Source organism: Bos taurus, chromosome 17, assembly GCF_002263795.3.
Source record: "Bos taurus isolate L1 Dominette 01449 registration number 42190680 breed Hereford chromosome 17, ARS-UCD2.0, whole genome shotgun sequence".
Classification (NCBI taxonomy): domain Eukaryota; kingdom Metazoa; phylum Chordata; class Mammalia; order Artiodactyla; family Bovidae; genus Bos; species Bos taurus.
In genome coordinates, this window is record NC_037344.1 from 55,837,959 (window position 1) to 56,126,316 (window position 288,358).

Below are 288,358 nucleotides of genomic sequence, written 5' to 3' on the forward strand. Positions count from 1 at the left end.
TCTTTACCAACTGAGCTACGAGGGAAGCCCACAATATATCCTTGTAGCATATTTATTTTATGGATAGTGCTTTGTACCTCTTCATTCCCTACCTCCATTTTGCCGCTCTTCCCATTGGTAACCACTAGCTTCTCTATGGAGAAGGCAATGGCACCCCACTCCAGTACTCTTGCCTGGAAAATCCCAGGGATGGAGGAGCCTGGTAGGCTGCAGTCCATGGGGTCGCTAAGAGTCGGACACGACTGAGCAACTTCACTTTCACTTTTCACTTCCATGCACTGGAGAAGGAAATGGCAACCCACTCCAGTGTTCTTGCCTGGAGAATCCCAGGGATGGGGGAGTCTGGTGGGCTGCCGTCTATGGGGTCGTACAGAGTTGGACACGACTGAAGCGACTTAGCAGCAGCAGCTTTTCTGTATCTCTGAGGGGAGTGGGGTACTTTATACTTTCGATGGGGTGGCTGGAGAAGAGATGCTGGATGCATTCTGTTAAACCCTAGAGACCCTCCTCACATTCTCCCACCCTATTTTCTGACCTGGTAGATTATCTGGAGTGTTTTATATCCAGCCCGAGGACATATGGTTCACTGTTTATTTTGTTAATAAAGTTTTATTGAAACACAACCACACCCATTCATTTATTTACAGGCCATGACTTTTCTCATGCTACCATGTCAGAATTGAGTAGTTGTGACAGACTGTATGGCCCCTAAAGCTGAAAATATTACCATCTAGCTCCCTACAGGGAAAGTCTGCCAATTTCTATTTCCTTTCAATAGGTTTCCTTGTCCTCTGGTTTCTGATGGGTCTGGACAACAAGGAATCCTGGCAGGAGAAAAGAAGGAGGGAGGAGAGTGATTTTAGGATGCTCTCCTCCAGGGATCCCTACCTGCTTGAGCTTTGGTTGCCTTGAGCTGATGAATCATTGGATTTAAAGTCTCAAGTCCTCTGGGGGCAGCCCTCTCGATGGAACTCTCCTTCTGGATTTCAGGTAGCCCCTGACTTCTTCCCTTCAGACTTAAGAGAGGTACCAAGCCCTCTTTTGCTCCTGGGGTACTGTACTATGGTTCCCCACATCTTTGTAAACAGTCCTTCCTCTAATGTTCTAATGTGAATGTGTCAACTGAAGAGTGCTAGGGCCACAACAAGAGATGGCAAGAGTGAATGTCAACATTCTAGGAATCAGTGAACTAAAATGGACTGGAATGAGTGAATTTAACTCAGATGACCATTATATCTACTACTGCAGGCAGGAATCCCTCAGAAGAAATGGAGTAGCCATCAGGGTCAACAAGAGAGTCCGAAATGCAGTACTTGGAAGCAATCTTAAAAATGACAGAATGATCTCTGTTCGTTTCCAAGGCAAACCATTCAATACCACAGTAATCCAAGTTTATGCCCCAACCAGTACGCTGAAGAAGCTGAAGTTGAATGGTTCTAAAAAGACCTACAAGACCTTTTAGAACTAACACCCAAAAAAGATGTCCTTTTCATTATAGGGGATTGGAATGCAAAAGTAGGAAATCAAGAAACACCTGGAGTAACAGGCAAATTTGGCCTTGGAATATGGAATGAAGCAGGGCAAAGACTAATAGAGTTTTGCCAAGAAAATGCACTGATCATAGCAAACACCCTCTTCCAACAACACAAGAGAAGACTCTACACATGGACATCACCAGATGGTCAACACCGAAATCAGATTGATTATATTCTTTGCAGCCAAAGATGGAGAAGCTCTATACAGTCAACAAAAATAAGACCAGGAGCTGACTGTGGCTCAAATCATGAACTCCTTATTGCCAAATTCAGACTTAAATTGAAGAAAGTAGGGAAAACCACTAGACCATTCAGGTATGACCTAAATCAAATCCCTTACGATTATACAGTGGAAGTGAGAAATAGATTTAAGGGACTAGATCTGACAGACAGAGTGCCTGATGAACTATGGACTGAGGTTTGTGACATTATACAGGAGACAGGGATCAAGACCATCCCCATGGAAAAGAAATGCAAAAAAGCAAAATGGCTGTCTGGGGAGGCCTTACAAAGAGCTGTGGAAAGAAGAGAAGCGAAAAGCAAAGGAGAAAAGGAAAGATATAAGCATCTGAATGCTGAGTTCCAAAGAATAGCAAGAAGAGATAAGAAAGCCTTCCTCAGCGATCAATGCAAAGAAATAGAGGAAAACAACAGAATGGGAAAGACTAGAGATCTCTTTAGGAAAATGAGAGATACCAAGGGAACATTTCATGCAAAGATGGGCTTGATAAAGGACAGAAATGGTATGGACCTAACAGAAGCAGAAGATATTAAGACGAGGTGGCAAGAATACACAGAAGAACTGTACAAAAAAGATCTTCATGTTCCAGATAATCACGATGGTGTGATCACTGACCTAGAGCCAGACATCCTGGAATGTGAAGTCAAGTGGGCCTTAGAAAGCATCACTACAAACAAAGCTAGTGGAGGTGATGGAATTCCAGTTGAGCTCTTTCAAATCCTGAAAGATGATGCTGTGAAAGTCCTGCACTCAATATGCCAGCACATTTGGAAAACTCAGCAGTGGCCACAGGACTGGAAAAGGTCAGTTTTCGTTCCAATCCCAAAGAAAGGCAATGCCAAAGAATGCTCAAACTACCGCACAATTGTACTCATCTCACACGCTAGTAAAGTAATGCTCAAAATTCTCCAAGCCAGGCTTCAGCAATACGTGAACCGTGAACTTCCAGATGTTCAAGCTGGTTTTAGAAAAGGCAGAGGAACCAGAAATCAAATTGCCAACATCCGCTGGATCATGGAAAAAGCAAGAGAGTTCCAGAAAAACATCTATTGCTGCTTTATTGACTATGCCAAAGCCTTTGACTGTGTGGATCACAATAAACAGTGAGAAATTCTGAAAGAGATGGGAATACCAGACCACCTGACCTGCCTCTTGAGAAATCTGTATGCAGGTCAGGAAGCAACAGTTAGAAATGGACATAGAACAACAGACTGGTTCCAGATAGGAAAAGGAGTACGTCAAGGCTGTATATTGTCACCCTGCTTATTTAACTTCTATGCAGAGTACATCATGAGAAACACTAGACTGGAAGAAGCACAAGCTGGAATCAAGATTGCCGGGAGAAATATCAATAACCTCAGGTATGCAGATGACACCACCCTTATGGCAGAAAGTGAAGAGGAACTAAAAAGCCTCTTGATGAAAGTGAAAGAGGAGAGTGAAAAAGTTGGCTTAAAGCTCAACATTCAGAAAACGAAGATCATGGCATCCGGTCCCACCACTTCATGGGAAATAGATGGGGAAACAGTGGAAACAGTGTCAGACTTTATTTTTTGGGGCTCCAAAATCACTGCAGATGGTGACTGCAGCCATGAAATTAAAAGACGCTTACTCCTTGGAAGGAAAGTTACGAGCAACCTAGATCGCATATTCAAAAGCAGACACATTACTTTGCCAACAAAGGTTCATCTAGTCAAGGCTATGGTTTTTCCAGTGGTCATGTATGGATGTGAGAGTTGGACTGTGAAGAAGGCTGAGCACCGAAGAATTGATGCTTTTGAACTGTGGTGTTGGAGAAGACTCTTGAGAGTCCCTTGGACTGCAAGGAGATCCAACCAGTCCATTCTGAAGGAGATCGGTCCTGGGTGTTCTTTGGAAGGAATGATGCTGAAGCTGAAACTCCAGTGCTTTGGCCACCTCATGCGAAGAGTTGACTCATTGCAAAAGACTCTGATGCTGGGAGGGATTGGGTGCAAGAGGAGAAGGGGATGACAGAGGATGAGATGGCTGGATTGCATTACTGACTCGATGGACGTGAGTCTGAGTGAACTCCGGGAGTTGGTGATGGACAGGGAGGCCTGGCGTGCTGCGGTTCATGGGGTCACAAAGAGTCAGACACGACTGAGCGACTGAACTGAATTGAGGGCCACAACTGACTTAGAAGGTCTCCTTGGGGAGGTGACATTTGAAGGAAGAGCTGAAAGCTAAGGAGAAGACAGACATTTGAAGAGCTGAGGGAACAACAATCTAGGCAACGGGAATAGCACCTGCAAAGGCCCTGAGGTGGAAAAGAACTCTGGGCACTCAGTAAACTGAAAGAAGGCCAGTGAGGTTAGGAGAGGTAAGCAGGGCCAGACCATGGAGGACTTTTCCAGCACTGGTAAGGAGAATATATTTTATTCTAAGAACAACAGGAAGCTACTGAAGGCAGATTTTGATGTGAGCTGATTAATTTGTGTATGTGTGTGCTATCAGTTACATTAATGAGTTGCTAGATAAAGAGAGTGATTAAAATTGACTTTGGGAAATATAAATATAAAATCGACTTTGGGAAGAGGAAGATGCAGTTCATGAGCTGAGTTAGACAATTGACTTTGGGAAATACAAATATAAAATCGACTTTGGGAAAAGGAAGATGCGGTTCATGAGCTGAGTTAGACAACCAGGTTTTGAGACAGGCAGAAACTAGGGCAGATCTGGGGACCTCACCATTGGAGTTAGTTTTTTCTCATCTGGCTCCCAACAACTAGTCTGTGTCTATGTATCAAACTCCAAACTCTTGGGAGAGATGATATGGTTTACCTCAGGTCTAGGATTCCCAATTGGTGGCCAATATAGTGAAGTGAAGAAGTTATCTATTTCTTGATTCATTCACAAATATTGTGCCAAATGGATGTCTTGTACTGTCATCTGTGCTGGGTGTGCATAAAATGATGAGCTAAACAAAACTGTCTATGCCCTCATGGAAATTTTATTCTAAGGGGCAGAGAGTCCCCTCTCTTAAAAAAGTGAACAAGCTATTTCAAAATGCTCCTTGATGGCAGGGCCTTTATTTGGTCACAGTTATATGTCCAGCAAATAAACAGAGCCAACACAAAAAAGGTATTTTATATATGAGTGGACTGACAGAGAATAGCAAAGGACTTACTTAGTAGAATGTCAAGGAGGCCTCACTCAGAAGTTAACATTTAAATGGAGATCTGTAGCGTGAGAAGCAGCAGCCGTGCAAGGAGCAGAGTATGATCCCACTATACAGGAGGAATACCAGAAGCATAGGTCTGAAACGAGAAAGTGCTTGGGGACACATACATATACACCTTAGACAGAGGAGGAATTGAACTGGACACTCTATCTCCAAAGGGATGCAATTCAACAAGTATCTTGGGAAATGACTGTGACGACCTCTACTTCAGGGCTTCCAGTGGACTGACTGCAAAGTATTTCACTTGCCTTGTGAATGACCAAATCTCAGTAATCCTAAAAATGAGCTATTCCCAACTGATTTTAAGAGCTTCAAATTTGAAGATGGAAGCAACTTTTTTCTTCTCAGACTCATTCTGGTGGTTTCTGAAATACTTTGAAGCAAAAGCACCCAAACTTGGGGTCATACGAGTTCCAGCAACTCTTGTGGGCTGGATCCCTGCTACCCTGCAACTACAGTGGAGAGCATGCGTTTTCATCTTTTTCAGATGTTTTTGTTCTTTGGTTCTCTGAAGTACCTCTTACTTGCCTCTTGTCTTTTTGCCTCTGAGCTTCTGTACCACGATGCCAGACGCTGGTTGAAATGAAGCCAGTTACCCTAAAGCACCAACTTCCCCATCAGAGGGTATATATCTGCCCTCTGCCCTTCTAAAGAGCAAGGTCCAAAACAACCCGTCAAAAAATGGAAGACGATCTAAATGGACATTTCGCCAAAGAAGACATCCCGAGAGCCAAAAAACACATTAGTCAACATCACTAATTAACAGAGAAATGCAAATCAAAACTGCAGTGAAAGGAAGTTCCTTGGTGGTCCAGTGGTTGGACTCCTCCGGCCCAGGTTCAATCCCTGAACAAAAAGAACAAAAAGCACACTACAGTGAGGCACTACCTCACACCAACCAGCACAGCCATTATCAAAAAGTCTACAAACAATAAATGCTGGAGCGGGCATGGAGAAAAGGAAACCCTCCTACACTGTTGGTGGAAATGTAAATTGGTACAACCACTAGGAAACAGTATGGAGGTTCCTTAAAAAATGAAAAATAGAACTACTATATGATTCAGCAATCCCACTCCTGGGTACATATCCAGAGAAAACTGTAATTCCAAAAGATACATGCAATGTATCCAATGCTCATCACAGCACTATTTACAACAGCCAAGACATGGAAGCAACCTAGATGTCTGCCTGAAACAGACATCTGAGCTGTGGTACTTATATACAATGGAATATACTCAGCCATAAAAAGAATGAAATAATGCCATTTGCAGCAACATGGATGAATCTAGAGATTATCATACTAAGTAGAGTAAATCGGACAGAGAAAGACAATTATATATCACTTGTATGTGGAATCTAAAAAAACTGATACAAATGAACTTATTTACAGAACAGAAACAGACTCACAGACTTTGAAAACAAACTTATGGTTACCAGAGGAGAAATGTAGGAGGGGGATAAATTAGCAATACGGGATTAACACATACACACTATCATATATAAAATAGATAATCAGCAAGGACCTTCTGTGAAGCACAGGGAATTCTACTCAATATTCTGTAATAACCTATGGAGAAGAAGCTGAGAAAGAACAGATATATGTATATGTATAATTGAATTACTTAGTTGTACACCTGAAACAATGTTGCAAATTAATACTTTGCTCCAATATAAAAGTTAAATTTTAAAAATGTATTATAAAAGAAATAAGGGCTCAAATACCTCCTAATTGCTCTCTGCCAATACGTGTACGTTATCAACGCGTATAACATCCACATTTTGTTCTTTATCATAAAGAGAAATTAATTATTTGAGGCTTTGTCTGAAAGTTAAGTTGAAATCATCAGCTGATAGTTTCCAAAGTGTTATGTAAATACCAGTCACTGCAGAATCAAGTTGTGTGACTGGATTTGTAGAGGACTTAATCCCATATTACCATCTACCTGTTAACAATGTGATTTTTTTTTTTAAACAGAAGCCCTTAATTTTTATATTCTCAGAACTAAGAGTTTCCCACTTTTGGCAGGAAATTCTGGATTTTACTAAATAATTTCATCTCCATTTGGAAGTTACAAATATATTCTCTGACAATTTCTTATACTAGATTTCTGGCTCCACATCTGACATTTGGGTCCTCAAAGAATTTGGAGCTTATCTTTGTAAAAGTGTGAGTAGGGATCCTCCTTCATTTTGGTCCAAATAATGAGCTGCTGCTGCTGCTAAGTCGATTCAGTCGTGTCCGACTCTGTGCGACCCCGTAGACGGCAGCCCACCAGGCTCCCCCGTCCCTGGGATTCTCCAGGCAAGAACACTGGAGTGGGTTGCCATTTTCTTCTCCAATGCATGAAAGTGAAAAGTGAAAGTGAAGTTGCTCAGTCATATCTGACTCTTAGTGACCCCATGGACTGCAGCCTACCAGGCTCCTCCGTCCATAGTATTTTACAGGCAAGAACACAGGAGTGGGGTGCCATTGCCCTCTCCAATGCATGAAAGTGAAAAGTGGAAGTGAAGTCGCTCAGTCGTGTCCGACTCTAGCGACCCCATGGACTGCAGCCCACCAGGCTCCTCCGTCCATGGGATTCTCCAGGCAAGAGTACCTAGTTTCCCCAAATCATTTATGATTGAGGGTTTGTTTGATAGCCAGTTTCTATACTAGCACTTCAGGTTTTTAATGCTATGAGTTTGTATGATGTGATAAAATATGGTAAACCCTCCTAATTTTTATTTGCGAAATTGTCTTGGAAAATTCATAATCACTTTTAATAAGCCTCCTGAAACACATACATATATATTATATGGACAGGAACAAAAAATGATAACATTTCCAAGTCTTCCCTAATTTATCTAGGATCTTTTTGGGTATCTTTGTAATATTTTATAATTTTTTTAATAAAGGTCTTCTATTTCTAGGCACAGTACATTTTTTGTTGCTATCTGAATAGGATATATTTTTTTCTACTGCATTTTCTCACTGGTAGCTCTTGGGATGTTGAAATTTTACTGCTATTTGTATGTTGTTATTTTACACAATAATCTTGCTAAACTTTCTTACTGGCTCTAATACTTTATCTATCTTGTATTTTCTCTATAGTTCATCACATTGCTTGTAGACTTTTCCTCTCTTTTTCTTAAACATCAATTATTCTTCTGCCAGGGCTGGTTTCAAGCCTCTAAGTCTAGCTAGACTTTAACAACATTGCTTTAATTTTTTTTAAAACAGGTTAATACCTTTAACATATAACAAGCTCATACAAATTCATCAGACCCCAATACATAAGAGCAGCAGACATGACAACCCACAAAAGAAATACAATTGCTTAACGTGAAAAGATGTTCTAGTTTGCCAGAAATTGTTTTCTTTTAATGGTGTCTACTTCCAGTTAAGACAAGCAGGAGTGGCTATAAATGAATGACAGTGACATAGCACTGCCTTTAAAAATATATCTTAAAAATAGAAAAATACGTTAAAGTAAAAATTTAAAGAAATTTAAAGTGCAAAGATGACAGAGACAGCAAACACAGTGAGGCAATCTTTGGATAACTTAAGCCGAGAAAAACTGCCTAAATTAGAATGCATCTATTCTGAAAAGAGTCTTAGGGATAAGAATCCCATTCTTTTGGTTCAATCTTTCCCCTCATTTATAAAATGTGTAAAATGAAACTGAGAGAGGGTAAATGACTTCCCTAAGGGCATGCAGTCCCCATGATCACAGCCCAAGTTCCATGACTCTCTTGTCAATATTTTTATCTTTTACTTCTATTGTTTATCATCTTGAAACACTTTTTACTCTCAATCCCACCCCACTATTTCCAATTTCCTATCCTAATTAAGAGTTTCTCAAGGGCAGCACTATTGACATTTTGAGTCAGATAATTCTTTAGTTGTGGGGACTGTCCTGTGCCATAGAGAATGTTGAGAAGCATTCCTGGCTTCTACCCACTAGAATCCAATAGCATCCTCACTTCCAATGGCAACAACCAGAAATATCTTCAGTGCTTCCTGGAGGCAAAAATTCCTCCAACTGGGTTATCACTGCTCTGAAGCAGTGCTTTTTTATTTCTATAAAATATTAGGTCCATCTGGTGCTTCTGGTTTGTAGATCACACACTGAATAACACTGCTCTGAACTAAACAGTCTAACCATTGTTTCCTTCCATTTTTGGAGAATTGTGCTTATCAGAGATGAAATGCAAATTGACACTCCATTCAGGACATTTGCTATGAATGAAATTAGATGTCCTATGTGGAAGATGCAGACTCTAGTATTAAAATTTCAGAAGCAAATTTTTCCTCAGGTGGGTAGAGACCACACATAACTTTACCTCCTACACTTGGCAAATTAGAAATCAACTGGAGAAACTAAGAGGAAATTATTATCAAAAATAATCATTTCACTATTTATCTTGGGAAAAAAAAATGTACTGTGCCTCACCTACATGTTCAGCAAGCATTGTTTGACAAAAGTTTGTAGAATGAGTACAAGTGAAGTGAATAATTCCTTAATGTGTTGTTGCAATTGCAAAGGCTGGGATGAGCTCAGACTCTTTCTAGGCAGTGGAATAACCATTTTTAATTGCTTAAGAGAGCTTCCTGGGAAAGCTGCACTTTAGCAAGGGTTTGGAGGCTGTGTATAAGCAGGAAGGGTTGTAATGCTGCCCTAAATGTCTTCAATTATACATAAAGGAGTGGGTTTTCTATCACAATCCAGCAAAAAAGCTTTTCTTGGGCTCTTGGGGAATTTTTGTGCATTAAGGATTAAAACTTCCCTGGATCTTTTGGGCCAATGAAGGTACAAACTGCTCTTGGTAAGGGAAAATTTTCTCTACGGTTCTTTTGAGTAAGAGTCAGAGTGGGTTTTAAAAATTCAGAACCACAGTCAGTAGAGCCCATATTTGACCTCATCTTTCTTCTTTCTGTCTCTATCAGATGCTTCCTCCCCTGTTCCTCTTTCCATTTTTCTCTTTCTGTGCCTTTGATCTTTCTGCAAAGTGCATATGAAGCACACAGAGTTTTGAATATAACAAGGCACACACACACACAAAACAGTTTTATGATTTGTACTCTTAGGTGCTCTGCTTGTGCTTTTTCTTTTTTTTTTTTTCCCTTACAAAAACCAGACAAAGCAGCACGGTTCCAGGAAATGGATGCAAAATTATCAGCTATAAGAATTTTCAACCATACAGTATTGGTTGACATCGGATGACTTTCTTCAGGTGACCAAAGTTTGGGAAGAGCAGAGTTCAGGCAAAGAAGAAAGAAGGTTCCCCAATACTAGGACTAGCAAAATAATGTGTGATGAATTCTCCACTTTCTGAAAGTAACCTGGCACAGACTGCTTACATCAGGAAAGTCAGGCTGGATAAACCTAACCTCTTCCTGGCTGCTCACCAGAATTACCTGAGGGAGATTTCCCAAAGAGGCAAATGATTTTTCAGCCTTGGGGTTCAAATCTTAGCACCTCTATTAAAAAAAAAAATCCTCCCTTGAGATGCAGATGAAGTCAACCTGGCTCTGGTCCCAAAAGGCATTTGGAACCAATAAATTGGCAGAACTGAAAGGTTCCTTAGAAGAGCCTGAGGACTCCCTGAGAGCCTCCCTGAATTTAGGTACCTTTTAGGCCAAGGGTCATGCACATCAGATGGTGGATAATGGTTGTAGCCAATAGAGTGTAGCCAAAAGTGGCATGGCACATGCCTGGATGAGTCAAATCCCTGTTTCCCACTTCCTTCTTGAGTGATCTTGGATGAGTCATCTAGTCTTTCTGAACCTGTTTTCTTGCCTGTAAAATGGTACCATCCCTAACAAGGTTGCTGTAGGGATTAAAGGAGGAAATGCATGTAAAGTGCCTAGCAGAGTACCTGACACATGATAAGTGTTAAGTACTGGAATTCAAAAAAGACAAAGTTATTTTTATTGAGAGGACTTGAGGTGGCACAAGATAACCTAAAACCATTGGGATGCTTCAAGTTAGAGGATGCAGCTTAAGAGTAGCCATGATCTAAGTCTAAACTCATGAAAGGGATAATGGAGAAGTTACTTGTTTACAAGAACAAATATCCTTTCACTCTTGTTCTTACCTCAGGGCTTTTGCATATTCTGTTCTCTTCAGCTGGATCGTATTTCTGATCCTCACATGGTTTTCGAGTACATTTTTTCAATTATTTTTGCTATTATTTACTTAGCATCTATCTTCCCCACTAATACATAAGCTTCATGGTAGCAGAAACCTTTCACTGCTGTACATGAGGTCTAGAACAGTGCCTAGCACATAGTAAACAGTCAGTACATACTCATCAGATGAAAGAATACTGAATGAATAAACCATGGTCAAAATAACAAATGAATAAAATATGAAGTGATAAATGGGTATAAAAGCCACGATTTTTTTTTATATAAAGGAACAAGGGTATCTAGAGACAAGCAATCTTAAGACTTGAAGGGACCAGTGAGATGATTAACTTCAAAGCATGCATATTTACAGGTGGTGAGTAGGAGCAGGTTTAGTATTTTACTATCCAAGTTCTTTACCATAGTTTTCTCAGTTACCAAAACTTGGGCATGTGGTCCCATGATTGCAAGGATATATGTGAAGACAACTGAATTGTGTATTTGAAATTAGGATACTGGCCATAATGGTTGTATTGACATGGAAATTATCCTTCAATAAAAAATAAATAAAGTAAAAAAAAAATAAATGGCTATGGGTCAGCTTATTCTACCATATATCTTGATAATGAAAGTCTTTATTAGGGTGGTTTTTCTGTGCATCTAAATGTCTTCTACAGCATTTGGGGAATACTGTAAGTCACTTCAGTTGTGTCCGACTCTGTGCGACCCCACAGATGGCAGCCCACTAGGCTCCCCCATCCCTGGGATTCTCAAGGCAAGAACACTGGAGTCGGTTGCTGTTTCCTTCTCCAATGCATGAAAGTGAAAAGTGAAAGTGAAGTTGCTCAGTCGTGTCCGACTCTTAGCGACCCCATGGACTGCAGCCTACCAGGTGCCTCCGTCCATGGGATTTTCCAGGCAAGAGTACTGGAGTGGGGTGCCATTGCCTTCTCCGATTTGGGGAATAGTAAGGGTTAATTTTCAAAAGGTGACTTACCTTGACCCCTGGAAGCCTCCTTGGCATTTAAAATTAGCCTCAATGTTTAGTGCTGCAAAGTTGAAGACATCAAGGCAGTAGCCCTAATGAGTAGATTGTATCAACAGTTAGCTTGGCTCTCTGGTGTCCCACTGGGGACGGCTGCACCCTCTACTTTGTCTCACTGGTTGAACAGGAGAGGTCCAGGACAGTCATAAATGCCCACATGCTCTCAGTTCAGACATCTCGGCTTGAAACCTTCTCTCACAGAAGAGACAGAGGCGTCTATCATTCACTCACTCATTCATTTACTTAGCAGAGTCTCAAATGGCTACTGTTATGGGCTGCTTTGTGCTCTGCCCCCAACAAATTCATATGTCGAAGTCCTAACCCCCAGGACTACAGAATGGGATGGTATTTAGAGACAGGGTCTTCAAAGAGATGATTAAGGTCATTAGGGTGGGCCCTAACCCAGAATGACTGGTGTCCTAATGAAAGAAGGAAATCTGGACACAGACACACAGAGAGAAGATCAGGTAGAAACACAAGGAGAAGATGGTCATCTACATGTCAATGAGAGAAACCTCAGAAGAAACCAACCCCACCAACAAAGGAATTTCAGCCTCCGGAATTATGAGAAGACAGATTCCTGTGTTTAAACCTCTCAGTCTATGGTACTTTATTACAGCAGCCTGAGTCAATACATTTACCCTATGCCAGGCACTGGGGACATGGAGGTAGTAATAGATAAAACCTAATCCAGACCAATGGAGAGCTCATCGGTTTGTGTTCCTGTGAGTTCAACTGGAGTCACTGAAACAGGAAGAGCCAACTGGCCCTTGCCTCTACCCACGTACCCAGAACTTCCAGATTATGGCAAGGGATCCTCCATTTCTGTGTGGTAGACTCTGGTGGTGTGTCACATAAGCTTGCAGGCAGGTCTGCCAGCTTCAGTCACTATGTCAAGTCTCCTGTGCTTGAACCCATCAGCTCTGGTACTCTGCTGTGCAGCCATCTGGGTGTACCCCATTGCTGCTGGTCCTATCCTGAAACCCTGATTTCCATGCCAAAGGTACAAGTTCCTAATCCTGCCCACAGCTTGAAGTGCTACCATGGTAACCTCTGATCAGTGAAGAAGTGGGGAGGATGCCTTCTATCTCCTGACTGTGAATCTAAATCTCATAGCATCCTTTGTGAAAATGGGATATGCAGTGAATGGGGTGAGAAGGGGTCAATATTCTTTCTCCATGTAAATATCTGATTAACATAGCACCGTTAATAATTTGTCATGAGTCAAATATCTAAATACATGTGGGTCTGTTCCACTGGTTGGCCTACTAATTTCTCCTTGCAGAAGTACCGGATTGTTGAAATTTCTTTAACTACATGAGTCTTGTCTGAAGAATCTACTTTGTGTTTCTTTTAGTGAATGTATTCCTCCAGCTTTTGCTAATATGTATATATTTAACTTTCATTGTTTCAACATAATTTATGTTGTTCAGTTCAGTCGCTCAGTCGTGTCCGACTCTTTGAGACCCCAAAATAATCTCAAAGTTATGGGAAAGTTGGAAGAACAGCAAAAACGTCTGTTCTCTCCTTTACTCAAGATTCTCAACATTTTAACATTTCACTCCATTACTTCATTATTCTCTTTTTCTTTCTATAATGTCTCTGTGTGTGTGCAAACTCATTATCATTAGTTTTTATGAATCACCTGAACATAAGCCACAGATGTGTTGCTTTATCCCCTCTAAACTCTCCTGTATTTCTCCAAACAAGAACAGTCTCCTATGTAATCACCATACAACCCTTCAAGTAAGGACATCAACCCTGGTGCAACACTGCCATCTCACCTACAGATCCTGTCCCAATAGGTGGTCCTGACTGCATCTAGAACAGGCACTGAATTTTGTTATCAAGTCTCCTTCAATCTGGAATAGTTCTTCAGCTGTCTCTTATATCCTTGACCATTTTCTGATTTAAAATTTTTTGCTGAGTTTGTCTTATGGACCGGAATATAATCTACCTTGGTCAATATTCCATGAGCACTAGGAAAAAAAATGTGTTTATTTTACTGTTGCTGGAATCTTTTATATATGTCAATTAAATACTGTTGCATGAGTGGTCCAGATTTTCTGTATCCTTGCTGATTTTCTTTTAGTAATTCTATTGCTGAGAAGAGGATGTTGAAGTCCTAACATCAACGGTGGTTTTTTTTTATTTCTCCTCTCATCTATCGTGAGGTTCTACTGTTTGATGTGCACATAATTAAAACTGTTAGGTCTTCCTGATGAATTCTTTTCTCATTATGTAATGTCTTTGTTTCTAGTAATTTTCTTTGCTCTGAGGCCTTTTTCTGATATTACAGTCATTTCTCCCTTTAAAAAATTAATGTTTGTATAGTATATATTTTTTATCCTTTTAATTTAACCTATGACACTGCACTTGAAGTGAGTTTCTTGAAGGCAGGATATAGTTGATCTTGCTTTGTTGGTTGCTTTGCCAAGCTGCCAGTTTCTGCCTTTTAATTGGTATATTCAGATCATTTAACATTTAAGACAATAAGTCTTCCATTGACTATGTGGTTTCTGTTTGCTTCCCTGTTGCTCATTTCTTGCTTTCCTATATGTTATTTGAATACTTTTAAAGATTCCACTTAGTGCTTTTAGAAGTATCTCTTCATACAGCTTTTGTAGTGACTGCTCCGGAAAACTCCATTTATCTATCTACACACATATAAGTTATATGTGTTTATAATAAATTTTAGTATATAAAGGATGTGTAACATTCAGTTTACAAATAATTAAAAACACAATATTCTTTATTGTAAACTCCAAATACCCAATTAATTCTCACAGAATCCTTTTGTTGATTTTCATCAAACTCTTGTACTCTTAGTCTATGATTTCACTGATGAAGGAGTGTAGCTTTGACAATAATGTTAGCTGACATTTTTGCTTAGGTTAATGAGAGAGGCAAAAACGAAAGGATCAAGACTTGTGCAAATTTCACTTTTTGTCAATGATATGAGCAACTTTTTGAATTGGAGAACAGTTTCAAATATGGGAAGAATATTTCCTCTTTTTGTTATTCATAATGTGATGACTACTTTTAATTTGTATTATTGCTTTTTTCCCAGCTCTGTTGAGATATTGTTGACATGCTATGTTGTATCAGTTTAAGGTGTACAATGTGAGGATTTAATATAAATATATATTGAGAAGTGGTTGTCACGATAAGGTTATTAACACATCCTTCATCTCATAGAATAGCATTTTTTTGTTGTTATGGTGAGAACATTTAAGATCTATTTTCTCAGCAACTTTCAGGTGTTCAACACTGCTAACTACTGTCACCATGCTGTACATTAGATCCCCAGAACTTATACCTGGAAGTCTGTATTCTTTGACCGATATCTCATTTCCCCCAGGCCCAGATCCTGCAATTATCAATATACTCTCTACTTCTGTGAATTCGGTTCTTTGAGATTCCAAATATAAGTGAGATTATACACAACTTGTCTTGCTTATTTCACATAGGATAATGTACTCTAGCTTCATTCATACTGTCAAAAAATTCAAGTGGCAGGACTGCCATTTTTATGGCTGAATTATATTCATACACACATTTATCTATACACACATACACACACATATATATGAAAAATGTGGGGGCTAGAGGCAGTCAAAGTTTGCATATAATTTTAGAGTAGGTCTTCCGTATCTGCAGTTCATCTGTGGATTCAACAAGCAGCAGATTGTGCTGTACTGTAGTATGTATTGAAAAAAAATCTGTCTGTAAATGAACCCATACAGTTCAAAACCATGCTGTTCAAGGGTCAATGGAATATACATATATATATATATATATATATATACACTCATTTGTAAAGCCTTGGAAAGTGCTCACATTTCCATGACAATATTTTAAGCCTATTTTTATATCCCACAAATCAAGTATTACTATTATGTTCATTTTTATAGATAATATTTGTTTATATTTACCTATTTACCAATGTCTTTGGTATTATACCTTCCTATATTTCAGATTTTCCTTATGGGATTACTTTTCTTCTTTATGAAATATATCTTTCAGGATCTTTATTAGTGGGATCTATTGGGAATAATGGCGTAGGAAATGGCAACTTACTCCAGTACTCTTGCCTGGAGAACTCCATGGAAAGAGCTCGGTGGGCTGTAGTCCATAGGGTCACAAAGGGCTGGACACGACTGAGCACTGGGAATAAACTATTCCAGTTTTCGATTTTTGGAAAATGTCTGTATGTAGTCCACATTCTTGGAAGACAGCTTTTTCAGAGAGCACAATACTAGTTTGACAGTTATTTCTGCTTTGTATTTTAAGGCTGTTATTTCACTCACAGCTGGCTTTCATTGTTACTGGTAAGATGCGTGCTGTCTGTTTACTTGCCTTTTCTTTACAAATGACCTTCTTTCCTTCTGGCTGCTTTTAAGGTTTTTGTTTTGCTATTTGTAATTGTACCATGATGCATAACATATAGTAAGTAAGACCTTTATCTGCTCTGGTTGGGATTTGCTGGGCTTCTTAATCTCCAGATCCACATTTTTTATTCATTTTGAAAAACCACAACCATCCTATCTTCAAATGTCATGTTTTCTATTCTATTCTTTACATAAATTTTGATTAGATATTTGTTCAGCCCTCTTATCTATCTTCTGTGTCACTTGATATTTATTTCGTAAATTTTATCTGTCTCCATGTGGCTTTCTGGGTAATTTCTTCAGAATTTTTTAGTTAGATCAATTTTCTACTTAGCTATGTTTAAATTGCCTTTTAGCCCATCCTCTGGGTTTTAAATTACCAGATTAAATAAAAAATTTCTAATAGTTCCATTTCCTTACTGTTCAGAATTTCCTGATTATATAAGCAGGTTAGTATTTTTTTGTCCACTTTTTCCCCCCTTACATTTTGTTAATAAATTTTATTTTTTTTTTAATTAACACACAGAAAAACTGGCTCTGGGGACTGTTCAGCTCTAGGAATTTTAACATATGCATAGATCTGTGTAATGACCATGACCACGAGTCTTATCACTCTGAAAAAATCCCTTGTGCTATCCATTTGTAGTCACATTCTTCCCCACTCTTTCCACTTACTCCCACACTCCCTGGAGTCCAAGATGAGCCTGAGAGGATTTCTTGGCTCATGTGACCGAAAACATCCCCAAACAGGTGCTATTTCTTTTGACAGTGTCATCCTAATGGGTGTGAGGTGGTAACTCATTGTGTGGTCAATGTTTTTATCATGTGTCTGGCACTTTGCCTGGAGAATGAAATGGCAACCCACTCCAGTATTCTTGCTTGGAGAATCCCATGGACTGGAGGCTGTCAGGCTCCTCTGTCCATGGGGTCGCAAGAGTTGGACACAACTTAGCAACTAAACCACCACCGGGCACTTTGCTAGTATAGCACAGGGAACAGGTTTGGGGCTTGTGGGTATAAAACACATACAAGTGACTAACTACAGTTGTGCAAATTGCTCCAAAGAAGTTGAAGGGCCAGGCTGGAGTGCCTGACTAATTCCTGGAAAAGGAACATCTCTTAAAGACATGGTAGCTACCTCCCATGCATTCTCTTTGGAAGTGGAACCTGTCATGCTGCTCCATTAACAGGCTTCTGGGGAGGTAGCCTTTTGGCTGCTCAGTTTTTAGAGGCCCACAGATTTTTTTTCTGAGCACACATCAGCTTTTGGGACTGGGTTTTGCCAAACATCTTCAAAGGCCCCCAGAGAGCTCTTAATCTGGCAAACAGTTTTCCAGCAATAAACAGGGCAGTGTTTCCTGCCTAGATACCTATTATACTTGTATCTCCCCACCCAGAAAGAGTCACTTTTAGCCAGATGTTCCCTGGTTGGGGCAAGATGCTCTGCTGACCCAAGGCCACCTGGTTTTCTGTGATTCCCACTTGTCAACTTGTGACCAAAACCTGGACGACCATTGAGGGGAAGGCAGTAGTAACTAGGGCCAGGAGACATGGAGGATGACTGCTGTGTTTAGGTGCCTTTTAAAGATATTCTTTAATAAAGTGCAAGGATTGAACTTTATGATCCCTTATTTGGCATTTGGTGAGTTTTGAGAGGAGGTGATTAGGTCAGCTGTTTCAACACTTTCTCTAAAAAGAGATAGATAAAATGGATGATGTTCATAGGCTGACATCACCCATAGCCACGCTCAATTCTTGGAAAAGTAGCTGCAATACCACTCTCTCCTTTACCACTCAGAAAGTCCACTGGAAAGTTTAATTACTGGGTTTGCCAAAAAGTTTGTTCTGGTTTTCCTGTAATAGCTTACAGGGGAAAAAAAAAAAACCCAAATGAACTTTTAGGCCAACCCAATATAAGTGTAATACTATTATAGTGAAACAGATTTAACATAGCACCTGATACTTAGCAAATTCTCAAAACTAATTCTCTCTAAAATAACTTAAAGTAATATTTTAAATTATTATTATTTATATTTAAGATTAACTGACAATTTACAATAGCCAAGGGCTTCCCTGGTGACTCATATGGTAAAGAGTCCAGCTGCAATGCAGAAGACCCAAGTTTGATCCCTGGGTCAGGAAGATCCCCCTGGAGAAGAAAATGGTTACCCACTCCAGTATTCTTGCCTGGTGAATCCCATGGACAGAGGAACCCTGGAATCCATGGGGTCACAAAGTGTCAGACATGAATGAGCAACTAACACACACAGGATAGTCACACTACATTCCAGAAGCCAAATCCAGTCTGGCACTTGCTTTTAGATAACCTGTGAGCTAAGAATAATTTCTGAAATTAGTTAAAAAAAAATTCTGTGATACATGAAAACTGTATGCAATTCAAATTTCGGTGTCCGTAAATAAAGCTTTACTGGGATTCAACAATGCCTAGTTTTGCTTATGCACTGGCTGTGGCTGCTTTCACACTACAGCGGCAGAGTACTTGTGACATACCATAGGACCCAAAACCTAAAATATGTACCATCTGGTCATTTATAGAAAAAGTTTGTTGACACTTTCTCAGATTCTTATCTCTATTGGAATCAACTTCATATTTGTATCCAGTTGTTGTATCTGCACTTTGCACCATTTAGCCAATAAAGGATGGAAAGTATCCAAGAAAAAGGCTCAAATACCACAAACTAGAGTGAGCTACCTAGGGTTCCTTCTCGCATCGGGTACATGACTACTGGAAAAATCACAGCTTTAACTATCTGGACCTTTGTTGGCAAAGTGATGTCTCTCCTTTTTAATACACTGTCTAGGTTTGTCATACTTTGCTTCCAAGGAGCAAGTGTCTTAATTTCATGGCTGCATTCACTGTCCGCAGTGATCTTGGAGCCCAAGAAAATAAAATCTGTCACTGTTTCCATTTTTTCCCTTTCTATTTGCCAGGAAATAATGGGACCGGATGCCCCTGCTTAATTCTCTAAACAATTAGATCAAATCTGTAAGAGGTGGCCTGCCTCTGGGCAGTGGTAGCTGCTACAACCCTTCAAAAGGAGGCTGAACAGTTAACCGATTGCTGTTTGACTTGACACCAGGTTCAGACTCTGGCAAGTTCTAAGGGAAGAGAACGGGTTTCCTACAGAAGGTCGATTTGAGCTCAGGTTATACTTTCAGACAACGCAGCGGTTACCATAAAAATCTAAATACGCTAAATCCTGCCCCCCACCACAGAAATGGGGCCCCTGGAGCATGATTATATAGAAACCACAGATATGATCTATTCCTGTCGCTGCGACACAGGCAAGGGAATGTCAAGGGGGAATGGTTCACAGACAGAAGTGGTTTTATGGGAAAAGGAAAAAGGCTGCTGGAATACACAGTGACCTCCTAAACCCAAGTCATGGAGGCATAAACCTATCTCCAGGGACTTCTGCCCCAGAAGCCAGGCTGAGAGCCTGAACCCAAGACTTAGGGCTCGGAACAGGGAAGATATTAAAAGTTTTCACACATTCCTGGTATGCATATACCATTCTACATGCGCACAGGGCTTTGGGGAAGAAAGAGATACACTTACTGCAGAGAATAAACAGGCAATTGTGGCTTCAGCATACGGAAACTCTTAGAAGCTACGCAGATTCCAAAAGAAGTGGCAATGATTCACCATCGGGGTCACCAAGAGCGGGTGCAGAGGTGATAAAGGGAAACAAGATGGTTGCAACTGCCAAAACAGCAGGCCTAGAACCGGTAACTTGGCAACTAACTCTCATACCTTAAAGTCCAGATCCATCCAATTATTCTCCAATCTATACAAAGGAAGAATGAGAAAAAGTCCTAGAATGCGGCTTCAACAGAGGTCTGGGAGGCCTTGGGTGGCTAGTTAATGAAAATGAGCAGTACTTCTTTCCCCCAACTGCAGCTTGTCAAGCCATCAGGGAGGCTCATCTTGGAACTCAGTAGGGAAGCAAAGCCCTTTAAAACTGGTTATTTGAGATCAGGGTAACTTCTGGAATGAAACATACAATCAGTCTGGAGAGCTGAGACCAGCTCCATCTGCACACAAACAACCCAACACCAGACCCCATATAAGGAGGCCCCCAGATAAGGCCCATTCAGACCAGAGAAACATGTTCTGGGAAAGACTGGCGGATTTCACTGTCATGCCCAGAATACCTGGCAATTTCAGGCACCTCTTGGTGCTGGCAGACACATTATCTGGGTGGGACAGGAAAGTGTATCCTGCTAGAAGTGAAACAGCAGCTCAAGTAGCTACAGGCACTACTAAAAGAAATAATCCCACCCCTGCCACCCTGGTCTGGGTTCCAGGATCCTTGGAAAGTGATAGTGGTCCAGCATTTGTGTCTCAAGTGACTAAGTGAATGAGTACCCTGGTCATAAAGTGGACCTTGCACTCAGCTTGGAGACTCCAATCTTTCGTGAAAGTTGAGGGAGCCAATCAGACCTGAAAATGAACCTCAGGTGGGCTGTGCCAGGAGACTCGGAAAAATTAGATGCAGCTGCTTCCAACTGCCCGGCTCGCAAGCAGCTAGCCCCAAACAGTCAGGTAAAGTTCAGTGTGTTAGAGCTCACAGATAGAAAACCCATTCCTCAAGCTTGAGACAAGGGACACCTGAGCCCCCCGAAATGGAACAACTCAAACGTGCCCTCCAGGCCAGACAAACTCCAAAAGCTCTCATGGAATGTGGTGACCAGGTGCTTACCTGTATTGGGACCTGGGTGTACCTAAAACCCTGGAAACCCAGCTCACCCCCAAGTGGACTGACCCCACTTTACATCCCACCCATTTGCACTGAAGTTGCAGGGGTCACTCTGGGGGTGCAACACATTCAAGGGAAAAGGCCCCGAAGCCCCAACCTCTAGCCAGGCAACCTGGGATCACAGCCCCCTCAACTACTTATGCAAACCTCTGACTTTAAGCTTCTTCTCCAAGAAAACAAAACACAACCAAAGCTTGACCAGGAAGAGTCCACCGCGGCAGCAAGCCTCCACACCACAGCAGGCTTGCCTGCAGGCTGAAGACCGAGAGAGCTTCACTTTTAGGAAAAACCTGCGACCATGTGCTGCTGCTAATCTCTGGGCCACGCACTCTCAATTGTCAGGCTTCCTTTGTCTCTCAGTAGACAAACTGAGGCCGCTCCGGGGATAAACAGTCAGGGCCGAGGCCTACTGACCACCCTACAGGCCTGAAGGCAGCTAGGGCAATTCTAGGGGCATTCAAGGGGAGCTCTGCACCTCCACAGAAGATGCCCTAAGCCCCGAGGGCCTCCTGACAGTGAGGAGCAGGACAACGAAAGACAAGCGGAGCCCTTTGTCACCCGCAAAGCCCGTGAACAATTCCAAGGAAATAAGTCTAACCTTTTTTCCTTAGGATTTGGTCTGGTTTCACTTCCTCCACGGAGGGAGCTGCAGGCGCCTGACAGACGCCTTACTCCAGGCACTTCAGGCCAGACCTCCTACTGCAAAATGGTGGGGCGACTTGCAGAGATGTTGCCCACAAGGCACTGCGGGGGGGGGGGGAAGGGCGGGGGGAGCTGTGAACAGCGCATGTGCCTGACCTGTGAGAGCCCCGCCCCTTCTGTTGACCTGGGCCCTATAAAGTGGCTCCCAACCACAACCTGTCCTGAGTGCCTATCCTCTGGAGCTGGGGTTTACATGTCTCCATTCTGTGGACTAAAAAAGATGAACAACGTTAAAGTTGTGAGTTAAATCTATTTGGGGCAAAATGAGGATTGCAGCCAAGGAGACAGCACTTCAGATAGCTTTGAGAAACTGCTCCCAACAGTGGGAGAAGGTCAATATGTATGGTTTTGGCGAAAGGGGAGCTTGGTGCAATCAAGCACTTGTCTTACAAAAGGTTTTCTACTAATCACGAGGAGCTGATGTCACCATGAGATTGATTGCTTTTCTAGATATGAGGAGATGCAAGGATTGGGATCAATTCCTAAAAATATCTAACTATCTAAAGACATGTTCCACTAGTTTCCTGGAGCATTAAGTATCTCATTCTCCACCCTGAACTCCCTCAGGGTGTATTGCAGGTCAACAGCTGCAGCAGCACAGGATTCAACTCCTACAGAGTCAAATGGCAAATGAATTGGTAGTTGACAATTCTTTGATCAAACAATTAAAGCTTTCGTTTGTTTCTGAACCAAACTGGGCCTGCTTCTGTTGGCTGGAACAATACCGGGCAATCAATACCTGACTTGAAAAGGACAGAACGAGCCATCTACTTGCCTTCATTCTTCCTTTTCCGTGCCCACAGCCTGGGTTCCTTCCCCGACTCCAGCTCGCTCTGCTGTATAATAATGATCTCCATTGCCCTCAGGATTGGGGGCAAAGGAGGTGAGGGAATGAGGACAGGACAGACATGGGTACAGTTTGGTGACTTCCTCTTCCTGGAAATATTCTGAGTGCCTGCCTTAGTGATGGCAGGTTATTCTGAGCTCCTGAGTCTATGGGGGGGTGTAATGATGTTATTAATATCCTCTGTGCTAAGTGGGCACAGATGGACAAAGCAGGTACCTAGGAAGCTGGAGGAAGGCAAGGGAGGCACTGGTGGATTCACAGGCTGAGCAAAGCACTCTGATGTTGTGCTACTGGTGTCTGGAGTTAGCCTCTGACTGTGAGGTCCTTCTGGGGACCATGGCCATGATCAAAGAACCAGTGGAGTTGGCAGTGGGTGGTGGTGATGGGTATTGCTGGTGGCGAGAATGGTACCTTTTAATGTCTCACTTTGCCATTTTTTCTTATGGTGAAAGTCATAAAACCACTGCATATTTAAAAAAAATAAGGAAAAAAAAGGTTGGATCTCATCATCAAGCAATTTCACTGAACAGTATCTATAGAGATTCACCTATGATTTTTTCTAGATTCTAGGAATAAAGGGAAAGAAAGAAGGACTCTTTCTTTCCTGGAATTTAAAAACAGATGAACAAGTGGATAAGGCATTTTCAGAAAGTATTAAGCGCAATGAAGAAAATTAAATAGAGCACAGAGAGTAACTTCTTGGGAGTTTAGAAGAATGACCATTAATCACATTTTCATGTGCGTGCTTTTTCAGGGTCTCTTTCCCCTCAGTATCTGCCCTCCTGAGCTATGCTTTTTCAGGGTCTCTTTCCCCTCAGTATCTGCCCTCCTGAGCTAACTATATATCATCTATCTGAGAATGGGATCATGATGTACATTCTGTATTGTAACCTTATTTTTTTTCACTTGATATATTGTGAATATCTTTTGGTTTCATTACTTATTCATTTGCATCTTTTTTTATGGATGTGGAGCAATTATTCAGACAGGCTGTACCACACTTACATGACCCTTATGACTGTACTCGGGTTGCTTCCAGTGTGCTGAAGGGATGATATCTCTGGGGTCTGTCCTTTACCTTCCATCATCACTGTTGCCTCCCTGGCTCAGGCTCACACTGACCCTCACTTGGACCATTGAAATAGCCTTCTAACTGGTGCTCTGTCTCCATTGTACACTCTTCTGAGCAGACTTTATATATCTGATAATGACACTTTTCTGCCTCCAAACTATCATTGGCTCCCTTTGTGTACACAATAAAGCCTCAACACCATAACTTTATCGCTCTTGGGTTGTGCACCAATAAAACCGGATGGCTTGAATAAAACACGTGAAAAGATGCATATGCATAACATTCTTAGGTATTAGGGAAATGCAAACCAAACCACAATGAGGTACTACTTCATACTTACTAGGATGGATATAAATACATATTCCAATATATGGGGTGATGTATTGAAACATTACAAGTATTGATAAGGATGCAGAGAAACTTGAACCCTTGTAACATTGTTGGTGGAAATATAAAGTCTTTGTGGGACACATTTTTGCCATTCCTCAGACAGCTAAATATAGAATTGCTGTGGTTCCTAGGAATTCCTCTTTTAGGTACATACCCAAAGGAACTTAAAACAGAGACTAGAACAGATACTTGTATGTTGGTGTTCACTGTAACACTATTCACACTAGATAAAAGGTGGAAACCCCTTCACGGATCACAGCCTTGTCATGGCAAACAGGCTTGTGTAACTCAATGAAGTTATGAGCCATGCCCTACAGGGCCACCCAGGATGAATGGGTCATAGTGGAGAGTTCTGACAAAACATGGACCACTGGAGGAAGGAATGGCAAACTACTCCAGTATTCTTGCTGTGAGAATCCAATGAATAGTATGAAAAGGCAAAAAGATATGACACTGGAAGATGAGCCCCCCAGGTTAGAAGGTATACAATATGCTAATAGGGAAGAGCAGAGGGCAATTACTAATAGCTCCAGAAAGAATAAAGTGGTTGGGTCAAAGCGGAAACGACACTCAGTTATGGATGTGTCTGGTGGTGAAAGTAAAGTCTGATGCTGTAAAAACAATATTACATAAGAACTTGGAATGTTAGGTCCATGAATCAAAGTAAAGTGGACATGGTCAAACAGGAGATGGAAATAGTGAACATCTTAGGAATCAATGAACTAAAATGGATAGGAATGGATGAATTTAATTCAGATGACCATTATATCAACTACTGTGGGCAATATTCCCTTAGAAGAAATGGAGTAGCCCTCAAAGTCAACAAAAGAATCTGAAATGCAGTACCTGGGTACAATCTCAAAAATGACAGAATGATCTCAGTTGGTTTCCAAGGCAAACCATTCAACAACAGAGTAATCCAGATCTATGCCCCAACCACTGATGTCAAAGAAGCTGAAATTGAATGGTTCTATGAAGACCTACAAGAACTAGAACTAGAAATAACACACACACGCACAAAAGATGTCCTTTTCATCATAGGGGATTGGAATGCAAAACTAGGAAATCAAGAGATACCTGGAGTAACAGGCAAGTTTGGCCTTGGAGTACAGAATGAAGTAGAGCAAAGGCTAACAGAATTTTGTCAAGAGAACATGCTAGTTATAGTAAACACAACTTTTCAACAACCCAAGAGACGACTCTACACATGGACATCACCAGATGGTCAATATCAAAATCAGATTGATTATATTCTTTGCAGCCAAAGATGGAGAAGCTCTATATAGTCAGCAAAAACAAGACCTGGAGGTGACTACGGCTCAGATCATCAGCTCCTTACTGCACAATTCAGGCTCAAATTGAAGAAAGTAGGGAAAAACACTAGGCCATTAAGGTATGACCTAAATCAAATCCCTTATGATTATACAATGGAAGTGATGAATAGATTCAAGAGGTTAGATCTGGTAAACAGAATGCTTTAAGAACTACGGATAGAAATTTGTTAACACTGCACGGGAAGCAGTGACCAAAATCATCCCCAAGAAAAGAAATGCAAGAATGCAAAGTGATTGTCTGAGGAGGCTTTACAAATAGCTGAGGAAAGAAGAGAAGCAAAAAGCAAGAAAGAAAGGGAAAGATATGCCCAACTGAATGCAGAGTTCCAGAGAATAGCAGAGAGATAAGAAGACCTTCTTAAGTGAACAATGCAAAGAAGTTGAGGAAAAAACAGAATGGGAAAGACAATGAGAAAGAATAGAGACCTCTTCAAGAAAACTGGACATATCAACGGAACATTTCATGCAAGGATGGGCAGGATAAAGGACAGCAATAGTAAGGACCTAAGAGAAGCAGAAGATATTAAGGAGAGGTAGCAAGAATACACAGAAGAACTATGCAAAAGAGTAGCCTTGGATAACCACAATGGTGTGGTCACTCACCTAGAGTCAGACATCCTGGAGTGTGAAGTCAAATGGGCCTTAGGAAGCATTACAACAAACAAAACTAGTAGAGATGATGGAATTCCAGTTGAGCTATTTCAAATCCTAAAAGTTGATGCTGTTAAAGTACTGCACTCAATATGCCAGCAAATTTGGAAAACTCAAAAGTGTCCTCAGAATGAAAAAGTCACTTTTCATTCCAAACCCAAAGAAGGACAATGCCAAAGAATGTTCAAACTACCACACAATTGTACTCATCTCACATGCTAGCAAAGTAATGCTCAAAATTCTCCAAGCGAGGCTTCAACCGTACGTGAGCTGAGAGCTTCCAGATGTACAAACTGGGTTTAGAAAAGGCGGAGGAATAAGATATCAAATTGCCAAAATTCATTGGATCATAGAAAAAACAGAATTCTAGAAAAACATCTGCTTCATTGACTACGCTAAAGTCTTTGACTGTGTGGATCACAACAAATGTGGAATTCTTAAAGAGATGGGAATACCAGACCACCTTGCCTGTCTCCTGAGAAACTTGTATTCTCAATCAAGTCAGGAAGTAACAGAACATTACACAGAACAAGGGACTGGTTCAAAATTGGGAAAGGAGTATGAGAAGGGTGTATATTGTCACCCTGCTTATTTAACTTATATGCACAGTACATCATGTGAGATGCTGGGCTGGATGAATTACAAGCTGGAATCAAGATTCCCAGGAGAAATATCAACAAGCTCAGATATGCAGATGACACCACTCTAATGGCAGAAAGTGAAGAGGAACTAAAGAGCCTCTTGATGAGGGTGAAAGAGGAGAGTGAAAAAACTGGCTTAAAATTTAACATTCAAAAAACAAAGATCATGGTATGTGGTCCCATCACTTCATGGCAAATAGATGGGAAAAAAGTGGAAGCACTGACAGATTTTATTTTCTTGGGCTCCAAACTCACTGGGGATGGTGACTGCAGCCATGAAATTAAAAGATGCTTGCTCCTTGGAAGGAAAGCTACGACAAACCTAGATAGCATATTAAAAAGCAGAGACATCACTTTGCCAACAAAGGTCTGTATAGTCAAAGCTATGGTTTTTCCAGTAGTCATGTATGGATGTGAGAGCTGGACCATAAAGAAGGCTGAACACCAAAGAACTGATGCCTTCAAGTTGTGGTGCTGGAGAATACTCTTGAGAGTCTCTTGAACTGCAAGGAGATCATACCAGTCAATTCTAAAGGAAATCAACCCTGAACATTCTTCAGAAGGACTGATACTGAAGCTGGAGCTCCAATACTTCGGCCACCTGATGAGCCAATTCACTGGAAAAGACCCTGATGCTCGGAAAGATTGACGGCAAAAGGAAAAGAGGGCAACAGAGGATGATATGGTTAGATAGTATCACCGACTCAATGGACATGAATTTGAGCAAACTCCAGGAGACAGTGAAGGACAGGGAAGCCTGGTGTACTGCAGTGCACGGATCACAAAGAGCTGGACATGACTTAGTAACTGAACAACAACAAAAAAGGTGGGGAAAAACCCAAGTGTCCCTAACAGATAAACAAAAAGTGATATATACACACAATGCAATATTATTCAGCCATACTTAAGAATATAGTTCAGGTTCATGCTACCACATGGATTAACCAAAAAAAAATTGAGTATATAAATCAGACACAAAAGGATAGATGTTATATCATTTCACTTATGTGAAATATATAAAATAAGCAATCCATAGAAACGGAAGGTAGACTAGAAGTGACCATGTTCCAGAGATTGGAGAGTTGTTGTTTAATGGGTACAGAGTTTTCGTTGGGAGGATGAGAAGGTTTTCATAGTGGTTATGGCTGCACAGCAGTGTGAATGCGATTAATGTGAATGAATTATGTGCCTAATAAGGGGAAGGTGGCCAATTTCATGCCATGTATACTTGGCCACACAGACAAGCACACAGCACTGGGTGGCTTGTCCACCCCCGCCTCCGTGCTTTTAGTCACAAAGTTGGTTCTTCTTGGTGCACATTTTGTTTTTCCTAACATTTCTGCCTGTTGAAATCCCATTTCATTTTCAAGTCCTACCTTAAATGCTACCTCCTTCCTTGATGACGTTCCTAACTTATTGCCCCTCCAATCAAATCAATGTGATGTTTAATTTGTTTGGGCTTTGGGAATTCTCTATACATTTCTTTTGGGCTGTTTTCTTAGGTCCCTGTTAGACTATAATATGGGGCTTCTACCGATTGCTTATTTTATATATTTCATATAAGTGAAATGATATAACATTTATCCTTTTGTGTCTGATCTATAATGTTTTTGTGGTTAATCCATGTGGTAGCATGAGCTAGAACTATATTTGTATGTATGGCTAAATAATATTCCATTGTATGTATATATCACATTTTGTTGATTTATCTATTAGCGACACTTGGATTTTTCCCATCTTTTCTGTTGGTCACAGGGACCCCCTGTTCATCTTTGCGTAATTCACTGAACAAATATGTATTGAGCCCATGCTGTGTACCAGCTTGGCACATAATGCCAATATATGGTAAAAGTTAAAATAATGTTAGACTGAGTTGAAATGTCGTAAGTGGGCTGAACCCCAAATCCTCAGAGGAATTTCATAGTGGTGTAACTTTAAGGAGGAGCCACTTTCCTCCATACTTAAAAGACTTGTGGCTTTCATTTCTGGAGGTAGTCAGCTATAGGCTTCCCTGGGGACTCAGATGGTAAAGAATCCACCTGCAATGTGGGAGACTTGGGTTTGATCCCTGGGTCAGGAAGATCCCCTGGAGAAGGGCATGGCAACCCACTCCAGTATTATTGCCTGGAGAATCCCATGGACCAGGGAGTCTGGCAGGCTATAGTCCATGGGGTCGCTAAGAGTCAGACATGACTGAGCACGCACACATGTGGAAAACCCATTATGCCTTGCTGTTACCTCCATCATTCATCAGTCAGCTGTGACAGGCTGTTTTTCCTTTCTTCCGGGAAAATATATTACCCATCTTTGGGGAAATTGTTTTCCTTTTCCCTTCCTCCAACTCCAACCCATGTACTTGAGTGAGCTGCCATGTTCTTACGTGATTTCACTCTCTTGGTCACTATTAATTGGTCCAAGGTGGACACTTAACCCAAGCTGGGCCAATTAGAGCTTTTCCCTGGAATTAAAAAAACCAGAACAGAGGAGGAGAGCCTGGGGGAGACCAGAAGCCATACTGCCATCTGTGTAAGAGGAAGGCTTGTAGCAGGACAGTGTATGGCTGGTGCACAGACAGAAAGGGCCCTGGTACCAGCTGCATTCAAAGATCCAGGCGTGTTTTTGTCCATCCTCTAGCTCGCTGTTTCAATCCTTCATTGTATTCCAACAAATTTCTAAATTAGTCTAAACTGGAATTCTGTCCCTTGGAACCTATTTGCTGCAAACTCTCTGAGCCTTGGTTTTCTCATTAAAAGGGATGATAATCCCTTTTTCATAGAATTGTTATGAATATTTTAAAAAGATATTGCATATAAAGTGTTCAAGACAGCACCTGGCATATAATAAGTGACCAATAATTGTTAACAATGATTATCATTTAAATCAGTACCCATGGTGCCTGTAGACAATGTGAGTGCTCCCTCTGAGCCTATTGAATCAGAAAAGAGTTTCGATTCTTCTTTCAGCTCTGTCCATGAGAGAAGGGTCATTCTTTGTGACTTAAGTGCCTTCGGTCCTCATTTGGCCCAGCCACGCCCCCTTCTCTGATGACAATCTGAGTTCTGAAGGGCTCTCACCATTTTCAGCCAGTTCTGGCGGAAGTGTCTCCCACCATGGGGGCCTGAGACAGATGGGTTTATCCCACACTCCAAACGGAGCCTCACCTCATTCCATTTCCATTTGGCTCCAGCTGGTAGACACCTACTGCACCGCTCCAAGGCTTAATTGCATTCTGCTTGTATGTTGCCAGACACTAAAACCTTGTTGTTGGAAGTTAAGTGTTTTGGGAAATGGGCTGTATTATTTTGCCAACCGAGGCTCTGGAAAGTTGGAACTGCTGAATGAGCCGCCAGACCTGACCTTGGTCTCCGACTGGTGCACCTGTACTCGCCACGGAGGACATGTTGAATCGCTTGCTGTGAGCTCTGTGAATCGACCTGGAAGATGCCCTGCTCCTGCAGGGACATTTAGTGGCACATAGTAGGCTCTCAATTGTTCTCATAATATAAATATATTGTGAATTACTCGGGCCGTTAAAAGTAAAACAATGGCAAGCAACTAAATCATGGTTGGTGCCAGACAGGGTTTTAAGCCCTCTATGTGTACTAACTCGGTGGTTCACAAACTCTGCTGCACACTAGAATCACCTGGGTAATTTCTAAAGGTCCTAATGCTCAGACCACACCCTGTACCAATGACATCAGAATTGGTGGGCAGCAAGAGTTTTAAGAACTCCCTGGGTGATTCGAATGTGAAGTCAAAGACAAGATTCAGTGAAGGTCCTCATATAATCCTCCCAGCCAGTCTATGACGTGGGTACTGTTACCCACACTGTACTATTGAGGCAACTGGCGCACAACAGACGGGTTAAGTGACTTTCCCAAGGTCACACAGCTGGTAAGTGTCAGAGTCAGGTTTGGGAGCAGGTTACCAGGTCCCAGAGCCCAGGCTTTTAATTCTAGAGTAAAGCACTGCAACTCCATCACTACGCTTCATCCTGCAACAGAAGCCTGAGTTTCTCCTTTCACACTCTCTCCCCACCCCACAGCTTGGGGATGCCTCATCCTCTCCCGGTTTCTCCTCATTGGTCTTCTCACCTTCAGTCTCATGGAGAAGGCAATGGCATCCCACTCCAGTACTCTTGCCTGGAAAATACCATGGGCAGAAGAGCCTGGTAGGCTGCAGTCCATGGGGTCGCTAAGAGTCAGACACGATTGAGCGACTTCACTTTCACTTTTCACTTTCATGCATTGGAGAAGGAAATGGCAACCCACTCCAGTGTTCTTGCCTGGAGAATCCCAGGGACGGGGGAGCCTGGTGGGCTGCCGTCTATGGGGTCGCACAGAGTCAGACACGACTGAAGTGACTTAGCAGCAACTTAGCAGCAGCATGGGTCACATTAAAAAGGTAAGACAAGTGAAATTAATACAACATTTTATTTAACCCAATATACCCCAGATATTATCATTCTGACATACAATCAATGTTAAAAAAATGTTAATGAGATATCCCACATTTTTCATACTAAGTGTTCAAAGTCCCGTGTATATTTTCAGTTATATCACAGCTCAGTTTGCACCTGTCACATATCATGTGCTCAGTAGCTACAAGCAAGTAATGGCTACCATATTGGACAAAGTGGCTAAGAGTGTAGACCTTAGAAATTCTCATCACAAGAAAAAAAAATAATTGTGTGAGTTGATGATGGATAATATCTAGCCTTGGCAATCCTTTCACAATTTGCATATATATGTCATTATGCTGTATACCTAAAACCAATACAATGTTATATGTTAACTGTAATTAAAAAAAACAATTAAAAATAGAAAAAAAAGAACTATCATAGTTTATTGGAAGACTGAGGGTGAGAAGACAATGATGCCATGATTAACCATTTTATATTGTGGAATTCTCTCCTCTCCTCTTGGGTTTCCTGGCTTAACTGATACCAGATGCATGGGACCATTCTCAGTATAGTGTGAGTGAAGGTTCCGGAGTCCAGCCACATCTAAATTACTAGTTTAGTTAAGATAACTGTAAATTCCAATATCATCTTTTCCCTAATGGATCCTTGTTGACAGGGCCATCCCTTCTACCTCCTCACCTCCCACTTTGGAGACCATGGAGCTGGGATGTCACCTATCCAGCACATTCTATCACATACAGGAAGGTTGGCTCTGATAATGACCCCCACCTTAGATGTATTTTATACTCTTTTAAAGCAAAATGGACATTTTCAAAGCTGCTGCAAAGCTGAGTGATAAAACATCTGTGTTCCTAGCCTTTCCTCTGTCTCTTGATTGATGCTGTGGCTTTAACTCCGATTTTTCTCTTTGCTTTACCTGCACAATGTATCTGAAGACAGTCTCTCCCACTACTGTGCCACTAGCCCTGTGAAAGGAAGGACCCTTCCTACGGGCTGTCTGGAATTTAGCCACACTTACACATGGATCCCTCTTCTCTAATTAGGAATCCTTTTGTTGCAAGTGAAGGAGACCAACCCAAATCTGGCTTATTAAGCAGGCTTTGTCCACATAACTAAACAGTTCAAAGGTCCGACTTGATCCAGGTACCCTCACGGTGTAACCGAGATTTGAGACCTCTCTTACTCCATTTCTCAACTTCATTTTCCTCTCCTGGTTGGCAGTGTCTGTGTGGTGGCTCTTGGAAGCTGTAGACTTATTTTATCCTTATTGTCATTAATTCCAGCAGAAAGCTCTTTGCTCTCACCAGTTCCAACACAAGATCAGAGGTTGACTTTTATTGGATTACCTTACATGTCCATCCCTCTGTTCTACTCTGGTCCATGCTCCAAATATGACCTGTGGTCTATTTTTATATGACCTGCAATCTCAGGTTTCTACATTTTTAAATGGCCATGTATATAAAAAGAATATGCAGCACATATTTGCTATATCTGCTCCTGTTCCTTTACAGAAAAAGCCTTTCCAGGGCACATGAGGTTTTAAATACTCTCAAGATAACCATGCAGGTGGCTCAGTCAGAGCTGTGGGACAGGGCACTGCTTGACATGGGCTTGGCATATAGTAGGTACTCAATTATGGTTCTGATGAAATGCTTATGGCAAAAATACTTCTCCCCAAGGTTCTTCTTTGAGCTTGGGAGCTGGGGGGTGATGTATTGCCTCCTTCTAGTCCCTAGTCTACTTTAGTTGTAAAAGATCTTCCTTTGAGTAAATACTCCTTGCCTAAGCTGCTAATTTCCCACAGTTTATTGTGATCCACACAGTCAAAGGCTTTGGCATAGTCAATAAAGCAGAAATAGATGTTTTTCTGGAACTCTCTTGCTTTTTCCATGATCCAGCGGATGTTGGCAATTTGATCTCTGGTTCCTCTGCCTTTTCTAAAACCAGCTTGAACATCAGGAAGTTCATGGTTCACATATTGCTGAAGCCTGGCTTGGAGAATTTTGAGCATTACTTTACTAGCGTGTGAGATGAGTGCAATTGTGCGGTAGTTTGAGCATTCTTTGGCATTGCCTTTCTTTGGGACTGGAATGAAAACTGACCTTTTCCAGTCTTGTGGCCACTGCTGAGTTTTCCAAATTTGCTGGCATATTGAGTGCAGGACTTTCACAGCATCATCTTTCAGGATTTGAAGGAGCTCAACTGGAATTCCATCACCTCCACTAGCTTTATTCATAGTGATGCTTTCTAAGGCCCACTTGACTTCACATTCCAGGATGTCTGGCTCTAGGTGAGTGATCACACCATTGTGATGATCTTGGTCGTGAAGATCTTTTTTGTACAGTTCTTCTGTGTATTCTTGCCACCTCTGCTTAATATCTTCTGCTTCTGTTAGGTCCATACCATTTCTGTCCTTTATCGAGCCCATCTTTGCATGAAATGTTCCCTTGTTATCTCTAATTTTCTTGAAGAGAAACCTATATGCAGGTCAGGAACCAACAGTTAGAACTGGACATGGAACAACAGACTGGTTCCAAATAGGAAAAGGAGTACGTCAAGGCTGTATATTGTCACCCTGCTTATTTAACTTATATGCAGAATACATCATGAGAAATGCTGGGCTGGAAGAAGCACAAGCTGGAATCAAGATTGCCGGGAGGAATATCAATAACCTCAGATATGCAGATGACACCACCCTTATGGCAGAAGGTGAAGAAGAACTAAAGAGCCTCTTGATGAAAGTGAAAGAGGAGAGTGAAAAAGTTGGCTTACAGCTCAACATTCAGAAAACGAAGATCATGGCATCTGGTCCCATCACTTCATGGGAAATAGATGGGGAAACAATGGAAACAGTGTCAGACTTTATTTTTTTGGGCTCCAAAATCACTGCAGATGGTGACTGCAGCCACGAAATTAAAAGACGCTTTCTCCTTGGAGGGAAAGTTATGACCAACCTAGATAGCATTTTGAAAAGCAGAGACATTACTTTGCCAACAAAAGTCCGTCTAGTCAAGGCTATGGTTTTTCCAGTGGTCATGTATGGATGTGAGAGTTGTACTGTGAAGAAAGCTGAGCACCAAAGAATTGATGCTTTTGAACTGTGGTGATGGAGAAGACTCTTGAGAGTCCCTTGGACTGCAAGGAGATCCAATCAGTCCATTCTAAAGGAGATCGGTCCTGGGTGTTCTTCAGAAGGAATGATGCTAAAGCTGAAACTCCAGTACTTTGGCCACCTCATGCGAAGAATTGACTCATTGGAAAAGACCCTGATGCTGGGAGGGACTGGGGGCAGGAGGAGAAGGGGACGACAGGATGAGATGGCTGGATGGCATCACCGACTTGATGGACGTGAGTTTAAGTGAACTCTGGGAGTTGGTGATGGACAGGGAGGCCTGGCGTTCTGCAATTCATGGGGTCGCAAAGAGTTGTGCATAACTGAGCGACTGAACTGAAGTGAAGCTGTTAATGCCTGCCCAGTTCCTTTTTGGCAGGTTTTAAATACTTTCCTGGAGAGCAAAATGGAAGGATAATACTAATACACAACACTAGATGGAGCTACAGCTCTGAGAAATAGGCTGGGGAAGTGATGAGTAGAAGGGTGGAGTGTGGTGGAGTAAGTCTCAACTGTGTCTCCCCTGCCTAAGATAGACAGACAGACACGTTCTAGACTTGGCTCTGCCACTTACCGGCTATGTGACTGTTGGCAAATGACCTCAAGTGCCAGCATCCTTACTTGTGAAATGGGGATTATAACAATGATCACATTGGTATGGTATGCTGTGACCGTCAAGTAGGATGCAAACTGTGGAACACAGAGTAAAAGTAAGTTAACGGGATGCTAGGAAGTTCCATCACTAGAGCTACTCCTGGGGGCATGGTTCCAAAAGCAAAGTAACTTTAGTGACCTTCTGGTCTCATATGATCAGGGCTGGGCGGCAGGGTCAGAGGGCAGCAGCAAAAGGGAGGGAATGCAGAGTTAGCGGAACATGGGCACAAAACACCTTTTGGAGACTCCGTTTCACCATCTGGAAGGCAGGGTAGCCCTGCCTTGCAGGATGATGATGAAGAAATGAGATAACACACAGCAAGCATTTTGCACAGTGTCTGGAAGGAAGCGGTCCCTCTGTCAGTGCTAGGTTGTGAATGGCTGCTTGAAGCTTTTTGCAAACCCAGTCCTCAAGACCCTCTCTCCACTCTCCTCTTCTGCCCTCTCCTCCCACTTCCTGCTTTAACTGTCATGACCCATAGGATGCTGAGGTCCTATGTCTGTCTCCACTGCCACCCACTCTCCTGAGTTTTAAATCCCCCCCACTTGACTGCCCCACAAGCACCTCCCGCTCAGTATGCACAAAATAGAACTCCTTACCTTCTCATTCTGAATGTTCTTTTCTTCCTTTCCTTCTGCTACATTAAAGGTACCAATTTCCACCCAGTGGTCTGAGCTGGAAAATCGGACATGATTCCCGATGTTTGTGTCTTCTGTCCACTTGTAATACACCAAACCGACTTCTGCTGATTCCACCTTTAAATATCCTTTTAATGGATCTCCCTGGCCCCAGTGTCATGTGCTCCCTATAATCACTGCTACGGCAGCCGTATCTTAGCACCCTGTTCCCTGCCTTGCACTCACACAGTGGTTATTTTTTTTTTTTTCCTGAATGGAAGTATGATTATTCCCCTGCTGAAAATCCTTCCCTGGCTCCCCATGGCCAGTAAGTTGGCCTAAACTTCTTAACATGGCCTGAAAGAAAGAAAACAGTCACTCAGCTGTGTCTGACTCTTTGAGACTCTGTGGCTTGTAGCCTGTTTCTGTTCTTGAGATTCTCCAGGCAAGAATACTGGAGTGGGTTGCCATTCCCTTTCCCAGGGGATCTTCCTGACCTGGGGATCGAACCTGGATCTCCTGTGCTGCAGGTAGATTCTTGATTGTCTGAGCCACCAGGGAAAATTAACATGGTCTGCTGCTGCTGCTAAGTCGCTTCAGTCGTGTCCAACTCTGTGCGACCTCAGAGACGGCAGCCCACCAGGCTCCCCCGTCCCTGGGATTCAAAACTCTGGTTTCTACCTCCCTCCCTGGCCTCTGTCTCCTCTCCTTCCCTGTGCTCACTACCAACCTGACCTTACAGTCCAGCCAGACATATGTTATTTCAGATGACATTGAGTTTCTTTTTGCCTCTTGGCCTTTGCCCTCCTTCTTTCTTCTCCACTCTCCCTCACCCCAATCCTGATTTAATACAGAAAAGTTTAGGGGCTTTCCTGGTGGCTCAGATGGTAAAGAATCTGCCTGCAATGCAGGAGACCCAGGTTCAGTCCCTGGGTCAGGAAGATCCCCTAGAGAAGGGAATGGCTACCTACTCCAGTACTTCTTGCCTGGAGAATCCTAAGGACAGAGGAGCCTGGCGGGCTACATTCTACAGGGCCACAAAGAGTTGGACACGACTGAGTGACTGAACACACAGAGTTTAGAATCTCCTAACTGAACAGCCTCCTTATAGAGTGCATCTCACCTCTACACCCCAGTGGCTTGTCACGACATCACACTAAACAAAGAGTACCACCGTGGATATCATGTAGTCCCTCTGCCCTCTCCATCGCCCTTTGCTGACCTGTGTCTCTAGGTAAATTATCTGAGATCAGGGACTTTGTCTGCTTTGGTCATTGCTCTACCCTTAGAACCTAGAACTTGGTTGGTTGATGCATATTCAGTTCTTGATAAATATTCATTGACTAAAAAGAGTAAATAATGGAATAGGTGAGATGCTGCGTAGACAGAAAAATAGTTCAACTCTCTTCTTTCCACCCCTTCTGGATCATGGGGAGACGCTGGGGTCCAGCCTATATGAGCATTCCAATAATCAAGTCCAGTTGTTTAATTGTTCATTCAGTTTGGCTGTCAGTGAGACAGTTAAAATGACTACAGGTCCTGTAACTTAGTAAGATGTAGGGGGAAAGAAGACCGAGATGGGAAAAGAAGACGAAGATGAGAAAAGAGGTTAAATGGCAATAAACCCACACAATTTTGAGATGACTGGAAATTAAGCTTCCTTGTACAACCAAACCCAACACAAGATATTACAAGGACTCTTAAGGATGAGATTTTCTGGCACATCACTTGCCTTGTTGGGAAGTGCTCCATCCATTCACCCACCAACCCACGCACTCATCTCTATCTAGGACAGTATACATAAAGTTGAAAACTACACTCTAGCTCTAATGGTATGAAATGGGCATAACATCAGCACCTACTTAACTGTAGTTGTGAGATTATTAGGCAAGAACATCACCCAGCACTGGGCCTGGTGCATATTCATAAATGGTAACTGTATGTTACTATTAGGATTTCAATACCACGCCCAGATTCCACACCTCCAACTTTTCCCCAGCCGGACAGCAAACATTCAACTCAATTTTATTATCCAGAATTTGAGGAGAAGGCTAAGAGGGAAGGATCCTGGAGAGGGTGTAGGTAGTCAGGCTGGACCAATGAGCACCAGAGCCTGGGAGCCTGAGGCTGGTGTGTGCGGGAGAAGGGGGCTTCCACCTGGGAGCAGCTCCCCCTAGAATGTTTTCAGAATCTGGTCTCCAGATGATCCTACCAGATGATAATGAGTCTCCATGAGAGCAGGCACACGGTGTAGACAGCCCTCCTCCACTGGGGTCACTGGTCGACCCAGGCCCACTATGTCTGGGCACTCTGGGACCGGATGGGGATGTTGATCCGGCTCTGCAGCCAGCTGATGTAATCCTCTTGAGGCATATGGATGATGTGTTCTCGCACAAACTAAGGGGGCAGACATATGACAGCCTCAGATTTGGTCTGAAAGCTAGACTCCGTGCCCCCTCCCCTCCCCAAGAAGATCCCAGAAGATTTATGATTGAGGCTGGTGGGCCCAGGATACCTCCAACCCCTCAGGCATTCATAATCAAGAAAAGGGCCTCTTTCCAGTTTCCTAGTTCAGCAGGCTAATTTTAAGTCCCTTTTTGTCAGTACTGGCCCAAAGAAATCTAGGAAGAGCAGAAAAATCCAGCTGTCTGCATCTTTTTCTCTTTTCTACTGCAGAATATCTTTTAAAAAAGTCATTTGTCCATAAACATTTTTGGGTTCACAGACTCCCTTGAGAATTGAAGACAGCCACAGGCTTGCTTCCAGGAAAGGGTTAAGACACAAAGCACAGAGTTTCACATAAATTTTAGGTTAAAAGACTCCCCACATACAGGTTAACAGAAGTTCTGTGATGTTCTACTGGGAGAAGAGCATGCTAACTTTTATGAGCTAGGGCTAATAAAACTCAGCCCAGAGAAGGGAGCATCCACATCCATAGTCCCCTCCTTTCACCCACTCAGAAACGGCCTTTTCCATAAGCTGTCACTGAGTCGTGTCCCACTCTTTGCAACCCCATGGACTGCAGCAGGTCAGGCTTCCCTGTCCTTCACCATCTCCTGGAGTTTGCTCAAACTCATGTCCATTGAGTCGGTGATGCCATCCAACAATCTCGTCCTCTGTTGTCGCCTTCTCCTGCCTTCAATCTTTCTCTAAGTGGCAGGTGGAATGCACACCCCACAACTGGAAAGATGCCCTAGAGACTTAGTTTCAGGCTAGCCTGCCAGATTCTCCCATGAAAGAGCTTCACAAGATGTGGGAAGCGGACTCTGGACATTTGAGCTTGTCCACAGGGTATTTCTCCCTCCCCCAACTCCTGACCATGTGCCCACATACACAAGCCAGGTCAGCCTGTGGAAGGGCCAGACCATCATGGAAACACTGAGAGGCCCAAGAAAGCCACCATTCGAGTCACTTCTTTGTCTTGAGACACTGAAAACCCTATTAAAATGTACATTTGCCATCACATAAAATTAAGGAAGTGACTCCACAGACATCTGTTAATACCTTAGTTGGGGGGCCCTTCCTCCGCCCCCCATCTACTTACACTTTTTCCCTAAGGGAATAGGGCACCAGGAATTTCTAGGGGAGGCGGGGAAGGTAGGCTGCTACTGCAGACCCTTGTGAGGCTCCTCAGCACCCTTCAGATAAAGACCCAAATCCTTAACTTGACCTTCGGAGATCTGCACATGCTGACCTTTCTGGTCCCCTGGGAACCGTGCACCTTCCTGCTCTCTTCCTTCCAGAGACATTGACTGCCACTGAATCCCTCTAGCAGCTCAAGTTCTGTCCTCCGGGGCCTGGGCACCTGCTCATTCCCTTTCTCTTCAGCTTGCTGCCTTTTCAGATCTCAGCTTAAAAGTCATCGCCCTCAGGGGGCTCTCATTCAGAGAAGCCTCTTCTACATTTACATTAAGTCAGGGCTCCTCAAACTTTATTGTGTGTATCAGTCACCTGGCATCTCACTGAAACACAGACGCTGAGCTGGTCAGATACAGTTCAGAGCCTGGGATGCTGCGTTTCTAACACGCACCCATGTGAGGTCCACAGGCCACGATTTTAGTTGCAAGATTCAGGGTGCTGCTCACTATGACTGTCAGTTATTGCACTCACATGTCCATTCATTTATGTTTCTCCAAAGACTCCAAGTTTCCCGGGGGGCATCATCTACATACAATATAATGTCCCCTGGAACTGAACAATCAAGGTCACAGGACAATGCCTCTTCTATTGGATGATGAGTTCCATGAAGGCTTTTATGCCTTTTAAGAAACTTCAGCAGTGGCCACAGGACTGGAAAAGGTCAGTTTTCATTCCAATCCCAAAGAAAGGCAATGCCTACCGCACAACTGCACCCATCTCACATGCTAGTAAAGTAATGCTCAAAATTCTCCAAGCCAGGCTTCAGCAATACATGAACTGTGAACTTCCAGATGTTCAAGCTGGTTTTAGAAAAGGCAGAAGAACCAGAGATCAAATTGCCAACATCTGCTGGATCATCGAAAAAGCCAGAGAGTTCCAGAAAAACATCTATTTCCGCTTTACTGACTATGCCAAAGCCTTTGACTGTGTGGATTACGATAAACTGTGGAAAATTCTGAAAGAGATGGGAATACCAGACCACCTGACCTGCCTCTTGAGAAACCTATATGCAGGTCAGGAACCAACAGTTAGAACTGGACATGGAACAACAGACTGGTTCCAAATAGGAAAAGGAGTACGTCAAGGCTGTATATTGTCACCCTGCTTATTTAACTTATATGCAGAGTACATCATGAGAAATGCTGGGCTGGAAGAAGCACAAGCTGGAATCAAGATTGCCAGGAGAAATATCAATAACCTCAGGTATGCAGATGACACCACCCTTATGGAAGAAAGTGAAGAGGAACTCAAAAGCCTCTTGATGAAAGTGAAACAGGAGAGTGAAAAAGTTGGCTTACAGCTCAACATTCAGAAAACGAAGATCATGGCATCTGGTCCCATCACTTCATGGGAAATAGATGGGGAAACAGTGGAAACAGTGTCAGACTTTATTTTTGGGGGCTCCAAAATCACTGCAGGTGGTGACTGCAGCCACGAAATTAAAAGACGCTTACTCCTTGGAGGGAAAGTTATGACCAACCTAGATAGCATATTGAAAAGCAGAGACATTACTTTACCAACAAAGGTCCGTCTAGTCAAGGCTATGGTTTTTCCAGTGGTCATGTATGGATGTGAGAGTTGTACTGTGAAGAAAGCTGAGCACCGAAGAATTGATGCTTTTGAACTGTGTGTTGGAGAAGGCTCTTGAGAGTCCCTTGGACTGCAAGGAGATCCAACCATTCTAAAGGAGATCAGTCCTGGGTGTTCTTTGGAAGGACTGATGCTAAAGCTGAAACTCTAATACTTTGGCCACCTCATGCGAAGAGTTGACTCATTGGAAAAGACCCTGATGCTGGGAGGGATTGGGGGCAGGAGGAGAAGGGGACGACGGAGGATGAGATGGCTGGATGGCATCACCGACTCGATGGACATGAATTTGAGTAAACTCCGGGAGTTGGTGGTGGTAGGGAGGCCTGGCGTGCTGTGATTCATGGGGTCATGAAGAGTTGGACATGACTGAGCGACTGAACTGAACTGAAAAACTTCAACAGTGCCTGGATGTTGAGAGGCCAGAATGAGTGTGTCTGGGGTGTTATGAGGGAAAGGAAGTGCTCGTCACCTCAATGGCCACTGCAATGTCTGGGGAGCACAGTTCCCAGGCTCTCAGCTCCTGGAGCACCTTTAGGAGGACATGGGGTCGGATCCTCAGGTCCAGGTTTTCCCCAAACTTCTGCAGTTTTGCCAGGATCTTCCTTGCAGGGCGGAAATTCTTCAGATCCTCAGGGAGTTTGGACAGCAGGTCAAAGTACCTTCAATTCCAAGGGGAGAGGATCAGTTAGGAAACTGCTGGCAGATGGTCTGGGCACCCAAAGGACCTCATCTCCACTCTCTCTCTCCACCACTCCTGGGATGTCTCCAGGGTAGCAACAGTCTTCATCTGGGGAACTTTCCTCCCTACTCAATGTAAAGTGTCCACAGATCAGGCAAGTCTTTGTTTTTAGGGATAGTAAAAACCAGAGTCATGATTTGTACAGTGGCTCAGCAGTAAGAATCCACCTGTAATGCAGGAGACACAGATTCAGTCCCTGGGATGGGAAGATCCCCTGGAGAAGGGAATGCAACCCACTCCAGTATTCTTGCCTGGGAAATCCCATGGACAGAGGAGCCCAGTAGGTTACAGTCCATGGGGTCAAAAAGAGTCAGATATGTCTTAGAAACTAAACAACAACGGCAACGAAAATTAAGGGCATGTTTTAAAGACAGGCATTGATGATTCTTCTGCCAAGCGGACAATGTTTAAAGTTATAAGGAAGGAAAAATACTGGGGTTCTGAAGCTACTCTTCGAGAGTTAATTGAGCCAAGGAGGACATGGACACACTTGTGGGATACCTTCTAGGATGCAAGAGGTTCTCACACACCAGCTGCTGAGGACATGTGTCTGTGTATGTGTATTTTCCATGTTCCTGAAAATGAACAATCAGGGGCCATGATTTTGGTGTTTCAGTGGGTTTTAAGAACCTACTTTGGCCACTGGATGCAAAGAGCCTTCTCACTGGAAAAGACCCTGATGCTGGGAAAGATTGAGGGCAGGAGGAGAAGGGAGGGACAGAGGATGAGATGGTTGGATGGCATCATTGACTCAACGGACATGAGTTTGAGCAAACTCTGGGAGAAGGTGAAGGACAGGGAAGCCTGGCGTGCCTCAGTCCATGGGGTTGCAAAGGGTTGGACATGACTGACTGAACAAAAAAAATTAATATTATGACAGCATGTGAAGGTAGTTTGGGAATGTGTCCTTGAGACAGTGGGAAAAAGGTAGGTTCTAACCTAGGGGTTCAGGTGTGGGTGAAGGTAGGGGTGTTATCTCGTGGAAAATGGGTTTTTCCCCTGATTATAGAAAAAGTTGAATAAAAACTTGATCATCCATCATATATTGTGGCTGCTCATACTGCTTTATATTTGTGATGTATGTTTATATATTTATTCTGATCTCTTTGTAAGCTCCCATTCTGCATTATTAAAACTGTTGAAGGGATTCTTGGTACATTTTTAGGCTTTCCTATCTTACTCTAAGATCTTGATTTACTCACCCTGACAGGATGGAGGTGTGGGAAATCAGACTCCAATTTTATATTGCAGATAAGTGTAGAGACAGGTCAGACAGGGGTTTAAATCCTAAAGTTTCCTGATTTGTAAAGTGGGGAGTAATATGTACCCTTCAGGATTTTTGTGGGGAATAAAATAGATAATTCATGAAAAGTGCTTAGGAGGGGTGTCTACCATCCAGGAATCACTCAATTTGCAATATTTTGTGTTGTATTTATTATCACCCCTGTGCTGGGGGCACAGTGTTCTTGAGGTATGCCTGTCTGGCTTTGTATCATTAAGAGTTAAGTTATTTGGGGAATATAGTTCTCCCCCTACAGACCTCAGGATCTGTTGGTATTTTCAGATTGATTTGCCTCTTCTGCTTCTCTTATAAGGGCTGGCAAGTGAGTCTATATTTGCAAGCTGAAGCAAACAGAAGGTAAATATGGAGAGTGCAGCTAGGTAGATTATCTGTGGCTCAGGAACTGTGGGGTTTCTTGCCTGATTATACTCTGGATATAGCCTGTTTTGGGAGGGGGGCCCTCCTGGGGCCCCAGGACAGTTTTGGAGTGATGCCTCTCTGCCTTGAGGATAATGGGATTGAATGTAACTTTGTAACACCAGTACGCCTTTACCCTTCCCAGGGACTGCCTTATCTGGCTCTCAGGATCTTTACCAGTGGTCTGCAATTTCTTCTGCATCGGCTTTTACCGTGGAGACTTGGTGTCTCATTTTGGCTATATCCTTTTGGAAATTTGAGACAAGGTTGAAAGAGAGGAACTTCTGGATACCTCTTTCTTCTTGGCGCCTGCATCACAGATGGTATGAGAAAGAGGAAGATGAATCAGATACTTTTTTTCTTTTACCTTCCTAGCTGCCCTCAGAGATCTGAGTTAAACACCTTTTCCTTCTTGAGGTCCTTCTTAACCCTCTCAGCTACCCTGTAAGATACCAGCGGGCTTTGGGCATAAGAAGCCTCAGCTCTCTCCAAGGTCCTGAAATGCTCATTGTCTTACCAAACCCAGTCCACTTTTTAATCAGTCCTCATTCTCTCTCTACTTTTGATTGTCTTTCCCGTTTTCTCATCGATAAGATGGAGGAAAATAATTATTCCTAGATCCCAGGGGTGAGGAGTAAATGATAATGCGTGTATAGTGCTGAGCTTAGTGCTGACTCACAGCAGGTGTTTAACTCATGTTGGTTCCTCTCCTCCTCAGGCCCTTCATCATCTTGTGCATATATCTTCTCTCTCCAAAGAGACTATATTACAAATATAACCATGCCGTCAACCATATACACATTTCGATGGCTTTCCATTTACTCAGAATAAAGTCCTTTGAGTGACTTACCCCCTAAGGCTCTGGATTGTTCAGCCCCTATGACAACTTCCAGCCTTATCTCTACCTTTTCCACCCCTTTTCTCCCAGCATTTTAGGGTTTGGTTCATGAGCTGGGTCAGAAAGATCCCCTGCAGAAGGAAATGGCACTCCACTCCAGTATTCTTGCCTGGAGAATTCCACGGGCAGAGGAAGCAGAAGCTGGTGGGCTATAGTCCAAGGGGCCGCAGAGTCGAACATGACTAAGTGACTGAGCACAAGTGAACAAAGTCTCTGAGATAAATTTCAGCTTGTCAGGGTTCAGCCTTAATGCCACCTCCTTAGAGAGGTCTTGCTGGATTACCAGTCTGCATTAGGTCCTCATGGTTTCACTCCTTCTCCTAGAGCCCTTTTCCCTTACTGTGGAGCAGTGACTATAAATTGTACCTATAAATCTATCAGTTCAGCTGTTTTGTCTCTGCCCATATTTTCCAGGAGACTATAAGCTCCCCGAGGGCAGGGAACATGTCCTTCTCATTCCCTGTTATCGTCCCAACACCAAGCATCTGGTGGTTATATACTAAGTGCCAGATGAATGTCCTTTGAGTGAATGGATACACGTGTGCTCTTACTTCATGAGGATTTCCATCTTATCCTGTAGACAGAAGCCAGCCTCCTGGGCCACGCTGTAAAACTTGGCCCTCATGGTGTTACACACCCCACTCTTGTACTGGATGATGTCACGGTTGGCACGGCTGTGGACACAGATAAGATGGGCTTAGGGGACCAAGCCCAAGGGACAGATGCATCCCTGGGGGCCCAAGGTGCTTTGCAATAATACACAGCCAGGTTCTCCAGCCTCACCTGGGACCTCCCTCAGCATTCCCCTGGATGTAGGCAATAACAGACCTTCCCAACAATGTTGGACTGGTGACTCAGGCATTATTACATGAGCCCATGATGAGACATCTGGTCACTTTAGCTCAGCAAGTGCTAAGGACAGTGAGATGAAAATAGAACCTTGAGCTGGGAGGTGGGAGATTCAGGTTCAAACTGCCTACCACCACATTTTAGCTATGTGGCCTCTGGTGAGACGTTTCATCTGGCCAGGTTTCAGACTGTTTCCTTGTAGAATGGGACAGTACCCCTGCCTCACAGAACTAGTTTTGAGGAATAACCACTAATGAATATAGCACTTTTGAACTGTAGTGCTGGAGAAGACTCTTGAGAGTCCCTTGAACAGCAAGGGGATCAAACAAGTCAATCCTAAGGGAAATCAACCCTGAATATTCTTTGCAAGGACTGATGCTGAAGCTGAAGCTCAAACACTTTGGCCACCTGATGCGAAGAGCTGACTCATTTGAAAAGACCCTGATGCTGGGAAAGATTGAGGGCAGAGGGAGAAGGGGGGCAACAGAGGATGAAATGGTTGGATGGTATCATCGACTCAATGGACATGAGTTTGAGCAAACTCCGGGAGACAGTGAAGGACAGGGAGCCTGGCGTGCTGCAGTTCATGGGGTTGAAAAGAGTCAGACAGGACTGAGTGAACAACAACAAGAGCCAGCATGGAGGAAGGATCTGTTGCCACTGTCTGCATGGGTTGCTCCACATCTTGGCTATAAGCCCCTTGCCCTGGGAGTCCTTTGTCCTTCAGTTGTATCTATGGCTTCAGGGAGTTTGGTTGGCACTGGATTATTTCTACATCCCTGGGAAGATGGGGGCTGCAGTTGCCACAGTCCCTCTTGCCTGGCACCTTCTGTTGCCCACCTGGCATACCTTTTAAGCTTCTTCTGGAGCACCTGGGAGTGGCTGTCTCCACTTGTACTGCTGGATCTGTCACTGAGACACAGAAAAATGGTTTCATGTTGCCTGGAGTCTGATTTCCCCCCAAAGGGTGACTCAGGGTCCCCATGACATCTGCCAGCCTCAGGTGAGTGTGGTGGTTCTAATCAAGGCATTTGATAGAACTGCGTATTTTCCCCACACTTTGGTCTTTGCTCCCACTGGACACTCTGCTTGGAGAGTCTTCCTTGTTTCTTCCCCAGCTGCCCAAATCCTGCCCAATCTCATGGCCGAGAGCAAGTGCTGCTCTGACTCTCGTAGTCCAGTGGCGGCCTACTGCCTCGGCATTTTGTGGGGATGACAAGTTTTCAGGAACCCAGCTTCTTCTTTATAAAATCAGTCTCTCCACCTGGAGGACAGGTTCACTGTGGACACTCCCATCCTCCTCTCTGTTTGAGCTTCTTCTGGGGTTGAGTGCAGATCTGGGGAGGGGCAAGTCCTCCTGGTCATGCTGTCTGGGGTGGTCCCAGCCCCAGGCTGCCTCTTCATCCAAGGATTCTCTTATCTGAACTGGACCCTGGTGCTGAACACCCATTTCACTCAATTTGGGAGACAGGCAGAGCTGGGTTCAGAGCCCAGCCCTGGCACTGTCTACTCCTGGGCTGTGGAGAAGCGCCTCTGCTCTGGAGCGTCAGTTTCCTCATCTGTGATCAGGCAACTCCTGGTGCCGTTTGACCCTTTCTAGGTTGGGAGGTGACTGAATTCCTTAAGTGGCTGCTCCCTCCTGTGACTGCCTGGCTGGGGTCCCTAGATGGGGTAAAGCTCTTTGCTCATCCCCGTCCCCCCATACCTTCTGCAAGGTCCTCCTCCAGTGACCTGGGCCTTCAGCACCCATGTCCAGCATCTTCTCTCATACATCTGCCCCACTTTGTGTCTTCCCAACATTTGAGACACTGACTTGACTGCTTTATCTGTGTGATTCTAGAGAGTGAAACTATTTTCCTTATGCCTGTGATGTGTGGCAAATCCTCCCCTTCCTGCTCTGTGACATGTTGGACTTCTTCAGGGAGGCCAGTCATTTCTCAGACCCCTCCCCACAGGAAAGGGCCCGGCCTTTGCTGCTTTTCCCAGAGGCTCATGGGACTGGACCCAGAGGTCTCAGGTCTGGCAGGTGATGGAGCAAACCCTTATCCCATCTAGCTAGAGACCAGAGCCCTGGTAATAATACCCAGAAGGCACTGCATTTGGATTCCAACCAGCTGCCCCTACCTCTGCTGGTGAATTCTTTGGGGGAGCAAGTGGGCTTTGACCTTCCTCCTATAGATGGCTCTCTTCTAGAGCTGATAGTGTGACTCAGGGGGAGGCAGGAAGTGAAGGAAGTAGTGTTATTAGCTGTGATTAAAACAACAACAACAACAACAAAGGCCCCTTCTGCCTGTCTCAATCAATCCTTTCCTTGACCCTCCTTGAATTTCAGCCCTACTGGTCTTTGCTTAGCGCCTCTAAGCTTCCTCCTGCCGCAGACCCTTTGCACATCTGTTCCCTCTGTTTGGAATGCTATTCCTTCTATTCCCTCCACAGCACGGATCCTAGGTTCTATGGGAAGGCACAGGAATCACCTGGAGAAACTGCTCAGAATGAATGCAGATTTCAGATCCTACTGTTCCCAGCCACAGACTAGCTAATTCTTCTTTTTCCCTCAGGTCCTAGCTTAAATGTCAGACTCAGCCTTGGTTAGAGTCCTGGTGCTCAACATTCACCTAATCCTCCATAATTCTCCTTCAGAATGCTATTTATGGTCATGATTACACAACTATCTCTGTGGGATTATTTGATAAATGCATGACTCTCCCATTAGAACAGTAGCTCTTAACCACTGGCAGGATTCAAGGAGTCCAAGAATGCAGATGGAAAAAAAAAAAAAAAAAACAACAGGTTGCATCTTTAGCCTTTCACAGAAATGGAAATCACAGGTTTTTATACATCACATTAAAATTATGGGAGATACTTTGAAAAATCATTTACACTTGACACTAATCCAAAATTATAGTAGTTATCAGAGCTGCTGCTATGTCTTATTGTATAAGGCATTGCTGATGAAGCTCACAGATGACTATATATCTCATATTTGGTTACAATATTGTAATCAATATTACTATAGATTTCTTTGTAAACTTCTATAGTTTATAGTCTGCATTTGGAAGCATTTTGCTGAAAGGAATCCATAAGCTTTCTTGGATGGTCAAAGAGTCTATTTCACAGAAGAAGTTATGATACCAGACCAGATAGTGGGCTCTACCCACAGGGCAGACTGCATCTGTCTTGTTTGCTGCTGAATCTCAAAAGAGCCGAGCATAGCTCCTGGGACATAGTGGGGACTGAGAAGTATTCTCTAGATGAACAAGTAAATTGGGGGCAGACCTGCCCTGCCCCATTACAAGTCACCTGAGTAAAGAGGGAAGGGGTAGTTCCAAGACACACCCTCCCCCCTTCATCTCTCCACTACCAGAGAAGACTAACTTTATGGCACACGATTGTTGGGAAGTAACGGCTGAATACTCACCACCAAGCCCTGGGAGTCAAGTAACTTATTTCCAGTGAAGAAGGAAGAAGATCCCTTCCTTGCCCCCCTTCCCACAGTCTGGTGAGGGTGTCTCTGCAATGCCCCCTGGAACTGTGTGTTGCCTCCTGACTTACCTGCTAGGGCCCCACGCCTTCCTACCTTGATTTGCGGGTGGTCTGCATGTCCTTATAGGCAGAATCGCTCTTGTTTTGTCTGAGCACTGACAAGATGCTGCAAAGCAAGATGAGTCACTTAATAAGGCTCTGAACATATGATGCTCTGAGGAAGTAAACATCCATGGGAGAACGGAGGGTGCTCATCTACAGCGGGGATCCTAGGTTCTATAGGAGGGCATATGAGTCACCTGGAGGAACGGCTCAGAATGCAAGTGTAAACTCCTGAGCCACATTCCTAGAGATCTGGAAACATTAGGTCTGGAGTGGGACCCCAAAGCTGCACACACACACACATGCATACAGTCTTCTGACTTGGGTTCGCAGAGAACATACTTTGAAAACCTTAGAATTTCCTGACACACCACGAAACAATGCCTGCTCAAAGTGCTTGTTAAAAAATATGGTTTCCTCTAGGGATTTTGGTTCAGCGTGTCTGGGATGAAGACCATAAATCTGTGGTTTTCACAAGTGCCCCAGCTGATTCTGATCTTTGGGATGTTTGGGAAAGACTGTTAGAGGATTTTTAGAAAAGGTCATCTTCCTAAACAATGTTATGATCTGAATGTTTATGGTACTACTATTGCCCCTCTACCCGCCCGCCATATTCATATGTTGAATCCTAACCTTTCAGAGGATGCTGTTAGGAGGTGGTGGCCTTTGGGAGGTGATTAGATCATGATGGGGGAGCCCTAATGATTGAAACTGATGCTCTTGTAAAACAGACCCTGGAGAACTAGCTTGTTCTTTCTACCACGTGAGGAGGCAGCCGTCTATGAAGAAGAGAGTCCTTGCTGGACACTGAATCTACTGGCATCTGGATCCAGGACCTTCCAGCCTCCAGAACTGTGCAAAATAAATGTTGTTCACAAGCTCCTCAGTTTACGGTATTTTTTGTTATATCAGTCTGAACACACGAAGACATGGGACCAAAGGGCAGTCTGGCCCTTGAGGCTCGGGGCTGGAAAGGCAGGCTTTCAGGGGTTTCTAATAAGCCCAGAACTCTATGTCTGTCTTGATGGGAGCAGATTTGGTGTCTAAAGTGAAACAGGAATCCACATTTTTAAAGTGAATCAGGCAAAAGAAAACCTGCAGCTTTCCCTAACTGTCTCTGTGCAGCTCTGCAGAGAAGCCTCCAATATTTGCTCTTTGTGACAGATTAAGGAGACTTTTCTCCTAGAGGAATGGAAGCAGATGGGAAATTTCAACAGGTTCTTGCACTGTAACCATGGTTATTTTATCATTAAAGTGAATGCAGGGGCCAGGTGAAGAGTTTTGTGAGAACCAGGTTCTCGTGTGGTTTAGTCTTTGAGTGCCTGAAGCGAGTCATCCTTCTCCATCTATGAGATGGGACAAAGGAATTGGGCACTGGTTAATCTATCTGTCTCAGCAAAGTGCTGCAAAGGTTCCCCAGGACACTGCACATGAAATCAAAGCAGCCACCACCTCCACTGTCACCAATCTTTACATGCTTACAATATGCCAGGCACAGGCTAATATGTTAAATGCATCACCTCACTAAATGCTTAATGTGACTTGGTGGCGTAGACATTATTTCCATAATAATGAAAACACTTTACCAGGAAATTATCATTTAATTCTCATTGCAGCCCTTTGGGATAGGTTATTAAGGAGCCTCATTTAACAGAATTGGAATCAGGCTCAGAGAGGTGAAGCAACTTGCTCAACAGCACACAGCCATTAACTCATGGAAATAGAGCTCAACCCTCCTCTGCTTGGTCCCACTGCCAATGCCTGGATGATACACAAGCTCATTCTACAGATGAGAAAACTAAGGTTTAGAGAAAGGCTGAGGGACTTGTTCAAAGGCACTACGTCTTGAGCCCACGTCAGTCTGATTCCAAAGCCAGTGTTCATGACGTGAGTGCTCACACAGGGAAGGAGCTTCTTGAGCTGATGCTTCATCACTGTCGTCTGTCTTTGATGCTGATAAGTCAGGCAAAGAGGCTGGGGCCGTAAGGGCCAACACTGTCGCCGCGTGCCTTCAGAGCCACCCTTCAGGGCCCCGAAGCAAGCTGAAGCAGCAGCAGCCGCCAATTCATCATGAACAAGCAGAGGCGGGTGAGACGCATGTGAGCGTGCTTGGTGAACTGTAATTATGGTAATAACAATAACCAATAAGTCATAGCCGGCATCCTAGTAGGCTGAAGGTGATGATGAACCTCTCTCGTGCCTCATTTATTCTCGGGAAGTAATTTGCTTACTCAGAGGGATCCACGCTTGGGAAGGGAGCTTCAGCTCTAGCCTGCATGGTCTCCAAGGCTTTTAGAGGGTCAGACATCCAGTGCCTGGGGCTTTCCACCGGAAGGAGGACACCTCGGGTTCAAGTCCTGACGCTCTGAGCCAATTACATTGGCTGTCTGTCAGCTCGAAACTTCAAAGGGATTCTTTTTGCTCCATGGTTAGAAATCAGAATCCTAGAGGTGGCTTCCAAGGTCTCAGCAGACGTATACCTCTCCTCACCCCATTCTGGCAGCATTTCGGTCCGTTCTGAGCATGTCTGCACATGCATGCCTGCAATATTCACTCCCCTTGCCCGCTCTCCCTGCTCCTCTAGTAACTTGGGCTAGCTAGCTCTTCTTCATGCTTCATCCAAAATCTCAGCTCAAAGTTTCCTCCTTGGAGGGAGCTTCTCTGATCCCCATCCCAGACGAGATCAGATGCTCCTATTACTTCCTCTTACAGGTCTGAGATTTCTTTCATAACACTTCCTGCAATAATAAGTACAGTTGGTCCATCCATATTCATAAATACTCACTAAAAGAATGAATGAATAACCTTTGGGTTCCTGGGAAGAAGGGCAGCGTAGTAGTTAAAGGAAAAGTTTTTGGAATAAGAAAGTTGAAGATTTGAGTTGTTGCCTTACCATTTGTTATCTGGGTGACTTGAAACAAGTTCCTTACCCTCTCTGAACCTCATTTCCTTATTTGTAAAATACAGACAACAGTACCTACCTTGTGGGGTTGTTGGAAGGACTCAGGGAGGTGATATATGTGAACAAAGTATACGGTTCAGCACTTGTCACAGAGAAAATGTTCAACCACGGGGCACTGCTGGCCTGAACGATATCACTCTGATGCTGACATCCTTTATTTGACCAGGGAGCAAGAGAATATACCTGGGTGCCTGTCTTTGCATCTCATTTTCCATGGTGATTGTTCTCCGGGCATCTTCCCGAACCATCTCTAGGAGCTTCTGCAGATCTGATGGGAACACAAGAAGTCACTGTCTGCAGGGTGCCTGTGAGACAGGACTGTGCAGGTCAGGACCCAGCTCCCAGCCTGATATCACCTTGGCTTTGGAGCACTGGCACCTGATAGCTCAGTTGGTAAAGAATCCACCTGCAATGCAGGAGACTCTGGTTTGATTCCTGGGTTGAGAAGATCCACTGGAGAAGGGATAGGCTACCCACTCCAGTATTCTTGGGCTTCCCTTGTGGCTCAGCTGGTAAAGAATCTGCCTGCAATGGGGGGACTTGGGTTCGATCCTTGGGTTGGGAAGATCCCCTGGAGAATGGAAAGGCTACCCACTCCAGTATTCTGGCCTGGAGAATTCCATGGACTTTATAGTCCATGGGGTCACAAACAGTTGGACACAAATGAGCAACTTTCACTTCACTTCACTTCGGAGCACTGGGGAGCTGGAGAAGGATAAGACCAGGGTCTAGACGTCTGACAGGCTGTAAACATGATTCCTCTGCCTCCTACCAGTGACCAGCCATCTCCTTTAGAATGCCATCTAGATTCCTCCCTGTGGCCTGTGAGGCCTTGTGGGTCTTAGCTGCTCTTTGTTCCTCCTGTCTCATGCCATTCTCCACAACCTCTGCCCCCTGGAACTCTATTGCAGCCTGAGAGCACTGCTTCTACTTCCAAGAAGAAATCAAGAAATCACCTTATGGGGGAAAACCTTCTCTTACTGTATAGGCCTGAGGTTCCAAAATGGTGACCCATAGGCTGATTGGATCAGATTGGACTGGGATGCCCAAACTTGTTAAAACTGGTGGTTTTCCCATAAAAACACCCAGGCCTCCAGCTTCCCTGTAAAGATTCCGAGGTGGGGCTCATCACTGTTGTGTGCTAATAGGGCCTTCAGACTTTCAGGGCTTTCTCCAGCTCACCATCGCTCTCCCTACTCGTCATCACACTGCTGCTGCTGCTGCTAAGTCGCTTCAGTTGTATCCAACTCTGTGTGACCCCAAAGACGGCAGCCCAACGGGCTCCCCGGTTCCTGGGATTCTCCAGGCAAGAACACTGGAGTGGGTTGCCATTTCCTTCTCCAATGCATGAAAGTGAAAAGTGAAAGTGAAGTCGCTCAGTCGTGTCCGACTCTTAGCGACCCCATGGACTACAGCCTACCAGGCTCCTCCATCCATGGGATTTTCCAGGCAAGAGTACTGGAGTGGGGTGCCATTGCCTTCTCCGTGTCATCACACTAGTTGACTTGTATTTCCGTACTTTGTATTGTTGCTTTTTATACAATGTAGAAATATTTCTCTGTGTCTGACTACTGTGTGTTGACTTGAGTTCTCTCAAAAGATAATGTTCAAGTCCTAATCCTCAGTACCTCAGAATATAAATTATTCATGTTTTTATTTGGAAATATGGTGGCTGCAGGTGTAGTAACGATGAGGATACACTGGAATGGCATGTGTGCATGCTAAGTCTCTTCAGTCATGTCCGATTCTTTGCAACCCCATGGGCTGTAGCTAGCCAGGTTCCTGTGTCCATGGGATTCTTCAGGCAAGAATACTGGAGTGGGTTGCCATGCTCTCCTCCAGGGGATCTTCCTGACCCAGAGATCAAACCTGTGTCTCTTACGTCTCCTGCATGGGCAGGAGGGTTCGTCACCACTAGAACCAAATGGGAAGCTCCACGTTGAAGTAGAGTGGGCCCTTAATCCAACAGATTGGTGTCTTTGTAATAAGTGAAGAAGATGGCCATGTGAGGATGGAGGCAGACTGGACTGTGGCTGCATCTACAAGCCAAACTGTCAAGGATGCCAACAACCGCTAAAAGCTAAAAAAGGCAGGGAAGGGTTCTTCCACACAGATTTCAGAAGAAACAAAGCCCTGCTGACACCTTGGAGTCTAACCTCCAGAATTGTGAAACAATAAACTAATGCTGTTTTCACCCAGGACGTGGTCTTTTGTTAAGGCGGCTCCAGGAATCTAGTACATGGACACTCTTAACAGCTGGAAAATAACATATATCTGGAGTAAGCTACATGCTTCAGGGTGAGTAGGAGAGTAGAAGCTCTAAGTGCTTTATACGGATACAGATGGGTAAGGTAAGTAGTTGGCACTGTGCTTGTCATCCAGGCATTGTCAATATTTGCAGAATAAATAAGTAAATGACTAAGGAGAGAAAAAACAGAAAGGGTTTGGAAAGCTCTGAGCTAGATCTGGAATATTGATGAAGGAACACAACGCCAATGGAGACACTTTCCTTCAGTCTGTGTCTGTAGTCGCCTCGGGGCTAAGTCTCAAAAGCCATACCTGGACGGGTGAAGCCAGCGCTTCCCAGGACCGTTCACGTCCAGCCTGGTTTGTGAGCGTTATCACTGGGTGCTGGGAAGAGGGTGTTCTCCTCAGCGACCTCCCCTCAGCCATCTGGGCTGTGATAATCATCAACATTTAGCCATTTTCTACTCCACCTTCCTCATTCTCAAGCAGTTCACCTTCCTAGTATCCTGTGGGCAGGGTTCCATTTGACCTGACTCTGACCTTCCTTTTTGTCTTGTCATGCCCACCTCCCCTCCTGCTATGCATCCCAGCATCCTTGTGGTGTGTCCAGAAGCCTGTTATTGAGGGAGCTCTGGCTTTCTTCCCTTCTCTGCTCCCCCATTTCTGCCCCTACTCGTAAGCAAATCAGTCTAGTGGGTGGATCCCAGAGAATGCCCAAAGCGACCCAGCACACTGGGCAGCTCTCCCAGAGAATCCCCTCTAAGGCTCCATATGCCACTTAAGGCACTGAAGTTTGTTTGTTTTTTTCCTGCTAGCCAGTAATGTCTCTGGGCAGGAATGGTGCCCACCAACATTGAGGTCCATCCATCCCATAGCTGAGGCTGGATGTGTATGAACTGGCACAAAGCCTTGGGGCTGTGAGGCCCGCATTTACCCACAGAGGCTAACTGAAAGGAGAGACTTGTTCACAAAAGGTACAGACGCCATGAGATAGTTTCCCTGAGGAAGACAGCCCTGTGATGGATGCCCACACTTGGAGGAACCTGCCTAGTTCTTAGTCCCCAGGGCTATGGATATACCATTACCCAATGCTCAGAGACGACAGCATCCTCTGGTTCTGGATGACAAGCCACACCCCTAAAGAAAAAATTCTAATTCCCTCCTCCATTGCCCATCCCCAGCCAGTCTAAGAACCTTACTTGAGAGCAACTATACCCTCTCTTTGGGGGAAAAGAGTGGGAGTCCTTTTGTTGTATGGGGTTGGTTCAAGGGGTTGGGGGGACAGTAGAAGCCACAGGACCCTTCTTTTTGAGTTAATAAAGTGAGTTTTTCCTCTAACAATTTCAAGACCAGCAGCTTCAAGACTGCCAAGAGAAACGGCCTGGGTTTTCGTTTCTCTGGAATCCCCTGATCACTGACTTGAGAGGAGACCAGTCCACACAGAGGCCACGGCCCGCTGTCCACAGTGATTTGTGTCTACAAAGACTTCATTATGCAGCCAGCCCTGGAAATTAAACCTTGGTCAGATGGTGTATCTCTCAGAATAGGATTCATGAATTCAGAATCAATTTGAGGAGGTTTTAGAAGGCAATGAAAGTCTGGGAAATTAATCTACTTTTGTGAAGGCTCTGACAAACACAGCAGAGTTTAAGGGATGAATAGAGGAGAAGGGTGAGGAGCTGGAGGGTGAAGAACTCTCTCTCTGGATGTTGGTCTCTGGTAGGAATGCATCTCCCAGCCATTTCTGTGCACCTGCCGTGCGCCAGGCTGAAAGTAAGACATTGTTCCATGCCTGAAGGGAGCTCACACTCCTTTCCCCTCTCTTCCTTAGTAACAGAAATATATGTATGCATATGTACTCTGTGTGTGTTGGGGGGAGGGGGCTGGGCATGGGAGGAAGCATTTATTACCCCAATTTCCCAACATCCTTTGCAACTAAAGGACTAAATGCTGTGACAAAGTCCTGTGGCTAAATTCTGGGCCATGAGATTTTAGGAGAAATGTTGTATGAAGCTTCTGAGAAGACTGCTTAAACTCGGTTGGAAGTGAGCACTTTTCTACTTCACCTACTTCCTTCTGCTTCCGTCCAAGGATGTGACTCTGATGACTGGCATTCCAGCAGCCATTCTGGACCATGAAGTGATCCATGGTGAAGAAGAAAGACAGGAGGAAGTAGGATCCCTTCATGATCTTTTGGAACCACCCTATCTCTAATCTGGCCTTCCCTGGTGGCTCAGCTAGTAAAGAATCTGCCTGCAGTACAGGAGTGAAGGTGAAGTCGCTCAGTCGTATCCGACTCTTTGCGACCCCATAGACTGTAGCCTACCAGGCTCCTCTGTCCATGGGATTTTCCAGGCAAGAGTACTGGAGTGGATTGCCATTTCCTTCTCCCCTTCCCAACCCAGGGCTTGAACCTGGGTCTCCCTGCATTGTAGACAGACGCTTTACCGTCTGAGCCACCAGGGAAGTCCTGGGTTTAATCCTTGGGCTGAGAAGATCCCCTGGAGAGGGAATGGCTACCCTCTCAGTATTCTGGCCTGGAGAATTCCATGGACTGTACAGTCCATGGGTTGCAGAGAGTTGCACACAACTGAGCAACTTTCACTACCTCTAACCTGCAAAAAAAAAAAAGTTAATAAATTTTTATCTTTTTTAAACTAGTATTTTTCAGGTCTCCATACCTAGCCAAAAGAAGTTCCTACCTGAAATAAGGAGATGTTGTTGTATTAAATGAAAATTAAGTACCTAATGGGACTTCCCAGGTGGCTCCATGGTAAAGAATCCACCTGCCAATGCAGAAGACACAGGAGTTGGGGCTTCAATCCCCGGGTTGGGAAGATGCCTTGAAGAAGAGAATGGCTACCCACTCCAGTATTCTTGCCTGGAGAATCCCGTGGGCAGAGGAGCCTGGTGGGCTACAGTCCATGGGGTTGTATAGAGTCAGACACCACTGAGCATGCATGCACTTAATGACTTATACAAGCAAGTAAAAATATGAAGAATTAAGAGGAAAGTCAGGGAAAACTTTGCAGTGAAGAGCATACGCCCCACTTAGGAAGGGCAGCTCCCGTTGAATATTTTCATACAGGTTGCTGGCCAACTGTTGCCACAAACAGTAACGTTTTTTAAAGCCAGGATTTCGATGTCCAAACTCTCAAGCTTAAAAAGTCACTCCTACTTTTTTTTTTTTAAAAAAACAAAGACTTCTGTGCTAAATAACACATGGATGGCAGGAACTAGCCTATGTGCCCTAGCTTTCTATCTCTAAACTAAGACAAAAGATAGGAGTAAAGAGGGCAGGGTTCAAAAGAGTTTGGGGACGTGCCACTGGCTGCAGTAGGCAACTGGTTAGACTCGGAGGAGGGAGGCCACTGGGAAAGGGTCAGAGAAGGCTTAGAAAAGGGGTCACAGTGTAATACAACTTCCTTTATCAAATATCCAGAAAAGGCACATTTCCAGAGACAGGAAGTAAGTTTGTGGTGGGAAAGGAGGGCTGTCAATGGACATGAGCTTTCCTTTGGGGTTGATTGACATGTTCTACAATCAGATGGTGGTGATGGTTATACAACTCTATAAATTTACAAAGAATCATTGAACTGTATACTTAAAACAAGTGAATTTTATGGTATGCCAAGTTATATCTCAATAAAGCTGTTTAAAAAAGCAGGTACCGAATTTCAAAAATATAGTATGAAAACATAAAATACTGTATCAATATTTTTTTTTATAGGATTACATGTTAAAATGACAATATTTTATAAATTGGGCTAAGTAAAATACAGTATTAAAAGTTTTAAAAAGAGCAATTGATGACCATGGGCTGTCTCCCAAGTAGAAATGGTCCAGAGTAACCCAGGTTAGAGTTTATTTCTGATTTCCACTGCGGGAAAGCAAAGGGGTCCTTGGAAATTTACCAGGGCTAGAGGACCTGTGTGTCTTCTTTAACTGAGTGGGGTAAAGGTGAAGCATATGGGGCTCTTGCTGCCTGGCTTCAAGGCAGAGTCAGCGCAGACTGGTCAGATCAAAGGCAGGACTTACTGACGTGGAGAGGCTCTTCTTCAGGCTTGGTCGAAGACGATTCATTGTCCTCGATGTCCTTGCTGCCTGTCGCCTGGGTGATCACACTTGGAGGTTCATCTGAGCCCGGGTTCACGGAGACCATGCTGCTCTGGGGGGATGACCCTCCACTCGTCCGAGACAGACTGAGGGTGGAGCCTCGCCGGCTTGGTTTGCGGGTGGTGGGGCGTGCTACAGGGATTTTGAATTTCTTGGTCTGAAGAAAAGAAATAAGAAAGGGGGATTTTAGAAAGAATGAAGGAAGGAGGGGAGCGGGGAGGGAAGGAAGAAAAATAGCAAAACCTTGGCTCTGAATGTAAATTCTTTTTGACTCTTTCCAAATACCATGAGATATATTTTGGGTCTGGGGAAACCTGCCACACGCTGACGTCATTTATACGTGTGTATTACCAGAAGCAAGTTTGATGCCGCTTCCTCTATTCAGTGAGCGCCATGATTCCCAGTAGTCACCACAGGAAGCTGAACATGTAATCCATTGACGCTGCCATGAACCAGAATACGTTTCGACTTTCCTTGTGTAACCATCAGAGTTGATTTTTAAACTAGGGGAGGGTGGGTCTAATTTCTTTAAGCTGCATCTTGTTTTTCACCGCCCCAATTCTAGGTATCAACTTTGTGTTCACCAGATGACACCTGGGCCTCAGAATACAGATTTATATTCGCTGGGGTTTTCTGAAGAATACGAAATGGAGAAAGCTCTAGCCTTTACACTCAGGAGGTGGAGTTGGGGGAGGCAGATTTGACTGATGAGGAGAAGGGGAGGAGCCATGATGGAGGTGGGCGGGAAGACCGAGATGACAAGTCTTAGGAGGTAAAAGGCGGAAGGTAGAGACAGTCCAGTGAGAGGAATGTGAATTTTTGAAAGGAGTCAGTGTAGGCAGGTTACAGGTATGTGTGCGCGCGCGCACCCTCTTGCATGACTGGCTGTCACTTTAGAATGTACTTTGTGTGGTTATGTCCTCATTAATTCATGATTCAAGTCTTAGGTTTCCTAACCTGTCCCAATTTACTCAGCTACTCCGGGTAAGAGCTCAATGCAGGTCTGGGCTACAGTTTACACTCCATTAAAATAGAAACAATTTCATTTGAGAACATTTGAAATGAAAGCCCTTAGAGGGCAGTCTGAGATCTTTGGCTGAAACTCATAGTGTGAGATGCCCTAGGGAAGAAGATAAGGAGAGGCACACCTGAAGACACACAACCCTCTCCACCCTGTCTGATCAACAGGGTGGAGAGGGTGGCTTTCAGCAGGCCTCATCTCAGGGAGTCCACAGTGTGTTATCAGAAGTTATTTTTTGACTGGCTACTAAGAGAGTCAATTTCTAGGGAGGTTGATAAGAAGTCTGGGGTCCCCAAGGAGGAGACTGGGGTCGGGGACTCTCAAAGCAGAGATAGGGGTCTGGAATTCTCAAGGAGGAGGAAAGGACAAACATCTTTTTTTTTTTTCCTCTACATTCCTTAGTCTTAGTTACATAAAATGTTTTTTTCTTTAAGCCCAGAACTGATGATTACATAACAAACAGCTCAGTTTAAACTCTGTACTAAGGATTATATAACAACAATGTATCCTGCTTGAGGACAGTTTCTCCTTCCTGAAAACCTTCTGGCTAATCCTGTTATCTTAAAATGTAAACTATGGGAGTGGATCTAGTAAGATCTTTACAACCTTGAGACATTCTTTTGATTTATTGTAATAACTAATTAAAAAAAGTATATAACTCCCTTGCTCAGACTAGCAACGTGGGCACTCTCTGTTCCCCTTCTGATGTCTATGTCAGAAGCTTTCTCTGTCCCTTTTTATACTTTAATAAAACTCTGCTATACAAAATCTCTTGAGTGATCAAGCCCGGTCCCTGGTCCCGAAGCTAAATCTTCTTCTTCACTGTTCACAGTAAGCTATCACTACTTCAGGGGCCCTGAGTGTAGGTGGAACCTCCCTGCTCCGGAAGAGGGAAGGGATTTCTCCATTACACAAGGCAAAGAGAAGGTCAAGGAAGAGAGATGGGAGAAGGCTGTGGGTTTTAAGATGTGATGTCTCCCTGTGACCACCACCTCCGCCAACAAATCTTCAGTGAAATGCCACACAAGTGATGGAATGTTTCAGAATTTGATAGCCTGGGGACCTGGAGTTCGAACTGGCTTTAACCAGATCTCCAAGGGAGTATATGAAGTTAGAGAATGACTGAGATAAAGAAAAAACAAATGCCCAAAGCTGACATGCTCTCCCCTTTGATAAATTAGCAGCCTGATGCAGTGTCCCCTTTGTTACGGCACTGCAACTGGACGAGAGCTTGCCAGACCGTCAGAGGGCCCTTCTGCTCCCTGCCCCCACTAGGGAGACAGAATATCAGAGCTCTGGGATAATACCTGTGGAAGTCAGCTCTTCCTGTCTCACCTGGCACAACATGAATTCTTGATTCTGGAAACCAGACCTTTTTACATCAATGTCATTTTTGAAGACTGGACAGATTGTGTCACCAGGGCAGCCTGGAGTCTTGCAATGAGCATTGGACCCAGAGCCCAGGGACTTGCCTGGAGCAGGTTACTCCCCTACCTCCACTCCCTCATCTGTACAACAGAGAGGATGGGCTGGGATGATCACAGAAGAGCTTTCCACACACAGAGTTCTGTGCACATCTTCCTTGCATTAGGATTTCATTCTGTGCTCCTAAAGTTGCCATTAATTAAAATTCAATTAACAGCCACAGCCAGGAAATCCAAAGTGAAGGGCTGACACTTCTGATTAATTGAGAGTGGCAGAAGAATAAAATGTGTGTGGGGGGAGGTGTGATAGGCAGATTCGGCATCCTGCTTGCCCTTTATTGAACTGACTCTCCCTGAATTGACTTAAATCCCCAAATGCTTCTTCTCTGTGTCTGGTATTTCACTCAAGGAGTGGTGTTAATTGGCTGCTGTGTTTCCAACCAGGAGGGACTGCTTTTCGGCAAAACAAGGAAAAGGTTTCCTTATACTTTCTTAGAAGCAGGGGTTTCTAACTGGTGGCCCATGGGGAGACATGTTTAACTGGTCAGAATTCTACAAACTGGGGATATCCTCATATGAAGTACTGAGGTTACTGGTCTCTCTTGAAAATGATAAGCTCTGGATCCCATTTTCACATGGTGAAATGAGTAGAGCTAGGCAGAGGTTGTTTCCTTTAGCTGTGCAGGAGAATTCTTGTTTGCCATAGACCTCCCCACTCCCTACTATACTACCCAGCCTAATCTTTTCATTTATGCAATTTCCCCAGCTTTTGAGGATCACTGCCCTGGCACTGATGAGCTCTACACATAAAGAAGAATATTGATTGCTGTGGAAGTTGACTGGAGCCTCTCTTTCAAAGTCCCTATTCTGCAGGTGGAGAAACTGAGGTCGAGAGAGAGGAAAGGACTTCTTCAACGCCATGCAGGGAACTGGGTCACAGTGGCTAAACTAGGTCTCCTGACTCCTGATTCAGTGCTTCCCCACCCTCAGGACAGACCACACTGCAGCCTAGAGTGTGACCCACAACTTACTCAGGAGGGATTTCAACTCGGAGTTCAAGTACAGTGGTTCACTCACCCCTCCTCCAACTATAGTTGCCAATATTCCTGAAGGACATTTTTTTTTTTAAAGGTTCGTGGCTTCTACCGTCTTTTTCTGTGCATCTCTGGAGACAGATGCCCATGGTATCTCCATAGCAACTTTCAGTGATAAAAACAAAGGCTCTACTTCTCAGATCTAGGAGTGCTCGGATGAAAAAGCAAGAAAATGGTGAAACTTCCTGAGGGGCGATGATAATCACGATGCCAGAGAAAACATGCTTTTGAAGAGCTTGGTGTTTAATAAACAGGGTTTAATAAATAGACCCAGGATTAGTTAACTCTTGGCTCTGCATGGCTTCATGCAAATTACTTAACCTCTCTGAGCCCCAACTTTATGATCTCCTACCTGGAAATAAGAGTAGTGTCTTATGGAGTAATCAGAGGACAGGACGGGCTAATATACCCAAAGAGCTTCTTTAGCACAGAACCTGGCCCACTGTAATTCTGTTTACAGAGTGGCTTCTAAAAACTATATAACCACAATAATGCACAGCATTTTAACATTTTCAAAGTGAGACTGTGTATTGTTTCCTGGGGTACTTTGCTAATGTTGAGAAATGGGCAGAAACCAACATTATTTCCATTCTGTGGGTTGAGGCACAGGTTCAACAACAAAATCTCATTGTGTGTTCTCTCAACTGCCTTAAGCGCTTTACTCCTGCCATTATTATTATTAATGGGCTTGCTTGCTAAGTGGATGAGTTTGGGAGTTAGGAATACTCTTCAGTGAAAAGAACAGAACTCTGGATTTTCTCTTAATAATAGACCCACATTCTAGTTTGTAGAAAGCCCTGTCTGTTCAATCACTCATTTCTTGTTTTCTGAGTTAAAAGAGAGAGAGAAAGACAAATGACTGTTATTGATTAAAAATATAGAGCTAAAGAACAAGGTGACTCCATTTCCTCCTGGTGACATCTTATTAGGCAGCTCCTCCGCTACTCCTCCCCTCCTCTATGAAGTGGTATCTAGCCAAATGGCATTTCTTCTACAATCCCCAGATAACCATTTTAATTAAATTCACAAAAGCCATCCAACAGCATGAGGTTCTGATTTCCCTTCACTCAGAGAACTAACTAGAAAAAAAAAATCCCATCAGAGAAAAGACTGGCAAAAAATGCCTCCCCCACCAAGTTGGAGTTGGTAACCAGACGGGAGAGTGGTGAGCAGACAGTTACCTTCGGCGCTGTGACGAAGTGGTCCCATCTCTGTCCCATGGACTTGTCCTTATTGATTTTTTTTATCGTGCTTTTGCTTCCACCTGGGTCCCTGAGTGAGAAACAGCTTAATGAGTTTTCCGTTTCTAGAGCCTCAGTTTATTACAAGTACTTTTAAGAAAAGCAATAAATTGGTGATGGATGGTGGCACTTCTCTGCTGTGATTTTTCCCCTTCCTGTACTCAGGAACAATGGGAGGGGAGGTTCTCCACGGCCGGGGTCTTGTGAGTGGGAATCGAGGTTAGGAGAGACCACAGCCCGCTGGGTAGGGCCTGAGGGAGGTGCAGCGTATTTGTCCACATTCTGCATCTATCTGCATCTTGAACTCAGGTCCTCTGGCAGACTCCAGAGCAGGTCTGCGGTTCCTCTTGGGGGTGAATCAAAAAGCATGTTTGTTTCTGAATCTCTACCTACTCTACTGCCTAAGGGTCTCACATCAGGGACAATTCTGAGTGACACAGAGAGAATTTCTGGGTGTGCTTGCTGTGGGGAGGGATGCAGGGGGAAGCTTGTGGGATGAGTTGCACAATGAAAATCACAGGTTTGGAGTTTACTAAGTGAAAGTTCTATACAATCCTACATGCAAGACACTTCTGTGCATTCTCACTGAATCACCTCAACACCACCTTGTTATGCAGATATTTATCATCTCATTTTATAGATGAGAAAACAAACTTGGGGTCTTCAGTCACTTGCCCAGATGCGTATTTACAATGGATCTAATGACCATCCCTTGCGTGGGTCCCTCCATGGCCCTGTACCTAATTTTTGTATTTTAACTTTGTATTCTTTTTCTTAAAGTGCCCCTCTCCCCAACTGAATAAATTTCAGGTCCCACGAAACCTGGGTCTTCCTTCGTGGGTTGTAACTTTCTGAGTAGGAGACTGAAGCCCCAGTAGGTCTGGAAAGTGACCTACCTAGAACCCTTTATCTGAAACCCATGGGACCAGATGTGCTGCCAAATTCAGAATTTGGGCATTTTGCAACGGAAATACGCTGTATGTGTACTACACATTGGGGGCAGGAGGAGAAGGGGACGACAGAGGATGAGATAGCTAGATGGCATCACCGACTCGATGGACATGAGTTTGAGTAAACTCTGGGAGTTGGTGATGATAGGGAGGCCTGGCGTGCTGCGATTCATGGGGTCGCAAAGAGTCGGACACGACTGAGCGACTGAACTGAACTGAATACTACATATTAACATAATCTTGCCAGTGGCTTTGAGACACCATCTTTTAATTAAATATGTTAACATTTCTGCAGCAGTATATATGAATATTTACTTTAGGTGGGATAACGACTACAAATAGCTTCAAGTTTTGCCACCAGATCAGTTTGGTTCATGTCAGATTTTGCTGCCAAACTGAGTTATGGAAAAAACTGAGTTTTCAGAGCCTTTTGGATTTTGGACTTGTGGCTACAGGGTGGTGGAGCCCTGCTGACAAGCAAGCTGGAAGACTCAGTAACGACCTCTACCTTTGTAACAACTGATTGACTGATCTCTTGATCTCTCCGTTCATCCATCCATCTGTTTATCTCCTTTTTCCCTGCAGAAAGGATTTTTAGATGTCTGGGAGCCTTTAAATCGTTTGGCTGGCTGTCACTCAGCATAGAGGAGGGGCTAGAAGGAATGAGACAGCCAGGCCAGTTTGATTGTGGGGAGGCACCAACAGGAATCTAGACTCCTCAGGGGCTACTGGTCAGGGGAGAAGCTCAGATAGGAGGCAAAGGTGAACCTCACTTACTGACTGCTTTTTGTGGCGTGGGGGTCTGAGTAGCAGAATCAAAGGCTTTTACCAGCCCCAGTGGAGAGGGGGATGTGTGCTCTCTTTGTTGGCAGAGCCTTGCTGGGCATCTCCCAGCTCACAGCCTCGATGCCCGAGGAATGCTTACAGGGTCAAAGTCGGGCTGCGGAGGGTGGGGTGAGAATGTGCCTTCAAGCTTTTTGTAAGACTTTATGTTTGATTACACAATAAAAAGCCCTCTGAATAATAAACAGAGAAGCTCATTTATCGTTGATTCTGCCTGCCTCTCCCCCGAGTAATCAAATTAAGGAATATTCAAAATCCAGCCAGAGAAAGGAGCGATACTTCAGTCCTATAAACAATATTTAAACTAGCGGCGCTTTTGAAGTCTGATTTAAGGCTCACCAACTGGAAGCTTTAGCGTTTCTGCTTTGGAGCGTTTTCTTTCAAGACCACAGGGCTTTTCTCGCCTTTTCCCTTTGCTAACTCAGCCCCTGCTGTGCCTCCAGCCTTCTTCTTGAAGTTCAAAAGCAGCCCCTCTTTCCCCTTTAAAATTAAATCTGGTACAGGCCAAGCTTTCAAAATCTTAAATATTCAGACCCAATTGGGAAGATGGAGGTTTTTCGTTCACACAGACTTCCAAGACGACCTGAAATCTATTGCAACTTCAGGCAGCAGGTTAAATGAGCTAAAAATGCAGCAGGCTTCCCAGGGATCTTAAAAAGCCCTGAGCATCGCTCTTGCAAAGCCATTGATAAAGAAAGGGCCTGGTTAGACAGGATTGGTCTCTCTGATGTTTCATTTTCAGTAGCAAATAAACTAAACAGGAGGATCAATAGGGAGAGAAAAGGAAATAACCTGAGCATTGTTGTCCACAGTGGGCTGACTGCACACACCTTAAGCAAGGAGGGCAGGCAGGCTGGTGTTCCTTCCCAAGGCCTGGAGGCACAGAGCCCTTCACCTACTGGGGTCCCAGGTTTTCCTGGCTCTCTGAAGTTGGGTATAGCTCTGTGACTTGCTTTGTTTAAAAAAAACAAACAAAAAACCATGAGTGCAAGTGACCTGTAGCTTGTAGGGAGGATGCTTTAAGGGCCAGTGCTCAAGTCAGACTCCCTTTTCTGCTGTGCTGATGGGGAAGCTTCTGCTGAGATGGAATTCCTATCAGCCTGGGCCCCCAGGTGACTGAGGTTAGCAGAGTCCCATGTGGATTACATGTACAGGGTGAGCGAGATGTGAGCTTGGGCTGTACTAAGTGGCTGAAATTGGGGGGTTGATCGTCCCGGCAGCTTAATTTACCTGACCTAATTGATAGCTCTGATTTATTGTCTGTGTGATCTCAGGCCAGTCTCTCTGAGCATCAGAACCAGGAAAAGGGGTATACCCGGGTAGTTAACTGTGAGTTTAAGAATCTGGTGGACCAGCTGTCTGAGTCCTCTGCCTGCCCTGCTGCTTCTGAGATGTGCAATTTTTTTTTATAATATTGACCCTCTCTGAGCCTCAGTGTCCTCAATTGTCAAATGGAGAAATAGTAGCTGAGTCAGAGGATGATTAGAGTGAAGATGCAAAGCAATGGGCTTGTTAGGAGCTTGGCAGGATGCCTTGTATGGAGAACTGAATACAGCAGAACTATGAACTACATGGGCTTTTTTTGACACACATCTCAGTGTGGCATGGAGGAGGTGCTGGTGGTGGGTAGGAGGCACTCAGGCACATCCGTGGGGGAGAAGCCACTGTGATCTTCAGACCACAGTCTCTCCCTGCTAAAGCTTTCCGGGGGATTCTATCAGCTAGAAACCAAGGGAAGAGGTCGTTGAGCACTGTTGCATCTCTTCTAACTCTGGCTGCCACTTAAAGACATCTAACCACAGTGCAATCTGGGTAATTTTCTCAAATGCTTCACTCGCACTTTCTGAATCCGCATTTGCTTCTGAGGGTAGAGGGTCTGCTGGCAGGTTTGGGACATGTTCACGAGTCCACGACTGAGATGGAGGACGGAGGTACCTGCTGACTTTGTAGCAGGGAGAGGCCGGAGGTCAAAGCTCCCGTGTTTTCCCTGGCCAGGGTGCCTGCCCCAGCTCCGGAGTAATAGGCTCTCTGGCCACCCAGCCACATTCTCCCACTCTCGTAGAGATGTCTGCTTGAGTAAAGGAGTGGGAGGATCAGTGCAGGGGAAATCAGAGACTTCACTCAGACATCACCTTCTGTGTGAGTCCTCCCCTGACGACTCAACTTAAGTCACCCCACTCCCCTGTCACTATCACCTCACCCTGTCAATTTCTTCATGACGCCCACTGCTATCTCAAAGCATCTTGATTATTATGTGTTTATTATCTGCTGCTCCGTACCACCTCCCTTGGAATAGAAGCTCCAGAGGGCAGGGACAGTGTTGGTTTTTCCCACGGGTATATCCCCAGAAGTGCCTAAAAAAAGTAGGTTTGAGGAAAATGAGGCTTTCCGGGGTGGGGGTGGTGGGGATGCATGATAAGGGGAAAACAACTTAGTTTAATAATTACTATTATGTGTGTTGTTCAGAACAATGCTGCATTTTTTTTTTAAGTGACAATCTGGCAAACATTCAAGATCTTGAGAGAATTGGTTAAGTATGTTGATAAACCCCAAAGTTATTAAAAGAAGATTTGACATGGAGAGATAATCCCCGTGTATTAAGGTAAACAACAAAAATTTAGTTGCAGAACAATAAATGTAGACTAGCTTTTTTTTTAAAAGGAAATTATATATTTACATGTCATATGATCTTAATAAGTTATGGTCCCTTTTTATATCCTGGCAAATAATACTTTGTAATGAGTTATCCTTTTTTATTTTTTTGATATCAGATTATTTCCTAAATTGAATATTTTGGGGCTTTAGCTAGAAACAGAGGAAATAATCATTTAGTGGTTAAGTGCAGATGCTTTGCATCTGGGCTTTGTTGTTGTTCTTTAGTCACTCAGTCATGTCCAACTCTTTGCGACCCCACAGACAGCAGCACACCAGGCTTCCCTGTCCTTCACCACCTCCTGGAGCTTGCTCAAACTTATGTCCATTGAGTTGGTGATGCCATCTAACCATCTTGTCCTCTGTTGTCCCCTTCTCCTCCTGCCTTCAATCTTTCCAAGCATCAGGGTCTTTCCTAATGAGTCAGCTCTTCACATCAGGTGGCCTAAGTATTGGAGCTTCAGCATCAGTCCTCCTAATGTATATTCAGGATTGATTTCCTTTAGGATGGACTGGTTGGATCTCTTTGCAGTCCAAGGGACTCTTAAGAGTCTTCTCCAACACCACAGTTCAAAAGCATCAGTTCTTTGGCACTCAGCTTTCTTTATTGTCCAACTCTCACATCCATACATGATGACTGGAAAAACTATAGCTTTGACTAGAGGGACCTTTGCAGTAGGCAAAGTAAAGTCTCTGCTTTTTAATATGCTGTCTAGGTTTGTTATAGCTTTTCTTCCAAGGAGCAAGTGTCTTTTAATTTCATGGCTGCACTCACCATCTGCAGTGATTTTGGAACTGAAGAAAACAAAGTCTGTCACGGTTTTCATTGTTTCCCCATCTATTTGCCATGAAGTGACGGGACCAGATACCATGATCTTAATTTTTTGAATGTTGAGTTTTAAGCCAGCTTTTTCACTCTCTTCTTTCACCTTTATCAAGAGACTCTTTATTTCCTCTTCACTTTCTGGGCTACCTGGGTTCAAATCCTGACTTTTACTAGCTGTGTAACTTATAGCAAGTTACTTAAATTCTCTTTGCTTCCGTTTCCTTATTTTTAAGTCAGAATGAGGCTCAAATGAGGTCACATCTCCTGACCAGTTCCTGACATAGAAAGCACTCACATGACAGGTAGTTTCCTTATAACACAGTGGCTAGATTTAGGTACCTGTGTCATATTTGAAATGTCTTATATGTAGAAAGGCATCTATCTTTTTCTAAAGGAGGCAGTGGGTTCTTTGGGCCTAGAAGCCCAGCCCTTGAGTGTCTGGACTCTCTTAATGAAAGTCAAAATTATTTGGAGTTTCCAATTAAGAGTGGGTCCAGGGCTTCCCTGGTGGTCCAGTGGTGAAGAATCCGCCTTGCAAGGCAAGGAACATGGGTTCGATCCCTGGTCTGGGAAGATCCCACATGCCATGGAGCAGCTAAGCCGATGAGCCACAACTACTGAGCCCATGCTCTAGAGCCCTTGAGCGGCAACTACTGTAGCCTGTGTACCTAGAGCCTATATTTTACAAGAGAAGCCACTGCAGTGAGAGGCCCATGCACTGCAATGAAGAGTAGCCTCTGCTCACCACAACTGGAGAAAGCCTGCATGCAGCAACGAAGAGCCACTAAAGCCAAAAATGAAATGAGTAAATAAATCTTAAAAAAAAAAAAAAAAAAGAGTGGATCCAGGAATTCCTTGGTGGTATACTGGTCAGGATTCCAGGTTTTCACTGCTATAGCTGCACAATGCAGTCAAAAAAGGAAAAAGAAAAAAAAAAAGAGTGGGTCCAGTGGTGTCTCCGGGACAGCTGAGGCAATAAGACATACTTGACTGCGCTGCCCACGTAGCTCCAGGGCAGAGCACCGATTACCTGACTCTGGAGGCTCAGGGCGATTGGAGCAGCTCCTTCCCTCTGCCTGAAAGGTAAATCGGTAACTTCTCGCTCCCCTCTTTGACCTGGGGTCTGCCCTGTTCTTTCCCACTGAGTGGGACTAAGAAGAGGTGTCACTAAGGCTTGAAGTGCTTGCTTACACCGGGTCTTGTCTGCTTCTCTGTAAAGGTCCACTCGTTTCTAGTCAGTCCTCGAAAGTGAGCCTCTAATAAGAATAAAACCAATATGAGTTCACAACCCTTTATTCAGTTCCAAAATCCAAAGGGTCTTGAAAACAAACAAAACAAAAACTCATAATTTACTTGGCAGCAAAACATGATCTGAACTGATGGAAGACTATTGATGACCTTTGTTTACCTCGAGTATCCATTTAGTGTAAACATTCATTTTTTTTCTGCAGAAATATGTTTGACAATAGGGTGCTGTCCTAGTTCCCTCTGGGAGTAAAATGCTCTATATGGTATATTGTCTCATATTTCCATTCTAAAATGCCAAAAAAGAAAACAAAAAAACAAAAAAACACAATTTTGAAATGCAGCTGGCCCCAAAGGTTTGAATAAAAATCTGTGGGCCTTCATGTATAAAACAAGTCTTACTTTCCCTAAACAGAAGCTTCCATCTCTCAGAGGAGGGTAATTAGCGCATTCATTATTGAAGGCTTTGTTTCTGCTCTGTTTGGACCTGATCATCTTGTCAATTGAAATAAACTCTTGCTAGAAGTAGAATTAATGAGGATACTAGAAAATGATAATGTGTTTCTATTGCCACATGATGAAATCGGGAAGATCTTTTTTTTTTTTCCTTTCTAAATAAAGTGGAGACTCAGACACAACTCAGAAGGACATCCTAAAATCTGTCATCTCTCCACTTTCCCGACCATCCACCCATCTACCCAAATATGGGATCTTCCTGCGATGAACAAAGATCATGTTTGCAGCACTCCTGCTGCCAGTTAGTAAAATTTTGCTGCCTGTAGAAAGCCCACTTTGAGGTACTGAATCACCCCACTTTCTATAAAATCAGGGGGGCAGGGACTAGACCTATAGCCATCATTACTTCTAATAGAAATGAAACCTCTGGGAACTACAGGTCCCAGAGGATGGATGTTTCCTTCTGGAAAATGCATGGTGGTGTCAGGACTCAGGGTTTATGTTTCAAGCACTTCAGTAACAGGAGATGCTTGCTGCTTGATAGTGGAAACTCAGAAAATCTCAGGCAGGAGAATTGAAGACTTGGTATTTTCCTCGTGGGGTCATTCCCTGGATTGCCCATCTTTGCAACCAGATTTGGGTTGAACTCATGTACCTTCTCCACCCCTCCCTCTCCATCTCTTTCTATGTTTTTCCATTTCCCCAGTGAACATAGCTCTCAGCCATTGGTAAAATTCTGCTCAGAGGTGTATTTCTTCCCTTGCCCTAAGTCTCAATGGTATTGACAGTCACATTCCTTACTGCTCTTTAAAATCAGGATTTTGATCTTGAATAGCTATCATTTAATGAGCACTCACTGTGTCCTCAGACATCATGCTGAATGTTCTACATACTTTATCTTGCTTAATCCTTACAAGAACTCTTCTGGTTCTGTTCTTGCAGACAACTTGACTCTCCTAAAGAAACAACACCTTACACGCCTGCTTGTTCCTTGCTCTGCCTTGTATGTGCCACGCAATTCCTGCGACAGTGGCCTCAAGGCTGCTGAGGAGCCCTGCTCTCTGGTGAAGCATCTAACACTTCTCATGGCTTAGATAACAGGTGCTGGAGCATCTGCCTGAGCAAAGCAGCTGCTCCTGGGACCTGAACACAGAATATTCCCTGGGTCCAAGTGGAGAAACAGTTTTCAATATATACTAAAAAAAAGAGAGAGAGAGAAGACAAAACCTTCAGAGAAAGGGGAAAAACATGGAGAATGGGAAGAGTAGATGGGAAGGGGACAGGAGGAAAATAGGAAGAGGATCAGATGCTGAACAGTGCGGGGAGACAGGATCCAGGAAGAGGGCCGGAGAGAACCTAGCTGTGCTGGGTTGGGCTGGGATGGCTGGCCAGCCAGTTTTTGTGGTGTGAATACTCTCGCCCTGGCTGACTGATTTTGAGCTTCCCACATGTCACTGCACGTGGAACTGGGGAGAGATGCTGGGAGGGTGTCCACATGAGGGTTCTCACTGCTGCAGTTTGGACCCAACAGGATAGAACTCCTAAAGCAACCTACTACTGCTGCTGCTGCTAAGTCGCTTCAGTCGTGTCCGACTCTGTGCAACCCCATAGACGGCAGCCCACCAGGCTCTGCCGTCCCTGGGATTTCCAGGCAAGAACAGTAGAGTGGGTTGCCATTTCCTTCTCCAATGCATGAAAGTGAAAAGTGAAAGTGAAGTTGCTCAGTCATGTCCAACTCTTCGCAACCCCATGGACTGCAGCCTACCAGGCTCCTCTGCCCATGGGATTTTCCAGGCAAGAGTACTGGAGTGGGGTACCACCCCCCCAAAAAAACAGGAGAAGGACAGGGGGAACCCACAGGAGCTTCTGCCCTGCCAATCACCCAGGTAGAAGGGTTGAGACCTACTTGGGATTCCAGCAGGTGATCACAGGCTTCATGGTATAGTGGCTGTGGTCAATAGTCAGGGCCTCCAGGAGCCAGTGGAGGACGCAGAGCTGGCGGAAGATGGGCTCGCTGCAAAGACAGAGGGCAGGAGCCCAGGGGCATCCTGTTACAGCAACATTCTTCACAACGGTGGCGACAGAGACAGGACTTGTGCTGGCTCCTGGCTGGAGAGCTGTCGCCAGGCTCTGGGTGTGTGGCACTATCTCCTGTGCACAGCAGTAAAGTTTTGCAATGGGCTCCTGAGTTATGTTTTGTGCCCATTTTTACAGGTGAGGGATCTGAGGCTCAGAGGTGGGGGGCTTGTGCAGGTCACTGGGCCAGGTGGCAGAACCATGATCAGACATGAGATGACCAGTTGCTGGGAGTCGGCATGCACAGCAGGGAGGGACAAAGGAGGGGCCCTAAAGGCAGAGGTCTTGACTCAGGCAAACAAGAGGACTGAAGGAAATGGACATCCAACTATTCATCCGATAAAAATACAATAAATATCCTAGCAGTGTCTGAAACGTCTGGCAACACAGGGAAACTAGTGTATTTATCGTACTTCTTCCCTTTCCCCTACTCCAATTAACAACTGGACTCACTGCTTTAAATTTATAAATCCTTTGCCCCCAGATGTAGCTGGATGTTGAGGAAAACCACACTGAATACATTATTTGGAAGTGTAACCAAGACACTGTTTAAGAATAGGTCTACCCCATATTTTGTGACTGGGGGCAATTTGTATCACGATGAGCTGGACACTGAGAAGGACACTTGACATACAGGGTTTGTTGTTGCTGTTCAGCTGCTCAGTCGTGTCCGACTCTGCGACCCCATGGACTGCAGCACGCCAGGCTTCCCCGTCCTTCACTATCTCCCAGAGTTTGCTCAAATTCATGACCATTGGGTCGGTGATGCTACCTAACCATCTAACATGGTATTTAATTCTCCCTAAACCCTGCTGGGTATAAATCATATACGAATATTAGAGAAGAGGAAACGGAGGCTTAGTGAGGGGCAGTCAGTGTGCTCTGGGTCACACAGCTTGCTGCTGACAGAGATGGGATGAATATCCTATTTAACGCCACCAACAGCCCTATAAAAGGGCGCCTCTACACCATCCTTTCTGAAGACAAGGGACTTGGAGAAGCAAAGTGAGCCACCCGAGGTCACACTAGGATTGGTGAGGGTTTGAACCTACATCTGTTTAATCCCAGAGACTGTTCTTTTGTGGACCTGAGCTTGGTTTAAGGTGCTGGTTTGGGCCCAGTGCAGTGGCCACCCTGAGCAAGGTTGGCACAGGGTTAATTCACTGCCTGCATTCTTCCTGGAAACGAGGGGGAATCCTAACTAGCCGCCCCTCCTTGCCTGGTTCCTCCTCTTACACTAATGCGCCAGATGCCTCCATTAGAACCTGTGTAAGTGCTCTTCTCTGAAACTGCTCCTGGCTTGATCGATGCTCCCCAGGGTTCCTGCCTCGTGCTCAGAGGGGCATGCAAGCATCCACCCTCCAGCTTCCAGGAAGGCCTGGCTCCCGAGGTGGAACCTCAGCCCTGGGGCTCAAGTGTGAGCTGGCCCAGGGGTATCCCAGAAAGTCACTCAGCTTGCAGGGGAGCTGCTTCCAGGCACCCCACTCACAGCCCCCATGTTCTGGGGTGGACGTGTCCACAGGTATTAGGAAAACTAGAGTCAGCAGCGCTCTCTCTCTCTCTTTTTCTGCTAAGCCCCTTCCTTCCTTTGTTTCCCTTCTGCTTTAAAGAAACTGCAAGTCCACAGTCCTCCTCCCCTTTCTCTTCCTCCCTATACCATCTTGATCCCCAGGGTAAGTGCATGTTGGCAGCTCTGGGTGCCAACAGTAGCAGTGGCTGTGCCATGTGCCTGACCCTGTGCAGACACCCCCTTTTTGTTGCAGCACAGGGGGATAAGGAGCAGGTGAGCCTCCGATTCATTTCTGCGAAGGACAGGAACAGGCACAAAGCTGGCCCTTTCCTTCCCTTGCTTAAAATCTTCAAACTCCCTAAACCATCTAAATGCATGATGTCCCCCTCCATTCACAAGCTGAAGTCCTAATCTCTAGCATCTTAGACTGTGACTGTACCTTTAAAGAGGTGATGAAGTTAAAATGAGGCTATTAAGGTGGGTCCTAATCCAATCTGACTGGTGTCCTTATGAGAAGAGGAGCTGTGACACACAAATACTAGAGCGCATGCTCACAGAGGAAAGACTATGTGAGGCCAAGGAGAAAGGACTCAGGAGAAACCAATATGTGGGCACCTTGGTCTTGAGCTTCCAGCCTCCAGAACTGTGAAAGAATACATTTCTGTTTGGGAATGTTTGGGCCACCTGGTCTGTGGTGTTTTGTTATGATGGCCCTGGCAAACCAACACCCCTTCACATGGGAGAGACTGTCCCCCTGCTCAGCCTCGAGTCTCCCTGCCCACACTGTGCTGCCATCTGCAGCCTGGTGCAGTTCTGCTCAGTAGCACAAGCTTGCCGTACTCTCTCTGCACTGTGTTGAAACCCTAGCTGTGCCATCTACTAGCTTGGCCAAAGTACTTAATTTTCCTGAGTCTCAGTTTTCTCATCTGTATGATGGTGGTAATCATTCCAGTGAAGGTGAGGTGAGGCGTTCAGCACTGTTCTGTGCTCCTGATACACACTCCCTTTCCTCCTCCTCTGCCTCTCAGTGACTGGGTCTCAGCTCAGATGTCACCTCCAGCAGGAAGCCTTCCTTGATTTCTCTAGCCTCCTCTCTCTGAGGAGGTTCTGAAGCCTCCCTACCCTTCCAATGTGTCCCTTTGTCCGTACACATTGTGTCCCTGCTGCCTCATAACTGCCTGTTACTTGTCTCCCCAGCCCACAACCAGTGAGCTTCAGAGTACTGTCTACCACAGGCACAGAGTAGGCTCAATACTTTTCTGTTACTAAATGGGATACGGTGGGAATAAACTGGTTTGGATCTGACATTTTCTGGAGCTGAAAATCTGGGCACAATTCTTATGTGTACAACCACAGAGGTAGCAAAGGAGAGTGGCAACAACCGAAAAATGACAGTAATAGTAAACATGTCCCAAAGAGCACTTACTCTGTGCCAGACACTGTTTTAACTGCTCTACATCCACTAATTAAAGTCATTCTTGTAACAACACTTTGAGGAAGGTACTATCAGTATCCCCATTTTTCAGAAGAAGAAACTGAGGTCATGGAAATTACCCAAGGTCAAAAAGGCAGCAAATGGCAAAGCTGGAACCTGAGCCCCGATAGCTTAGTTACTGAATCTGTGTTCTAACCATCAACACAAATTTGATGTCTCTTGTTACAGGACAGAGCCCTCCCTCCCTTTTCAGCAGAACAGGATTTCACCCAAAGGGTCTGGACCTTTTTTTCCATTTATAAAAAGTGCCTTAAAAAATGCGTGCACAAATGTTTACAGCAGTTTTGTTCATAACTGCTCAAAATTGGAAGTAACCTTTAGAGACATATGGATAAATAAACTGTGGTACAACCAGACAATGGACTGTTATTCAGTGTTAAAAAGAAATGGGCTATTAAGCCATGAAAAGCCAAGGAGAAATCTCAAAAGCATATCACTAAGTGAAAGAAGCCAATCTGAAAAGGCTACACACTGCATGCTTCCAACAACATGACGTTCTGGAGAGCACAAAACTACGGGCAAAGTAAGAGGTCAGTGGTTGCCAGGGGCTGGGGGTGGGAGAGGGAAGGACAGGCAGAGTAAACAGAGGATTTTTAGGGCAGCGAAAATACTCTGAATAATACATGAATGGATGGATACATGTCGTTATACATTTGTCTAAAGCCACAGAATATATACCACCAAGAGCAAACCCTAATGTAAACCAGGGGCTGTGGGTGATTGTGAGGCGTCACTGTCGGTTCATCAGTTCTATCAAACAGCCCACTCTGGCGGGAGATGGACACACTGGGGAGGCCGGGCAGAGGGAGCAGGTAAGTGGGAAATCTCTACTTTCCACTCAATTTTACTCTAAACTGGAAACTGCTCTAAAAAAAATCAGGTCTTACTGAAAAAATGTAGTGTCTCAAACCCAATGATCTCTCATCTCACATGCAGCAAAACAAAGAGACAGAAAGAAAGAGTCCCCAGAAACATGCTCGATAGAAACTGTTCCTTTTTTATAGTGATTGCCTGTCAGGTCAAAGCACAATATCTTGAATGTTATCAAATTTAAAAAGAAAGCATTTATTTTCTTAAACGTGGGGCATAATAGATGGAAACGCTAACCAGGGTGCACAAAGCCTGCTTCTAAAATCCTAGTGGTCAGAACTCTGGGAGAGCTCCCAGGGGTCCGTGTACCTGAATAAGCAGCCCACTCTATTGAAACGGCCACACCAACCAGAATACAGTGGGCATCTACGTCCCTGAGAAGAAAGCTATGTTTTGTCCTTTTACTAAGAGAAATCAGAAAATGCATATAAGGCACCCCATGCTGACTGTCAAGGGCAAACCAGGAGAGTGGCTGCAGGCACAGTTGCTTAGGAAGGGTTGTAAGGACAGTCCAGTCAGCTCTGAGAGGAAAGGACGGGCTCTCCTCTTTCCTGCAGACAGCATCTCATCTCTCTCTCCCTCTCTCTTTTTTTTTTTTTTTAAGATAAAGTATCCAGTCTTCCTTGGCATCATTGAACTGATCCCCATATAGTCATTTTAGAATTTTCAGCCGGTTCTGGGATCACTCCTATTGGGATTGAAATCCACCTCGGCTGCTGTGAAGACTTGGAATTTGAGAACTGACCCAGCAGGCTCTGCCCAATGCTTTGTGGTACAATGATGATAAAATTGCCTGGATTCTCCACCCCTCTCTGCATCCATGTACTTTACAGTGTGATCTGGTATCTCTCACATCAGGAGGTAGAATCTTCATTTTCCTCGATCCCTTGTATCTGGGTGTGCCTGATGTCTTGTTTGGCCAGTCGGACACAGTGGAAAGGTCCTTGGGTCCATTCTGAGCCTAAGCCTTAACAGGCTTTGAGTGCTCAGGCTCTCGTCCTTGGAGCCCTTCCTGAGAGCCATGGAACAAGTCCAGCTAGCATGCTGCATGATGACAGTGATGGTCCCTCCTGTCACCCTAGCCACCAATCAACCGACAGACCTGGGTGTGAGGCTGCCCTGGATGGGCCTGCTGCCAGTTTCCCACACACATGCAAGCCCAGCCTGGACCAGCGGAACTGATCCGGACAAGCAGACCCACTCAGCTGACCTGCAGACTTTGAACAATAAACAGTTGCTCTTTCAAGCTACTCTACTTTGAGATGCTCTGTCATACAGCAACATATTACTGTTATAGTCTTCAAATGCAGCCAGAGCCTTTTAATAGCCAAGGAAGAGAAGGCCTGCAGCCTTCAGTCTACTGCAGGAGTGTGTGCCTATGTTTGCAAATAAAACTTTATTGGAACACAGCCACATCATTCCTTCACTGTAACTTTCACGCTGCAACGACAAAGTACAGCCGACCCTCTGCATCTGTGGATACAGAGGGTTGACTATACTACTCCCATTTATATTCATAAAAGACATGAGCATCACAGATTTTGGTATCTGCAGAAGGTCCTGGAACCAATCCCCCACAGATACCTGTCTGCAGGTGCCAGAGAAATCATCTGGTCTGCAAAGCCTGAAATATTTACTGCCTGTCCCTTTTCCCTCTAGGAAAGAGGTTGCTGATCCCTGTTCTAGGCCATAACAAATAACAGCCACCACTGTGATCACCACCACTACCATCCTCATCGTCCCACAAACTTGACACAAAGGTCTGATTTTAAAGTCAGGAGAATTTTGTGAGAATGTTGTGAGAATTTTGGCAGGTTCTGCCTTCTCTCTGGGCTTCAGTTTCCCCATCTAACACTGAAGGAAGATGAGCAAAAAAGTCCAGTCACTTCTGCAACTGATGTAAACCTCTATTTGCTCAGATCAAAGGAAATGGATTTTGGGACCCAGGAATATGTGTTTTTCCAGGCATTTCCTTACCTTGCCATTCCCCTCACCCAAGTCCTGATCCCCAAATGATTCAGATCCAAGTAAAAGCCTAAGAACCATTGATTTACACCATTTGGGTTCAGAAGCCTTGTCCATGGAGAGACATATGGAAGTATAAGTGTTTCCAAGGGTCATTATGAGAAACTGCAAAACTTACTTTTGTAAAGAGATGTTTTAAGAACATCCAATTGAGGCAGCCAGTTGGAATGTCCCTAAATGAATAAGTCTGTGATGAAACCAGTCATAATATCCATCAGAGGGAGATAGGAGAAAAGTGGGGAGTGGGGCTCATGAAAAGTGGAAATACTAGTAAGGGAGAGGAATGTGTCCAAATACATGGTGTTGATGGTGATAACGATGGTGATGAAGAGGATGGTGATACGGTCAATGGTGCTGGTGATGATGATGGTGATGATGTTGTCAGCAGTGTTGGTAATGGTGGCATTATCCACCCACAAATACGTGCTCTTGTTAATGACTTGCCACATTGTCTAGGATTTCAGTCCATTACTTTACTCTATAAGTACATGACACCTGGTAGTCCAAATACATCATGAGCTCCTCAGAGGTAAAACCTTGGGATATACCCTCTGTGTAGTGTGTGGTGGTGAGAGATGGTGGTGAGAGATCAGGCTCTGAAGTTAGACACACTTGGCTTAACACCCCAGTGCAGTGACATGCTGAACTCTGTGACCTTGAGCAGGCTACTATACCTCTCTGAGCTTCTGTTCTCTCATCTGCAGAGACAGGCTAATAAGATACCTGTACAAAAGCGCTGCTGAGAGGCCTGAGTGGAACAGGGCCCACCAGAGCGGTCGGCAGAGTCATTTTTACTGTGCATGCCTTTGGGACCTAACAAGTATTTGACAAATGAGCAGAAAGAGAAGTCTAGAATCCACTGCCCCATGCCCATTGCCCTAAAGCTGTGGTTCTTACAGGAGGGGCTGGGGGTGCCTGTGTGTGATTGTGCCCCCAGGGGGATTTGGCAATGCCTGGGGACATTCTGGTTGTCAGAGCTGGGGAGGGGGTTGGCTACTAGCATCTGGTGGGTGGGGGCCATGGACGCTGCCCAGTATCCTACATCCTACAGCGCACAGGACAGTCTTTCTCAACAAAGAATTATTTGTCCTTGAATGTCAATAGTGCTGAGCTTGAGCAGTCTTGCCTTAAACTCTGTCCCTGAAATCTCCCAGTTGAAAAGGGCTAACTAGTGAGAAAGGAAAAGCTGGGCTGAGAATTCTCTGGAATAAATAGGAGGGAGTGCGATGTCAAGGTTTTGGAAAGCCTGAGTATTCCCTGGAGGGTTGCTGAGCCCCTGTTACACTATGCAATGATGAGTTTGTACTTGGGGTTGGCTCAGATGGCAGTGGGGACTTTTCTGGGAAATAACTACCTGAGTCTTGGGGAAAACGTGTCCCTAGAGGCTCAGGTGAGACATCCGCCAGGCGTGTGTTGCAGATAGATTTTATCAGGCTTTGCAAACTATTTGACATTAGAGCGTCTGGCTTGGTAAGGAAGGAATGACTCGGTCCCAGCTGGATTGCCATTTAGCTCTGAGACACCATGTCTGCTTTCTGTTATTTTTATACGCCACATAGTGTTGCTGGCCCCAGGCTCCCTGTCCCTTTCAAGAGGACAAAGGAATAGCTCCCAATGACCGTTAGCTGGTTGAGTCATTTGACCTTGGCTGCGAATGATAAAACAGTGAAGCAAACAAGCCCGAAGTGGGACTACTTACATGTGGGCCTCGGGCAGCGAGGGCGAAATGATGCAGCTGTGCATGGGGGTGAATGGTCGCAGGATGACTTCAGCCACTGCCTTCTTCGTCTTCTCATCCCCGTATGTGCTGAAGCAGAAGCAGAAGCAGAGCGAACGACAAGGAGCAGTTTTAATTGCCCACATCTTTCGCGAGGGGTTATTTGGCAAATATCACTAGGCACCGACTATGGACCAGCCAGTAATTTCAGCTGGAAAGGTGAAGGTCCCAGATGCAGCCAGTAATCAGAGCATGTAAGACCCCCTTCTCTCATGGAGCATCTATTCTTGTGAACGAGCAGAGAGAACACATAAGATTAGTCAGGCAGCTGTGTGGTACACTGATATACTAGATGAGGGGTTGGATATGTTTTCCTATCCCACTAGACAAACAGTTATGCTATTGTAGGGCATTCAGTCCACATGTTGACTACTTACTAGCATGAAAGCCATTGATGATGTAAACAGTAAGTTAATGGCAGGGTTTAAATAAAACTTTATTTACCAAACCAGCTTGAGGGCTCAGGGGCTGGAGTTTGCTGACCTGTTCCCCACCCCCTCACTCCCACTAGTAAGTGATACGTGCTATGGGGAGAATAAAAGAGCAGGGAGTTCAGTAGGGCTGGGAGAGCTAGGGGCTGCAATCTTAAACCGAATGATTGGGGCAGGCATGACTGAGAAGGTGACATTTGATAAGAATTTGCAGTGGAAGAGAGTGAGCCATTCATCCATCTGGGGGCAGAGCCTTCTGGACAGAGGCAGTGACAGGTGCAAATGTCTTGAGGCAGGAGTATGTTTTAGACACAGCAAGGAGGCACGTGTGGCTGGAGTGGAGTGAGCAACAGAAAGAGGAGAGAGGCAGGGATGCAGAGAAAACAGGGGCTTTGCAGACCAGTGTGAGGACCCTGACCTTTTCTGTGAATGACAGTAAAGGATTCTGAACTGAAACAAGACATGATGTGACCTCTTACAAAGGAGCCCTCTGGCTGCTGTTTTGAGAATGGCCGATGGCAGGGGAAGAGGGCCAGGAGACAGATGAGAAGTGCTGCGATACTTTCAGCTGGAGACAGCATGGTGGCTTGTGCCGGGGTCTGAGCAATGGGGATGGTGAGAAGTGGAAACGACAGGATGGACACAGGGAAGGAGCTGCCTGCAGTCAGTGGTTCTTGGTTGCGGTCCTCTCCTTAAAGGGACTTCTCCCAACCCTCCAGACTGCTGACTCACCAGCTGGATGAATCCGCCGTGAGATGCGGGGATCTCGAACTTCAGAAGTGGGCACAAGTATGCCCCCAAAGATCAGCCATGACCAGGCACACCTCTTTCAAAGCCCATTCCCTGCCCTACAGGGAACACAGGGGCTTCCTCTGAAGCCAAAACCATCACAGGAAAGGAGGGAACATGATGCTTACAGAGACGTGAATCAGCCCAGACACTTGTCTGAAAAAGACTGCTTCAAAAAGTGAAAAATATCAAGCTACATTTAATAACATAGGTAAGTTTTTTGTTTTTTCAGCACCATATGGAGCAAGTCATTTCAGTCAGAGAAAACAGTCTTTTTTTACCCTTAATTTTGGCATGCCTGAGTCATAGGGCAAATATTTTTTGCCCATGACCAAACCAAGCCCACAGACACACCTTAATAAGCCTACTGTGTACATAATGGAATCAGTTATCTATATTGTAAAACTGGGAGATGTCACACAAAGATGGAGACTGTAAAGTTCTTGCCACTCTGGGTAAGAGGTGGGTGGGGTCCAAGATCAAGACCATTGCCCATCTGCGCAGGAGGTGGGTGCCCCTTGGGTTGCTCGAGACTTAAGAGCCCCTGGCATCTCACTCCCAGCCTGCCCTGCATATTCAGGCTACTTGCGTGTTCGTTTAAAGCCTTGTAGTTTCTCAGCCTGAGCACTTAAACATTGACTGAATCATTGACAGGTTCCCTGATTCATTCATGTCTATCCACAGTGATCAACATCTCTGTGCTGGGGGCTGTGGGTGCAGTGATGCAGGAGACAGAAGCAGCCCTGCCCTCTGGAGCTTAGAGCCTCGTGGGGGAGATGGGCTTCACACAAACACGGTTGAGACAAGACTCAGTGGGAGCGTGAATGGTGCTCGGACAGCCCCAAACAGAATTTGGCTGGGATTGAGTCTGGGAATACTATCCGGAGGGAGCTGTATCAATTTAGAAATATATGCCCCAAGTCTCTTTCAGTGGGAGGGTGGCTTTATAATATACAGTCCCATTTCTCTGAAATCTTGCCTCTGTGAATGGCTGGGCCGATAGGACATGTCAGAAGCAGCATGATGCCCATTTCTGGGCCCGGGCTCCAGGAACTGGCAGCTTTTCTGTTCTATGTCTTGGGAGGCTCACTCTTAATTCCTAGCCACCAGCATGCTGGCGGGGTGCCGGGGGTTGAGGGGAGGCGGGAAGGCTGTGAAGAGCCTCCTGGTAGCAGAGAACCAAGGCTGCTGGGCTCAGTCCTGGCCAAGCTCAGAGTGACAGGAGCCCCAAGGTGCCACTCATATGGATGAGCCCTCTTGGAAACAGACACTCACTCTGAGCCACCCCAGCTGGTTCTGTAGATGATCCTTCGCCCTGAACCCCACTCAAATGGCAGATGTGTGAGTGAAATAGATGTTTGCTGTCTGGAGTTAATGGGTTTTGGAGTGGTTGCTCACAGCAACAGTAACTGGAACAAAAGTAAATATTGAGCTGAGATCTGCAGGTTGAATGGGAATTAAGTAGGCAGAGGGCGGGGCGAGAGGCCCTGTGGAAGAGGGAAGGTGGGGAAAAGTGTGGCTGGAGGGGAAGCCAAGGGCCAGGCTGTCCAGAGCCTCGCAACCCCAGCTCAGACTTTTCCAGTCCTCATCTTATAAAGAGTGGTGGCCGTTGAGGATTTTAAACTGGCAGCAGTTTACGTTTGGAAAGAAAACTCTGGCTTAGCATGGGGAAAGGAGACGGAGGGAGGCAGAAGAGGTGAAGTGGGGGCACCCACTAGGAATTTACCTTCCTCCTGGGACTTTGAGGACAATCCTGGGGTCATAGAGTTAACTAAAGAGTCGGACCAGAATAAGGGGACTTTCCCAGTATGCAGGGGGCAGGAGTTCAGTCCCTTAGCAGGGAACTAAGATCTCGCAAGCCGCAAGGCACACCAAAAAAATAAATAGGAACAGAATCTAGGTCCTCACATTTCCGTTTCCATAGGCTCTTAATTCAGCCCTAGAGATGAGGAAACCACAAGCCAATACATTGGTGCTTGCAGTCTTACTGGCTCCACGGAGTCCCCTAGTAGTTTGGAATATGTGGAAATTAACCTAGCTTTTACACTCCTTAATTTCTTGTTTTATGTTTCCTCTCAACTGCAATAATAAGACAAATTCTACTCGTTGTTTTTTTCACCTTTTTCAGCTGAATTTGCAGCTGTGAAATGAGGTCACTGAACACAGTGACAAAGACTGCGTGCAGGCAGGAATCTTTGGGGACACGCTTGATTTTCTTTCTTCCCTACACAGTTTGTCAGACTTAAAACTTTGGTCTGAAAGAACTTACCCTATGGTCTTAGATCTGGGTGGGGGGTGATGGGGAGAGGGGGGGATAATTCCTTTTAATCCCTTTTACTTTTATAATACACAGGATCAAATACTGTGTTAAAAAAGCAGTTCTAAATGAACACTTGTATTTTTGATAATTCTGTGATTGGAAGTATATTTACAGAACATAGCTCTTAGATGTGAGATACTTTCTAGCCTGCCTGGAAATTGAGATTTTTAGCCATAGATCTGAGGGTTGTAGGTAATTGAGGCCCAGAGAGATCAAATTCATTTCACTGTGTAATAACAGCTAGCAATTACTAGGCATGGCTCATATGCCAGGCTCTATGTTAAGCATTATTTTATTTAATCCTCACAACAAATTTGAGAGCTTGGTGAGGTTAATAAGGGTATAGAGAGAGGAGGCTCAGAGTGGCACAGTGACTTGCCCAAAGTTAAACAGCTGTTATGTGCAAAGTTGGGACTTGAACCTCAGTCCTGTGCTCTTACCCACTACTTCATGCTGGTATGGATCATCTCCCAGTGCTATTTTATAACACCTGCCTCCCCACCTGCATCTGATGGCTATGTGCAATAATAGCCTCCAGTTTTACTTTAATAACCAGTACTGCACAGCTTATAGAATCCACTGGGTAAGACACAACCAGACCAATGTCTATGAGAAGCATGATCTCATGCATATTTAAACTTATTAAACTTTAAATAAACCACGTCATGCACACTGAAACATGGATTGGAGAGGGAAGGATTGTGTTCTGCAACCATGGATTAATGACCATGTGCAAACGTTATAACTGAACTATTGAAATGGTCATAGAAGGGTCCTTAACAGAGGCCACCTTCCCCAGCGCCTGTCCGCGTGCCTGTTAATCTGAGAAAAAACCTCTCCCAAAAAAGAGCCACGAGTTCATGCCTTCTCTTTATTCTAGAGAAAGGCTGCCAGCTGGCTAGTGTCACTGGAAATACCAGGCTCAAAGAGTGTCACTGGGCTCTTAGGTGACACTATGGGCAAGATTTGCTCCGAGCTCTTGGGACCTTTACAGAAAGGGTGAGACTCCCTCAGTTCATTGAGTGGCTTTGTCTATCCTGTGTCCCTTCAAGGTCCTATGAGGACACTTCATTAGGGTCCACTGAGTGGCTGGATGGTGGTGGCTCAGGCCATGGATTTCTTGCTTTTCTTTTTTCACTCTGAAAATCACATTTCTGATTTTTGGCAAAAGATAAACACCATCACAGCTTCCTCCTCCAGCCCTGGCCTTTCTAAGCAGGCATGTTGGCTGCAGGATTTCTGGTGGACTGAAACAGCAGGGTATAACCACACTTCTTTTGTGTAAGCCAACAAACTCCCACTGAGTACTGAAGGTCCTGCTCAAAAGCCACATTTTGGGGAATTCTTTCCAGATTTCCTTTCTACCTCCAAAACTGAAGGGGCTGGACACTGTGAAATAATAGAAATATCTGTATGTATATCTATATATCAGTCTCTGCCCCCAGTTCCTGGCACAGAGCTCCTAAAACTCTTGGAATTTCCTAAGTGATACAAGAGCACCGGGAACAGCTCTTGTTCTAATATTTGGTGTTATACCCTGGATCGTGACACAGAGTTCCCAAATCTCTTGGGATTTCCTGGGTGACCAGGGTGTCTTTTTATTCAAATGTGGCAACTCGGAGTGGGCTCCTGGATAGCTTCAGGATAGGGACTGGTTACCAGAAAGACTGAGCCATTAGAAGCTGGGAATTCTCTGGGAAGGGGAGAGGGGCTAGACGTTGAATTAACGACAGTTCATGCCTATGTGATGAAGCCTCCATAAAAATCCCAGAAGTAAGGGGTTTGGAGAGCTTCTGGGTTGGTAACCACATCCAACCAACAGGAGGATGGCAAACCCTCCAACTCCATGGGGACAGAAGCTCCTGTGCTTGGGACCCTCCCAGATCTTACCCGATGTACTTTATCTGGGTGCTCATCTGTACTCTTTATTATATAATAAATGGGCCTGGCATGCTGCAGTTCATGGGGTTGCATAGAGTCGGACAAGACTGAGCGACTGAACTGAACTGAACTGAAATAGGAAAATGTAAGTCGGTGTATCCCTGAGTTCTGTGAGCCACTCTAGAAAATGATCAGACTCAAAGAGGAGGTCATGAGAACCCTGATTTATAGCTGGCTGGTCAGGTGATAACCTGGGGCTAGTGACTGGTATCTGATGTGGGGGGTCACCTTGTGGGAGTGAACCCTTAACCTGTGGGCTCTGATGTGGGAAGCATCAGAACTGAACAGGATGGTGGGATACCCCACTGGTGTCACAGACATTTGCTTGGTGTGGGGGAAAAGCCCACACATCTGTGTCAGAAGTGTGAGTGTGATCACGGCATGAGAGCCAAGGAGAAGCACATGGGAGGAGTGTTCTCCTCTCCCCCAGGCATACTTCAGGGAGCCTTGGGTGCACCCTGTGGTGCTGTGCTGCAGCATCATGTGTGGTGGGGGCTGTTCCTCCACCCTTTTCACATCTTTGTGCCATCAGAAGTCCTGCATACAGTAGGTCTTCAATACCTAAACGGTTGGCTGTACAATGAGACTGGGACAGGGTCGAGACTGTCCCCCTTTCTCACCCCTACACTTACTGGGGAGCCAAGATAAAGGTCTAAGACTACAATGCACTAAGGGGCCATGAATATTTTACTGAAGATCTTGTGGGGAAACCAAGAAATAGATTTACATTTCTCATGCATGCGTGCTTAAGTCATTTCAGTCGTGTCCAGCTCTTTGTGATCCTATGGGCTGTGGCCCACTGGGCTCCTCTATCTATGGGATTCTCCAGGCAAGAATATTGGAGTGAGTTGTCATGCTCTCCTCCAGGGTATCTTCCTGACCCAGGGATTGAACCCATATCTCCTCAATCTCCTGCATTGCAGGTGGATTCTTTACCACTGAGCCACCAGGGAAGGCCTTACATGTCATACTCTGAGGCAAAACCTTATAAAAACCCTCATTAGATATCTCTGTTCTCACCCAGTGATGGCTGCCCTTTCACTCTTCTCTCTTCCGAAGGGTCCCTTCTCCTCACACCCTTGGCCTGTCTGCTGAATGTCCCCATTCTATCTATCCGGGAAGCCTTTGTGCTCTTCCTCAGTATCTGTGTGTTCACCTGAATACCCTTTGCTCGCCAAAGGCAGCTTCTCCTTGGGATGCTCACTCCCTGGAAGGTATGGGGGCGGGGGCTGTAAGTCACAGATATTTTCTCTCCTCTTAAATAAATGCACAAATGGTGGGCTAGTTTATTTAGACCAACCCTTTGCTTATGAATAACCAAAACTGTGTGACAAAATATTCTTTTTAATACAGTGTCAAAGAGCTGACAGCAAAGTGGGAATCTCTTAGCCAAAACTGGAGTGAGACTGGAGACCACTAGAAAGGTGAGGCAGCCTGAGTGCTGCTTTGGTCCTAAGGATGTTTGTCAAGCTATGAAAGGTTAACTTTCCTTCTGACAGTTTCACAAGGCAAGGGGGATGGAAAACAAAAGTCTGTACAAATGAGGAATCAAAGAGGAGAGAGACCTTCCTTACAATAAGTGTGGTTCCCAAGGGCCACACTTTCAGGGGGAAGATGACTGGAACTATACCAGCCCCTCGTGGTCCACACTCAGGGTTCCCAACAGTCACAGGGAACCTCGAGCTTTAAGAGGATTGGCAACCACTAGTGTCCGGCCTGACCCCCACCCCGGCTCCAGGGCCTCCCAGACGAGAACTCCCTTTATTCCCCCTTCAGTTGAAATTTACATAACATAAAATGGACTGTTTCAAAGGTTGCAATTCAATGGCATTTGAGCCAGTGGTTGTACAACCATCACCTGAATCTAGTGCAAAAATACTTTCATCAGCCCCAAAGGAGACACTGCACCCAGTAAGCAGCCACTCTCTATCTGCCCCACTTCCTCAACCCTTGGTAACCACCAGTCTGCTTTCTGTTTGGGATGAACCTCAAAACTTTATGGTAAGTGAAAGAAGCCAGACACAGAAAGGTCCCGTACTGTGCGATTCCACTGACAGGACTATTGCTTTTAAGACGCACACATTCATATTTCTTTATGTTAATAAGAGGGCTCTCCAGTGGAGTGGTAAAGAATCCACGTGCCAATGCAGGAGACACAAGAGATGAGGGTTCGATCTTTGGGTCGGAAAGATTGTGAAGAACAGAATTTGGGAAGTGGTACAGAAGAAAGGGACTCTCTGCTGGGGATCCCATTTCCTTCTTAGGCACCAGCATGGCAACTTGGGTTCCTAAAGCCAACTCTGGCACAGTAACTCTCAACCTTGGCTCCACATGGGAATTCTTGAGCGAAGCTTTGAAAAAGGCTATGTCCACACCCCCAGAAAGTCTGATGGAATGGGTCTGAGAAGCACCCAGGTGACTGATGTGGAGCCAGGGCTGAGCCCATTGCTTTAACAGGACAGTGGGTACAGTGGCAGGCCATTTCTATCACATATATTGGGTTGATCAAAAGTTCATTCAGGTTTTTCCCATAACACCTTATGGAAAACTGGGGCCAACCCAACACTTCTTCTCTTCCTGCTGTAGCATTTCCTTCCCATCCCTGATTTATGCCTTGCTCGCTCTGCCCAAGCGAAGTATCCCTGGAGCTTGTTTCTGCAGAATGGCAAAATCCATGAATGTTGGTGTTACTCAGTTTGGGACTTAGGGGATGCTTTCCATAATTCAATAATGGGAATTATGAGAGCATCTCTAAGCCTCATTCCTAATCTCTAAAAGTGAAAAGAAAGTGAAGTTGCTCAGTTGTGTCTGACATTTTGAGATCCCATGGACTGTAACCTACCAGGCTCCTCTGTCCATGGGATTTCCCAGGCAAGAGTAATGGAGTAGGTTGCCATTTCCTAATCTCTAAAATGGGAGATCTATCTCATAGGAACATTTTGAAAATTTGACAGAAAGATGTGCACAAAGCACATGGTAGACAGACACCCATTATAAATTGTGATTATTAGCATGATTGTTATTGTTACATGATTGGGTATTTCATAATGTTCCAGTCTGTTGATGGTCCTCTCCAAACCAGAGCAGAGATGTTTACAAAAAGAGGGAGGCTACTGTATTCAACAAACCACAACAAACTTTTTTTTTTTTTGGTTCACTTGCTTTGGGTGGACACTAGGATCTCAGGTTTCAGGAGAAGGTCTAGAACAGGGATATTGATCTGTAATGAAACAAAGTAGCATACAAACACAGTATGGGAACTCAAGAGAGTCCAGAATGGATTTTGGAGGTGGTGGGGCTGAAATCTGGGAAGCTGCAGGAGAGGGTGGCATTTAAGCTGAGCTTGTAAGGATAAGGGATAAGTAGGACTTTAGTTGGGAGAGGATGTAGTAGGGAACAGCATTTAAGGCCCAGGGAACAGCACAAGAAAACACCTAGAGGTAGGGATAAACCTTGGAAGAAAAGGGAAAGAAGCACATCTGGGGACCTGCAAGATTTCTTGGTTAGCTCTTGGCTCTGGATACTAGAACGGACATGTGTAGTAGAAGATCACTGAATATCTGAAGGTGAGGCTGGCGAAGTAGGTTGAGTCAGATTGAAAGAAGTCATCAGACACCAGCCTAAGAAGGGGCTTCCCATGCGAGACAGCTGCCACCCCTCAACCCAACCAGCCAGTGTTCCTTCTCAATGGTCCTTTCCAAGTCCACGGGGCTGCAGCGACAGAGGTCTACTTACGGCAGAACCAAATCCCCATACTGGATATCTGACAGCCTTTTGGCTGGTTGGAATTTATTTCTTTCTTCCTCTTTTAGTTTCTCCAGTTGTTGCTGCCTCTTTTTCAAGGCACTCTCCTCCTTCAGGATGGTGAAGTATCCACGGCCAATCTTCACCCACTGAATTAAGGTGCTGAAGAAAAGAAAGAGGGAGGAAGATGGGCTGGCTATCAAGGCAATGTCTTACTATCTTGGGACTGACAGTTAACTGAAGGACACTCTCAGGCCCAGTAGCAGGAGACTTCCTGTCTTTAGAATTCCAAAGTCACAGAGTTACTTACCCTAAGCTTGAATTCTACCAAAGACCACCTCCTACCAAAGACCTTGAACAAATTATCTAACCTCTCCAGGTTTTGGTTCCACCACTCAACAAATACTTATTGAGTGCCTGCTATGTGCTAGGCACTCTGCTAGGTACTATGAAATGAGAATAACAATTCACCCCCTTGAGGACCGATTTAATTGGCAGTATTTTTATTTGTTTTGTTTGTCATGGTTTGTCTTAGATTCCTCGACATGTGGTATTTGAGTTCCATACACGTATGTCACTGGAAGGTCACTGGCAATCTTTTCCTAAGTGTAGACCCTGCTTCTCAACTCGTACACTTTTCTGAATTTCTACGCTACATGCCACATTCTTAATCTCTAAAATGGGGTTAATCATAGCATCTATCTCATAGGAACAATTTGAAATTTTCACAAAAATTTGGCAGGCGAGGATCAGGTGTCATCTGTCCAGCCACGTTCTTGTCACAGCAAAATAATCTCTCAGGTTCCTCATGCATAAAACTGCGCAAAACCAAATGACTGTGAAGCCAGATTATACATAACTGGCCCTGAATTGTCCATTTGGGCTTTTAAGTTTAGGGATGCAAGCAGTTGATGTGAGGTGGAATTCACATTTGAAACAAAAATGCTCCTCTGTTTCACTTTCAAGCTTCTGAACCCACTCATCAAAGAGCACCCTGAGATTGCCAGATAAGTTGATAGGAAAACCCTATCAACCCTTCAATTCCACAAAAGAGGATTTTCTTGATGTGGCACAAACAAAGCAAATGCAGAGCTAATCTGGGAGCTGGGGCTGGCATGACAGCAAACGCTGTTTCATGATTATGTTACTTCATGGAGCCTCTTTGCTCAGAATTTGGTTCAGAGGTCAAGACTGTCACCATACACCCAGCACAAAGGTATGAAATGACACAACTCACATTGTGAGGCTTTCTGGGCAGAGCAGGGGTGGCTTAGGGTTTTGTGGGAGTAGGGCTGGGGTGACGTGTCCTTTGTGTGGGGACTGAACGTCTCTCCAGCAACAAACAAGGAGCACCTTGGGTTTCTTATTATAATGCTTACCCTCGATGTGGGGCAGAGAGAAGGGGGGTTGGGCAGCTCAAAAGCATCAACGGTCACACAATGAAGTCAGAAGAATGGAAAAGATGGTGGAGAGTAAGATGAGGAGATCACCTGCCTCCCCACAAACTCATCAGAATATGGAACAACTCCTACAGAACCACTTCTAAATGACAGCTGAAGACCCCAGACCTCCAAAAAGGCAAGCCAATCTCCTTAGAACGAGAAAGCAAAGCAATATTGTAAAGCGATTATCCTTCAACTGGAAATAAATTTTAAAACAGTGAAGTCAGACCCATCATAGCACTAATTCACACCCAGTTTCAAATGTGTGTGTTTGCCTAAACAGTTGCATCATTATTAACTATTCAACAAAGATGTACTGAATACCCACTGTGCACCAGGAGCTACTCTAGATGCTGAGATTCAGCAGCAAACAAAACGGCTCACAGCATCCTGGTCCTCACAAAGCTCCTATTCCAGGGGGTGGAGACAGACACGAAACAAAGCAGTGAACTGCAGGTGACACGCTAAGTACTGGGAGGCCTGAAGCAGGGACAAGGGAGAGTGAGAGACAGGGCTGGTGGAAGGGTTAGTGCCATTTCCACCGCATGGTCAGTGAAGGCCTGGACGCTTCTGCAGGCCAAGGAATGCCAAAGATGGCCAGCAAGCCACCAGAAGCTAGGAGAGCGGCATGGAACAGAGTTTCTCTCTCAGGAGTCAGAAGACACCCACCCTGCTGATCCCTTGATCTTGCATTTCTAGCCTCCAGAACTGAGACGACACATTTCTGTTGTTTAAGCCACCAAGTTTATAGTCCTTTCTTACGGTAGCCCTAGCAAACGAAGTACAGTATGATCACATATTTAAACCTACACGTGGAACAGCCTAACTCTTTGTTTTCTTTGACTGCGAAGGTTTAACAAAATTCTTATAAATTTTATAAGTGACAGGCTGATGGTCCACACCACAGCAAACAAAAGGGGCTTGAGTATCATGTGCCAAGCCCTGAGCCGACACTGTTTTGCCTCAGAGTCTGTGCTAGGCGGTTACAACGTGTCAAGTTCTGTTCAAGCACTGGCATTACAGTGAAGGACGCATCTTCAAAGAATTCACAGACTCCACCTCTACATCTAAGTTACCTAATTTCTACTAAAGTAGAGATTAAGAGTTTGGCAAGAAATTTATTTGACTTGTTTATGCCCTTATTCCAAAAAGGATTAGGGGCAGACAATTTAAAAAGTGAGAAGGGCAGGAGACGTGATGAATAAGAAAACAAGATCAGGTAAGACAAGTATCAAATCTCATGACACACGAGCTAGCACACAGATTTGGCCCTGAGCATCCTAGAAGCCAATGCAAAGAGGGAAACACAATCCCTCATGTGATTCCCAATGACCATGAGACATTGAAAAGCTGTTTGGGTAATGGCTAGCCATTCCAGGTGGAAGAGGAAGAGATTTCTTTCAAGGATCTGAATAAGGAGGACACTGTGAAAAGCCAAGTCTGCAATACACCTCTGGATGTGGGTATTGAAGAATGCCTGTCTTACTGGTGAACTCCCAGAAGAGACTAGGGGAGTTGGTGGTGGCCAGTTTGATGAATCTAGCAAGTTTTCTGGTAGAATTGCAGCTTCTGTCAAGCAAGGCAGCCAGACTCCCAGCTGTTAGATCCTCTGGAAAGAACTGGTTGAGAGATGAATAGAGGTGGCCGGGGGTAGTGTGTGTGTGTGTGTGTGTGTGTGTGTGTGTGTGTCTGTGGTGATGGTGGGGGGGAAGTATCTGGGCCCTCAGGTCAGACCCACCAGCCTATTCTGGGAACTTCAGGACTGTGGGCTGTTCATTCCACGTGCTGTGAAGTGCACCCCTGCTGCTGTGGAAGCCCATTTAAAACTGCTTAATATTTTATCAAATTCTTGTTTAATTCCCTTGCATGTTCCCTCTATTTTCTTCATCATTATTGCTGATTACTAGGCTATTTGCGGGAAGGGAGGTATTTGCAGGGAAGAGCAGTTTCCGCCTTTAAGTCCGCTCACCCAGTGCCTCCTGCTCACTGCTTCCCACAATGTAAAACTCCCCCGGCTAACATTGCAAGAGGAGTGATGGGGAGGCAAATAATTAACTGCATCAGGCAGGCAGAGGAAGAAGCAGATTATAGAATGGAAAGTTTCCTCCATCCAAAGCCACTTCCTCTTCACTGATGCAGTGGAGAAGGTTTTTACATTTAAGGGACATACGTTCTCTGTACGGGAGTCTGTGTGAGCTGATGAATGAAAAACATGCAGTGTGACAATAGGAATAGTCTCCTGGGGCTCAGTTGAGTCAGACTGAAGGGGCGGGTTTCCCTCCAAACACCTTCTGACCTGAGAGCCAGTGGATGTGGTGCTGAGGCTTGGAGGGGCAGCCTCTGGATGGGGTGGGTCTCTGCTACCTGCTTAGGCAGATTTTAAAGTTCTCTGAACCACAGTCTCTCCACCTCCAAATGAGGAAAAAAGTCATTCCTGCCTCCAAGGGCTGCTGGGAGGGTTAAATGAGACAGCGGATGTAAAGAGCTTAGTGTAGTGTCTCGTACCTAGGACTCAATGATGGGGTACTATGATTACTACTGTCAGCTCATTGAGCAGTCCTGAGAGGGTGATGTGATCTGCTGTTAAGAAAATAGAAGGAAGAGTTAAGTGAACAATGAGGGTCATAGTGGCTGGAAAGTAGCAAGCAATGGTTGGGAACCCCCAGGGCTGATTCTGGGATTTCTCTCTCCACCTGCATATGCTGCAAACACCAGACTATTCAGTAGAGAGCTTTAAAGCTTCAAGTTTATGTATCTCTGGGCTGTTCTTACTGCACAGGGTTCACCTGTAGGCCCTCAGAAGAGAAACTGGTGGCGTACATGTTCCTTCTTTAGGCCATGTTTAATCCAATCCAAGTCACCACCTGCAGCAGATGAGGTCATTGTTCACCAGATACTCCCTCCGTACCCCCTTCCCCGCTTCCCTACATTCAAGGGTGGAATGTACACCCAGCATCCTGATTTTGAGCTTCACCATGTGACTTCTGTGGCCAATGGGATGTTACAGGTATGACTTGAACAGAAGCTTGAAATAAGCTTGCTCAGTTGGGTCCATGACAAGAACAAAACCCACTATTTCGTTGACCCCAGAAGAATAAAAAAGTTATGGAACAGATCTGAACCAGCTGATCTCAGCCTAAGTCAACCAAATTAGTTATCCCACAGATGAATAAGCAAGGAAGAAATACTTACTGAAAATCACTGAGTTTCAGGGTAGCTTGTTACACAGCATTGTGGTGAAAATAGCTGACAGATACATCATTTGTTATAAGACATGACGTCATTTTATGAACCAAAAGAAGGAAAAACCCATGAAAAGTCAATTAGGACATGACTGTATGTTGTATGTCCAGTACAGAGATGTTAAAATGTGAAAAATGTGCCTATTAGATATGACAAAATATGGCACTGAGAAAGTAATGTCTCAGACCTGAGAAGAGATGATGTGGCACAGAACTTAGGGCATAAGGTAATCAACAGCCCCCTCAGAGAAGTATCTATTGATAGCATATCTGATAAGCTGTGCAATTTTCTGGTATTTTCTATGAGATCAACAGTCCTTTCTGGTTGTTAGATTTACCCACACACCTGGCCCGTCAGCCTTGTAACATGACTGGTAATCTTTACCAAGCCATTCCACCCTTGAGTGATGCTATCTAGCTTCTTGCTACTCAAAGTATGGTCCCTGGACCAGCAGCATCAGCAACACCCAGGAGCTTGTTAGAAAGGTAGAATCTTGGGTGTCCCCTCAGACCTCTTGAATGAGGGTCTGCATTTTCACAAGACCCCTAGATGACTCATATACATATAGAAGTCTGAGGCACACTGGTTTAGCTGTCCTATTCCTTTTATTAAAAAAACAACAAAACTCTTGCAGAAAGAAATCTTCAAACTGGCTTTATTAGAAGCCTGATTCCCTTGGTACAAGTTTGAAATAAAACTTTGACCCACACTAGCAGTCGATTCATCTCAGCAAGTTCTTCGAGCATAGCTGTGGCAGCCATTTCTCACTCTCTGAGGGCACTCTGCTCTTCTGAGTCTCCCATTACCTGAATCAGCCTCCATCCCCAGAGCCTTGAAGAAACTGATGGTCATTTAAAACAGACAGCCTCTGTTCTTTTCACACGGGCCTGGCAGGAAGCTGTGGAGTACTGGAGTTAGGAGACAGGGAGAGAAACTCACGTTCAACCTTTCTATTATGGGGGGCATGGGATTAACCACTGCAAATTGCTTTGTTAAAAATTAACAGTCCAGATGTACTTAAAAAAAACAACAACAACACAACTTTTAATGGTATTATGGCTCTGCATCCAGCTGGTTTTCACTCACATTTTCTGTCTCTGCCTGCAAGAAATATGGGACTATAAAGCCAGGAGAGCTTCGACGGGGAAGGCGGAATGACATTAAGATGAACAAACACTCTTGGCAATCTGATTTCAGGAATGTCCTGCTCTCCCAGAAGGGAATTGCCTACGTGGGAAATTTTCACTTAACAAATTTTACTGTTTTCAAATAATAGCAAATAAATCAGTTTCTTCCCAGCTTGTGGAGTCTGAACGCTTAGAGAGCCCACTTTATCTGGCTGGCTCACGTCTTGCTTTGTCAGCCCACCCAGACAGATCGATTTCAGAGGAGGACAGGGCAAACATGATGGAATGGAGGTATCTGAAACACGGTCCTTAAATTCTTGAATTTTGAGGCAACCCCTGCAGACGAATTAATAACGCAGCCCCAGTTCAAATGTGGCCGAGCAAATATTTTGCATTTAAATTCCCGCATTAGAATGCCCTGTTTATACAATAACTTAATAAATCTAGCCTGGCTGCCAAATTGACAAGAAGGTGAGAATCATTCATTAAAATGCAAATGCAACTGAGATGAAATTTGGAATACATTTATTACAGTAATTGAACTTCAGTCAACTGTAGTCACAACACAGATTTTGAACTACCTTTCAGACAAAAGGACATGTTGTATTATCAACACCCACCCCCCTCAAGTTAATATCTTTGTCAGCATGCAAATTAGAGCCAATTCCTGAGCGCCTGTGATTTGCAATGGAGGATTTCACTCTTCTTTACAGGACAAGATTGCCAGAAAAAAGGTCAACTGCATACACAAAAGATTGCTCTGGTAGCATATTGTGTATACGGCAAATTGATTGCAAACATATTCTGAGTGCTTACTGCAACCACGCTCTTACTAAATCACATCTGAACATCTCTTTACCGGCCCTGGGTCATTTGCTAATTGCAATGCCTAACAATGGGAGATTTGCCAAGTTAGGATTTCATCTCTGAGATCAGAAGTTTCAGATGGATTTCTCTCCTTTCTGAATGACTCAGCCCAAAAAGGACAGCTGGTTCAAGGGTTCCTTTTAATCAGATGGCAGAAAGATGCTACTGAGGCTGTGATAAAGACACAGAATAACTGACTCACAATTAGAGAAGTGGCTTTATCTGCTTCAGGTTTTGTTCTCTCTGGCTCCTTTGTGAAATTTACGTGGCATTTCTGAAGTTGGGGCGAATAGCGCAAATGCACCTAGCAGATGTTTGAGCTGGAAGAAGACACAGCCTAGAGTTTTTCTTTGGACACAGATAAGTATGCTATTCAGGAGTCCTCACAGTGGCAAAATACAATTCATTTCACCTGTGAAATGGAGTGACTGCTTTTGTCTGCTTCACCCCCTTCATCATTAACTGATCGCAAAGTGATATCAAGTACTTTCTAAATGTCACTAGACTGACTTCCTGTTGCTACCACCCTAGCCAGAAACCATCATTCATTGCCTCTATTCCTCTGAGTAGCTTCCTATCTCATCTTTCTCCTCCTCAATCCATTGTCCACCTTGCTGTCACAGGGCTCTTCTGAAAGGCAGATTCATTCCCATCAGAGTGTTCCAAACCCTTCAATGGCTTCCCACTGCTCTCAGGATGAAGCCCAGACTCTTCCCCATGGCAATCAGGTCCTCTAAGATCTGGGTTTTATCTCTGACCACTCACCCAGTCATTCATTTGTATCTCTCCATCCCTCAGAATTCTATGATTTTGCCCCTTCCTGCAGCATGTCCTCCCTTTCTTCACTTGCTGATTCTAAGGTCTGGGAGAAACTGTCAGCTGTTGACCATTCAATACTGCTGCTTCCTCCCTGCTCCAAGTCCAGGCCAGGTCAAGTGCCTCCTCTGCGCCCCCACAGCTCCCCATGCCTATGTGCTCCCCACTGTTGCACTTGCCATGCTATATGTTCGATTACCTATTCCTTGTCTGCTTTTCCTATTAGACTACAGACTCCTTGAGGACAGTGCCTGACAAAGAGTAGGTGTCAGCGTTTGCTGGTTTTCTTTGCCTACCTCTTGTCCTTTCTCCCAAAGGCCCGAAGTGCCAATATCCATTTCCTGAGCTTCCTTGGAAACAGACCAAGTTATCCTGAACATCAAATACCTAGACAAAAAGTCATCAAAACAACAACAAACAAAACTACCTCTTCCAGCTCTCCTGGAGATAGGACAAGCCAATGACGTACAAGAGGAGATCACTGGGAGGAACTTCTAGGAAAACCTGACAAAGGAAGTAAACACAGCAGGGTGGCATTTGTCCTTTGGTCCCTTTTCCCTCTCTTCCTTCCTGCTGCCTGGAACTTAGCTACAATGGTTGCAGTGCCAGTAGCCATTGTGTGAGCATGAGGAAACCCTGCAGACAGAAGCAAACACTAAGGATAGGGGATTAAAAGACAGAAGGAATCTGGGTACTGGACGACCAGTACATCTTCCACAAAGTAAACCTCTCGGGACTTCCCTGGGGGTCCAGTGGCTAAGATTCTGCCCTCCCAATGCAAGGGGCCCAGGTTCTATTCCTGATCAGGGAATTAGCTCCCACATTAGCACGTGAACTAAGAGTTCACGTGCCACAAGTATAGGTGCCAGGACTGAAAGATCCTGCGTGCTGTAACAAAGACCGAAGATCCCTCACGCCACAATTAAGACCCGGCACAGACAAATAAATAAAACAAAATAAAACCAAACCAAAACAAAAAACCTCTTTTATGTGAGGGAGGTAAGATTTTGTCTTACTTAAGTCATGGTAATTTCAGGGCTCTGTTTGCTCTGCAGTTGAATACAGTCTGAAAATGACTATCTGTCTCTGTTTCTCTTTTTCTTTGACTAAACTGTCATGACTATCACATTTAAAATGCTGTCATCTTGGCTAAGTCACCGGCAATAGACTAGAGAGCAATATTAGGACGGATTAGTCTGGATCATGGGAAAGAGGCAAAGAAACTTAGAAGCATGAAACCGCCAAGAGAGGTAGGTCTGAGATTGTCTCCACGGAGTGTGTCTGAACAGCTGGGAAATATGCAACAGCATATTTCCTGGAAGGAAAGAGGGCTGGGGGCCACAGTGAGTGGCTGCAGTTGGAGAGAAGCAGGTACTGCCTGGGGCGCTGGGAGGCAGTGCACAAGGATGGCTTGAGGGGCACTGAGCTGAGCTCTCATGGGCAATTCTCTCCTTGCACCCACACAGCATCCCTAGGAAGGAAGTACTCTTGTCTCCATCTTGCTCATGAGGAAACCGTGGCTCAGAGAGGTTAAGTAGTAGTCTGACCAGAGATTAGTTACTGGTAGAGGTGGAATTTAAACCCAGGTAGCCTGATTTCAAAGTGTTGCAAGAGGAAAATGCACTGGTTTTTAGAAAAAGTCTCTCTGGATTTAATTGGTCATCGCTTCCTTTTCACTCAATGTCTGTGACTCTGGGTGAGTCAGTTTTTCCTCTGTCTGATTCACTCTGCTCACCTCTAACATGGGGATAAATGGATACCCTCTTAGGACATTGCTGAAATGAGAGGCACTTAGCATATTGCCTGGCACACAGAAGACCTTCAATGAATGTACATGTGTGCTAAGTCACTTCAATCGTGTCCAACTCTTTGCAACCCTTTGGACTGTAGCTGCCAGACTCCTCTGTCCGTGGGATTCTCCAGGCAAGAACACGGGAGTCGGCTTCCATGCCTTCCTCCAGGGGATCTTCCCCACTCAGGGATCAAACCTTCATCTCTTGTGGCTCCTGCATTGCAGGCAGATTCTTTACCGCTGTGCCACGGAGGAAGCCCCTCAATAAACGGTAACAACCATCATTTTCATCATCATCATTATCATTATCTCCATGAAGCTATAAATAACTGCTGTTATAACTCTTTTGCTTTTGCACACAGCCAGGTTGGCGGTTTGGCTCCAAGTTCCCATGGGCTTCTGGCAAGTGGCACTTGCTTCAAGTGTCAAGCTTAGGGGTTTCTCTTCTCCAAGAGTGGAAGTGAGAACAGTCTAATTAGACCGCAATTATTAATATTTTGAGATTTGGTCAACTGCATCATGCAGTAACTTATAAAGGTCTGTGAATCTCCCTTAGGTGGTAGTGGTAGGATCAATGCTCGGTTATCATGTTAAGTGATGAAATTTATTAAGTTAAAGGGCCAGAAAGTTAACCTCTGCTCTACTGAATAAGAAATGACATGCAAAGACCTAATTGCTTCAAGTATTTTTTTTTTTTTTCTGGGTTCTTTCTTTATGTAATCTCCGTCTCAGACTTTCACTAAAGAAAATGAAGAAAGCAGGAAAGGAGGACAAGGAGGTAAACAAGGAGGAGCAAGAGACGGAAAGAAGAATATAAGGAACCCACATCCAGCCTCGTGGATGCTTTAGAGGGAAATGATGCTGAAGGCAGTGGATTATAATCAGGCTGAAATGCTTCTCTAGTGGCTCAGATGGTAAAGAATCTGCCTACAATGCTGGAGACCTGGGTTCAATCCTTGGGTCAGGAAGATCCCCTGGAGAAGGGAATGGCAACATACTCCTGTATTCTTGCCTGGAGAATCCCATGGACAGAGGAGCCTGGTGGGTTACAGTCCATGGGGTCGCAAAGAGTTGGACAAGACTGAGTGACTAACACTTTTGACACTTTCAGGAAGCCAGGTTCTAATTCTGCTGACAACTGGCTGTGTGATTTAGGCAGAATAATTAACCACTCTGTCCAATTACTATAATTTAGGGATAACCATCACCACCATTGCCTCTATCACCACCACCATCACCACTAGAACATGAATAATTACCACATGCCAATAATTACGAAAAATGCTTTACAATTACTAATCTAGCTATTATCAACCCCACTTCACAGTTAGGAACTGAAGTACAGAGAGGTTCCCTGACTTATGCAAGGTCACCCAGGTGGGGTGCAGTGCAGTCTGTACTAGTATCCAGGCCTGAGCCTGTCTTCCTCATCTGTTTTTAAAGATAATAGTATTTTTATCTGACCTGTGAAAGATGAAAAGTGAGGAAGTAGATGTGAAAGCATTAAAAAAAAGTCAGAGTACAATTTGTACAACAAAGTACAGTTGTAAATTAGATACTCAAAACTGCCTTATAAAGAGGAGGATTGGTCCTCACCATCCCATCACATTATGGCTAATTGCCAAGGCCACAGTCAAAAAAATCAAGTCTTCTCATGGATACAGGGTACACACACAGGTGAGCTGGTGATGAGTAAATTAAGATGCAAAAAAAAAGCTGTATCTCTGTGAATCTTCCTCTTCTCAAACCTCTGCACCTTTCTCAGGAACTTAAAAAAGCACCTTAGACACCAGTCAAGGAACTGAAAAAGGCATGACATGTTTAGCTGGCGGTTTGGAGTCCAAAGTCTTGGCCATGTAACGACCACAGCATTTCTGCCTCTTAGCCCTGCACCCCTGATGTTCTGGTCCTCCACCAGGTGCCAGACTCAGGTTCCTCAATGCAAAGATGCATGTCCTGAGAAGAGAGCACCCCCTCCGCTGTCCTCACAGCTCCCCTCCATCTGGGCTGGCTCCACCCTGCTTGTTTCAGGGCTGGACCCCCTCCTTGGGGCTAAGTAACAAAAGGTTTCCACTCTGACTGCCATGCCCTCAAATCATTATCTTTTCCTGCCATTCCCTCTTCACTGGCCTCCTTACCTTGGACCACTTTCCCCCCCACCCCCACCACCACCCAATGCTTTCCAGTGTTGCACATTGTCTCTGGGCTTCCCAGTCCAGCATCCAGGGCTCTGCGTGAGCTGGATTTGTCTCACCCTCTGAGCCTCTTTCCCTGATAGCTCAGCTGGTAAATAATCCACCTACAATGCAGGAGATCCCGGTTTGATTGCTGCCTCGGGAAGATCCACTGGAGATGGGATAGGCTACCCACTCCTGTGTTCTTGGGCTTCCCTTGTGGCTCAGCTGGTAAAGAATCCACCCAAAATACAGGAGACCAGGCTTTGATTCCTGGGTTGGGAAGATCCCCTAGAAAAAGGAATGGCTATCCACTCTAGTATTCTGGCCTGGAGAATTCCGTGGACTGTATAGTTCACGGGGTCACCAATAGTCAGACATGACTAAGCGGCTTTCACTGAGCCCCTTCCTTGCCGCCTGATGCTCTAGCAACGTCATCATGCAACCTTTGTCCCTCTGCTTGCAATGCCCTTTCTTCTTCCTCACCTGGCTAACTTCTACTCAACCTTTAGAACTTACTCAGGTATAAACCCCACCCTGTGCCTAAGTTGCTTCCACTTTTCCCAGGCATCTCTGGTGGGTGCAGCCCTCAACAGCCTGTTGACTTGTTTCTGGTTGTATACACCCTCCTCCCACCCCCACCACCAGATGGAGTGCCCGTAAGGTAGGGACAATTTCCAAGTCTTTTCTATGTCCCTAGAACCAGCACATGGGGAGTCCTCAGAAAAATGCTTGTTGCCTAAATAGCTAAGAGCTTGAAATTGTTGCATCTCAAATCTGAATTAAACACATACCTCCTTTTGGGTAAAATGGCGCCACCCTATCAGATGTGGGGCGTTCGCATTTCTCTCTGGATGGAGCAGGTGTGCAGAGCTGTCTGTGCAGAAGCTGATTCATCCAAATAGGATAGAGATAAATGGATGCCTTTGAGTTTTTTTTTTTTTTCCAACTGGGAACTATAATATAGCAAGTGGTGTTCTGGAAGAAGTGATCAAATGAAATATCCATCTGTGTGCCTCTCAGGAAAGTTACTTCTTTAACTTGCAAAGTGGTCCCTGACCTACCTTGTGCCCAATGACTACAAGAGGTGCTGAATCCCCCCCAAGGGAACACAGATCCAGCCCTTAATACCAGGTTACACAGTAGGCACGCATTGTGCCTTGGTCAATGGCACAAGTTATGGACTTTGAAAGCTTTTGTGAGCTCACAGTTCACACACATGCACGCATGCACACACACCCTAGTTCACCCACCATCCTCTCCCCAAATCCATTTCAGACCTTATAAACACCTTGAAATGCAAACACAGTGACAGCAACCTAATGGCCATTTTGTCCGAGGATGCTGAACAGGGCTGCCGTCCCTCTGACTCCTTTATGGTTAAAAGCTGCCTTGCCCCAGGGCTACTCTTCAGTGAATGTGAGTCAGTATTTGTATGAGAGATGTATGCAGCGCTTCTGGAAGAAGAATAAAAACCTGCCAAGGGTCGTCAAACTGTTCCACATGCATCCCAATTCAGGGCGATTTCTGGAAGGGAGCAGCAGCCCCCACGGGTCCGGTCTCCAGTCAGCTGCCATCAGGAGTCCTGAACCTCACAGGGAAGGGAAGACGGGCAAGCAGGCCCCGTGAAGGGCGCAGTGTGCTCTTCATGATGCCTCACTTCCCTGACCCCCATTTTGTCTATTTACCCCAACATATTTAGAAGCAGATTAGAGCTTGGAGGGGGTGTGGAAGAAGCTAACTATCCTTGAGTCCAGAAACTCTGGGGAGGACTTAGGCTGGGAAAATTATCCTCACGATAGCCATTACCTACAGAGCACTTTCTGAGTGTCAGGCAGGGCCCCAAGGCCTCACATGTTTTATCTCATTTAATCCCTACAAGAGCCCCTGCAAGGCAGGTACTATAGTTTCAAAGTTGGAGAAACTGAGGTTTACAGAACTGAAGCTGCCTGCCTAAAGTCACACACAATGAGAAGGTAACAAGCCAGGCTTTTCACTCTGGTCTGTCTGAATCCAGGAGCCACTGTCTTTTTTTTTTTTGTATAGTTAATCTACAATTTTATATCAGTCTCAGGTGTCAACACAGTGACTCAAAAGTTTTATAGCTTATACCCCATTTAAAATTATTATATGGAGAAGGAAAGGGCAACCCACCCCAGTATTCTTGCCTGGGAAATCCCATGGACAGAGGAGCCTGGCAGGCTACGGACACGACTCAGTGAATAAACAGTAACAAAATCTAAAATATGTTGACAAGTTATGAAAATGGCTAAATATAGGTCTAGATTATTGGAATAACATCTAATGTTCTTTTCCAGTATATTATGATGGCTAAATCTCTACTTTGTTACCATCTCCATTAAGTTGCTGCTCACCAATGTCTGAATGTAGTGAAATCCCTGAACTCCCTGAGCGTAAGTTTTCTTCCTATAGAATAAATATAGTAGTAGTTTCTACCTTCAAGATTTCTGCAGAATGAAGATGTTACTGAGCTTCTTAGCAGTGATTCTTACATCATAAAGGTTTGTCCAAGTTACATATTCAACTCTTACGCACATGCATGCTAAGTTGCTTCGGTCATGTGTGACTCTTTGCGACCCTGTGGACTGTAGCCTTTCAGGCTCCTCTGTCCATGGGATTCTCCAGGCAAGAATACTGGACTGGGTTGCCATGCCCTCCTTCAGCGATCTTCCAGACCTAGGGATTGAACCTGTGTCTCTTCTGTCTCCCCCATCGGCAAGCAGGTTTTTTACCACTAGCACCAGCTGGGAAACTCATCCAATTTTTAGAAGGCTCTTAATAAAAGTAAAACTTTTAAGTAAATATCTCTCAGAGGGAACTGACGATAAGTGGACAATACTGAATTTCAGGTGAAATGGCAAATGCAACCAGTGCTTCAGGTTCTCATGCAGCCTCCCCCAAGGAAAAAATGTGAGTCATTGGAAACTAACGCATTCTAACTAACAGAAATCAGAGATTATGATTAGACGCATTCTCCATGTTTTGGGCAACAGAAATCAGAGATTATGATTAGAAGCCTGGAGAGTTTCTCTCTTCATCACCATTACATCTTGCTTTCCTTTTCTTGGTGAAGGTTAAGGTCCATGGTTTAGATGCTCAAGCACTTGGTTGTAGCCAACTCCTTAGTCTTCATCTTTACAGGTATCTCCAGGGCAGCGACAGCTTTTGGGTAGAAACATTTTCTCAGCAGTTTTGGTTGCCTATTTGCTTACTGTGGCCACAGAGTGACACTGTACTGTATTCACATAAGACGCAACTGCTGGAGGAAACTAGGCGAGCCTCCGAATGCCTCTACTGTCTTTATACCTTCCTGTGCCTCCATGATTAGTTAAAAGTGAAAAGTTACAGGGAAAAATGAAATTACAAAATATTGGCTATATATTTCCCTATGCTGTACAATATATCTTTGCAGCTTATTTATTTTATATATAGTAGTTTTCCTAACCACTGCCCTCTTGTGCCATCTGTCAGCACGCAGAAATTTATCCCACCTGAGGGAAAAAAGCATAGCATTTGGAGGTGGTTCAGCAGTCAGTTTTTGGTTCTGAGTTAAGTATTTTTTGTTGTTGTTGCTTTTTAAAGAATGCAAGCCCCACCCTGCAGCATCCATTATTACCTATTGTGCTTAATGACTAAATGGGACGGAAGAATTATTCTTCATGGACCAGCCAGTGTGGACAGAAAATATGCATCAGCAGGAAGGCAGGTTTTTTTTAGAGTGCACTGACTATCTCCAAAGAACCCCTGGCTTATAATTTAGAAACAGACAATGAAATAAGGCACAAGACCACTGGCCTGTGAGCTTCTGATCCATGTTCTTCTGTTTGATTGATGGTGGGGATTACTTGCTAAAGACCAAGAACCACTCAGGAATTCACAATGGCTTTTTCCACTGACTTCAGTACAAGAGGAAATTGCAGGGGTCTGAGGTGCGGGGGTGGGCCTCCCTGGTGGCTCAGATAGTAAAGAATCTCCCTGCAGTGCAGGAGCAGGAGACTCAGGTTCGATCCGTGGGTCAGGAAGATACCCTGGAGAAGGGAATGGCTACCTGCTCCAGTATTCTTGCCTGGAGAATTCCATGGTCAGAGGACCTTGGCAGGCTACAGACCATGGGGTTGCAAAGAGTTGGACATGACTGAGAGACTAACACACACACACACACACACACACATGAGGTGCGGAGCAGTTGGTGGCAGGGAATGTGTGGTGAAATATTCTCTTCTGAATTCACAACTTGGGTCTTCCCTGTCACCATCAGAAGCAGCTTCTGATGGCTTCCTAGACAGGAGGTGTTTGGCCATCACAGCTTGTCCTTTTCATGGGACATTCAGAAGGATCCCAGGAGATGCAAAATTTCTGCTCAGGACCATGGCCAGCTCCCCCACCCAAATTCAGCCAGGGTCTGGTGAGCTGCACAGGTTTGAAAGCTGTTCTGTTGACTATCTGATTGAGTCCCAGGATTAAGCTCTCATCTTCCTCTCACGTTTGAGGTGACCTTACATCAGTCCCTAGCCCAGTGCCTGAGACAGAGCAGAAACTTAGCAAACAGTGTCTACAGTCACCCAACTTTCCAGCTCCTGTCCTGACTGCAATCCTGTGTACATTTTCTCTGCCAGGGAACCCTCCCTCAACTCTGCATCCTTTTTACCTGGTCATCTCTTATTCATTTTTCTAGATCAAACACTTCCAAAGGGTGTAAACTCAAAGAACCACAGAGGTATTGCAGGGAAAAGGCAAATGAGTCCAAACACACTTTTAAAGGCTCGTATCTAGTCTATAAATCACCGCAGGCACTCATACCAAGAATTTGGCCTGTGATCCCTTCACGAACACCACCCTGCTCCCAGTCCCCAGGCCCTGAGAGCTCTTTTAGCTCTTATTTTTATCTTTGTGTAACCACCCTAAAAGGCTGCTTAATTGTACAACCTCGGGCCATTATTAACATTGTAGCCTACAAACTGAGTTGGGGTGTTGGGGTGCCATTCACGGTGAAACACACATTGTGGATGGTAGTCCCTTGTAAGTGTGCAAAGGGGCAGCCCTGTTCTGAACACATACCGCTCCCTCCCCACCCCAGTCCTCGCGTGGGTAATAGACCTTCAGAGAAAGTTCACTGGATCTAAAGGTTGCTTTTCAGCCAATGTGTATTTGGGGCTGTTTCAGGGCAGGGATGGAGATTCAGATTCCTGCCTTAACTAGTCATTTGGATCTGGTTTTATTTAACGGATTACTAAGAGATTCAAACCAGTCAATCCTAAAGGAAATCAGTCCTGAATATTCACTGGAAGGACTGATGCTGAAGCTGAAGCTGCGATACTTTGGCCACCTGACACGAAGAGCCGGCTCATTGGAAAAGACCCTGATGCTGGGACGGATGAAGGGAAAGAGGAGAAGAGGGCAAGAGAGGATGAGATAGTTGGATGGCATCACTGACTCAATGGACATGAGTTTGAGAAAACTCTGGGAGACAGTGAAGGACAGGGAAGTTTATGGGGTCACAAAGAGTTGGACATGACCTAGCGACTGAACAACAACAGGTTACTCTATAAGCTCTTCTGATTTAAAGACTATCTTGCAAAGAGATATTTTAATTTCTTTAACTCTGCACCCACATTCTGCCAAGAAACTCTTGTCTGGTGTTAATCTGACTTAGAACGACTCCTAAAGCTAAACACACACATATGCTGAAGGGCCAGGCTGTGTGTTTTCTGTAAATGGTGCCTATGAGCCTGCCAGAGCAGCATCAAAACACATGCAATTTCCTGACCCCCCAAACTCATCTGCCTCAGATGTAACCTTTGCTGAAACATCATTCTCAGGCTGTTTGACTGCCCTGCTTTTTGTTTTTTCTGAAGCTCAGAGAAGAAAAGTGCTTCTGCAAGCATTCTTGCTGACTTTGTTCTCATTTTCATGGAAAATTTGGGGAAGATAAAGTCCAGGCAAGTAAGTTTATAAGGAAGCCTTCTAACCCCAGGGGGGATGGCAAGGTTTGGCTCTGGGGGGTTTGATTTCGGAAAAATGTCTCACTCCGTACCACCATCCGTTTCTCAGAATGACTTAAGTAACATACCTGGGTTCCTCAATAGAAAAAAACAACAACGCAAAACTGTGCTCTCTCTACAAGTTTTTTGACAAGAAAAAGCCCAGAAAAGCTCTATGGTTAGACACTAGGGCAGGGCAGCTTCCCTCGGACTGAGTGGGGAAAGGGCATCCTGGAACCCCTAAAGATAAACTCTCATAGGCAAGTAGCCTGATTGTCTGGAGAAGGCTTCTAATCAGACCCGATGGGATTTGAGAGCTATGATGGTGTGCATCAGTGAGATGTCAGGAAGAACGGCCAGTATGGTCTGTAAGATCATGGAGGACCTGTTCTCGATAGCGACACCTTGTGGCTGTGAGCAGCAATGGTTGTGGAAGACAGCATCAACTTTCACCCTCCACCTCGGGTTTGGAAGGTAAGCAAGAAAGTTATTTATTAGACAATTCAAGGTGCGGGTGGCCGGAGGCGGGGGGGTGGGTGGGGGGGTGGTGTGGGGTTCGGGTAGGGGGGTGAAGCTCCCAGAGGCAGACACTAGAAAAATTCATGTGATGGCTCATATGGCTAACTGGAAAAATAAAGGAAGTGTGACTTAAATTTGTAACCTGTTTAAGTTATAAAAGAGATGGTCCTTATGAAATATCTGCTCATATTCTAAATGCTTTCTTTGTACTAATTTTATCTTAAAAACAATGTCTGGAAAGTATCTAGCTCTTTGTCTCTCAAGGCACAGAACAAACTATGGCGCTCTAAGCTTCTTCATTGTATGCTCTCCAGCATCTGACTTTCCTTACAGTCAGAGAGGAAAGAGAAAATGCTGGGTCCCCACACAGATGATAAGAAAATATCTGCTGAAGAGTGGACAGAATCCCAGTGGCATGGTCAAGCAGTCAGCGTGATGTATAAACACCAGCCATCAGGAGTACTGACTGACTGTGTTAGTTATATGTTTAACACATGCAATCCAAGTGCCACATACATGCATCTTAACACATTTAACTATCACAACCAGGTTTTATTATTATTCTCATTTTACAGATGAGGGCAATGAGATTCGGAAAGATTAGGTAGCTTATCCATATTCAAACAGTTTGTTAGTGGTGGAGCCAGGATTCAAGCTGGGTCCAAAAGCCATGATATATTCTGCACTTCCCTGGTGGCTCAGACAGTAAAGAGTGCGCCTGAAATGCAGGCAACCCAGGTTCGATCCGTGGGTGGGGAAGATCCCCTGGAGAAGGAAATGGCAACCCACTCCAGTATTCTACTGCCTGTCAATACATTACATCAAAGGTGGGGTATGTGGCTGGGAAACTGGTTTCAAAAAATTCTTTTCTGAAATGCACTTTTGGAACAGAGCCCTGAGGAAATTAATACCTGTTGAAATATATTTACAAGCACTAATTTTGGAATAACAGGGTTTGAACTGCCTATTTTATTATAATTATTGCTTCATACTCCTGTGGGTCATGGTTTGGACAAATGAGTGTCACTTTTCTCACAGTGGGCTGCAAGATGCTCAGAGACAAGGTCGGTGAACTTGTGAGGTTTCTGACTTTTTAATATAATTTTATTTTACTTTCAAGTGAAATCATGACTACAAAATGTCAATTGATATTACAGAGAAGATCCAGACAAAGATGTGGTCAAAAGCTATAGGTAGTGTGTTCAGGACAAATCGAAGTTTTCCTTTGCACTGAAAAAGGTGAATGGATTACAGTCTTGGGCAACGGGCTCATGTGAGTGAAAACCATCAGAATGACCACTTATGAAGGGGCTTATTGAAGGGAGTGCTGAGTAGGGCAAGAATTTTATGTGAAGAACTCTGAGGAAGAGAAATGGTCTCACAGATGCATGTTGGGTTTGCCTAGTGCTCAGCTGGACAGTAAATTTAGTGGGCAGTTATTTCATGACTACTTTATGTTTTAATTTTCTTTTCCATAAACTGCTCATTTGCTTGCAATGACTATGCTAAGGTGAAAAGGGCAAAAATCAAGTCTGCTTTATCGTCAATCTCTCACACCCCATTTTCCTTTTTTCTGGATGTTTTGCTCTCAATTCTTATGAGAAAAGCGCAATTCTTCCAAGCATTTATGAACTAGCTACTTTCCAGCAACTAAAACCCAGTGTGAATCTAGAGGACTTTAGTTAGGGGTCAAGAATCTAAAAGCTGCATGTCCTAGGAATTCATCTTAAGGAACTCAAGTATATAGTGATGTAACTCTGAAGATGTCCATCTAAGCATTGTTTATATAAGAGGAAAATAAATCAAAGGAGAACCACCAACAAGTCCAATGACAGGAATGGTTAGCCACATTCTTAGAGTATAGATAAATTATTAGCTACATTCTTAGAGTGGAATATTATACAACCATCCAGATGGTTGTACTTGAGTGAATATCTGATAGGAAAGAGATTGTTATTTGTTTTAGATGTGGAATATTATACAACCATCCAGATGGTTGTACTTGAGTGAATATTTGATAGGAAAGAGATTGTTATTTTAGATGTGATAATACTACTGTGGCTACGGTTTTAAAGAGAGTCCTTCCCTAGATAGCTGTTTAAATTTTTATAGATAAAATTATAAATGCTTCAAAGTAACAGGGGAGGATGATGTGTAAATGAAATAAGACTGACTGCAAGTTGACAATCATTGATCTGAGTAATGCATGCACAGAAGTTCATTATAATATTTTTTGTTCAAATCTGTATGGTTCAAATACAGATATTTTAATATTTTCATACTAAAAAGTTTAAAAAATGAAATTGTGGATGTGCAATTATTGACATGGAGGATGTTCACAATCTATTGCTAAATAAAAAAATCAGTTTACCAAGTGGAATATGCTGAATGGTTCTATTATTCTTGGTAAAAAAAAAAAAATACACATGTACATATAAAAATATTGATAAAAGTTGACATACCAAAATACAAATAGAGATGATTTCTAGGTGATGTAATTGAGTGTGGTTCTGTGAGTCATTTATACTATTAATACTTCTCCATATTTTCCAGTTTTTCTAAATCATCTTGTTTGTGTATTTTTAAAAGTTTTTAAAATATAGGGCTCAGGAAACTGTTTAGCAGTATCAACCACAGCTGAGCCTGTGTAAGCTCTGGGAACCAAGTCCACCCTTAGGTACGTTCCCAGCAGAAACGCATACAGATGTTCAGCAAAAAACATGCATAAGAACGTCCGTAGCAGCTCTCTTCATAACAGCCCCAGAGTGGAAACAACCCAAATGCTCATCAGTGTCAGAACGGTACGCTGTGCTCCCTTCACACGATGGAAACTGCCCAGAAACTGCTGCTGCTGCTAAGTCGGTTCAGTCGTGTCCAACTCTGTGCGATCCCATAGACGGCAGTCCACCAGGCTCCCCTGTCCCTGGGATTCTCCAAGCAAGAACACTGGAGTGGGTTGCCATACAAACCCCGACTCTGTAAGGCAATGTGAATAAGTCTCAGAAATAATGTTGAGTGGAAAAAAATATGGTAATAGTGCCAACTGTACAATTTCACTTACACAGTGTTCAAGACAGGAGACACTAATGTAAGTCTAAGCAGTCAGGAGAGTGATTTTCTTTGGGGTAGGGCAGTGACTGCAAGGGGGATGAGAAGGTTTTCTTGTGGGGGTGGGGGGTGGGGGTGGGGACCGGTAATGCTCTTTTTCTTGATGTGGGTGTGGGTCCCATGGATGTGTTCATTTTGTGAAATTATATTGAGCTGAAGCCTTAATGATTTGTGTGCTTTCCTGTATTATGTTATATTTCAATAAAAAGTTCAAAAAAATTACAGGGCTTAATGGAGGCAGCATTTACGCTAAGTGGTGGATTAGAGCTTTATTGTACAGCCTGTGGTTACATCCATTAGAATAATGGCTTGTTGAACAATCCCAATAGGAAGAGATTTCAAATTAATATGGAAATCCAGCACTAACAGCTGCATTTGCACAGCCTCCACTTACAAACTATCTGTCCTGATGTCTCCCTCCTCTCCGCATCAGGTTTGCTCCTATGGTCCCTTAAACATGGACCTTTGAGCTTCAGTACCTGGGATCGGGTATGACAGGCTGGATCTTATGTTAGAGCTCTGCCTGTAGCCACGTGCCTGGGAGCAGGGAGAAATCCATGAGACCACGGTCATACTGACAACAGCTACAGTCACACAGGGAGCATGAAGGATGGAACACAGGCAGCCACCGTTTATCAAGCACTTACTATGTGTCAGGGACTGCTCTAAGTGCTTTACCTGTATTAACTCATTTAGTCCTCACAAGATCCCTGAGAGAGGAAGAAAGTACTTTTGCAATCTCTGCTCTGGGGAATAGAGACACTAGGAAGACTGCTGATCACTGCGTGGCTTGTAAGCCACAGAACTGGGATTTGAACCCAAGCAGTCTGGCTCAGAGCCTGCACGGCCTCACACGACAGCCCCTCTGTGCCTGCTACTCTGAGCTGGGTTCCCTCGTGGCTCAGCCTGGCCACCTGATCTTTTCAGGGGTGTATCTTAGTCACCTTCCATCTCCCCACCTTCCCTCAGCCTGATGCCTTAAAAGAAAAAAAAGAAAAAAAAAGGAGGAATTCTGAAACATGCATTCAACAAAAATACTTCTAATCACCAAGTACATTTCAGACACTGTGCTGGACACTGACAATAAATTAGTGAGCAGAAAGAGATACGGCCCCTGTTGTCAGGGGAAATGGCCATTATTTCTAGTGGGAAATGGCCATTATTCAAATAACTAAACAAAACTGTGAAATTACACACATTAAGCAAAAGTGGGATGTGGAACAAAGTCCCCAGAGTGGATGTGAGTGCCAGCCCTGAGACTAACACACCCTGTGACCTAGGACAAGGCAGTTCTCTCTGGCCTGTGGGTTCCTCATCTGGCACAAGAAGGCCTTAGACTAGATGATCAATTCCCAAACTGACTTCCAGTGACCACCCCTTCTGTGTGATGTTAATTTAGGATGGTTGTGCCTGAGGATAAAACATTCCATTGTCAGTTTGGTTGTTTTTTCAGAACCTCTCTCTCCTTGTTATTCAAGCTTTTATTTCTGGACACATATGCTAGGAGTTACCGGGGTGTGCCACCCAGAATCCTCCTTCTAGATGGAGGCCCCCATTTCTCTAGGTGCTGGGGCTCATAGCTGAGTTCTTTCCCAGGAATTGCCCTCAAATAAGAGGAGCTGCTTCCATAAATGGTATACCCCTCCTTGGAGGAAACCTGCATTCAGTGACTGGTTCCTGTAAGAGTACAAAGGTCTGGTCCTCTTGCCTCAAAAGTTGGGATATCTCAGAACGACCCTCCCAAAAGTTGGGATATCTCAGAACGACCCTCCCAAAAGTTGGGATATCTCAGAACGACCCTCCCAGCTTCAGAGCTCCTTGTGGGCTGATCTGAAGCTGGTGCTGTGACTGCTTCTTGGCTCAGCTTCTTCTCTGCCCATCCTGCTGCCCTTACTTGCTTCAGGTGTTGCTCCCAAGAGCACCTCTCAATGGAGAACCTGCATGCAAATCTCCATCTCAGAGTCTGTCCCTGGGAAACCGACCTACAGAAGTTAGGTGCAGGAGTGGCCCTCAGAAGCAGACTCTAAAATGAGATTTTGGGTCAGTCTCCCAAGGCAAAAGAAATACAAGCAAAAACAAACAAATGGGATCCAATCAAACTTATAAGCTTCTGCACATCCAAGAAAACCATCAACAAAAGGACAATTTAAAAAATGGGAGAAAATACCTGCAGACAGTGCCACTGACAAGAGGTTTATCTCCAAAATATACCAACAGCTTATACAACTCAACATCTAAATGGCAAATAACCCAATCAAAGATGGGAAGAAGCCCCAAATAGACATGTCTCCAAAAAGACGTCCAGATGGTTAACAGGCACACAAGAAAACACTCAACATCATTAATTATTAATATTCAGTTCAGTCGCTCAGTCATGTCCGACTCTGCGACCCCATGAATCGCAGCCTGCCAGGCCTCCCTGTCTATCACCAACTCCCAGAGTTCACTGAGACTCATGTCCATTGAGTTGGTGCTGCCATCCAGCCATCTCATCCTCTGTTGTCCCCTTCTCCTCCTGCCCCCAATCCCTCCCAGCATCAGAGTCTTTTCCAATGAGTCAACTCTTCGCATGAGGTGGCCAAAGTACTGGAGTTTCAGCTTTGGCATCATTTCTTCCGAAGAAATCCCAGGGCTGATCTCCTTCAGAATGGACTGGCTGGATCTCCTTGCAGTCCGAGGGACTCTCAAGAGTCTTCTCCAACACCACAGTTCAAAAAATTATTAATATTAAAGAAATGCAAATCAAAACCAGAATGAGGTATTGCCTCACACTGGCCAGAATGGCCATCATCAAAAGTCTATAAATAATAAATGCTGGAGATGGTGTGTTGAAAAGGAAACTCTCCTCCACTGTGGTGGGAATGTAAATTGGTGCAGCCACTATGGAGAACAGTATTGTTTAGTTGCTAAGTTGTGTCCAACTCTTATGCGACTCCATGGACTGTGGCCCGCCAGGCTCCTCTACTGGAGTGGATTGCCATTTCCTTCTCCAGGGGATCTTCCTGACCCAGGGATCAAACCCAGGTCTCCTGCATTGCAGGCGAATTCTTTATCACTGAGCCACCTGGGAAGCCCAGAGAACTGAGAACTTTCAGATGTTCAAGCTGGATTTAGAAAAAGCAGAGGAACCGGAGATCAAATTGCCAACATCTGTTGGATCATCGAAAAAGCAAGAGAATTCCAGAAAAACATCTTCCTCTGCCTCATTGACTACACTAAAGCCTTTGACAGTGTGGATCACAACCAACTGTGGAAAATTCTTAAAGAGATGGGAATACCAGACCACCTTACCTGCCTCCTGAGAGACCTGTATGCAGGTCAAGAAGCAACAGTTAGAACTGGACATGGAACAATGGACTGATTCCAAATTGGGAAAGGATTATGTCAAGGCTGTATATTGTTACCATGCTTGGCCCCAGGTAGCCACTGAGACCCCTTCATGGATCACAGCCTTGTCATGGCAAAGGGGATTGCATCACCCAATGAAGCTATGACCCATGGCACACAGGGCCATCCAAGATGGATGGGTCATAGTGAAGAATTCTGACAAAATGTGGTCCACTGGAGAAGGAAATGGCAAACCACTCTAATATTCTTGCCTGGAGAACCCCATGGAGAGTATGAAAAGGCAAAAAGATAAAAGACACTGGAAGATGAGCCCCTCAGGTCAGAAGGTGTCCAATATGCTACTGGGTAAGAGCATCCGGTCCCATCACTTCATGGGAAATAGATGGGGAAACAGTGGAAACAGTATCAGACTTTATCTTTTTGGGCTCCAGAATCACTGCAGATGGTGACTGCAGCCATGGAATTAAAAGATGCTTACTCCTTGGAAGGAAAGTTATGACCAACCTAGATAGCATATTCAAAAGCAGAGACATTACTTTGCCAACAAAGGTCTGTCTAGTCAAGGCTATGGTTTTTCCTGTGGTCATGTATGGATGTGAGAGTTGGACTGTGAAGAAAGCTGAGTGCCAAAGAATTGATGCTTTTGAACTGTGGTGTTGGAGAAGACTCTTGAGAGTCCCTTGGACTGCAAGGAGATCCAACCAGACCATTCTGAAGGAGATCAGCCCTGGTATTTCTTTGGAAGGAATGATGCTAAAGCTGAAACTCCAGTACTTTGGCCACCTCATGCAAAGAGTTGACTCACTGGAAAAGACTCTGATACTGGGAGGGATTGGGGGCAGGAGGAGAAGGGGACGACAGAGGATGAGATGGCTGGATGGCATCACTGACTCGATGGACGTGAGTCTCAGTTGAACTCTGGGAGTTGGTGATGGACAGGGAGGCCTGGCGTGCTGCGATTCATGGGGTGGCAAAGTGTCAGACACGACTGAGTGACTGAACTGAACTGAAGAGCAGAGGGCAATTACAAATAGCTCCAGAAAGAATGAATTGGCTGGACCAAAGTGGAAACTGTATGGAAGGCTGAGCTCAGAAGAATGACGCTTTCAAATTGTCGTGCTGGAGAAGACTCTTGAGAGTCCCTTGGACTGCAAAGAGATCAAACCAGTCAATCTTAAAGGAAATCAACCTTGAGTATTCACTGGAAGGACAGATACTGAAGCTGAAGCTCCAGGCCACCTGATGCCAAGAGCCAACTAATTGGAAAAGACCCTGATGCTGGGAAAGATTGAGGGTAGGAGGAGAAGGGGTCAACAGCAGATGAGATGGTTGGATGGCATCACTGACTCAATGGACATGAATTTGAGCAAACTCTGGGATATAGTGGAGGACAGAGGAGCCTGATGTGCTAAAATCCACGGGGTCACAAAGCTTCGGACATGACTGAGTGGCTAAACAACAACAAAGCCACTGGGGCACTCGTGCATTCCCCTGACTGATTCTGGCCACTCATGAACAAGAGCAGCAGCCATGGTTTGAGAAGGGCACAATGAGCAGGGCAATTGCCCAGACCAGCCAAAGTGCTGGGCAAAGGTGAGGAGGCTCTAGATAAGGTGATGAGAGAGGTGATGAGTATCACTGGTGGCCCAAAGACCCAGTCGTAGTGGTGAAGGACATAGTGTCACCCACTAACCTTTGACTTCAAGTCTGGGGGAGCTAAATATAGTGTGAGATCTTTATTTTAGATCACAGACCATCTCTTTTTCTTTCTTTTGAACACAAAGCCACACATACACATTTAATCAACGGGATAAATTCACCTTTTAGGTCCTATTTACTTAAAAGTTTTATAGGGTAGCACAAGGCTGAGTTAAATCTTTTTTTTTTTTTGCCCCCAAGAGAGAAGCACATATTGAAGCCTACAATGGCGGGGAGCATGTGTTTGCATGGTCTAGGACCACTGAGGTCTAGAAAATGGGAGAAGCCTGAGGTCTTCTAGCTCATGACAGGTGGGAGGAACTGGGAGCCCCTGGGCCTCACCAAAATGTCCCTGAAAGAAGGCACTGATTCCACACTACAGATGAAACACTGAGGTTTGGAGAAGTAAAATGACCAGGCTGAAGCCACTCGGCTGATGAGGGGCAGGGCAGGATTTCTTTGTCTCCAAAGTGTTGCTGTTCTTGAATAACTCTGCTGCTGCTGCTGCTAAGTCACTTCAGTCGTGTCTGACTCTGTGCGACCCCATAGATGGCAGCCCACCAGGCTCCCCCGTCCCTGGGATAACTCTAGAGCATTTATAACCCTAGAATAACATCAGAGCAGATGCTCTAACGACAGCCAGCTCAAAGATGACGACTGCCTTTCCTCGAGCTGTTCCTACGTTCCTCACCTGTATCTGCCTCTACAAATCTCAACAACCGTGTGCAGCAGACGTCTTACCCCTGCATCCCATCCCACAGATAAGAAACCAGTTCCACAGAACTGAACTGATTCGTGCATGGCCACCCAGGTAATAACTGGTGGAATCAGGATTTGAATCCACAGCTGACTCCAAAGCCAGCGCACTTTCAACTGTACTGTCTGAACCACCCGGCTTCCCTGACCCTGACCCTCAAGCCTGGCTATCAGCCTGAGAACACTGCCTGTCATCTGGGAAAGGATTTCACAAAACAGAGATTTTTGTAACAAAGGTTCAAGGGTTCAAGATATTTTGATGCTTAAATTTGAAAACATGTAAGTTCTTTTTTAAGGCGGGATCCTCTGAGGCAGCCTTAGCCATAAGGAAAGAAATTAAACAAAGATATCCACCCTCAGTGGAGAGTGGTGCAAGAAAAGCAGAGAAGAAAACTTGCCCTGGAACTGTAGTTAACTAGAGATGTCAAAGACACACCAAGACGCCAGTGGAAATGGGCAGGGCCTCTGGGTCACATTCAAGATGATAAAAATGCAATTAACTTGAGCCTGGTTCCTCCAGCCCGCAGCAGTGACCTACCCTTTGGGTATGCGGCTGTGTTGATCAGTTCTGGGTGTGCGGCTATGTTGATCAGTTCTGGGCTAAGGACACAGGGCCAAGTACTTTCCTTTATGGAACATGCTGGGGACTCATTAATGCCCGCCCGCTGGCTGCAGGGTATGTGTGTGTGTGTGTGTGTATGATGTAATGTAGGGGGGACTGAGGTCTTCTCTGAATGATTCATAAGGTACAATTCAGAAGCCTTAACTTTGTCTGCATTCCAAGGTATCGACCAGCATATAAATCCATGATCTTGAACAATTCTAGGGCTTTGAGGCAAGTCTCAAGTCTGAGGAGAAGGCAGTGGGAAGAATCAGGCTTGAATTTCTAAGTGAAGATGTTCTGGGCTACAGGCTGTATATTTGGAGATCCTGGGTTTTGACTGATGGGATGCAAAAGCTATTGAGAACCGTCAGTGAATGTCAGAGGTCAACTACAATTTTTCAACATATTTAAATTCACGGATTAAATCAGCCTCATTTATGAAGGGATTTGAGTAAGGTTTGCTCTCCTGCTGGTCTCTTACTCTCCATCCCTCAATTTGGATTAATTGTCGTTACAGATACCAACGTTTCTTTCTGAGTCTTCTAATTTAGAGATGATGAATAAATTACAATCTGTGTAAGAACTCTAATCAACGGCGGTGGCTATCTGCAGTTCTGGTCTGAGAGGACTTTCGAGACCAAGTCTGGGCTCAGGTGGAAAGAGTACTGGGATCCATTAATGATGTCTATCTTGGGCACAAGGGAAAGAAGTGGTGGTGGGGGAGTATCTGTGCCGCCCATCTAGATTTAACTTTTAGTTAAATTATTAGTTTCATCTCTTTTTGTTTCAGAAAGAAAAAGTTTAGATACAAACCATAACTCAAAGTGAATGTCCCTTATTAAACACCATTAACTCATAAGGCAGCCCAGAAACAGGGTGGGATGATAAAAGCGTCACATTCCCTCTGGGTTTATCTGTCTTTATAGACTACAGGGTCCTTGGTTGCCAAGCTGTTCCACTCAAGAGGGGTTTATGTGAGAGTATACATGGGGTGATAATGGGTTTGAAAAATCTTGTGGGAATCCAAGATTGGGAACTCATAGACAGGCACTGGAGATTTTCTCCAGAAAGAGAGTTTCAGGGTCTTTGGAGCAGGATCTGAAAGTCTTCAGGTTGAGCCTGGACGTGACCCTCTTCTCCTCCGCTGCTGTCTTCTCCTCTCACTTCCTGCTCGGATCCTCCACTCTTCCACTCTTCGCAGCAAGTCTTTGCCCGCCACGGCCTGGCTCCCCATAGCTCTCCATGGCCTCTGTGGCCTCCCTTCCTTCTAACCTTGTAGCGTCTTCCCCGACTGTCACCTGCTTGACTCTTGATGTGGTTTCCACTTTACACTCCCAAGAGGGAGACTCTGATTTGTACAAATTAATTTGGGGAAACTAGCTCATGAGTCAAAGGCCAGCTCAGAATTGGCTACCTGACTGTGGTTGACTGAAAAAATGACCTGGAATCTCTGCCCTTGTGCAAGGAAACTTGACAGTTCTTCCCATCAAGAAGTAGAATCTATTCCTGCACCTTTAATCTGAGCTGGATATGTGACCTGCTTTGGCCACAAAGTGATGTTTTGCCTAGCTTAAAGCTTCAGAGGCCTCACACACTTTCATTCTCCATCAGAATCCTATTCTCACGCAGCTGACCCGCTTGAGAATGGGACACTGTGCTATTAGGGCCAAGGTCATCCTAGACCCACCTACGGTGGTTGTCCTCCAAGCCTAGGAGCGAGCCCAGCCAAGATCAGCAAAGTCATCTACACAACCCTCAGCTGATGATAGATGCTCAAGAGAGCCCAGCAGAGACCAGAGAATCTCCCAATTGAATTACAGACTCACAGTCATTAATAAATGTGATTATTTTAAAGTCATTGGTTTTTTGAGGTGATTTGTTATGTGGTGATAGCTAACTGTCACAATGACTGCAAGGAAATCTCTGAGCTTCTCTGAGTCTTAGTTTTCTCATCTGAGAAATGGAGCAAAAGGAACTTTCCTGCTTGCCTCAGGGAAGATTTTTAAGACATGATGCAAACATAAACTTTAGCAAATATTTATTGAAGGACTTCTCTATGCTAAGAACTGAGCTAGACCCTCGGGATTTGCAGGACAGACTGATTATGTTGCAGGACAACATTAATAGCTTCTCTTCCCAATCACAGGCCATTCCCTAAAAAGGCAAAGTGAACACTCCAGTTTGAAGGCACTGGAAGAGAGAGACTGGCCCGATGGAAACAGCAATTGACTTGCCATCTCATCAACTGATTTATCCCACAGATTTGTAGATAAGCTGTCTCCTTCACTCACTTCCCCTAAATTAACATACGGGTCTTCCCCTTTATTTTTAACTGCTAAGTTCCAGGGATGGACAACAGAATTAATATCCCATCAGCAAACACTCAGGGACCATGACTGTGGACATGATATATTCTAGCTTAGGACACATCTTACATCCCAGTGAGGGAGGAAGAGATTGCACCTCCTTCATTTCCCACATCTGATCCAGTCCTGTGCCTCTAAAATAGAAAAAATAAAATCCCAGATCTACCCACTTCCCTCCAAGGCACTGCTATTTGCCTGATCCAAGCCATCGACATCTCTTACCATAGCCTTCCCACTGACCTCTACGCAGCTGATGAAGTGTTCTTTTTAAAAATCAGATGATATCCTTCTCTTGTTTAGAAGCCTCCAGAGCGTTCTCATTGGACTTAGACTAAAACCCAAGCTTTTCCCCATGGCCTGTGTGGCGGAAGGCCCTGTAGGCTCCAGCTTGTGCCTGTGTCCCTCACCTGCTCCAGTCACGCTGGTTTTCTTTCTGCTTCTCCAGTACTGTTGGTTTCTTCTGGCTTTGGCACCCATCCACCTATTGACCCATAAAATACTCCATTCAGGTGGCACCGTTCAGATGTCAGCCCATGGCCCCCTTTACAAAACTGTTTCCTCTGCCCCCTCTCACTAAAGCTGCACTGTTCCCCATCAGCACCGCTGCTGTATACAGGCAGACACCGGGGATACTGTGAATTGGGTTGCAGGCCATTGTAATAGAGTGAATACTGCAATAAAGCAAGTCACAGATTTTTTTTTTTTTTTTGGTTTCCCAGTGCATATAAAAGCTACGTTTATACTGTATTGGTAAAGAATCTGCCTGCTAATGCAGGAAACGTAAGAGATGTGGGTTGGGAAGATCCCCCGGAGGAGGAAATGGCTACCCACTCCAGTATTCTTGCCTGGAGAATCCCCATGGACAGAGGAGCCTCGCGGGCTACAGTCCCTAGGATCGCAGAGTTGGACACGACTGAAGCAACTTGGCATGTACACTGTACTGTAGTCTAAGCATGCAATAGCATTATATCTTAAAAAATGTACATAGCTTAATTAAAGAGTACTTCAGTGCTGGAGAAGACTATCATCTGAAACTTCAGTGAATTCTAATGTTTTTTCAACAGTCACATCATAGATCACTGATCACAGATCACCATCACACATATAGTAAGAATGGGAAAGTCTGAAATATTGGGAGTACTGCCAAAATGTGACACAGAGACACAGAGTGAGCAAATACTACTGGAAAAATGGTGCCTATAACAGACTTGTGGGGTTGCCACGAACTTTGAATTTGTAAAAAATGCAGTAGCTGTGAAGCGTGGTACAATGAGTTATGCCTGTACATCACCTTCTTTTACACTCTTCACAGGATATGGTCAATGTCCCCACCTCAGTCCTGTACATTTACTTGCTAACTTGTTTGTCTTTTTGCTCAACACACATCATTGTTTGTTATTCATTGAGGACAGGAATTTTGTCTATTTCACCGCCCTGTCTCCAGTATATACAATGATGCCTGGTGTATATCTGGTGATTCCTGTCACTCAATACATATTTGCTGAAGAAAATGAATGAAAACTAAGGAGGGACCAAGAGAAATGTTTAACTTCATACAAAAGAAAAAGCTTCTTCCTGTGCCCAAATCCCACCTCTCATTTCTCACTACCCTGCTTCGGCTGTCTCCCAAAATGCAGCTGGAAAGCAAAGCCTCAGACCTTGGAAACACCTGCATAGTTTGTACTCTGCTGGGATCTGCTCGGGGAGAGGGCTAACTCATCTCTGCTTATTTGCAATTGCTGGTACCTAACTAAACTTTGTGTGGGTAAATCATAGCTTCAGTTTTGACACGTCTGTTGTTTTAGTTGCAGAGATGTCTGTTTCCCTTAAAACATGTGCAATAAAAAGCATCAGCAGCTTTGGAGGAAGACATGCCATTGCCTTCAAGAGTCGACCTAGAACTGGGCACACACAGAAGCCCTGGGTGTCAGCTTCCGCTAAAATTCAGCAAGTGAGCGTACGGTGGCTGCTTAGTGCCACCGAACATCTGGTGGAACAGGCGAGGAGGAAAGCAGTTAGATTTTTATTCTTTTTAGTATCATGTTAAATTGGCCATGAAACCAGGGATGGTGCATTTGAATTATAAGACGGCTGAAGTATTAAATAAAAATCGAGGAGACAGTGAAGGTGTTTGGCACAAGGTGGGTTGGATTCTAACAGGAGGTGAAACAGATATTAAAAACAGTAAGTAGAAAGACAATATCTTCTCTGCTAATAATTCACCTCATTTAATACTGTGTGATGAGGCCAAGGGGTATGCATCTCTTAGAGGGGTGATTTCCCCTGGAAAATAAGGTGTTTGCTTCTGAAGGGGGATCTCTGGCTCCTTAAATGTCAGTGGGATCCAGGAGCATGGCCAGGTGGAAGGTTTTACTGTCGTTTCTTGTTTTCTTGCTTTGTGGCTTTTCTGTCTGGCTCTTTTCACACTGTCCTTCACATACAGCACTTGGCTAAGGATGTTAAAGCCTGTCTGATGAGGTTGTTAAATTCTAGCCATGGTAGATGTGTCTGGCAGAAAGGACAGACTCAGCCTGCCAAACCAAGGACGGCAGAAAAGCCACTGTCTTTATCACCCTTCCTTCACCCCTCTGCTCTACAGGCTTAGAGGAAAGCTCTACCTTGGTTATCTAGAGGCATGTCCACAGAGGGTGCTGGTGTGTGTGTAACAACCACCTCTCTGGAGGGACAATGAGCCTGACTTGCAGTTTTTGATGATTTCTGTACACAAGTATTCCCACTGTGGCTGATGCTGAGCTACTGATATGAAGTCAGTGAATGCGGAGCTCCCATTACACAGTAATGTTTACCACACAGATACTATAAACAGAAGTAATCTCAAGAGCACAGCCAGCAGTAAAAATATATGAAATCATTAAGGAGTGGTGAGTTATGAGTAGTTATCACATTTGTTTTAATATCATATACTGGGTTGGCCAACAAAGTTCATTTGGGGTTTTCCTGTTATATCTTGTGGACCAACCCAGATGAACTTATTGGCCAACCCAATATTTAAGTTTATATGATTTATAAACTTACAACCCAACATGTAAGTTTATATAATTTAATTCTTAACAGTAGCTGTGCTTAAGAACTGGCTTGCAGATTTCCTGGAAATTTAGCAAATCAGTTCTGGTTACAGGCTGACTCACTACTGCTTGTTGCCCTCCTTGGACGGGTCGAGTCCTGGTATCTGGAACTTTCGTGGATCAAGGCACAGTTATCAGCCTTTAGTCTACAGTACACATTACTGTGGAACTTTCATTTCCAGGCTCCAGAGACTCTGGTGTGTCTTTGCATGTTGAGTTAGAATCATCTACCTCAAGGCTGCTAACATTCAGCTGGTGAGAACTGACATGGTCATAATGCTTTTGTATGGCCAGTGTCTATTCTGACCAATTACTGCCATGACATACATGATGGTCCTGTATTTTGAACCTCACCTCTGATCCAATTTCCCCGCTGTACCATTTCCTCTGAAGCCTGGAACATTTCCTCTGAAACCTGGAACATCCTCCAGGCATGACTGCAATTCAGTTCAGTTCAGTTCAGTCGCTCAGTCGTGTCCAACTCTTTGCGACCCCATGAATCGCAGCACGCCAGGCCTCCCTGTCCATCACCAACTCCCGGAGTTCACCCAGACTCACATCCATCGAGTCAGTGATGTCATCAAGCCATCTCATCCTCTGTTGTCCCCTTCTCCTCCTGCCCCCAATCCCTCCCAGCATCAGGGTCTTTTCCGATGAGTCAGCTCTTTGCATGAGGTGGCCAAAGTACTGGACTTTCAGCTTCAGCATCACTCCCTCCAAAGAAATCCCAGGGCTGATCTCCCTCAGAATGGACTGGTTGGATCTCCTTGCAGTCCAAGGGACTCTCAAGAGTCTTCTCCAACATCACAGTTCAAAAGCATCAATTCTTCGACACTCAGCCTTCTTCACAGTCCAACTCTCACATCCATACATGACCACAGGAAAAACCATAGCCTCGACTAGATGAACCTTCATTGGCAAAGTAATGTCTCTGCTTTTGAATACGCTATCTAGGTTGGCCATAATTTTCCTTCCAAGGAGTAAGCGTCTTTTAATTTCATGGCTGCAGTCAGCATCTGCAGTGATTTTGGAGCCCAGAAAAATAAAGTCTGACACTGTTTCCACTGTTTCCCCATCTATTTCCCATTAAGTGATGGAACCGGATGCCACGATCTTCGTTTTCTGAATGTTGAGCTGTAAGCCAACTTTTTCACTCTCCACTTTCACTTTCATCAAGAGGCTTTTGAGTTCCTCTTCACTTTCTGCCATTAGGATGGTGTCATCTGCATATCTGAGGTTATTGATATTTCTCCCGGCAATCTTGATTCCAGCTTGTGTTTCTTCCAGTCCAGCGTTTCTCATGATATACTCTGCATATAAGTTAAATGACCAGGGTGACAATATACAACCTTGACGTACTCCTTTTCCTATTTGGAACCAATCTGTTGTTCCATGTCCAGTTCTAACTGTTGCTTCCTGACCTGCATATAGATTTCTCAAGAGGCAGGTCAGGTGGTCTGGTATTCCCATCTCTTTCAGAATTGTCCAAAGTTTATTGTGATTCACACAGTCAAAGGCTTTGGCATAGTCAATAAAGCAGAAATAGATGTTTTTCTGGAACTCTTTTGCTTTTTCCATGATCCAGCGGATGTTGGCAATTTGATCTCTGGTTCCTCTGCCTTTTCTAAAACCAGCTTGAACATCAGGAAGTTCACGGTTCGTGTATTGCTAAAGCCTGGCTTGGAGAATTTTGAACATTACTTTACTAGCATGTGAGATGAGTGCAATGTGTGGTAGTTTGAGCACTCTTTGGCATTGCCTTTCTTTGGGATTGGAATGAAAACTGACCTTTTCCAGTCCTGTGGCCACTGCTGAGTTTTCCAAATGTGCTGGCATATTGAGTGCAGCACTTTCACAGCATCATCTTTCAGGATTTGAAAGAGCTCAACTGGAATTCCATCACCTCCACTAGCTTTGTTTGTAGTGATGCTTTCTAAGGCCCACCTGACTTCACATTCCAGTATGTCTGGCTCTAGGTGAGTGATCACACCATCGTGATTATCTGGGACATGAAGATCTTTTTTGTACAGTTCTTCTGTGTATTCTTGTCACCTCTTCTTAATATCTTCTGCTTCTGTTAGGTCCATACCATTTCTGTCCTTTATCGAGCCCATCTTTGCATGAAATATTCCCTTGGTATCTCTCATTTTCTTAAAGAGATCTCTAGTCTTTCCCATTCTGTTGTTTTCCTCTATTTCTTTGCATTGATTGCTGAGGAAGGCTTTCTTATCTCTTCTTGCTATTCTTTGGAACTCTGCATTCAGATGCTTGTATCTTTCCTTTTCTCCTTTGCTTTTCGCTTCTCTTCTTTTCACAGCTACTTGTAAGACCTCCCCAGACAGCCATTTTGCTTTTTTGCATTTCTTTTCCATGGGGATGGCCTTGATCCCTGTCTCCTGTACAATGTCATGAACCTCCATCCATAGTTCATCAGGCACTCTATCTATCATATCTAGGCCCTTAAATCTATTTCTCACTTCCATTGTATAATCATAAGGGATTTGATTTAGGTCATACCTGAATGGTCTAGTGGTTTTCCCTACTTTCTTCAATTTCAGTCTGAATTTGGCAATAAGGAGTTCATGATCTGAGCCACAGTCAGCTCCTGGTCTTGTTTTTGCTGACTGTATAGAGCTTCTCCATCTTTGGCTGCAAAGAATATAATCAATCTGATTTCGGTGTTGACCATCTGGTGATGTCCATGTGTAGAGTCTTCTCTTGTGTTGTTGGAAGAGGGTGTTTGCTATGACCAGTGCATTTTCTTGGCAAAACTCTATTAGTCTTTGCCCTGCTTCATTCCGTATTCCAAGGCCAAATTTGCCTGTTACTCCAGGTGTTTCTTGACTTCCTACTTTTGCATTCCAGTCCCCTATAATGAAAAGGACATCATTTTTGGGTGTTAGTTCTAAAAGGTCTTGTAGGTCTTCATAGAACCGTTCAACTTCAGCTTCTTCAGCGTTACTGGTTGGGGCATAGACTTGGATTACTGTGATATTGTGATATTGAATGGTTTGCCTTGGAAATGAAGAGAGATCATTCTGTCGTTTTTGAGACTGCATCCAAGTACTGCATTTCGGACTCTTTTGTTGACCATGATGGCTACTCCATTTCTTCTGAGGGATTCCTGCCTGCAGTAGTAGATATAATGGTCATCTGAGTTAAATTCACCCATTCCAGTCCAGAGCAGAGGACAAATCCCCGCTGGGAGGCGTGCCCTCAATTGTGCACAACCCTCTTTCTTTGCCACCTGCCTGGATGTCCCCACACAGGTAACTCCTGGCCTCTTATCTCTACCTCTCATGGGTTCCCAAAGCATTAACCTCTAAAGCCTTCTATGCTCACTCACTCAGATGTGTCCGACTCTCTGTGACCCTCTGGATGGCAGCCTGTGGGATATGTCCCAGAAAGAATACTGGAATGGGTTGCCATTTCCTCCTCCAGGGGATCTTCCTGACCCAGGGATTAAACCCTCATCTCCCACGTCTCCTGCAGGGCAGGCAGATTTTTTCTCGCTGAGCCATGGGGGAAGTCAAAGCCATATAACCTGGATCCACACACTGTACAGGGCCATGCGTCTACAACTAACAGAGGGGTCCCTGTGGATCTCACCCCTTGATTCTGAGGGCCAAGTACACAGGCCATCTCTGAGCTTGGCTCTGCCATCATCCCCCTTGCGCTGGGACATTCTCTCAAGGGTAATTACAACAGTGACAATTACATGAGTCTGATGGGGCTGTCAGAACAGAACACATGGTCTAAACAACAGATGTTTATTTCCTCTTAGTTCTGGAGGCCACAAGTCCATGATCAAGGTGCATCTCCTACAGTTCAGAAGACGTCTACTAGCTAAGCCCTTGCCTGGCCTTTTCTCTATGAGTGCATTTTCCTGGCATCCTCTCCTCCTCTTATGAGTATACCAATCCGACCGGACTAGGGCCCCACCTTTCTGACCTCATTTAACTTTAATTACATTTTCAATATAATGGGAAAGACTAGAGATCTCTTCAAGAAAATTAGAGATACCAAGGGAATATTTCATGCTAAGATGGGTACAATAAAAGACAGAAATAGTATGGACCTAACAGAAGCAGAAGATATTAAGAAGAGGTGACAAGAATACACAGAAGAACCATACAAAAAAGAGCTTCATGACCCAGATAACCATGATGGTGTGATCACTCACCTAAAGCCAGACATCCTGGGATGCAAAGTCAAGTGAGCCTTAGGAAGCATCACTACGAACAAAGCTAGTGGAGGTGATGGAATTCCAGTTGAGCTATTTCAAATCATAAAAGACGATGCTGTTAAAGTGCTGCACTCAATATGCCAGCAACTTTGGAAAACTCAGCAGTGGCCACAGGACCGGAAAAGGTCAGTTTTCATTCTATTTCCAAAGAAAGGCAATGCCAAAGAATGCTCAAACTACCACACAATTGCACTCATCTCACATGCTAGTAAAGTAATGCTCAAAATTCTCCAAGCCAGGCTTCAGCAATACATGAACTGTGAACTTCCTGATGTTCAAGCTGTATTTAGAAAAGGCAAAGGAACTGGTCTGAGCAAGAATGGGGGGCAGGTCACTCTGATGCAGGTACTCCCTGCAAAGTCCAGCCAAGAAATGGGCCTGTCCCCAGTCCTCCCAGGGCTGCCCTCCTGCCAATCTCCAGCTTATGGTTAAGGCTGAGGGGCACTGAGACTGGGCAAAGACCCCAAAGCCTATCAGCTCATCCTTATCAGCTTGTCTGCGGGTCGTTTGGTGTAGGTCTCGCTCACTGGCTTCATTTAAGACCAAATTGCCAACATCCACTGGATCATCAAAAAAGCAAGAGAGTTCCAGAAAAATTTCTACTTCTGCTTTATTGACTACGCCAAAGCCTTTGACTGTGTGGATCACAATAAACTGTGGAAAATTCTTTAAGACATGGGAATATCAGACCACTTTACCTGTCTCCTGAGAAACCTGTATGTAGGTCAGGAAGCAACAGTTAGAACTGGACATGGAACAACAGACTGGTTCCAAATCGGGAAAGGAGTATGTCAAGGCTGTATATTGTCACCCTGCTTATTTAACTTATATGCAGAGTACATCATGTGAAATGCTTGGCTGGATGAAGCACAAGCTGAAATCAAGATTGCCAGAAGAAATATCAATAACCTCAGATATGCAGATGACATCACCCTTACGGCAGAAAGTGAAGAACTAAAGAGCCTCTTGATGAAAGTGAAAGAGGAGAGTGAAAAAGTTGGTTTAAAACTCAACATTCAGAAACTAAGATCATGGCATTCGGTCCCATCACTTCACGGCAAATAGATGGGGAAACAGTGACAGACTATTTTGGGGGGCTCCAAAATCACTGTAGTTGGTGACTGAAGCCACGAAATTAAAAGATGCTTGGTCCTTGGAAGAAAAGCTATGACCAATCTAGACAGCATATTAAAAAAGAGAGACATTACTTTGCCAACAAATGTCCATCTAGTCAAAGCTATGGTTTTTCCAGTAGTCATGTATGTGAGAAGATGTGAGAGCTGGACTATAAAGAAAGCTGAGCACCAAAGAATTGATGCTTTTGAACTGTGGTGTTGGAGAAGACTCTTGAGAGTCCCTTGAACTGCAAGGAGATCCAGCCAGTCCATCCTAAAGGAAATCAGTACTGAATATTCATTGGAAGGATTGTTGCTAAAGCTGAACGCCAATACTTTGGCCACCTGATGAGAGGAACTGACTCACTGGAAAAGACCTTGATGCTGGGAAAGACTGAAGGCAGGAAGAGAAGGGGACGACAGAGGATCAGAGGGTTGGATGGCATCACTGACTTGATGGACACAAGTTTGAGCAAGCTTCGGGAGTTGGTGATGGACAGGGAAGCCTGGTGTGCTGCAGTCCATGGGGTCAAAGAGTCAGACATGACTGAGAGACTGAACTGACCTTTTCAATGGCCCTCTCTCCAAATGCAATTATGTAGAGGGTTGGGGTTTCAACACACAGATTCTGAGCGGACACAATTCAGTCCATAATTAACTAATGATCACTTGAAATGTGGTGGGTCTAAATTAATATATGTTCTAAGTGTAACTGTACATTGTGGATTTCATCATTCACCCATTTTCATCACATGTTTAAAGGAGAATATAAATTTGTCATTAATACCTTTTAAAAAATACCTTTTTATATTGATTACATGTTGAATGATAATATTTTGGATATATTTAGCTAAATATATTAGAATGACTTTCACCTGTTTTTTCCCCCACTTTTTAATTTTTTTTCAATGTGGACTACTGACAATTTTTAATTTACGTGAACAGATCACATTATATTTCTGCTGGACAGTGGGTGTCCAGAGACCCTCTCAGAGCCGATACAGCCATACCTCTGGTGGCTGGTGGGGAATTGTTCTCTGGGGCCCTGTCTTGATGCCTCCCTTCATCCCCCTTCATCCCTTCCTTCTCCCCAGTTGCTAAAGTCCATAGCTTCCTGCCTCTTCTTGGGTTGAGTCGTCCCATTCAGTCAAAGCTGTGCTGTTACACAGGGTAAAGACTTGGGTGGGCAGCGAAGGAAGGACTTTCTGACCACAGCAGTGAGGAAGGAAACGTCTCCCTGTGATTCTTACTGGGGTCTGGCTCAGAGTGGGAGACATGTAAGAAAAGCCGACCGCCAGCTGCCCACGCTGCCTGTAGCACCCCCTGCTTAGCATGTCTCTTGTGTTTTCTGTTAAAAGAATCTCCATTTCTCACCCTGCCTTGAGTTGCTCTGCCAAAAGCCCCATGTACAACCCCACCTTGGAATGCTACAGGTCCCAGGAAGGAGTTAAGGGGTGAGGAGAGGGCAATTCCACCTCACCCCACAGCAATGAATAAAATATGGTCCCAGATGTCAGTTTGCTCTTGCTACCGTGCAGGAAGGAATTGGTACGGTGGAAAAGCTACGAGTGACACTGTGACAAGGCTCTGGCATTTCAATATATTTCACCGTGTCTTTCTAACAACCCCAGATTATTATATTCACTCTACAGTTAAGGAAACAGAGACTCAGGGAGGTGAAGTAGCTCCTCCAGTGTCACCAGCTGGCAGGTAGCTGGGCCCATATTTGAGACCAAGTCCATCTGACTCTTGGCTACCATGCTGTGGGGTGTGCCATAAAAAGGGAAGAATTTTCTGGAGCACATGAAGACTCTCTTGGCTTGGATTCAGTCCCAGGAAGGAAAGCAGAGGGAATTCTAGGCACAGGACTGGCCTGAGCAAGAATGGGGAGGTCACTCTGGTGCAGGTCACACTGGTACTCCCTGCAAAGTCCAGCCAAGAAATGGGTCTGTCCCCGGTCCTCCCAGGGCCGCCCTCCTGCCAATCTCTGGCTTATGGCCGAGGGGCACTGAGACTGGGCAAAGTCCCACACGCGTCACCCCGTAGCCTATCGGCTCATCCCTATCAGCTTGTCTGCGGGTCGTTCAGTGCGGGGCTCACTCACCGGCTTCGTTTAAGGTCTTTCTTGAGGTTTATTATTTCCTTCTCCATATACCTGATGCTTCTCATTGGCTTTTCTGGGACCTGAGGAAAGTCAAGAAGTGAGAGGAAAAGCATTAGTACAACTGTTAGCAGCGGAGCTGGGCTGCAGGAAGCCCGTGTGCTCACGTGAGACGTCTGATGGGGTTGGAGGGGCCCTTGGGGGTCACAGCATCCTTGTCTCCACCAGAGAGAGGCCCCAGGGCGTGCTGGAAACAGCAAGAGCTTTGGATATGGACACATCTGAGCTCTGATCCTCATTCTGTCTGGTGACTGCCTGTGTGACCTTGGAAAAATTACTCATCCTCTCTGGGTCCTAGTTCCTCCAGCAGAAGAATGGGGGACTATTTCCTACCTTGTTGTGATGATCAAATTAGTTGCTAAATTTCTGACTCACAGCAAGCTTTGGAAAAACAGAAGCTTCTATTATGAGCATTATACTCAGACAAAAAGTTGAATATTGATAATCATTGTTGAAGGTGGCAGAGGTAGTGGATTTAGACAGCTGAATTTTGTCAATATAAAGATGCAAATGTACCCTTCCCACTGCTCCCCTAGCAGGATTTTATGAGTGACTTATCCAAGTGATTGTTTATGGGTTTTTCTTTCCCTTTTTGCTATTCATTTGCCTTTCTTAGCCACTGGGGAAACCTCACAAGATAAATTTATTACTCAAAGGTGGATACTGGGTCAATATAAAGAAGAGAGTTCAATTAACTATATTTTAATATAAAAGTCACTTTTCTCAGTCACCAATTTGGTGAACAATAACAAGACTATTAACTTGATTATCTTGTCTTAAAATTAATTCCTGTAATATTAGGTTTTTTTAATTAAAGGAAATGCCAAGAAATTATGAGAAAATGGATGCTTTCAGAAGAAACTGGGGGGGGGCGAATACATTGTAATGTCTTTTCTGAAGGGCAATTCATCAGTGCATACTAAATGCTGTAAAAGCGGGCATGCCCTTGGGTCTAACGATTCTTCTGCTGTCAGGCATCCTGTGGGACTATCTTTGCACGGGCACAGAGTTTCGTCCACAAAACTGCTAGGATGCTGCCTGTGACAGCAAACTCGTGGAAATCACTTCACAACAGAAGACAGGTTCAGCAATCATGGTGCCTTGTAAGGACAGATTGCTATGCAGCAGTTAAATGTAATGGCAGTATAACAATGTAAAGTGTAGAGATGCTCTGAGGAGTTCTCTGAGAAAGACTCATTACACAGTAATAGGTATTGCATGATTCTTTGTTTTTGGAAAAATGATCTGTTTGAATGTACACATATCAAAAGATATTAAAAAAAAAAAACCTCCCTTGTCATGTGGTAATTCTCTCTGGGGTGGGATTATGGCAGATTTTATTACTTTCTCTTAGCTTATGTGATTTTCCCATTGCTCTTCAGTAAATGTTAATCAGTTATATAATAAACAAAGAGAAAAGATTTAAAGAAAAAATAAATGGCAAGTGAAATTTGACCATGGCGGATGGCTGGAACTGTACTGAGAGTGGCTTCTGAAGGCACAGCGAGGACGGGTCAGCTCCTCACTAACAGAAATCACAGTAATGTGGACACGTGGGAGGAGGCATGGTGCCTTCTCAGCAGCCACCATCACCCACTTGCTCCAAAAATAAAATTGGGCTGTGGTGCCTGCTGCTCTGGGCCTTTTGAGTGGAATGAAGAAGGCAGGGAATGGAGCCATATCAAAACTGAATGAATCTGGATGGACCCAGAGATTGTCATACTGAGAGGAGTAAGTCAGAGAAAGACAGATATTGTACGCTATTGATTACATGTGGAATCTAAAAAAATGATACAAATGAAGTTATTCACAAAACAGACACAGCATCACAGATTTAGCAAACGAATTTATGTTTATCCTAGGATAGAGGAGGTTAGGATTGGAGGTTAGATTTGGAGGTTAGGATTGACATATACACACAGCTATGTATAAAATAGATAACTAATAAGGACCTACTGTGAAGCACAGGAAACTCTACTCAATACCCTGTTATGACCTATATGGAAAAGAATCTAGAAAAGAGTAGATACAGGTATATTGTGTGACTGATTCACTTTGCTGTACAGCAGAAACTAATACAACACGGTAAAACAATTATACTCCAAAAAATATTTTTTAAAAATTGCATGACATTTCTGGTGGGGTGGAGGAGATGGAGAGTGGGGTCTGGAGTAGAGAGAAGGGACTGTCACTGGCCTGCCTGATTCTGAACCACTTTTTTCCTGGGTCACCCAGTATGTGTCCTGCGCCAGGCAGCTCAGATTAGAGGTGGAGAATCTACTGCAAGTCCCCAGGTACTCCTTGTTCACTAAATACAGCATGTGTGCGTGCATGCATGCGTGCTCAGTAGTGTCTGACTCCTTGCGACCCCATGGACTGTAGCCTGCCAGACTCCTCTGTTCATCCAATTTTCCAGGCAAGAATACTGGAGTGGGTTGCCATTTCCTTCTCCAGGGAATCTTCTGACCCAGGGATGGAACCTGGGTCTCTTGCATTGGCAGAACGACTCTTCACCATCTGAGCCACCAGGGAAGCCCATGAAGTAAATATAACATATTGCTAAAAGAGACTGAACCCATGTCTCTTGTGTCTCCTGCACTGGCAGGAAGATTCTTTACCACTGGCACCACCTGGGAAGCCCAAATTAAGCACAGAGGATACAAAAATGTATCTGAGACAGCCTTGAATAAGTTCTAGACATGAAACCGGAGAAGGCAATGGCAACCCACTCCAGTACTCTTTTCTGGAAAATCCCATGGACGGAGGAGCCTGGTGGACTGCAGTCCAGGGGGTCGCTAAGAGTCGGACACGACTGAGCGACTTCCCTTTCACTTGTCACTTTCATGCACTGGAGAAGGAAACAGCAACCCACTCCAGTGTTCTTGCCTGGAGAATCCCAGGGATGAGGGAGCCTGGTGGGCTGCCGTCTATGGGGTCGCACAGTCGGACACGACTGAAGCGACTTAGCAGCAGCAGCAGCAGACATGAAACAATGAAGTCATTTATAAACTTTCTCTCTCTAGCTATCATTACCAATAACTTATAGGTAATATATCAAGCTTACCCCAATACACAACGATGTTTCTATCCCTTGGCTGAAAATTGATGGCAAATCTATCAGTTTACATCTTGAGGGATGGTGAAGTAGACTTGAGGGTGGAAAGGTAGACTTCCAAGGAGGCCTGTAAGAATTTCCAGGAGTTCTTCTTAAAACTTCTAAATAATGGACAATGGCTTTTCTCACACTCCTGGTATCCCTTCTCTCCTCTTGATATGGGTTTGCCTGCTAAGACTTCCTGCCCCTCTCCCATGGAGCACTTGTGCCTCGGAAAAAACTCATGGTATCAGCAACAGGGGTGGTCCTAACTGGAGCCAGACAGCACAGAGCCCACCTCACATCGCAGTGACTGGCTGAGGGATGGTCATGTGACCCAGTTTGGACTAATGAGTTACAAGTTTCAAAGAAACATGATTCTTAAGTCTATTTCCTCAGAGACTGTGGACAGAGAAGCAGATACCTGTGGGGGTTGTTGGCAGCCATTTTGTGCCCATGAGGGAGCTACCCTCCAGCTGAAGAAGATGTGGGGAAGAGCAGACAGGAGAGTCAAAGAAAAACCCGTTCTATGGTACCTTGTTGAATTGATCAACCTTCACCAGAACCTGACCTTTTCATGAACATTTCCTTTACTATTTCAGCCAGTTGACTTGGCTTTTTTTTCCCTCACAACCACAGTATTTCTGAAACAGCTTCCTCCCTTAAATGTGTCAGGGCAGCAACAGATCAATAATTATTTCAACCACTTCTCTTTCTCCTCTAGAAAATTAAGATCAGATGATTCCTATCCTGGTGCATTTTTTTCAGTGAAAGCAATGACATTGGCCCTATTTTGAGATCAAACATTTGAAATCAGGGTTGCCTTTTTCTAATCCCCCTCCCCTTTTTTAAGCACCCAATTCCTTCTTTCAGAACCAAAGCAATGTTCATCACAGATGTTATGATTAGAACACATTTATGAACAAAGACAAAATGAACACATTGAGATTTCCTTGCCATAATTTGAAAACCTATGACTGAAATGCTTCCTGGCATCAGCTGTGTACCCTTTAGTCTCCTAAACATCCCAGGTTTCACCCACTTCATGAAGGAACTATGATAACTGTCCAAATTTCAAGTATTTTCCCTGAAATCTCACCTAATGACAGTTGCCTGGGCACCAGGAATTCACACTACTGTAAAAGACTGAGTTTATATAGATTGGGATTGGTGCTGAACAATTTACAGACGCAAAACCAAACTATGTCCTTGGCTTGACACAAGGCTTTAGCGGGAGAAGATTCGCTCCACAAGTGCTGAAATTATTGCAGTATTTCAGTGGATTCTTAGAGACCATTATTATTGTGGTAACTGTTTAATTACAAGTGAAATAAGCCACTGACAATAACGGGCATTGAGTGAGGGAGTGTTGGCTGTCAGGATATTTATAAACACACTTCGATGTGAGCACAATGAGAAGTTCACAAAGCGTCCAAGAACTGCCATCTCTACAACCTTTCTAGAGGGCAATTTCACCATATGTAATGACAAGTCTTAAAAATACATGTTCTTTTGCTAAAGCAAATCTGCTTCTAGCCAAGAAAATTATGCAGCAAGGATAAAAAAAAGATTTATCCATGAGGATGTCTACCACAGCAGTGTCAGTAATAGTGAAAAACATCTACATGTCCAGCAACAGGCACTGGGCGAATAAACTGTGGTCAAGCCAGACAATGGTGTATGATGATCTGAATTTGGTGCTACTGTTTAATGTTGCTGAGATGCATACTCAACTGATGTGGAAGGGAGTATAATTTCAAGGGAAAAATGAATGTTACAGATACAAAGCGTTTAAGAGCTTAGATCATAGAGAGTTTTAAGGTTTACATTCATAAAAATCTATAGAAATTCCTAAAAATATATATAAACTGATATAAACTATGATTTAAAACATTGATACATGGCAAAGTATAAGCAGGTAGTAAGTGTTAGTCGCTCAGTCGTGTCCGACTCTTTGTGACCCCGTGGGCTGTAGCCTGCCAGGCTCCTCCGTCCATAGGAATTCTCCAGGTAAGAATACTAGAGTGGGTTGCCATTCCTTTCTCCAGGGGATCTTCCAACCCAGGGATGGAACCTGGGTCTCTTGCATTAGCAGAATGACTCTTCACCATCTGAGCCACCAGTGAAGTCCATGGAAGTAAATACAACCTATTGTTAAAAGGGATGTTATCTTTGACTGCTTGAACTGTAGATAAATAATAATTTTTATTTTGGCTACATTTTTTCCCTGATTCTAAAATAGTTTACTTATATCAACTATCTAATAATAAAATAATAGCATTGTTCTTATTTGTAAAGCAATTCTGACTATCAGAATAAGCAAAATGTAAGTTTTTAATGTTGTTTTAAATGAGTAATCTAAGAGCCTGGAATGATGTAATTTAAAAGTCTATTTTGGGCACAAATGAACTTATCTACAAAACAGAAATCGAGTTACAGCTGTATTAACAGAAAACAAACTTACGGTTACTGGTGGGGGGAACAAACTAGAAGATTGAGATTGACACATACACACTGCTATATATAAAACAGACAATTAATAAGGGCCTATTGTACAGCACAGGGAACTCTACTCAATGCTCTGTAATGACCACTATGGAAAGGAAGCTAAAAAAATAGTGTGTGTCTATGTATGTATGTGTGTATGTATGTGTGTGTGTGTGTGTGTATATATGTGTGTATATATATGTGTATATATATATATATATATAAATACATATAACTGATTCACTTTGCTGTAGAGCAGAAACTAACACGACACTGTAAATGAACTGTGTTCAGTGTGTTCATTTACTCAGTCGTGTCTGACTCTGTGAGACCCCAGGGACTGTAGCCCGCCAGGCTCCTCTGGCCATGGGATTTTCCTGGCAAGAATACTGGAGTGGGTTGCCATTCTTTCCTCCATGGGATCTTCCTGACCCAGGGATCAAATCTGTGTCTCCTGTATCTCCCACAGTGCAGGCAGGTTGTTCACTGCTGAGCCACCAGGGAAGCCCCTATGTAAATAAACTGTACTCTAGTAAATAAATAAATAAAGTATGTTTTAACACACAGTATCAGGCAGGGGTACAGGCAGGAAATCATGCTAGACAGTTCATGCTAGATAGTTCAAGACTGTAATTTAGGGGAGCAGTTACAAAGGTGTCAGAAGAGCTGAAAACCCAAATTAGGGAAGATAAGTCATGCTGCTGCTGCTGCTGCTAAGTCACTTCAGTCGTGTCCGACTCTGTGCGACCCCATAGACGGAAGCCCACCAGGCTCCCCCGTCCCTGGGATTCTCCAGGCAAGAACACTGGAGTGGGTTGCCATTTCCTTCTCCAATGCATGAAAGTGAAAAGTGAAAGTGAAGTCGCTCAGTCATGTCCGACTCCTAGCGACCCCATGGACTACAGCCTACCAGGCTCCTCCATCCATGGGATTTTCCAGGCAAGAGTACTGGAGTGGGGTGCCATTGCCTTCTCCGAAGTCATGCTAGAGATTAGCAAAATGAAACTTCTACCACTTCCGGTGCTAGAAGGACTAAGGGAAAAGGTAGCCTTCAGAAGCTCTAGAATTGGGCCACTTGGCAGAAGCTGGACTTGTGGAAGAGAAGTATTTTCAGCTGAAGGTGCCACCGGAAGCTGAGTGAGAGATGGGGAGAAACACAGTAGCTTGCCTCCTTCTCTCTCTCCCTCTTTTTCTCCCTCCCTCCAATTTCCTGCTCCACCTCCTACTGGCTAAACCTACAGGGAAGCCAGTTGGCAAGCGTGCCTGGGAAATGTAGTTTGCAAGGATCAGTCTTCCACGGGGAGTAGGAAATGAAAATGACTCCTTCCACCCCCTCACCAATGGTTATGCTACAGCTTATACAAATGCCTTGGCTCCAGGTGCTGATCAATTATTTTGAGACTACAAAGCTGGTTTTCCCTTTAATCGAGGACCCATTTGCAGATGATAACTTTGTACATCCCTTATCTTTTGATTCTAAGCCTGACACACCCAGAATTTCCTGTGGCTAAGATGCATATCCAGAATTAGGATCATTCTAGCCCTCTCAAGATCATTATCAAAACCCACCTTTCAAGAAAATGCAGAACTCTCCAACTTTTCCCAGTTTCTTTCTCCAGGAAGTACTGTATATTCCAGATCTCGGAGACCAGCTCTGTTTGCATCAAAACTCCTGTGTTCTGTGTACCACACCCTTTAGATCCTTCCTGCTGAAAAACAAGCTTATGCTAAGTATTTCCTCCCTACAGACATTGACTGAGGTGTCTCCTTACTGAGGTAACACATTTGCAATACAACTCTACGTTTTAGATCATCATCTGGTTAAGAAATGAACTAACAGATACCAGGAAAAGATTTTAAAAAAGGAGAAAATAAAAGCCAAGTACAATCCGATCACCTTTGTTTAATTTCTGTGACTATCCCTAGCTGACTTTCATAAAAGCTATCCTGGGAGACTTGATTTTGTCTTTGCTTCCCTCGGGTGTGCCCCTGGTCTTAAGATCCTTCAGTTCTTCCATTGCTCTGCAGAGTGTGGGTGGCGCCTCCATTCTCTGCTGCCTGGAAAACCGAGGCGAATCTCTGCCCTGTCCCCTTCTGTATCACGTGTCCTGCCTCTCATCTACATATGGGTCTCTGAGGGCAGGGCTGTGAGAAACGCAATGTGACGTCCTATAATGCATCAGGTTGAAAGATGATGCATTTGCATAGACCCATAGTGGAGCCTGAGGTAGGGATGGTTTTGGGGCAGGTACATTCACATTCAGGGGCTTATTACCCTGTGGCTCAGTGGTAATGAATCTGTCTGCAATGCAGGAGATGCAGGAGACATGGGTTTGATCCCTGGGTTAGAAAGATACCCTGGAGGAGGAAATGGCAACCCACTCTAGTATTCTTGCCTGGAGAATCCCATGGACAGAGAAACCTAGTGGGCTATGGTCCATAGGGTTGCAGAGTTTGGACATGGCTAAAGTGACTTAGGGCATGCACACACACTTACTTACATTTAATACTCATGTGCTGGGACTGTTTTAAACAGTAGCATTTGGAAACGATTTCGCTTAACCTGATAGCTGACAGGTGGAGGTGGAAGGAATGCATGGAAAGATCTTTGTTGTCCAAAAGGCCCAGGTTGGGGTCCTAATTCTGTCACTTCACTGTCGGGTAACCGGGCAAGTCACACACCTGCCCTGAGTCTATTCCTCATCTGTGAAGAGGACCTAATGCTGTTTACCAATGACATTATCATTCACCTATGTGCCATACACAAGCCTAAGTGTGTTCTTCTTTGAAATACATGATTCCACTTAGTCCTCGCCTCATTATTATTCTTCCCGTTTTACAGACGAGCAAATTGAGGCTTCGAAAGCAGAAATCAACATGCTATTAAATGGCAAAGTCAGGCACTGAGATCAGTTCAAGTGACATCAAAGCACGTGCCTTGTTTTAGGTTTCTGTTCTTGTCTCTCTCTGTTACTGTATAAGTCTCAGCATTATAATTCAACATCTGTACATACTATGAAGTGATACTACAAGTCTAAAACCATCCATCACCAAATAGGTGGCCTCCACCTGCTGTGTCACTCACCTCCCCAACCACCTTTCCTTCTGGTAACCACTAATCTGTTCTCTTAATCTATATACTTGTTTTTGTTTCATTTATGGATTTTTGATTCCACATATGAGTGAAATCATACAGTATTTGTCTTTCTCTGTCTTATTTATTTCACTTAGCATAGTACCTTTAAGGCTCATCCATGTTGTGACAAATGGCTGGATTTCATTCTTTTTATGGCTGAGAAGTATTACACATGCACACACACACACACACACACACACACACACACACACTCCACATCTTTTTTATTTATTCATCCATTGATGGCCACTTGGATTGTTTTCATATCTTGGCTATTGAAGTGGAACATTTAGGTCTCATATGGCAGTTCTGTTCTTAATTTTTTGAGGAATCTCCATACTGTTTTCCTGAGTGGCTGCACCAATTTGCAGTCCCATCAACAGTGTACGAGGTCTCCCTTCCCTCCACATTCTCCCATTCTTGTCTTTTAGATAGTGACCAGTCTAACAGGTGTGAAGTGATATCTCACTGTGGCTTTGATTTGCATTTCCCTGACCAGACGGTCAACACCGAAATCAGACTGATTATATTCTTTGCAGCCAAAGATGCAGAAGCTCTATACAGTCAGCAAAAACAAGACCAGGAGCTGACTGGGGCTCAGATCATGAACTCCTTATTGCCAAATTCAGACTTAAATTGAAGAAAGTAGGGAAAAACCACTAGATCACTCAGGTATGACCTAAATCAAATACCTTATGATTATACAATGGAAGTGAGAAATAGATTTAAGGGCCTAGATCTGATAGATAGAGTGCCTGATGAACTACGGAATGAGGTTCTGACACTGTACAGCAGACAGGGATCAAGACCATCCCATGGAAAAGAAATGCAAAAAAGCAAAATGGCTGTCTGGGGAGGCCTTACAAATAGCTGTGAAAAGAAGAGAAGTGAAAAGCAAAGGAGAAAAGGAACAATATAAGCATCTGAATGCAGAGTTCCACAATAAGAGATAAGAAAGCCTTCTTCAGCGATCATTGCAAAGAAATAGAGGAAAATAACAGAATGGGAAAGACTAGAGATCTCTTCAAGAAAATTAGAGATACCAAGGGAACGTTTCATGCAAAGATGGGCTCGATAAAGGACAGAAATGGTATGGACCTAACAGAAGCAGAAGATATTAAGAAGAGATGGCAAGAATACACAGAACCATACAAAAAAGATCTTCACGACCCAGATAATCACGATGGTGTGATCACTCACCTAGAGCCAGACATCCTGGAATGTGAAGTCAGGTGGGCCTTAGAAAGCATCACTACAAACAAAGCTAGTGGAGGTGATGGAATTCCAGTTGAGCTCTTTCAAATCCTGAAAGATGATGCTGTGAAAGTGCTGCACTCAACATGCCAGCAAATTTGGAAAACTCAGCAGTGGCCACAGGACTGGAAAAGGTCAGTTTTCATTCCAATCCCAAAGAAAGGCCATGCCAAAGAATGCTCAAACTATTGCACAATTGCACTCATCTCACATGCTAGTAAAGTAATGCTCAAAATTCTCCAAGCCAGGCTTCAGCAATATGTGAACCGTGAACTTCCTGATGTTCAAGCTGGTTTTAGAAAAGGCAGAGGAATCAGAGATCAAATTGCCAACATCCGCTGGATCATTGAAAAAGCAAGAGAGTTCCAGAAAAAACATCTGTTTCTGCTTTATTGACTATGCCAATGCCTTTGACTGTGTGGATCACAATAAACTGTGAGAAATTCTGAAAGAGATGGGAATACCAGACCACCTGATCTGCCTCTTGAGAAATCTGTATGCAGGTCAGGAAGCAATAGTTAGAACTGGACATGGAACAACAGACTGGTTCCAAATAGGAAAAGGATTACGTCAAGGCTGTATATTGTCACCCTGCTTATTTAACTTATATGCAGAGTACATCATGAGAAACGCTGGGCTGGAAGAAGCACAAGCTGGAATCAAGATTGCCGGGAGAAATATCAATAACCTCAGATATGCAGATGACACCACCCTTATGGCAGAAAGTGAAGAGGAACTAAAAAGCCTCTTGATGAAAGTGAAAGTGAAGAGTGAAAAAGTTGGCTTAAAGCTCAACATTCAGAAAACGAAGATCATGGCATCCGGTCCCATCACTTCATGGGAAATAGATGGGGAAACAGTGTCAGACTTTATTTCTTTGGGCTCCAGAATCACTGCAGATGGTGACTGCAGCCATGAAATTAAAAGACGCTTACTCCTTGGAAGGAAACTTATGACCAACCTAGATAGCATATTCAAAAGCAGAGACATTACTTTGCCAACAAAGGTTCATCTAGTCAAGGCTATGGTTTTTCCTGTGGTCATGTATGGACGTGAGAGTTGGACTGTGAAGAAGGCTGAGCGCCGAAGAATTGATGCTTTTGAACTGTGGTGTTGGAGAAGACTCTTGAGAGTCCCTTGGACTGCAAGGAGATCCAACCAGTTCATTCTGAAGGAGATCAGCCCTGGGATTTCTTTGGAAGGAATGATGCTAAAGCTGAAACTCCAGTACTTTGGCTACCTCATGCAAAGAGTTGATCATTGGAAAAGACTGATGCTGGGAGGGATTGGGGGCAGAAGGATAAGGGGACGACAGAGGATGAGATGGCTGGATGGCATCACTGACTCGATGGATGTGAGTCTGGGTGAACTCCGGGAGTTGGTGATGGACAGGGAGGCCTGGCGTACTGCGATTCATGGGGTTGCAAAGAGTCAGACACGACTGAGCGACCAAACTGAACTGAACTGATGATTATAGAGATGCCGAATGTCTTTTCATGTATCTGTTGACCATCGGGATACATCTTCCTTAAAAAATGTCTGTTCAGATCCTCTGTCTAGTTTTTAATCGGGTTTTGTTGTTGCTGTTTGTTGTTGAAAAGCATGTGTTCTTAACCACTACTTTACCCTGCTCCCAATTTTGCATGGCAGGGGCTAGACAAGGGATAGCAATGACAGCTATTAATTTATGGATGCTGCCTCCAAAGCTGGCCCATTGAGCTTTGTTAGATTTTGTTGTAAGAATTTTTATATGGCAGAAGATCAGAATGATTGGTTGAAGGTCAAGGCCAGAGAGGCAATCTTTGAAATGTCTGTTGTTCTCTTGTCTTTTATGAAAGAATGTTCTAAACCCATCTTCGTTAGTTCTTAAAATATGATCCACTTCCTTGAATCAGATTAAGATGGAAATGAATTCCTGCTAAATGTACTTGGGTTGATACAGACGTCAGGGGAACAGCTGGGGATGCTCTGTCAAGTGTGAGGGGGGCGGGGGAAAGGGAGACGGTTGGAAAAGAGAACACTGAGGAACAGGCAAGATGTTTAGCAAACTGCAGACTCATTACGGACAAGGTATAAACAACAAAGCAAGCAGAGAGTGGGCAGGGTCCATGGGAAGAGTGTACACGTGAGCCCAGAGAACTCAGCTTGCAGACTGATATTTAAGCCTTTGGTGGTTTTATCATGGTGATCAATGCTTTCCTTTGGGGAGAGTAAACTTCTTTGTAATAAGGCATAAGGCAGGTACCCACTTACAATGTATGGATAACCCTGAACTAGTGACCTCATCCAGATGCAGACCTTGCAACTGAAATATGAAATGAGCTCCTGAATTCTTTAGAGACTCTCTTCACTAAAGGCAGGGTGCCTCCTTTAGACAGCATTTGTTATTTTTGAGGTATCACTGACATATAACATTGTTTCAGGTGTACAACATAATGATTTGCTATTTGTATAGTACACCACAAAAAATCTACCACAAGATAAATCCACCACAATAAATCGAGTTGACATCTGTCACCTTACATGGTTACAGAAAATTTTTTTTTGTGATGAGGACTTTTAAGATGGACTCCCTTCACAACCTTCAAATATGTTGCTGCTGCTGCTAAGTCGCTTCAGTCGTGTCCAACTCTGTGTGACCCCATAGACGGCAGCCCATCAGGGCCCGCTGTCCCTGGGATTCTCCAGGAAATAACACTGGAGTGGGTTGCCATTTCCTCCTCCAATGCATGAAAGTGAAAAGTGAAAGTGAAGTCGCTCAGTCATGTCCGACTCCTAGCGACCCCACGGACTGCAGCCTACTAGGCTCCTCCGTCCATGGGATTTCCCAGGCAAGAGTACTGGAGTGGGGTGCCATTGCCTTCTCCCTTCAAATATGTAATACAGTATTATTAACTATAGTCACCTTGCTGTATAGTCATTCTGCAGAGTAAATGACCTGAACTCCTTAAGAATATTAACATCTACATCAGCTGGGCCCTCTGGGAAGTGGGCACTGAGACAGGAGCACAAGAGTCTTACTGAGGGTGAGAAAGAGAAAAGGAGTGAGCAGGATTGAGAGTCTCAGACCACAATGGGGACCCACTGGAGTCTCAGCCGGTCCAGCGTGAGCTCCAGGGCAAAACTGGCCCGTGGCAGGAGTCCAAGTGTAGGGCAGAAACGACTCACTGACTGGGGACTGCTGGATTGACCTGGTCTTGGTGTGAAAGCTGTGGTGGATCCTGAAAATGCCACCCATTGTAGAGAAAGAGAAACAGAAGCAGAGAGGCAATCAGGCACACTCACATAGCTTGCCAGCTGGCAGAGCCACGATCAGACGCCTGGTGCTATGGTTCATTGTGTGTGTCAACTTGACAGGGCCATGGACTGCTCAGACATTTGGACAAATGTTATTCTGGGTTTTTCTGTGAGGATGCTGTTGGATGAGTTTAAGATTTAACCTGACAGACAGAGTAGAGCAGACTGCCTTCCCTAATGAGGGTGAGCCTCATCTAATCATTTGAAGGACTGCACAGAATAAAAGATAGACCATCCCCAATAAGAGGAAATTCCTTTAGCCTAACTGCCTTCCAGCTGGGACATCAGTTTTTTTCTGCCTTTGGACTCAAACTGAAATGTCAGCCCTCCCTGGGTCTTAAGTCTGGAAGCTTTTGAACTAGAACTTAACACCATCAGCTCTCTTGGTTCTTAGGCCTTTGGCGCTCTGCCAACAGCTCTCCTGGGTCTCAAGTTTGCCAAATGCAGGTCTTGGGACTTATCAGCCCCCACAAGTCCATGAACTAATTCCTTATAATAAATCTCTGTAGAAAGACAGAAGGCAGAAGGAGAAGAGGACAACAAAGGATGAGATGGCTAGACAGCATCACCATTTCAGTGGACATGAACTTTAGCAAACAGCGGGAGATGGTGAGGGACAGGGAAGCCTGGCGTGCTGCAGTCCATGTGGTCTCAAAGAGTCAGTCATGACTTGGCAACTGAACACCAACAACAAATCCTTATGTATACCTAAACGTATCCCGTTAGTTCTCTTTCTCTGAAGAACTCTAATACATCCAGTCTCCTTGAGAAGGAAGACGAGTGTGAAGATGGATTCTGGAGAAGCACACAGAGGGGATGAATGTTCCAGTTAATGAAGGCAGAGTCATGTGTTACAGAGGGTGAGGAGGGAGCCTTGGGGTGGGGTTGGGCACAACTGACATTCAGAAAAAAGCACGAAAGTATAAAGAACTGTTTCACTGGCTTTTCTTCCATGGGGTGCAATACAGCCTTCCCCTTCCTCTCTTTTGTCAATCAGCCAGCAGGATCCACATTATGCACGAGCCCTCTGGGAATGCAAACTGTGCCTTGAGGGACCTGGCAGGGTGCTGAGCTAGGTGGTCCCAAGACAGCTCTGGGGGGAGCAGAGAGGTGGAGGGGTGACAGACACAGAGGGAGAATAACAGCATGTGAATTAGGAGCCCCAGGTCCTGGCCCCTCAGCTGTGTGACTCCAGGCAAGTCACTCCCTCCAGTTACCAGGGCTCTCAGCTGGCAGGCACCTGCCGGGTCTTTATTCAAAAGACAGGAGAGGTCTAAAGGACACACTTGGTACGTAGGTCTTTGGAACTAAACATGCCAAGGAAATACTACTATCATCGCCACGACATCATGAGGATCTGGCATTTTTACAAAATTAAGTTATAAATGAAAAAAATGTAATTTGAGTGAGATTATGAAAATATTCCCATTTACTCATTAAGGGCAGAGTAAGGCTATCAACTTCAATGCAGTTGGCAATGGTAGCAATGCAGGGATATAACAGTAGGTGGCGCTAGATGCCATAGCTTGCAATCAAGTCCTGGTTCCTTCTAATCTGTCTTTGCCTCCCTGCTCTTGCTTGATAGAAATGGAAATTGGAGGGCACCGTCAGTGAGCCCCCATCAGCCCTGGGATTGAGCTGGCCTGCTAGCAGCAAATGTGCTATCCACCCAGTAAAAAAAAAAAAAAAAAAAAAATTCTTTAAAAAGTAAATACATTAATCTCATAAGCTCTTTTGAAAGACTAAATAGGAGGGGCCAGCAGGCTAGCTGCTGAGCATTAGTAGCCAATGGGAATGTATATGACACTCTGCCACTCAACCTCCTGAAGGAGATTCAGGGAAGGGGCCCCAGGATGTAACAGCCACCTTGCCAAAGGTGCTTCTGTTTAATAATGATAACAGTGCCTAAATTTCAGCACCTCCCAAATGTCTGGAAAGATACTAGGCTAGAGATGGCAAATGGGCTCCAAGCTGAATGCTAGCTTCAATCTACCCATTAGAAGCAGTGGCTCCCTGTAGCTGGATCTCTTCAGAAAGGAGTTCTGTGGTTGATCAGCAATGTCCGCCATGGTCCCAGGAAGGAAAATCAGCGTCATGACGCGTGACTACCATTCCTTTACCAGGCGCTTTACATATGTTTTCGCATTAAATCTTCACAACCACTCCAAAAGTTAAGGGCTGTAACTATTATTATTCCCATGTTATGGGTGAGGAAACTGAAACCAGATTAATTAAATAACCTGTATGAGGTCACCCAGCTGGTAGGAGTGAAACCAAGCAAGAGCCTGTGGGGCTCCTGGGCACAAAATCTTTTTGTGTCCCTGGTTTCTTGATTACGGGAAATAGGTTTCATTTGCCTCCAGACCTTCCTGAGTGACAGTGGCCAGTTCAAACAGTGGCTAATGGGGAGGAGAGAGAGAAACAATCAGGAAACAACAGTGTGGCCTTGGGGCAGGGTCCTGGTCCCCCCTCAAGGCATACATGTAACAAGAGCTTTGAACTGTTTTGTAGATACGGAAACCCCACCAGGTGGAAGAAGTTAACTGCATACTGCCCACAAGTATGCAGACCCCAGACCTGTTGGAACCAAAAGGTTGATGATGCTGACTCCTAGAAACCTCATTACCAACCAATCAGAAGAATGTCCACAGATGGATCACACTGTCCTCTTTGAACCATTACCATAAAACTACTCACTACGCTCTCTGGGTTGGGACACAGAGTTTTGAGGGCATTAGCCTGCTGTGGCCCCCTCTGCCTGGCAAAGCAATAAAGCTACTCTTTTCTACTTCACCCTAAACTGTTTCTGAGACTCAACTCAGTACAGGGGTACAAAGACTGGATTTTGGCTATAGGAGTGAGAATCTGCCAATCTAGTTGATCACGGGGCTCTCTGTATTGCTGATCATACCACAACTTACTCCCTTTCTAGAAAACGAAACAAATTCCTTGGGAATTCATTTTGGAGAAAAGAAACAAGTAGTGACCCAAGAAAATCTCCCTTATGTTGTCAATAGCCAGGTGGGCATATGGGTTGGGTGAGGGGAGGGGATTAAGACCCCATGTAGCTTCAGTTCTTTTTCTTAACTTGGAAGATGACATCAACATTTTTTGCAAAATCTGGGCAAACTCCCTGAAGGTCCAAGGAAACTCAGCCTTCCATTGGTTAATATCTGCTCACCTTCCATTTAAGAAGCAGAAGCAGAGTATCTAAGCCAGCGTTGAAAGAGAAAACAGCCAAGATGCAGAGCTTGGTTGGGGCCTCTCCCCTTGGGATGAGGCTTTGTGTGACTCCAGGGCTGCTATGGTATGAATCCTGTAGTGCTGTCCACAGGGTGCCATTCAATTCCAAGGTACATGAACCACATTAAGGAGGCTGGGTGAGGGGCAAGAGTAGCCTAGCTATTTCTTAAATACCTACTGGGAGTTAGAAACCAGCTGGGGACATGACTCAGAATGAGACACCATCTCTGCCCTCAAGGAGTTCATGGTCTAGTGGGGAGACTTGTATTAAACAGGCAATTCAACTACAATGTGACAAATGAAGGTGCCAAACACAGCTTGGGGCTGGTGAGGGAGATTGCTACCCCAGTTTCAGACTGAACTGAACACAGAAAGTGGAAGAAACAGCTTCTCAAACAGAAGGAACCATGAGAAACTGAAATGAAGAGTGTGATGCTGATGCAGGCTCTCTTGACATCCCTAAGCTGGAGGAAAGATGCCTAAAGCTTTAATGCTGCTGAGGAACCATGAGAAGCTACTTCAGCAAGATAAGCTCAGAGATGAGGGTCCTCACTAAGAGCTGAAAATGAAGCCTTGAGTTTTACTTCATTTCACTTCTTTTTTTTCGTTTTTTTTTGAATATGTAATATTTTACAATGATTTTAAAACATACAAGAGGGTATGTAGTTAAAAAGTATTATTTCCACCTTGTCCTCCAGACATTCATTTCCCTCTCTGGAGATGGCTAGTGTTATCACGTTCTTCTGTATCCTTCCAGACAGATTTTATATTTCAGTAAGCAAACACACACACGCACACACCTGGATGGGACCCTCATGTCAAGGGCAGTCAGAATATTCCCCTCCATGGCCCCCAAAAGCCCCCCAGGTATGCTGGGCTGGGCCACAGGCATCGTCAAGACGGGTCTGGCACCTCTCACGATGAGCAGATGTTTGTCCCCAGCTGTCCCCTGAGTGCCATTTCGCAGCAGTGTGTCCTGGACAAGTGCATCCGATGCTGCACAGGTTCCCTGGTGGGGGCTTTACAACCGTGAAACAGAACTGCAGCTGCGACGCCTCTCACCACCTCTCAGTCCTCGGCGTGCAGAATGCTCTAGAGCTGTGGCTTCAGCCTGAGGATCAGTGGAGGGGGCAGACGGGCTGAGATTCTGTCTCTGCTCACAAAGACAGCCAAGCGGCTCCTAGTTAAGATATTAGCTATATATTCAGCTTACCTCTGTGTTAGGTTTCATATTGGTATTTTGACCATAAAGTTAAAAACCACTGATTTAAGCGGTTATTATGCTTACACTGTAAATTGTATGTTTCCTCTCTCCTCCTTTAAATTCCAGCCTTGCAGTTTGTGCAGGGAGTGTGTGTGACCTTGTCATGTGGCATCTTTGGTCTCTGGCACCATGACAAGGACAGAGAGGTTTCTTGGTTGAGTGAGCGGGTGAATGGGTGAACACGCAACTGTAACGTTTGTTGAGTTTCAACTTTTAGACTCAGCTCACAGACAAAGCCTGGAAAACGGAATTACCAGTCCTGAAGAGAATGTAGGTATTATCAATATCGACAATGGAAGAGCAGTAGTAAGACAGGAGAAGTCCCAGCGAGGAGTTCGTCTTTTCTTCTTCCATTCTTCAGGGTGAATAGAGCTATGTTACGAGTGTAACAGTTGCTTTTAAAGGTAATGTTTTAAAGAACAGTTTTAAGTTCACAGCAAAACTGAGCAAAAGGTGTAGAGAGCTCCCTTACCAACCCCCACCTCTCACCACCACCTCCCCACACCAGGCCCACACGTCCACATTCTCCACCATTAACAACATCCCCGCCAGAGCGGCGCACACCTTACAAGAGAGGAATCTACAGTGATACGTCATCACCCACAGCCCATCTTCACACTGGGATTCGCTCCTGCTGTGTAGTCCATGGGCTTGCACAGATGTCTAGTCATGTGTCTATCGTGATAGCGTCATATGGAATAGATTCATTGACCTGATAACATACTTTTAAAAGATATAAAATTAACCAGTACCAGAACTATTAAAATAGCACTGTCCTCCAGGGGATGGGATTCGGAAGTGGGCAGTGGGTGCACAGGGCTACCAAGAATCTAGATCCTCATCTTTCATAGAAAATCATCACAGCCTTAAACGTATTAACCAAGATATAGAGATAAAACTTAAATACCTTGGAGGCGTGGATCACTAGAAGTAAGTGTTAGACGAGGCTGCTTGGGGAATGGCATCAAGAGTGAGATGTGGGCCAGGAAGATGGGTTCCTCTTCGGTAAAAGCCTTTCCGTGCTATTTTTTCTTTTTAACTTGTGTATATTAGCTTAAAAAAGTTACATAAGGGGACTTCCCTGGTGGTCCAGTGCGCTCCCAATGCAAGGGACTCAGGTTCAATCCCTGGTCAGGGAACTAAGATCCCACATGCCATGCAGCACGGCCTAAAAAAAAAATCAAGAATTTCAAAAAATCTAACTTAAAAGAATGTGGGAGCCCTAGTTGGAATTAAAATACAGAGCCCCGCTTTGTTCTCATGAAAATCAACACAACAAGCCCGTCATATCCGTTCTCGTTTCGGAGTCAAGACAAAATTAATTTGGAAAAGAAAATACAGACAGGGAGCAGAGCTAGCAACCTCAGGAAATTCAGGGAAATGTAATTGAGTAAGAATTATCTCCTTAATTACTTCTGACCAAATCAATAACAACGCTAGATGAGAAACCACGGTGGCCACCAATGAGTATCAAGTTACTGAGAGACTAATTGGGGTTCAGGCTTGTTTAAAAAAGCAAAACATCCTCCTTCTCAGAGTTAGCAAACATGGGCCGGGGGTGGGGATGAGCAGAGAAGGGCGAAGGCCGTGGCTGGCAGCCTGGGGTGGAGAAAATCAGAAGCTGAACCTGCGTGTGCTCTTCAAATGTGAAAGCCTGAACAAAGAGCGCTTCTCCAAAAAGGCGACAGCATGGGTGCCCTTGATGGTGTCAAATGTTCCTTTTCACACTTTCCTGGGCCTAAACAGAGGACAGGCGGGTTGCAGGGCAAATGAGAGGGAAGCGAACAAAACACCACAGAGATGGGTGAGAGATTATTTTTGTTTTCACAAGATCCTATGCAGGACCTACAAATAAAACCACCTCAGATGTGCCTTTCGGGGAGAAGGAGTGAGGAGCCCAAGGCTCCTGCCAGGTTTTTCTGGGACGTAGTGTGTGGGCTGGGGTAAGAACCTAGCCAGAGCCGAGATTCAGGGGTGCCCATTTGCCTAACCTTGTGCAGACTTACACTGTTCCCACCAGCGCTGGGGTCTCCTGACAGTTGTCTAGGGCTCCCTAATTCCCTTGCACACTCTGGCACTCCAGTCTTTGGAATTATCAATGAATTGTCCCCATTGTGTAGGACATATTGGATATTCTTTCATTCAAAAAAGGCTTACTGAGCTCTTCTGAGGGTGCAAGCCCAGGACTAGGATAGACGTACCCTTTCGGAGTCCCAAAGGGGCAGGTAGGCAACTAAGCGAACTGTAACGCTGTGCTATGCAGGCTGTGGCCAGAGTGGGCCTGGGGCTTCAGGCATGTCTGACTCATCAAGGACAGAGGGGTAGCCAGGGCATGGAGGTGACCTCTTAGTCTAAGCAGGTCTTGAAGACTGCTGCTGCAGCTGCTAAGTCACTTCAGTCGCGTCCAACTCTGTGCGACCCCATAGACGGCAGCCCACCAGGCTCCCCTGTCCCTGGGGTTCTCCAGGCAAGAACACTGGAGTGGGTTGCCGTTTCCTTCTCCAATGCATGAAAGTGAAAAGTGAAAGGGAAGTCGCTCAGTTGTGTCTGACTCTTCGCGACCCCACGGACTGCAGCCTACCAGGCTCCTCCGTCCATGGGATTTTCCAGGCAAGAGTACTGGAGTGGGGTGCCATTGCCTTCTCCAAGGTCTTGAAGACTAGGAGGCTGTAAAAGAGGAAGGAGGAGGATGGAGTTCCAGGCAGATGTAGCAGCACATGAAAAAACCTAGAGGTGACTGAGAACTTGATACAGAAGATGGTTCAGTCCAAGTGGAGCGCGGAAGTGGGGTAGGGGGTGCAGAGTAGTGAGGAAGGAAAGGCAGGTGTAACAAGCAGAATTTACCTGCAGACTCTTGCTTACCTGAGGCAATTTTCTCTTTTGCTTAGGACACTTTGAATTGGGTTTTCCTCTCATTTGCAATGAAAAGGGTCTTGACCATGATTTTTGTTAGCACATGGTAAGTATTTTGTCTAGATGACCCCAAATAACGCCCAAGGAGAGCTGTATATACTATTTCCCTGTGGCTAAATCACATCCCACGGGAGGTCATTAATTTCAGGATCATCAGAGAGTATCAGAGCTGAGACCACCCAGCACAATCTTTTCACCACATGACAGATAAACTTAGAGTGGCTGACAGGGACAAACTGAGAGAGAAGCGTCGAAACATATACATTACCACGTGTAAAACAGACAGCTAGGGGGAAGCTGCCATATAACACAGGGAGCTCAGCTTGGTGCTCTGTGACGGCCTAGAGGGGTGGGATTGGGGGTGGAGTGCAAGGGAGGTTCAAGAGGGAGGGGATATATGTATCCTTATGTCTGATTACGTTGTTGAACGGGAGAAACACAGCACTGTAAAGCAATTATCCTCCAATTAAAAATACATTTTTAAAGAAATGGCTGACATTTATCGAGTGCTTACTAAGTACCAGGTACTGTTGCAAACATTTTTGTGCATTAATTCATTTCACCCTTGAGACACAATTTGTGGGATAGGGCTGTCCATCACCTCCCTTATACAGATGTGGACAATGGAGTTACAGAGAGGTCAAGGGCGCTTCCAGAGTTGCCTGACAAGCAGGGGGCAGAGGTGGGGTTCAGATCCAACATGTAGTTTAGTTCCAAAGTCTGTACTCTCCCTGCTCCACTAACAGATGAGCAACCCAAGATTTAGAAAGGCTGAGCATTTTCTGTAGGTCACACAGCAAAGTAGAAGACGACTCAGGACAAGTGTACACAAGTTCTCACTTCTCAACGTGACAGACAAGAGTCTTGGGCAAATACGATACGTCTGAGCTTTGGGTTCCTCATGCACAGAGCCTACCTCATAGGGTGGAGGCAGAGGTTCAGTGCTAATGTGTGTCACGTCCTCAGGACGGGGCCGGGTTTATGGGGTCTTCTCAGTAAATGCTAGTTGTTCATGTAACTGTTATAATTAATAAGCTGTGCTGTTAATGAAGGTGCAAAATGCAGGTGATCTGCCACAGGACCACAGGCAAGTTGCTGAATTACAGTGGCCGCTGGTCCCCTCAGTAAAATAAGGTTATTATCCGCCCTTTGCTCATGACACCAGAGCATTACAAGCATTAATTAGAAGTTTAATAATGTGCTGTGCTCTTTGATGCTCTATAAACATAGACATGTGACGGCTGGATATGTATATAATCCCCATTACTGCAGATCTTGAATTGCTTTACTGATGTTAAACAAACGAACAAAAAAAATCCAAGTTTCCAAAGGCGTACAAATCTGAGTTAAATAAAAGAAGACTGGGTTTTTATGATATGCTGACAGGTTACAAACCCAACAGGACTGGGCATCTGGCCTCAGTGGACTGGCTGCTATGCCAAAGTCTTGGGGATGTAGCATAGATGCGGATATTGCGGGGCTCTCTCTTCCTCTGGATTTGAGTTCCTTCAGGGCTAAGATGGAAACTTGTCATCCAGGATTACAAGCATTGAGCACAGAGTTTGATGTGCACCAAGCACACGATAATCACTAGGTGAAGGGAAGGCTGACTTGATGGCTGGGTGGAAGCTGGATGGACAGATGGGTGAATGGAATCCTGAACCTCTTGGTGATGGGAGATTCAGTGGGTCTGGCCCCAGATAGTTGGGCCAGATGGGGAGTCACATCAGGTACTGGAGAGAAAGTATAAGAAAGTGTACACCAGAAAGTATAACAAATTGGCATCACACAGACCTGGGTCCCTGGCTGAGTGACCTTGGGCTTGGACCGAGCCCACCTCTCTTCATCTGAGAGTGACAATAATATGACCTAATATCTGTTAGGATGCTCTGAGCTCAAAGCAACAGGAAACTCCATCCTCCCTTGCATAAGTAATAAGGAAATTTCCTATTTCACGTAAGAGGGACTCCAGAGTAGGATCCAGGGCTGGCCTTGAAGTTCTGTTGTTTCACTGAGCTTCCCATAGAGTCAACTGTCCATAGAATCAGCTTCATCCTTAGACATCCTCCTCATGTGCCTGTAAAATGACTGCTGGTAGCCAGCAGGGTCTTCTTTCCCAGAAGCCCCTGGCAAATCTACTTTCATGTCTCACTGGCCCAAATGGGCTCAGGCTGGCCCATCATTCGGACCCATCATTGGCTAGGTAAAATTGCCGTGACTAGACCTGTGCTGCTCAAGCGGTGGCCCATGGACCAACACCATTAGCATCACTTGGGAGTGTATCACACTTGCAAATTCATGGGCCGCATACAAGTGAATCAGGACCTGGGGGTGGGGTGGGGCCCAGGAATCCCCATCAGGCACTCCTGGGGATTCTTACACCTAAGTTAGAGAACCACTGGGTTAGACCACTCAGCCGGGATGGTCACTGGTGAGTCAACTACAAAATGTAGATGATAATGAACAACCTTAGGGTTGTCATGAAAATATAAATGATACATATGGAAAGGACCAGTATACAGTAGGCACATAATAACTTTGGGTTTCCTTTTCTTTCTCTACTGATGTATAAATGCTACTTTTCCCTTTAATTCTTCCTTTCCCTCCACCTCAAGGTACCAAACATTCTTGTGCTGCTCTGACCTATGGAAACCAACTCATAGACTATTTCATACCAAAGTGGGAATGGTATAACATATAAGTGTACCTAGCAGTATTTTCCCCTGAAAATTGAGGCCAGGGAGCAGGCAAATCCACTGGGATGCTTGGTCAGTGGTATAATTTGAGGTATGTACCAGATTTAGAGTGTTGGGGAATGTTTTAGGGTGAGACCAAGCTGCTCCATCCTCAGATTCCACCCTCAACCCAGGTAACCTCCTCCTCTGGCCACAACACAAGGGTGACCAGTTGGTGAGTCAGGATGCCCAGAGGCAGCCAGCCTGGGTGAAGGCAGATGAGCTCAGGAAGCTGTGGGGAAAAAAGGGAGGGCTGAGGTAGGTCAGGCTGACGGCATCAACCTCCACCCTGTCTTTGGTCCTGTGTCTTTAGAGTCTTGTTTATGTCTTTAGGGAGGAACACGGCCTCTCTTAAGGCTTTGATCTCTGGGTCTGCCAGTTCCAGATTCCCTTGGAAGAATAATAATAATTAAGTGGAAAAAACCCTACAAGAATTTTTTTTAAAAGATAGGGAGGAGCAAAAATCCACCCAAGAAGATACCAGATGAGATCTGGGCATGGCAGGCTCTCTTGGCAGAGTTTCCTGATTCAACAGCTGGCTCTGTGTGTCAGGCTCAAAGGAAAAAAAGAAATTGGGCACTTCTTCCAAGGAACTTTATTCTGAATAAGCTGGAACCAAAAAGGTCCCTTAATCCCGAGAGAGGAAAAGGCTTCCTTTGAACAGATGGGAGGGCAAAAGAAATGTTGGCAGGGAGAAGGGCATTAATTAAGTTGGAGCCCCGGCCCGTCACTTGACAGACGGATGCACTTCTGGGTCTTGTGTGCATCTCGTCTAAGTCCCCTGCAGGCTGGAGGGATGACCCCAGTTTGTCATCCAGGCCAGAGCTGGTTCTTTATCCCATGCTAGGGACATGGAGACTTTCTCTGGGAGTGGGATAAATCAGGCCTACTTGAATTGATGAAATTTCCATACCCCATTCCAGCAATCCCATATATATAGGATATATATATATAATCCTAAATACTTTTTAATGGAGGAATTTTAAAATGATCATTTTTAAGACTTTTTTTTTTAATGTGGACCATTTTTAAAGTCTTTATTGAATTTGCTACAATATTCCTTCTGTGTTATGTTTTGGCTTTTTGGCCACGATGCATGATCTTGGGTCCCTGACCAGGGACTGAACCTACACCTCCTGCATTGCAAGGCGAAGTCTTCACCACCAGACCACCAGGCAAGTCTCTAAAATTCTTACTATTATTTGCTTAGAAACTGCCTTTGGCATCACATGGCCCTGGATTCCAATTCATTGCTGTGTGGCCCTGGGCAAGTTATAACCTCTTGGAGAATCAGTGTCGTCACGTGTCAAAGGAGGACATCCATAATACGGCTTTTCTTTTTAGGGATGTTGTGAGAATCACAGCTAACTAATTCAAGGCATTTCACATAGCACCTGGCATTTAACACGTGCTCCGTAAATGCTGGCTATTAAGACGATTATGAGCTCTGCCAATAAGCTTCTCAGCTCAAAGCCCTGTCTAAATGCGACCTTACTAGGAAGAGGGAGTGTGCATTAAAACAATCTTAAGAATAGAGATGGATCCTTGAGACAAACTGTCTGGCTTTAAGATGCTGGTTTCACCAGGTAACGGCATCTGTGACCACGCCTCTCAGTAAACAGAGGAAAAGCGGATGATTTGGCCTTTAAGGTCCCTTCCACGGGGCTTGCTGTGTCATTACATGTCCCTTCCCCTTGGTCACAGACCCACGTGAGCAAGTCCCCTGGGTGGCGGTGGGTCCTTCTGCTGCTGCCACATCCAGGTCCCATGCTCTCTTTGCAGGACTGGCTTCCCAGCTAGTCCTGCAGGCTCCCACTGACATTCCTGCCTCTTTATGGTCTACATACAGTGGGTTTAACAGCATCATCCCCCAAATTTACACCCATCTGAAACTTCACAACGAGACCTTATTCAGAAAGAGGGTCTTTGTAGATGCAATTAGTGAAGATAAAGTCTTACTGGATGAGGGCTTCCCAGGTGGCACTAGTGGTAAAGACCCTGCCTGCCAATGCAGGTTAGATATAAGAGATGCAGGTTCGATCCCTGGGTAGGGAAGATCCCCTGGAGGAGGGCAAAGCAACCTACTCCAGTATTCTTGCCTGGAGAATCCCATGGACAGAGGAGCCTGGCAGGCTACAGTTCACTGGGTTGCAAAGAGTTGGACACGACTAAAGTTACTTAGTGTGTGTGCACATATACACACATGCATGCATACTAGATGTGTGTGGGCCCTATATCCAATGACTGGTGTCCTTCTAAGAAGAGGAGAGGACAGCAGAGGAGGCCATATGGAGACGGAGGTGGGGGTGGAGGGAACCATCTACAAGCCGGGGGACACAGGACTGCCAGAGGTCAGCAGGAGCTGGTAGTGAGGAGCCAGGAGTGAGCCTCCACAAGGAACCAAGCCTGCCCAATGGGCCTAGATTTTGAGCTTCTGAATTCCTGAACTGTGAGAGAATCAACTTCTATCATTTGAAGTCACCCGGTTTGCGATAATTTGTTACAGTGGCTCTGGGAAAGTGACCCACCATCTTTCCATAAAACAAACGTCTCTACCACTCTCCTCAGTGGCCTCGAAGCAGAGTCCCAATTCTTTGGGGTTACTCCATCGAGTCTCTCATGGCTGCATCTGCTGGTACACACACCCCGTACTCCCGTCTAAACACCTCAGAAACGTGCATACTCCTGGGACATGTCATGTTTCCTGCAGGAGAGGCCCTTCCTCTCCTCTCCCACTTGGAACACTCCTGCTCATCCTTCCAGGCCCAATTTAAATATCACCACCACCGTGAAGCCTTCCCCAGCACACCCTCTTCTTCTATTCTCCTTCCACTGGCCAAGCTAGTTGTATTTCTCTTTGTTCCCACAGCATAAAGCCTCCCACCCTTGCACACTGAGTTCACACACTAATGCCCTTAGTTTGATGCAGCCACGCTTATACTAGTTGTGAACTCAGACATCAGATGGTCTTATTTTTGTAAGGGATTGATACATGTTTGTTGATTGACTAAATGACTCTTTGGAATGGATAATGAAAGATGGAGGGAACTGATACCATTGAATAGGAGATGCGACAGCGAGAGGTAGCAGAATATATGCAAAGATGACCAGGACATGAAGGGTCAAGATGATAACTTTTTCTAATCAGCCTTGGGGAGGCCAGTTGCCCACGTTGCCACATGTGCCATGACGTGGTCACCCACGAGAAGTACTGTTTTCTGTAGAGCAGAAGCCTTCCCATTCTGGGTGCCTTTGGCAAGTGCCTTTGTCAGGGGCGGGGACTGTCTGGAGGCAAGCAGCAAGGAGTGTGGACCTCACGTGGACTACAACACGGTGGGTGGATGCTAAGTGCATGGCCCTCTCATCATGAGTCATCCCTGCTTCACGACAGACAGGCTGAACCAGAGGAGATGCACCTATGAAGCCAAAGGGGACACTTAAGAAGCGGAGGGACAAGCGGCAGGAGTGTGGACATCAGCAAGAGGCTGACACAGGCTTCAAATCCTCAGTCTTCTACTGCTGGGTGGAGTGAGCCTGGACAAGTCTTTTACCCTCTCTGTTCTCACCTCTGACGCAGTGAAGAAGCTCACAGTGAGGCCTGCCTTGCAGTCTGGCTGTGGCCATGAGACACTGCACATGAAGCGCTTGGCCTGTGGCACTGTTGCTGAATGCTCTCTTTTTTTTTGGTCTGGAAGGAGTATTATTAATTTAACAAATATTTTCTGAGGCCCTATAAAGGGTCTGTCATCCTTCTAGGATCTTGGTGGCTAAAAAATGTTTCAACTCAAGATATTCAGGGCTGTTAAACATTGGTTTTTGAGACCAAAGAAGGTGTGCGAACACTCTCTTCCTGAAGGTACTTGTTGATGTCTGATGGCTTCATTGTAGCCTGACTGGACCAGAAAGGCCATCTGCCCCTCTGCCATCCTGTCTGCACCTCTGAGGGGAGTTCTGTGAAATGAGCCCTTATTTCCTTGCTGGGTCCCTTTGCTGAAGATGCCACACAGGAGCAGGGAGCTACTGGACTCAGGTTTCTCTCCCCACTGAAATCTGCCCAGGTGGGAACCCAGGCACCACTTTGAAGGCTCTTTTCTAAACCACTGGGAGAATATTCCATTTGCAAAACTTTCCTTATGACTTGCCTCTCTGAAGGCGAGTTGATTTACCATGTTTGCGTTTGTTCAAGGTACATTTCCAAAGTTGCTTACTGCAGCTACGTTTTAAAAATATAAACATTCTTGCGATTTCAATGCATGTACAAATCTCCAGGATGTACATTTTTGAGACCGTGGTGTAGGTGGAGACTCAGACAAAATAAATACTATTTGGGAGTAGGGGAAGCAGAGCAAGGAATCATTTGGCGGAGACAGAGAATGACTGCAGGAACTATAAAATGAGAAATGTGCTGTGGAATCTTCGACACTATTGTGGAATGCATTTCTCCCTCCTCTGTGTCAAGGGAAAACATAAACCATATTTCCTGCACTATGAGCCTAATCTTTGAAATGGCCCAAATCTCATTTCAGCGAATACACGTGATTGAGTTTGCCTAACTAGAGGTTTAATGACCCGTAAAATGTATCATTGGCACCTGGCAACCCTCAAAACTCTTTAACACGCACCTGCATCTCACACCATGAGGTCTGGGGTTGTGGGGTGTTCGGCTTGGTTTTCTTTAGGAGACAAAGTCAAGTATCTGGGAGAGAGAAATTCTGCACAAACATGCAGTCTATGTGTTGTAACTGAGCATCATCAAAGAGCACGGGTGGCTGTGGCTGTGGCATTCTCTTGTTGACTGACTGACTGATTCACCCATTCATCCAAAAAATATTTACTGAGCACCATTATGTCCCAGGCCGTGTGCTACAGAGCTTGGTTTTAGGCATGACGAGGATAATATCAGTCGTACTTTACTGAGTGCTTGCTATGTGCCCTGTGTTGAGCTGAACTTGGCCTGGATTTCCCTATTCAGTTCTACCACCATCCCATAAGGTAAGTAGAACCACTATGATCACCATTCTGCCAAGACCAATCAGCCTCGATTCCCAAATTCCCTGATTGGCCCAGCTGGGGTCATGTGTCCACCCCTGCTCACAGCTGGACAAAGAGGGTGGAGCTGTGTCACGGCAAGCTGGATGCAGTCCAGCAGAAGGTAGTTGTCAGAGAAGTGAGGTCTCTGGGAGCAGCTACCTTCCTCCATGTATACTCGTCTGCAGACACTGGATGTGGCGAGAAGCCTTCAAAGGGCTGGGAGGAGACTTAGGTCCTGGGACCACTCTTAAGAGGCCCCACTGTACCTTCTGCCACTGAACTACAGGACATCTCTATTCTAGGATAAATTCCCCGTTTTGATTAAGTTTCTCTGGAAGCGTTTGTGTCATGGATGACCAAGAGGGCTTGGGTTAGCTGTCCCTGAAGTCACAGATTTCTCAGTATTTCCAGGGCGCTGTCCTGAGCTTTGGCCTCTGCCTTTTGCAATGCTGTGCCCTGCAGGGGGAAGAAGTAGGAGACCACACAGGTTTTGAGCCACCCACTGGCACACTGTTGTGCGACCCCACTGTCAAAGGCTTCCAGGGGTGGCAACCCCAGGCTGAGCAATTTCCCAGGGTTCAGGAGGAAGAAAAAGACACCAGACCTTCACTTATCCTACTTCAGAGAAGCCCCTTAAACCTACCTGTCAACATTCTCTTAGCTTTCTCCAGGGGTATCAACCACAGCAATGACAGAAACAAAGATGATGGCTCTCGCGTGCTGACTTGTGCTGCGCGCGGAGCCCGCACCACGTGCTTTACACTCACTCTCCAACAGGACATTCACAACAGCCTTTTGGGTCAGGATTATTATTGCTGTCATTGTACAGAGGCAGGAACCAGGGCTCCGAAGGCTTAAGTAACTTGCCCAAAGTCACACAGCTATGAAGTCTGGGGATTTGATATTCCAATCTCAGATCAGTCTGAGACTAGATTCCAAGCTCCAGCACTTTCATCCAAGCCTGAAACACTGATCTGTTGTCTGGCATTCCAACAATTTGATGGTTACTATCCAAGAACTCAGGTTTATAGCTCAGGGTATCTATAAATCCTGAAAGTACCTCGACAGAACACACATTGGAACAGCTGCTGTGGAAAACATACGATGGCTCCCGAAAAAAAATTAAATCCAGAATTACCACATGATCCTGCAATTCCGCTTCTGGGTAGAGACTCAAAAGAAGCTTATATACCCATGAAGTTATAGTCTTGTTAGGAGACAAAGATATTACACAAACATTGATTTAGTTACTATGGTAAGTAAGTACCACAATGGAAAAGCCTAGTAAGCACAGCAAACAGTGTTACTGAGGGGCATTTGGAGGGAGAATTAGGGAAGGTTCCTTGGGGGACGTGGTGTTTAAACTGAGATCCAAGCAGTGATAAAAGTGTCTTTAGTGAGGGAGTGTTCTGGTAGCAGAAGCAGCTTGTGCAGGTGTTTGGAGGAGGATGTTGGGCGTGTTTAAGACACTATAGCCTTGTCCCTTGAATAGAGACTGGCGTTATTGTAGCAGTGTGTGTAACAGTGAGACATCAAGAGCCCCCTTCCCTTAGAGCAGAGATGTTTGATGACCCGTTTATCTTACACTTATGAAAATAAGTATAGTCACAGACTAAACAGGCATTTCTCTATGGAGAGTCTAATTCAGGCAAGTGGCCACTTACCAGGCGGGGATTGGGATGTTCTCCTTGGTACAGAGGAGAGAAAAGCATCTTCACGTGGGAGCAACACCACTGTCCCAAACAAGTGGTAAGCTCACTGTATGTGTGTGCCTGCGTGTGTGTGTGTGTGTGTGTGTGTGAGAGAGAGAGAGAGAGAGAGAGAGAGCGAGAGAGAGAGAGCGAGAGAGAGAGCGAGAGAGAGAACGAGAGAGAGAACGAGAGAGAGCGAGCGAGCGAGCGAGCGAGAGGTTTATGGAAATGATGAGAGGTGGAAGACTCCACTCCCCCAAGATGCACTGGCCCTGGATCTCAGACCCACTCTTGTCTGTAATGCCCTTCCTTTTTCCATTCTAATCTACCTGTTTTCCAAGTCTGGCTAGGTCACTGCCACTTTATGAGCACAAGTCACATATTTGGGAGGAGACCCCAGAAAGCACAGTGAGGGATGAGCCCAGGAGAAGACAGCCTGTAATGAGAAAGCAGGTTACCACTGTGGCCACCCAGGGCTCATCCCGCTGGGACCAGTGGGGGACAGGACAGAGTAGGGCTCAGCAAACTTGTCTGGAAAGGACCACACAGTAGCTACTTTAGGTTTTGCAGGGTATGCCGGAGAAGGCAATGGCACCCCACTCCAGTACTCTTGCCTGGAAAAATCCCATGGACGGAGGAGCCTGGTGGGCTGCAGTCCATGGGGTCGCAAAGAGTCGGACATGACTGAGCGACTTCACTTTCACTTTTCACTTTCATGCATTGGAGAAGGAAATGGCAACCCACTCCAGTGTTCTTGCCTGGAGAATCCCAGGGACCAGGGAGCCTGGTAGGCTGCCCTCTATGGGGTCGCAGAGAGTCAGACACGATTGAAGCGACTTAGTAGCAGCAGCAGCAGCAGCAGCAGCAGCAACGTGATGTAGGAGAGCAGTCACAGGCAATATGCATCCTATGTCAACTAGTGGGTGTCACTGTTTTCCAATGAAACTATGTTCATAACAGCAGGCGATGGGCTGGATTCAGCTGCAGAGATGTTGTCTGTCAATTCCTGACACAGAATGGGCCTCAGAGTTGTATCTGAGGGCAGTGCAACCGGGGACATATCCACAGACATTGGTCTGCCACTAGAGGGGCTGCTCTGAAGGGCTTTACCTTCCTGCCCCTTCTGGACTGCCCCAGACCCAAGACAGAGAGCCAGAGATGCTGCTGTAGGAAGTCGTGGATGTGTGTGAGCCTGGGAAGAGTCAAGGGGAGATGGAGAACACTAATGCGTCTGCTACCCTCCACACCAGCCATCTGAGGCCTTCTGACCATAAGTAAAACAAGGGTCAGAGAGGTAAAGTGACGGGCCTCAGATCACATAGCTCAGAAGCAGTCATGGTCAAAACAGAGCTGGTCCCTATGCTATCTGTGAACTGTGAGACTCTGAAGGTGGATTTTTTTTTTTTAATGTGGTGTTTAAAAATCACATTTTAACATCTGTCAAGGCACTTCTGTTCTGAAGCACAGAGTTTGGAAAGCATGTCATCATAACCTTTTCCTTGAAATGGGATTTCTTCCTTTGTTTTGTGAACTGTTATAGAAACCCTTGAGAATCCAAGGAAGAACAGAGATAGATGATCTAAGTGTTCTTCATCCTCAACAACCTTTTAAAATTGCTTGATTGTGTGTGTTCAGAATGTATATGTCGTACTGCTGCAAATCAAGAAAAACATAGCACACTATCCAGTAGAAAATAAGTGATTCAAAAAGGTAATCCTCAGAAAAGAAAATACAAATGGATCACAAGTATACAGACATCTGACCAGCAATTCGGAATACGGTAAATGCAGGAAGACCATGATGAGATACTCTCTTTGACCATCATACTGGCAAAAGTTTAAACATCTTATTTAGAGTAGGTAAATATGTGGGGAAATTGTACTCAGTACCACTGGCAGGCTGCTAGCTGGAACATGTTTTCTGGAGAGTGAAAGTGAAAGTGAAAGCTGCTCAGTTGTGTCCAACTCTTTGCGACCCCATGGACTGTAGTCCATGGAATTCTCCAGGCCAGAATACTGGAGTGGGTAGCCTTTCCCTTCTCCAGGGGATATTCCCAACCCAGGAATTGAACCCAGGTCTCCCACATTGCAGGTGGATTCTTTACCAGCTAAGCCACAAGGGAAGTAAGTGGGTAGCCTATCCCTTCACCAATGGATCTTCCTGACCAAGGAATTGAACCGGGATCTCCTGCATTGCAGGTGGATTCTTTACCAACTGAGCTATCAAGCAATTGATTAATAAAATCCATTTTCTCTCCCTTCTTCTTCCAAGCCCCTGAGGAAAAGTCATAATGGTCCAGGCCAGTCATGGTGGCTCCATTTCACTCACCAGTAACTGGTGTATGTGGGACCAGAGGGAGCTGAAGATATGGCTGCATGTGTTACTGAGGCCATCTCCAGCCATCCTGTGACTATGAGGGAGGCATTCCCAACTCACTAAGGGTGGCAGAGAAAGTACTTGGGTCCACGATGATGGCTTCATACCCCTGAATTTACCATCTTTGGAACTGACTCTCATCTGACTTCTCATTAACATGAGAAAATAAAGCCCTTGTTGTTTGGCCATTTGAGTCTTCTTTTCCTTGAAGCCCAAAGTATCTTAATTGATATAACTGCCTCTTCCATATAGAAATAGTGGCTCATATGTCCAGGTAGTCAATGCACCAGCATTTTATTGTTAGCACCACGTACCATGATGACATATTAGGAGTAACCAGAGTGTGTATCGGCAGGGACCTAGGGAAATAAATTATGGGTCGGTAACACTACCAAATTCCAGGCAGCCAATAAAAACAATAAGGTTAGTCTTTATGCTCTGGATCCACCATGCAAAGATCTCCAAGATACATTCTTAAGTTTTAAAAAGTTCTGAAACTATACATATGGGAGAACCCCATTTATGACACGCAAAATAATCCTCAAAACAAAATCTGTGTAAAGATTCATAAATATTTACAGTCATATCTATAGAGAAAGTGGATGGAGGTAGCCACACCACATACATAAAAATATTGATCTCCAGCTGGAGACAGACAGAAGGTGATACTTAAAGGAGACTTTTACTTTTTTAATGCTTTTCTGGCAATACTAGTGAATTTTATTTATGATCTCTGCCATTAAAAATAACGTGCAGAAAACATCCCACATGCTCATTATAGAAAAATGTGGCAGAATATGTTTTGTTCAGACCATGCAAGCCAGAAGTCTTTTTTTTTTTTTCTTCTTAAACCATGATTTCAGGCTTCCTGGGAACAAAGAGGAGCTTCTCCTTGGGCCCTCAAATGCTTTCCTTGTATGCAGCACAATTACTTGGGCAGAGTTCAGTGTTTTTAATCAAAAGCTGCTTGTCCAGTGAGTAATGCCAGTATAAACAAAGCTCTGTGGGACTGGGTTTGGGAGGTGGAAGGACTGCATCATTTGTACGTAGGCTTTTTTTTTTTTTTGGTCTTGCTGTGTGGTATGTGAGATCTTAGTTCCCTGACCAGGGATGGAACGCGGGGTCCCTGGAGTGGAAGCATGGAGTCTTAACCACTGGACAACCAGGGACGCCCCCAGGGCTGCGTCATTTGTGTTGGGGTGTGTGTGTGTGTGTGTGTGTGTAAGAGACACAGAAAGAGACAGAGGAGGAGGAGAGGGAGAGAAAGGGCAGTGGGTGGGCTGCTGTCCACACGATTCTGGAGAATTCTTTACACAAAGATCCAGCCTGTGTCACCCTGCAGCAGCCCTTCTCCTGCAGCCACTTAGCACCATGTGAATCTGACTTTCCACAGGGGAGAGGATTCCTGGGATGCTCAGATGGTCATGACAGTGTTGTGGGCCTGGGCTGTGTCATGACTGCCTTTCGTTGTGGCCTATGTGGGTTGGGCCCCATTTTCTGGGTTGGATACCATTTGTCTCAAGGTTGCTGTCGTCCTGCTATGAAGGTATTGTCTCCTCTGACAGTGTCATTCCCACAAAATGCTGCAGGGAGAATCCTGCATGGTCTCCAGGGCTGGAATGCCGCCACCCGGTCATCACGCCCAACAGCCCTCGAATGGCTGTTCCGGAGGATGCGTGCCTCTGCTGCCACTGCACCAAGTCTCCCTAGACTGACCCGCCCTGTTGTTCCTGTGACTGCCTCACGCTTTCCAGGCTAAGTAGCACCCCTAGTGCTAACTTAGGAGATGAGGTCTGGCCGACAGGTGTAAAAGGAAAGAATGGTGGAGGAAACATTTGATTTTCTGGAAATCAAAAAGGATGCTTCGCTAAGTGTTTCACTTATTTCCTACCCCACCCCATTCCCAGTGAGAGAGAACAGCAAAACTTTTCAGACAGAGTTTTAACTGTTGTCTCTGAAATAAAGGGTTGGCAGTGGGGGTGATGTGGGGTTCTGCTCAGCAGGAAAGGATGAGGAGGGACAGTCCTGCTGGCCAGTTTCCAACAACTGTGCTATAACTGAATAAAGAAGATACCAGTGAGCCTTTGACAAAGCACCAGGAAAAACCAAGAGCCGGTCCCCACTTTGGGGCTCCAGAATTCATACATTCATGTTCACCTCAAACTATCACAACACTGTTAATCAGCTATACTCCAAAAAAAAATAAAAAGTTAAAACAAATTCCCATAAAAAAGAAATAAAACTCACATATACTACCAAAAAAAAAAAGCATTCATTCATTCAGTATTAATAGTTGCTCCGCACAAGGCCACCTGGCAACAAACAAGCAAATCCTAGCGGGGCTCCCAGGAGGATAAAGATGGGGCACTCATATTGGAATTTGAAGAATGGTGAATAAAGGGACTGTTTACAAAGGTGCGGGCAGGAGGCAAAGACACCTACCAGGGCAGGAGCAGCAGGGAGCCTCTCCGAGATGTGAGAAGGGGCAGAGCAAGGGAACAGTGACCAGAACCCAAGAGGGAGGCTGTACAATGATTCATGAGCCACCACGTCAGCAGGACAGGAAGGAGACCAAGAATAGTTCTCTGGCCAGTCCCTTCCCCTGCCCTTTGAGCTCCTAATGGTGCCTCCTGTTGGTTGAATCCAACCAGGGCCAACGGTGCATCACCCACCCTGGGGCACATAGTAGGTAGGGAGGAGGTGGGTGGCCAGTGAACCTGGAGGTGGGTGGCCAGTGAACCTGGAGAGGCAAGCGGAGTCTTTCCCACACAGTCCCTCCTCTCATGGAGCTTATTATATTCTACCTGGGGAGACAAGTCAATAGGTCTCAAATATAATGTCTCCAGGACCTTCATATGTTCAAGCAGCAGCATCTTTGTGCGAATTAGAGACACCCTCTCTCTGAACAGATGCAGCCCCTTGCCAGGGGATGTGGTAAGTATGTGCAGCGCTGTCTGGGCATCAGCTTTCCTTTTGGGTCCGGGGTTGTGTGGGACTCAGTGAAGAAAACACGGTACCCCTGAATGTCAAGCAGATACGGCTTCATAAATTAATAAAATCAGAGAGAGTGAAAGAGCATGCGAAGTGAGGGCAGACGGTGGGGACTGTGTTTATGTTTGATGTCTCTTTGTTCCCAGGTCCCTCTGCCTTCCTGTTGGCTTTGCTGCCAGCCAGGGCCACCGCGATGGCCCAGGACAGGCAGCTTTTCTAGAGCGCTGGCTTGTGTCACGCTGGTGACATGATACAAACAGAGCTGATGAGGGGCCCCCAAGGAAGTCCTAACAGGCTGCTTGCCCAGAGTCAGTCCCCTGCACCCCCTGCACAAACTTCAGAAGGCAGGCAGAAGCCAGGGGGAGTCCCCGGCTGGAGTCAGTCACCAGCGGGAGCCGCCTGGAGCTGGCAGGGGATGGCTCGGCTGTCTCCTCCCAGCTCCGGTTCCCTGAACTGTAATGAGCAATTTGTCTTTCAGCCTTGATCTGCTGTCGGCAGGGCTGACACCGACTCTGAGTATTAATTTCTTCTCGAACTGTCTTACACTGCAGCCAACAGAGGGGTGAAAAACAGAGTGGGATTTGCCAGATGTAGAAACTCATCACCAGCTGCTTTTATTAGTGGTAAAGCAGGAGTTGGAGAGGAGGCCTGGGCTGCGGTCCTTTATGTAAGAATCAGATGCTGGACCCCTAGGGAAGCATTGTTCATCCTGCAGCCATGTGTTTGACACGTCTCTCCCATTTCTCTCGCTTGTCTGCACACTGTCTTTGCTTTGCCTCTTTAAAGAGGCCAGACAAAGATATGATGCAAAAACCCATGGACACCCACCCCTCTTCTCATCTGACCATTAACATACTCATGCATCTCACAAACATGCCCTCTTGATAGCGCTTGTCATTTTAGATTGCATTGGGGGAATCTGTGGTTGGAAGAAGCAGAAACACATTCATCCAACGCCAGTAGGGGGGAAAATGGAATCCAATGAGCGAGAAGGCTCAGCTACTCGCTCTGTCTCTTGAGCTCGTCAAAAAAGACTGGGCCCTCATACATGCTATTTCTCTGCACGTCTGCTGCTTTATTCTTTCTCTCTGCATCCTGGCTCCCTCTGCTCTTTTTACAGAGCCCATAATAGCAGTGCCAAACTGGTGCTTCCAGCCCCAGAGTTTCTCATCTCCTCACTCTGTGGCCACCTGGATCAGTATCCAAAGTCCAAATTCCCACCAAACCTGATTGGTGCAGCTTGTATCAGATGCTGTCCTTTGGTCCAATCATCTGTGCTGTGGAGGGAGGGGCTACATGGTATGTGGAAACAGAGAATGTGGCTGGAGCCAGAATGACTTCTCTAGAACTGCCATAAAGAGATGCTGTGCTGGCAAAAGCAGATTTGGATTTAAACTGTTATTCGTGAAACCACCTCCAGACCTGTGGCCTTCAGCAAGTTACATAATTACATAATTTCTCTAAGCCTCATGTCTTCATCTGGCAAATGAGAGTCATAAGATTTCCCTCGTGGTATTTTTGGGTGGGCTGAATGAGTCAAGGGATGTCTGAAAGTGCTTAACATAGGTCGCACGTGGGAAATGCCTGGTTAAGTGTTGCTTGGTGGGACACACTCCGTCCCCTGGGCCCTCCTCCACTTCAGCCGCTACGGTGGGGACAGGTCCCCCGCACAGTGACACTGCCCCACCTCCAGCACCTGCCTGTCCTCATTTCTGCTTTAGGTCCTCTCTCCACAGCCCCAGGAGCCAGCTGAGCCCACCATGCAGATTCACACCAAATTCAGACCAGATTCAACACATTCAGAGTTAACACCTGTGGGACAACCCCCAACCCACGGAGGATGAGGCAAGTGGATGAAGGCTGTGGCCATTCCTCTGCACTGGTTTCCCTGAGGGTTCCCCAATGTGGGCCCCTGCATGGGTCTGTCATCATCTTCTCACCCCCCGACTCCTCAATTCCTTCCTCGAGGAGTCACCTTCCAAATAATCTCCCTGCCCCCAAGTCCTTGTCTTAGGCTCTGCTTTTGCAGAAAACAAAATCAAAGCACATACACAGTGTGCTAGCTGGCTCACCAACCTAGGAGTAGGGTCTAGTGCCATCCCCACCCGGAGCCATGCCCGCAAGAAGAGTTTCGACAACACGGCTAACAGGCTGGCCTGGAGCAGTTCCTCCACGCGCAGACCTCAACTGTCAGAGGAATGGCCCATGGGAGAGGAGAGACAGTTCCTATGGGGCTGGAGCATTTTCACCTGCCTCATGGCCCAGGGGAGAAAGAAAGTTTCCTATTGGAATTGGAGGGGGAGAGGCGAGCCAGTCACAGCTCGGTGGCCCAGCATTTCTGGAGAAGCACAAATATGATCATATTGTTGTTGTTCAGAATGCTTCTAAGGCCTCCCCTTGCTGTCAAGGTCAAGGCCAAAATTTTTGTAACAGAGACCTCGTAGCTTGCCTGAGTGCATCTCTCCATTCCCAGCTCCCACTGCTCCCCCTCACCCTCTCTGCTCATGCATTCATTCACTTGTTCACACTTTACTGAATACACAGGATGGGCCAGTCCTCCCATGCAGGCCCTCCTGGGCCTCTTGGAGTCCCTCCTCCTTTCTCAGGCCTCAGAGCCTTCATAGACTCTATTCGCCCTGCAGAGAACACTTTTCCCTCTACCCCCTCAGTGGTTAGGTGTTTCCGCAGCACTCTGCACCCTCTGTCGCCCTCCTCTGTCACACCCTCCATAGTGGTGAGCACTCGATGGGAGGCACACAGAGGGCAGAGATGGCCCCGTCCTACTTCCCGCTGACCCACGATGACCACTGTGCTGTCTGGCGTGCAGTAGGGCAGTGGGCCATGTCTACTCCATGGGTAGATGCTGAAAAGGTGGCTGGAAGATACACAGCTCTGCCTCGTGGTCAACACAACATTTCTTAATGACTGAATATTGGCAAGAGAAAAATAATTGGGCTAAAGTACCAGAAAACTGGCTGTATGTTTGCTGAGGAGGACGAAGGGTGTGAGTTTGTCTAGATGAGGGTTAAGCAGGGTCTCTGTCTTTCTCTCTCTCACACACACACTCTTGGTCACTAACAAAAGGATGGAAGATCATCCTGCCTGTTCTGTGTCCACTGGCACATTCTTCCGACTGTTTCTCAGACCTTTTCTCAGTGGACATCCCTCCTTGTCACCTGCTTCACTCTCCTACTGCACGTCTGTGGGTTTGAGAGGGGCACTCCTGGTCATGGACTAAGAGTGCGGCTCACAGATCTGCTCAGAGGTCTGGGCTCTGGTGCTCACTGGCTGGGTGACCCTGAGAGAGTGACTTAACCTCTCTGAGCTGTAGCTAACTGTGTGGAGAACGGGGTGGGAACAGCCGATGCCTGCAGGGCTGCTGTGAGGTGCAGGTGAGAGGATGCAAGCAGAGCTCTCAGCCTGGTGCCTGGTTCCTGGTACCGAGCAGGGCCACGGCTGACAGCGGCTCATGTCAGCTACCACCGAGTCTGAATGTCAGGACATCATACCGAGAAGCTGGTTTCTGAAGGGCATAGAGCGGGAGCTGCAGGAGGTAACTCCGGGCACCATATGCATAGAAACCCATCATCCTGTCACTTTCACTGGGTACCTGCAACCTCAGTTCCTCCTGTATAAGCGGAATAGCTTTAACAGGAGAAATGTTGACACATCGAGGGCAGAATTAAACCTTCAGGGACATTACAGCTCACCAAGGCTCAAAAGTCCATGACAATTATTGAAAGTCGAGCCAAAGATAGGGCAAGAGTAGAAACAGGAAATCTTGAGGACAGGGAGAGAGTAGATGGGGTTTGGTCCAATGGGAAAGCAGTATAGAAAATATACTTAATTTTAAAATGGTGCTGGTAGGGAGGAAGACAAAACAAGCCCGTTTTATTTGAATAGGGCATCTCACTGAAGACAGTTAACAGAAGTGATGCCTTGTGAAGTGGTGACCCCCCTGACAGCATGTATTCAAGTAAAGCCTGCCTGATCTAGGGTACATCTGGGTTCCTCATACTTTGGTCATTCGCAAACCACCTTCAGGGTATTTGTCATCTCTCTGCACCACCTGCATTCTTAATTACTGAATAATTAAATGAGCTCATTTAAAAACACAGTAAAAAGAAAACTTGATACCAGCCCTGTAAGTGGGAAGTCGCTACCGCCTGTCACAAACAGAAGGTAACCATAAAAGTAAATATGATGAAACAAGATAACGTTATTCAATCAGAGCTTGCACGGTTGCCTGAGCAAGGCTCTGAGTTTGGGGGGCCTGCCCTCTTCTGGTTAAAAGGGAGAGTTACAAGGGTTAGAGAGGTGTTATAGACTCAACGAGCACTAAACTGAGACTTTCTCTTCTGCATAATACAAAAGGACAGAGGAGAGTTGAAAAAAGACGACCTTTTCCACTATGTCATTTCACGTTGTAGTCTGTGCAACACGGAAAATTCATCTCACTGTTAGTGGCACCTGTCTTACCCTCAGGGAAACCTCCAGGAGAAGCATTCCAGCACCAGATTTGAGGCTGGGTAAGAGAAGATCTAAAATCCATTCCAACTGAGATTTTATGAGCTCATCATATCATTATCCTTCCTTGATATGAGTTTCCCGCCCAGTAATGCTGATAAATATTAAACAATCTGTTCTCCAGGGAGAAACAAAACAAAACCTTGATTTGAAGCCTTTGCCCATTCCTATGGTGTAAATACTTCCCCCATGACTGATTTCAAGCTACTTTTAAGATGTCACTGAATGCAGATTTCTGGGAGAAAACGAGGACAACAGGCTCTGGGAGCCTGCATGAGCTGGAGCCAGCACACGACCGTTTACACCCACTGTGGTTGTCCCCTTAAGGATATAAAATAAATGGCATCCAAAATATTCAGTTCCAACAGAGGACACCTCAGAGATATTGCAGGTTCCGCTCCAGACCACTGCAGTAAAACAAGTCACATGATTTCTTGGTTTTCCAGTGCATGTGAAAGTCGTGTTTACACTGTAAGTGTGCAACAGCAATGTCTTAAAAAAACAATGTACATACCTTAACTAAAAATTACTTTACTGCTAAGAAAAAAATGCTAACCATCATCTAAACCTTCAGTGAGTTGCAGTCTTTTTGCAACAGTAACACCAGAGGTCACTGATCACAGATCACCATAACCAATACAGTAAGGATGAAAGAGTCTGACATACTGCCAAAATGTGACAGAGACACAAAGTGAGCAAATGCTGTTGGAAAATGGTGCCAACAGACTTGTCTTGAAGCAGGGCTGGCTAGAAACATTCAATTTGTAAAAAAACTACAATGCTTGTGAAGTACAATAAAGCAAAGAGCAATAAAATGAGGTGTGCCTGTACTTAGAAATCTAAGTGCTTCTAGACACCTGGCCCTCTCCTAGGACCTGTGTGTATGGGAGGGATGGACTAGACTTCCTGCAGTTCCACTCCACGATCGGATTCCATTTACGACCACTTTAGAAGTACCCTCCTGCCTGCATCCCCAGACATCTCAGTGACCACCAGGGTTGGGCTTGACTTTCAATTTGTCTGCTTTCAGCACATCTATATTTAATTCACATCTGCATTCTACCTGCTGTATATTCTCAACTGTAGCTTTGCTTCATATCCAAGCCAAGTGTTCAGACTTCTGCCTGCTTAACTTTTAAGTCACGGCACGAGGATCATTGCCCCCTTCAGTAGCCTCCCGGGGTCAGTTCACACCTGCCATCACCCTTCAAGGTCTAGCATCTCCCACATGTCAATTACCATCTGCATCTATATGCAGGTGAATTCCTGTGCATTGCTGTGGTGATTAAATCTTCACCTGATCTGTTTGCACATTTCGCCGTAGATACTTTCAAGGAAGAACTGGGTATAAATAACATTTCACTGAGGGTTCACTATGCACCAGGCGTTATATGATTATTTGCTGTTGTTCAGTTGTGTCCAACTCTTGCGACCCTGCAGACTACAGCATGCCAGACTTCCCTGTCCTTCACTATTTCCTGGAGTCTGCTCAAACTCACGTCCATGGAGTCAGTGTCTGTTTCACAGAATTGTAACAAGATGTTAACCCAGCTTTGGCATGCTATGCCATGCTTTCTCTTTATTCCTGTGCCCCCATGAAGCCCAGAACTGCTGTGGGTCCTGGGGGTCTCCAGGCAACACTCAACAAAGGTGGTGGGACCGCCAACAGCTCCAGATGCTAGCCCTGGCTCTTTGTCAGTTCAGCCTGGCCTTTCCAACACTTTCTGAGTACTCAGGCCACAAAGCATTTGAGTGTTCTCCACCTGAAAAACGACGTCCTATATATCACCACTTAAGCTTAATTGTGAGTGGCTTGGAGGAAGCCACACATGGGGTGATTTTACAAAAGGCTATTATGTTGGCATATGGGTTTCACGATCTGTGGCCATCACAGCAATGGCTATTTTTAGCTTCCCAGAAAAGGTTGGCAGGAGCTATTTTTCTTTTTTTCTTTCCCCCTTCAATGCTGGAATTGGCCACTGTCTGGTATAACCTGGCCAGGCTGAGCTGGGGATTTCCAGAATGAATACAGAACTGTTAAACAAAACTGGTCATTTAATGACCATGCGCACTGGTCCCAGACCCACCCAGAATGTTCTGGCTGTGAGCTGAGCATCAGTTGGTACTGACATTAATGTACCAACTAATTAGTGGCTCACCACCACATACTTGGAAAGAGGATTCCATCAGTGGGCCTGGATCTCCACACACATCCAGCAGGGCCACTGTCTGCTGTCTTGAGAAGCCTGTGTCAAGCTTGACTTGTGCACAGGGCTCTGCCTGTGTTGTTTTCTAGGCTTGTGCCTTGAGAAGTTTGGCAAAAGAAATCAATTTCAGCAATGTACTTGCCACTTGCTGGAGGGAGGTCAAATTTCAGCCATGTCCTGGGAAGGTGAAGTGAAAGTCATTCAGTTGTGTCCAACTCTTTGCGACCCCATGGACTTTACAGTCCATGGAATTCTCCAGGCCAGAATGCTGGAGTGGGTAGCCTTTCCTTTCTCCAGGGGATCTTCCCAACCCAGGGATCAAACTCAGGTCTCCTGTATTGCAGGCAGATTCTTTACCAGCTTAGCCATAAAGGAAGCCCAAGAATACTGGAGTGGGTAGCCTATCCCTTCTCCAGCAGATCTTCCCAACCCAGGAATCGAAGTGGGGTCTCCTGCACTGCAGGTGGATTCTTAACTATCAGGGAAGCCCTCCTGGGAGGAAGGTGTCATATTTGTCAAGAGCACAGACAGACCTAGGTTCAAATCCCATCTCTGACGCTCATTAGGTCTATGGCCACTTAATCTTTTGGAGCTTCAGTCTGTGTCTGTCCAATGGGACCAACAGCACTGCCCCCTTTCAGGGCTGTTGCAAAGGTTAATTGAGGTACTTAGCACAGAGCCTGGTATGCAGTAAGTACTTCTTTATGTTCCTTGGCAAAGCAGTTAAGAGCCTGGGTTCACAGAGCAGTGACATGTGGTGGAGGAGAAAATGTACAGAGGTAAAACGGAAAGACTTCGAAACCAAACTGCCCTGGGTTTGATTCCAAGTCTCCCCATTGCTAGGTGTGCATAAAAGAGTTGGGGGTAGGGGGCAGGGCTGTGGCAGGAGTCACACTAAATAGCTGACAACGGTTACTTCTACAGTAGGAACTGTTTTGGGATGATGATCAAAGACGACATCAACCTTACTTACAGTACCATAACTGTTTACAAGGTCAATGTGCTTATGTTATTACTCATGTATATAAACACTGAGAATAAAGGGAAACAGAACTGGTTATTGGAGTTGCCCAGATTTTTGTGGGCCATAGAGATGAGGCTTTATGACAATTGGAAACTGTCAAATTGGAAATTGGGAAATCCTTCTTAGTCTACTTCTCCACCTCCTATGACTTGGGTTGGAATATCGAGGGTTGCCAGCCCAGGGCATGGCAAAGTCTCTCTCTAGCCCTAAGTCCTTGCAGCTACAGACCACCCCCCGACCCCTTACTCCGAAATGGGGAAGTAAACCCCACTCCTAGCTACTGGTGCTCCATTGCCTATAACGCGGCCCGCTGTTGGGAATACAGGGTAAACTGCTTAAAGGAATGGAGGTGAGGACTGAGGCTGGACCGAAAAAAGCCAGCATCCTGAGGTGACTTCAGCCTTGCACTTGGGGCAAGCCCCTGAGAGATTTAAGAGCAAAGCACTGGAGCTGTGGACACTCACTGCTGGGACAGCCCCGGGCTGGCCGTTTCTGCCCAACTCCTCCCACAGGCAGGCTGCACTGAAGCTCTGCGTTGGGCTGGCCAAGATGCTCAGAGCTGCGTGGAAGCCTCACGTGTTCCCTCCTTAATCCATCTTCTTCCCTTTCTCCCCAGTGTCAGACCTCATCACAGTCTGAGGCTCGCCCTGCTCAATCCTGCTTCCTCTCCTTTTGAATGATGACAGGCATGACCAGCAACAATCCCCTCACCCTTCTAACTCTGTCTTGGTACCTGCTTCCCAAAGGACCCCAGTGGAAATGATCACTTATGTTCTTCCTGCCAGAATGAGCCAATGTCTTCACTGTGGTTAACTGGATCCCTGCACATGCTCGTGGGAGGGCAGGGCGGGAGGCAGCAAGGTGGTAGAGCAAGAGCCTCTGCTGTGTAAGGCAGTTGGGAAAATCCCACCCTTCAGCTAGGAGAGGGGTCCCTCCACTAAGCTTCCCTGTGGCAGCAGCAAGTGGGTTTCTCTGAAGGCGACTTTGCTTTCTTGGTTATTGAGATGCAGACAGGAAACACATTCAAGACATGCATCCGGGCAGCGGGGTGGGGGGTGCGGGCCCTCGTCCAACACAGTCCCATTTCTTCGTATAATGTGACCTTTCCGTCTGATTACCACTCTGCTCTTTTTGCCAAAGGAAAGCCAGGAGAAGAGGTATTTTTAGGAGACAATAGGCAAGTTAATTAGGTGACTCCTGCATTTGTCAGACTTTACATTAAGAGCTCCGAGGGAGGGGGTGGCTGTGGCAGGAAGGAGCCGTGGACTTGACTCATTTTGAAAACTGGCCCGGGGGCTGGTGGGTCTCTCCCCCCACCCCACTGCATTTTGCGTGCAGCGGGAGTACATGAAATTTTAATGACATCCGAGCCACTTCTCTCCACGGCTCCACTGCTGTCCATTTGGCTGAAAACTGTCTTTGCTGTGTGCAGGGACCACTGAGCTCAAGGAAGGACATTGCTCCCTGACCCCACACCCCATCACTTTGACTGGTCTGATCACAATCAAAAGCTTGCCTCTGGGGAGGTAAGGCGGGGCCCCACGGATACACATCATTTGCACCAGCACATTCTGTGAGGGTTCAGTAGCACAGGTGGAGGGACGTGGCCCAGAAGAGGCAGCTGAAGGGTGGTTTCAAGGGAGATGATCAGAAGTCAGGTGGGGACAAAAGAGAGGAGACAGCGATGGTGTGGGGGCTGACCGCGTAGATTTCCTTCCTCGCTCTGTGCTCGGCGAAGTCGCTTGAAACTGGTAGCTTGAAACTGGCCACGGTGGGAGCAGTGTTTACACCACAGAAACTGGTGAACACTACAAACTTGGATGGTTGGTTTGGTTTTGTTTTCCCCGCAGAGCTGTTAGACATTTATCAGCATGTCACCGGGACAAAAACTTTTGTCGGAATGGACCCATTCCTAAGAGGTATTGCCCCCAAACCCCAGATCCCTTCGTGGCATTTCTTCTCACACCCTTTCCTTTGCAATTGTAATGATCCGCATGTTTATTGTTCAGTGTTTCCTTTCCTAGTTCTACCACTTACTACCTCTGCAGTTGGGCAAGTTGGTTAACCTCTGTGTGTCTCAGGTTTCTCATCAATAAAATGGGTATAAGCATAGCACCAAACCTCCTAGGGTAGTTTCTTTACAGCTGCCATGGAGGACTGGCACAATACATTATATTTACTATTTTAATTTATCCAGGCTTGATAATAATCCAGTGGCCGGCATTATTATCCACTCGAGGAGGCCCCTAAGATTTTAACTCTCACCATGGTTTAGTGGCAGAGGCAAGACTAGAACGTGTGGCTTTTGGAATTCCAGAGCCTGCGTGTCCAACCGACACCTTAACCTCCCTCTGAAGCATCTGCCTTCTTCCTCCGGCAAGTCAGCTTCGCACCATGCAGGTTTGGGCCAGCCCTGGAGTTCTGCTGGGAGCAGGAAAAAAAGGATGAAATTCTCTGCATCTCCTTCAAAGAAAACTTTCTCACCTCAAACAGAGAACGACAGAGGAATAGGTTGAAGTTCATTTGGAATTCTGAGTTCATTATCCATGTACTTAAAGCCTGTCTAGATGACAAATGAAATGTGAAAAATGTAGATAATCACCCACATGTTTGGTCTCTGTGGTGTCAGAACTGCTGTATTTTAGAAACATCTGGATGGCTGGCAAAGGGGCCAACCCAAGCTTTGCTTAATGAGAACAAATAGGAATGAAGGACACCCCCTCCATTTTACAGATCAGGGAACCAAGACTCCTAGAGGGAAGTAACTTGCCTAAGGTTACCTGGATTTTTTGGCGGCAGAACTGGGGTATAAACTCTCAGCCGTGTGGTTTTAAGCCCTACCGCACTGTCTGACTTTGGCAGAAATTGCTCAACATGGTGCCAGGCAGAGTCCCGCCTGAATAGGCATGTCGTAAGTGATTTGGGAGCAAGCTTCTCATGGAAATGACTTGCCTCTGATAAACAGGACTGGTCTGAGGAAAACCTCCATTCATAGTTCAGGGAACTGAGGCTCAGAGAAGTTAAGTAACTTGCTTAGGGTTACACAGCTGCTGGTGGGGTTGACAGGAATCTGAACCCATTAGGTCAACTGGCCACAATCACCTCCTCTTAATAACAAGAACACAATGCTTTTCGGGTATGTGCTACATGCCAGGCAAATCATGACTAAAAAGGAACTAGAGGACTATCCAGAGCACCCCATTTAACACTGGGGAGTTAAAGCTGCTCTGGGGTTGGGTCAAGGTCAGCCATCTCGCCTGCACTTCAGGACAAGACACCACCATCTGCTTTGCCACTTAAACCTGACATTTGCTCTCCTCTGCCTGATTCCATGTTTTCTGAAACTGAGTCACTCACACACAATCATCATAACCTACTGTGGCATCCACATACCACTTCTTTTATTATTAATATTTTTCTTTACATTAATATTAAACAAAAAAACTCAGTCTACTTTTCTTCCTAAGCAATAATACCCATGACACTATGCCTTTGAAGTGCTTGTTCGAGTTTTCCTAACGCACCATCACAATTAACACATAATTATCAAGATTAAAAGTGGCTGTACATATAAAACTCATCCTTTGTACCACTGGTGGCTTGTAGTAGCCTTCAGGCATTATGGCCTGAGTGTGGTGTGAAATCTGTCCCGTCTCCTGACAAGGAGGCCTGCCCAAGCACCATGATGTGTCTGAGAGTGGGGATTCTCCGGTGGACTCTAGAGACTCGGCACATTCAAGAAGCCAGTTAGGACCAACGCCGGGACCCTGGAGGCCGGGCTAAGGGAGGGTGGATGGCTCGCAGTCACCATACTCCTTATGCGTCAGCTCCAGACCTCAAGCCTCGTGAAAGGTTTACATTAAACCCCAACTTGACAGATGAGAACTCAGAGACGCAAAGTGGCACAGCTGACCAGAGGAGGAGCCCAGCTCCGAGCCCAGGTTAGCCTAACTCCAAAACCTAGACTGTGAGATACGACGCCTGGCCGCCACCCTGGTCCCTGTCCTGCTGTCATCTGTCATCTCGGATCGCCGGATTTGGAAGGGTCCCTGGGGGCATGATCGTCACAGGAAATCAGCCTTTTAATAGTGGATGTAGCTTTAAGATGTTGGGGTCTCCCCAGGGATGGAAAGGCAGGGGTAGCTACCCAGCCAGCTTGTGGGGGGCGGAGAATAGAGAATTCCAAGGCAATATTTTTTTTTCGGTCTGGAGAAAAGCCTACTCCTGATGAAATGAACAAGCTTGGGGTTAGAAAGCATAGCTGTTGCTTAGAGAAACGGATGAATTCTGGGGTTTGTTCTACAAAATCTACATAGCAGCTTTTGGGGAGTTTCTGAGATTCTCATGGGGGAGAATATGGAGGCTCAGAAAACCAAGTGTCTTGACCAAGACCTGATAGCCTCTAAGTGACAGACCTGGGGTTCTAACCCAGTTCTGACTGTAAAGGTAGCTGTTTGTCCTGACACACAGGTCACTGAGTCATTCCTGTATTCATTCATTCACTCACTCACTCATTCCACAGCTACTAGGCCATGGGAATAATAAATAAATATGTTTGAGATTTGGGCTCTGGAGACAAATCCCTGGAATTTTCTGGATTTCAGCCCTACTACCCCCTACCCCCATAGGCATCACCTGGGGGTCTTGCATTTTTTGTTAATTATCTTAAATATCTATTCTGCTGATGTAGACACAATCTCACGATCTTGCTCTTCTACAGAAGGAATCATTTCTGCAGCGCCGGTCGCTTAATGAAGAAATATGAGAATGTTCCAAGGAATGGAATCATGTAGAGAGAGCCAAAGTGCCCAATGGCTGAGGTATGTAGGTTCCAGCTGTCAGGCTGATTAAGAAGCTGCTCACATCTTTTAAACCAAATGGTTGGAGTGCAAGTGTTTTTGACGAATGCCCCCACATCTAAACCACCACCAATACCCATGTCGTTATTACTGAGCATCTGCATTTCGGCCTCTGAGTCCTAGGCTAGATGTCAGAAACACTGCTAAGATGGGCAAGGAGGAGCGGAATGCTCCACCTGAGTGGCCGCTTCACACAAACTTGAGACCCTCAGGTACAGTTTTAAAGAGCTGTGCTGAAAAGATTCTTCTCTCACGCATCCCATGGTGATGTGTGTTTGGGGTTGCTGCCTTGGGAACAAGGTACAGGGTGTGTGCTTCTCGGTGACGCACTTCTTTTCTCAACCTAACACCGGTATCCTGGATCCACTCCCAAGCCTAAGTGAGCAGGGCAGTTCATTATTATGACAACAGAAGCCTTGCACACAGATTCGGAATGCACTGAGGGTGCACCGGCTGCCTGACATTTGGCAACTGTGCCAAGAAGTTAATGACAATACGTGATTATATATGATATGCTTTCCTTAATTCATTATGGATACTGCGGGCTGGAGAGAAAATGAACTTTAAAGGTGGACTGCATTTCGTGCTGCTTCATCTCAGTGCAGCGATGGGGTGTGGGGCTGAGCCAGTTGCCAGGCGGGTTTCCACAGGTCCCCGCAGGTCTGGGCAGGTCGAGTGGCTCCTGATTCTGACCAGGTCTCAAGGCTGTGTCTGGCTGTATTCCCCCAGTGTCAGATAGCTGTGTGTCCACATCTCCAAGCCTACTTTATTCATTTGTATTTTCTGAATGACCCTTGAAGGCATTTATTTAAATTTGAAATCCCTGCTTTCAGGAAATGAGTTAAGAGACACAGGTCTGGGTAACACAAATACTTACTGCTGCCCTCGGTAGTGCTCTGGCCTCCTATTTCATCACATTCATTCATTCAACAATCATTCACTGGCACCTGCTCTTTGCCAGGCCCTGAGCAGGAGTGCCGGGGAGGCAGTGGACAGTAGGAACTAAGGCTCACTGATTACCACTTGCCAGATGCTGCTTCAGTTCATGACTCATTTATCCTCACAACAACCCCTTGAGTAAGTACACTTACTATCCCCAATCTGTGGATGGGGACACTGAGCCTCAGAGAGGTGAAGTAACTTGCTTGCGGATGCACAGCTGGCAAGTCCATGTTCTTAACTACCACACACCACTGTTTCTCTGGTAAGGCTGATTCCCATGGAGCTTACATTAGCTTTCAGAGATTCATCTGGCTTTAAACTCCCGCTGCCCTCTGAAGCTCACCCGCTCTGCAGATTTGAGAAATGCAATTTCATGCAAGTGTTTTTTAACCCAATAAAACTAGAAAGCGTCTCCCTCTCCCTGAGGAATGCCATTTGTCAGCCCTCTGCTTGCAATTTTCACCCCTTTCTGGGCTTCAAGGGAGACTGTTGGAAGATAAACCTGGGAGCTTTGTGAGCTGTATATCTTTTTGAAATCTACATGACAAGCGTCTCTCTCTCCAAATATGGCGACTTCTCAGGCCTGGACTCAGCGTCCGTTCCTCAGGCAGAGGCGAGGAAGGCCCCATATAAGGTCATGCTTGTGTAGTCTTCATCTCCTTGTACAAACCTGCCTGCCTGGTTTTTATCTCCCATGTCCCTAGTTCTGCAGCCACGAGTTCTATCAGCTGAGACATGCGATGGGATGTTGGTACTTTACCCTCCCAGGGTTCTTCCTCTGTTGTCAAAGAGAACGGGTTTTATTTCTCACCCCCACCCCCATCCCACCCCCTTTATCCTCCTCTAGGGGTATGATTTAGGAAAAGTAAGAAAGAGGAAGAAAAAGGAAAAAAAGAACTGCCAAGTGATCAGGTGAATACCAGCAGAGGAGAAATAATTAGCACCGATTAAACATGGGGTATTATTAAAAAATAAAATGGCAAGCGAGTGGAGGTTAGCCTGAACTGGGAACAGCAACGCAACCCTGGCCATGTTAATTAAGCGCAGGGAGTCTCCATGGAAACCCAAGTTGGGCACACTGATGAACTCATGTTAATTACATGGAAATCTCCGCACTGGAAAACCACGCTCGCGAAAACGCAGGAGGAAACAGGCTCCGTACGCCTTGATGCATTCACGCAAGTCAAGGCTTCTGTCGCCACTGATGACAAATGGAATTTCAAGTGGCTTCTTTCATGTTAGAACACTCTGAGTTTAGAACTGAAGGCATAATTCTTTACTGGTTGGCAAAGCCTGGTGCCCCCTGGTCACCCCAGTCCATCTGCACGCCCTTGCAGCACCACGCCATCCAGCAACAAAAGGGTTAACAGCTGATCCGGGCCCTTGCCATTACTGCCTGCCCAACATTTTGATAGTGCTTGCTCTCATCTTCAGCTATACTGGACAGGAAAAGCGAGGCTACTCCCTCGAGGCTGCACAGCTATAAGGTGAGAGATCTGGAGTTGGAATCCAGGCTCTAAAATGCCCTCCTAGGGGGCCTACCTGGTGGTCCAGTGGCTAAGACTCCAGGCTTCCACTGCAGGGGGCATAGGTTTGATCCCTAGTTGGGGAACTAAGATCCCACACACCACACAGCGCAGTCAAAAAAAAAAAAAAAAACTAATAAAACACCCTCTCCTCCTCCCCCTCTCCTCTCCAATTTCCTGTCTTCCCTTCTCTTTTTTTCTTTATAGCTTTATTGGGATATATTTCACATATCACACAATTCACCCATTTAAAGTGTACAATTCAATGATTTTTAGTACATTCACAGATAGGTGAACATCACAGTCAGTGGTAAAACATTTTCACTAGCTCAAAAAGACACTCCTTAGTTATCACTGCGTTACTCTACAGTCTCCTCAGCCCCTGGAAACCGCTAACCAATCTGACTTCTGTCTTTACAGATTTGTCCACAATGAACATCTCACATGAATGGATCCTGCAGTATGTGGCCTGTTGTGTCTGGCTCCTTTCACTGAGTATCGTGTTTTGAAGGTTCATTCGCATCGTCACATGCATCAGCCCTTCATTCCTTTTTATGGTCAAATAAAATTCCACTCTAGGCTTCCAAGGTGATGCAGTGGTAAAGCATCCACCTGCCAAGCAGGAGAAATGGGTTTGATCCTTGGGTTGGGAAGATCCCCTGAAACAGGAAAGGGCAACCCACTCCAGTATTCCCACCTGGGAAATCCCATGGACAGAGGAGCCTGGTGGGCTACAGTCCATGGGGTTGCAAAGAGTCGGACACGACTTAGTGACTAAACAATAAGATTCTACTGTGTGGATGTGCCACTTCGTTCTTATCCATTCCTCAGCTGACAGATTCTTGGGGAGAGCTCACATGTCAATCTCCACATGGTATAAGCTTATTGAAGGTCACAGTTAAGACCCAGGCTGGTTTCCTTGGCTCCTGCACACAAATGCTAAAACACAGATCTCGTTCCATGTTACTGAGGAGCGATGTGAAGCTCCTGTAAGTCAGGTGCGCAACCTGGGGGAACTTGGGGGATTATCATGAAGGGAGGGGAAGCTCTGAGTGATCGTGAAGGAACAAGGGGAAGAACGAGACTTGGTGGCTCTTTCCAGGGTGGGGTGTACGGCTCTTGTGCGAAAAGTGAGGGATGGACATACTCCAGAGAGTGGGAACGAGGGCCTAAGTCACCTCCAAGAAGCCTATTACCTCTCTGTGCCTCAGTTTCCTCATCTGTGAAATAGGGAGCTGGTAACCATGCCTGCCCGTTAGGAGTAAACAGAGGCTAAGTAGCTCATCTTCGTAAAAGTGGAACAGTGCCTGGCATACAGCGAGTACAAGTGTTTGCTATTAATTCTCTTACTACCTTGGTGAGGTCTTCTGCGGCTGCTCACCTTGACCCCACAGGTATACCCTGAAGGGCATGTTTGATGGAAGAAACATTCACAGACCCACTGGCCCTGCTCAGGACCCGTTTTCCTGGCCATCAAATTAGGAGAATGGGTGCATGTATTCTAGGAACGTTAAGATTCTGACTACTTGGATTTCCTCTGGGATCATCACCCCACTCTCCAGAGCACAGTCTCCTGGTCTGTGTGGGAGTGGGGTCTCTCAGGCCTTCCAGCAGGGGCAGGCTCTCATCCCACACCCCACTGCTGCTCCCTGTCCCCTGCGAGGTGTGGATGCAGGATACAGCAAAGGATAAAACCAAGGGCTTCAGTAAAAGGAAGGAGGAGCTCCTGGCTCCACACCGTTGACCCAGGCTTTGAGCCTCTTTACCCTCAGTTTTCTTGTCTCTAAAGTGGGGACAATTGGATCATCTCCCTCCTACGTTTGCTTGAGGATGAAACGGATGAGTCTGTGGACAGCACCTGAGTGCAGGCAGCACACAGGAACAGGTGGGCTTGTGGTGCTTCTCAGCCTATTACTGTTACTGTGAGGCCAGGACCCCAGTGGGAGGCTTGGGTCTCTGGAACATTGCAGTCTCGGCCCCAGTGCTCTTCACTCATTAGGCAGACTGTGGGCCCTGCAATTTGTGAGTTTACTGGAGAGAGACCGTCTCTCATCTCCAGCGGCTGTTAGGTGCCTGCCTGTGTGTTTCCCATCAAAGTGAGCATCCGCCTGTATTCTAATCACATCCCCCAGTTAATACCATATATTTCTATGTAAAAGGGAACAAATTACACGGAGACAACACAGAATATGAAAGCTCCCAGCAACGCTTTCATTGTTTGAGATGCGTGCTCTGCTCCCTGCTTCTGAGAATACGAAGTTAATTGGCAGTTCCATTTATCTCACTTTGCTTAACTGATAGATCCCGCTGCCCTTTAGTCTGTAAACACTTCTTGGTATTTCTCTGATCCCACTTTCTTCTAGCGCCTGCCTCCGACCACAAAACACACACACCCACCCACACACCACCCAAAATCCACATTTGTATAATGTGACATTGTGAGGGAAGAATGGATAGGATTTGATATATTTGATACTTTTGTCTCTATTTTTCTTTTTAAGCAATTAGATAAATACAAGTAAAATCAAACATATGCTAGAGTGTTTCTTTTTCTTAGACATTTCTTCATTTAATAGATGTGTGTATATTTCGTTGTCTAGTGCATGCCAAGGACATGCATGCTGACGCATCTCTAACCTGTTTCTTTTCTTTCATCTCTACTGCAATCAGTCTAACCAATGTTGACTTCAGGCTGGGGGGAAGCATGAGCTTTGGAGCCAGACAGAACTGGGTTCAAATCCTGCTTTACCACGATTGGTGTCACCCGGGACAGGTCCTCATCTTTCTGGATATTAGTCTGTTCATTGGTAAAAATGGAGCTTACTGTATGCTCACACTTAAATTAGTACATTAAGTGAAATAGTAAATGAAAATATTTTTAAAATGTTCATTATTCACAACAGTCAAGATATGACAACAGTGTAAATGTTCATTAATGGATGAATGGATACAGAAAATGTGGTAGATATACATAATGAAATATTATTCAACCATGAAAAAGAAAGAAATCTTGCTATCTGTGACAACATGGATGTATCTTGAGGGCATTAAGTTAAGTGAAATAAATCAGACAAAGACTAATATTGTATGGTCTCACTTATATGTGGACTCTTAAAAAACAGCCCCACACCCAACTTACAGAGTCAGAGAACAGATTGGTGGTTACTGGAGGTGGGTGAAATGAAACAAGAAGTACAAACTTCCAGCTATAAAATAACATCATAGGGGTGTAATGTACAGCACAGCAATTATAGTTAATAATACAGTATTGCATATTTGAAAGTTGCTAAGAAAGTAGATTTTAACTTTTCATCACAAGAAAAAAATCCTATAATTATGTATGGTGACGGATGTTAACTAGACTATTTGTGTTGGTTACTTCACACTACATATGAACATCGGACCATTACACTGTATACCTCAAATCAGTATAATATGGCATTGTTAATTACACCTCAGTTGAAATAAATGAAGATTTTTTAAAGATATCTATCATAGTGTCTCTCACTTATGTTCAGTGATGTATTACTTTTCACCTGCCTTCCATCTCCACTGGGTTTTCTGTTATGCCCCAGGGCCTGCCTCAATCTTTCCTCATTTACTCCTGGTCATCCTAGAGTCTTACCTTGAATGCTTTTCAAGGGAGCTTTTCCCGAAGCCCTGGAGTCAACTAGGTGTTCTTGCTGTTTGCTCCTAGGACAGCCTGTGTGTGCCTTTCTGCAATACTCATTATGCTTGAAATTACTTGTCCAACACTCACTTCCTCCTCTGGTCTGAAGTTTACACAAGGGTAGGGGCTGAGCTCTGTGCATCAGTTATAAAACACACCACAAATTACTCATAGCATTTCAGATTTGAAAAAGGAAGAAAAACTGGAACCAATCCAAGTATCCACCAACAAACGAATGGATAAATTCTGACATACTCATCTGAGGGAAAAGAATTCAGTGATGAAAGGAGCAAACCACTGGTGTACCCAACAACATGGAGGAGTCTGAAAAACTGAATGAAAGAAACCAGAGACGGAAGAGTATATACTGTATGGTTTAATTTACAGGAAATCTGAAGGCAGGAGAAACTTATCTACAGTGATACAAAGTAGACCAGTGGTTGCCTGGGGCTGAGGCTGGGAGGGAGGCACTGAATTCAAAGGCCAGGAGAGAAGTCTGGGAGACGACTGGACTAGTCTTAGTCTACTGGGGTCTTGATTATGGGGGTATGTACACGTGTCAAATCTCATTCAACTATAGACTTAAAATGTTTGCATTTTGTTGCATGTAAATTATACCCCAAAAGTTGATTAAAAACTAACTAAATTTAAAAAAAGCAAAAACAATTATATAAAGAAGGAAATAATGAATGAGCAAACAAAACAAAACAAAAAAAAAAAAAGAAGAAGAAGAAAGAAAGAAGGGAAGCAGGTTTCCTAGCTTGAATTCTCCACAAGCTGGAGCTAGACTTCTAAGTAAGATGTGGCAGTTAGTGAAAACTCATTGTTCTCATTGGGTTTAGAAAGATAAATTACAAAAATAATATTTCAAAGACACTGAAAAGCTATGGAAATAAAAGTCTAGGTGAAAATTCCAGAGAGAGAAAGGTCCTTCATAGAAATTATGAAAGCCGAAAGACCATGAAGTGACATTTTTAAAGTGCTAAAAACGAAAACAACCTCTAATAAACTTGTTTACAAAATAGAAACAGACTCACCCTGCCCACCCATAGTTCTATACAATAAATAATCCCATCTATACAATAAAAAACATCCTTCAAAAATGACAGCAAAATGCAGACATTATAGACACACAGAAGCTGAGGCAGTTTGCCAGCAGCAGTCATGCATGGTCAGAAACATTAAAGCAAGTCTGCGGCCAGGCTATAGGAATATGATCCCAGATGGAAATAGGGACCCACAGAAAGAATAAAGAGATCTGAAAGAGTAAAGATGCATTCACATTGGTAGAAAATTGACTGCTTAAAGCAAAATTAATAACTGTTTTGTGGCCTTAAAATAAATACAGAAAAAAGCAACAACTAATAAAAAGCATTCATAAGTTTGGTTTTGCTAAATTTAAGAACTTATGCTAGCACAGTTTACAACAGCCAAGATATGGAAGCAACCTAAATGTCCATCAACAGATGAATGGATAAAGAAGGTGTGGTACGTACATGTACACACACACACACACACACACACACACACACACACACAATGGAATACTGGGCTGTGCTGAGTCACTCAGTCATGGCCGACTTCTTGCAACCCCATGGACTGTAGCCCTCATCTGTCCATGAGGATTCTCCAGCCATGAAGACTGGCATGGGTTGCCGTGCCCTCCTCCAGGGAATCTTCCCAACCCAGGGATCAAACCCAGGTTTCACACACTGCAGGCAGATTCTTTACCAGCTGAGCTACCAGGGAAGCCCCCATTGGAATACTATTCAGTATGAAAAAGATTGAAATAATGCCATGTGCAGCAACATGGACTAGAGATTATTATACTAAGTGAAAAAAGTCAGAAAGAGAAAGACAAATACCATATGATATCACCTAATATGTGCAATCGAACATATGATACAAATAAACTTATTTACAAAAGAGAAACAGACTCACAGACATAAAAAGCAAACTTACGGTTACAAAGGGGAAAAAGAAAGGGGGGAGGGATAAAATCAGGAATTTGGGATTAGCAGATACAAACTACTTTTTATAAAAGAGATAAACAACAAGGTCTCACTGCATAGCACAGGAAACTATATTCAATATCCTGCAACAAACCTTAATGGAAATGAATATGACGAAGAACTTATATATGTTTATAAAACTGAATCCGTTTACTGTATACCAAAAACTAACACACTGCAAATCAACTATACTTCAACTTAAAAAATAACTGAAAAATAATAGCAACCAAAAAGAACTTCTGCCCATCAAAAAGCACCATTAAAGGAGTCAAAAGGGCTTCGCAGATGGTGCAGTGATAAAGAATCTGTCTGCCAATGCAGGAGGTAAGAAACTTGTGTTCAATCTCTAGGTTGGGAAGACCCCCTGGAGCAGGAAATGGCAACACACTCCAGGATTCTTGACTGGAGAATCCCATGGACAGAGGAGCCTGGCAGGCTACAGTCCTTGGAGTCTATAGAGTTGGACATGACTGAGTGACCCTGCACACAAAGGAGTCAAAGAGCCTGGATGAATACACACATGTGACAAAGGCCTCATATATAGAATATAGAGAGAGTTCTTACAAATCGATAATAAAAAGGCAAATAAATCAATTTAAAAAAAGACAGGAGACTGAAACAGATACTTCACAAAGGAAGAAATCAAATGATCAATCAACATTTGAAAAGATGCCCAAGAGCATTGTTCATCAGAGAACTAGAAATTAAAGCCACAGTGAGTCATCACTGTGCATCCACCAGAATGGCTGCAACTGAAAAGACTAAGTTTTCATGAGGATGTGGAGCAACCGGAACTCCCATCCATGGCCAACAATGTGGAATGCTGGCAGCTTCTGATAAAATGAAACATACTGCTGTTTTATGACCCGGCAACCCCTAAGAGAATTTAGTGTACATGTATATTCACACAAAAGATATAAAAGAATGTGCAAATAGCTTTAATAGACTTTAATAGACTATCATGATAGTCCCAAGCTGAAAACACTGGATGTCCGTAGATTATATATTCAAACAATGAAATACTACCCACTAATAAAAAAGAATAAGGTAAGTTGCACAGGTGTGAAAGTGAAAGTTGCTCAGTCGTGTTCAGCTCTTTGTGACCCCATGGACTATACAGTCCATGGAATTCTCCAGGCCAGAATGCTGGAGAGGGCCTTTCCCTTCTCCAGGGGATCTTCCTGACCCAGGAATCAAACCGGGGTCTCCTGCATTGCAGGCAGAAGCCCTGCACAGGCGTAATGGTGAGCAAAAGAGGTCACAGAACAGTACATACTCAATGACTTTACTATATGAAGTTCAAGAATGGGCAGACTAGTGAAGTGAAGTGAAAGTTGCTCAGTTGTGTCCGACTCTTTGCAACCTCATGGATTATAGAGGCCATGGAATTCTCCAGGCCAGAACACTGGAGTGGGTAACCTCTCCCTTCTCCAGGGGATGAAAAAAGTTATAACGGCGGTTATTTCTGGCCTGAGGGCACGCAGTATTGATTAGGAAGAAACTTCAGAGAATCCTGTTCGATGATGAGGATGTCCTGCATATCGACTAAGGGGTGATAATACAGATTATATCTATATATAAAATTTAATTGAGCTGTAATTTAAGATTAAAACAGTTTGTGTGCACAGTTCTACTGCAACTAAAAAGAAAAAAAACACTAAGAAAAAAGACCCCTTTTGCTTTCTCACACTTCCTAGGGTCAACCTCAATGCCTTTATTAAAACAAAGATAAATAGGCAGATAGATAGACAGACACAGATATATAGACATTTAAATAATTATAATTCTGGTTATTGTTCATATATGTTTGCCCAGGACCATCTCGATTTATACATGTTGTGCCAGTGTAAATAATTACAGTACCCCCTTTCACCCTGATAAGTATCCATTGTAGATAATAAATTACATGACCACACTCATTATACTGTACATAAAACAATCGTTTAACCCTTCCCCCAAACTATACATAACAGTCAGGTTTCTGTGTCTATACATATGGATGGACCTTATTTTTTGTGGCTACATAATATTCTATAGGATGCATGTATCAGGTTGGCCAAAAAGTTCATTCAGGTCTTTCTGTAACATCTACGGAAAAACCCAAACAAATTTTTTGGCCAACCCAATACATGACGTTATTTGACTCTGCTGCTGCTGAAGATTTTAGGCTGTCTAGTTTTAAAAATTGCAGGATTAATGCTGTTCCTCAGTGTGTGGTTCAGGTGTGGGTGACTTTAGTTCTCTGGGTTCCAGGGGTGGGCAATACCCAAGTGGATAACTCAGGATGGTTCATTCAAAAAAGAAAAGCTTTTTTCCTGCTATTATGAAACCAGAGGAACTTCAGCCTGGAGCTGCTAATGGCCATTCTGACACTCAGTGGAGACTTCTTGCCTTAGGATGGAACCACCACAGATGAAAACAGGAACAATGAAAACAGGCAGATTCCCAGTGACTTTATCTAAGCTCCTGAATACTGCTATAACTAAAGCCACATCCCCTAGAGTCTTCTATAATGTGACCCACTAATTCCTTTGTCTTTTTCTTTTTCTCTTGTATGAGTTTGTTTCTGTCAATAGAAATGGAAAGATTTCTAACAAATTATAACTGATAAGCATCTCTCTGTCTATCAACCTCCCCTTCATGGATTACAGCTTTGCTGTGGTAAAGGGGCTTGGGTAATTCAATGAAGCTATGAGCCAAGCTGTACAGGGCCACCCAAGACAGACAGGCCTAGTGAAGAGTTCTGACAAAATGCGGTCCACTAGAGGAGGAAATGGGAAACCACTCCAGTATTATTGCCTGGAAAACCCCATGGACAGTATGAAAAGACAAAAAATGTGACACTGGAAGATGAGTCCCCCAGGTCGTAAAATGTCCAATAGGCTACTGGAGAAAAGTGGAGGGCAATTACTAATAGCTCCAGAAAGAATGAAGTGGCTGAGCCAAAGTGGAAATGACGCTCAGCTGTAGATGTGTCTGGTGGTGAAAGCAAAGTCCAATGCTGTAAAGAAATTGCATAGGAACCCAGAATGTTACGTTTAGAAACCAAGGTAAGTTGCATGTGGTCAAGCACAAGGTGGCAAGAGTGAACATTAACATTTTAGGAATCAGTGAACTAAAATGCATGGGAATGGGAAAATTTAATTCAGATAACCATTATATCTACTACTGTGGGCAAGAATCTCTTAGAAGAAATGGAGTAGCCTTCATAGTCAACTAAAGAGTATACAATGCAGTACTTGTGTGCAATCTCAAAAATGACAGAATGATCTCAGTTCGTTTCCAAGGCAAATCATTCAACATCACAGTAATCCAAGTCTATGTCCCAACCACTGATGCTGAAGAATCTGAAGTTGGTTCATTCTATGAAAACCTACAAGACCTTCTAGAACTAATACCAAAAAGAAAAAAAAAAAAAAAAAGCTATCCTTTTCATCATAGGGGACTGGAATGCAAAAATAGGAAGTCAAGAGATACAAGGAGAAATAGGCAAGTTGGTCTTGGAGTACAAAATGAAGCAGGGCAAAGGCTAACAGAGTTCTGTCAAGAGAACACATTGGTCATAGCAAACACCTTCTCCCAACAACACAAGAGATGACTCTCCACATGGACATCACCAGATGGTCAATACCGAAATCAGATTGATTATGTTCTTTGCAGCTAGAGATGGAGAAGTTCTATACAATCAGCAAAAACAAGATCTGGAGCTGACTGTGGCTCACATCATCAGCTCCTTATTGCAAAATTCAGGCATAAATTGAATAAAGTAGGGAAAACCGCTAGGCAATTCAGCTATGACCAAAATCAAATCCTTTATGATTATACAGTGGAGGTGATAAATAGATTCAAGGGATTAGATCTAGAAGATGGAGTGCCTAAATAACTATGGAAAGAGGTTGGTAACACTGAACAGGAGACAGTGACCAAAACCACTCCAAAGAAAAAGAAACGCAAGAAGGCAAAGTGGTGATCTGAGGAGGTTTTACAAATAGCTGAGGAAAGAAGCATATTAAAAAGACAGCATATTAAAAAGCAGAGACATTACTTTGCCAAAAAAGGTCCATCTAGTCAAAGCTATGGTTTTTCCAGTAGTCATGTATGGATATGAGTTCAGTTCAGTTGCTCAGTCATGTCTGACTCTTTATGACCCCAAAAACTGCAGTTCACCAGGCCTCCCTGTCCATCGCCAACTCCCAAAATTTACTCAAACACATGTCCATTGAGTCTGTGATGCCATCCAACCATCTCATCCTCTGTTGTTACCCTCTCCTCCTGCCTTCAATCTTTCCCAGAATCAGGGCCTTTACCAATGAGTCAGTTCTTCACATCAGGTAGCCAAAGTATTGGAGTTTCAGCTTCAGCATCAGTCCTTCCAATGAATATTTAGGACTGATTTCCTTTAGGATGGACTGGTTTGATCTCCTTGCAGTCCAAGGGACTCTCAAGAGTCTTCTCCAACACCACAGTTCAACAGCATCAATTCTTCAGCACTCAGCTTTCTTTATAGTCCAACTCTCACATCCATACATGGCCACTGGAAAAACCATAGCTTTGACTAGATGGACCTTTGTTGGCAAAGTAATGTCTCTGCTTTTTAATATGCTGTCTAGGTTGGTCATAACTTTCCTTCCAAGGAGTAAGCATCTTTTAATTTCATGGCTTCAGTCACCATCTGCAGTGATTTTGGAGCCCCCCAAAATAAAATCTGTCACTATTTCCATAGTCTCCCCATCTATCTGCCATGAAGTGAATGGGACCCGATGCCATGATCTTAGTTTTCTGAATGTTGAGCTTTAATCCAACTTTTTCACTCTCCTCTTTCACTTTCATCAAGAGGCTCTTAAGTTCTTCTTCGCTTTCTGCCATAAGTGTGGTGCTATCTGCATATCTGAGGATGGATGTGAGAGTTGGACTGTAAAGAAAGCTGAGCGCCTAAACTGATGCTTTTGAACTGTGGTGTTGGGGAAGACTCTTGAGACTCCCTTGGACTTCAAGGTGATCCAACCAGTCAATCCTAAAGGAAATCAGTTCTGAATATTCATTGGAAGGATTGATGTTTAAGCTGGAACTCCAATACTTTGGCTACCTGATGCGAAGAACTGACTCATTGGAAAAGACCCTGATGCTGGGAAAGACTGAAGGCAGGAGGAGAGGACGACAGAAGATGAAATGGTTGGGTGGCATCACTGACTCGATGGACATGAGTTTGAGCAAGCTTCAGGAGTTGGTGAAGGACAGGGAAGCCTGGCATGCTGCAATCTATGGGGTTGCAAAGAGTCAGACATGACTGAGCGACTGAACTGAACTGAGCAAAGAAGAGAAGTAAAAGGCAAGGGAGAAAGGGAAAAATATACTCAACTGAATGCAGAGTTTCAGAGAATAGCAGGGGGAGATATGAAGGTCTTCTTAAATGAACAATGCAAAGACGTAGAAGAAAATAATAGAATGGGAAAGACTAGAGATGTCTTCAAGAAAACTGCATCTATCAAGGGAACATTTCATGCAGGATGGGCACAATAAAGGACAGAAACAGTATGGACCTAACAGAAGCAGAAGAGATTTTAAAAAGGTGACAAGAATACACAGAACTGTACAAAAATGGTCTTAATGACTCAGATAACCACGATGGTGTGGTCATTCATGTACAGCCAGACATCCTGGAGTGTGAGGTCAAGTGGGCCTTAGGAAGCATAAAGTTAGTGGAGGTGATGGAATTCCAGCTGAGCTATTTCAAATCCTAAAAGATGATGCTATTAAAGTGATGCACTCACTATGCCAGCAAATTTGGAAAACTCAGCAGTGGCCACAGGACTGGAAATCAATTTTCATTCCAATCCCAAAGAAGGGCAATGCCAAAGAATGTTCAAACTACCATTAAGATTGCACTCATTTCACATGTTCCCAAAGTTATGTTCAAAATTCTTCAAGCTAGGCCTCAGCAATATGTGAACAGAGAAATTCCAGATGTAAAAGCTGAGTTTGGAAAAGGCAGAGGAACCAGATATCAAATTGTCAACATTCACTGGATCATAGAGAAAGCAAGGGAATTCCAGAAAAACATCTACTTCTGCTTCATTGACTCCACTAAAGCTTTTGAGTGTGTGGATCATGACAAACTGTGGAAAATTCTCAAAGAGATGGGAATACCAGACCACCTTACCTGTCTCCTGAGAAACAAACTTGTATGTGGGTCAAGAAGCAACAGTTAGAACAGAAAATGGAGCAACTAACTGGTTCAAAATTGGGAAAGGAGTATGACAAGGCTGTATATCATCACCCGCTTATTTAACTTCTATGCAGAGTACATCATGTGAAATGCCGGGCTGGAAGGCTTACAAGCTGGGTTCAAGATTGACAGGGAGAAATATCAACAACCTCAGATATGCAGATGATATCACTCTAATAGTACCACCTCATGAAGAGGAACTAGAGCCTTTTGATGAGGTGAAAGAAGAGAGTGAAAGAAGAGAGTGAAAAAGCTAGCTTCAAACTCAACATTCACAAAACTAAGATCACAGCATCTGGTCCCATCAAGTCACAGCAAATAGAAGGGGTAAAAAGTGGAAACAGTGATAGGTTTTATTTTTGTGGGCTTCAAAATCACTGTAGACAGTGACTGCAGCCATGAAATTAAAAATGCTTGCTCCCTGGAAAGAACGTTATGACAAACCTAGACAGCATATTAAAAAGTAGAGACATCACTTTGCTGACAAAGGTTCATGTAGTCAAAGCTATGATTTTTCCAGTAGCCATGCACAGATGTGAGAGTTGGACTGTAAAGAAGGATGAATGCCTAAGAATTGATGCTGTTGAACTGTGGTGCTGGAGAAGACTCTTGAAAGTCCCTTGGACAGCAAGGAGATCAAACCAGTCAATTCTAAAGGAAATTAACCCTGAATATTCATTGGAAGGACTAATGCTGAAGCTCCAATACTTTGGCCACTTGATGCAAAGAGCAGACTCATGGAATAAGACCCTGATGCTGAAAAAACTGAAGGCAAAAGGAGGAGGAGGCAGAGGATGAGATGGTTAGATAGCATCACCAACTCAATGGACAGTAATTTGAGTAAACTCCAAGAGACAGTAGAGGACAGAGGAGCCTGGTGTGCTATAGTCCATGGGGTCACAAGAGTTGGATACAACTTAGTGATTCATCAACAACAACATCTACCCACCTACTTTTCTATCTTCAAGAATGTGTGTGTGTGTGTGTATATTCAAGAACATTTGTTCCCGAAAAGACGTACAAAAAACATTCATAACAGCATTTTTGTAATAATTCCATCCCCTTCTCCCTCCGAAACTACAGCACCCAAAAGTCCTTCAGTGGGTAAATGGAAAATAAATTGTAGTATATTCACACATAAGAACACGATACAGCCGCAGTGAGAATGAGCAAATGACAATTACACATGAAAACATAAATGAATCTCATAATAGACAAATGAAGCCAGATCCCAAAATGTATGTACTGTATGATTCCATTTAAATATACTGAAAAACAGGCGAAACATACTGATGGGGACAGACATCAGGAAGAGGATTACCACTGCGGGGGTCTGGTAATGCTTTACATCTTGATTCTGGTGAAGAAGAATGGATCTTTTCACCATGTAAAAACTCAGCAAAGTGTACACATATCTATATACATTTCTATGTATACTTCAAGAAAAAAATTTTAAAGCATTTGAGTGAGAATAAAATGATTTAGGAAAAAAAATCTAATAGTGTAAAAGGTTTCAGAACACACAGGTGAATGTGAGAAATTGCAAAATTGGTCCTGATGCAAGGTATTTCAGTGGTGAGAGGCCAGTTTTCAGGCCTCTGCTATAAACCCAAAGTGTATTTCTCATTTGCATTTCCCAAAATTTAACCTCCATACAGATAAAGGAGTCTACTGAAAAACAGACAAGGAACCAACAAAGGAGGAAACCCTGAAGGAAACTTTGGGGAAAGGTGACCAAAATGCATGTATCTGAAAGTTGGTATTGTATTGGGAAGGAAGAGAATTCTCATCACATTCCTCACTAGACTTTAAACAGAAACGCTCTAAAGATTCGGTGAAAGAGTGGTATGCCCTCATGGCCAAGGTCTCTAGAAAGAAACGTGGTGCTAGAAGGGTGGGCAAGGCTAGAAAATGAAATTTTGAATGAAATGAAGGAAATGGATATGAATTAACAACTATGAATGAAATAAAAATGAATATGCATAGTTCAAATAATAAAGCAATGGGTGCAGTACCTAAGGAAAGCTAGACTTCCACAGAGCTTCAGTGTGCTCAAGTGTTCAAAAGGATTTCACCAAAGATGGCAAGGAGACCATATCCCCAGAAGTAGACTTCTAGAATTAACAGAAAACCTATAGGCAAGGAGTGGAAATTTAAAAAAATACCACAAGCAACAATTTTTTTTTGGCTATTTTGGCCATGTCACATGGCTTGTAGGATCTTAGTTCCCTGACCAGGGATCAAACCCATGCTCTCAGCAGTGAAACTGTGGAGTCCTAACCACTGGACTGCCAGGGAATTCCAGCAACACATTTTAAATAGGATTTGTGTTGTTCAGAGCAAGTAGATGTACAAGGAGGTAACAGGTCCTCTCTTTGCAGAAGATGCTGGATGAATTCAGTCAACACACATTTATCACTTGTCTTCCATGAGGCTGGCACATAATAGGTGTGCCTGAAACAGTGGCTGTATATACTGAACACAAAGATTAATGATGGTCCCTTGTCCGGTGGCCCTCTGTTAGTGGTGGTGCAGACCTGTGAGCAGGTGCGTGATGAGGGCTATGACCGTGGCACCCCGCACAACTGAGGAGAAGAGAGACAAGGGAGGGCGTCAGAGGAAGCTTGCTGAGTGGAAGAACTGCCTGATAGCAACTGGGAAGAGAGTGTAGAGGATCAGACCATGCCTAAGTTTGGCACCTACGTCTGGCCAGCCCTCTCTCAGAGGGAGACTCCTGGGGACTATCTTTATCCCCACTGCACTTGAGAAAACTGAGGCTTGGAATGGAAGGTGGTGATGTGCCTCAGGTCACACAGCTGGGCAGCAGCAGAACAAGGGCTCATCCGACAGAACACGTTACCATCTTGTTCTTTGGCTGGGGGCAGAAAGCTGCCGAAATGCCCTTCAAGGTTTCTCAAAGACTCTGATTCTGGGTGACGAGTCCCCGTCTTCTGGGAAATGCGTTGGTCTGGGTTATACTGCCTCCTGAACACAAGAGAGGAATGCTTTGGCTTTGGTTCCAGTGCTCTGACGTCTACCTCTCCTTGAATACAAAGCCCAAGTCTGAGTGCCTCGTGACCCTGGCAGAATCGGAGGCAGCCCCCGCTGGTGCGTTCACGTTCTGCACACAGCTGTGCCATTTCTGCCTTGAACCCGCTGAGCCTTTGTGGCATCTACTCTTTTTTTTTTTTTTTTTAATTCATTTGGGGCCAATAATATGCTTTGTTGAGAACCAGGCTTTGTAAAATGAAGAAATTAGCTGCAATAACATTGTGTGGTCTATATTAATGAGTTGTAACTCGATATCAAGTTCATTATCAAAACAAACCCTTCATTTGCCTGAAGGCTTATGGCTCTGTGTCTGGCTGAAAAAGCAAGCCTCCCTTTGTGAAGGCAGGAAAAACAAACCTTCAGAAAGTGGCCATTTGTGCTGAAAATGCCCCCGACACACCCTTCACAGAAACTGCATGAATTGTGGCCCTGTCATTTACGGCTGGAGACACCCTTGTGCTCTTTTGCTTTGGGCTTAAAACATTACCTGGACTGCTCCGCTCTGCTATCAATCTTACCTAACGATCTATTTACCTAAAGTACACAATCACAGACCAGCCTCCCATTACAGTCTAGGGCAGATGAAAGAACATTAATGAAACCAAGAGCCTGCAGGACTGGATGGCTTGGCAGTTGGTCTGAACCGCTCCCTGCCCTCGGTGTCCAAGTGGCCAGGCTGTCCTGGGTTTTTTTTTTTTTTCCTTTTTCTCTTTTTCAACAGATGAAATTGCTATAATAATTAAAGGAGCTAAAAGGAAGCACAGGAGGAGCTAGCAAATACTGTTAAGTTTCAGGATGCAAAGGGGAGAGGGGTGGGGAGAGAGAGCAGAGAAGAAGCGGGGAGGAGGGTGGAGGGAGGACGAAGCGAGAGACGACAGACCCTTTACGCACAGCCTCCAAATCTGTGGTGAAGCAAAAACTGCTCTCTGTGGACTGTGACATTTTTTGATTCTCCCTGAATCAGGGCTGGGTGCTTAGAGGGCGTCTGACTTCTGACCAACCTCCTCACCCACTTCATTAAGGGCCCTACCACGGGCTAAATTCAGGTCCTTTAGGTGCCAGAAGGGGCTCTCTTCCTTCACAGGCAGGCGAGGTCTAGTTTCAAGTCAATTTGCAGTAGGACCAGGTTCTAACAATAAAAAGGAAGAAAAGGGGCCCCTTTGTTTTGCAAGGAACTGAGAGATGGCTGCATTTAAAGTGACTTATGTGGACATCGTGACATCCCCCCGCCCGCCCCGCCCCAGGATGCTCCCATAATGTCTGATGAGCTCAGAAGGGCTTCTGCAATGGGGAGGGTGCGGGCTGGGGGAGCACAGTTCGGACCTAAATTTGGGGGCTTGAAAGTGAAGCCAAGTCTCCATCTCAGCAAATAAAAGAGTAGCAGCTCTGGGCCCCATGCAGAGAGGGGAAAACAAAATGGGACTTTGGAGCCAGACTGGTCTGGTTTTGAGCCTCAGTTTTCTCAGCTATAAAATGAAGGGGACAACACCTTCATCATGGGGTTGTCATAAAGTCTCAAGTAAGACAAATTTACAAATATAAATCACCTGGTACATTCTGAATCCTCAGTAAATGGTAGGATAACAAGTAAAATAGGTTGCAGGACAGTACAAAGCGTCCTTGTATGGATCCAAGATGCCAGACACCAGACTCCAAAAGAAGGTCAGAAAGACCACCTGGAAGGCATTTTCGAGGTAGCGGTAGGAGCACATAGGACTCTCCATTTGTATCCCCACGCTGAGAATATAAAAACAGAGAGTGGAAAGGGAAAGAGACTCGTGCAGTGACTTGACAGCAGCTGCTGGGATGCTTTGAATCGTGAACCCAAAGGGAGGAGGCAGCTGCATCCTTCAGCTCAAATCAAATGAGAGACCAGATGCTGTGATTATCAAGAGCATAAAATGTGACCCCTGCAGGTGGGGGCTGGCGAGCTGGTCTCTGATAACCTCGGGGAAAACCCAGAGGACAGAAGCAGGCTGGGTCGTGCTTCTGGGGCAGGGCGGCAAGATGGAGGGTAGCTCTCTTAGCCTCTGTTTCCTCACCTGCAAAGTGTGGTAAATATTGCCTACCTCTCAGTGTTGTAGAGTGAATGGAATTGGTCAGTTCATCAGAGAGGAGAAGCAGATAGCCTACGGTCACAGTGCAGGTGAGCAACAGTGCAAGCAGGACTGGAAAGACCCTGGAATGATCTGTGGCCCAGGTGCTAAGTCAATCAACCCTGACAAGGGTTTGTCTGGCCAGACTAGGAAGCTCAAGAATTAATCCTTTTACTGAGACAATTTAAATCCCAAGCCCTGGAGCTGCACAAAAAAGGGAACAGGCAGGGTTATTTGTTGGTTTGAGGCAGGGAGGGAAAAGGTGAGAAGACTGGTCAGGGTTAAAGAATCATCAGGCTGCCCATGCCAGCTCCCCTGGACCCGTGGAATGCTCCTCCACATCCACCATGTTAATTTCCTACCAGAATGCCAGATTCATGTTCTCAGATTCCCTGGTATCCGTCTGCTTCCTGAGTTTTGACAGAACTTTTTAAGAAGGTCTAAAAATACCAGAGAAGCAGTCTGATTAGTAGAGGATGGGATCAGCCAATAAGCAAGAGCAACACAGGGGACAACCATGTGCTAATTGCCGCTTGGGCATTTGCTTCAAGGGCCCTTGGAAACAATACATTTCAGTCATGTTACCCTTTTGGCTGCCATTTCCTGAATGTATAAAAAATGATCGGCACGAGAGTCATCATCTCTGGAAATGTCAGTATTTAAATGTTTTAATGCTTGATATTTTGGGGAGCCAATGGCTTCAACCCCTAAGTGGAAACATGAAGAGAGAGCATTCAGTGAGCACCTATTATCTGCCAGGGGCTTTCCTTAGTATTATCTCATTGATCCTCCCAACAACCCTCCAAACCCAGAGTTGTTATTATTTCTGTATGTGAGACAAAGTTACTGAGACACGGAGAGCAACTTGCCCCCAGTCATACACATAGCAAATGTTAGAATGTCATCTCTCTTTATGGGGCACCCAGTATGTGCTGGGGATGTACTGGTGCGTAAAACACATACAGCCTTTTTCTAAGTGAAATTTACAGTTACCCTGGGGGATGTGATGCCTCGCTTGCCATGCAGAGCTATCCTTGGTCCTGAGAATACAGACTATTCTCATACTGAACTTAAATCCTGCACTAGGCACTGTGCTAGGCTCTGGGCATAGACTTGTGAGCAAGGCAGGGTCCTTTCCCTTCAATGAGCTCGAAATCTACTGGTGGGACCAGACAAATTAACAGGCAATTATGATGTGGGGTTATTTTTTCCTTTTGGTAGAAAATAAATAATTCAGCAGGTCAGAGCTTGGATTTAGACTAAATCCATTTAACTAGATATTTATCCAAATTATTCAAATCAATTAAACTGTTTACAATGATCAACATCTCAGCCACACACACCCCAGAACCTCATTCCTCATTAGCTGGGCCTGTCTTCCTTGCCGTTTTATCTAGCAGTTCTTGACAGTGTACTGACCCAGCATCAAAATATGCCTTTCTTGGAAATGCGACTCTAATTAGAAATGGCTGATAAACCTTCATTGAAATGAGCATTCTTTAGAAAGATGCATCTAAGCCACAAACAGGAGTTCCCCCCACCCTTGCTCCTCCTTGTCCCCAGCTGTGCTTCTCTTCCAGAAAAGCTCACTGGCATATTTTAGCAAGAGCTCAAGAAAATGCAAATATCCTTGTCTGTGGTCACGGCGCACAGTCACATTCTTGTTTACATCACCTACAGCTAAAATTGGCACTTTCCTTTTTCTGCTGGAGACTTCCTGAATATACTCTTTAAAAATTCGACTGACAGATGCTCCTTTTAGAGAGATACTCGTCTACTGCTCCTTCTTACTGCAGGCAGCCAGGTTGATCTTAAGAGCATAGAATTTCTCTAGTTAGTTGGTCCTGGATTCAAATCCTATCACCTACGTGTCTGGGTATCTCTGGGCAAGTCACAAAATCTCTCCAAGCCTCAGTTTTCTTATCTCTACAAACAGGGGTAATGATAGCATTTGCCCCACGGGACTGAAGAGCTAACTTAAATAAAATATGCAGAACACAGTAGTGGCATAATAGATGCTCAATAAGTGGCAGCCATTATTTGCTCTCTGGAGTCACACAGCAAGGAGGATACCCCCAGACTGTGAGGTTGGGGTTCTTGGTTCTGCATATGAATATGAAGAAACTACAGAGGTGAAGTGATTTGCCCAAGGTCATACAGCTATGTAGCAAGAGAGCTCATACTCCAAACTGATCTCCTAATTCCCAGCAAGGGCCACATCCATTCCACTGCTGTTTGGAACCCTGGAAACATCTTGCCGTGGAAAACTACAGTTTCTTGTGGGGAGGAGGGGAAGGGGAGAAAGTTCTACAAGGAGGAAGAAGATGGAAGGTACAGCACCTTTGAAACCCAGTGTGACTTCCAAGTAGACCAAGTAATGAAAGATGGAGCTGGAAAAGCCAGCGGGGACTAGATCATGCACAGCCTTTTAAACCTTATTAAAGATAATCATCTTCATTTTGACGGCCATTAATTGTTCTAACCAGGGAAATGACAATATCACACTTGTAATGAAAGAGAATGGGTTGGAAGAAGGTCAGATTGAAGGTAAAGGGGGCAGTTGGGAGGCTGGTGGAATAGTCCAGGCTAGAGATGGAGATGAAGGCATCCTGGATCAGGTAGTGACCTTGGGGAAGGAGGCAGTGTCCACAGAGTGCCTGCTCTGAGGCAGCTGATTGAACATGAGAGATGACAAAGAGAGAGAAAGCAAAGATGAAGCTCGGGTTTCTGCCTGAACACCTGGGTACACAACGGCATCATTTATTAAAATGGGGAACGTTTCACCATTCAGCCAGGGAAAGGTACTCAGGACTTGGGTGGTCCTGCACTGCCGTGGTTCTCAACCCAAGATGACTCTGGTCCCAGAGGACATTTGCTAATATCAACGCATTTGTGGTTGTCACAATTGGCATCTAGTGGCTAGAGACCAGGGGTGCTGCTCAACATCCTACAACGCACAGGGCAGCCCATCGGCCCCAAATGGCAACAGAGTCAAGGTTGAGAAACCCTGTTCTGCTGAAATTCATAGACTTAAAGGAAGTAAAACATTAGAACTTTTCAGTTATTGAAAGATTTAATGGGAACTCATGGAGCTAAATCCTCCCTAATTTGAAAACCCCCCAGGATAGAAACTTGGGTAACTTCGTGTGTGGAAGAGAAGAGCATGGAAAGACTTACCTGCTGGAGCTCTGTGGAACAGCCTTTTGTCCAACAGGGCATCAAGAAAGAACCTGTTCCTTGGGGGAGAACAGCAACAAACTCCACCTCACCCTGATGCATTAGAAAATAAGAAAATCCAGCCACGATTCGGTGTCTTGTATCACCCCAAGTCCACATCCAGCCAACAGCAGGTCAGATGGCTTCACTGCACCTTTCTTCCCATGATAGAATTTGCTTTTATCTCCAACTCTAATATATTTTTCACCTTTCTTTTTGACTTATTTGCCATTTTGATTCATGGTTATTTATGCATTTTCTCTCCAACAGAATTGTGGATTTCTTGAGAGAAGCCCCCAAGTCTGATTCATATTAATGCATCCAAAACACCTGTCCTATGCATTTAATTGACATCTCAGAGGGTCATACTGACCCTGCACCAGGCTACTCTGCTGCTAAGTCTCGTCAGTCGTGTCCGACTCTGTGCGACCCCATAGACGGCAGCCCACCAGGCTCCGCTGTCCCTGGGAGTCTCCAGGCAAGAACACTGGAGTGGGTTGCCATTTCCTTCTCCAATGCATGAAAGTGAAAAGTGAAAGTGAAGTCGCTCAGTCGTGTCCGACTCTTAGCGACCCCATGGACTGCAGCCCACCAGGCTCCTCTGTCCATGGGATTTCCCAGGCAAGAGTACTGGAGTGGGGTGCCACTGCCTTCTCCGCTGTACCAGGCTACAATGGGGCATTACTTTCCATTCTTTCTGCCACTGAGCTGCAGCCAGCCATGGACCCCTTGAAGCCCCTGACAACACTGAACCCATTCCAGAAATCATGCCAAGTGTATAATCTTCCCACTTAGTGAAATCCAGAAATCCCAAAGCGCTTCCACACTTGCAGGCAGAGGCAGATCTCCAAACAGAGTTAACTTTTGAGTTATTAAATACAACTTCCGACTGCATAAATTCCAACTTAGACAGAAATACATCAGATCAAAATTGAGCCTGCAAGAAATTTTTTCAGCAGAGTTTGAAAACAGGAATTCAGAAGGGAAAATGCCACCATCTCATGATAGAAGGTATCCCATTACTGGTGATTATGATTTTGAATTTAACTGTCAGAAAGATCTCTGAGAAAAATATGTTGATTTGTTCAGTCCAAGAAAGGTTTAATTGGCTTCTGTCAGATTTTATGTAAGTGCTACTTGCCACTGAACCCCACGTGGATTCTGCAGCTTTTGAACTGAGCAGATGACGGCTGAGTCTTCAGAGGCTGCAGGAATGCTGACAAGGGGTCAAGGACGGGTCTCTTTCTATGGTTGTGCAAAGGCTTGTCCAGAGATTGATTCTTTAAGCGCCTCCCCCCCACCCACTCTCCAAATGATGAAAACAGAAGGGAGTCAAAGGAATAAAGACAGTCCACTATCTTGGATCTCTTTTCATCTGACTCCCTGTATTTTTCAGTTTCTGGAAGGTGGTTCCATGTGATTGTCTTTTTCACTTCTAGGTATCCTCAACACCTAGAATTACACTTAGCACACATCTGGAGCTCAGTAAATACTAGTGAATGAATGTTTCACTTGGTGACTTCCCCCTTATCCTGACCCCCTCAGCCCTTCAGTGGATTCTGCGCTGTTTTTTAAAGTACCACTCTGGACAAAGGCCCTTGACATCCCTAAACAGTTGTGGTACAGGCTAAGAGCTGTCTCTCTCTCTTTTTTTCAGGTTACTGTATTGCTTGGGACCCCCAATATCTGAGTTTTTGTGAAGTCATTTGTGCTAGTTATTGCTGATCAGTCAACCTGACCCCCATCTCCAATACTTTCACCTCTCTCTTGCTCCTGCTTTTCCACACTCAGGATAGACACACACTTTCCCAGCCATTCTTTTTTTTTTTTTTCCACCCTCAGCCATTCTTGCAATTAATAAAAGACAGGTGGCAGTACCCTAGCAGATGAGACATAAGAGGAAACACGCTGGGAATTTTCCTGGAAAGTCTTTGTTTGCCTCATTAGAAAGACAAAAATAGTTCTTACCCTCCATTTTATTCTCTTTCTACTGGAATATGAATGTAATGGGTGGAGATGAGGTAGCCATTCTATGACCATGAAGGAAAAGGACCTGCAAGTCTTAACATTAATAAGTTCCTCCTTGAACCAATGCCAGTGGGCATATACCTCCAGACTTCTCACATAAGAAAAATAAATTCACATTTGTTTAGGTCACTGCTTTTGAGTTTTTTCTCTTACTTGCAGCCAAGAATGATCCTAATTGATACATAAGGTTTTCTTTTTTTTTAAACCGTTTCTGTCTCTCCATAGGATTCAAACATGAGTAATGAGACTGGGCTGAAAGTTAAAACCAAGGGATTTAAATCACACTTAAGGGCACTGGCACTCCCTTTCCTACAACTAGGATTTTTTAACTGGGTCATGCATTTCTGCCATCAGGATGAACTCTCTCCTGCAAGGCATCTCATCCTTCACAAAATTATGCTGATGTTGTTGCTGTTCAGTCACTAAGTTGCGTCCAACTCTTTGTGACCCCATGGACTGCAGCATATCAGGCTTCCCCATCCTCCGCTATCTCCCAGAGCTTGCTCAAGTTCATGTCCATTGAGTCGGTGATGCTATCTAACCATTTCACCCTCTGCTGCCCTCTTCTCTCCTTGCCTTCAATCCTTCCCAGCATCGGGGTCTTTTCCAATGAGTTGGCTCCTCACATCAGATGGCCAAAAGTGTTGAAGCTTTAGCATTAGTCCTTTCAATGAATATTCAGAGCTGATTTCCTTTAGGACTGGCTTGATGTCCATAAAAATATACTCTCACACCAAGTTCTTAAAAATATCCCTAGGCCTGCTTCTTCCCTTCTACCCTTAAACTGGGACTTGGCATCACTAATGATGGATCCCAGTCTGCGACTTTACAGTTAATGCTCAGCTTCCTTCAGGCTTCACATCTGGTCTATCTTCAAAACAGTGATGGAGGCACACGTGTCCAGTCAGAGAAGACAAAGGAGCATGAGTCATAATAACAACTGTCATCACCTACTAAGGAGTTCACTGTGTACTGAGTGCCATGCTCAGTATTTCAGACGCATTATTTTATTTAATCCTTTCAAAAGATCTACATGGTAGACCCTATTATTATTCAGGCCATTTCACAGAACCTCACATTAGGGTCAAAGAGTGCATTCGAGACCACCTTGTCTGATTTCAAAGGCAAAGAACTTACCCTGTCACTAAGCTTGCATCATATCAATTAGACTCTAATGGGTTTCTTCTACTGCTCCTCTCCCATCCCCACCCTCACCTCTCCATGCTCAGCAGCTGCTTCTTCACAGATGAGACAAAGAACTCACTTCATTTTGTCCAGCATAAAGAAAGTGCCTATCGTTCTTCCAATGTCAGAAGGTAATGAACACATGCCTTCCCGGCACCCTGATTTATCACGGAGGGAGCTGACTGTCACGTGGGTGTGCGATTAGACACAGTCATATTCGCTGAGGCAAACATCACCAGTCCAGAGCTTCAGGGCAGAAAGGAAAACAAAACAAAGCAACAACTCGAATTCTGCAACTGTCTCCATGCAGTAACAATGGAGCCAGAAGAATCCCTTGGGGAGAAAAAAGGACTCGTTGCTATCTTCCTGGCCTAAAAGTCATGAGTGATGATAAAAATGAAGGTGCAGCTGGCTGGGATTTTTTAGAACTGAATCTCAAGTGGTCTTCAGATCTCTCATTTATTTCATTTTTCAGGGTAATCACTGATTCAGGGCAGGGGGCGTAGTCTCCGTGATTAGAGACTAGAGAAATTACCCAGTGCTGAGCCCACTTCGAACAAAGACCAGTGACTCACCACGTTACCACTTCAGGCCACAATTTCTCTTAACTGAACAAAGAGGAAAATCGCTTCATGTTTGCAGTGGAAATGTATTATGTTGGAGTCAAGGTTTCTCTTGTTGGAGGAAACCCGTGCTTGTTTGATTCCAGATAGCCCGACTGGATGGTGGGCTGAACTTCTGAGAGCTGCCCTGGGCAACTCTATTCTCACCATTGGGGTGGATGGTAGTGGGTGCGGGACGGTGATGCTCAGGCCAAGGTCTCCTTAGATGGGACTGTATATAGCTTGCCTCCATCTCCCTGAATCTGCCAACTTACCTCTCAGTAGAGAACTAGACCCTGGGGCTCTTCAAGCCTCAGTCTATTCAGGTGCAAAGTGGGGGTGAGGGTGGGGGGGGTTGTAATAACTACATCTCTATCACAGAGTCAATTAAAAGATTAAGCAACAGTGTCATAATGGCTAACATTTCCTAGTATTTACTCTGCGCCAGGCCCTGTTTTAAGAGCTTTACCCATATTAATTCATCTAATCCCCACAAAACCCTATGAGACTGGAACATTTTTAGCTGGATTTCCTCTATTCTAAGACGTGCATTTTCTTTCCTCATTTCAGCATCTCTGAAACTGGGGTACTTCTTATAATTGAAAGTAGGGCATAATTTAGTCAGTAGTTTTGTTTCTTGTTGGCACACGCAGAAAATGGTGATGCCTCTTGAAATGGAAGATGCCTTAGATCAAATACAAGGTGCCCACTTCACAGAGGAGGAAACTGAGGCACAGAGAGGCACTGATTTGCTCAAGGACCCACAACATAATTGAGTGTCAGAGTTGGGGTCCGAACCCATATTGTTTGCTGAAGAATCTGCTCTTTTAATCACAAAGCTAGGATTCACTGAAGCACCCAGTCTAACTCCTGCCTGTTTCAGTGTCTGCCCAAACTAAGGATGCTTCTTGTCCCTCTGCCACCCAGAGACAGAGCTTCTATAAAGGATTCCATGCCTTTATATAGTTTTTGCCAAATGCCATCCCTACATTTCCATTCTAGAACATGGAGAAGGTGTCTGAAGTGCCCTCCTCTGTTTCAGTCTCTTCCAAAGAAGAAAATGTGGACCCATGGTAATCTACATATGCTCTGCTCCCTCCCTCCGCCATGGCTAATCCCATTAAACTTCTCTTTTGCTTCCTTGAGAAACAAAAGGACAAGGGACAAGGAACTTCTTAAACAGATTAGGGCGTCTGATTTAGGGCAGGCTAGACGGTTTCCTCAATAAGACATTCAAGCAGAGGATTTGCACACATTATTTACACTCCCTCCCTCCGCCGAAAAATCTACATGAAGATGCTGTGCAGAGAAAGGTTCCATTGTAACATTGGTTATGATAAAGCAACTTTCAACCCCATGAGAAGAAAAACAGCCAGAGGGCTTCAGGACACTTTTGGGAGTTGCCGCCAGGTGTCACCCATTACACCAGCACAGGGCAGGAAGTGGCATTCCCATTAAGCCCAGCTGATCTCACCTTCCTTCCCTGAGAAGCCAGATTCTTCCTCAAATCACGCCTCACTGGACACCTGGCTGCCTGGCATTTGTTGTGGTTTAGTGGTCTAGTCACTAGGTCGTGTCTGACTCTTTGCAGCCCCATGGACTGTAGCCTGCCACGCTCCTCTGTCCATGGGATTTTCCAGGCAAGAATACTGGAATGGGTTGCCATTTCCTTCTCTAGGGGATTCTCCTTACGTAGGGATTGAACCTGTGTCTCCTATATTGGCAGGGTGATTCTTTACCACTGAGCCACCAGGGAAGCAATCAATGCTTTACAGTAGCTCTAAAAAGTTGAAATTTCTAAAGGCATGATATTTCAAATGTCAGCCAGGGACACCCTAGGGTCTTCATTATTTCCTAGGCAGTGGGGTGTGGGCAGCAGGATTTCCGTGGTTTTGTGCCTGAGGTCTTGTTTATCCAACAGATGCCTGGAAGCCTGCTTCCCTGCTCTTGACCTTCCAGAGTCCTATCTACGCTCCTCTCAAGACAGAGATGGTCTTTTCAACCTCTGCGTCCTCCTCCACTTTCCCCAATGTCTCTAACCCAAGATGGAAAACCTGGTTACATGACCTCTCTCTCTCTCTCTCTCTCTCTCACACACACACACACACACACGAGCCTGAATTATCTGTCCCCTGCATTCCCACTACACCCAATGATACATCCCTCCCATACCATTTATCACATTGCATTACAGTGAACTGTTTATCTCTTTTACTTCCTGCCCCAACATACACACTACAGATTGTGAATATTTTTTAGGCAAGTTTTAAATTTTACAAGAGCAGGTATTTAGCACACAAGAGAAATTCAACATGTTCACTAAATGAATGAAACAACCATGTAACAAAAATCTAGGAAGTGCTAACGACCTAAGATGCTGTTCTTCAACTTTGGACATATCAGAGCATGCTCACAGCAATCCCAAGAGGAGGTCCTATGATATCCCCATCTTACAGACAAGCAACACTGGAGCAGAGAAGTTCTGTAACTTGCTCAAGGTCACAGGGCTGCAAAGAGGCAGATCCAGGGTTCAAGCCAGGCTATTTGGGTCCACTGGCCATGTGCTCACACTCACTACTGATTCTTGAAATATCTACTTCCTTCCCTCCTCTCATTGCTATGCTGGGAAGTTCATTCCCAGAGGGGGTTGCTCTGCATAAAACCCATTTCCGTGTAGCATTCTGAAACCAGAGGAGACACTGGTAAAGACTGCATATTTCAGAGGGAACTCAGTAAGAGGGCTGAACAGTGAAGGCTGCACAGAGCTGTGTCAATCCTTGGAAAGTAGGAGCTCAGGAACGCTTTGGATCACTACATAAGCACAGGTGAGTTTTAAACTCTCTTCTGTGCCTTGACTTTTTTCAAAGCCCTCCTTCCTGGGACAGGACCTTGAGCCACAAGATATACCAGTGCGGGTGGCCCACAGAAGGCCAGTAATAGGCTCTGCTCCCCTCCCACTGTTCACCTACCTTGGCCAACGTAGGGGTAAACATGGGGGTTTGCAGATACAATAACAAAGACACGTTTAACACAGACAGACATAACTGGCCCGCCCAGTTCTGATCATTAAAAACCAGAAACAATTTGATGCCCAGCACTAAACACATACTCATTTTTGATTTGTCTTTCAAACCAACAACAGTATTTCTTGTCCCATACATTCATGATCAAGTGTCAGCATCACCCTAAACAATTTCCATATCTTACTGACTCCTCACACTGTTTCTGCCTACTTGATGTTCCTGTTCACATTTCATAGACAGGAGCAAATAAAGCCTCAGAGATGCTAAGCAACTCATCTCAATAGCTGGTGAGACGCCAAGTCAGGCTTCAAACCCCAAAGACTCTGTAGCCTCTCTACGAAGAGAGAGGATGTGCACGTACCCCAAGCACTGCGGATCTCTGAAAATAATTTCTGCGATGGCAAACCTACAATTCATCTTAATTTTTTCCTGAAGTTCTACAGTGTCACTGCCGATTTATTCCATCATTTTGGAATTACTAGCTAATAGGATGGCCCACTCCCCGTTCTGGCTGGCATTTTCATTCTTCACGAGTAACCAACCACTGATAGCAATAGGGATGTGTCACAATTTAATTACACCCTGACTCTTCTTTCTCCTGATGTCCCTGCTTGGTCTGGAGGCTAATTTCTATTTTTCGTCTTGAAAACACGACTGCTTTCACAAAGAGACAAGAGACTCACCTGTGTTAGGAGAGCTGAGGCAAAAAAGGGAAAGAGGGCCCCGGAGGCAGGGGCACTCTGCATCTTCTTGGTGATTTTGGTCATCTTGGAAATCCTTCAGGCTAAACTGTGTCCAGCAGGGAAGGTTTTGTTTTGTTTTCTCCCCCAGAATCTTCTACATCAGCAGTCACTGGTGTCAAGGGCTTTCCAGCAATTTCTCCCTGACTCACAGGTCCTAATGAGACTCCAGACAGGTTTCTGACTGGGGAGGAATTAACTGGAAAAGTAAGTCTTCTTGGGTTTCCTACCAACAAGATAAGGAAGCCGCCGCGGGGTGAAATCAGGCAAGCCCCGGACTTACTTTTTAGAAAGTCACAAACTTTTATGTTTTTCCACGTTTGGGACGGGGACAGCTTTGTCTTCTAGAAACAAAAATAAAATATGAAACTAAAAAAATAAAACTCCGCTGAAAAAGTCTGAGGGGGGCCCATGGAGGGGCCCCCGGAAATCCATCCTAGGATTGCAGCGGCCAGCCGAGAGGGAGGGAAAGCCACCGCCGCTAACCGGCAGTCCCGGGCCCACGCGGTCGCCTGGCAACGGCGCGCCCAGAGGAGGGCTTCCTATTGGTTGGGATCAATAGGGGCGGGGTCGCGAACTCTCCCGGGCTGCTGGGCCCCTGGCTGGAAGCTGGCGGCTAGCCAGGGAGCCACGTTCTCCAAACTTTGGATTTTCCTTTCAGGCCTGAAGACCTTGACCCTTTCTCTTCGTCTAACTACAAGCGTCTCTTTCCTTTCAAACTCTGCCCTGTCCTGCCATAATTCTCTAGTGCCTTGGGTTGGGTAGATCCATGTGGGCCTTGAACCCGTCAATTATGTTACTGTGAGATTTCTCTGTTTTATTCACCCAACAACCATTCCTACTCATCCTTCAAATCCCTCACAGACACAACACATATTAACACATAAATGTATACATGTATATGTTATGTGTGCATGACATTCAGTTCAGTTCAGTTGCTCGGTCATGTCTGACTCTTTGCGACCCCAGACCTCCCTGTCCATCACCAACTCCCAGAGCTTGCTCACACTCACAGTCCATTGAGTCGGGATAACATCCAACTATCTTACCCTCTGTCATCCCCTTCTCCTCTTGACTTCAATCTTTCTCATAATCAGGGTCTCTTCCAATGAGTCGGTTCTTCACATCAGGTGGTCAAAGTATTGGAGTTTCAGCTTCAGCATCAGGCCTTCCAACAAATATTCAGGACTGATTTCCTTTAGGGTGGACTGGTTCGATCTCCTTGCAGTCCAAGGGACTCTCAAGAGTCTTCTCCAACACCACAGTTCAAAAGCATCAATTCTTCAGCACTCAGCTTTCTTCATAGTCCAACTCTCACATCCATACATGACCACAGGAAAAACCATAGCCTTGACTAGATGGACCTTTGTTGGCAAAGTAATGTCTCTGCTTTTGAATATGCTGTCTAGGTTGGTCATAGCTTTTCTTCCAAGAAGTAAGCTCTTTTAATTTCATGGCTGCAGTAACCATCTGCAGTGATTTTGGAGCCCCCAAAATAAAGTCTGTCACTGTTTCCATTGTTTCCCCGTCTAGTTGCCATGAAGTGAATGAAATTAAGTGCTTGGAATGTGCTAGATGTTGCACTGTCTTCTTATATATATTAACTCAGTCCTCACAGCACATCTTTAAGGAAGGTATTTCCTTACCCTGTTTTACAGACTAGAAAACTGAAGTTCAGAGAGATTGAATGATATGCTTAAGGACCCACAGAAAGTGTGTGAATTAGAATTCAAAGCCAGACCTGTTTGACTCTAAAATCCAACCTCTTAGCCACATGAGCCTGGATAAGACACCTGACTTGGATGAGGCTTAGCTTCCATCGCTTTCACATGGGGAAAGTAGCTGTGCTACAGGTATCAAGGTTAAAACAGATCACTATGTAAAGGCTGAGCACATGAGGAGGCCTAGTTAAGTGGCAACTAGTATTATGTCCTGACACCCCATTCCCAGGAAGAATTAGTCATTTTTGCAGTACAGTGTTCATTTCACAGCAGATATTAATACTAATATTTATTGATCACAGGCTCTGTGCCAGGAGTTCCACTGAGCACTTTACATACATTAATTCATTTAATCCTTCCAGTAGCCCTATAGGATAGGTTCCAGCCTGCAGATTGATTGTACGTATTCTGATTTATGTGCTTTATCCTTGGCATTATTTCACACTGGATCAATCTGACTCTTTTTATCTCTAACCCCTGAGCGGCTAAGGATTATGACATCATCACAGCCACACAATGACCTCACCTTCTCTTTAGAAGGCATGGCTGCAAGATGACTCTACATAAAATTAAAAACACCCAGCCACATAGTTCCAGATGCTGATGCTTGGAAGTAATTATTTTCCTGCCATCATCTAAAGACTGAGTCTGACCTTCCTTTTTATAGGAAGTTTTGGTCCTCCTGCCTTCTTTGCAGACAGCATTAAGCCATCAGCAAACACTTTCAGAAGGATGAGGATAAACTGAATTGTGTTCAGAATATGGGGTGGGGAATGAGAAAAATAAGATAGAATGAGAAATATGTTCAGCCTTGAGCAGAACAAAGGGCTGTCTTCATATGGCTTTGAGGGACAGGCTTGGCAAAGAAGAATTCAACTAGTTTTGTATGAGCCCAAAGAATAGGAAGGTTTAGGCTCAATATGAGGAAATACACAGCAAAATGTTGTTTTAAAAGGTATGAGTTCTGCTACCATATGAGCCAGCAATCCCACTCCTTGGAATACACCTGGAGAAAACCATAATTCACAGAGATACATGCACCCCAATGTTCATTGCAACACTATTTACAATAGCCAGGACATGGAAGCAATCTAAATGTCCATCAACAGGGGAATCGATAAAGAAGATGCGAGACATATACAATGGAATAGTACTCAGCCATAAAAGGGAGCAAAATAGTGTCATTTGCAGAGACATAGGTAGACCTAGAGATGATCATACAGAGTGAAGTAAGTCAGAAAAAGAAAAATATTGTATAACATCACTTGTATGTGGAATCTAGAAAAATGGTACAGATGAACTTAACTGCAAAGCAGAGACAAAGATGTGGAGAACAAACTTACAGATATCAAGGTGGGGAGTAGAGGTGGGATGAATTGAGAGATTGGGATTGACATGAATACACTACTTTGTATAAAATAAATAACTAATGAGAACCTACTGTATAGCACAGGGAACTCTACTCAGTGCTCTGTGGTGACCTAGATGGAAGAAGATCTAAAAAAGAAGGGATATACATATACATATAATTGATTCACTTTGCTGTACAGCAGAAACTAACACAACATTGTAAAGCAACTATACTCCAATAAAAATTTAAAAAATCAAAGGCATGAGTTCTGGGGTCAGACTGACTTAGTCACTAAGCACCCTCAGTGACCATCTCACAGGACAATGATGAAGCAAAATGAGTAAATCAGGTGAAGCCCAGTGCCTAGCAAAAAGGAAGTGCTCAATAAATGTTAGCTCATTTCTTTTTTTATTAACGACCACCTGTCAGAGCCATATTAGAACTGGAAGTAGAAAGGGTCTTGGAATAGAAAAGACCTGTGTTCAAACCCTGGCTCTGTCATTTACTGGTAATGAGATCCTGGTCAAGTTACTTCGCCTCTGCAAGCCTCAGTTTCATCATGTATCATATATAAATAGTAATGGTAATGCCCACCTTGTACAGTTGGAAGGACTAAGTGAAACGATGACTGTACAGAGTCTAGTACCCAGCAAGGGCTCAGTGCATGCTAGTCCCCTTTTCTATTCATGAAGGGGTATGTTCCCCTGAGAGAGAATGAGCTCTCCAGCACTAGAGGCATTCAAACCAATAAGGTCACATTCTAAAGTCCTGGGGTTAAGACTTCAACATAGGAATCTGGGGGGGAAGACACAAATCAAACTATAACAGTGAGCTGCCTCAGACTAAAAGCTCACAGAGGGTTGGATAGATGTTGTTGTGTTTCCCTCAAAAGAGTAAAATCTCCTTATCTTCTCCTATGAATTTTCTGTGGCACCTTTGGGTGCCTCGGCTCACAGTTTTGGAACCTCAGGGCAGGCCTGTTTACTGTCTTTGAGCTGAGTAGCCTGTTTATGCAAGAAGTTAACACCCATGTGAGTAGACATGAAAATAGCATCTAATAGGAGTTCATGGATAATCCCTCGCCTCCGGGCCCCTCAGGCAGGACATCTCTGGAGCATGTTCTGCGGTCCCCCAGGGGTCCCCTTCAGGACTGCCCTGGGGCAACCCCGTTGCCTGCAGCACTTGCCTGCTCACCGAGGACCCAGCATTGGCTTCTACCCTTTCCTATTTCATTTTCCCACTCCCCTTCTAGGACTGCCTGGACAGCCTCCCAATTATTTCCAAACTCTTGTTCCACGTCTGTTTCTGCAGAACCCAAGCTATGTCAGTGTTGACTGAGATAACCAGAAACTCAGACTTAATCAGGTCTGGAAATCTTCCCTCTTTCTCAAGATCTGGACTTGTGACCTTCTTGGGTCATCTTGCCCCATCGTCAGCTTCTTCACCTCTGCCCTCATGGATACATCTCTAGGCATTGCTGGGTATTCTCTGCATCCCTTAAACACTGAGAGGCCAACATGTTTTCAGATATGCAAATACATCCCCCAACAATGAAATATTTGACAATTCAGATATGAAGTGATTGTTTAATTCTTAATTCCTGCTTGATTTATACATAATGGAAACTGAAAGGCGTGAAGCGACAGGTATTCTATCCTCCCAATTTGCCCCAAAGAAAAGCATTTGAAGGGATTAAAAATAGATGTATCAAGTAGAAGAAAAATTTGAGAATGTGTCTGATGCCAGCTGGGGTAGCCCAAGTGAAATCTCCAAATCTGCTAAACACTTGCATTTCAGTCAGTACTACATATGTCTAGCATTAAAAACCTATTGGAAAAGTCATCATTTTCTGAATATCTTTAATATACTTGTCTGTGTTGTATCTAGCACCCAGGGAACTCCTTCTGGGTGTTTTTACTGAAATGTCAGCACTGGATTTACAAATTATGGGGCCCAGGGCAAAAGTAAAGCTTGGGGCTCCCGTGACACCTGGTAACTGGCAAAATCTATTGATGACTTGCTGCCAGGATGAAATATCACTGGATTATATGTATTAGCACTAACTCTACTGATTCCTGTATTTCATTAGATTAAAGAAGGATGACTATCTGCGGCATGGCCCCTTGGGGGCTCTTTGGCCCATTCTGGCCCAACTCCATTCTCTAAATTACACCCCAGGGGGAGGGCAGTGAATTTGAATCTTTGTAAACAAAGAGGAGAAAATGTAAAGTTAACCTCTCTCCCCTCCCCTTTCTCTTTATTCTGATTCACCAGACCCAGCAGCAGGGGATGTGGTATGGGCTACAGGAATATTCTTCGTGAATTTCCCCCACTGGGGAGCTAGGATATGGTGGAAGCTACTTCCACAGATAAAGCTTTCCATTCCTTCACACTTCAAGGTGCCATGTGTGAGGCTGCAGGACAGATTGGAATAAGGGGATTGTGAATCCCATCTTGCCAAGATAGAAACTGAAGTTCCTGGGATCTAGCACTTTGTTAGTGGTGTAGGTGGCCTGAGAGTCCAGGTTTCATGATTCTGAATTTAGCGGCTTCAGCACTCTGCCGCACTGGCTACAGGCTTCAAGGCGTGTGTGTGTGTCCTTGTGTGTATGCTCACGTAGCAAAATAACCTAGGGTTACCTCTGCAAGGTCTGCCAAAACAAGGGATTTCAGAGCCACCAGGGGCCGGGGGGCATGGGGGTGATTGACTTCCCTAGGCTACTGGGAGATTTCCTTTAACATCCACGTACATCTCTATGGGGAGGATGGATAAGTTAGGAATTTCAGAGTAGAATATACCCACTACTGTATGAAAAATAGGCAATAAAGATCTACAGGAAGCACAGGAAACTGTACTCAATATTTTGTAATAACCTATATGGGAAAAAGAATCTGAAAATACCTATATCTATGGGCTTCCCTGGTGGCTCAGTCAGTAAAGAATCTGCCTGCAATGCAGGAGACTGGGATTTGAGCCCTGGGTCGGGAAGATCCCTTGGAGAAGAAAATGGAACCCACTCCAGTATTCTTGCCTAGGAAATCCCATGGATAGAGGAGCCTGGCGAGCTTTAGTCCATGGGGTTGCAAAAGTCGGACGTGATTTAGTGACTAAACCACCACCATATATATATGTATATATATGAATACGGTGCGTGTTAAGTTGCTTCAGTCATGTCTGACTCTTCACGATCCTATGGACTAGGGCCTACCAGGCTCCTCTGTCCATGGGATTCTCCTGGCAAGAATACTGAAGTAGGTTGCCATGCCCCACCCAGGGGATCTTCCCGACTCAGGGACTGAACTAACATCTCATATATGTATACATATACCATATATATACATACATATATACGAATCACATATATATATCTGAATGTGTATATATGTGTGTGTGTGTGTGTGTGTGTGTGTGTGTGTATGAATCACTTTGCTATACACCTGAAACTAACTCAACATTGCAAATCAACTATACTTCAATTAAAAAAAAAGACACATATACAAAAAAGACACCTTCATCAACACCCTCCCACTCCCATCCCTGGTAGAAGAACATTCTCCTGCCACATATTCCCATGATTTCCAAGTAGCTCACAATTTCCTGTTCAGTACACTCTAGCCTGCTTCCTACCTGTATGAGTAGAATTCCATGTCCCCTACCCCTGTAAGAAACATTCAAGTTCTAAACCCTGGGGTGCCTGTGAATGCGACCTTATTTGGAATAAGATTATTTGCAGTTATAATCATGTTCTGATGAGGTCATACTGGATTAGGGTAGGCCCTAAACTCATGACCAGTATTTTTATAAAAAGAATAACGTTTGGACATAGAGACAGAGGACACGCAAGGAGAACTATAGTAGGGAATAACAAATGTGACTCCATATTAGATCTGTTTCTTTTACTTTAACCTTTGTATTCTGTTGTTTTTGCTACAAGTTAATCACTAAAGGGATGTTGCCTTAAGGTAGCATAATGGTCCGTCTCAGAGAACCTGCCCCCTACTTTCAACGACTTACCACTTTGTACTTTACCTCCTCACCTCCCCTCTCTTTGTTCTATCAAAGAAACTAGCATCCAGAGCCCAGTAAGGTAATTCTCTAGGACATTAGCCTGCCATCTTCTCGGACTCGTGGCTTTCCAAATAAAGTTGCTATTCCTTGCCCCAACACTTCATCTTCTGATTCACTGGCCTATCATGTGGCAAGCAGAACCAGCTTGGACTCAGTAACAGAAGGGCAGGTGAGAACAGAGGCAGAGGATGGAGTGATGTGTCTACAAGCCGAGGAAGGCTGTGGATTGCCGGCTGTAAGCTGCCTTTTCCTAAACACACGCTGCTATTTTCCCTGATCTCCTGCCTGTGTCTCCCATTGGAGCAACCCACCTAGAAGCCAGAGGGCATGAGAGCCTGTTGGTGCCACAGAGGCGGATCCGGAGCAGCAAGTAGAAGACGATTAGCATAAAGCACACCTTACTTTACACTGGATAGCCTTTTTCACTGTTGGCATTTTTGCCTAACCCATGTGTAAGCATTACTTTACAAAGGCACAAATAAAAGTAAATGTCAGTTCCCTTCCCCATTGTACACACAGAAGCAAAGAGAAAAGTACAGTCCTCCGAAAAAAGAGAGAACAAATGGCTTCCTATTCCAGGTGCAGACCTTGGGCACAAGTTTCTTCCCTAGAGGGCGCAGTGTGCTAGGCAAGGCTGCTAGATTGATCATTACGAAGATGAAGTTGAAATGTCCGTATTTTTGTTTATCTGACCCAAAAGCATCTCTTCCCCCTTGCTGCATTCCCCTGCACACCCTGCTTTTCTGAAAAGTGACAGCTAAGAATTTAGTTTACTATGCTGTTTCCTCTATCTCTTTCCCTCCTCCTTTTCCTACCTCTCTCCCTATGTTTTCCCTCTAATTTCTTTTCATAACTTATAATTTTGAACTCACAATTTAACTACCCATTCAGAGGCAATTTTCCTGCTTTTACCTTCTTCTAGGCATCATTGTTTAGACAGTCTGGATGGGGTGGCCCAATTTTCAACTTCCTGACATCTACCTTCAAGAGACTTTCTCTGCCTTCTCTCTCTGGCTTTGTCCTCTGCCGCTGACTGCGTCCTGTTCAAGGACAGCCTCAGAAGTACACAACTATTTCTTGTCTGGCAGTCGCCCGACTTCTGGCACTTTGGCTAGAAACTGTCTTTCTTTCTCTTAGCTTCAGTGACACTTCTTTCTCAATAAAATATGCTCTTTCAAACCGGTGTTGAGGAATATGACATTTGGAATACATAATATCTGTATTCTAACATATACCTTCATCAGACAGTAGCTAAAAGCAGAAAAGGAACTCATTGAAGTGGAAAATCCATTCAAAGCATTTGCATATCTGCCACCCCCTAGCCACCCCCACACTGTCCTATCCCTAAATATGTTTTCCAAGTTTCTGATTTTTGTTTGCAAACTTCTTTCTTCCACTGAACAATCATGAAATCAAAATGAACTTTTTTCTTCTTACTTTCATAGCAACATTTGTTGGTTGTAGGAAAATTACAAAGAATTAACCAAAAATAAAAGTGCAGTTATTACCTGGGTATATTTCTTCCAGATATTCTTTTCAGAAGGTTTTTAAAAGTATACTTATGTTTCAAAATAAAAATAGGCTTTAAGAAATTTTTGACTGTAGAAGTAACATATGTATCTTTAAAATTAGATTTTAGAAAGCATACACACCTTATATATAGATTCTTTTTTTTTTAGAATCCACATATGACATCACATGGTATTTATCTTTCTCTGACTTATTTCACTAAGTATAATATTCTGTAGGATCTATGCATTAAAAAAGAAAAAAACTGAGAATGAATTTTGTTTCATAAGATAAAAATATGGGGGGAAATACTACCACCCCCCTATCCAGGGATTATTATTTAGTCTTTTGGTATATACAATTCCATATTTTTCCAGATACATCTATATCCTATCTATGTCTATATCTTATCTCTTATTTTGACAAAAATTAGACTGTATTAAATATACTAATTTTTTAAAACCTACTGAAGTCTTTCCCTATCAGTGAATACTGAGTTACACCATTATCTTTCATACATTTGGTACCACAATGAGAAATACATTTCAGATGTGTGCATATAGTACATATATATTTATAATTGAGATAAAACTTTCATGAACCACTATTCACCACTATTATGTATGGTGTTTTCTGTTATTTTCTGTTTTATTCTCTTTCATTTAAAAAAATACATGTTATGACCCAGTAATTGATTTTGAGACCACTAATGGGCTGTGCCCTGGAGGAGGCCATGGCAACCACCTCTAGTATTCTTGCCTGAAGAATCCCCATGGACAGAGGTGCCTGGCGGGCTGCAGCCCTTGGGGTCACAAAGAGTTGGACATGACTGAGCGACTAAGCACAGCACGACACAGCAATGGGTTGTGACTTGCATTTTGAAAAATATTCTCCTAGGTCACAATTTCAATAGTTCTATTGTATTTTGAACTCCAGAGTTTTAAGTTGCATGGAGTTATAGAGGAGGTTTTGTCCAGTCTCTTATTTTTATTCTCAGAGGAGTGAAAATTTTATTTTCTTGATAGCTGGTACAAGAATTCCCCTCAGGGAGGAAATTATCTTTGTTTACGGAAATATCTTTATAACTGCTTGGAGTGGGGAGGCTGCTGTAGAAGGAGTGGCTGAACCACTTTATGCCAGGAATAAACAAATCTGGGATGGAGAACACTGAGCCACACGGTAGAGGCAGGTAGAACCTGAGTGAACAAAACAAAGGGCTTCCAGAAACAAGAATATCAAAAATTGAATTTCTGTTATTTGCATTGCTGTGCTGTACACTCATCTACTCTCTCAGGTGTTCAGTAAAGCTTAATATTACTCAGATTTCTTTCCAACAGGTGATGGAAATACGACTCAAATTGGATTAAGAAAAAATAAGCTAGGAGTGTTTATTCACTTACGAAATTGAATACACCAGACATGACTGGATTCAGGGTCTTGAATAATGTCACTGACATTTGGTATCTTTTTTATATCTTTCCTTTTTTCTTGGTTCATTCTAAGGTATTGATTCCCAATGTGCGCTGTGCTGTGCTAAGTCACTTGAGTTATGTCCGACTCTTTGAGACCCCATGGATTGTAGCCCACCAGGCTCCTCTGTTCATGGAATTCTTCAGGCAAGAATACTGGAGTGGATTGTCATTCCCTTCTCCAGGGTATCTTCCCAACACAGGGATCAAACTGGGGTCACCTGCATTGCAGGCAGATTCTTGCTGAGCTACCAGGGAAGCCTTAATGCCCAATAGTTTTCTCAAAAAAGACCTCAGGCTAATTCTTATTTGATGGACTGGGATCATATGGCCATCTTTGAACCAATCATTGTGGCCAGGGGGATGGAAAGCTCTGATTGGCCAGGGCTGGATCATGTGCTCATGCTTGGATCCAGAGATAGTGTCACGTTCACATCCTCTTGGCTTGAGGTGGCTGAGGAGTGGTTTGCAGAAAACTGGGTTCACAATGGGAGAACCAATGGTGGGAGGCAAACACAACATCCATGCCTGTTGACACAACACCTCGTGGGAGGCGTGAACTTAGTAGGGAGTGAGTGGGGCTCTGAATGGCTTTGTTTGCCCCAGTGTAGAAATGGACTCCCTGAGAGGCACATCCAAATGATCCCTAAATAGAACTAAGAACAAAAGGAAAGTATTTCTGGGATTTCACAGAAATCTTGGAGAGAGGGTGACATTTTCCTATAATTTTACGAAGGATATCCATATCAACCTTGTCTAGCTCTTGAAGGAAAGAAGATCCCTGAGGACATCTGAGTTGCATAAATGGGGAAACCAAGGCCCAAAGAAGTTTCCAGATCTGTCCAGATCTATTTGCTAGAACCTAGATTGAGCACAGTCTCTTGCCATGGCTTAGCAATGTTCCCTCCACATGACTCAAGTAGACATCTCTCTATTGTGCTGCTTACATTAAAGCTAGACATATCTCAAAGACTTATTTCCCTGGACTCTCCTACTCTTATAAGCCCCTTGCTTGTCCTTGGGGCTGCCTGGGGCCTCTGCATAGACCTATAAGGAGGAGCTTGTGTAGGAACAGACAGTCAGGCTCCAACTCTTTAGGAGACTGGGAACCCAGGTGTCTGAAAGGGAGGCATAAGATGCAGGGTCCAACAAGAAAAACAAATCAACAGGGCAGGGTCAGTGGAATAAACAGGAGTGACCAAGAAAGGACAAATAGCTAAAGAAAGTGGATCGATATTTATAATGTACCTCCTATTACCAAGTATTTTGCATATATTATTTTACTCACTCTTCACAAAAATTTTGATTTCAGGGAATGAAAGGGAAGAGGAGGAAAAGAAGTGTCCATCATCAGGAGCCATGTTTTAAAGGGCTTTGAATTTGGCTACATGAATGACTGAATGAATGAATGGAGTTTATACCTGTATTACTTTGTTGCTGTAACAAAGAACCATGAACTGAGGCCCTTCAGCAGCAGAAATTTCTTATTTTACAGTTCTGGAGGCTAGAAGTCCTAGATCAAGGGCTCAGCAGGGTCCATTCCTTCTGAAGGCTGTAAGAATTTGTCCCATGCCTCTCTCTCCTAGCATCTGGTGGTTTTCAGGCCAACCTTAATATTCCCTGACTTATAAATGTATAACCCCAACCTCTGTCTTTAGCTTCTAGTGGCATTCTCTCCATGTGTGTGTTTGTGTCTGTGCCCCAAATTCACCTTTTTATACGGACACAGTTATATTGGATTAGGGCCCACCCTACCCCAGTAAGACCTCATCTTTAATTACATCTGCTCTGACCCTGTTTTCAAGTAGGGTCACACTCTGAGATACTGGAGGTTAAGACTTCAACATCTGAATTGGGGGAGGGGGACATAGTTCAACCCATAACAGCCACTAAGTGCAACCCTGAGAAAAGCTGGGTTCAGCAAAATTAAACAGATTAATTTAGGGCCTCTGTGGCGCTTTTACAACCTTACTGAAAAACCTCTTACACTCCTCCCACTGAGAGCTGCGGCCTCTGTCCATCCCCTGAGACAAATCGAGGATGGTGGGAATGAAGCTCTGTCACATCCAAGGTGGACCATAAAAGGCCACACCACTTCCATCTCTTTCACTGGAATGCTGGACTGCATCGAAGAAGTGTGGCCACCCTGGGGCCAGCACTCTGAGAGGCACATAGATCCTCTCTGGCTGCGTTCCCAGCAGAGCCCAGCCTTCTAGTTATCTTGCCGAGGTGCCAGACAGGTTAAGTGAAAAAGCTCTCTGGCAGCTATACCCTCCAGCTGCAGCTGGGAGAGGCGTCTGAGTTACAGTCCCAGCCATTGTGGAGGAAGGGCAGGTAGTCCTGGCTGTGCCCTGCCTGATCCCAAGCCACAGAATTAGTGAGCATAAAAAAAATGGTTCTTGTTTTAAGCCACTAAGTTTAGGGTTTATATTAATCAGCATCCTCAAGATAAACAAAACCAATATCAATGTCTCTCTCTCAAGTCCAAAGGCAGCAGTAGGCAGAATTCCCTCTTCCTTACAGTACATCTGGGGCTTCCCTGGTGGCTCAGATGGTAAAGAGTCTGCCTGCAATGTAGGACACCCAGGTTCAATCCCCAGGTCAGGAAGATCCCATGGAGAAGAGAATGGCTACCTACTCCAGTATTCTTGCCTGGAGAATCCCATGGACTGAGGAGCTGTGGGTAACAGTCCATGAGGTCACAAAGAGTTGGACATGACTGAGCAACTAACACTTTCCCTGACCTCCCTAGAGGACATCACGCTTTTTCTTTCCAGGCCTTCAACTGATTAGGTGGGGCCCACCCACATTATGTAAACACGACTGAGTGACTTCACTCACTCACTCACTCACCCACATTATAGAGGGAAACCTGCTTCACTGAAAGTCTACTGATATAAATGTTAATCTCATCTGAAAAAAAAAAAAATACCTTCACAACATCACCTGGACTAGTAGGCTAGACTGTGGTCTAGCTAAGTTGGTACATAAATTCACTATCATTGGCTGGTTTGTTACAAGCAATAGCTACCCATAATAGCCCCTCACAGCCTCTCAGCCTGCTGCTCATTGTGTGACTTTCCAAGTGAGTGATAATACGTTACGTTTTCCAATTTTACTTGGGCAAATTTCCTGCCCTCCCTCTCTCTCCCTTCCTCTTTTAAACAGAGATCTTTGAGTATGTTGTTCTGCAGATCATGTCCTTAAGAAGCTTGAGTGTAGCAGTTAAGAGTCCCTGATTTGGAGTCTGAGCGGATTAGATTCAATTCTTGGCTATACTAGTTCTGAGCTGTGTGACCTTGAGAAATCTATTAAACCTCTCCGAGTTTCAATATCCTCATCTACAAAGTAAGACAGGCATACTGACCTTGCTGCCATTGTAAGGAATAAATTGAATGAGCCTTGGAAAGGGCTCAGTTCAGCACCAGGGCACATAGTTTTTAAAATTCATTCATTCATTCACCAATAGGTCCAGGATTTTACCAGTCTGTGGTGCCGTGCTTCCTTTTAAAAGGCCTTAATTATGAGGCTCAAGCTAACCCTCTCAATTTCGAGGAACTTCTCTCCCTCCCCCTTTCCCTTTCTTCCTTTCTTTCTGGTGTGTGTTTTTTCCCCTTCTTCTTTTTATTTTCCCTTGTAAAGTCAGATTTCCTCCACTGGGGACCACATGCATGTTTCACAAATTCATCTTGCTTGTCACTGCAGCCAGCCACGGTTCTCTGGATCACTGCTTCACGTTTCCCATGAGGCACTGCTCCTTCCACTTCAGCTCCCCTCCTTCTGCCTCCAGCTGCCACTCTGCCCTGCACACTTTCCCTCAAACACAGCACAGACCTTGCCACCCACGGTGGCATGAGCAAAGAACAGGTTGCAACTTTTATGCTGACTTGCCTGAATGTTCCAGGGCAGTGGGAGGGGAGCGGAAGTGAAGTGTTGGCTTCTAACTGTTATTGGAGAGACGTGGTCGGAGATCATGGACACAAGTCTCCAGACATTTACAGACACCCCCGCCTCCCTTCATTGTGTCAGTACCCGTGGTGCTCAGGACACTGCCTTGCCTTGGTGTTCGCACCTACTGCCCAGCCCAAGACCTGCTTTTCCACATCCCCATTGTCTGACCTCATTCCTGGATGGTGGGCAGTGGGAATTTCCACTGCCTTCAGGAGAAATCCAGCCCCATCATCAGGGAGATGATGTTGCTCTGTGGTCCTCTATATTAGTCAGAGTCCTCCAGAGAAACAGAACCTATAGGATATGTACAGTTGACCCTTGAAGAACAAGGGTTTAAAAATTGCTGCTGCTGCTGCTGCTGCTGCTAAGTCGCTTCAATCGTGTCCGACTCTGTGACCCCATAGATGGCAGCCCACCAGGCTCCCTCATCCCTGGGATTCTCCAGGCAAGAACACTGGAGTGGGTTGCCATTTCCTTCTCCAATGCATGAAAGTGAAAAGTGAAAGTGAAGTCGCTCAGTTGTCTCCGACTCTTCACAACCCCATGGACTGTGGCCTACCAGGCTCCTCCATCCCTGGGATTTTCCAGGGTCCGTTTATATGCAATTTTTTTTTTTTTTTTTCAGTAAATACATACAGGTGGTGCTAGTGGTAAAGAACCTGCCTGCCAGGTTCAGGAAGATCCCCTGGAGGAGGGCATGGCAACCCACTTCAGTATTCTTGCCTGGAGAATTCCATGGACAGAGGCAGCCTGACGGGCTGCAGTCCATGGGGTTACAAAGAGTTGGACACGACTGAAGTGACTTAGCACGCATGCACTATATAATCAGGATTGGTTGAATCTGCAGATGAGGGACTGTAAAAAAGCTGACAATGGGACTTGAGGATCTACAGATTCTTGTGTCTGTGGAGGTCACAGAACCAATCCCCCGTGGATGCTAAGGATGGCTGCATGTGTGTATATATGTATATATGTGCTGCTGCTGCTAAGTCGCTTCAGTCGTGTCCGACTGTGCGACCCCATAGACGGCAGCCCACCAGGCTCCCCTGTCCCTGGGGTTCTCCAGGCAAGAACACTGGAGTGGGTTGGCATTTCCTTCTCCAATGCATGAAAGTGAAAAGTGAAAGGGAAGTCGCTCAGTCGTGTCCGACTCTTCATGACCCTATGGACTGTAGCCTACCAGGCTCCTCCGTCCATGGGATTTCCCAGGCAAGAGTACTGGAGTGGGTTGCCATATATATGTGCAGAGATTTATTATAGAGAATTGCCTCACACGACATGGAGGCTGAGTAGAACACACCCAGAAGAGCCATGATATAATTGCCATCCCAGCCCGAAGGCCTCAGATCCAGGTGAGCCAATGAGGCTCCAGTCTGAGCCTGAAGGCAGAAGGCTGACGTCCCAACTCCGAGAGTCAGGGAGAGACAGAATAGTCAGGAGAGACGGGCAGAGAGAATCCTTTCTACTTAGTCTTTTCTACTCTTGAAGTCTCTAACAGATTATAGGCTGAGGCCCACCCATACTGGGGAGGCGGTTCCTCTTGACTCACTGATTCCAATGCTAAGCTCATCCAGAAACACCCTCACAGACACACCCAGAAATAATGTTTCCCTGAGCATCTGGGCCCCTCCCCATGGCCCAGCCAAGTTGACACATACAATTCACCATCACGCTTCATACGCCTGGACCAAGTTGCCCACCGTCAGCGCATTCCAGTTTTGCAGGGCATCCAGGGTTTGCAGGCCAGTCCTTTGCCCCACCTCCTCTCCATGCACGGGCAAGTGAGGTCTGAGCGTCTTCCATCCTCAGTGCTCATCTTCACACATAGTACCTCATCACCTACAAACAGCCGCTCAAACAAGAAACTCACAAACATTCCCAAGAACTTGCACTAACTTAAAGGCTTACAATGTCTAAATCCACAGAAAGAAGGGACAAGTTGCTGGGGAGAAAGCAGATTTGTTTAACTCTCATGCAAAGAGAAGGGACTTCCCAAATGGTGCTAGTGGGAAAGAACCCGCCTGCCAATGCAGGAGACATAAGAGATGTGGGTTCGATCCCTGGGTCAGGAAGATCCCCTGGAGGAGGACATGGCAACCCACTCCAGTATTCTTGCCTGGAGAATCCCATGGACAGAGGAGCCTGGTGGGCTGCAGTCCAGTGGGTCGCAAGGAGTTGGACATGACTGAAGCAACTTAGCATGCAAGCATGCATGGAAAGAGAAGAGGCCTTGGAATTAGTTGAACCTGGATTCAAATCCAAGTCTTGCCCCAACCTGCGCAGTTTTTGCTTCTACGAGATGAAGCTTCCGCTTTAGAGAGCGGCTGTGAAGATGAAATGACAAATACCTGAAAAGGTGCCTGATGCATAGCGTATCCTCAGCAAATGATGGCTGCTGCCTTGGCCGTTTGTTGTTATGATTGTACTAGTACCTTTACTATTAAGATGGTTATTTGAAACTGAGATGTTGATGCCCTAAGATCAACAGGGGTGACAATATTCTTGACTGGAAGTCAGTGGAGGAGGGGTCACTTATCCCTGTGGTAAAGTCTGGAGTTGAATTGGAAATATTCTGAAGTCTGTCCTAGTAGCCTTTCATTTTAAGGAAAGAAGCCTGGACTTTGGGTTCCAGTTGGTGATACAAGTTTGAATCATAGCTTTGACTTATTAGCCATGTGACCTTGACCAGTTGATTAATCCCCCCAAAGCCTCCGACTTCATATCTGTAAAGTGGGGATGATGATATGGGTTGAGGACTGAAATGGCAACAATATAAGGGGCTTGTTACACTGTTCTGTTCAGTTCAGTTCAGTCGCTCAGTCGTGTCTGACTCTTTGCAACCCCATGAATCGCAGCACACCAGGCCTCCCTGTCCATCACCAACTCCCCGAGTTCACCCAGACTCAAGTCCATCGAGTCAGTGATGCCATCCAGCCATCTCATCCTCTGTCGTTCCCTTCTCCTCCTGCCCCCAATCCCTCCCAGCATCAGAGACTTTTCCAATGAGTCAACTCTTTGCATGAGGTGGCCAAAGTACTGGAGTTTCAGCTTTAGCATCATTCCTTCCAAAGAAATCCCAGGGCTGATCTCCTTCAGAATGGACTGGTTGGATCTCCTTGCAGTCCAAGGGACTCTCAAGAGTCTTCTCCAACACAACAGTTCAAAAGCATCAATTCTTTGGCGCTCAGCCTTCTTCACAGTCCAACTCTCATATCCATACATGACCACAGGAAAAACCATAGCCTTGACTAGACGAACCTTTGTTGGCAAAGTAATGTCTCTGCTTTTGAATATGCTATCTAGGTTGGTCATAACTTCCCTTGTTACACTGTAGGTGCTCATCATTTGGAAACTTCTAATATTGTCATTGTACCTTTTTTCCTAGACACAATTCAACAACCTATAACAGATACTAAAGTGACCACTTTTAAGTTGCCCCAGGAAGACTGTGGTGTGCTCTGTAACCCCTAATCCCAGAGGAGTACTCAGATGGATATTCATTGTTTTTATCAGCCCTGCATCTATCTCCCTTCTTCTGGGAACAGCATCCCAAATCTTTTTGGGGGGAGAGGGGGAGGGGGACTCGCCACTCTGACACCCTCAGTCCATATGGTTCAGATAGGATTGGCCTCATATTCCAGATACAAGATTGGGCATGTGACCCTGATCTAGCCAATGGGTATATTTTGTCCTCCAGGGGGCACAGTGATTGGTTCAGGTGATCCAGTGAAACTCTATTCTAGGAGCTGATTGGTTGGAAGCTTGGAGTAACAGGGACCATCTTTCCTATGAGAGAGTTGCCAACAAAGAGAAGGACAGGCGGGAGATACAGAGATTGAGCCTAATGACATGCTTGCTCAGTCGCTTCAGTCATGTCTGACTCTTCACAACCCTACGGACTGTAGCCCACCAGGCTCCCCTTCCATGACTGGAGAGGGTTGCCATGCCCTCCTCCAGGGGATATTCCCGACTCAGGGACTGAACCCGTGTCTCCTGCATCTCCTGCGCTGCAGGCGGATTCTTTACCCACTGAGCCACCAGGGATGCCCGATGACATGCTTAAAGCCCCTGAATTGAGCTGAGCTCGAAAATTTCTTCAATAGTGGATGCTTCCATTACAGGAGCCTACAGATTCCCTTTTGGGCTTAATGACATTTTGATGTGAGGTTAAATGATTTGTAACCAAACACATACTAACCAATGTAATTTTGCCCCCTCCCTGCCCCTGTTAATATACCTCAGTCACTCCTGGTGGCCTACAGTAGGAACATTTCACCAGGAAAAGAGAATTTCTATCAGGCTTCCTGCATTGTCTCATAAGAGCCTGGTTTACAGCCCCAACAGAGATGCTCATAATTGGCCAGTGAGAGCAAGGAGCCAGGGTGGTGAATGTGTGCCAACAAATAATTCAAGCCGGCAGAACTCTTGGGGTTTTATAATTATGTGGAAAGACCTGAGATTTCTGTAAGGCAGGGGTCAGCAAATTAAAATTCTCCCAGGGGCTCAGGGCTTCTGAATGCTGGTTTCTGATAATCTTGTTTATGTCCTGGGGTAAATAAATCCGTCTTTTGTTCTGTGTTATTCAACTCTCAGCACTGTTTGTAATTAAAGGGGTGGAGGGTGGAGAAATGAATGAGTTCTTTAATTGGCTCTGTTCTGGGTGACATAGAGTAAGACAAAAAGGCCCTCATGGGCGGGAGGGGGAGTTGGGGGTGGCCTGCTCTGCCCTGGGAAACGGTGATAAAACCCGGGGCAGCTGGTGATCAAGTGGCAAAGGGGCGGAAATCTATCGTCATTAGTGTGATCAATGAGCACAGGCTGCGCCTCTGCTGGTCTGCGCCAGGGCCCTCCTGAGACACAGAGAGAACCTGAGCAAATGTGGCTGGTTTCAGAAGTCACCCCACCCCCACTCCTCTAGTCAAGGATACCCTGGCGGCGGTATTGCTTATCCCACACTCCATCTCCTACAACCATGATTCTAGGGGAGAGAGGACGACAAATAAAGCAGATAGAATCTTACTAGATGGTCAGATAAAGATAAACACCATTTACAACATACTTATGATAGAAAGAGGACACAAGTAATAACAGATGGGTCGGTTCCATAGATTGAGTGCTGTCTACGAGCTGGATGCTGGGTTGAGAGCAGTACATACATGGCTTCTTTTAATGCTCTCAAGAACTCCACATTATTGGCACCACTGTCTGCATTTTTTGGAGGAAGAAATGGAGGTAGAAAGAGAGATGAAGCGACTTGCCAGAGGTCCCTCATCGGTGAGTGATAAAGCTGGCATCCATCTCCGAGTCAATCAGACAACAAAGCAATGCTTGTGCTGACTGCATGGTGCCTCTCCAGCGCATTTCTGGAATTCTGCTTTGCCCCTCTAGAGCTTTTCAAATTTTTAAAACCAAGTCTTCGACTTCCCTGGTGGTCCAGTGGTTAAGAATTCACCTGCCAAGGCAGGGGACATGGGTTTGATCCCTGGTCTGGCAAGACTGCACATGCGGCAGAGGCGACTAAGCCAGTGCACCACGGCTGCTGAACCTGAGTGCCTAGAGCCTGTGCTCCCCAACAAGAGACGCCACTGCAACGAGAAGCCCGCGCGCTGCGATGAAGAGAGTCCCCACTGTCCGCAACTAGGGAAAGAATGCAGCAATGAAGACCCAGTGCAGCCGAAATAAATAAGTAAATAATTAAATTTAAAAAAAAAACCAACTAAAAAGTTAAATAAAATCAAGTCCTGTACTCTAAGTCTCAGAGTTTCATCTGTGAGATGGGGATTAACAATTTTATGTAGCAGAGTGTGTGGATGCAAATAACAAAAACAGACATCGGGTAGTTTAAGCAAAAAGGCAATGTCCAGGAAGGATACTGGGGAGCTCTTGGAATTCTGGTCTCTTGTGGTTCTGTGGAGTGAGAGGGGCCCCATGCACACCAAGAATCTCCCAGTGGGTGATTTTCCCCCAACAGAAAGGGTGTTCAGATGCTGAGTAGCTAAAATACCCTTCACCCTGACTTTCTCATAGGGCTGTGTGGTGATGGATGGCTCATGTACCAGGCATGACATGTAGTAAATGCCCACTGAATGGTAATTATTATTATTATTAATAATAACCAGAAAGAGGCAGCTCAGCCTGTCTCCACACTTGCCATATAAATCCTGGGCCTCTTTTCCTGCTGGATGATTTAGATTTCCTTTATGAACAGAGACATAAACCAAGCTAACATATCCTCGAGACAGAAGGATGCTGGCATGTCTTCAGATTGGTCACTAAAGCGTGTCCTAAATTGGGAAAAAATCAAAACAGATTGCATCTAATTTCTCACTGTTCCAAGCAAGAAATTACCTCTTTAAGGGAAACGCCATGACTTTCAAAGCTGTTTGCAAATACAGTGTTTGTGAAGTGTCTTGTCTTGGGTTTGGCTTGGATTTCTTGGTTAGATTGTCTGTTCCCATGGGGTTAGCTGGGTTTTCAGAGAGAAAAGGCACAAAGAGTCAACTTTTCTCACTTCTTCCTTGTGCTGTTAGGAGACTGGTGAGCACTACTCTTCTCACAATTGGCTGCATAGGTTCTTATGGTGAAAGCATGGGCTTTGGAGCCAGACAAACCTGGATTCAAATCCTGGCTATACTATACCCTGCAGTTTTATTTTCTTGGACTTCAAAATCACTGTGGATGGTGACAGTAGCCATGAAATTAAACACCCTTGCTCCTTGGGTGTTTTGAAAGCTATGACAAATGTAGACAGCGTATTAAAAAGCAGAGACATCACTTTGACAACAAAGGTACCTATACTCAAAGCTATGGTTTTTCCAGTAGTCATGCACAGATGTGAGAATTCGGGGCATAAAGAAGGCTGAGCACAGAAGAATTGATGTTCTAAAACTGTGGTGCTGGAGAAGACTCTTGAGAGTCCCTTGGACAGCAAAGAGATCAAACTAGTCAATCTTAAAGGAAATCAACCCTAAATATTCATTGGAAGGTCTGGTGCTGAAGCTGAAGCTCCAATACTTTGGCCACCTGATGTGAAGAATTGACTCACTGGAAAAGACCCTGATGCTGGGAAAGATTGAAAGCAGGAGGAGAAGGGGACGACAGAGAATGAAACGGTTGGATGGCATCACCACCTCAATAGACATGAGTTTGAGCAAACTCTAGGAGATAGGGAAAGACAGGGAAGCCTGGTGTGCTGCAGTCGGTGGGGCTGCAGAGTCAAACACTAATGAGTAACTGAACAACAAAATATCCTGCAGTGTAAACTTGGGGAAGTCACTTTATCTGTATGGATCTCTGCTTCCTCATCATATAAATGAGATCCTTATTATTTACTTCCTAGAGTTTGCAGTGGCCAGCAGTAACTGTTTGTCTTGCTCAGTGCTGATGCTGGCTTGTTTGAAAGCTTTGTATAAATCAGGAAAAGGCACTCCTTCCTCTAGCAGATGTTTCTGGGGCCAGAGTGCGTGGCTTACTGAGCAGAGCACAGGGCAGGCTTCTATTTCCTTTTTAGCCCCTCGACTGGTGCCCTTGTGCAGCGTGTGACCTGCACAACTATTCACAGCAGCCTTGTTATATCAGCCTATTTGATTTGACTTTTTAACCTTTCTTCTCTTCCATCCCAAAGGATGGGAACATAACCCAATTCTGGTCAAAGCCTCCGGCAATAGTGATTGGTTCACAGATTGGTCATGTGACTCAAACAGTCCAAAAAGCACTTTTCCCTGGGATTGACATACCCATGTTGGAAGGAAGTAACACTTTATATTCACTGAGGAAATGGCAACCACGTTCCTCTTCACATGGAACAGGCCTACTTACAGTAGGGGGAAATGTGATGAACAGGCAAAGACAAAAAGAGATCAGTAAAAATGAGAGCTATAGAGGGGAAGTTTCTGAAGCCAGTTGTGGACGATGGTTCTTGTGATTCTAAGCATGCATTCAGTTCTCTTAGTCCCATGAATTCAAATAATTCCCTTTGCATGACTCCCTTTATGCTTAAACTAGTGTGAGTTGGTTATCTGACACTTGCAACTAAAACTGTCCTGATATTTGGGTAGTTTCTGTAAGATGTATTGTGTATGGAAAACCCCTAGCTCAGAGTGTCATTCCGTAAACAATAACTTACTACTGCCATACTGTACCACATGGAATTCCCACCAGTTTGCTTCTTTGGAGTCAAAGAGAAAGTGCTTTTTTACATTTGTGGTGTCAGATGTGCCATCAGCCCTTGATTTCATGCCCAAGGCAGACATCCATAACTCATTAACAAAAAATATTAATTAATAAGGCCATGTGTTTTCTCAGTATTGTTCTTTGTTTTATTTTTGTTTAGCCTGGGAATGGTCTGAGTCCTTCCTAAAAGGTGCTACAGGCAGCTGCTGTTCATCATTTGGAAATGAAAGAGGAGATGAAACCAAACATTTTGATTTTAAGCCATTTGTGACAAAATCCATTGCAATTCATTTTTTTAAGCCTCTAACTCGTGGCAGCATGCCGACAGAGGTGAGAAAATGTTGCTTTAAATTAATGCCAGAAAATAAGGGACTGAGAACAGCACTGCAGGAGCCTAAATGGCTAATGAAGTTTGGCAGCAGGTTTTTTGTGAGCATGTGTAGGGCAGCTAGGTCAACAGGCAAGCGAATTCCCAAAGACAGAAGCAAAGATTAGCTCAGCTTCACCACCACATCTGGGGCAAAGCTCACTTCCTCCTCATCTTATGGGGATGAGGGTGGGTGGGAGGGTGATCTTGGTGAATTTTCCAGCCAGAGGAAGGCTTTGTGGTGGAATACAAAAAGAAAGTAAATATAAACAAAACAAGACACTCTAGATTTTTCTGCCCAGCTTGAAGAAGTCCAACATGTCACTGACTGCTGAATCTAAGGTAGCATAAGGAAAAAAAAGTGAAAGTGAAAGGCGCTCAGTCATGTCTGACTCTTTGCGACCCCATGGACTATACAGTTCTTGGAATTCTCCAGACCAGAATACTGGAGTGGGTAGCCTTTCCCTTCTCCAGGGCATCTTCCCAACCCAGGGATTGAACCCAGGTCTCCTGCATTGCAAGTGGATTCTTTACCAGCTAAGCCAAAGGGAAATCCAAAAATACTGGAATGGGTAGCCTATCCCTTTTCCAAGCGATCTTCCTGACCCAGGGGTCAAACTTGGGTTTGCTGCATTGCAGGCAGATTCTTTACCAACTGAGTTATGAGGGAAGCCATGGGAGCAAAAGGGGTCAAGTTCAATGCAGTTGTTCAGCCGCTAAGTTGTGTTCCACTCTTTGCGACCCCATGGATTGCAGCAGGCCAGGCTTCCCTGTCTTTCACTATCTCCCAGAGTTTGCTCAAATTCATGTCCATTGAGTTGGTGATGCTATCTAATCATCTCAAGTTCAATACTAGAAAATATAAGCAGATAAACTATTTCACATGCACATTTATGTTCTCTAATGTGTTTTCACTGTGGTGAGATGTAGAATTTTAGGCACCTGGTAAAGATGTATTTTTCATCATATAGATTCCTAGGGAAGCACCTGCTTGTGTAGAATAGCCACAGAAAAATTACCCCCAAAGTCCTCTGTAACTGCTTTCAATTACTGATCACTTACTATATGCTCAGTTACTTTTTAACACATATTATCTTTCATCTTTACAATGAACTCTACAAAATAACAATTTTACCTCCATTTTGCAGAGGAAGAAACTGAGACAGGTTACTGAGTAGATGAGCCCAGATTTAAAGGCAAGTTTTGTCACACTATTTCTGCCCTCATGTGCTTATATTTTTCTTTATAACAAATTACAAAAGTAATTTGAAAAGTAAAAATGCAAATATAGGGTGAAAAAGTCTTCCTAATTAACTAGTCCTTCTCATCCAATTTCCTAGAGGTAACAAATAGTACAAATGGGACATGACATCTTTCAAGATCTTAGATAATGCCACACATAATATGTGTGCTTTCTAGGAAAGTCAGAAAATGGAGATAAGCGAAAAGAAAGATAAAAGTGTCACAATTCAGAGATATCTGGGGAGAATGTGCTGATCTATTTCCTTCCTGTGCTATGTGTGAGTTAGTGTGTGTTTGTGTATGTGTATATGTGAATGTGTGTGCTTTTAGAAGAAACATTTATTGACTTCATGTCATGTGACCAGCCCTGTGGGAAAAAAAGAGGAATGAGACCCAGCCCCAGCCTCTAGGTCTGATGGTCCAGCAATAGTGAGGAATTGCAGGCTTTGCTTCACCTTTCCAGGGACTTCTGGTCTTTGTCTTTCCCATGAAGCAGTAAGGATGGTATGAGAGCCCCTCAGAGGAAAGGAGCATGGACAGCGAGCACATCTCCTGAGTATGAAGTCCCATGTGATTCCATGTGTGCCCATTCTACAGATGAGGGGACTGAGGCTCCGAGAGGCTGAGAGCTGCTGACCTGAGATCACACAGTTCTTAGGTGGCAGGGCTACTGTGCTACTCTTCCTACTGTGTAGTCCTCACCTGCCAGGAGTGAGTCACCCTTTGTCCACAGGGAAGTGGGGTGAGCTCAGGACTGCAGGGTTCTGGGAGGGATGGTGTAACATGCAGGATTCAGAATACAGACTCTAGAGTTGGGTGCATCTGAGTTTGAATCTGAGTTCTGCTACTTCTGTGAATGAAAATTGTTGCCTGCCATATCAGCAAACAAAGGATGCTGTGGCCATCAAGCCATCAGTCATTACCAAACACGCTGCCCTTTGCCAGACCCTCAGCCACTGCAGCCATCCCCGAGATGGTGCACCCTGAGGGGACTCAGGATGGAAGAGAACAGGACACTGGCCCTAGATAGCTGAGGTGCAAATCAAAGGAATGATTTCAGTGAGCCCAGACTCCTGCATCTTCCCATCCACAGAAAAGCACTAGATTCATGAACTTGAGATGTCTGGCTTTCTTTAATTAACAGTAATCTTTTGATGTTCCAACTACCTGTTTTGTTTTGTTTTTTTTGCAAAAACTCCTTTATATCTTGGCTCCTCCTTTACCTCTTCAGAGCAGTCCATTTGAGTGATCTGAGAGGCTGCCTCCTGGGCTTGAGTCCTCAGAAAGTCGGCCAAATAAAACATAATTCTCAACTTTTAGGCCGCCTTTTTTTCCCCTCAGTCAACACTTCCAAGCTGTGCAACACTTCCAATACTTCCTCTCTGAGCCTCAGTGAGCTCATCTGTTAAATGGGGACCATTATCCTACTTGGTTTATAGGGTCATTGTGAGGATTAAAAGGGCTGGTGCACTGAAGCAAGCTCATAACCAGCTCAGCACAAAGCGAAGTGCTTACTAAGTGTTACTGTCATTTCTCTGCTTTTGGGAAGCCTATGATTCAGGGAGACAAGGTTAGGGGACCCCCCTCCTCCTGTGTCTGTGAGTCTATTTTATTTCTGATTGCCCTTGGGTATGGTTTGCCGTCACCATTATTCCAAGCACTCTGGGAGACAAAGGCTGGTTCTGGCTTCTGGGGACCTCTACTCTTCATCTGAAATCGTTTCTCTTCTCTGCCTACCTGATCTAACCTGCCTAGTGCCTGACACTCAGTAAATAATTGCTGAAGATTGAATCATCTGGGGAATATTGAGAACTGTACTTCTCTGAGCTCGACAATCGTCTCTCTGTATAATGAGGATAGGAACACCCACCTCATCAGGTTACTGTGAGGATTAAGTGGATACCATATATAAGGTGCTATGCACAGCGTTACTCACTCTTACCTCTCCTTTTTCTTTTTTTGGGGACTTTTCCACGTGTGGTCACTTAGTTGAGTTGGGTGAGGGAAAGGCATTTTCTGTTCCGATGTTTCTCCCCACTCCCTGATGCTCAAGGGAAAGGATTTGGATGCCTCTCCCTGGCAGGCAGCCTCCTCACCTTCCCTATCTTGTCCTGCTTCCTTTTAGCTCCATTCCTAACCACTCTCGCCCAGAGACCCTTGACCTGGCTCCTCTATTCCCCTAAAGAACTGTGGCTCCCTTTCATGCTCCTGTACTTACAGAGTTCTGAGATGGTTAAGTGGCAAAAATGAAATAGGATCTGGAAGTCACACCAGATTAGGTTTTCGATCAGAATTCACAGAAAGTGTAGTTGATCAGTTTTGCTCAACAGAGCAGATTTGATCCAATCCAGCCTGGACCTGATGCTGGCCAACAACGATGACGGACTAGTGCCCGATTTCCTCCACTGGCGCTGCAGACCTGAGTGGAATGCCAACACCAATGGCCTGAGATCTCTGGTCACTCATCCGTCCTCAGAGCAATCCTTCGAGAGAGGAGGTTGTCACTGGCTCCATTTTACAGATGGAACAACTGAGGCTCAGAGAGATGACTCAATAGAAAACTGACTTGGAGGAAACTGGCTTGAAACAAAAGATGTAACTATTCTCTTGGGCATTTTGGAAGTGCGTGAATGTGTTGGGTTTGCCCTGTTAGGAACTGGGGTGCTACATTCAATTTTAGCTTTAAAGATGAAGCATCATGCAGGATTACTTTCCCTCAGGACCAAATGAGAACAGAATTAGAGCATGCAGACATTGCGGAAGGGAGCTTCTTATCTGATAATGAAAAAGTATATTTAGCTCTGACAACCTCTACAGTCTGTGTAACTAAGGATTTGTACCCAAAATGGAAAGTGTCGTCAGTAGATAACTGATCCGGCCACTTTCCCACTAAATTCTATAAGAGAACCAGAACTGTCTGAACATAAGTGTGATGAAATGAGAAGATGTCAATGGCAAATGACGGAGATAATGATGATGTAGTTCTATTTTGCTGGGGGCCAGTCACTGTAATCAGCATGTTAAATATAGTTATGCTTACCTCAAACTGGGAGGCAGGTATTTTTATCTCCAGGTTTCACTGAGGAAACTAACTTCAGAGAGGTGAAGTGACCTGCCTGAGGGCACACAGCGAGTAAGTGGCAGAGCTAGAATTCAAACCCTGATCTGTGTGAATTTAAAACCCACTCTCCTTTAATCATATTAGCCCAGGCCCTGGGCTAGGTCCTAGCGATTCAGAGATGAACTGAGATAGCCACGCCCTCACGGAGCTCCACGTCTTACAGAAGACAGGAACCAGCTCGGTTAGAGCTCTCCTCTGAATCTCGAAGCATGCCTACGTACAAGAGCACATCACAGCTTTCCAGTGAGGAAAGAAGGCCTGAAGGCCCCAGTTGTGTGTTGAAACCCCTTCGTCTTAGTTCCGATTTTGTTGTCAGCACCTGCCTGAGATCTGAGCTGGGGGCCAGGTCAGCTGGCTGTGCTCTGATGCTGGTGTGGGCAGCATGGAGTCTTGGCTCCCACCCCTACTGCTTATCCCCAATCTATCCTGAGGTTTAGCTTCAGAAAGAATAACTAGCAAGTCTCCTTCTCTAACTGCTGTCTGATAGGAAAAAACAAGATGCTCTTGCGTGAGCTGGCATCATGAACAAGGCAAATGTAATCTTTCTGGGGCTGTTGACTCACAGCAGTCATCCATGGGGCAGAGGGCCCCCCACAGTCTGCTTGGTGACACAGACGCTGCTGTCCATCATTCATTCCTCCCATGGGGCCAAGAGCAGGTCCAGCCCAGGGCTCATCAGTGAATACAAACACCCTGGGATTCACTCTAACCATCTGAAGATTCTGGTTGAACCTTCATCTGTACAACCAGCTGCCATTTATTCATGACCTTCTACATATAACACCTATGGGAGGTTTTCTCTTCATAACCTGTTTATTGAAAAAGCAGGGCTTGTGGGGTATGATCCCAATTCTTGAGCAATTCCAGGACTGGTCTTCCTTGTCTCTGAATGAAGGTCAGACAGGCCCTAGAGCTCATCTGCTTATTTGCAGGTAAGAAAAACATGACGTCTTGATCCCCCAAACCATTTCAGTTCAGTGACAGATACGTCCAGTCCAGTGCAAGGGTCAGACCTCTGGACTGCACTACCTCAGGTTCTCTGCCAGCAGAAGCAAAGCAGCTGGGGAAAGGACCAGAGTAGCTTCTAGCAAGTAGTAGCTCTAAGCAAGTGGGAACCCTGCCCTCCAACTCCTTCCCCAGCCAGGCACTCTGCCCACCTCCCAAGGTTGGCAAGGGCACAGAGGGGAGGTGATGGGGAGGAAAAGGTCTCACTTGACGGGGACTGCTGTGAGCTGATTTCTACTGGCTTCCACTCCCTCCTCGGCTGTTAGCATGAACTTTGGACCTGTCTCCATTGCCTCCCAACAGAACAAAACCTTTATAGGAAGAAGGAAAAAAATACCTCCTCTGCCTTCAGACAGCCTTCTGGGTGCTCAGCTTACTGTCTTTTGCAAGTTAGAAAAACACTTCCCTGGTGGTCCAGTGGCTAAGGCTGTCTTCTCAATGCAGGAGCCCTGGTTCGATCCCTGGTCAGGGAACTAGATTGCACATGCTGCAACTTAGCATCCGCATGCTGCAGCTAGATCACACATACTACAATGAAGATCAAAGATCCCACATGCTGCAACTTAGAATTCCCATGCTGCAACTAGAGATCCTGCATGCTGCAACAAAGACAGGAGATCCCACATGCTGAAACTAAGACCCAGTGCAGCCAGATAAATAAATATTTGTTTTTCACATTTTTGCAAGCTCATAGTGGTGTGCCCACCCTGAGAGCAGAGTGTGGCTCCGCATTCTGCAAAATGCACTCTCTTGAAACTTTGTCCCATGCAGTGAATGTCTGCCTGTCTGTGGGGACCCTGTGTGCACAATCTCTCACCTGTGCTTCTCCGGCACCAGACTTGCCTGTCTAATTGTGCAGTGATGATGTTCCTTCTGGCTTTGACTCAGTGTGGTTCACCTCCACAGACTGGGTCTCATCATCCCTCCAAGAAGCCTTCTTAGGCAAAGTGTCTTTCATATATCTCTAGGTCAGCATGTTCTCTCTCTCTCTCCCCCCAACCTTCTTCTCCTCCACCAAGGAAAACACTTGGCTTTTGTGGGGGTGCAGCTGCTTTTCAGATTGCAACCCTCTTCAGTCAGCCTTCCACTCCTTACATTTCTCAGGCACAAGTCAGACTCTAGTCCACAGGAATTCCATTCTCCATGGGACACAGATCATGCTCACAAGTGTTCTCCTCAAAGCTCTTCCACTAGGCTTTAGATCAGGGAACATGGTCCTCTCACCCCCATGGAGTGGGGAGAATAAAATGTCATAGCCCTCCATCATTTCACTGTAAAGAAATCCTCCTCTCTTATTCCTACTCTCTTCATATGTTACCTTGAACCCTCTTAGACCCTCAAGTTAGGTGAGAGGCTAAGTGTCAATGAAACACTTTTATCTCCTTTGCCCATCTTGTCGGGGATCTTATCCCTCTCTTCGGAACACAGGAAGACCTGGTATTTACTATTTCATTCCTCGCTTGCTTAGGGGACCCAGTCCACATTCGGACAACATGTCAGTCAGCAGTAGAAACTGTCAAGTTCCCATCAGAACTTATTGCGTCAGAGTGGAAAGGCCAATTTCCATCTGACAGTATTGGCATCATTGTGCCCAGGGACTTTCTTGGAGGTGAGGAAGATCAGTCTGCCCCACTCCCAAGGCAGACCAGAAGTACCAGGGAATGAAAAGTCCCTAGGAGCAGCCCTCAGCCAATGACCAATGAGAATCTATGTGCAAAATTCCCAGATCCGGGACTTCCCTGGTAGTCCAGTGCCTAAGACTCTGTGCTCCCCATTCAGGGAATCTGTGTCTCCTCCCTGATTAGGGAACTAGATCCCACAGGCTACAATTAAAGATCCTGAGTGCTGCAACTAACAACTGGTACAGCTGAATAAGTAATAAATAAATAAAAATAAGTATAAAAAATTCCTCACTCCCAAGTTGGATTAACTCAGAGGCATGTGATGAGTTCCCCATCAGATGATTTTTGATGTCCAGAGTGGTCACTGTCTTGAAAGCCAAACCCTCAATGTCTTTCTTGCCTCATTTCCTACTCCCTTTCCATCATCTCCTAAATAAAACTATTACTTGCACTCAAATCCTTATCTTAACATCCCTTTCTGGTGCAACTCAAACTATGACACATGTAATACATCCAATCCTTAGAACAACCCTGATCTTCCACATTTTTCAAGAGAGATGTCTTCCTGTCTGCACTGATGAGGCAAAGAGCCTAGGGGTGAAGTTGTTTAACCAATCAATCATGGTAAGACTGGGATTCAATCTAAGATTCATATTTCTCCAAAGACCTACTTTTTCTCCCATATGACTCTGCATCCCAGCAGCTGTCACCCTTTCCCAACAGTCCATAAACAGAAATCCTTTCAGTGGCCACTCGTATCTAGCCTCAGAGTGTGTTCAATCTTGCTGTCTCCTAATGTTTTCAACCTTATTTTGAAGTCGTTTTCCCATTCTTCAGTCCCTACTTCATCCTGCTCTTAATCCTCTCAACTTCTAGCCTTAACTTATCCTCTAGACTCAGCACTGGGCACTACCTTCCTAGCCCTTGACTCTGGCCCATTGTCAAGCCCCATTGCTTAGAGAAAGGCTCTTCCCAGTCAGGCTGAGCCCCAGGACTTCTCGCTGTGGCACTATCCATCACGGATGCTATTCTGCTTGCTTCATATTATGGCTGTCCCTGTAAATCTCTTTCCTCTACGTCCTAACAGTCCATATCCTTAGCTAGAGCAAAGCGATTGGATATCTATTACTCAAAATGTGAAAGCACACCCACAAAATCACGCCCACTAGCTGAGCAAACCTGAGAGCTTATCAGGGGAACTTGGGCACCACTGCCGGGAACCGGTGAAGTGGGAAGATTTTAATTGTTCGCAGGCTCGTGGCATCCACCTAATTTCCTCTAATGAGCACACACAAAGCAATGAGGAGTCGTGCAGGATTGGATGGCAATTCAGTGCCTCGTAATGTGGATGAATGGCAGTGCCCGTTCCACAGCAGTGCCTGTGCTGATGTCTGGGAGACGGTCTCCATGGATGCTAATTCAATTATGCTGAAACATAGAAGGAAATCAGCAGCCAAACCGCCGCCACGCTGCCAAGCTGTACCTTACCCAGGGCCCCGGCGCTGTTTCCTGCTGATTCAGCAGCAGATGGCCTTTCTGGTCTGAGAATGACCAGGGGCTGTGTTCTACTCGGAATAGCTCCTTGGTTCTTCAAACAAACTTCTCATCCTAGACCTCCAAGTAGAGAAAATATTTTTGTGTCAATCTTTTCCCTGCATCCTTTCTCTCCAGAAATGCCTCTTGTTATTCATTGAACAACCACCAAAACATATGACGAGTTTGATATTAAATATGTTATTCAAACAATCAATCTTGAGGGAATACTAACTACAAGTTAGGCACTCTCCTAACCGCTGAAAACACAGCAGGGAAGGAAAGGGGCAAAGATCTACATCCTCAGGAATTTATAACCTTGCCCCTGGAGAAATATGAGCACTGACTACATAGTATCAGATGAAATTAAGGAAGTCTCCTTAACTCTGTAATGGTAAATATGATATGGGGCGATTCATGTTGAATTGCGGCAGATGAAATAACATGATGCATAAGATGGGCTTTTTAGCAGTTGGCAGCTTGTGGGGAAAGAGCTGGGGCATAAGTGAAACCAGAATGGCCAGGTTTATTTTGTTTCTATTGTATATTATTGAAGTTGGGAAAAGGAAACAGGATTTTTTGGACGAAGTATTCCAATGGGAAGTGAGTCTCAGTCCCTCTTGGAAAGGGGAGAAGCAATTATTTTTATAAATGGCTGAAAATTTCTAGAATAAAATGTTTGAAAAAGATGATAAAGCGTCTCCTCACAACCACAGATGACCGGCAGGGTGTACGGCACAAGAGAGTCTTCCCAGGTGGCGCTAGTGGTAAAGAACCGGCCTGCCAATGAGGGGACGTAAAAGATGTGGGTTCGATCCCTGGGTCGGGAAGATCCCCTGGAGGAGGGCATGGCAACCTGCTCCAGTAGTCTTGCCTGGAGAATCCCATGGACAGAGGAGCCTGGCGGGCTGCAGTCCTTAGGGTCGCACAGATCAGACATGACTGAAGTGACTGAATACGTGCACTCACGGCACAAGACGCTAGTAGGAACTGTTCATATCATAGACGTTGTCGGTGTGGGTCTTGATTATAACTGATCTTTGGCCAATGGTATGCTGCTCTAATAAAATCAGTATATGTGGTAGACAAACCTCTATGATGACCACGGCCCCACTGCCCCTATCACCCATTCCAGCAGTTATCGCCTCCTCCTGGTATTTATACCCTTTGTGATTCCCTACCCTTAAGGCTGGACCTAGTGACTTGCTTCTCATTAATCGACTCCAGTAAAAAGATGGAATGTGGCTTTGGAGATGTGATTATAAAAGACTGTCTTCAATCGGGCTGATGTTCTCTTCCTTGCTTGTCTTTCTTGCTTGTGCTGAATCTTTACACATCTGCTCAGCTCACGGGAAACATGTGCATCCTTGGCGCCTGCTTCCACTGCAACCTTCTTCCCTCGTCCTGTGATAGGCTGCAGCCACAAAATGATAATCCATACACTTGCCAGGTCTGAGTCAGATGCCCAACCACCAGGAGTCCAGGCAAGGCATAACAAGCTGTTAACAGTTGACTCCCCGAATTTTCTCTCACAACTTTGCGGCCAGGAGTAATTGCTTCCTCCCATCCCAAGAGAGACTGAGACTCACTTCACTTTGGAATACTTCCTCCAAAAAATCTTCTGCCCATTTTCCAACTTCAACTTTTTTATACTCTGGAGGTGGGTGTTGGATCAATGTTTACAAAACTGTGTTTGCCTGGAAACTTTGTAAGGCTGGCATCTCGCTTTGAAATGTCAGCTGTTTGAATATCACATCTTACTTTTTTTTTTTTTTAACATTTTAAATTTTATTTTATTTTTAAACTTTACATAATTGTATTAGTTTTGCCAAATATCAAAATGAATCCACCACAGGTATACATGTGTTTCCCATCCTGAACCCTCCTCCCTCCTCCCTCCCCATACCATCCCTCTGGGCCGTCCCAGTGCACTAGCCCTAAGCATCCAGTATCGTGCATAGAACCTGGACTGGCAACTCGTTTCATACATGATATTTTACATGTTTCAATGCCATTCTCCCAAATCTTCCCACCCTCTCCCTCTCCCACAGAGTCCATAAGACTGTTCTATACATCAGTGTCTCTTTTGCTGTCTCATACACAGGGTTATTGTTACCATCTTTCTAAATTCCATATATATGCGTTAGTATACTGTATTGGTGTTTTTCTTTCTGGCTTACTTCACTCTGTATAATAGGCTCCAGTTTCATCCACCTTATTAGAACTGATTCAAATGTATTCTTTTTAATGGCTGAGTAATACTCCATTGTGTATATGTACCACAGCTTTCTTATCCATTCATCTGCTGATGGACATCTAGGTTGCTTCCATGTCCTGGCTATTATAAACAGTGCTGCAATGAACATTGGGGTACACATGTCTCTTTCCCTTCTGGTTTCCTCAGTGTGTATGCCCAGCAGTGGGATTGCTGGATCATAAGGCAGTTCTATTTCCAGTTTTTTAAGGAATCTCCACACTATTCTCCATAGTGGCTGTACTAGTTTGCATTCCCACCAACAGTGTAAGAGGGTTCCCTTTTCTCCACACCCTCTCCAGCATTTATTATTTGTAGACTTTTGGATTGCAGCCATTCTGACTGGTGTGAGATGGTGGTTTTGATTTGCATTTCTCTGATAATGAGTGATGTTGAGCATCTTTTCATGTGTTTGTTAGCCATCCGTATGTCTTCTTTGGAGAAATGTCTATTTAGTTCTTTGGCCCATTTTTTGATTGGGTCATTTATTTTTCTGGAGTTGAGCTGTAGGAGTTGCTTGTATATTTTTGAGATTAGTTGTTTGTCAGTTGCTTCATTTGCTATTATTTTCTCCCATTCTGAAGGCTGTCTTTTCACCTTGCTAATAGTTTCCTTTGATGTGCAGAAGCTTTTAAGGTTAATTAGGTCCCATTTGTTTATTTTTGCTTTTATTTCCAATATTCTGGGAGGTGGGTCATAGAGGATCCTGCTGTGATGTATGTCAGAGAGTGTTTTGCCTATGTTCTCCTTCACATCTTACTTTTGGTTCATGGGGGCTTCAGCTGAAACCAAGACCCAAAGCGTTCCACTTTAACATCCTCATTTTAAAAAATAAATAATTTTAAAATCTATTTAATATTGGTTGAGCAAGATCTTCATTGCTGTCTGTGGGCTTTCTCTAGTTGCAGCACGTGGGGGCTCCTCATGGCAGTGGCTTCTTCAGCTGCGAAGCACAGGTGCTCAGGCTTCAGTAGTTGCTAAAGCCTGTGGGCCTAGTTACTCATGGGCTTAATTGCTTCAGAGCATGTAGAATCTTCCCAAAGCAGGGATTGAACTCATGTCCCCTGCATTGGCAGGCAGATACTTAACCACTGGACCGCTATGGAAGTCCTAACAACCTCTTGAATATATAAAACAGGTTGCAGAGTTTCTGTTCAGTAATGGTGGTTGTTATTCTTAAACTGTTGTGGACTCAGTCAAAGGTCTTCCTGTATCCACACTCTTTGCCATGTGACTTTAGAGCCCCTCTCATCAGAGGATGGAGTCTATTTCCCAAACCTTGAATTTTCACTAACCTTGTAATTGCTTTTACCAATGAAAGTGAAAGTGAAGTTGCTCAGTCATGTCTGACTCTTTGCGACCCCGTGGACTGTAGCCTACCAGGCTCCTCCATTCATGGGATTCTTCGGGCAATAATACTGGAGTGGGTTGCCATTTCCTTCTCCAAGGGATCTTCCCGACCCAGGGATCAAACTCGGGTCTCCTGCATTGCAGGCAGACGCTTTACCCTCTGAGCCACCAGGGAAGGCTTTTACCAATAGGCTGCAGCATAAGTAGCAGTATACATTTCCTGAGCCTTTTCAAGTGATCCTTCAGGAACCTGGCTTTTCTTTTGGAACCCTTCTGCTGCTCTGGGAGCAAATCTGTGGCCTGGGTGAGAGATCACATGGAGAAGAGCTGAGTCAGGCCAGCTGTCCTGAGACATGTGAGACTACCCAACCGAGATCAGCAAAGCCATCAAACTGTCCATAGAGATGTGTGTGAACCTCACTGGGCTCTGCTCCAATGATCAGAAATGCCCAGCTGATCCACTGACTTGTGGTTAAAAATAATTGCTATTATATGCTACTGACACTTTCTGATTGTTTGTTATGCAGTGTTATGCTGGCAGCAGGTAACTGATACAACTGCACTGGGATAACTAATGAGGGAGTTGTTTTTGAGCAGAGGTCCCTCTCCAGTACCAGGTGGCAAAGCTGACGGCCAGCTTGGCCTTGTCATCCATACACATCTCTCCTGGAGGAAGGCTGTTTTCCTTCCTCACACATTCTCAGATTCAGCCCAGAGAGATTCCTCCTGGGCTTGTCAAAACTTTCCAGAATACAGTATCGCAAACAGGACTCCCTTTGGCAGCTTGTTAGGATAATTGAAATGTGGGTGGAAGCTCATTAAGCTCCCCTTCGTCAACATTCTTCCTTGCAGGCCTGGGAGAAGCTGTGAGTTCTGTCACATCCTATTAGCACCGTGTCTGGGTGGCTTCCACACCTTTCCAGGCAAATCAAACACACGGGGTCTGCATTTAAGGGAAAATACATTTATCCCCACAGAGAAGGGTATGTTTATGGAAATTTAAAGACATGCATGCATCTGGCTTGGGTGGATGATGAAAAAGAGAACAAGAAGACCTAAAAATGCTTTGAAAGTATAAGGAATCAGGCAGGTTGCTATTGCACATATTTTAAAAAATTAGCATTTGAAGTCACTGGGTATTAATGGGTGCCCTTCTATTTTTGTCTCATGCTGTCCCCCTACAAAAACCTATTTTATGGAAAGTATTCTGCCACAATAGTAATGGTAATCATGATGTTAGTTTTCATTGAGCATGTTTTATTTGTCAGGCTTTGTGCTAAGAGTTTTATATAAATCATCTCATTTAAGCCCAAAGAGGAGAGTCCTTGAATTCTGAAGTGGAGCCCATTTTGTTTTCTGGTATATATCCAGCCCATAGCACAGTTGGCATTAGATGCTCAATAAACATTTAATGAACAAATGACCAAATGACAGTCTTGTGCAGGAGAGGTAATTATTCCTATCATTGAAATAAAGAAATGGGGCGGGGCCTCCCTGGTCATCCAGTGGTTAAGAATCCACCTTGCAGTGCAGGGGATGCAAGTTCAATCCCTGGTTGGGGAACTGAGATCCCACATGCCTTGGAGCAACTAAACCCAAGTGCCACAACTAGAGAGTCTGTGTGCAGCTATGAAAGATTCAGTGCCTCAGTAAGACCTGACGCAGCCAAATAAATAAATATTAAAAAAAAAAAAAAGACAAAGAAATGGGAGATGGACAACTGACCCAAGTTCCTATAGCTAGTAACCGGTGGGAAGGGCTTACATCAGGAAATTCACATTCAGGGTTGCTGTTGTGACAATGACATAAAGCAGAGAAGATGAACACATAGGAGCATCACAGGCACCCAAATGAAGGCACCCCAGCACCGAAACAACCTGGGCTCAAATCCTCACTGCATCCCAACATTGCTGTCGCATTTGTTTAAAGCCACATAAAATACAGGATGTCATATCCCCTGCCGTAATGCTCTCGCAGTGCTGGGCTAGGACTCCCAGGAAAGAAAGTGTGGGCACAGAACTAAACAAACTCATCATTAAATGCTTTATATCAACAAACACCATATGCTGGTACAAATCAATCCGCAACAATTAGTTTCAAAAAAATTTAACAACATGAACCTGCCTCATACGATTGTTTTTAAGACACGATTAAGATAATGCTCAATGATGCCTAGCACTTGGTAAGTGCTTAATAATAAGAGCTCATAATTAGTTAAGCTTGCTGAGCACATCCTGTGCACCAGGGCTGTGCCTGGACCATCTTACTTAACGTTTTCATCAAGTCTGTAAAGTGGACACTGTTCGGTGTCCCATTTTATAGTCGAAGAAACTGAGGGGCAGTGAAGTTCAGCAACCTGTCCGAGGTCAAACATCTAGTAGAAAGGCTAGCTTCTCTTTGCACTGGACACGCTCTCTGGAGGAGGGGTGTGAGGGAGAACAAGGACCACTTTGACTGAGCTGGGACTAAAACCCAGGCTAAGCGTGGGTGGCTCCTGGCTTAAGGAGTTTCTGGCATTCCCCGGCATTTGTAAGCAGCTATTCTATGGCCCCTTTACAAGGTCTGAACCCTCTTGAAAGGCTTGCTTTGACATCTTCAGTACAGAGGAAATGGCACTTCTCCAACATCATCTTTAAAAGGGCACTGTGTTCTAGCAACTGCAAGAAGAAAATCCTCCATGGAAGATTACTTAAAATACTTGTGCTCTGATCAATTTAATCTGAGGTTGGCTATGTTTAATCACACTAGTCAACCCTGTTCTCTTGGTTGTAGCTGGCTGGAAATCCTTCTTGAGGAGGATTTCAGCAAAGATCAATGTACTTGATTGGCAATGTCTGCCAGGGGCAAGGGAAGTGGACACAGGAGTGTGTGCCATGAGTTACCAAGGCCACATTATCCACATGCACTGAAATGGTAGTCTAGGAGGACGATGATACTGCCCTTTGTCAAAGGTTTTGGGGTGTTTCTCATAGGTGCCTCCACATACCATGCACAATTACACGTTTGCACAAAGAGACGTTACTCTGTCATTTGAAAGGTCATTCTGTGAGTCTTACTCAGATTCAGATTGTCACTGAAACTCCACTATGTGACCAAGATTTTCTCTGGATATTTTCTTTTTATTCTTCTATTGGGTAGGAATGAACAAAGGTTCAGAGAGGTGAACTAACTTGACCAAGGCTGCGCAGCCCCTAGTGCAGTGTCTGACACCTAGTAGGCAACTGATACATTGATCAGCTATTAAGTAGCAAAGCCATTCAGGCTGTAGGTTTTAGGCTTTGAGACTAGAGCTTATTCCTTGTCACGGTAGATGGGGATCTGGAGCCACTAGATGCTGGGGATGAAGAATGTCACCTCCACGTCAATAAACAAAGGATGTTGGCGACCATTAAGCCAGAAGCCACCGCCACCACTCAAATTGTGCACGCTGAAGCAATCCAGGATGGAAAACAAAACAAAACAAAACCCAGGATACTGCCTTGAGAGCTAAGGTGCATATCAAAGAAATAATTTCAGTGAGCCCAGACTCCTGCATCTTCCCATCTACAGAAAAGCACTAGATTCATTAACTTGAGATGTCTGGTTTTCTTTAATTAACAGTAATTTTTGATGTTCCAACTGCCTAGATTTCATTGCAAAAATTCCTGTATATCCTGGATCCCTCTTTGTCTCTTTGTAGCAGTCCCTCTGAGCCATGTGAGAGGTTATCTCCTGGGCTTAAGTCCTCAGAAAATCCCACTGAATAAAACATAATTCTCAACTTTTAGATTGTGCTTTTTTTTTTTTTTTGAAGTAGACAATGCCTTGGTGAATACAGAAACAAGCAACTCAAGAAACCTGCAGTCTTCTTCCCTTTCTCCTCAGACTCCAACCCTCAGAGAGAATTCCAAATCTTCTGGTACGAGAAAGAAAGGATCACTGCGTTTTATCCAGCTATGAAACACTAAATGGTAAATTGCCTTTACATTTTAAATTGCTAGAACCATCAGATTCAGTCTGCATACAAGTGCATCTTTTGGGGGTAAATAGCCATTTTTATGCTGCTAATCTAGGAAAAGGAAAGACAGCTCAGAGAGCAGACTGATGAAGGGTGGGGTGGCAGGCCTGAGGTTGATATGGTCTAGAGAAAAGCACAGGGTCTCTCTAGGCCTGTTTTCTCTGTAAGAAATTATATGCGATCTGTGTCCTGGTAACCACAGCAGGGGAGAGTTAAGAAAACCTAATAAGGAGTCTCCTGGTAAACAAAGTTCTGTGCAAAAACAAAATAATGAGAATGCTGCATGAGAAATACCCTTTGTGTTGGCAATAAGTCCCATCTGTTTGCTCAGGCCTCAAAGCTCTTTCAAATATCGCTTCCCATGTGATCATTGCAGTAGGCTTGGATGTTGGTGAGGTGGTGGAATGGGAGCCCAGGAAAGTGAAGCTGAAAGCTGAGTGGCCTCTGCATTTCTAGCTAGGGCCCGGCTGCAACAATGCACCACTGCACCACTGTGCCAAGAAGGGAGAGGGCAGGACTCCTGAGTCAGGGTTTGCTCAATGAATGCAAGTGACTGAGAAAGATGATGGTTGAAAAAAACCCTATAAACCTGTCCAGGGACAATTTTTCTGAGTGTGACAAAAGCCTGAAAAATATAAATTACAGGACTTCCCTGGTCTTCCAGTGGTTAGGAATCCACCTTGCAATGCAGAGGACTCTGGCTCAATCCCTGGTTGGGGAACTAAGTTTCCACATGCCACGGAGCAGTTAAGCCCATGTGCCACAACTGGAGAGCCCACAGGCCGCAGTGAAAGATGCCACATGATGCAATGAAAATTCCGGGTGCCACAACGAAGACGCAGCCAAATAAATATTTTTTTAAAAAATTCCTTCTGCCCCCCATTCATCCCCCTTCTTTAGAATTTATCCCAAGGAAATAGATAAGATATGAGGATGGGATATCCAGACATTCATATCAGTATCATCTGTAGGAGTCAAAATGTTATATCTAAACATACAACAGCAGGATATTGGTTCAAATAAAGATATAAATTAATTGTGGCATGCTTGTATTCTGGGCTTTAAAACTGTTGGATGAATAAAAGTAAGAATGTGTGTGGTGGCTTAGCTACAGTGGTGTTTATGGCTGGTTTCTTTAAAGGAGCAGAAGGAACATAAATTTAAATATCTATCAAGGGTTTGGGTTTTCAATGCACAGGAATTTTACATTGTTTTTCCAAGTAAAGGAGCCAATGGATATTTGTGGACACAAAAAGAGATTTCTAGTATAGAATTAAAGTGGACAAAGCAGAAAAATAGGTTGTATGCAGTCTGGTTTCTCTCTTTTACTCTATCTGTAAGGATATGTGTGAAAAAGTTAATAGAGGTTATCTTTGGATGATAGGAGCATATTTTCAATCAATAATAATTTGAATGATTCTTCTCATAGGTGCTGACATATGATAATAATTTTTATTATTGTGCTTTTATGATGAGCCGTGTGTGTGTCTGTGCTCAGCTCACACACCTGAACCGATTCTGAACATAGCACAGCCTCATGGGACAGGTATTACTGCATAAAAGAGATAGGGACCCCAAGCCTGGGGTTCACCCGGGGCGGGTGACAGAGGAGGGACAGGAAGGTGTCTAACTTTGATAAGCATGCCCTCTGTGCCGAGCACTCATATTAACACACCATCATACTGAATCCTGCATTGTCCATTTAATGTCCCCCTCCAAATCACTTAAGTGAAAACTGAAGCTCAGAGAGGTTGAGTAACTTCTCAAGGTCACTCAGTTTGAAAGTGCACTGGGACGACCCAGAGGGATAGTATGGGGAGGGAGGAGGGAGGAGGGTTCAGGATGGGGAACACATGTATACCTATGGCAGATTCATTTTGATATATGGCAAAACCAATACAATATTGTAAAGCTAAATAAAATTAAAAAAAAAAAAAAAGAAAGAAAGTGGCTCCAAAATACACATGCTTTCCACCCAGGGTCTGTTGCTCAGAATATCTGCTTCTCCTTAGCCACAAGGTCATGGCCAAACCTGCTGCAGTTGCAGGAGTTTTGGAAGGGCCCGTTGATCACTGTGCTCAGCCTGGCTTTGGAGTAAAGGTGGAGGAGAAGTCTGGTTGGGACTTTAACATCTTTCTATCAAGTCCAGCTTCCATCCTTTGGGGGAAGCGGTGAATTTGTTGCCCCCACCCAAATCCTGCCTTTGACTTTGGAAACAAAACACAAGGGTCATACCAACTCTGCATAACTGTGAAAACAGACCCTATATCCCCATCTAGCTGGGTCATCTTAGAGAGATTGCTTTACCTCTTAAAGCCTGAGTTTCCTTACCTATGAAGTAGAGTTGATATTGCCCATCTTTATGCGGTTTCCATGAGGTTAGAAATAATATTTGCAAAACACCTGGCACCCTCATCACTTAAACAAGTTTTTTTTTTTAAACTCATTCTAAAAATGTAGAGGTACTAACACTTGCAGAACATATACCCTTAGTGAAGCTAGTGACGAGCTAGGCAGATATGTATGTATTTTGGAGCCTCAAGGAAAAGCACTTCAAGTCTTCTTTGCCAAATTAAAGTCAGTTCCACCTCAAAATTCCCCTCTGCAAATGCTTTGAAAGATGATATTTAACTGATCATAACATCCTCAGACTCTCAGGCAGTCTCTTTCCTCTACTTGCTCATCACTGCTGATTACTCAAGATATTTTTATGTAAACAGAAAACAGCTCCCGCAAAATTAGACCCATCCACCTCCCCACTCCCTGCTTTTCCTCTGCTTCCAGCCTCTTGGAGCTGCCCCGCCACCTCTGAGGCTAATCAGTGGAAGGTCTATGCCTCTGCTGAGCTCCCAGGAGCCCACAACGGCTGAGCTGAGTGGCAGACTCTGGAGAGGCTGTTGTCTGGGGCCACGGAGGCTGCAGAGAAAGAGGCAAAACTCTGCACCTTCTGTCTTTCCCCCTTGGTTTCCTCCAGTGTAGCCACCATTCATGTGCCAAGTGCCACCCATTGCACCCAACAGGAGAGACTCTCTCTTAACACATAGCAACCCTGTGTCCCACCCCTGACTTTGTTAGGTAGCTCCAGACGGAAAGGATTAATCCTAAAATAAATGCTGTGTTTGCAGATTACATCCAGGTAATACGTTCCTTCCATGGTAGCTCTTGGGCACACCCAGGGTTGGAATTCCTGGTTTCCATCTTGTCTTCCTGCTCCCCTTCCACCCTGACTGTCCCACAGACCTCCATGATATCATTAAAGGCATGGAATATGTGATATTGTTTTCTCCATTCTACTGCTTGGCACAGTCCTGGGAATTAATTTATCTCTGCTTGGGGACTTTTTCCCCTGGGAAAATATCTTGGTCTTAAAAAAAAGTGACCTTTGGTTACCCTAATTTCAGTGGCAAAGGAATGCTCTATATTCCAAGTCTATGGCGAAATTTTGGAGCCATGCAGAGGAACCCTAAGATTCTTTTTTGTTTGTTTTTTTTTTTTTTTCTTTTTTTTAAATTTTATTTTATTTTTAAACTTTACAATATTGTATTGGTTTTGCCAAATATCGAAATGAATCCGCCACAGGTATACATGTGTTCCCCATCCTGAACCCTCCTCCCTCCTCATACCATCCCTCTGGGTCGTCCCAGTGCACCAGCCCCAAGCATCCAGTATCGTGCATCAAACCTGGACTGGCGACTCGTTCCATATATGATATTATACGTATTTCAATGCCATTCTCCCAAATCATCCCACCCTCTCCCTCTTCCACAGAGTCCAAAAGACTGTTCTATACATCAGTGTCTCTTTTGCTGTCTCATACACAGGGTTATTGTTACCATCTTTCTAAATTCCATATATATGCATTAGTATACTGTATTGATGTTTTTCTTTCTGGCTTACTTCACTCTTTATAATAGGCTCCAGTTTCATCCACCTCATTAGAACTGATTCAAATGTATTCTTTTTAATGGCTGAGTAATACTCCATTGTGTATATGTACCACTGCTTTCTTATCCATTCATCTGTTGATGGACATCTAGGTTGCTTCCATGTCCTGGCTATTATAAACAGTGCTGCGATGAACACTGGGGTACACGTGTCTCTTTCCCTTCTGGTTTCCTCAGTGTGTATGCCCAGCAGTGGGATTGCTGGATCATAAGGCAGTTCTATTTCCAGTTTTTTAAGGAATATCCACACTATTCTCCATAGTGGCTGTACTAGTTTGCATTCCCACCAACAGTGTAAGAGGGTTCCCTTTTCTCCACACCCTCTCCAGCATTTATTGCTTGTAGACTTTTGGATCGCAGCCATTCTGACTGGCGTGAAATGGTACCTCATAGTGGTTTTGATTTGCATTTCTCTGATAATGAGTGATGTTGAGCATCTTTTCATGTGTTTGTTAGCCATCTGTATGTCTTCTTTGGAGAAATGTCAGAGGAACCCTAAGATTCTTGATGAAGGATGACTTTGTTTCCAGGGCACATGTGGCAATGTCTGGAGTATTTTTGTTGGCACAGCTAGAAGGAGAGTGTTACCGGCATCTAGTTCTACTAATGATAACACTAAATGCTAGTTTAAACAAAAATTGTGATATTGTATGGAAGATATTTTATGAAATATATGGGGGGCAGAAAGAAAGAAAAACTGGGGGCTGGGTCATTAAGAGAACTAATTATCTTCCTCAATAGAAATAATAGATAATGCTTACAATTGACAACCCAATAAATAATAGCATTAGGGCTTCCCTAGTGGTGCAGTGGTTAAAAAAAATCCACCTGCCAGTGCAGGAGACACAGGTTCAATCCCTGATCTAGGAAGATACTACATGCTGCAGAGTAATGAAGCCCATGCACCACAAATCCCGAGCCAGTGCTCTAAAGCCTGGGAACTGCAGCTACTGAGCCCATGAACCACGACTACTGAGGCCCACATACCCCAAGGCCCATGCTCTGCAACCAGAGAACCCACTGCAATGAGAAGCGTGAGCACTGCAACTAGAGAGAAAGCCCGCTCAGCAATAGAGACCCCCAAAATAAATAAAATTATTAAAATAATAATGGTACTAGTACATTACTTAAAATATGGAGATAAATACCAGAAAAGACATCCCCCAAGAGTGAACCTATTTCCTTTGATGGAGCAGAAGTGGGGAGTGATGTTTTATGAGGAAGTAGAGGGGACTGCTGAAATTTTGTTAAAACTTTTATAATAAAATTTGGCTTTTAACTATGTACACATGTCTTTTTTGTCAAAATTTAAAAAGTAATTTAATTTAAAACATCCCCTCCAGCTGCTGTTTGAACCAGAGACTATGGGGGTTGGGGGGCAGGGAATGGAAGGAAGGAACCAATATCATAATTCTAAGTATGTTACTTTGCCCATAAAAACATATAATCTCTTGGGTTTTGTTGTTATTTTTACTTTGTGGTTTTATTACTCAACCAGAAGAAGGAAATTACGGAATTTATTAATCTGTTTTATCAACAGGCTGGATATTTTGCCACCTTGGTCAAATCTGGGATCCTGCCATTATTGAGCTTTTTTCTCTGTTACACTTCTCTTCCACTCAGCAAAGATGCCTGCAATGGGAGCGGGAGAAATTGAAATTCCAATCGTGTCTCTCCTCAGTTCGGTCTGATTTTCAGAAATTGCAGTAAATCAGTGGCACCGAAAATTGCCCTATTTTTTTTTTTTTTCTGGGGGTGTTGGTTTGGCTTGATGAGAAAGCAAAAACAAATGGAGTTTATAAATGTAACTAATCAGGAAGTTAAAGAGAGGTTAAACCTAATGGATTAATCAAGTTCCTCTGGGAAGTAGGAAGAAAAGGTGGGAGGGGAGTGATGGGGCAGGCTTTTGTCCAGACTGATTTAATAAGCCTTCCACTAGAGTCAGCGCTCTGAGTGTCTGGGGCTCTCCCATGCCTGCCCGCATCTCTCTGTGCTTTCTTGTTAAAGAGAGTTGAGAGCCACCCAAAAGTAGCTGTCTGGTGTGCTTAGTGGAGAGAACAGGGTACCAGCTGCTTGTAAGATTTCGGCTCTGATTTCTGATTCTGCCATTTACTAGTTGTGTGACCTTAGACATAAGCGAATGACTACTCACTCCAGTATTCTTGCGTGGAAAATTCCATGGGCAGAGGAGCTGGCAGGCTACAGTTCATGGGGTCACAAAGAATCAGACATAATTAAGCGACTAACACTTTTTTCTTTCCAGAAATATTCCTTCATCCTTTAAACCAATGTTATATTCATCTGTAAAATGGGGTAAGTATTCCAATCTCCCCAAATTACAAGGCTTATAAAGGTCAACAGAAGTAATATAGTAGAGTCAGAGCCTGAGGTGGAGGTGCACAGGTGAGACTGACCAGCACCCACAAGGCCCTTGAAGAAAGACGTGCATGTCCTAGGCTGAGAAAGTAAAGGGGGAAGTGGTATTAGAGGAAACTGGTGGTCAGTGCAGAATATGAAAATCAGTGTTGCTGCTGCTGCTGCTAAGTCGCTTCAGTTGTGTCCAACTCTGTGCGACCCCATAGACGGCAGCCCACCAGGCTCTCCCATCCCTGGGATTCTCCAGGCAAGAACACTGGAGTGGGTTGCCATTTCCTTCTCCAAATGTAAATGACATTAAGAATTTTCATCTTTAAAGCTGTGAGGAGATTTTAAACGATTTCAAAGATGGTAAGGATGATTCGAGATGATTTATTCCACATGTCCCTCTTATTGTAGTGTCTCTCAAATCTTTAGCTCTGGCCCAAGCCTTTTCCTTGAGTTTTCCCAGCTGTATATTCAAATACCTGTTAGACAATTCTCATAGTTGTTCCCCCAGGCACTCAGAGCCAGCATGTCCCAAAGTGAATTCATAACCATCGACCCTAAATCTGATTCTCCTCCTCCACCCCTTTGCCTTCTTTTGTCTCTTTATAAATGGAACTTATGGCAGAAACTTCTAGTTGCTTCTGAATAGTCATTCACCTTTCTTAGTAGTAGAATCTTGGGCAATCTTCATAGGAAATCACTATATTACTACATTTCCCAGCCTCACCACAGCTAGCTGTGGCTACATGACTGAGTTCCCGCTGAAGAGATATAAAGTGGAAGTTTTGTTACCAGGAAATCTCTTTAAGAGGGCTCCATTTTGTACTTCCACTTGTTCTCCTTCTTATACTCTGAAATGCAAGTGTGATGGATGGAATGCCTGCAGCCATTTTGAACTCTGAGGTTAGAACATGTATGACAGGATGGTAGAACAGACAGAAAGAACCAGGTTTTCTAAATATTGAAGAGCTTCCAAATAGCCCTGGACTGCCTATCTCCAGACATCTCTCACCTGAGAAATAGTCTTCTTTCTTGTATAAGTCACTGTAGTTTTGAATTTTCTGTTATTCACAGCTATGCCTTATTTTAAGTGATAGCCAGAATCCTGGAATTCCTTCCCTACATCTAATCTTATACCAAGCCCTGTCTTCCAGCAATCCTGGCTCCAATCCATCCCCTTTTGTTATTCTCTTTTGAATCATGTCATCTCTTACCAGTATGACTACAATAGCTTCTTCATTGACTCCCCACTTTTAACCTCTCCCCACTGATACCCATGCTCAAAGAATTTCCATGTTTAAATTAAGTAATCTTTCTAAAACTCAAAATGGTCCTGATACTTCTGAGAAATCATGGAATCACAGACACTTAAAATACAGAGTTTAAGAGGCCCTCGGAGGTCATTTAATCTGGATTTTTAAGGTTTATTTTGCTTGGTGAAAAAGGAAAAGCAAATGAAGTAGTTTTCCATGGTTTTTCCAATATCCATGTATGGATGTGAGAGTTGGGCTATAAAGAAAGCTGAGCGCCAAAGAATTGATGCTTTTGAACTGTGGTGTTGGAGAAGACTCTTGAGAGTCCCTTGGACTGCAAGGAGATCCAACCAGTAAATCCTAAAGGAAATCAGTCCTGAATATTCACTGAAAGGACTGATGCTGAAGCCTGAAACTCCAATACTTTGGCCACCTGACGCAAAGAACTGACTCATTGAAAAAGACCCTGATGCTGGGAAAGATTGAGGGCAGGAGGAGAAGGGGATGACAGAGGATGAGATGGTTGGATGGCATCACCGACTTGATGGACATGAGTTTGAGCAAGCTCCAGGAGTTGGTAGAGGAGAAGGAAGACTGGTGTGCCGCAATCCATGGAGTCACAAAGAGTCAGACACGATTGAGTAACTGAACTGAACTGACAGGCCTTTTGCTACAAACAGTAAACAATTCCATATATAAAGTATAGAAATGCACTTGTCTGGAGAAGACCCACAGTTGTCAGCAGCTTCTCACAGATGTTCACCAAAAATGAAGCATCTCTGGTAAGTCTAACCACCTCACTTTATATATGGGGAAGCTGAGACCAGAGAAGTTAAGCGACACGTCCATGATCACAGAGAGGTTCAATGGCAGAACTGGAACATAACCTTCTATTTTCTCCAAACAAGGGTTACCAACTGGAAGCCAGTAAAGATGCTGAGCCCTCCTACACATCTTCTTAAGGACGGTCTATTTCCACTCAGATTACTCAAATTGGACTCACACTGGTGAGGGCTGGGGTGTAATTTGTACCTGTGAATACAAGGAATCTTAGCATGCTTATTAATTATATACATGTCTGTTTACAGGAGAATAATACTATGAACCCATTAAGCACCATTATCAATGCATGATCTAATACTTTCAATGTAATGAAACTAATGTATTTCAGAGGAATGGAAAGAAGTATTCTAAAGTTGATGAAAACTGAATTATTCTGAGCTAGGACGTCCTTGAGACAGTGATAATAGTTTTTCTGGGGAATTTCTTCGTGGTTAGGAGTCCATGCTTTCCACAGCCAAGGGCCCAGGTTCAATCCCTGGTCAGGGAACTAAGATCCCACAAGACATGAAGCACAGCCAAAAAGAAAAATTGTTCTGACTTCCACCACATCTATTTGGAATGGTGCTTTACACTTTACATATAATTTTCACTTACTTTTTAATTTTTATTATTTTTTTTAACCTTGTTTCATTCTAGAAATCTGAGAAGGAGGGCAGAGAAAGTAGAGTGTACTAGTTGGGAATATTCGGAGAAGGCGATGGCACCCCACTCCAGTATTCTTGCCTAGAAAATACCATGGATGGAGGAGCCTGGTAGGCTGCAGTCCATGGGGTCGCGAAGAGTCAGACATGACTGAGCAACTTCATTTTCACTTTTCACTTTCATGCATTGGAGAAGGAAATGGCAACCCACTCCAGTGTTCTTGCCTGGAGAATCCCAGGGACGGGGGAGCCTGGTGGGCTGCCGTCTATGGGGTCGCACAGAGTCGGACACGACTGAAGCGACTTAGCAGCAGGAGCAGCAGCAGCAGCAGCAGCAGCAGTTGGGAATATTTTGGTTGGAAGCGACAGAACACCCAACCTACACTAGCTTGAGGAAAAAAGAAAATTGCAGGGGGCAGGAGATGGTAAGATTATTGTCTCACATAACTGAATTGCCCTGGAATTGAGGCATGATTGGATCGAGGGGTCCATGCTGTTGTTAAGGCTCTGGCTTTGTTTCCATATGACTCTTGCTGCTGCTTTGTTGGCTTCATCCTCAGGTTGACTCATAGTGGCTTTCTATTCTCACATCTTCAAATCACAAAGCCCAGAATGGGAGCAGATGAGTTCCTGTGGCAGGCCTCATGGAGGACAGAACATCTGTCTGTCCCAGAAATATCAGAAAAACCTCTCCTAGTGTCTTCCTGGTGTGAACTGGGTCAGGTGCCCGCCTCTCAACCAGTCACAATGGATGATGGATATAGGCACTTACTGGTTTGAGCCAACCAGAGCCCATTCTAGAACAGAGGGTGGGATCCATTCCACCAAAAACAACAGAGCAAAGGATGGTGGGGGTGGGGTTACCCACAGGGAAATGTGAGTGAGTGCTCCTGGTGGGAAAGGTGAGTGGTCTCCAGAAACAACTTACAGTGTTCATCGTACCATGGACGGGAGAGGTTACGAGTCACACTCATATGACACACAGATTCTGACACAGGGGACCCGACATAAATTCACGGCTTTTTTGTTGTTGTTATTTCAAACTTTATATCATCAACAGCTTGTCTAGAAACCTGAAGAATTTTCCTACCATTCATACATATCTACCAGCTCTGTTCTTGGCAAAAAAATAAAAAGAAAAAGAAAGAGAACTCATGACAATTAATCTGAGCCAGGAACTTTCTGTCCATGCCCAATCAAAACACAAAGCCCAAACTCCAGATAATAAAGGCACTGAGACGGAACTTGGCATTGTCCTGATAAATAGGAATTCCCTTCAGTGTTATCATAGGAAGTAGCTGGACAGAAGCAAGTTCTGGTTATTTTTTTTTCTGGCCCCACACCCTTGTAAGTCAAGTTAACTTCAGTTTAAAGTCAGCAAGTCAGTTCTTTATGTCACAAATCAAATCACTCTATCACCTCCCCAATCATACGGGTTTTTCTAGGATTTCAATTCATTCATATATGAATTGAAGTAAGTCCCCAGGTTACTACAACAGAGCCTGAAACTAACCTACAATGCGCCTAGCTCCCTGTATTATTAGTATCAGAGGAGGTATATTAGTATTTCTAATTTACAAAGAAAGGCGCTGTGACTCCAAGAACTAACAGCAGTTTCTCCAAAGTCACTGTATTAGAACAACTCAGCCTTTCCCTCCTGCATGTATCCTTCATTACTCACACAGTACACTTCACTTCCGACACTTCTAGTCACCAAAAGTGCGTGGGTTTTTCCTAGCAAGCAATTCTCCAGGACATCCACTGGATGTCCTACAATTTGTCTCAATTCTAACACCATCTACCTGGAGTAGAGTCGATCCCATGGGTTAAGGGCTCAGTCCCACCCACTGCTCCTACCCCAGGTAGTAAGTCCTCAGGTTACCCACAACCTCTGTCAGATGTAGCTGCTAATCAAAGGTTCCCATGACCCTAATTTGTTAGAGGCAGCTCCTAGAACTCAGGGAAACACATTTACCAGCTTATTAAAGGATATGATAGGGACTTTCTTGGTGGTCCAGTGGTTAAGACTGCCCTCCCAATGCAGGAGGCCTGGGTGCAATTCCTGGTGAAGGAACTAGATCCCACATACCGCAACTAAGAGTTAACATGCCAAAATTAAGACCCAGCATGCCACAGCTGAAAGTGAAAGAGGAGAGTGAAAAAGTTGGCTTAAAGCGCAATATTCAGAAAACTAAGATCATGGCATCCGGTCCCATCACTTCATGGGAAATAGATGAGGAAACAGTGGAAATAGTGGCTGACTTTATTTTCCTGGGCTCCGAAATCATTGTAGATGGTGATTGCAGCCATGAAATGAAAAGATACTTACTCCTTGGAAGGAAAGTTATGACCAATCTAGACAGCACATTAAAAAGCAGAGACATTACTTTGCCAACAAAGGTCTGTCTAGTCAAGGCTATGGTTTTTCCAGTGGTCATGTATGGATGTGAGAGTTGGACTATAAAGAAATCTGAGTGCCAAAGAATTCATGCTTTTGAACTGTGGTGTTGGAGAAGACTCCTGAGAGTCCCTTGGACTGCAAGGAGATCCAACCAGTCCATCCTAAAGGAGATCAGTCTTGGGTATTCATTAGAAGGACTGATGTTGAAGCTGAAACTCCAATACTTTGGCCTCCTGATGTGAAGAGCTGATTCATTTGAAAAGACCCTGATGCTGGGAAAGATTGAGGGCAGGAGGAGAAGGGGACGACAGAGGATGAGATGGTTGGATGGCATCACTGACTCGATGGACATGGGTTTGGGTAAACTCCAGGAGTTTGTGATAGACAGGGAGGCCTGGCGTGCTGCGGTTCATGGGGTCACAAAGAGTTGGACATGACTGAGTGACTGAACTGAACTGATGCCACAACTAAAACCTGGTGCAGCCAAACAAATAATTATTTTAAAATAAAGGATATGATAAAGGATAGAAAATAATGCAGAGATGAAGAGATACATGGGTTGACAAGGTCCAGGAGGGCCCTGACCGAGGGAGCACCTGTCTCCACGGAGCTGAGTGCATCACTCCACCATGTGTGGATGTGCTCACCAGCCTGGAAGCTCCCCCAGATTCCATACTGTTGGGACTTTGTGGAGCTTCATCATGTAAGCATGATCAATCATTAACCACATTTCCAGCCCCTCTCCTCTCTCTGGACAAGGTGGCAGGGCCTGAAAATTTCAAGCTTCTAATTACAACTTGGTCTTTTGGGCGACCAGTGGCAACCTAAAATTGCCTCATTAGAACAGAAAATGCTCCTAGTGTTCCCATCACGTAGAACATTACGAGGGTTTTAGGAGCCAGGAACCCGACGGGCCAGAGACCAATATATCTGTTTTCCATCATCTCACAGTCACTCAACTAGTAAAGTGTTGAAGGTCTTTCCATGTGTGACTCTCATATGCCACACTTTTCACCAGGTGCCCGAAACAAGGACACATCTTTGTCTTGTTTGAGGGCGCGTGGAAGATGTTAGGATGAGAAAGCCTCTCCTGCCAGGATTTGACATCAGAGCCCCCTTCCCTGCCCACCTCTCCCTGAATCACTCATATCCAGGAATAAAAGCCTTCATTGAAAGGTTTTAACAGGACCGCCTGCTCCGGACACAGGAAGCACCTGCAGGAAACATCTGCTCTGCCAACAGTGGTGCTTGTCTTGATTGAAATGGACAAAGAGAAAAGCAGTCCCCAAGTCTGAGGACATTCTGAGTTGAGGGGGTCTGGTGTTATTAGCCACACCCTGCAGAGCTAGAGATGGGAGGACCTGGGTGTTGAGAAGTGAATCCCAGGCCAACTGGCATCCTCTTGGCCCGAATAACAATTAATCGCTGTTAAAATACTGTGCCGCGAAGAAGCTTGGGGGAACTCTTGGGGTTACTGCTACTAGAAAGGGTTTTTAAATAGGAAAGAGTCTCTACTTCCCAAAGGGCACATGGTGCAATGTCTGCAGACATTTTTGGTTGTCAGGACTGGGGCAAGAGTGGGCACTACCAGCATCCAGTGGGTGGAGGCCAGGGATGCTGCCCAACATCCCAGAAAGCACAGGACAGCCCACAGCAAACAGTTATCCAACCCAGAACGTCAATAGTGCCGAGGATAAGAAATCAGACCTTTAATATGGAAGAAAGAAAGGACTCACTGTGGTCAGTCCCAGCTCTGCCCGTCACTATCAGAAGACCTCAAGCAAGTCTATTGACCAAGTCCCTTGGCCTCCTTGAGTCTCTGGGTCCCATCTGTCAGAGGGGATGAAAATACTTCCTTCTTAGTAATGACTAGAGGGAACCTGGGCATAAATCATGCCATTTAGAACCTGGCACAGAGTGGGTACCCAGGAAACAATAACCACTTGGCTAGTAGGGTCTGAAAGGTACCAGTGGGCCCCAGTGAAAGCCCAAACTCAGCATTTATTCCAAGGGAAAGCCAAAGGGACTGTCGTGTTCTTTTCCCTTCCTGGTACTGTTGCAACCTGTAGCTAGACACTGATTTATACGTTTAATGCTTTCACGCCCCCCTCTGCTGGTTTACCATTAGCTCCATCAAGGCATGCTCTGTGTTTCTGTTTGTTTATTTGTAAATGGCAGCCCACTCCAGTATTCTTGCCTGGAGAATCCCACGGACAGAGGAGCCTGGCGGACTACAGTCCCTGGGGTTGCAAAAAGTCAGACACGACTGAGCGGCTAACACACACACACAACACCCAGCTGTGTCTGGCCAGATGGTATCTATTCAGTAATTGGAGCCAGACGACCTGAGTTGAAAGCCTGGCTTCTCCACTCTTCAGCTGTGTGACCTTAGGCAAGTTACTTAACCTTTCTGTGCCTAATTTTCCTCCTCTATAATGTAGAGAAGTATCTACCACCAAGAGTTATGGAAATGGTTCAATAAGCTATCACATCTGTCTCGGGCCTGGTACCCAGTTAGTGCTTATAAAAATTTATTATTATTATTATTCCCATCGTTTCTTTCTTGTTTTTAATTTAGTGAATGTCACTCTGGCACTGGATGCCAGCTCACAGGAGTAGACCTACCTCTGTCTTTGGGGAGAGTTTGTTTCTGTGAATCATTTGGAGAAATAACTGAGTTTGCAGAGAAACTGGCAGCCCAGCTGAGCAGAAAAGTAGAAGCCGAAGTAATTTCTAGTGGGAGGTTCTCAGGGCCCCTTGGGTCACCCAACTGCTTCTCTCTCTCACCTGGAAGAAATGAGAATTGATTGGAAGCTTTCCCATCTGAAAAGGTCTGTCGGCAGCCAGAACTGGTGCGTGTTGTCAAGGATGCTTTTGGTGTTTGGTCCAGGGAGGAAGTGGTTCATGATGATTTGCTTTTCCAGGAAGTGAGACAGTCTCTGTGGAGAGACAGAATGAGGTCCCAGACGCTGCTGGATTTGACTGCTCCCCTGAGGAGCAGGAAGAGAGAACAATCAAGGGGTGGATAGGGAAGGATAACGGAGGAGAGGAGACCTGGTGGGAACCAACCCTGCAGAACTATGGGGAGGCTGGGAATACGGGGCCAGAAATGTGGGAGGATCAGAGATGGAGGAGAGAGGTTTTGAGCTGAGAAGTCTGAGAGCAACAACAGCAGCAACAATAATACTGCTGTGAACTGAGTGCCTACTGTATGCCAGGCACGTTATACACCTGGGCTTGTGAGGACTTAAACCCCAGTTAAAGTTTAGCCCCTGGATGCCAGGCCTCATTCATCTGTGGATGACAAACCGGTCACACTTCTTGTATTCACTCATACATTCACTTATTCATTCAACAAACATTCACTGCACACCTAGGGTATGGCGGGCACTGTTCTAGGCACTGGGAATAGAGCAGAAAAGCAGACAGACCATCAGACCACACTGCCTGCCCTTGTGGAGCTGGCATTCTCCCGGGTGAGAGTTGGTCAACAATGACAGGCATTAAAGGATGCAACTCAGGAACTGCCAAGCAGAAGAGACACTCAGGGCGAGGAGCATCTGTGCCCTCACCCTCCCAGCACCTCTGTGTGTTCTCTAGTCTGGAAGCTCTCAACCCCATCCTTTTGGGGTTTTTCTGGAGGCCTCATTACATAGGAATGACTGCAGGACTCACTGGCTGTTGGGGATTGATTCAACCTCCAGCTCCTCTCTCCCCAGAGGTTGGTGGGTGGGACTGAAAGTTTTTAACCCTCTAATTACAAGACTGGCTCTCCCAGCAACCAGCTCCCATTAGTAGGTGGGGTTCAAAAGTTGCCTCATTAATATATCAAAATACACCTTTGTTGATTTCATCACTTGAATTCAGAGGAGAGAGAAGATTCAATTCTGGATAAGGATACTCTGACCCCAAAAGAGTAGATAGAGCTTCTCAAACTGCCTGCTCCCTATATGTGTAAACACACACACACATATATTATCATTTTTATTCTGAGCCATAGTACCACATGTGACAAGTGAACCATGTGTGTATTTTGGAGAAGTGTGTAATGGGAAAAGAGCAGCAAGTGCAAAGGCCCTGAGGCAGGACTGTGTCTGGTGTGTTGGGGAACAGAAAGGAAGCCAGTGTCCAGGAGCACAGTGAGTAGAGGGGGCGGCAGTGGGAGGTGGGGGCAGAACAGGCTCATGTGTTGGATCATGTGAACCTCGTGGCATAGTAAGGATTTTGGTTTTTAATACGAGTGAGACTGTGACCTGTTGCAGAATCTCACACAGGGAAGTCATTTCATCTGACTTAGGTTTTAACAATTCCTCTGGCTGCTGTGTTGAGAATAGCCTCTGGAAGGCAGGACAGGAAGTGGAGGGACCAGTTAGGAGGCTACTGCCAGGATCTGGGTGGCAGATGATGGTGGCTCAGACTAGGTAGTAACCGTGGGGCTGGGAGAAGGGCTGGACATACGGAGCCAGTGTTTGATGCAGGGGAAGTACTCCATAAATGACCCTTACTGTTGCCGGTGGGCAAAGGAATCTGAGGACAGGAACAAACTGGAGAACTCTGCCCAACTACCCTTTGACTGCAGCATCAGTTTTAGGGGAGAGAAGACACTCAAATCTGGATAAGGGCACTCTGTCCCCAAAAGAGTAGATGGAGCTCCTCAAACTGCCTGCTCCCTAAAGCCCTGCCAGAGAGTTTCTCCAAATACAAGAAACTAAAACCTTCCATGATGGCTAGAGACTTTGCAACCTCACTTTTCCAAACAAGGTCAAAACCTGCTCTTTCAATGCCTACAGGTGAAGTCTAATACCCTTAATACTTTTCTAGGTGATTAAATGGATCGTTTTTCTAAAGACAAAAAAGAAAAACTTGAGATTCATGATGGGGGTATGGAAGGGGTGGGCATGTTTTGATCACAAAATGGAATATTTGAAATTCTGGGAAAGTAGGGGAAAGGTCACCAACCAACTGTGCCCACCCACCCACCCACACCAGACTGGAGCTGCCTGCCAGTTTGGGTATCCTGATCTATTCTCTCTACAGGCTATAAACTCCCAGAGCGGGAACCACACCTTTGAGAACTTTCCCCATAGGACCTTGAAAATATTAACAGTTAGAAGCTTTATGGAGAGATGGGCAGGTTCCTGTTAATACTAACAGCTAAGGTTTACTGAGTACTTGCCATATTCCAGGAACCATGTTAAGAGCTTAACCTCCGTAAATCCTCAAAACATTTAAAAACCCAGGGACTTCCCTGGCAGTCCAGTGGTTAAGACTCAGAGCTGCCAATGCGGGGGGTGCAGGTTCAATCCCTGGTGAGGGAACTAACAACACAGTCTTCATTTTTACTCCTTCAATTTATTTTCTTCTCTAGTATACTCTTAAATGACTTCATAATATTACATTCTAAAGATATGTCATTAGTTTATATAATTCCTTGTCATTGGACAATTAGATTTTCCAATGTTTTTTTCCCCTATGCTTTTATAAGTGTTGCACAGAACACAGCTGTAGTTAAATCTTTATACACATAAGTGATTATCCCCTTATCATAAATGATTAGAAGGCTGATTGCTAGGTGAATAGGCATGTATATCTCTTAAATGTTTTGATAGTTATTGTTAAATTATACTCCAGGCAGGTTTCAAAAATTTACATTTCCATGAGTAGTGTATGAATGTGTCTGATCCAAGGAGTTTGGGGATTTGTGGAGGGGGGTGTTTTGTGTTTTGCGTTTTGGTTTTTTGTTTGCTGGTTGTTATTGTTCGTTTATTTTTTATTGAATCTCCTAGGCCTTGGAGACCATATCTCTGCTATTTGGCATGGTATCTTACTATACAACAGGCACACAGTACATATTGTTTGACACAACCAGAAGTCACAAGGAGTGACTACAGCATTATTTCTCTTGACCCATCTTTAGGGGTCTTGTGTTCTTTGCAGCCACCACAGCTTCCTAACACACCTCATGGCATGCTCTTCTTTGGGAGAACCATTTCTAATTTCATCACGGAATGCAGAACCCCAGGGCAATAGATCCAAGTCAAGGACCCTCACATCTTTCAGCCCATGACCTCCCAAGAGTGGATCTGTCCTTCCCTCTCTCTGAAATCCATTCCTGAGTAGAGAAAGACAGAAGAAAATGAGACAGATGGAGAACTCATTAAAACAATCAATTATTTCAATGCATTTGGACATGACGAAAGTACACCAGGGCATGTGGGTTTTTAATAAGGCCCGTGCCGGGCGAGCAGCCTCGGGACTGACTGGCGGAGAACGAGGCAAAGCTTTCCAGAAGGCACCTACTGTGATAACGTTACCTGCCGTTTACGCCATGGCAGAAAATAGACATGGAATCAGAGAACGTTAAATCTGAGATAATGGGTTTTTTAATTGTTTTCAAATTTTGGATGAGCGTTTTAATTGAAGTGGTTGGGAGGTTAATATAACTTTTGTATTTGATTATCTGGCAAGGAGAGGGGGAAATGAAAAGTGGGGGAAATTGAGGTAGTCTTTTAAAGAAGAAAAAACTCTCCTAACACATATCATGATAAATCCCATTTCTGTACAGTCGCTTTCATTAGACATGGCAGAGACAAAATGATTTCTGTACGTAATTAGTGCCAAGATCAGAGAAGCGCTAACAGCCTGAGGTTCTAAGTTAACACTCTGCATGCTGAGGAGGGGAAATCTTCATTCTTTCAGTGAATTGTTATTAAGGGTTAGAGAGGCTCTAGCCTTTTTGGAGTGGCCACTGTTAACAGACACAAAGCCAGACACTCTCTATATCTTTTGTCTCTCGAAAACTCAGATATTTTATTATACTTATTCCGCAAGTGAGGGAACTAAGGCTCAGAGAGGTTAAGTGAGTTGCTGAAGGCCACACAGCTAGTGAGAGAAGGCTGGAACTCCAACCCAAACCCAGATGGCACTGTGGTCAGTGTAGGGTCAGAGTAATGGAGCAGAGTTACATGTGCCTGGACACAAATCACCCACCACCACCACCGCTGCCGCCCAAGAGCTCTGTGACACTGGGCTTATTTATCCAACCTCTTTGAGCCTCAATTTTATCTCCTATAAAATGGTAATAATAGTACATCTGATTTTTTTTTTTTAATTCTCTTTTGGCCATGCCGCATAGCATATGGAATCTTAGTTCCCTCACCGGGGATTGAACCTGCACCCCCCGCATTGGCAGCTCTGAGTCTTAACCACTGGACTGCCAGGGAAGTCCCTGGGTTTTTAAATGTTTTGAGGATTTACGGAGGTTAAGCTCTTAACATGGTTCCTGGAATATGGCAAGTACTCAGTAAACCTTAGCTGTTAGTATTAACAGGAACCTGCCCATCTCTCCATAAAGCTTCTAACTGTTAATATTTTCAAGGTCCTATGGGGAAAGTTCTCAAAGGTGTGGTTCCCGCTCTGGGAGTTTATAGCCTGTAGAGAGAATAGATCAGGATACCCAAACTGGCAGGCAGCTCCAGTCTGGTGCGGGTGGGTGGGTGGGGACGGCTGGTTGGTGACCTTTCCCCTAGTTTCCCAGGATTTCAAATATTCCATTATGTGATCAAAACATGCCCACCCCTTCTATACCCCCATGACACCAAATGGTACAATATGTTTTATGGAAAGAAAGCATATGGCTATGACAGCATGGGGGAAAAAAAAGACTGGAAGGATATGTGTTCTCTGAGAAAATGAGAGTTATTTCTATACTCGCTGAGCTTTTTCTGTTCCAAAATTTTTCTCCTGTGATAATACATTACTTTTTCTGTTCAGAAAACAACAGTTATTTCCAAAAAGAATATTCGTGAATTGGAGGAGGAAATGGAGTGGGAATATTTGGGAATTAAAGCAGGTTTAAGACTTTTGCTTTTAGCCTTGGGTTCCTATTACTCCCCTGTAGTAGTAAGATTTGGTGCAGTAATAGATGATATATATGTAGTAATAGATGGGGCTTCCCTCATGGCTTAGAGGGTAAAGAATCTGCCTGCAATGCAGGACACCTAGGTTCTATCTGGGTTGGGAAGACCCCCTGGAGAAGGAAATGGCAACCCACTCCCATATTTTTGCCTGGGAAATCCCATGGACAGAGGAGCCTGGTGGGCTACAGTCCGTTGGGTTGCAAACATTCAGACACAACTTAGCAACTAAACCACAACCACTACATAGTAATATATAATTAACAAGAATTACTACCATCCTTCACCATTCCCTAGCTTTTTATGCACACCAAGATAAGGTGCTCTGGCTCAATTTTTCCTGGATCAGGCAAGCCATGTAACTAATAGTTACAATGCTTTTTCTTAACAAATAATGGAATTCCAGCAAAAATCTGGAATTAGTTCAATAACTGAACAGTCTTTAGCTGTTAGCAAGGATGGAGTAATATGAATGGGAATAACCTCCTGCCTGAAACAACCAAAAAATTGATGCAATATATGCCACAATGATTGCAGGGTATTGGAGCTCAGGAAACAAGGTCAGTGATCCCTGAGAGGCAAGAAACAAGAAGTCAGCCCAGCATTCCTCCATGAGAGAATTTCCAGGGTGCAGTGTAGGGAGCAGTCATGGAGGGCCCCCTGAAATGAGAAGCCATGGCTGAGAGTCTGGGGAACCCATGGTGGCTAAGTTCTCAGATCAGAAGAGTGCTCCCCAGAGAGAACTGGAGAAATGGTAGTCCTGATAAGCCCATGCATGTGAGTCCCCAAGGTTGGGGACTCTTCTGCAAAGATTAGAGATAATGGAGGTGGGTATCCCAATGGCCCAAGACAGTGACTCTTCCCATTAACTAAGACAGATAACCTCATGGATCCCAAGGTGCTATAGAGAATGCAGAAGGGTCCTGCTTCATGGGTGAGGAATAGTTAGCTCCAGACTGAACAAGTTGTTTGTAAAAAATCTATAAAGCAGGATTCCCCCACATGGCTAACGTAATGCTTAATAGTAACAGACTGGATTCTTCCCCCCAGTATCAGAAACAAGATGAGGATAGGACCAGAAAGAGTGAACAACTATAACCTTTTCTATTTCACAATATCCTACTGGTAAAATAAGGCTAGGTAGACTCTACACATAGACAATGATCAATACTGAAATCAGACTGATTATATTCTTTGCAGCTGAAGGTGGAGAAGCTCTATACAGGCAGCAAAAACAAGACCAGGAGCTGACTATGACTCAGATCATTAACTCCTTATTGCAAAATTCAGACTTAATTGAATTAAGTAGGGAAAGCCACTAGAGCATTCAGGTATGACTTTAATCAAATCCCTTATGATTAAACAGTGGAAGTGACAAATAGATTCAAGGGATTAGATCTAATAGAGTGTCTGAAGAACTATGGACAGAGGTTCGTGACATTGTACAGGAGGCAGTGATCAAAACCAACCCCAAGAAAAAGAAATGCAAAAAGGCAAAATGGTTGTCTGAAGAGGGTCTTACAGATGCTGAGAAAAGGAGAGAAGTGAAAGACAAAGGAGAAAAGGAAAGATATACCTGTTTGAATGCAGAGTTCCAAAGAACAGCGAGGAGAGATATAAAAGCCTTCCTGAGTGAACAATGCAAAGAAACAGAGGAAAACAACAAAATGGGAAAGACTAGAGATCTCTTCAAGTAAATTAGAGATACCAAGGGAACATTTCATGCAAAGATGGGCACAATAAAGGACAGAAATGGTATGGACCTAGCAGAAGCTGAAGATATTAAGAAGAGGTGTCGAGAATACACAGAAAAACTATACAAAAAAGATCTTCATGACCCAGATAACCACGATGGTGTGATCACTCACCTAGAGACAGACATCTTGAAATGCAAAGTCAAGTGGGCCTTAGGAAGCATCACTATGAACAAAGCTAGTGGAGGTGATGAAAATAGCTTCAGTTGAGCTATTTCAAATCCTAAAAGATGATGCTGTGATAATGCTGCACTCAATACGCCAGCAACTTTGGAAAACTCAGCAGCATCCACAGGACTGGAAAAGGTCAGTTTTCAATCCAATCTCAAAGAAGGGCAATGGCAAAGAATGTTCAAACTATGCACAACTACACTAATCTCACATGCTAGCAAAACAATGCTCAAAATTCTCCAAGCCAGAGTTCAACAGTACATGAACCAAGAACTTCCAGATGTACAAGCTGGATTTAGAAAAGGCAGAGGAACCAGAGATTAAATTGCCAACATCTGTTGGATCATAGGAAAAAAAAAAGAGTTCCAGAAAAACATCTACTTCTGCATCACTGACTATTCTAAAGTCTTTGACTGTGTGGATCACAACAAACTGTGGAAAATTCTTAAAGAGATGGGATTACCAGACCACCTTACCTGCCTCCTATGAAACCTGTATGCAGCTCAAGAAGCAACAGTTAGAACTGGACATGGAAAAACGGACTGGTTCCAAATCAGGAAGGGAGTATGTCAAGGCTGTATATTGTCACCCTGCCTATTTAACTTATGTGCAGAATATATCATGTGAAATGCCGGGCTGAATGAAGCACAAGCTGGAATCAAGATTGCTGGGAGAAATATCAATAACCTCAGATACATAGATGACACCACCCTTATGGCAGAAAGCGAAGAGGAATTAAAAAGCCTTTTGATGAAAGCCAGAAGAGAGTGAAAAAGTTGGCTTAAAACTCAACATTCAGAAAACTAAGATCATGGCATCCGGTCCCATCTCTTCATGGCAAATAGATGGGGAAACAATGGAAACAGTGTCAGACTTTACTTTTCTGGGCTCCAAAATCACTGCAGATGGTGACTGCAGCCATGAAATTAAAAGACGCTTACTCCTTGGAAGAAAAGATATGACCAACCTAGACAGCATATTAAAAAGCAGAGACATTACTTTGCCAACAAAGGTCTGTCTAGTCAAAGCTATAGTTTTTCCAGTAGTCATGTATGGATGTGAGAGTTGGACCATAAAGAAGGCTGAATGCCAAAGAACTGATGCTTTTGAACTGTGGTGTTGGAGAAGACTCTTGAGAGTCCCTCAGACTGCAAGGAGCTTCAACCAATTAATCCTAAAGGAAATCAATCCTGAATATTCTTTGGAAAGACTGATGCTGAAGCTGAAGCTCCAATACTTTGGCCACCTGATGCAAAGAGCTGACTCATTAGGAAAGACCCTGATTCAGGGGAAAGATTGAAGGCGAGAGGAGAAGGGATAACAGAGAATGAGATGGTTGGATGGTATCACCAACTCAATGGACACGAGTTTGAGCAAGTTCCAGGAGATGGTGAAGGACAGGGAAGCCTGGTGTGCTGCAGTCCATGGGGTTGAAAAGAATCAGACACGACTGAGCAACTGAACAACAATAACAAAAAAGAAATAATGATATTTGGGGCTTCCCAGGTGGCTCAGTGGTTAAAAAAAAATCCGCCTGCCAATGCAGGAGATTCAGGTTTGACCCCTAGGTCAGAAAGATGTCTTGGAGAAGAATATGGCAATCTACTCCAGTATTCTTGCCTGGAAAATCCCATGGACAGAGGAGCCTGGCAAGCTACAGTCCACGGGGTTGCGAAAGAGTCAGACACAACTTATCAACTAAACAAGAAGAGCAAAGAAGTAACAGGTATCCATACTGGAAAGGAAGAAGGAAAACATCTTTATTTTCAATGTGAAGATTTATGTAGAAAATCCCATGGAATCCACAAAAGAGCTAATATATTTAATGTGAGTTTAGCACAGAATTATTAAGAATTGCCTGGCCCAACTTATTACTACAAAAGGTAGAGAAACTGTACCAGAAGAAAACAGAAGAGAATGCTCATGTGACCCTGCTTTAAGCAAAGATTTCTTAGCTATGACACCAGGATTGCAATCTATATAAAGACAAATGGACAAATCAGACTTCATCAAAATTAAGATCTTCTGCTTTTAGTTAAGGCAGCCCGAACAGGCTAAGGACCACAGACTGAGTGGCTTATAAATCACAAACAGTTCTTACAGTTTTAGAGGCTGAGTCATCCAAGATAAAGATGCCAACAGATTTACTGTCTGTGGAGGACAACTTCTCTGGTTCATAGCCCATGACTTCTCACTGTATCCTCACAGGATGGAAGGGGTGGGGAGCTCTCTGGGGTCTTTTTCAAGGGCACTGATCCCACTTGTGAAGGCTCTGCTCTCATGACCCAATTACGCCTAATGGCCCCACCTCCAAATACCATCACCTTCGGAGTTAGAATTTCAACATATGAACCTCAGGGTGCCGGGGTGGGGGTGGGGGTGGTGGTGGTGGTGAAAACACCCAGAAGAACACAAGTTCTTCCCAGGAACATTTTTTTCTCTCTCATTTTATTACAGTGAAGTTTGCATGCTAAGTCGCTTCCGTCAGGTCTAACTCTGCAATGCTATGGACTAAAGCCCACTAGGCTCCTCTGTCCATAGGATTCTCCAGTCAAGGATACTGAAGTGGGTTGCCATGCCCTCCTTCAGGGGATCTTCCCGACCCAGGGATGGAACCCATGTCTCTTACATCTTCTGTGCTGTCGGGCAGGCTCTTCCCTACTAGCGCCACTGGGAAATGCACAATGAAGTTTAACACTATGGAAAAGCCACATCACCTTGGTGGGTTCAAAGGCACTCTTCAGAGAATGAAAAGAGTTGCCACAAATTTCCAGAGAAAACTCTAATTCAAAAAGATACATGCACCTCAATGTTTGTTGCAGCACTGTTCTCAGTAACCAAGATATTCAGTTCAGTTCAGTTCAGTCGCTCAGTCGTGTCCGACTCTTTGTGACCCCATGAATCGCAGCACGCCAGGCCTCCCTGTCCATCACCAACCCCTGGAGTTCACTCAGACTCACGTCCATCGAGTCAGTGATGCCATCCAGCCAACTAAGATATTAAAACAACCTAAATGTTCATTGACAGATGAATGGATAAAGAAGATGTGGTACATATATACAATGGAGTAGGATTCAGCCATAAAAGAGAATGAAATAATGCCATTTGCAACAACACGGATGGACCTAGAAATGATCACACTAAGTAAGTCAGATGATATCACTTTTATGTGGAATCTAAACTATGATACAAGTGAACTTATCTACAGAACAGAAACAGACTCACAGACAGAGAATAGATTTGCGGTTGCCAAAAGGGAGGAGGGTGAGGGATGGATGGATTGGGAGTTTGGGATTAGCAGACGCAAACTACTGCATAGAGAATGTAAACAAAGTTCTACTGCAAAGGAAACTGTATTCAATTTCCTACGATAAACCAAAACGGAAAAGAATATGAAAAAGATCATATTTATAGGTGTAAAGCACTTTTCTATACAGTAGAAATTAACACAACATTGTGTGACACATCTGAAACACAAGGTCCTGGAGCAACACCCACCATGTGTAGCAGACAGGACCTGGAGCAATCTTTACCACTCAGGGGAGAAGGATGCTACCATTTATAGGGGGAACTGACATGACTTCAGGTTGGCTCATCAGTTACCAGGGAAGCCAGCAACTGGGGCAAGTGAGAAGCCTGTAGGCAGTTATTGATTATGCCTATCACATGAATGGGGGCTTCCCTGGTGGCTCAGATGGTAAAGAATCTGCCTGCAATGCGGGAAACCTGGGTGCAGTCCCTGGATTGGGAAGATCCCCTGGAGGAGGGCATGGCAACCCATTCCAGTATTCTTTTCTGGAGAATCCCCATGGACAGAGGAGCCTGGCAGGCTCCATGGGGTCTCAAAGAGTTGGACAAGACTGAACAACTAAGCACAGCAACCACAATCACATGAGTGGACCAGGGGCTGGATGAGCAGGGAGTGTAAAGAGATCAAGAGAACAGCCATCTTGAAAGGCCTGATCGCGCACTCCACCCCACCTACCTTGCATGACCCTTACACTCTTGGTGCACCCCTCTTCCATGACAGCCCCGAGGTCAAGTGTACAAAGGCGCACTGCAACCAAATACCACAAATGCGATACAAGCAACAGCAGCTAAGGAGCATTAAGACTAAGACACCTAGTAAGCTAGGGGGAGTGATTTGCCTATAGGTGAGGAGACTTTGGAGCCAAGTGCTTATTGGGTCAATTTTTCATGAAAATCCAGAGGATGATGACAATAGCATCTCGCTGCAGACCCAACAATCAGATTCATTTCATAGTGAGGCCACCAGTGTCTCCCCCCCTGCAAGCAGATTCTCTCCACTCAGACTCGGGAGGAAATATAAGATGCTTAACAGGCACAACACCGGGGAGATTATGACCATTAAGCAGAATAGAAGCAGGAACAGCACTCTGAGATCACGCCAACCCCACCTTGGATTTTTGTCCTGGCCAGCAGTATCGTGTCACCTATCCACCAGCAGTCTCCAGAGGTGGTGCCGAGTATTGGAGGGTTATAATATTATAAATTTTACTGGAGGTATAATATAATGGTGCCTTTCTCTAGTAGGGGACAAGATTAATTACCTAAGTAGTCTTCAGTGGGGCTGGGTAGACAACAGGTGAGATCTGTAAGTCCCTTTCTAATCTTATTCCCCACGAGTTGGCAAACCCAGCCACTGGGGACTTACCTGCCAGTCCCAGGTCATTTATAATGTGTCCCTCTGGGGGGAGATCCTGTAGGCAAAAGTGAGTTATTGTCTTGACTGATAGTTGGCAACCTTTGGATCCTTTGGTGGTTAAGAGTTGAATTCAGATGGTATTGACTCTGGGTGAACACGGAGTAGACGATGGGTGGGACGACGCATGCCCTGAGATGTTCAGTTACAGTCTGCAGGGCTTGAATCAGCCTCCTGGCCCACAGGTTGAGGACGTGGGTTTCCTGCTTCAATCATTCAGTAGTCCATTCATCTTTTCCATTAGCCCGGCAGCGGTGGGGTGGTAAGGCTGTGGAAATCCCAATGGATGTCATCTTTATGAGCCCACTCCTGGACTTCTTGGTCCTCAGCCAATGCCAATGTCCATGGCGGATCTTTATTTCGCACACAGCTGTTATAGGCTCCCAGGAGTGGTTTTTTTGCAGTGCTTGACAACCCAGGGTTGGCCTTCTGTAAGGTCTCACATCTGTTGTAACGCAGTGTAGCTATGGTCCCATCCCTCTACTTCATTGTTCTGCCCTCTCCTGTAGCCAGGAACATGGACTGGAACTGGGACCAGAAGCCCAAGGCTACTCTTATTATTCACATTCTGGGTAAATGGCCATGTCCAATCCAAAAGCCCGTCCCTGAGTTAATATCCTTAAAGCCTGTGTCTCTCATTGTGTAGGGGTGCTGGGTTGGGGGTAGACTGATCTTTCCTGACCAGATAACACCCAATTATGTAATAGATGATTCAGTTGTTGCATTCTGTGTGTATTCACCAGCCATCACCAGGCAGTCAGATGAGCCATGAGCATGGAGTTACTCCTAAATCAGAAAGAAACTCTGAGCTTACCAGGATATTCTCAATATAATGGAAGAGAAAGAACCTCCCAGAGTGGTCAGCTGCCACAGGGCCTCATGCACGTGCTAGAGGACAGCCACCTCAGGGTCACCCCCTGCAACTTTCCATTCCCTGTCCTTATTTCCAGACATCTCAGCGCTCGTGGGAGTTTCTTCGGCTTCCTGGCAGGCCAGTTGTTGGACTGCACCCCGCAGGCCTGCAAACTCAGCTTCAGGACCAAAGAGCCAGGTGGAGACAGCAACAGAGACATCAATACCCATTAGACAGGGGATCTTACACACCCAGAATGAAGGGTCCTGGAATGACACCCCCTTCATGGATGTATGGCAGATGATAAGCAGGACGTGGAGACAACATACACTATGTGGGGGAGGAGGCTACTATTTATAGGGGGAATTGGCCTCAGGTTGGCTTATCAGTTACCAGGGAAACCAGCAGCTGGGGCAAGGAGCGAGCATGTAGGCAGTTCCTGACCAAGTGCTGTAATGAAGAAGACTGGATAGATACATGAGTGGAGCAGGGGCTAGTCAAGCAGGGGATGTGCAGGGAGCAAGAGAACAGCCATCCTGAAAGGCCTGACCACCCAGAGGGCCACCCACATCAGGGAGGGCAATCTGCTGAAACAGACTCCAGTGATTCAAAAGTGAACCTTGTCCGAAAACACCCTCGCAGACACACCTGGAATAACGTTTGGCAGGATATCTGGCCACCTGCAGCCCAGTCAAGTTGCACATGAAAATAACCATCACACAGAATAATAATCCAAGGTTGTGTGACAGTGTTGGTGGCTGGAGTACAAGCTGTCCTCAAAGCTCTTGTTACACAGCCATGTTACTCCCCACGGATAGGGCAACCAGCCTTATCTAGGCAGGGTGATGACGCCTGCCTGATCCATGTGGAGTTTCTGCATTCCTAAGGACACATTAGGTACCAGGTTCCATATTATTTTTATGTTATTATGTTAGGTGCTCAGTCGTGTCTGACTCTCTGCAACTCCATGGACTGTAGCCTGCTAGACTCCTCTGTCCATGGGATTCTCCAGGCAAGAATACTGGAGTGGGTTGCCATCCCCTTCTCCAAAGGATATTCCTGATCCAGGGATCGAACCTGGGTCTCCTGCATTGCAGGCAGACTCTTTACCATCTGAGCCACCAGGGAAGCAATCAGGCTCCGTGCATTTTACCTATATGCCCATGACTGGACTGCCCTGTTCTCCAGATGCATGGATATTTGTTGAATGAATAAATCCCATTTGCCAGAAAGGATAACTCACTTACTAAGGGGTTCAAGCCTAGAATGGTCTGACTCCACAGTTACACCATCCTTCTTAAAAAGCCCTGTTTCAAACCCCTGCTTTCTGACTCCCCCTCTGCCCCCACTCAGAAACACGACTTTGCCCCTCCAGGGGCTGCAGAACTTAAAATCTCAGCTCCCCCAGGAGCACGCCTGGCAAAGACGCATCTTCCCCTTGCCAGACAGATTTCCCCAGCCCTCCACAGGTAGGGGAATAGACTCCGGGTGCAGGAACCCAAGCGCACATCTCGCAGGTCAACTGGCATTTCATCTAGACTTTCCTTCCCCAGTTTCTCCAGAAGTGCAGGGGTTTGCTAGGTCTGCAATGCCAAGCGGTGGCGTTATTAGGGGGGTTGTAATTTTCTTTTCTGCCTTTCTCTCTTAAAATCTCAGCAGCAGCTGCTTCCCCAGTTCATGGCAGCTTCCGAGTGTCTCAGACAGGCGTCAATATTGACGGAAGAGGCCCCACAGCCCAGCAGGGGATGTAGTTTCAGAAGAGGAGCTGAGCAAGCTCATTAGCATGGCTTCTCAGCACCCTTTGGCAGCCCCAATTACTTGGTTCTGAGCAGCATGAATATGGATCAGTGAGAGGAAGGGGGCTTATCTGGATTAGCTTTTTTTTTTTTTAACACGGAGACAGTATAGAGGAGGACTTTAAGATCACTAATTTTGCAGTCAGACAGACCTGGCTTCCAATCCCATCTCTGCCCTTTGCTCCCCACATGACCTTGGGAAAGAACATTTGCCACTCTGAACATCAGTTTCCTTATTTGTAAAATGGGCATCAGGGTAATACTTCAGAAGTTTACCATTATGATCACATGACTTAATGCATTTAGTCTAGCACAGGGCCTGACCCATCATAAGCATTCCACAAACACCGCAGTTCCTGGTGTTCTATTTAGAAATGATCACATTCAGAGGAACTGGCCTTTTTTCTAAGAGTAGGGGAAACCTGGCCCAAAGTCTCCAACAGATTTCCCCTCATGGTTCATTGGTCAGCACTGATCCCTGCTAACTCCTAAGAGATTCTAATCCTATCTTTCCCAGCCTCCAAGTTCTGTAGTTCAAGAAACTAAGGCCCAGAGAGGCTGAGGGTATTGCCAGAGGTTGCACAGTCAGTGGCAGAATCAGGGCTAGAACCTGATACCTAACCCAGAGCGTTTTGTATCCCCTCTATAACCCTTCTCTATAAGTGTTAAGATTTCCAAGGCTTTTTTTAAATTAAAAAAATATATATTTATATATATTTACTTTTTGGCTGCACTATGCAATATGCAGGATCTTAGTTCCCCGGGGATCGAACCTGTATCCCCTGTAGTGGAAGCTTGAAATCTTAGCAGCTGGACCACCACGGAAGTCCCTTCAAGGCATTTTTCTCAAGGTATTTGTCAGTGTCTGCAACCAATTTCCTGAGCACAGGCAGGAATCCTGGGCAAAGCCTCTTTCCTTTTCTCCTCTCTTTATCTTCTAGTCCAGGTGAGCAGCTCACTTAAGTCTTGTAGTCTCCAGTCAGCTCCCAAGAGCCCCGATGGAATAAGTCAGGCAAACATCTTACTCTCAGGGCTATTTGCATTCAAGCGACCTGCTGCAAGAGGGCAATGCTTAACCCAAAGTGATAAGTTCCTAGTGAGAGGATTTAAGGCAACTGTGCTGGAGATGTTTCAGGATGGGGGCTGATTTTCACTGGCACCCCTAATTCACAGTAATCATTTATTCTCTCTTGCTTTCTTCATTCATTTATTTGATCAACTTGTTGAGAAATTTCAAGGGCCAGGCCAGGGACTTTGCTTAGTGATAGCAATAGAAAAGTAAAGGTGGGTCAGATATTGTCGCTGCCTTTGGGAAAGTCAGAGAAGGGATCAGATGAGTACAGCTGTGAGGACGAGTGTCATGCCATGGCCTTGGAATGCATATCTCACTGCCCAGGCTTATCCAGGTAGGCTTCTTGGAGGAGGTGACATGACTAAGTTTTGAAGTACTGATACCAAGTCATCTCTTCCACTAGAAAGTAAACTCCCCGAGAGTAGAGACTTTGAGTGTTTTTTTCATGGCTACACCCCTAAAAGTCAGAACAATGCCCAGCATTGCAGGTGCTCAATAAATATTGGTTAAATGAAAGCATATAAGGGGCTCCCCAGGTGGCACAGTGGTGAAGAATCCACCTGCCAAGGCAGGAGATGGAGGTTCGATCCTTGGGTCGGGAAGATCCCCTGGAGGAGGGAATGGCCACTCCAGTATTCTTGCCTGGAGAATCCCAGGGACAGAGGAGCCTGGTGGGCTACACTCCATAAGACTGCACAGAGTTGGACATGACTGAAGTGAATTAGCATGCAGGCATAGAAAAGTAAAGATACAGGAAAGGAATCCAGGCAGAAGAAACTGTGTGTGCAAAGGCATGGGATGCAAAAGGGCCCAGGACATCTGGAAATGGCAGGAAGATCATTGCAGGGTTAGCACAGGATGTGGGGGAACAGAAGGACCCTGAACCACAGGCTGAGTTGGGACTGAGTAGGGACTCGTCCCTGAAGGCAATGGGAAGTTAGGGATAGATTTTAAGTGGAGAGGTGGCAGAATCATCTCTGTGCTTTAGAAAGACCATCCTGTCTGTCGTGAGGAGAAGAAAACGGGGATGAGGGAGAGATGGCGGTGCTGGAAGCCCAGAGCACCGTCTGTTCAACTAGTTTGCCCAAAGCCCCCCAGCAAGAATGCCAGGCTTGACTGACAGGGCATGCGACGGGGTGGCTGTGGACGCTGGAGGGAAGTTCGGTCCCTGCTTCACCTTCCTCGGCCTCCTGCTGGAAGGCACATGATCATGCGGAAAGGCTATTACCATCCCACCAGAAGAAGCCTCTGCTTGTTAAAATTCTGGGCCATAGTGTCTTGTATTAAAGCTGATATTAAGCCATAAAATGTAATATGTTATGACACCATAAAATGCAGTGTAATTGCTATAGAACCATAAAATGTAATGTAACGGGCACCGTGACCATTACGCTGCTTCACAGCCTAAAACACTTAGCTTCCACTCTGCTTTTAGACAAACAAACAATTCCTATTCATTGCTACCTCTGGAGGAAGGTATAGGAAAATCAACCCAGATGAGCATGAATTGTAAGGCAAATGCCAAAGGAGGATGCAGTGGGGTGTGGAGGCAACCCCAGGCTTTGTAGGAAGACAGAACCTAGGTTTCAGTTTTTTTCAATTATGTCTTGATCAAGATCCCAAAAAAGCAGAGCCAGAGATGGGGGTTCAGACTAGATTTCTCCTAAAATTACATTTGTCTAACTCCTACAGGAGGACCACAAAGCTGCACCCAAACAGGCTGGGAGTTAGAGGAGGAAATGGGGGAGCTCTGGCCCACAAGCCCCCAGCAAGGGGAACCACCAGACTCGTGACAGCAGGTGTGAATTGCCCCCAGGACTGAACTGACATCACTGACCTTCTGAGCATAAACATGGCTACTTGCTGCTTCACGCCCAACTTCTGAAACTTGCCCCAAATCCTCTCCTGGCCAATTCAAACACAGAACCGTATAGGGAAGGCAGTTTGGGGCAAAGATTTTCATTTAACTAACGTGACACTATGTAAGATGATTCTGAGAAGGGAAGGCAGAGGAAACAGGGAGTAGAATCACAGTTGGGGAGCCAGCTATGGACGGGGAAGAAGGGAGGCCTGTGGGTGTTCCCCCAGCAGGGGCCAAGGCTGTCTGGGGGCTCAGGCAGAAACAAGGGATTGCTGAGCTGAGGGCAAAGGAGAAGGAGGAGTTAGCTAGGTGAGATGGATGTGGAGGAAGACACTGGTGTATAGAGGAGGTAGGGGGGAGGGGGGGAGAAAGGGTGAGGGAGGTGAGGAGGAGAAAAAGGAGGAGGAGGAAGAAGGGAAGGGAGAAGGGAAAGAAAGAGAAGCAAGTTAAGAGAGAAAGGGACAAAGAGGAAGAGACAATGAAGGAAAGATGCAAAGAGAATATCTGAGAGAGGCATAGGGATTGCAGAGAATGAGAAGTATATGAAGAGCGTGTGTTTAGAACACTGACTGGAAGAACGGTATGAGTTGGGCTGGAGAAATAAGCAGGAAGCAGTAACATATAAATATACAGAGAGACATCCTCACACTTACATAGACCCACACACCTATGTCGGTTCAGTTCAGCTCAGTTCAGTTGCTCAGTTGTGTCCGACTCTTTGCGACCCTACAGACTGCAGCATGCCAGACTTCCCTGTCCATCACCAACTCCTGGAGCTTGCTTAGAATCATGGCCATTGAGTCAGTGATGCCATCCAACCATCTCATTCTCTGCTGTCCCCTTCTCCTCCTGCCTTCAATGTTTCCCAGCATCAGAGTCTTTTCCAATGAGTCAGTTCTTTATATCAGGCTGCCAAAGTATTGGAGCTTCAGCTTCAGCATCAGTCCTTTCAATGAATATTCAGGACTGGTTTCCTTTAGGATTGACTGGTTTGATCTCCTTGAAGTCCAAGAGACTTCTCCAACACCACAGTTCAAAAGCATCAATTCTTTGGTACTCACCTTTCTTTATAGTCCAACTCTCACATCCATACATGACTACTGGAAAAGATGGACTTTTGTTGGTAAAGTAATGGCTCTGCTTTTTAATACACTATCTAGGTTGGTCTTAGCTTTTCTTCCAAGGAGCAAGCGTCTTTTAATTTCATGGCTGCAGTCACCATCTGCAGTGATTTTGGAGCTCAAAAAAATAAAGTCTGACACTGTTTCCATTGTTTCCCCATCTATTTGCCATGAAGTGATGGGACCAGATGCCTTGATCTTAGTTTTCTGAATGTTGAGCTTTAAGCCAACTTTTTCACTCTCCTCTTTCACCTTCATCAAGAGGCTTGTTAGTTCCTCTTTGCTTTCTGCCATAAGGGTGGTGTCATCTGCATACCTGAGGTTATTGATATTTCTCCTGGCAATCTTGATTTCAGTGTGTGCTTCACCCAGCCCAGCATTTCGCATGATGTACTCTGCATATAGGTTAAATAAGCAAGGTTATAGTATACAGCCTTGACGGACTCCTTTTCTGATTTGGAACCATCTGTTGTTCCATGTCCAGTTCTAACTGTTGCTTCCTAACTTGCATACAGGTTTCTCAAGAGGCAGGTCAGGTAGTCTGGTATGCCCATCTCTTTAAGAATTTTCCACAGTTTGTTGTGATCCACACAGTCAAAGGCTTTGCTGTAGTCAATAAGGCAGAAGTAGATGTTTTTCTGAGACACTCTTGCTTTTTCGATGAATCAACGGATGTTGGCAATTTGATCTCTGGTTCCTCTGCCTTATCTAAATCCAGCTTGAACATATGGAAGTTCACCATTCACATACGGTTGAGGCCTGGCTTGCAGAATTTTGAGCATTACTTTGCTAGTGTGTGAGATGAGTGCAATTGTGTGGTAGTTTGAACATTCTTTGGCATTGCCTTTCTTTGGGACTGGAATGAAAACTGACCTTTTCCAGTCCTGTGGCCACTGCTGAGTTTTCCAAATTTGCTGGCATATTGAGTGCAGCACTTTCATAACATCATCTTTTAGGATTTCAAATAGCTCAACTGAAATTCCATCACCTCCACTAGCTTTGTTTGTAGTGATGCTTCCTAAGGCCCACTTGACTTCACACTCCAGGATGTCTGGCTCTAGGTGAGTGATCACACCATTGTGCTTATCTAGGTCATTAAGATCTTTTCTGTATAGCTCTTCTGTGTATTCTTGCCACCTCTTCTTAATATCTTCTGCTTCTGTTAGGTCCATGCTGTTTCTGTCCTTTATTGTGCCCATCTTTGCATGAAATGTTCCCTTGGTATCTCTAATTTTCTTGAAGAGATCTCTAGTCTTTTCCATTCTATTGTTTCCCTCTATTTCTTTGCATTGATTGCTGAGGAAGGCTTTCTTATCTCTCCTTGCTATTCTTTGGAACCCTGCATTCAAATGGGTATATCTTTCCTTTTCTCCTTTGCTTTTTGCTTCTCTTCTTTTCACAGCTATTTGTAAGGCCTCCTCAGACAACCATTTTTCCCTTTTGCAATTATTTTTCTTGGGGATGGTCTTGATCACTGTCTTCTGTACAATGTCAAGAACCTCTGTCCATAGTTCTTCAGGCACTCTATCAGATCTAATCCCTTGAATCTATTTGTCACTTCCACTGTATAATCATGAAGAATTTGATTCAGGTCATACCTGAATGGTCTAGTGGTTTTCCCTACTTTCTTCAATTTAAGTCTGAATTTGGCAATACGAAGTTCATGATCTGAGCCACAGTCAGCTCCCAGTTTTGTTTTTGCTGACTGTATAGAGCTTCTCCACCTTTGGCTGGAAACAATATAATCAATCTGATTTCAGTATTGACCATCCGGTGATGTCCATGTGTAGAGTCTTCTCTTATGTTGTTGGAAGAATGTGTTTGCTATGACCAGTGCATTCTCTTGGCAAAAGCCTTTGCCTTTCTTCATTTTGTTCTCCATGGCCAAATTTGCCTTTTACTCCAGGTATCTCTTGACTTTCTAATTTTGCATTCCAGTCCCTTATAACGAAAAGGATCTTTTTTGGGTGTTATTTCTAAAAGTTCTTGTAGGTCTTCATAGAACCATTCAACTTCTTCAGCATTTACTTTTGGGGCATAGACTTGGATCACTGTGAACTTGAATTGTTTGCCTTGGAAATGAACAGAGATCATTCTGTCATTTTTGATGTTGCACCCAAGAACTGAATTTCAGACTTTTTTTGTTGATTATGAGGGATACTCCATTTCTTCTAAGGGATTCTTGCCAAAAGTAGTAGATACAATGGTCAGCTGAGTTAAATTCACCCATTCCAGTCCATTTTAGTTCACTGATTCCTAAAATGTCGGTATTCACTCTTGCCAGCTCCTGTTTGATCACTTCCAATTTGCCTTGATTCATGGACCTAAGATTCCAGGTTCCTATGCAATATTTCTCTTTACAGCATCGGGCTTTACTTCTATCACCAGTCACATCCACAACTGGGTGTTGTTTTTGCTTTGGCTTCATCTCTTCTTTCTGGAGTTATTTCTCCACTCTTCTCCTGTAGCATATTGGGCACCTATTGACCTGGGGAGTTCATCTTTCAGTGTCATATCATTTTGACATTTGACATTGGGGTTCTCAAGGCAAGAATACTGAAGTGGTTTGCCTATGTAGATAACCTATCCTGTAAACACGAACAACACAGCCAGTCAGCACACAATAGGCATCCGCACCGGTCCACACAGAGACATGCACACAGACACGTAATTCCCCAACTGATTCCCATCCTTCCCCTCACACCCAAGGAGGCAACGGGGGTTACTTCTGGTCAGATCCTGCCCAGAGTCTTGGAGTTCATTCTCCGTGAGCCTGTGCTTCATGTTTGCCCCACATTGGCTGAGCAGGTGGTGGGCGGTGTGGGTACTCAGCAGAGTAGATGTGTCCTGTGGCCAGTAGCCCTAGCCAGGGGTGGAAAAGACAGTCCTTCCTAATAGGACAGCAAAACCCTACTGTGCCAAGCATGGGTTTGGCTTTTGGGGGCTTCAAGAGGAGGCCTTGTTTCTGATGCATTTTACAACTGGCTTCACAGTGTTAATAGTGAATGTAACAGACCAGAAAAGAGGGAGGAAATGAGGCAGCAAAAAGTCCCCACCGAGAATTCTGGTAAGGCGCCCAAAGAATCAATGAGCGAAAAGGACACAGAACTGGGGGCAGGGAAGTATGCTCAGGAGTTGGCATTGGAAAGGCAAACAGAGTAGAGTGGACATCCAGGGACCCCCCTGAATGACTCAGCTCTCTGCAAGTCTGTATGTGCCTGAGTGTCTGCCTGTGAGGAAGAGTCATGTGGGTTAGGATCTAGGGCTGCCTGTTGTATAAATATTTGTATACGAGTAAATGGGAGAGAGGGTTTAAAACCCCAGAAGCAAATGCTAAAGTTTTCTCAGGCTAGAGGAAGATATATTTTCTCCTGCGCCACCGTCTCCCCACTGCTATGTGCTTACTGAGGGTATTTTTTCAGGAAAGGGAGATCCACCAACAAATTTACTATGAGACAAGCGAAAGGTAAACCATGATTTTCACATTTCTGCTAATTCTTAGTATTAGGATGGAGACTTGGAAGGGATGCCTCCGTCTTTTGTGAGGATGCACCACCAAGAATTTTGATTAACTCTGAGGAAGGCTCAGGAGCTTGTCTGTGTTAAAGATTGAGAAAATACTCATTTGTTTGAGGAAATAAAATCAAAGGTTTCAGATATCCTCTGGCACTGGGGAAGCTGGCAAAGAATGTAGATCAGGGGAGTGAGAATGTGTAATCAGAAGAGGTATCAGGCAAGGGACCTAAGGGGAAAGCCAGTCTGCAAGGAAGTTTCCTGCAGGGTCTTAGTTATGGAGCTTTAAGGACAGAGATCCTAAAGGAAATCAACCCTGAATATTCATCGGAAGGACTGATGCTGAAGCTGAAGCTCCAATACTTTACCCACCTGATGCAAAGAGCTGACTCACTGGAAAAGACCCTGATGCTGGGAAAGATTGAAGGCGGGAGGAGAAGGTGACAACAGAGAACGAGATGGTTGGTATCATCGACTCAAAGGACATGAGTTTGAGCAAGTCCGGGAGATGGTGAAGAACAGGGAAGCCTGGCGTGCTGCAGTCCATGGGGTTATGAAGAGCTGGACACAACTGAGTGACTGAACATCAACAAAGGATGGAGATGGTGAATGTTGTATGTTAGGTTGTTTCCTATTTCGCACTGTGCTGTAATTCACTCCTGCTATTCCCAAATCTTCCACAAAGTCTGTGCAGTAGTTGAGGTGAAGGTTAAGCTGCTATAACAAAGAATCCCAAAATGCAGTGGATTAAGGAAGGCAGAAGTTCATCTCTTACTTGTGAAGAAGTCCTGGGATGAGTGGTCTGGAATACGTCAGACTTTGCTCCACATCCTCTTTTGGGATCCAGGTTCTTTCCCCAGAACTGTCCTCATCTGCATGGTTAGGCTGCATCCAAGCACATCCCTCTGCTTTGTATAAAGGGGAAGGGAGAAAAAGAATACCACACACAATTTTCCTTTAAGCAAATGTGGCACTAGCTAACACATTGCTTGCGCTCACATTCCATTGGTTAATTCCATTTGACCCAGGGGAAGCCGGGAAATGTAGTCCCCAGCTAAGCAGCCATGTGCTCATCTATCTCTATGGAAGAAGGCGAGGATGGAATTGTTAGAAAACACACAGTTATCTATTGCAGTCTTGGGTCTGGGCTAAGCCACCATAGTTCTTACTAGATTATTGTAATAGTCTCCCAACTGCATCCTCAGTCCCTTTATTTAATTCTATTCTCCCCTCCCCTAAAGATTTCTTAATCTATTAAACACACTTTTTGCACTATTATGCTCAACCAGCTTTAAATTTATTCTCTCACAAAAAAATTGTATTTTAAGGAATTCCCTGCTGGTCCAGTAGTTAGGACTCCATACTTCCACTGAGGGGGCATGGGTTTGACCCCTGGTTAGGAGAAGGCAATGGCACCCCACTCCAGTACTCTTGCCTGGAAAATCCCATGGATGGAGGAGCCTGGAAGGCTGCAGTCCATGGGGTCGCTGAAGGTCGGACACGACTGAGCGACTTCACTTTCACTTTTCACTTTCATGCATTGGAGAAGGAAATGGCAACCCATGCCAGTGTTCTTGCCTGGAGAATCCCAGGGATGGGGGAGCCTGGTGGGCTGCCGTCTATGGGGTCGCACAGAGTCAGATACAACTGAAGTGACTTAGCAGTAGGGAACTAAGATCTTGCCTGCCAGGCAGCATGGCCAACAAATAAATAAATAAAATTTTAAAATTGCAACTTAGTTGTTGACTTCCATTCTATTTTGAAAGCAACATCTGGAAGTGCTGCAAAAGCTTGTTACTCTCTGCTCAAAATGCACCAGGGGCCTCCCATATACTCTGAGTAAAAGCCTGAGTCTTTCAAATTGCTTACCAAGGCCTGTATGATTTCCAGCCTCCACCCACTTCTGGCCTCAGCTCCTCTCACAGCCCTCCTGGTTCACTCCGTCCAGCAACACTAGCCTCTGTCTCCCTTAGAATGTCAGATGTGCTCCTACCTCAGGGCCTTTGCACTTGCCAAATCTTCTGCCTGGAACATTCTTTCATGAGACATCCATGTGGCTCATTCTGCCACTTTCTCAACCAGGCCTTCTGGATCCCACCTCATTTAAAATAGCAATTTCAACCCCTTATATATATGAATGAATTGTGTGTGCACATTCCTAAGTGTATGGTTTATTTTATTGTCTTTTTACTCATTACAGTTAAGCTCCAGGAGTGGGGATTTCATATGTGTAGGTGTTCACATGTGTGTGACATATTTGCATATGTGCAAAAGCTGTTAACCTCCTTCCTACTAATGACAGACTTCCCTGGGCCCAGGCAAGGAGGTAACAATGAATAAAACAGCTCCAAATCTCTAGCCTCCTAGAGCTTATCTTTTGGTGGAGGATGATTCTTTCAGAAGGTGACAGGTATTGTGGAAAATAACCTGGGATGAGTTATTGTTGAGTGATGGTGGAAGAGGGAAACTTCTGTAGATAAAATCATCAGGAAAGTTCATCTGAGGAGGTGACATTTGAGTTGATACCTGATAAGAAGAAGCCAGCTGTGCAAAGTGCTGGAAACTGTATTGCAGGCAGAGGAAACACCAGGTGCAAAGTCCCTGAGGCATGAATGGGATCAGCGTATTCAAGGAATGAAAAGAAAAGCAGAGAGGTTTGAGCACACATAGCACCAGGGATTACAGTAGTGATGAGGTTGGGAGGGAGGCAGAAAAGGACCAGATCATTCAGAGTGTCCCTGTCCACTTTCCTAGCCATTAACCAAGATGAGAAACTTCCCTGGTCTCCCCTAAACCCTGACTTCAGGATTGGCTCTTGAAGATCCAAAGGAGAAACCAAAGGACTGAAAGCATCCTTGGCAACCAGGTACCTCCCAGCCAGTCCCCAGATCTCTGACAAGCTTGTTACAACATTGATGGAGAGATTAAATTTCATGCTGAACAGGCTTGAGCCCTAAATAATGTTCTGAATAGAGAGCTACTGTCTGAGATGCTGCCTGCACCTGCCCCATATTTCATTAGGGCCTCCAGAGGCAAAACAGAGCCAAGGAAGCTGGAAAAGTTCAGGATCTGAACACTCTGCAACTTGCAAGGAAGGCCACTGGGGTCCAGCCAAAAGGGCATTGGATTGGAGCTTCAAAAGTCAAACTTCCAGCCAGGGTCAGCAACTCACTGTGTGACTCTGGGCAAGATATTTTCTTCTCTGGGCCTCAGTCACCTAATCTGCAAATATGTGGGGAAGGGGTGACATTCACAGGTCCCTAATGGCTCTTGAATATTCATAACAGCTTTTTAAATGGAGGGTTTATGGTGGACTAAACACTTAACATCAGTCATCTCATTCACTCCCCACAAGAATCCTATCAAGTGAGCACTATAACGATATTTTACAAATGAGGAAACTGAGGCTCAGAGAGGTTAACTTGTTCCAGGAGACACAGCTAAGTGTTGGGTCGGGATGAAAACTCAGCAGTGGCCACAGGACTGGAAAAGGTCAGTTTTCATTCCAATCCCAAAGAAAGGCAATGCCAAAGAATGCTCAAACTACCGCACAATTGCACTCATCTCACACGCTAGTAAAGTATTGCTCAAAATTCTCCAAGCCAGGCTTCAGCAGTATGTGAACCGTGAAATTCCAGATGTTCAAGCTGGTTTTAGAAAAGGCAGAGGAACCAAAGATCAAATTGCCAACATCTGCTGGATCATGAAAAAAGCAAGAGAGTTCCAGAAAAACATCTATTGCTGCTTTATTGACTATGCCAAAGCCTTTGAATGTGTGGATCACAATAAACTATGGAAAATTCTTCAAGAGATGGGAATACCAGACCACCTGACCTGCCTCTTGAGAAATCTGTATGCAGGTCAGGAAGCAACAGTTAGAACTGGACATGGAACAACAGACTGGTTCCAAATAGGAAAAGGAGTACGTCGAGGCTGTATATTGTCACCCTGCTTATTTAACTTATATGCAGAGTACATCATGGGAAACGCTGGGCTGGAAGAAGCACAAGCTGGAATCAAGATTGCCAGGAGAAATATCAATAACCTGAGATATGCAGATGACACCACCCTTATGGCAGAAAGTGAAGAGGAACTAAAAAGCCTCTTGATGAAGGTAAAAGAAGAAAGTGAAAAAGTTGGCTTACAACTCAACATTCAGAAAATGAAGATCATGGCATCTGGTCCCATCACTTCATGGGAAATAGATGGGATAACAGTGGAAACAGTGTCAGACTTTATTTTTTGGGGCTCCAAAATGACTGCAGATAGTGACTGCAGCCATGAAATTAAAAGATGCTTACTCCTTGGAAGGAAAGTTATGAGCAACCTAGATAGCATATTCAAAAGCAGAGACATTACTTTGCCAACAAAGGTCCGTCTAGTCAAGGCTATGGTTTTTCCAGTGGTCATGTATGGATGTGAGAGTTGGACTGTGAAGAAGGCTGAGCGCCGAAGAATTGATGCTTTTGAACTGTGGTGTTGGAGAAGACTCTTGAGAGTCCCTTGGACTGCAAGGAGATCCAACCGGTCCATTCTGAAGGAGATCAGCCCTGGGATTTCTTTGGAAGGAATGATGCTAAAGCTGAAACTCCAGTACTTTGGCCACCTCATTCGAAGAGTTGACTCATTGGAAAAGACTCTGATGCTGGGAGGAATTGGGGGCAGGAGGAGAAGGGGACGACAGAGGATGAGATGGCTGGATGGCATCACTGACTCGATGGAAGTGAGTCTGGGTGAACTCCGGGAGTTGGTGATGGACAGGGAGGCCTGGCGTGCTGCGATTCATGGGGTCGCAAAGAGTTGGACACGACTGAGCGACTGAACTGAACTGAACTGAGTGGGGCTTACCCTCTCATCCATTCTGTTTTAGGTTTCTTACCAGCACTCTTAAGGGTTTAGGCTGTTTTCAACCTTATAGTTTGGAGGAAGATTGTTTATCCAGGGTCACTCACCATTAGCTCTGCACTTTCAAATATCTTTCTGATGGCCGGCTTGCTGTCCCCGCTCTGGGCTGTCTTGCCCTAGGACTGGAATCATGCGTGGGACTCTTGTCGCTTTGATTGGTATAGTTTCAGGAGGGCCAGGGTTGGGGGCAGACGTGGAGTGGCCGCAGGACTTGATCCTGACGAGACTTTGCAGGAGCTTTACTGACAACTGTTAATCCTGGCGAAAAGCCAGAACTCATCTGCCTTGAGCGCCTCTCGGCCTCCACTCCGATTCTCCCCAGCTGAAGTCTGCAGAGACAGCCAGGCCTGGGCCTCAGAGGCTGAAGCCAAGGTGAACTCTGTCCCCTGATCCCTCTCTACAAAGCCAGGTACAGCAGGCAGCCAGCCAGACATCCCTCAGCACCTGCCACTTGCTGCGAGAATAAAAGGAATAAAAGTTCCCTGCGAGCCTGGGGGGAGTTCCAGTGTTGCTCAGGGTGCAGGGCTCCCCCTCCACTCATGTTTCCTGGGGTTTGACCTTTTGTACTGAAACTCTTAAAAATGGGCATGCCCTTGCTGAGCAAAGGCTCATTGCATACATAAATACATTTGCATGGAAACGAGAATGAAAGTTTAATCACTGAAAAGTGGTTGTTTTTGCATGGTGGATTTTCAAGGATATATGCTTTAAAATTAATATACAATTTTGGAGCAGTTTTAGATTTACTGAAAAAATTAAGTGGAAAGTACAGAATT

The 288,358-nt window shown here is 44.8% G+C and overlaps 1 protein-coding gene across 10 annotated transcripts; it reads right to left on the reverse strand.

Moving 5' to 3' along the window:
* Positions 1 to 31,355: 31,355 nt before the first annotated feature.
* On the reverse strand, positions 31,356 to 208,236 carry CCDC60 (coiled-coil domain containing 60). 10 transcript variants are annotated; one of them, XR_812377.4, is made up of 16 exons: positions 207,662 to 208,236; positions 129,216 to 129,295; positions 88,794 to 88,964; positions 79,500 to 79,607; positions 71,731 to 71,838; positions 62,793 to 62,883; positions 57,995 to 58,229; positions 51,893 to 51,977; positions 48,740 to 48,811; positions 46,012 to 46,074; positions 44,865 to 44,987; positions 43,593 to 43,724; positions 41,447 to 41,636; positions 37,961 to 38,145; positions 35,731 to 35,806; positions 31,356 to 35,166 (listed from the first exon to the last, which is right to left on the reverse strand). XR_812377.4 is itself a non-coding variant. In XM_024977746.2 (15 exons), the coding sequence occupies exons 3-15, from the start codon at positions 129,278 to 129,280 to the stop codon at positions 38,044 to 38,046; spliced, it is 1,545 nt and encodes a 514-aa protein (XP_024833514.1). In that variant the 5' UTR covers positions 129,281 to 129,295; positions 132,337 to 132,454; positions 207,662 to 207,748; the 3' UTR covers positions 37,757 to 38,043. The 10 variants fall into 10 exon arrangements, 7 of the variants coding, with proteins under 7 accessions (XP_024833514.1, XP_002694629.2, XP_024833517.1 ...); XR_812378.4 differs by having other exon boundaries at positions 31,356 to 33,841; positions 35,051 to 35,806; XR_812376.4 differs by having other exon boundaries at positions 31,356 to 35,806.
* Between the last annotated feature and the right edge of the window lie 80,122 nt (positions 208,237 to 288,358).

What these genes read in the sequence shown, in the direction of transcription:
- CCDC60 (XM_002694583.6), bottom strand. Translation starts at nt 207,745, where the DNA reads ATGACCAAAATCACCAAGAAGATGCAGAGTGCCCCTGCCTCCGGGGCC. An exon ending in CCTCAGCTCTCCTAACACAG is followed by an intron (nt 129,296 to 207,661) that starts GTGAGTCTCTTG and finishes GACTTTCCTCAG; the next exon opens with GTCCCAGAAAAGCCAATGAG. An exon ending in AGAAGAGCCTCTCCACGTCA is followed by an intron (nt 51,978 to 57,994) that starts GTAAGTCCTGCC and finishes TGTTCCCATCAG; the next exon opens with ATCTGCAGAAGCTCCTAGAG.